Source organism: Bos mutus, chromosome 8, assembly GCF_027580195.1.
Source record: "Bos mutus isolate GX-2022 chromosome 8, NWIPB_WYAK_1.1, whole genome shotgun sequence".
Taxonomy (NCBI): Eukaryota; Metazoa; Chordata; class Mammalia; order Artiodactyla; family Bovidae; genus Bos; species Bos mutus.
This window is the reverse complement of record NC_091624.1, coordinates 39014950-39258742: the sequence shown is the minus strand read 5'-3', so window position 1 is coordinate 39258742 and position 243793 is coordinate 39014950. Positions and strand designations below refer to the sequence as shown.

The window sequence follows — 243793 nt, the reverse complement described above, 5'->3', positions numbered from 1 at the left end:
AAGTCTCTTCTGACTTTGTTACAGTATGGCTTCTGTTTCATGTTTTAGTTTTTGGCTGTGAGGCATGTGGAATCTTAGTTCCCCAATCTGGGAATCAAACCCATACTCCCTGCATTGGAAGGTAAAATCTTAACCAGGAAAGTTAATCTTAACCACCAGGAAAGTTCCCCAAATTACAATATTTGATTATCAAGTCCAGTGGACTCCTGGCAATACTAATGGAAATAGAGTTTGCACAGAAGAGGGCAGGTAACGGTTTTACTCAAATGGGTAATTGTTGGGCCTGAATTGTTATATTTATTTCTGAGCATCTCTGTATGATACATTTGGAATAATTAGATTTTATACAGAGGATATTGACTGAGATAATGCACTGATACATAGACCAAATCTGGATAAAGGAAGGAAGCTTTGAAGAAGTCAAGTCGATTATTGTGGAAAAGAGAAAATGTGGGAGATGTAGTTCTATTCCAGTATCTAAACCATATTTGTGTTCATGTTGAAGAGGTCCCCTGTGGGAGGGCCAGAGTTTGCAGAATAAAGCTGCAGTGAGGTATTAATACATTTCTGTACAATATAGGGAAGAATGACTTAGTGATTATAGCTATCTAAAAATAGAATAGATTTTAGTTTTTGGTTAATTGGAAGTTCCTAAGCAAAGACAAAATGAACACTGGAGGGCATCTTGATACTGAGTTCTACATCTTGAATATTGTGGAATGAATAGTTTTGGGAAACTGTCTTTCAGGCCAAATTTGTAAATATTAAGAAATTACGTAAAAAAATGCTGACATCTGCTTGTAATGGGCTTTCCAGGTAATGCTAGAGGTAAAGAATCTGCCTGCCAATATAGAAGATATAAGAGACTGGGGTTTGATCCCTGCGTCTGGAAGATTCCCTGGAGGAGAAAATGGCAGCCCACTCCAATATTCTTGCCTGGGGAATTCCATGACAGAGGAGCCTGGCGGGCTATAGTCCATGGGGTTGCAAAGAGTCCGTCGTGACTGAGAGTCTGAACATACGCACCACTTACAATATTCCCTGTAAAGTCCTTGAACCTGTTCCATATCAGAAAGCATGACCCTGATGGGTATGCCAGAATTTTAAACCATATTATTTTTCTTAAATTCATTTTATTCAAACATAGTTGATTTCTAATGTGTTAATTTCTGTTGTACAGCAAAGTGATTCAGCTAAGCACATATATACTTTTTCATATTTTTACCATTATAGTTTATCACAGGATATTGAATACAGTTCCTAAACCAAATCATTTTCTAATCAGGAACCTCTCTCTTTCATTTTTATTTATTTATTTTTTGGCCACACTGCATGGCATGCAGGATCTTTCCAACCAGGGATCAGACCTGTGCCCTCTGCAGAGGAATCTTAACCACTGGACAGCCAGGGAATTCCCAGGGACCTCTCTTCTCACCTTTGAGTTGATGATCTTTCCTAGACACCCTCAGTCCTAATCGCCTAGAGGAAAGGAGCATCTAAATAGTGCCACTTCTATTTGCTGAGGAGGAAGTTTGTGTTCATCTTAACTCCTAGGAAAAGAACAACTTTCAAGTGATTCTCCCCTCATCACATAATTCTTTAAAAAGCCGTCTTGCAAAAACCCACAGATAAGTCTTGTTATCTGTGTCCTACTGGTGAGACTGTGGTTGTCCTTTGAGTCTTTCAGTTCAGATTGTAAGCAAAACATGTCCAGGCCTTACAGTCTTTGTAGGACCCCCTCAGGAAAACCCAGAGGGAATTTTCCTCTTGGTGTAACTAAGCCAAACCCAGTTCTGCTGGCAACTATTACTTTGTACATCTTACATGTGGTCAGTTGTTGATGTTCTGGCTCAGGCTCACATGGAAAAATGCTTGCATAATAGCATATGGTTCATGTGAGTGAGGGAACGGTGCCCTATGGGATTCTCTTGGGTAATATGTATTCAGGGACATAGGACCACTGGAAGTAGTGGGGATGACTACCTATAAGCAACTTACATATTTAACCAATTACTGCCTAACAAATGTAGATTGGTATGACCAGGATAATTTGTAAAATGTCTCTTTCTTCCAGGATTAAGAAGGGTGAGTGAAAACACCCACTCAATTTGTGATATGACCTGGAGGTTCAGCAGTAAAGAATCCACCTGCCATGCAGGAGACATGAGTTCGATCTCTGGGTAGGGAAGATACCCTAGAGAAAGAAATGGCAACCTACTCCAGTATTCATACCTGGGAAATCTCATGGACAGATGAGCCACAGTCCATGGGGTCAAAAAAAGTTGGACATGACTGAGTGACTCAACAACAACAACAAAGCAGTAAGGAGCCAACAAGTCACCATTTTTCTTCCTAAACCAGAGAGATGTGTTCATTCATCCATCAATCCAACAAATTATGTGGCTGATGATACGGAGATGATTAAAACAAATCTCCTGCCCTCACAGAACTCAGTCTAGTAACAGACACATATTTAGGTAATTCTAACATAATCAAGATGCTTACTCCTTGGAAGGAAAGTTATGACCAACCTAGATAGCATATTCAAAAGCAGAGACATTACTTTGCCAACAAAGGTCCGTCTAGTCAAGGCTATGGTTTTTCCAGTGGTCATGTATGGATGTGAGTTAGACTGTGAAGAAAGCTGAGTGCCAAAGAACTGATGCTTTTGAACTGTGGTGTTGGAGAAGACTCTTGCGAGTCCCTTGGACTGCAAGGGGATCCAACCAGTCCATCCTGAAGGAGATCAGAACTGGGTGTTCATTGGAAGGACTGATGCTGAAGCTGAAACTCCAATACTTTGGCCACCTCATGCGAAGAGTTGACTTATTGGAAAAGACCCTGATGCTGGAAGGGATTGGGGGCAGGAGAAGGGAACGATGGAGGATGAGATGGCTGGATGGCATCACTGACTTGATGGATATGAGTTTGGGTAAACTCCAGGAGTTGGTGATGGACAGGGAGGCCTGGCGTGCTGCAGCAAAGTCAGACACGACTGAGCGACTGAACTGAACTGAACATAATCAAGTAAGAGAGAAGTGCATTAGATTTTATGAGACTGTTTCAGAAGGACACCTAACACAGCTGAAGGTGAAAGGGAGCAGGATCCTATGGTCCTTGCCACATCCCTTCCATTCCCCGAGTCCTCAACCTGTCTTTTGTCTGTGGAAAACTTTAGTCAAAGAATAAATTTAATCAGAGACCTGAGAAATAGGGAAACAAAAGAAAACAATCAAAGGAGACTAAATAAGAATAACGTACTCATTAAGCATAGTTAAGGACTTTTAGTTCTTTCTGAAGGGCCATAGATAATATTCTGAGCCATAGCCTGTAAGCTGTCTTATAGATATTCAAACACCATGTGGAGACATTAACTACTTGATAACCAGAGTATACCCAGGACGAGCTGCCACAATTCCAAGAACTGATCACAAAGAAATGAGAACAAATGATCCTGGAACTGAAGATTAACTGTACCTAAAACAATCAAGATGACACACTGCATTGAATTTTTGTATCTTTCAGGTAGCTGAAAGATATACAGGGTGGATTTTTAGTTTGGGTTTGTTCATTGGTTAAGCAAGAAATACTAATGTAGAAATGGAGACATAATACAACACTGCAACTGTTCCATCTAGAGGGATTTTTAAATTTGCTTTTTGCTAAGATGGTAAAGAATCCACCTGCAATTCAGGAGACCCAGGTTCAATCTCTGGGATAGGAAGCTCCCCTGTCCAGTAATCTTACCTGGAGAACCCTATGGACAGAGGAGCCTGGCATGGTTATAGTCCATGGAGTTGCAAAGAAGAGTTGGGACACAACTGAACGACTAACAGTTTACTATCAAACTCCTCTGCAGATCAATGAATCAGGCAGTGGGCTTTCCTGGTGGCTCAGTGGTAAAGTGTAGGCCTGCCAAAACAGGAGACACAGGTTTGATCCCTTATCTGGGAGGATTCCACATGCCCTGGAGCAACTTAGCCTGTGAGCCACAACTATTGAGCTTGTGCTCTAGAGCCCAGAGCCACAACTGCTGAAGCCCAGGGCTCCCTAGAGCTAGTGCTCCACAAGATAAGCCATAGCAAAGAGAAGCCCAAGCTCGGCAACTAGAGAGTAGTCCCCACTCCCGCAACTAGAGGAAAGTCCCAGCAGCAAGGAAGACCCAGTACAGCCATCCCCCCGAGCCCCAAAAAAGAAGAATTAGGCAGAAAGTGGAAATATTGTAGAGGAGGTGCAAATAATCATAAACTTTTCTTTGGTCTCTGAATGCCTTATCACCCCTTTCTGCCTTAAAGTCAAATCCTGGATGTTTTTCGAGGTGTTTCTTATGTGGAAATCGTGATTCTCTATTCTGTTGGAGTATTGCAGAGACTGAAATATGTAATATGTATGTTTTTAGGGGCTGCATGCATCATTAGCGCATCTTTTAAAGAAGTACGCATCCTCTCTGGGCTGATAAGGGGTGTTTCCAGTTTATTTTTATTCTTAAACCTTCTAACTCCACTGAAGATGCTCTCAATACAAATCTAATAATACTGGAAGCTCACGTTTATCACGTACTCAAATAATCTAATCTTTGAAACAATCCTATAAGGTAGGATTGTTACCCTCATTTCCTGCATGGAGTCAGGATCTGCTGCGTGGTTTCAGAGCCCAGCACTTAACTACTGTTTCTGCACTTTTGGAGGAACAGATCTGGGTCACCTTTTCGACCATAATCTACTAACAAACTCAGTTTTTCTTTTTGAAACCATTCTCAACTGCCTTCACTTATCAAGGGCTCTCGCCTTCGTTCCCGGGCCCAAGAGAAGGTAATTTAATTCACCCAAATGGCACCCGCCCAGCCACGTCCTTCTCAGATTCGCGAACTTTCACCTTGGCTGAGCAGCGAGTCTGCACCACCGTCCCTGTATTTTATTGGTCTCGGGGCTGCCCGATAGTCATTATTTTAAGTAGCAATACAGTACGAGTATTATCTAAAAAGACACAGGACCCCATCAACTCTTACGAGCGAGCACGTTAACTGGACCACTGAGCCTGCCCCAGAGTGCAGGCACTGACGCGAAGGTGTGGGCACCGAAGCGCAGCAGGACCTCGGACTGGTACGGAAGCGAGCACAGGGAGGGTTACAGCCAGGGACCAGAAACGCGCGGGCCCGGCCGGCTGGGACGCAGCGGGCGGGGCGGGGCGGGGCGGGGCCAGGAGCCCGCCGGGCCGCTCCCCCGCCCCTCCCCCTCCGCTCCCCTCCACAGCCCCGCCCCGCCCCTCCGGCCCAGCCCGGCGGCTCCGCCCTCCGGGTGACGTCACTGGCCAGGCCAGCCGGCGCCATTTTGAAAGTGGAGTCGCCTGCCCTGCCGCCGCCGCCGCCGTCGCTGTCGTAGCCGCCGCCGCCGCCGCCGCCGCTGGAGAAAGAGCAAGAGTGGGGAAGCCCCTGAGTGAAATCCACCATCCCGCCGGCTGGTCTGCCCGCCCCTCCTTCCTTCTCCCCCGACCCCTGCCCCCTCCCCCCTCAGGTGCCATCCGCCGCCATCCGCCCTCTCTACCCCCCCATCCCCAGGTGAGGGGGGTGAGTTCAGGAAGCGGAGACCCCGAGGAACCCAGCAGGGTCACCATTTGCAGCGCAACATGGCAGGTAAAGGAGAAATCACCCTCTCCACTGACAAGGCACCGCTTCCTTCCTCCTCCCTCCATCACCCCCTAGCGACCGCCTGCGCCTATCGGAGAGCCACGGGGCGCCCCTCGGATTTCAGGGAATTGGTCGGGTGGGGTGGGGGTGGGGAGGGTTCTGGGGAGGCGAGTGGTCGCTGTGGCATCGCAGTGGCTTTTAAAATGAGGGCTGGAGCCTGGGCATGGGTGGGGGTGGGGTGTGTGCCGGCGAGCCCAGGGGTAAGGCGTGGGTGGGGCGGGGTGGGGGCGACTGCCGATTTGTCCCTGCGGCCTGGGAGCCGGGAGAAACCTCCGCCCCCGCCCACCCGCGCCCCCCCCGGGGGGCTTTTTTGCAGCTCTTCCTTCCGGTAGTTCCTATTTTTCTCCCTTCTGCAAGCCTTCTCCGGTGTTTTTACGAATAAATCTATTTTGCACCGAGAAGGAAGAGTGCTTTACAAGTTAAAATACAATGGGGACATAGTGTATTTCTTTCCACTGTGGGTACGTATATTTTTGAGACTGTAAGCCTGAATTTTTTGGAGGGTCTGGAACCATTCTGCCTTTGGTTTCTTACCCTTTACATCCAAAGAGTGCAAGGCCTCTACTACAGCAAGTTGCGTGGAAAATGTAATTTAAACTTACGTTTTGCATGTTAGCTTTTGTGCAGATGTCCTTTTCCCAAAAGGGTTTCATGGAGTTAGTTAAAATAGTTGTGGAGTTCAGAGATATAAATAGCCAACGGAAGAGATATAGGTAAAAGCTTGGAGGGGGAAAAAGATGCAGAGAGAAAACCAGGTTGGAATATTTAGCAAAGAATGGAGGTGAAGGGGGAGAAAGGCAATTGCTTCGAGGATTATTTTTGTACATTTTGATGTTGCTGAATATCTTCATTCATCTAATAGAATCAATTCTAGATCCCGATCCAGTTTCTTGATAGATCCAGGACATTTCCCTCTCCGTGCTTGAAAGTGACATAGAAACATTCAGGGACTAAACCAGTTTTCTGTGCTTTCATCAATATTTAGACAGATCATTAAGTCTGTAAAAAAGTTAACACGTTGGATCGACTTAAGGTTTGCTGTGAATAAGTTGCTTTTTGGCCTCGTTGAATAATTAATGTGAAATTACAGTTGTTTTGCACAAGATGATGACAAATGAGCAGAATTCAATTCTTTGCAAGGTCCTTTGGCTTCTGAGGGATTAGGTGAAAGGGAGGGGAAACAAGCTTCCTGTGGCAGTCCCTTCAGCATTCAATTCAGTTTCTCTTCCTCTCAGTCTGGAGCCAGTGATTTGCTGGTAATGAACTGCAAAGAAATGGGTGGTGAGGTTGTGTTTGCTGTATGTGCGCCCTGTGGTGATAGGGTTCATATGAATCACTGCTCCTCACCCAGGCAGTAATGTTCCTGAAGTTTTCTCTTCGTTCGGTGTTTTATGGTAGCTTAACCTTATTAACTCTTCTGCAGGCTTTTGTACCCTTAAAGAAAAACTCTGACTTTTGGTATTTACGTTTTTCTGGTAGGTCTTGCTTGAAGTGAGGCTTTTACTGTATTTGAGGGGAAGGAAAACTGGAAGGAAAGTTTTGCACTCATGTACAGTGGTGATGATAGTACATGGACAATAAATATTTCAGACCTGGAATCTCTCTCTTTTGAACACAATACCAACTATTGGGGACTAACCTTTTTCCAAATTAGTGCTCTGAGGTGGTGGTTGTATCTGTGGGTAGTACCAGGCGGTTAGTCTCATGCCAGCCATGGATACCATCACTGTGTTTACGAGAGTAAACATGAGCAGAACTCAGTTTTAATTGGTATGTTTTCTTTTTCCAGGAGCTGGAGGAGGGAATGATATTCAGTGGTGTTTTTCTCAGGTGAAAGGAGCAGTAGACGATGATGTAGCAGAAGGTAAGAGAGCTTTTAATAATGCAGAATTTGGATATAGAATCTTTTCAAAATCTCAGTTGCTGAAGGGCTTCCTTGCAGCTGAATCTGTAATAGTTTAAGAACGTTTTATGTTTGTTGTCCAAGCAGTGGGAGAACAGTTTTAAAAGATAGTCTTAAAATATTTTATTGTTTATGTGTGTTTTATTTTTTTTTCCTGAATAAAATAAGGAGCACTAGATAATGATGTATATAAAACTGTCACAAGAAGAGTCTAAGGTCCATATGGTAAAAGTGTCTTTGCTGTGTAAATTTCATGTACCAATAAATGATGATACATTTTCATGGTTATACACTGTATTTTTAGATAGTTGAAATAGATGCCATCAGCATTTAGCTCAGAAATATTCTTGATAGCATCTTTCATTTTTAAGGGGCGTTTTTAGTTGTTTTTTTTTTTAACTTGCCTACTTTGAGAGTGTGGTGTTGAAATTGGCATATTCTGTGAAGAAGTGCTGGCTCAAATGATGCCTTTAATTGTCTTTTAAAGGTTAATTTAGGTGGATAAGAAAAGACAGTGTAATGGATATAGAGCATGTCTTCTGTATTCTTAGAAACTGGATTTGATCAGTTGAATTTCTTAAGTATTTATTTTCCCCCCAGATTTGTTTATTAGCATATTTCAGAATTCTCAATTTTTGAAACTTCAAGATTTTTGATTTTTGATGGCATTTGAGATGGTCTTAGACGGAGGAGACATTTTTCTTAGAGTAGTTGTATTACGTCATTGTTCAGAAATATTAAGGTATGAATTTTAATAGTATTTTGTGTCTTGAATTACAGTAGGAATTGTCTAAAACTCAGATAAATTAAAATAGGTACTTTTCAAAAGTCTGTCTAGTGAAAATTTATAAATTCTCTAGATTGTATTGTCCTCATAATAAGGTCCTATTTCTGACCTCCTGTCAGTGTACCGTTTGTTCTGACAGTTTTTCCAGGTGATGGTAGGATGATGGCCTTGTGTTGAGCCAGTTGAATGCTTGGATTTGCTCGTGTCAGTGTCATTCTTGATTAAGTACCTGATCAGAGTTTGTGGAGCCGTGTGGGGGAGCCAGCTGGCTACCATGGCACTTCTGAGACAGCTCTCTCACGTTTCCTTCTCTTGAATCCTCATCCGTTTTGCAGATGAGAAACTGGAAGCTTAAAGGAGTCGAGACTCACTGCTGGTCATACAAATAGTGCAAATCAAGGTTTTCTGGTGAAGCCTGTGGCATTCAGCTTGTCCAGAGAAAGAAATCCTAAGTTCAAGGGAGGAGTCATGTGTTACTCATTTTGTAACTCCATTACCTGTTGAACAGTAGGCACTCAAATATTGGATCATTAGTTCTGTGCTGTTGTGTAATACCCACCAAGTTATCAAAGTCCTGGATCCTTGAAAAACATTCCTTTGTTGATTTCCATTTATTCCCTTTATCAGAGATCTGCAGGTCCTAAACACACTAGGAATCCAATGTGTCTAGAATATAAACCCTGCCCTGAAGGAGTTCATAGTTTGCTTGTTAAACAGGCAAAGACCACATGAATTTTATTTAATCAGAAGAAATTGATGATTTCAAACTTACCTAACTGAACCAAATGATAGTTTGTGACATATATGATGGATCAGTAGGAGTTTTCTTCTGCTTATACTTAATAGCTGCATTTTGCTACTGATGCATTACATAATTTTCATATGAGGTTGTTAAGTGTTACTTTTACACACAGTATACTCTTGGCATTTTAACATGCCGAAGTGTGGTATATATTATTTTAATAAAAACATGATTTATTCTAGTACCTGTGTCCATACAAATGTAGTAAGTATAAAAAGCACTCAATTTTCAAAATACATAGCTTTAATTTGGGTATTTTTGCATACTGTAGTTTGCATACTATAGTCTGATATGTTTATTTTACTAAGAAAAGGTTTATTTTTCTGAAATAAAAAAAGATTAGTACATTTTCCCCTGGCTTCAGAGTGTGATCTGTAAATGATTACATCTGGCTCAGTCTTTGGCTTGCCTGCTTTCTGTTAACGATACATCCCAAGTTCTTTTCCATCAAAGGCTCCAAATTGTCTTTTCCTCCTACACACAGTCAGCTGTCATGGCATGCCCTTTTTACCTCTGTAATGCTTTAATCTTCTTTCCATGCCCACTTTCACCTTGGTTAAGGTTCTCAGTATTTCTCATCAGGATTGCTGTAACTTCCTAAATGATTCCTTGCTTCTTGTTAAATGTTTTGCTTCTAAGTTAATCTTAAATGCTGCCCAAGTTTATTTTCCTTAGACATTTGTAGTGGTCACTGTATCCACAGGATTATGAATGATATTTTAGCCTAGAATGTGAGGTGAGACTTCTCACCAATATGACTCCTACTTCTTTGTTCTTTGCCAACATGTTTTACTGTCCAGGTGAATGGATACTGTTCTTCAGACAAGCCCTGTACTTATTTTGAGGTCTTCGTTTTGTTTTTGTTTTTCTTTTTTGCGCGGGAAGACCCTTGGAATGCCTGACACTCCTCCCACTCTTCTCTTATCAGAATCATATTCATCCTTCACGTCACGTCTGTAACCCTTATACTCATCTCCCGTTTCCAGAAATATTTAAAATCGTCCTTCTTAGCACTTGGTATCTATAATATTTAGATATTAATCCCATCCTTCACTGTTGCTCTATAAGCTTAGTGCAGGACTGCTGTATCTTTGTCCTCTGTGGGACTTTCTACATAAAAACTGCTATGCTTAGAACAAAGCCTGGAACCGGTAGGTGTTCAGTTTTTATTGAATGGAGGGATAAAAATGTACTGTTACGGGGTTATGAAGGAGGACAAATATGGATGAAAGATACGATGATTGAGACATACTTTTTACTTGGCAGCTTTTTAAGTGGATTGATGATACACATATAGCCGTATAATAGGAAGAAGTGAGGCGACCTTGAGTTTCTGTCCTAGTAACAGGCTAGTATATGTCACTCTGGGTTCCAGTATGCTTAGCCTTTAGAAAACAGAACTGGATTAGGTGATTTCTGTTGTTCCTGGTCCTCTAATCTTGTTAATTCTCAAAGATGTCTTAGAAAAGAGACAGCCTCATGTTGTTACTACTGGTAAGTTAAGTTGGTTGAGATGTTGGATTCTCTGGGGGCCTTAATTTAAAAAGAAGACAGTGGTCTTGGTTACTCAGGGCTCAGGATTTTTCCTTAAGTACATTTCAGAACATTTCAGGGGGACTTCCCTGATAGGTCATTTGGTAAAGAATCTGCCTGCCATGCGGGGGACTCAGGTTCGATCCCTGGGTTGCGAAGATTCCCCTGGAGAAGCGAATGGCTACCCACTCCAGTATTGTTCCCTGGAGAATCCCATGGACAGGGGAGCCTGGAGGACTATAGTCCATGGGGTTGCTAAGAGTCAGACAGGACTGATTTCAGAACTGAGACAGAATTTTGACATTTGATCATATTCTCTTACTGTCCTTTGGTCCAAGTAAGCCCTTCAGAATGTTTACAGCCAGTGTTGGGGTGCTTATTCTGTGCCCTGTGCTCTTCAGGCACTTCAAGTAGTTTACCTTTGATGTAGCTGCTTGTCTTGGAGAAGGATGCGGCACTAAAACCCCTAGCACTCACATAGTCTCATGTCATGTAGTTTTTATTTTAGCCTTCATGGTAGCTTTAACTACATTTTATCATATCTTCTGCTTTAAGTTTTTCCTTTGTTGATAGCTGTTCTCTTACGAGATAGTAGTTTGAGCACAGACTCTAGTGCTAGGCTGCATGGTTGGAATACTACCCAGTTGCCTGATAGCTGTGTGGTCCTGGGCCAGTTAACTCAGCCTCTTTATACCTGTTTTCCCCTCTGTAAAACGAGGATGACAGTAAAATGTGTCCTATGATGTTGTTTTGATGATTAAATAAGCTAATGTTCCTAGAAAAGAAACCTAGCACATAGTAAGGGTTTAGCTCTTGTTATTACTTGAACATTTATGGGGAGTAAGGGAGAGTAGGAAACTGGGCAGTTGTCTTTAAAGGCAACTAAAAACTTACCAGCCAAAGTGAGGAAAATGGTGTGTGTGTTTTTGAACTCTGTATGAGTGGAGTCAAAGAATATGTATGTATAAGTGGGATGGTGAATTGACCTGAATGATGGTTGTACAGATGTTCGTAATAATTGATTAATTTTAATTTTCTATATTTAGTAGACTTCACAGTAAAAAAGGTTTCTAAAAAATCCAATACTGTACTGAAGGATTTGAATGAAAAACGACAGTCCCTTCCACACTCTGTCTCATATCCTCTCTAGTCCCTCTCCTAAGGGCAGTTGTATTGAACTCTTCTAGCTGTATTCCATTGGGCTTAATTACATTTTGTTTGGTAAATAAAATGATATTTCTGTTTCTCATTGATTTTAAACATTTCCGATTGACTTCCTTCCCTGGTAGATGAAGATTTAGCTGTTGATGTGGTTGTCCCCTTGCCCCAGTGCTGCATCACGTGTTATGGTCAAATTAGAAATCAGTGCTTGCATTGTCATGAGGATGCAAATAATTCATTCCTGAGCCAACACTACTCTGCGATGTTGCTCACTTTTTGTGCATCCCTTTATTTTCTCTGAAGCTAATGATTGCCTCCTTTATAATTTGCCTAGTTCTTTAAAAAATGTTTTTAAAATACTTCATTGTGGAGATTTTGAACATTACAGGAAGTAGATGGATGGAATAGTGTGATGAACTCTCATCACCCAACATTGACATGTGGCTGGTGCTGTGGATCTCTTGACTCCTTCCCAGCTCTTATTATTTAGTAATAGAAATACCATTGGTTTTGTTTTTAAAATCTAGATTCAACAAACTTGAAAATAAAGTTCATCATTTTAATGTGAAACAGTAAGGAATTTTTCCTAATGATTTTTTGCAGTGACAATTCTCCTAATTCGTTAATTTGTTCAAATTTGACTTGTGAACATAGGATTGTTAAAAATTCAGATACATGTGGGCAATCTGAAGTGTGTAATTTTGAGTAAAAAAAAATAAAAATTTAACCAATATGGTTATTTTAATTATTTTGATGCAGATTTTCACTATTTAATATTGAATATTAAATAATGAATTTTTATTATTTTCATTAAGTGTAATTTTTCTCATCTCCAAGTTTGACCATCTTAAACTTTCTTTCATAGGGTATTATTTTAGGGTATGATTTTCCTACATGAGCCAGTGAAACTTGGATCCAAATGTATTGCATCTTTTCAACACTGCTTCCTGTTTATTTTTGGACTTAGACTTGTGGACTAGTTCTTGGGAAAAAAATTTGCAGTGGGAGAATCTAAATACTCCCCAAGTAATGAAGTAAATAAAATTTAAGAAACAGTCTTTGGGACATCACAGAATTTCACAGTTTTAAATCCATTCAGCATGTTTAATGCTATAGTATCACAGAACTTAACATCATTTGTGTTCTATGTTTCTTAGAGTAGTATTCGTGTTAGATTTACGCACTAGGGTCAGTTAGTAGAAAAAACTAGTAGAACCTAGTTTTTTGCAAATTTTAGAGTATTGGCACATCGGCTGTATTCCAGAACTTAATGACTCGGGGTGAAGGTCTTAACATTTTCACTTTGTAACACACGTGACAACTTCTTTCTCTTAACACTAGCATTACTGCTGACAGAAGTCTGGTACTAATGCAGTGCCATTGCATAGAGTAGTCACTTTGCCCATTAAACAACATGGATGACTGTATTTCTCTAGTAGTAGGCAGTATCCTTGTTTTCTCCTAAGGTACTAAGGAGTTTTTTTGTACTCCTTTATTGGTTTAAAAAAGGAAAAACGAAGTAATGGTGTTGATTGTCTCAGCCTATAAACCAAAAATGACACTTAGGTTTTTCTCAGTACTCTCTTTTAGTGAACTATACTTTAAAATTCTTGAAAATTGTGGAATAAGCAGAATGATGAGAGATTGAAGCAAAGAATTAATTTTATTAAATCAGTAAAAAAAAAAAAAAAATTGCCATATATTTTGTGTTTATATATCTGTATTTGCCCAGTTTAGTTGAGTTGCAGGGAGAAGGGTAAACTTTATTTTAAGCTTCTTATGTTGTTAAATAGGAAAACGAAAGGGTTGTAAATAGATATTTTAGCTAATGCCCTCAACTGTCGACTTTTTTCCCTTCTCTTGGGTGATAATGGAAATTAAAATTGAGTAATCACAGGTTTGCAAGTTGCTCCCTTAGTAGAAGGAAAGAGAAGTAAAGGCTTGGTCATACATAAATCAGATCTCTTAATTATGTGCCGCGTGTCGTTGTAGGTGCTTTATGTATGTTAGTAGTCTGTGAAATACATAGATGCTGTTGTTTTTCCACAGAGACAGGAAACAGGCCGGAAAGGTTAATTTACTAACTGTATCCTTAAGCAGGTGGTGGAGCTAGGATTCTCACCTCAAAACTTTAGATTTCCCTAATGTAAGTTTATTTACTTAAAAACTTGAGCTCCTTTTAGTTAAGGTGAAGGTGTTTGAGATTGTTGGAATGTGACTGGTTTAGAGTTAATTTATAATGCCTAGCAGATTATTGTTTTGAAGTAATTGAATCCAACTTGGAGATTTACTGAATTTTCTGCTAATGGAATTCTTAAGCTAGAACATGTAATGTATGTCCTTGTACATTGGTGCATTGTCAAAACAGTGGTCATTTATTCCATTTTGAAGTGTGGTTTGGCAGCCTCTCTTTCTAAAGGTCTCTGAAGTTAAAACTATTTTCATAATCATACTAAGACACTATTTGCCTTTTTCATTATGTTGACATTTGCGCCAATGATACAAAAGCAGTGGTGGGTCAATCTGCTGACTTCTTAGCCTGTATTAAGGCCTTGGCACCAAAGGGTGGTAACAGTACCACCACAGTCATCTTCATTGCATGTATCAGCCATTTGAAAATGCACATTTTACTTAATGTCTTTGATGAAGCAGTAAAAATGGATTTTGTCAAGTCTCTACTATTGAAAGTCTTGACTCTTGAGTACACGTGTTGAACATTCTGTGTGGCAAAATGGAAAGTACACCTGAAGTGTTGTAAACCAGAATACAGTGGTTGGAGGAAAAGCATTAGTGAGTGCAGTTTGAGTTTCAAGATGAACTAACTAGCTGCTTTTGGGGGACATCATTTTTACTAGAAAGAGCTATGTGTGTGTTAGTTGCTCAGTCATGTCCGACTCTTTGTGACTCCATGGACTGTAGCCTACCAGGTTCCTCTGTCCATGGAATTCTCCAGGCAAGAATACTCAAGTGGATTGCCGTGCCCTCCTCCAGGGGCTCTTCCTGGCCCAGGGATTGAACCCATGTCTCCTGTGTCTCTTGCATTGGAGGCAGATTCTTTACCATCTGAGCCAACAGGGAAGCCCCCTGTACTGACAGACTGTTGAGACTTGAATATTTGGCAGACATTTTCTCAAATAAACAGTGAATCTGTTATTGCACTGGACAGTGTTTGTTGCTCTTGATAAAATTTAAGTTTCCAAGCAAAACTCAGAAAGTGTTGGAAAACGTGCATCTCTGAGCTTGATAACTTCTGAATACTTACAGATAATTTTAGATGAGATCAGTAGTAATATTTAATGACAGTGATTTTTGATACTGTGTAATGAAATGTGTCAACATTTGGAAGATCTACATAACTGAATCAGTATTTTACAAATGGCCAGTACCTGTGATGTTAAAGAATTGTGCATAAGCTGAAGTGTAAGAGCAGTAGGTTTTTTCAGTGTATGTAATTTTATTTATTTATTTGTTGAATTTTGGCTCTGCTGGGTCTTTGTTGCTGCTTGGGCTTTTGTGGTGAGCAGGGGCTACTCTTGTTGTGATGCATGGGCTTCTCATTGTGGTAGCTTCTGTATTGGAGCTGGTGCTGCAATACAACAGAAGCTGGTGCTGGTGCTGGAGCTGATGCTCCAATACAACAGAAGCTGGTGCTGGTGCTGGAGCTGGTGCTCCAATACATACTGGCTTCCGTAGTTGCAGCACATGGCCTCAGAAGTTTCGACTCCCAGGCTGGATTTTAATATAACAGACAACTGATAATGGTTTCAGATTCCACAAACTTGTAAGAAACTGTCACATGTTGAGTTTTGCAATAGTATCAAAGGGATATCTGTAACTACCTGAAAAACCTGGAAACTGTTCCTGCCTTCCCAACCACATATCTGAGTACGACTGGATTTCTTCATATATTTAACCTACACAACATGGTGTAGTATGTTGACTGCAGAAGGAGTTGAGAGAATCTCAGCATCTTTTGTTAAGTGAGACATTGAAAAGATTGCAGCAGTGTAATCACTGCAGATGGTGACTGCAGCCATGAAATTAAAAGACACTTACTCCTTGGAAGGAAAGTTATGACCAACCTAGACAGCATATTCAAAAGCAGAGACATTAGTTTGCCAACAAAGGTCCGTTTAGTCAAGGCTGTGGTTTTTCCAGTGGTCATGTATGGATGTGAGAGTTGGTCTGTGAAGAAAGCTGAGTGCCAAAGAATTGATGCTTTTGAACTGTGGTGTTGGAGAAGACTCTTCAAGGAGACTCTTGCAAGGAGATCCAACCAGTCCATTCTAAAGCAGATCAGTCCTGGGTGTTCTTTGGAAGGACTGATGCTAAAGCTGAAACTCCAATACTTTGGCCACCTCATGCGAAGAGTTGTCTCATTGGAAAAGACCCTGATGCTGGGAGGGATTGGGGGCAGGAGGAGAATGGTACGACAGAGGATGATACGGCTGGATGGCATCACTGACTCAATGGACGTGACTTTGAGTGAACTTCGGGAGTTGGTGATGGACAGGGAGGCCTGGTGTGCTGCGATTCATGGGGTTGCAAAGAGTTGGACACGACTGAGTGACTGAACTGAACTGAAATGGCATTCTTCACACTAATTTTGGAGGGAGGGGAGATAGTCTTTTTCTTTTTATAACTTCTTTGTTAACATGTAGGGCTGCTTATTACATTTTTAAATGAATAAATATTTTAAAAGGCCTTTGGGGGTCCTCAGATTTTAATAGTGTAAGGAAATCCTGCTATCCAGGAATAGCTTACAACTGTGGGTTTAGTCTGTTAATTTCATTGTACCTTTGCTTTAGATGAGTCTCCTGAACAACAAGATAAGTGAACAAACAGAAAGAATCATAAAGTGCTGCTTTTGTGTGTGAATGTTTAAAGCTTTCCTGTAACTTCAGATTGTTTCAGCGTACTCCCTTGCTGTTCTTTAGGTACCAAATTAAATACCCCTTAAGTTTTTTAGGGGTTTTGTCACTATCTCTGATGAGGTCCACTATCATTAATGTAGGATTAAAAATTCCTTAATGCCTAGTCTACTGCCATTTCTGGGTTGGCTGCCTGGTCATTGGAGATGAGTTGGTTCCCTTGCCATTGTGTTTTATTTTGAACCCAACATGTAGCAGTTTTTATGTGTTTTTTTTTTTTTCCCCTTCTGAGAGCTACACAGAATTGGCATGGTAACTATTTCTCAACTCTTAAGGGAGAGGAAAGGAGAAGGAACAGTGTTTTTTAAATTCTGCTTTAAAGTGCAGCATAATCCTATTTTTAAATAGTTGCTGAGTTTTCCATTCTAAGAATGCAGTCTCAACTATTTATTGCTTAGTATTTTCAGTATTTTTGTGGCTATTTTTCTATCCTTTTTAAAAATTTGTCAACCTGTGTACGACTTTTAAAACTAGCTTTACTAATTTTCCATCCATGTTTAAACACTGAGTTTATTTAAAAAAAAAAAAAAACAACTAATTTTTTACTAATATGGACATTTTTAATGTTAGCTGTAGCTGACTAAGATGTTGTCTAGATCTTTGCCTGTGACATACATGGAATTCTTGGCAATTTATTATTGAATGCTTCAGTGTGCCACTGTACCAAGGTCAGACTTTTGTAATTTTAGTTTCTGTATGTTGCTTTTCTCTCTGAATGGTCACATATTAACTGGAATTTTCTTTTCCGAAGTCCTTGAATGATCTCTTTTATCCAGTTTGAGGGGATTCATGGACCAGTGACCCTGTTTAAGAACCTCTGCTTTAATCTAAAAATTTGTCTGTGGCTAATACGCCTATATGGTTAATTTGGAGGAGTCAAGGATATTTTATATGAGAACGATAGTTTTTAATAATCCTATTAAGAGGATTATTCTTTCTTAGGAATCTTTTTAGTACTTAAACTCTCCTGATATAATTTTAGAGGGATGAATTTTCTAAGATATTGGACTTGACAGCTTTAGTGTAGTCCCATCTTAATTTTTTTTTTCAATTAAAAACTGTTGTCTCTTTAACCGTGGATAAAAATATTAGAGGAATATATTGGATTTTTTACTTGATTACTTGTTTATACTTCATTCAGAAGGAATCTAAATTTTCTTTATTAGTCTATTAAAAACCGATTGGTGGGAACGTTTTTTAAATTATTTGAACTTCTGAAACAATGTTACCTTTTAGAACTTGCCATTGTAGAGTTTCAGGTCTGCTCTGTGTGAAAGTGGAAACAGCCTTTTTGGTGTTAAACATGCATGCACACACACCCCTCAGCTCCCCACCCCGCCCAGTTTATCTCAAGCTGAGAGTCTTGTGGGCCTGAAGTAGGTGTGTTTTTAAAATAGCATAAGAGGAATCTTTAATATTTTCTGTTGGCTAATAGATTGAGAGGGCTGTATTTCAAGAAAACAAGCTGTGGTAGGCAATCAATAATTCTTGTCAAAGTCTTTACCCAGGGATGCAGCATTAAAAATGATTATTATCAGACTTGGTAGTAGAGAAGGGATTGCTTCTAGTCTTCTTTCTTTCCTTGAAAGGAGAATTATTTTTTTCCTAGCAGAAAAACTTCTTTAAGTATTTTTTTAGTGCCTTGATATTTTTATGTATTTTGCACTGTAAAAAACCCCATGAGTTTACTCTTGTGGCCGCTTTTAAAGGTACAGTTCAGTAGTACCAACTGTATTCACATTATTGTGAAGCAGGTTTCCAGAACAGGTTTTCATCTGCAAAACAGATACTGGACCCTTGAAACAACTCCCCATTCTCTCCTCCCCTCAATCCTGTATCCATCAGGCTACTTTCTGATTCTGTGAATTTGACTGCTTCAAATACTTCATACCGATGGGATCATAGTATTTGTTTTTTTGAGATTGGCTTATTTCATATCCTCAAGGTTCACCCATGTTGTAGCATATGACAGGATTTCCTTCCTTTTTAAGGTTGAATAATATTCCATTGTATGTCTATCCCACATTTTGTTTTTCCATTCATCTTTTGAACAGACACTTAGGTTGTTTGCACTTCGTAGCCATTGTGTGTGCCCAGCCTCTTTATAGATACACCTGGGGTTCTGTGGGGGAAGAACATTATAAGAACTTTCTGTAAGTGGTTGAAGGTAGACAGGAAGAGCCCTAAGCAGAAAATGGAAGTGTCAGATTAGAGGATATTGAAAAATACAGGTTGTTACTGCTGTGATACAAGTCTGTTATCCCAGATTAACAGTTTGGGGACAAGAACTGGGTTATTTTGTAGGCCATTTCAGGATAAGATTAAGCAAAATCTACATTTTTGACCAGACTTTCACCTTATTTGTTTTTCAGTTTCTGGTTAAAAGTAGAAAATCCCATGGATTTTGTGTCACATTTCATTACTGTAAAACTAACAATAAAGACAGTACATTGTTTTGTGTGTATTTTAATTAGGCAAAGTCTTCAGCATAAAAGGAAAATTTGATAACTACATTGCATTTCTTTGTAATGAAGTTGTAGATAAGTGATGACCAAGGTTGCATTTCTTAACAAGCCTTTGAGGTAGACATTGTCATTTTGTACAGAAGGACACTGAAGCCAAAAGAAGTTGAGGAATGTTAATCTAAGATTATGAGTTAGTCAGAAAAACTATTCTTTCTGCCTTTTAGGCTCCCATGTTGCTTCTCTGTGGTTCACTTTTAAAAAATACTATTTGATTACATATAAATCACTGGTAATCATAGGGAGTAATGCTCAGGTGAGACCCTAATTATTCATCTACCAGTCAATAAGTATTTGTTGAGTGCCCAGTATTTTGGAGAATGTGAGGGAAATAGAGGACATGGTTCCATCACTTTAGGTATATTAAGAAAGGTCAGTTTTATTACAGTAAGCATTCTCCATAACACTGTGGCCTTTGGTATTAACTTGTTCATATTACCAGGAGATCCTTGACTAAGCCCATGTAAAAGTTTTATAGATAATGCTGGGAGTAGTAAATTATTTCCCGCGTTTCAGGTTGAGGTTACTCTGCCTGATACTGAGATGGTGTTTAGTAGAATACATAGTTGTTCAAAAAATCACATATATCTCAAGTCTTTTTAAGACACAACTGTGGTTACAAATGGTTGTGAGTTGGATTTACTAATGAAAAACTGGAGATTTCTCCAGGCGGATGTTTGTGGTAGTTTACATGCCCTTTTGTCTCTTTCCTTTGTATCCTATGTTTCAAAATCTTCATTTGAAATTTTGGCAGTTCCTTAAAAAGTTAAACACAGATTTGCTATATACATATAACTCAGCAATTCTACTCCTATGTATATACCTCAGGGAATTGAAAACTTGTGTCCGCAAAACTTGTACCTGAATATTTATAGCAACATTGTTCTTAATAGCCAAAAAGTGGAAACAGACCTCATATCTGTCAACTGGTGATGCATAAAGAAAAGGTGATGTAAGCCATTATTATTGTTGTTCAGTAGCTATGAGACAGTAAATTTCTGTTGTTGGAGCCACCTGTGGTATTTTGTCATGGTGGCCCCGGTAAATTAAAACAGGATTTTTGTTGTTCAGTCGCTAAGTTGTGTTCGACTCTTTGGGACCCCATTAACTGCAGCACACTAGGCTCCTCTGTCCTCTACTATCTCCCAGAGTTTCTTTGCATGTCCTTTGAGTCGGTGATGCTATCTAACCGTCTCATCCTCTGCCACCCTCTTTTCCTTTTGCCTTCAGTCTTTTCTTTTCCAGTGAGTTGGCTGTTCGCATCAGGTAGCCAAAGTATTGGAGCTTCAATATCCGCCCTTCCAATGAATATTTAGGGTTGATTTCCTTTAGGATTGACTGGTTTGATCTCCTTGCAGTCCAAGGGACTCTCAAGAGTTTTCTCCAGCACCATGGTTTGAAAGCATCAGTTCTTTGGTGCTCAGCCTTTATGGTCCAGCTTTCACATCTGTACATGACTACTGGAAAAACCATAGCTTTGACTATACTGACCTTTGTCGACAAAGTGATGTGAGGTCTCTGCCTTTTAATATGTGTCTAGGTTTGTCATAGCTTTCCTTCCAAGGAGCAAGCACTTTTTAGTTTGTAGCCACAATGGAACATTGTATAGTCATAGAAAGGAACAAAGGCCTGGTACATGCTGCAATGTGGATGAACTTTGAAAACATGCTAAGTGAAGAAGCAGTCATAGAACCCACATGTTACATGGTTCTGTATGAAATGTCCACAGTAGACAAATATGTTGAGGCAGAAAATAAATTAGTGGTTGCTAGGGCTTTGAAGTGGAGAAGGAAATGGCAACCCACTCCAGTGTTCTTGCCTAGAGAATCCCAGGTACGGGGGAGCCTGGTGGGCTGTCGTCTTTGGGGTCGTACAGAGTTGGACACAACTGAAGCGACTTAGCAGGGCTTTGAAGGGTGGGAGAAAGGGAAGTGGCTACCAGCAGGTACAGCATTTCTCTAAGGGATGATGGAAGCATTCTGGAATTAGAAAAGTGATGATGGTCACAAAATTCTGTAAATTTAGTAAAAACTACTATAATGTACACTAAATTTGAAAACGTAATAATTGTAAGTAAACTAAAAAATAAACAGAGACAAAGTAGGATTCTCTTCCTTAAAAAATTTCTAGAGCCAATTAAAAAAACTCCCATTCACAAAAGAAAAAAGTAGTACTTCTCACACACACACAGCACATCTACATCTGACTTTCCCCTCTGTAATAACCAAATCTAGTTTGCATATCTTTTTTACAAACCAAATGTAAGACAGTTATTTTTGTGTTTTACTAACCAGGATTTAATATAAACACCTCCCACCACCACTGCATACACAGACACATACAGTGGTGAATCCACACGGTACAGGAGGTGTACGGTGAACACGTTTCTCCCTCTTACCCTCTCCTAGGTCCTACGTCCCAGATACACTGCCAGAACTTTCATATTGATTATTGCAGAAACATTTCATATTTGATGTTTTTGAGTTAATGCAGCATGTTCATCATTTTAGGTTTAAAGTGGGTAACTATATTCCAGAAGCCCATGATGGGCACGGTCTGTAGGCCGGATGCTTAGAGAGGATCTAATGAATGCCCAAGTAGCTACTGTTTCTTTAACTGCTCTGTGATTTCTATAGCTTCAGTCTGAAGAGTCGCTGAGAAGAGTGTACATGTTTGAGATGTGAATCTAGATATGTGATCAGTGTACTATAAATACAGCTAAGTAAAATTTATAATAATTAGCTTCTAAGAGATCAGTGTCTTTAAAAATAACATTTGGGTTTATTGATTCCTGGTGTCCATGTCTTACTCCTTTTTAAATTAGACCTTGAGCTGTTTTTAGTTGAATTTTACTGTTCCTGGTAGAGTCTGAAGCCACCTGGTCTTTTTGGTGATTCTTTCATTAGGCTTATTCTAGATGTTATAGAGTAGGCTGGTTCCCAAGGACCTAATTTTTTTTCTTTAATGTGTTTTTCTGACTGTTGAGTAAATACGTAGGTCCTTTAGTTCGTATGTCCACCATCTCTAATTCTCAACTGAATTTCTTGGGAATTGGTTAACACTGTATAAAATGCCAAAATTTGGTTAACGTTAGTGCACTGCTCAGGTTGATGAGAACATAGCTTCATCAAACTCTTGCTATGTGGTTATTTGCTAATGTTAAAAAATTTTATTCTTTCTTAATATGTTTTAAAAAATAAGTGCTCAAGGAACATAAAGTGAAAGTCACTCAGTTGTGTCCAACTCTTTGTGAACCTGTGGACTATACAGTCCATGCAATTTCCAGGCCAGAATACTGGAGTGGGTTGCCTTTCCCTTCTCCAGGGGATCTTCCCAACCCAGGGATTGAACCTAGGTTTCCCGCATTACAGGCAGATTCTTTGCCACCTGAGCCACCAGGGAAGCTCCAAGAAACATGGCTGATTGCCTATAGTGTAAGCACTTTGCATGCATTGCCTCGTTTAATCTCTGAGGGTGGGTGATATTATCATTTTCATTTTGTAGATGAGGAAATCAAGGATTAGATAAAGTATCTTGACCAAGGTCACACAGTTGGTAAATGGGAGAGCCAGGGGATGAACCTGGTTCTTTTGATCTCAAAACCATCATAAGTTAATGAAGAAAATTACTTGTAATCTCACTATTTTTAGGTAACGTCTGTTAACATTTTCGCATAGATTTTTCCAATGTACAGTCCTTTTTCTGCTGTGAATATGTGTTTTCAAAGCTGGCATTACATGTATAGTTATGTATTAAGCTTTTTTCCCCAGTTAACATTTAAGAAGATAAATGGCTGTATGATACTTAATTGGCTGTATGCTGTGCTGTGCTTAGTTGCTCAGTCGTGTCCGACTCTTTGTGACCCCATGAACTGTAGCATGGGAATTCTCCAGGCAAGACTGGAGTGGGGTTGCCATGCCCTCCTCCAGGGGATCTTCCCAGCCCAGGGATCGCATCCAGTTCTTCTGCATTGCAGGCAGATTCTTTACTGTCTGAGCCACCAGGGATGCCTAATATATTTAATTTGCACATATTTATAATTTTTGCTATTATAAGTTATGATGAACATCCTTGTGGGAATCTTATTATTACTTTAGGGCATATTTCTAGCAGTAGAAGCTAGTAGTCAAAAGGTGTGATCTTTTTTTTAATGGCTGATGGTATGTACATGGCCACCCACTCCAGCATTCTTGCCTGGAGAATCCCATGGATGAGGAGCCTGGCAGGCTACAGTCCATGGCGTCACAAAGAGTCGGACACAACTACAGCAACTTGGCATGCGTGCAATGGTATGTATTATCAAATTTCAGTAGAACTTGGTGTTGATTTTCCCTTTTTCCACCAGTGAATGGTAGTGCCCATTTCCTGACCTGTTGACAATGTCTGGCACAATACTACCATTCAGAAAAATCTTTTCCACTTATTTGTGCATGTTTTAAGTGTGTAGATTCTGTTCCTGTCCTTTGTTGTTCTTTGGGGACGCTTGTCTTTTTCATATGTATGACCATCCGCACCTTACCCCCTGCCCTTCCCGCACCCCGCTCCCAGTCATGTGATACCTGAGCGAGGTTGTATGGAAGCACAGAGAAGAAATAATTTGGGTCTAGGGTAAATGGGTGAAACTTTCTAAAAGAAGTGGTTTTGTTTGACAGGCAAAGGAAGGCCAGAGGGTAAGAAACCAAACATTTGAGAACTACTGTTGTGTTTTCTGTCTATAAATGGGGATAATTACTAGACTTGCTTTGTTATTCGGATTAAACACTTGTGTGTCCTTAGTTTTGACTACATACTAAGTGGTCAGAAAATTTAGGTGCAGTTATTTAGCTATTTAACGCTAACAGGTTAGCGATTAACATAAGAATAAAAGCCTATTTGAGCCCATAAATTTTTTTTTTAAAAAGCTAATTGGTTTTGAGACTTGGGGCAGGTTAGGAGGGATTGGGGGCAGGAGGAGAAGGGGACGACAGAGGATGAGATGGCTGGATGGCATCACTGACTCGATGGACGTGGGTCTCAGTGAACTCCGGGAGTTGGTGATGGACAGGGAGGCCTGGCGTGCTGTGATTCGTGGGGTCGCAAAGAGTCGGACACGACTGAGCGACTGAACTGAACTGATAGACACTTTGAACCAGGGTATGTTGCCATGAATACAGCTGTAACTTGGTTGGGTTAGGAATTTGGAAAATCCAAACACACAAGTGGGAAGATTAGTTTCATCAGAATTGGGGTTAGGCTGGGGTTTGACACTTTGCCTATTAATTTAACTAAATCACTCTGTGGCAACAAAATTTCAAACCTTTTTTTTTTTTTTTGCTTCCTTTTCCCATTTATCTCAAGTTCCTCCATGTTTTGTTCTTCCCTCTGTATACTCTGCATCTTCTCTGAATACTACAGTTTGGGAGTGAGGGGGAACTTGAGACAGGCAGTAGAGCCCAGAAGCACCCTTCACCATCAGTTTCATTTTCCCTTGGCATTTAAGAGTGGAGTTTGGGACACCTGAGGTTGTGATATGAGGAAAATCCTCTTAGAAGTATTGATCCTTTAATTACTGAGGCTCTAAAAAGCTTTCTCATACCCCCCACCCCCACCCCCCTCCCATGTCGAAGGCAACTTTATACGTGCATTATCCTTCTATATTGTTTAAGTGTTCTCAATATTCTTTCCCTTACTCTTTAGCTGTTTCTATGATGATCTGAGTCTTTTACCAAACCTTGAGTAGACTGATGAATATATGTATGACTCAGAAAAAATTCTGCACGAGTCTGAAGAGAAAGTTTTATTATACCAGTGAGCACCCTTATTTGTCTCCTCCATTCTATTTAGAAGTATGCTGTTTGGTTGTCGGAAGGGATGGAGTTAGCCCAGTACAAGTACTTGTCAAGCTTTATGTGCTTGTGAATTTCCTGGGTGGAGCCTTTGATTTTGCGTTTGTAACCAGCTCCAGTGATGGCCATGCTGCTGCTGCTCTGGTGGACTGTGGTCCACAGATTGAGCGACCAGGCGGTTTATAGCCCTTTTTAGGGGAAGGAGAACAGGTAGGGTAGTAACTTAATTTGTTGACTTAGCATTTCTGACAGACTGAATAGATCCATTGTACAGTTGTCACATCAGTTAACGTTTGTTCAATAAATGAATAAACACCTCCTGGAGAGCTTTGTACTAGTGTTAACAGAACAGCTTGCATCATAGTACTATGCTTCAGCTATCTAATTATTGGGTTAAGTTTGTGTTTGCAAGTGCAGTTTGGCTCAGGCCAAGATCTTACTATACTTATAGCCTTGCTTTTGCTAATGATTTACTTTTATAAGTAGATGGCCTTCCAGTTCTGTGAAAAGGATGAGTTTAAGAAGTGAAGTCTTAACTCCTTAATTGGTTGTTTCATTACCTTTAACACAGATTTTTAATAAGTATAAATGAGCAACCATTTAATTTTTGTGTTTGTGATTCCTCTGCTTCACTAGCCTTGAGTTACCTTTTCATTCTCTACCAGAATTTCTCACTCCCCAGCCACCTAATCTTAGTTTTATTTTAGGTTGATTTTCATTTTATGCATATAGTTCATGTATATAATTTAACAAATCAGTAGTTTCACAATGCTTTTGAGGAAGATTAAAAGTTTTCTGTCCCTCCTCACCTGGACTCTCTTAGCAGTTTCTTCTGGTATTTGTTTTTTTGTTTCTAAACAGTATGCTCATACAGTTGTTCTAGACATCCTGAGATGTAAATAGTAGCTAAGAATTGAGCTCTGTTCTGCTCCTGTTACCACTCCTGCTGTTTCCTCAGGATTGTTGTCCCATTATCATTGTTTACACCAGTACTCAGAGTTGTAGCAGGCTGAATAATGGCCTCCCTCCCCCAAAGAAGATCTCTACTTTGTAGCCCCTGGAATGAGTGCATATTACTTGGAAAAGGGATTTGAGATGTGGTTACATTAGGAATTTTTTGAGATGAGGTGGTTATTTGAGTTTATCCTACTAGGCCCTGAATATAATCACAAGGGTACTTGTAAGCAAAAAAGAGGAGGAGATTAGGATCTAAGGAGGAAGTAGTAGATGCAACCCCAGAAGCAAGAGGTTGGAGTGATGCAGGAAAAGGATTGCAAGCCAAATGATGACCTCCATCAGCTTCCAAAAGGCAAGAAATCCCGTTCTTAGAGCGTCTAGAAGGAGCTAGGCAGCCAATACCTTTATTCCAGTGAAACTGATTTTGGACTTCAGGCTTCCAGAACTGTAAGAAAATAAATTTGTGTTGTGTTCAGCCACCCGATTTAAGGTTAATTTGTTACAGTAGTCATGCGAAAGAAGTACAGAAGTAGACGTTATTATGTCCATATAGATACTGTTCACCACTGTCAGATGATGAATTATATCGTTGCTGTTACGACATTGTTTTCTCTAGAGTTTTTAATTATCATGTCTTTCCATTTGTTTTTTTGTTGTTGTTGTTTGTTTCAATCTGCCATCCCTGTTTTCTTTCTGCACCTTTCAGCAGCTTTTCAATATAATTTTCTACATGGCTAAAAGAATCAGATAATCAGTTGTTTATCTCCCCTTGACCCCTGGAGTTCTCCATAGTGTTGTTTCAGTCTGGAGTGATTCATTTTCTTGAATCTGTCATTGAATCACCCTCAAATCCTCTAAGAGACTAGCTCTCCTGATAGTATTTTAAAGTACATCAGGATGTTCTACCAGTTTCAGTTTTTCCTTGAACTCTGTCCCTCTGAGACAGAGGGTGCTTTCTAGGTTTATTGCATACCTTTGGGATTTTTCTTTGTTCTTATCATATTCACATCACCGTTGTGGGAGTTCCTTTTGTCTTTCCTGTGTTGAATCTTCCAGTTTTGGGGTGGCATGTTTTGTTTCGTACCCCTGCCCCCCCCCCCAATTGGTAGAAGTTTTTACCTGCTTGGAAAGGATGTCTTTCTGTTTTCACACTTTTGGGTTTGGCTAGTTATTGGGAATCACTTTTCCTCAGAGTTTGGAAGGCATTTCTTCTGTCTGTTAAGAGTCCAGTGTGGCATTTAAGAAACCTCGTGCTGTTCTGCTCACTATTTTTTTCCCTCTCTGGACAATGTGGCATGGTGTATCTTTTTCACTAGTTAGGCTAGTACTCATTGGCCCCTTTCAACTTGTAGATTCATTTTCTTCGGGTTTTTTTTTCCTTCTCTATCTTATTCTCTTATTCTTTCTGGAACTCCTGACATGTGAATCTTGGACTTTCTGCATTGGTCCTCTAGTTTTTGTGGGGGTTTTTTTCCCCCTTCTATTTTCCATCAGCTTTACATTTTGTTTCTTTTTGGGAGAGTTCCCCACTTTTGTTTACAACTATTTCACTGATATTTACAAATCTGACTATTTTTTAAAAGCTTTTTGTGGTGTATTCCTTTTTCAGCAACCTTTGTTTTGTAGATTGGAGTGTCTTTGAGAGGATCAATTCTAATCTTGGCATTCTGTTTCCTTTGAGTTCCTTTTTTTCTTGTGTTAGTAGACTGCAGTATCTGATGATCCTTAGTTGTGAGATGCTCAGAGGAGATTGGAAGGGCTGTGTTCACTGGCAGAGCGAATCAGCTGGTGGGCTCACTGTAAGGTGATGAACTGGGGACTCTCAGTGTCTCAGCAGAAGGAATCCCATTCACAGGGAGTTCTGTGTGTGGGGGGGCATGTCATGTCTTAAGCCTGGCTGCTGACATTCTGAGAGTCAGGAAGGTCAGCTCATGGTTGACTATGCATCCTTTCACTAGGTCTCATTTTCAGTTTGTTACTTGGCCTTCAGCTCCAACCCATATCTCCTCGGTTTCTTCAGAAACTAGTTCTCTCCTTGAGAATTTGACTTCTCTGCCTCTTAAGTAGATCCTTCAACCAACAGTCTTATTTTGAATCTCATGTCTCACTGTTGTATTCCTGACCCCGGGCACCGTCTGCTTGGCAACCCCCTCCACATGCTCTTTGTTGTCAGTTTCCTTTATTTGCTAAGTTAACCTCTTTCCGTCTTCTAGCACATTTGTTGTCTTCTGCTGTTTGCCCACATGTTCTTTTGTTCTTAGTGTCTCAAGCTGTTTTTATTCATTGTCATTTTAGTGGGCTCTAAAGGGGAGCGATAAATGAAGTGTTTTGAATCTTTGTATGTAACAGGTAGATGAATAAACATAGGTCTGTTTCCTCCGTGTGCCAGGAAAGGACACTTGATAATCACTTTCTCTGTCTTGCAATAGGAGAATTCACAGTAGTATTTCTCATTCTTTTAGTGTAAAGGTAGATTTAATTGTTTTCTTAGATGTAAATTCTAACATTGTGTCCTTTTATTCTCAATATAATAAGCCTACAGCAAAAAAAGAGAGAAATTAAGATACACTGTTTTCAAAACAAATTTTAGACATTAAGTAGTCAGCCAAAATGAGTGAAGTTTTTAAAAATTTACTATTACCATTTTTAAACTTTGAAATGTATTCTAATATGTTAAACTCTACAAGGACCAGTTCCTTACTGTGATACCTTCAGCGCCTGCAACAGTGTCTGCATATGTAATAGCTGCTCATGAGATAATTTGTTGACTAAAATTATATGTGAAATTTGCTCACATTTTTAAAATATCAAGAGAAAGCTTTTGCTCTATTAGAGATGACTTTTACTTTTTTTTTCCAACTCCTAAAATCACTTAATTAATTGAAATATTTGTCCCAAAGTAAATAGAATAAAATTGTAGTCAGTTATTGACTGCAGGGCAGCTGAGTTCATAATTTTCTCCTGGGAACATCACTTACTGAAACCAAGACAGAATTGAGGGAGTGATAGTTCTTCTCTGGTTTTCATCCGGAGCATTCATCCCCTGAAACCAGCACTGTACATTTGTTCACTTAGTGCCAGGGCGCCTCTACCTGCCTCTGAGATCTTGTCTGTCATCTCATCCTTGTGTTCCATGAACATACACAGTCTTGTCCTTGTTGAAGGTTTTGAGTTTGCTGTTTTAACCTGGAATATCTTAAATTTTTGCATGGCTTTAGTACCTGTGTAAATTGAGTCCCCTCCCAATTCCAAAGTGTACTCAGTGTTATCTGCTTTTCCCCCCTCCTTTTCCCCATATTATTATTTGAAATAATCTTACTATTTGTTTGTTTATTGTAGGCTTCCTCTCACGTTTATAAAGTTTTCATGCATGAGGCAGTGAACTCTTGTTTCTTTATTTCTACCATTTTATTCTTAACATCTTGAGTAGTCTCAGGTATGTAACAGTATTTGGCACTCAGTGGGCATTTGGTAATTATTTGTTGAATGGGTAGATAAATTGTGCAGAGTATTTTCATATGTCATCCCATTTATTCAAATATATGTAAAACTTCAGTTTTTATTTTACCCAAAGTATATATTTGTGCTTTTATTTAATAACAGAAGATATAGCAAGCTAAAGAAGTTAATAGCATTCATATCATTCTAATCAGCTTTGTGAACCAGTAAAATGTTCAGCTGGTAAAAAATCTGCCTGCACCAGGAATTGAATCCACATCTGTATTGGCAGACGGATTCTTTAAAAAAAAAAAAAAATCCGCCTGCAATGCAGGAGACCCTGGATTGATTCCTGATCGGGAAGATCCTCTGGAGAAGGGATGGGCTACCCACTCCAGTATTCTTGGGCTTCCCTGATGGCTCAGCCGGTGAAGAATCCACCTGCAATGCAGGAGACCTGGGTTCGATCCCTGGGTTGGAAAGATCCCCTGGAGAAGGGAACAGCTGCCCACTCCAGTATTCTGGCCTGCAGAATTCATGGACTGTATAATTCATGGGGTCACGAAGAGTCGGACATGACTGAGTGACTTTCACTTTCACAAAATGAGACCCAGAAAAATACCCCAAGTCATACAAGCTGTTACAGACCATGCTGCTGTAAAAGACCCAAATACACAGTGGTTCCTCAAATTGCAAGCTTATTTCTCTCATAAGCCACCAGTGGTAGAGAGGAGTCATAAATGCTTTTTTATGACTGCACAGACAAAAGGTACTGCGCCCCAGGGTTAAACCCTGTGACTTTTTTATGATAAGCTGCTTTTTTCCCAGGGATTATCCAGCACCCCGGGTTTCTTCTGTCTTTGTCTTTACCCTTCCACAGTGTGTTGCTCTTGTCTGCATGGCCAGGTCTGGGTCACATCTGTGCTTACTCCTTGTGAGGTAGCCAAAGAGAGGAAGACAGGGAGCTTTTTTTAAGGATGTGACATGGGAATTTTATACTTATATCCCATTGTTCAGAGCTTGGTCACATGGCCTTAGGAGAGCCCAAGAAATGTAATCTCTACTTCCCTGTTAAAACTGTGTGCATGGTTTTGCTAGGGGTATGGGTGAGGGGCTGTGGGGAGTACCAGGGTGTTCTGTTACTAAGCAAAGTGGAAATGGCCACTTGCAGGGTCATTGAGTTTGTTATAGCTCATCATTCTTAGCAGTGTTACTCAGTGTTGTCGCCTTAGTTCAGTGCTCTTTCCTTCCTACCTACCTCATCTGCGCCTTTAACATTAGATATTTTCTTCAAGGCATAAAAAAGTTCAAAAATGTTACTGTAATTTTCATTGTCAGATAAAATATTGATTATTTGCAGAACAGAATAGGTTCTAGAGTAGTAACAGTTAACAATCTTTTAAAAATTAAACTTTTAAAAGTTAAAATAAAATTAAATCTCTTTAAAATTAGAACTTTTGGTTGTGTCTTGTTTGAAGTGGGGTTGAGTAGGCCTACATCTCATTTTTAAGAGGTGTGACTTCATCTTTCCCAGTCACAAGTGCCCTGTATAGCTTGGTTAGAATTGGGCAGATTATCTTTCTGTTTTAGTAAGGGTTTGAGGGAAATATGCCAACTTAAATCTTGGTTTTCATGCTGGTTAGTTAGGGAAAAGCCAGTGTGCCCCCCGCCCCTGCTGCCCCTAGCCGTTATAGGTGGCTTCATAGTTTTAGGACTCAGTTATATGTGAAATGAGGTCAGATAGATAATATTAGATCTGTACAGTGAAATATGAAGTGCTGTCTCCTGGAGGCAGGAACCAGAAGGGTGGTTGGTTCCCTGAAAGGCTTTGCAGCCCATTAGAATAAGACCCAGAGAGGAGAGCACTTCCTTTTTTTGCTATGATGTAAGAGAATGTATCTGGAGTTGCTGTATTCACTCAATCCCTTCCTTTTCATCTTTTGTTTTGAAATATTTTAAGCCCGCAAAGAAGCTGAAAAATAAATTTGATAACCATTCTTTATTTATATTCACGAATTACATTTTGCCACATTTGGTTTATCTATACCTGCATTCTGACCCCTAAATTTTTTCGAAAGTAAATTAGAAAGCATGATGCTTTACCCCTAAATAATTCAGCTTTTATCTCTTAAGAACAGGAATATTCTCTTACAACCACAATACCATTATGTTACCCAAAAAATTTAGCAGAAATTTATTCAGAAATGCTCTCTATTACACAGTCCATTTTTAAACTTTCCCAACTGACTTAAAAATCATCCTTAAAATTTTTTTTGTTTTCAATTCAGGATTGAGTCAAACTGTTTGGTTAATTTTGAAGAGTCAAGGCCTATTATAAAATACCTCATTTTCTGGATTTCACCAATTGTTTCCCATAATGAAATCCATGCTAAACATTTCTGGCCAGATCACTTGGTCATGTAGTATATGCTAAATCTTGCCCAAAAAAAGGCCATTTCCCTCTTTTGTATCAATAAGTGAATCATTGATGGCCCTTGCCTGAGGCAGTTATTACATTGGTGGATGCAGAACAGTAAGTGAAGTGCTAAAGTGTTTGAAAATCCTGTTTGACTCAAAACATACCACCTAGAAATCTGATCAGATCAGGTACAGGGTTTAACCCTGGGGCGAAGTACCTTTCGTGTCTGTGCAGGATGCTGCTTGTGTAGGTTAGGTCCTGTGCAGCAGCGTGTGGTGGCCTTGTGTTAACTTAAGGCATTTGTGTTAAGTCCCTTCTTAATTATGTTTTCCACATATTCATTAGACAAAGAAACTGATTTCCTTTTGTTTAGTACCAGAGTATCAGATCTGAAAATTCGTTGACATCTGATTGAAAGTTTCTTTTTTTTTTTTTTTAATGTTTTTCATGTGGACCATTTTTACAGCCTTTATTGAGTTTGTTACAATATTTTTTCTGTGTTTTTATTTTTGGTTTTTTGGCCCCGAGGCATGTGGGATCTTAGCTCCCTGACCAGGGATTGAACCTGCACTATCTGCATCGGAAGGCAAGGTCTTAAACCACTGGATTGCCGGGACGTCCCTTGAGTTTTTGTTGGTTCTCTTCCTATTCTCTCTGTTAGTTTTGTAAGCAAATAGGGCAAATAAATTGTCTTCATAGGAATGAGGATAGGGTAAGAGGAATAATATGGTATAGGAAAATCTTTTTTTATTGTTAAACCAAAAATGGATATTTTGGTTTGTGAGGTAGAATACTGTTGGTGTTTTGACTGAACCTGGGCAAACTTCTGGAGATGGTGAGGGACAGGGAGGCCTGGCATGCTGCAGTTCATACAAGGTTGCATGGGGTCGCAGAGTCAGACACGACTGAGCGACTAGACAGCAACATCTGTCTTCTAAGTGTTGTGTGTCCATCCCATAGCGCTCGGTGCCCCCTGCTGGACACAGTGGCAGGGACGTCTTTACAGCCCTCTTGTGATTAGTTCATCCCACTGAGCAGCTGTGTGTTGTGATTCCTTAAAGATATTGTTAAAGTGTTTCTTTGCTTACTAAGTTTTCTAATTTGTATCCCACTCTTTGCAACCCCTCTTGGAATTCTCCAGGCCAGAATACTGGAGTGGGTAGCCATTCCCTTCTCCAGGGGATCTTCCCAACCCAGGTGTTGAACCCAGGTCTCCCACATTGCAGGTGGATTCTTTACCATCCGAGCCACCAGGGAAGCCCAGGAATACTGGAGTAGGTAGCCTATGCCTTCACCAGTGGATCTTCCTGACCCAGGAATCGAACCAGTGTCTCCTGCATTGCAGGTGGATTCTTTCTTTACCAGCTGGGCTACCAGAGAAGTTAAGTTTTCTAATTAGTCACATCTTAAGCTGAACTAAGTTTGGTGACACTGCATTTTTTTAGAAATCAGCAAAATATAGTTACTTAAATTGCCATAGAATAAGTCTGGGAAATGGTATAGATTGAAATCTTTGTTTTATCCAACAACGGAATTGAATTATATGACTCGGAAAATCAACAAGCATTTCTTGTTGTATTTATCAAAATAAGAGTCTTTGAAAGAGTGTGTAAAGTGCTTTAGTTAAACAAATAGCTGTGTTGACACTCAGTGGAGGAAGATGATCTAAGCTTATGTGTTAAAACAGACAGACAGACACACTGAAATGACCAACAAGCATAATGGGGAGAGTGCAGTCTCCTTGGAAACCCTGGAAGTGCCGTAACAAAGCGAAAAGAATTTTGTCAGGAAACAGTGCAAATGAGAAACAGAGTGAGGAAAGTCCTTACTGGCCACGTTGGGTGCGTTTATGTGGTTGAGAGGCCCTCCTGTGGTGTGCGCTACAGGAACCTACTTCAAGCAGCTAAAGCTAGAATTGAAAGTTGTTCATGGGGCAGTTGGTTGGTGAAATGTTTTGTACTTAAGCTGGGTTAAAAGCTGAATGGTAAATTTGAAAAGTGATCAAATGCTGAGCCCAGAAATAAAATGGAGTAAACCTTGTTTAACTGGTGTCCTTACATTGGTCGTATCTGGAAGCCAACTACTTGGATATATTAGCTGATCAGACATAACCCCCTGCGTTCTGTTTCATTTATTTAATAAAAAACTTAAATAGTACTCACACACACAAAAAAAACCAGTGATACAGACTGGTTCTTACCAAGGAGAATGTGACAAGTGGAGAGGGGTTGGCTCCCTGTGGCTGTAGGAGAGAGACTAACCGTGAAGCACAGTGTTGAAACTCCCTGCTCTGAGGCCGCCACCTTGGCTTTTTAATCCTGCTTCCTGACTGCACATGACTGGGTCGAGCAGCTGACTGAGGATAAAGTGTGGCAGATAGCTTCTAAGGTGGCCCCAGTGATCCTGCCTCCTTGTGCTCATGTCCTGTGTGTTATTCCCTCCCCTGAGAATGGCTGGACGTAGTAACTTGCTTCCACAAGTGTGGCAAAAGTGATGGGATGTCATCTTCAAGGTTAGGTTACGAAAAGACTTTGGGTTCCACGTTGGACTGCTGCTCATTTGCTCTGAGGGAAACCATCTCCCATTTTGTGAGCTTCCCTGTGGAGCTTGTGCAGCAAGGAGCTGGTGTTTCTGGCCAGCAGCCAGTGAAGACCTGATGCCTTGCCAGCAGCCGTGTGCACGAGCTTGGTTTACAAGCCAATCCTTCCACCAGCCTGCATCAAGCTTTGAGATGACAGAGACCCTGGCTGACACATTGCTGCCTTTTGAGAGATCCTGAGCCACACGTGTACCACTCAGCACACCCAGGTTCTTGATGCCAGTTTGTTGTTTTAAACTGCTAAATTTGAGGGTAATTTGTCAGGCAGCAATTGCGAGCTATCAATAATATAGGAAGTAACCATGTAAACATCTCCCCATGCTTAAAGATTTTAACTTGGTTTTCTGAATGTTTTTTGACTGAACCCAGTACAGTTCCCAGTGTTGCATAAACGTAGACCTTTCTCTTTAAAGTTAAATACATGAAAAGATAGACATAGACTCAGTCTAAGAGAAGGTGACAGATTTATTGCAAGAAATAAGAGAAAACGTTGAAATTTAAAGAAAAACTAGTTAGTATTCTCAAGGAGACTCATAAGCATTTGAAGAAGTAACAGAGAACAGAAAAAGTTCTTTGGTGAAATATGTGATTCTTAACCTATTGACTCTTCGGAGGCAGGCAGGTAGGTGCAGGGCTCTAGAAATACTCTTGCAACTCAGGGGAAATAAATAAAGATGAATAATGTGGACACAAATATAAGAAACACAAATAATTTCCGTTTAGAATGAGAGTTCAAAGTGAAAAGTCAGAACAGATCAAATGGATTCAGGGAACATACTTTGCATTTATTGAGCACTTAGTGTATACCCTGTGTTGGGCAAGTTGAAACTCATTTAAAATTGTCTACACAGCTTCCACGTGGTAGGATCTGTTGATATTACCCTTTTACAGATAACTGAAATGCATACCAAGAAAATAAGTGGGATCGACACCTAGAAATAGCCTAGTGGATTTCTAAATTTTAGGATGTGGAAATAAATAATTCAAGTATTGAGACAGGAAGGAAGGTATATCAGGTAGACATCGAGTTTGTCTTCTGTATGCTAGAATTGTTCAGTTAGTGGTAGCCACTAGCCTCATGCAGCTGTTAAATTTAATTCATTTCATTCCCTCAGTTTTGCTCCTCTCAGTTCAAGTACTCAGTAAGTAGCTATGGGTGGCTGGTGGCCACCATGTTGAACAGTGCAGAATAGAACATTTCTGTGATCAGAAAGCCTTGTTGAACTATGCAGGAGTACCTTGTTGAACATGGCCATGCCATTTTCCCATGGGACTTAACAAAGAGATGTATTCATAAGGGGCAATGACAAAGGAGAGCAGTGTAGCCTTAGGTTAATTTAGCTTGTGTTTCATAGTCCAAAACAGAATTGTGAAAAGCTAGACTGTAGCATTTTGCCTGATTAAAAACTTGGGGGGCCCTTTTCTGGTTCCCTCCTTTAATCCAAATCTGCCTACTCAGTGGCTTTATTGAAAGGTATAAGATCAGAAAGAAGAGAGTGCTGAAGCTCAGGGGAGCAGCTAGGCCTCTGACGTGAAAATGCTCTCTTCCTCACTTTTGCTGTGTTGGTGAAAAACAGTGGAGTAGCATCTAGAGAACTTAAGAGGAAAGCTGTGTAACCCAAGAATCTTTGGTTGGTGAGACTGTCCTTCACATAGGGCAACAAAATAGCATTTTTCAGGCTTGTAGTGACTCAAAGTATATCACTCAAGTGCTTTTCTTGGAAAAAAAAACACCACTCTCAGTGCACCCAGCCCCCTGAGAAATCAGCCTCTTAGGAGCATGGTGAGTCAGCTTCAGTGTTTGCTTAACCCTCTGGTTCCCAGAATAACCCAAGACATAGATTGAATAAAAGTAAGGGGAGATCTTCATCCATGTCAGACATAAAGAGGACGCCCTCTGTAAACCACATTTCAGACTGTCAGAGCACTGATTTCAACCTTGCCAGCTTAGCGCCAGAGCTGCTTCTCCTGACAACTGTAGAATAAAGCCACAGAAAATAACTTTTATTTTAAGGATGCCCATCCACTGAAATCAAGATTGGAATCAAGCTGGAATCAAGATTGCCAGGAGAAATACCAATAACCTCAGATATGCAGATGACACCACCCTTATGGCAGAAAGTGAAGAAGAACTGAAGAGCCTCTTGATGAAAGTGAAAAAGGAGAGTGAAAAAGTTGGCTTAAAGCTCAACGTTCAGAAAACTAAGATCATGGCATCCGGTCCCATCACTTCATGGCAAATAGATGGGGAAACAGTGGCTGACTTTATTTTTCTGGGCTCCAAAATCACTGCAGATGGTGATTGCAGCCATGAAATTAAAAGACACTTACTCCTTGGAAGGAAAGTTATGACCAACCTAGACAGCATATTGAAAAGCAGAAACATTACTTGGTCAACAAAGGTCCATCCAGTCAAGGCTATGGTTTTTCCAGTAGTTATGTATGGATGTGAGAGTTGGACTGTAAAGAAAGCTGAACACTGAAGAATTGATGCTTTTGAACTGTGGTGTTGGAGAAGACTCTTGAGAGTCCCTTGGACTGCAAGGAGATCCAACCAGTCCATACTAAAGGAAATCAGTCCTGAATATTCTTCGGAAGGACTGATGCTAAAGCTGAAACTCCAATACTTTGGCCACCTGATTCGAAGAACTGACTTATTGGAAAACACCCTGATGCTGGGAAAGATTGAAGGCGGGAGGAGAAGGGGACGACAGGGGATGAGACTGTTGGATGGCATCACTGGCTCAATGGACATGGGTTTGGGTGGACTCCAGGAGTTGGTGATGGACAGGGAGGCCTGGTGTGCTGCAGTTCATGGGGTCGCAAAGAGTTGGACACGACTGAGCGACTGAACTGAATCCACTGAAACCACTTTTGTTGAAATCACCCCAAAAATCTGCATGTCACCAAATCAAAGTTTAATTTCTCAGCCTTTGCTTGATTTCTGTGCACTCTAGGCACAATTCATCACTGTCTCCTTTATTTATTTATGACCGCAGCATGCGGAATCTTAGTTCCCCAACCAGTGATCAAACCTGTGCCCTCTGCAGGGTCAGCGTGGAGTCCTAACCACTGGACCGCTAGGGAAGTCCCTATTACTGCCTCCCTTTAGAAAGATCCTCTTACCTGGCTTCTAGAAACGTCTCCTTACCACACCAGTAGCACCTGGGTATTCTTTCCTATCTGCTTTCTCCTTTTCAGCTAATTGTGGGAGAACCTGAAGGTTTAGTCCTGAGGCCAAACCTCTTGTTTTCTTATTTGTACTTGTTCACTAGGAAATCACATTTAGTCCTTAAATGCCTCTATTAATTGATGATACGCTAATTTATATCTCCTCTTCCTTCCCTAAACTGTCAAATCTGTCTAGCTTCCTAGATGACATTTCCACTTACGTGTCTGGTCGAAATCAACACCACAGATGGAAAATGGAATTCTGGGCTCCTTTCTTAATCCAAAGCTGCTCTTTTCCTGGTTTGTGTCTCCTCAGTAAATGGCACTGGCTGTTCTATTGGATGTGGTACTAAAACCTTGGAATCATCCTTTGACACCTCTTTTGAGACCTCAGCAAGTTTTGCAGTGCTGTCTTCAGAATGTATTCTGAATTCATCCATTTCTTTGGCTGCCACCTGCGTTCAGACCATCGTTATCTCTTGCTTAGGCTACTGCAATAACTTAAGAACCAGATAAGGGTTTTAAAACAAATTTAAAACTCTGCAGTAGCTTCTTATCACTGTTATGACAAAGTCTTAGTCCTCCCTTGGCTTATAGGCTGAATATGGTTTGTCATCTGTTAAATATGCCATCTCTCCTCCACCTTGTTCTGCATTAGTCTTATCAACTCATTTCTACTTAGGTCCTCTGCTTGTAATGCTTTCCTTATAAATTAGGATGAGTGATTCCCTATTCATTTTGGTTTCTACCTAAGTCATCTCAGATAGGCTTTCTCTTACTACCCTACTGTGTTTGTATAGTACTTAGCACTACCAAATACGTTTTATATTTATCTTTAATTTGTATAATATACCCCCATCTCTAGAATCTATGGTCCATGAGACTGGGGATCTTTTGGGATGTCTTATGAACTCCTGTATCCCTAGCACTTAGAAATGCTGGCATAACCGGGAGTGTCCAACATAGTTGTTTAAACAGTATAGTAGAAACAATGATTACAGTGTAAATACAGTTGAAAAGAAGGTCAGGGAATTATCACCTTGCGCAGACTAATGTAGAACTGAGAAGAAAAAGATTTAAGACAGGAAAAATGAGCAAAAAGAATGTTCTGAGCTAATTTTTTTTTTAGTAACATATGATGTATCCCTTTTGGTTCAAGAGTTTTCATGAAATCATTCTTGACATAATCTTTAACTTAGCTAATGGAGCTTAGCTTTTTTCTTTTACCTGAAGTTGGACCTGCGAGTTGGGTTGTTGTTTAGTTGCTAAGTCGTGTCCCAACTCTTTGCGACCTCACGGACTGTAACCTGCGAGACTGCTCTCTGTGCAAGGGATTCCCCAGGCAAAAATTGGGGTGGGTTGCCATTTCCTCTTTTTCAGGGGACCTGCCACGTAGATGCTGTTAAATAATAACCTGCTGCTGCTAAGTCACTTCAGTCGTGTCCCGACTCTGTGTGATCCCATAGATGGCAGCCCACCAGGCTCCGCCGTCTCTGGGATTCTTGAGGCAAGAACACTGGAGTGGGTTGCCATTTCCTTCTCCAATGCATGAAAGGGAAAAGTGAAAGTGAAGTCGCTCAGTCGTGTCTGACCATCAGCGACCCCATGGACTGCAGCCTTCCAGGCTCCTCCGTCCATGGGATTTTCCAGGCAAGAGTACTGGAGTGGGGTGCCATTGCCTTCTCCGAAATAATACCTAATGTAAGGTAAATATCTGTCCACTGATAATAGTAAGTATTAATACATTCATCCAGCTTGAGGAGCTGGACATTGTGCTTGCTTTCGTCTTCGGTTTTCCACACGTTAGCAGTGATCAAGCCTTGCTTTATATACTTCATAAATAGATTTTAAAGTGTGTAGACTTCTGTCCCCTCTTTTGCCTCCATGCTTTAGTTTCTTCATCTCTTAAATGGATATATTAATATAACCAGCTTCAGAGGTTTGTTGTGAAGATGAAATACTTAACCTGAATTTCAAATGTTGGCTACTTTTGATAACATCGTTACTGTGCTAATACTGATTCACTTGGGTCCTAGTCATCACATAGCAGGATTTCTGGAATGACCCTGGGTTTGTCTCTATACTGCCCCCTGCTTACTCTTCTCCTAATTCCCAGGCTGCTTCAGCTGTGAGTAATCTAAGGTGCATATCTACCCAGTGGGCTTCCTTTTGTCATTGGAATAAAGTCTGTAATATTTTTTTCTATCGTAAAGTTCTCTTAACTTCTTTCTCTAAAATATTCTGCCTCTTTATACACAGTCTGTAGGTGAGCTGAAGGAATCCTGTCGGAAAACACATTTGCTTTGGTTGTGAGTCTGCTAAGACCTGTCCAGTGAAGTGCTTCCTGATTCTTGTAAATGGCCGTAATAATCCTAGTTTGTAAAGATTTTAGAGAGATATCAGCAACCAGATAACCATTCTGGTTGTAAAAGTATCTTAATACATGCGAAGATGCAGGAGCTTTGTGCAGTATTGCTTGTTTGTATGATCTCCACGAGAAACTATTTACAGTCCATTTTGATAAGGCAGCTTAATGAGATGATTTGTTTAATGGACTTAATTATGACTTCTTTAAAAGTTGGTGAACATCTAATGAATATGGTAACTAGGTTTAGAATGGTCAATTTAGAGCTCTTCTTTCAGACATTGTATGTAACATTGATACACCAGGGCTTGTTTGTTAAGATCACCCTTGTAGACTAAATGTATTAGCAACTGTGTATCTTTCTGTGCTTTGTTGCAGGAGGGTATGGTTCCATTCCATTTTATCCAAACATGATATCAGATTATCCAGGAACAAGTTAAAAAGAAGGGAGACTGGTTCCAGAACACATCTCTGGAATTACCCTATGGATCCTGACTCTCATGGCAACATTACAGTGTAGATTCTGTGTGAGCATCGACAGCCAGTGGTCTTTGTGGAGCTTATCTCATAACATGTTCCAGGTCACTGAGTCAGAGGCTGGGGAAAGGCTTATAGGCCGCTAGCACTTTACGTTGTTTGTGGAAATGATGGTGTATTGAGGGGGTATTTGGGCCGAGAGATAGGAGTGCAAGATCCTGTTCTCGGTCAGTTGTGCTTCAGCCTGAGGCCTCCTAAGTTGTGCAGAGAAGCAGCAAGCCAGGCAGTTGCAGGACTTTGTTCCTAGCTTGGGCTTTAGCCTCAGGCTCCTGGGAGCTACGCTGGACCATTTGGAGAACTTTTTTACTTAGGCTAGGATTCAGCAGAATAGTCTAGAAACGAATAAGGCTAAATGCTTGTTTCTGCTTCATGCAACAAAGCCCAGATTCCAGCCCATGTCTTTTTTTTTTTTCAAGCAGTGTGCCTACTGTGTGCCTCATTCAAGGCTTATTTCTTTGCATTTACTGCTTGTTTAGCCCTAAAAGCAAGTCTGAGGTAGGTCTTTTTAAGATGAGGAAGCTAAGTCTTTAAGGTGCTGTTACTTCCTCAGGATCATATGGACAGGAGAAGTAGTGATTTGACAGTGGGGAAATGACCGGTCTGGCTTCTGGTCATTTGCTGCCCAAGTTCCCTGCAGATGTGGCCCCAAGGATGGGGTGCAGGTGTGCTAGTTAACAGTCCCTCAGTCCTTGGAGGTGGGTTCTTGAATGCGGCTGGGAGCAGCCTCCTCTCCCCTCTGTGCTAATGTTCTCCACTGGAGGGAGGAGGTGGTGCACTGGCTGCAGCAGGGAGTGCTCACAGCCTTTCAGATGACAGTGATGTGCCCTAGTCAGTGCCAAGCAGGAAAGAGGAGTCAGGGAGGGAGAAAGGAAGAAATGGTTGGGGTCTGCTCACCCCAGGAGCCGGTAAGCAGGTCATGTCATACTCAGCCCTGAGAAGCAAGCAGTTCCTAAGGGGATGGCACACACTTAGCTTTCCCTTCGGAGTGCTGAAATAAAATGTTCTTAAGTTTTGAACACATCAAATTTGTGGGAGGAGTGTCCTGACCTTGAGGGGAAAATGTAATAAGAACTTTGAGCTCCCTCTAGAGGTCAACAGAGATAAATGAACATCATAGTAATGTGAAGGGAAATAACTATATTTAAAGCTTGCCAACCCTTTATCAGGAAACTAGCATTTTATGGCTGCATTATCCAACAAAGTATATTGTCTTATACTGGGGAGGAATTAGTTACCTTTGGGAAGAAATCTGGGTGAATTATATTCTAGTTAGCTATGTGGGGCCAATCCTGAAGTCCAGTGTTTGCCACATAGGTTGTATTAAATGAATAGAGGAGAAAAGATTGTAAAAATTGGTCATGTTTCCAAACAAGATAACATGCTTCTTAATGAGAGCTCTAATTGTTGAAACAAACTGGATCAAATGAGAATTCATTTCTGTGCTGTTAACGTGCCAGAATGCTTGACAGCAGGCCATGACTGTAACAGAGAGTAGTTTGCTGCTGTGTTTTAACCCCATCTCCCCAACATCTGAAAAAAAAAAAAAAGCAGTGAGTACCTGAAGATTAGAATTAAGAAATCCAAGTGTGTTGGCTAACACACACAGCTTCTTAACTTCTAGAACCTCAGCTGGCCAAATGAGAATCTGTTCCAGGATGTAAATCTGTGTTGTGTCGTCGCTAAGTCGTGTCTGACTCGTTGGCGACCCCATGGACTATAGCCCGCCAGGCTCCTCTGTCCATGGGATTTCCCAGGCAAGAATACTGGAGTGGGTTTCCATGCCCTCCTCTAGGGGATCCTCCCAACCCAGGGATTGAATCCATGTCTCCTGGATTGGCAGATGGATTCTTCACTGCTGTGCCACTGGGCCATGTAGAAATCTTAGTCACGGTTAGTTATTCCAAGGATGAGCGTTAGTTATGGTGCTAATCTTTCTTTTAGTTATTCCTTTTGTTTTCAGTATGTTTATACTTCAGAATTGAGAGTTCAGTTCTTAAAATTTAGTATGTAACTATAGAATGAAAGAGTTACAATACAAGTCATCTTTAATTTGTGGTAATATTAAGACTATCTGAAAGTTTACATTAAAAAGAGTATTCCAAAGTTTCTCAAAAAGCAGAATAGGAAAATGTCAAAGGGACCCAGGAACCAACCTGAAAAGAGTTCTCAGTGGCCAAATCTGGAACAGTTTGAGCAGCACAATAAATTACATACTATTAGATTATAACCCAAAGTATGACGTTGCTGCTGCTAAGTCGCTTCAGTCGTGTCCGACTCTGTGTGACCCCGTGGACGGCAGCCTACCAGGCTCCCCCGTCCCTGGGATTCTCCAGGCAAGAATACTGGAGTGGGTTGCCATTTCCTTCTCCAATGCGTGAAAGTGAAATCGCTCAATCGTGTCCGACTCTTAGCGACCCCATGGACTGCAGCCTTCCAGGCTCCTCCGTCCATGGGATTTTCCAGGCAAGAGTACCAGAGTGGGGTGCCATTGCCTTCTCCGAAGTATGACATTAATACCTGTAAATTCTTACTGATAATTGATTGGTTGGATAAATAAATGAGGGGGAAGAGACCAATTTCCCAGACAAAAGAATTCTAGATAATTTAGCTGCTCCCCCCTCAAATAGATGGAGCTTAGTTAATGCATATGCACTCAGTTCCTTTAGTGATTTCCTTCTGGAGTACCTTAAGAGGGTGAAGTGACTGGTGGAGAAACTTAGCAAACCATACCTTGGCCAGATGATCTAGATTATCATCAGTAAGTCATGCTGGTAGGATGTCCCCTTGCTATGATGTGATAAAAATGGTATCTCATCTCTGTGATCTTTCTGCCAGTAAGCCCCATAATTGCAGCCTGGCCTTGAGGAAAACACATTGCAGTCACACTTGAGATACTTGCTGCAGAGTACCTGACTAGTACTCTTCAGAACTGTCAAAGTCATCAAAAATAAGAAACGTCTGATAAATTGTCACAGACCATAAGAAGCTAACTGCAGTGTCCTGGAGCTGAAAAAGAACACTAGGGAAAATCAAATGAAATCTGAACAAAAGTGTGTACTTTAGTTAATAATCATATTCAAGTGTCAGTTCCTTAGTTTGTGACAAATGTAGCATAGTAATGTAAGATATAAACAGTGGGAGAAACCACCTGAGAGTAGATGGGAACTCTACTGTCTTTGCAGGTCTTCTGTAGATCCAAAATTATGCTAAAATAAACTTACAAAAGCCAAAAAGATCCAGCTCAATTAACTCTTGTGTTAGTCAGCTTTTGTTCTGTGACATTGGAAAAATGGGGAACTTTGCCGCTTTGTGTATATGTATTAAGCAGTCTCTGACTTTGTGTAAAAGTGAGGAAGATGCCATTTCCTGAAGTTGTGTGATGACAGATGACGTGAGAATCTCTGGTGCTTCCCTGCGGCAGCAGTGGCTCATGTTGAGCAGAGCAGCTGCATTGTCTGGGTTCATTCCTATTTCACCATCGAGTAGCTTAGAACTAATTGGAAGTAAATCACTATTGTTAATTAGTTCCACATTAAAGAAGAAATAAGTCTGGGATCAATTTTTGTCCTTGTGTGATCTTCAGTAGAGACACATGGTCCTGGGTAGAGCTATGCAGCTTTTGCAGAAGGGTTGTCCTTTCAGTCTTTAATTTCATATATTAGATGTTTATGCATCCTAATAAAAGTTTGTTATTTTCCTCCAGCCATTATTCTGTTTTCTTCCTTCCTTAAATATGTTGAGTTTAAGTGTCAGAGTACATGCTCTGACATTCTCTGATGAGATCATCTATCCATATTTCTTTGCAGATAAGAAATCTGAAGTTCATAAGGATTAATTGACTTACTCCTAGTCAAATTATTACTTAATAGCAGAGCTGAGACTGTTTCCCCAGGTATCTTGTTGCTCTTGCTCTTCATGGTTAATGAAGAGCCAGAGCTTGTAGTGAATGTGGAGGAGGATTAGAGCAAAATGTGAAAGGATATTGGCAGAGTAAGAACATTTGATGTTTCTCATATATTCTTTAACATTTTAAATAATATAAAAGCATTAGTGACTATACATTAAAAAATTTGGGGGGGTTATTTCAGTAGGATGACTTCTGGAACTGATCACGTTCCAAAGGAATGAATGTTTTGTGGCTTCTGATATAAACTATGGAATAGTTTTCTACAGTAATAATTTATACTTTTGTCTACAATGTAGGCAGGTAACCTACATTGTAGATAAAAGTATAAAGTGACTGAACACATAGAGCAAATACCAGCCTTGTGAACAATTTGTATTTTCCCTGTAGGAGATAGAAAATGGTGTCTTATTAAAAAATGTATTTAATTTAATTTGACTGGCTGTTTCCTTATGTTTTACTAGTATTCCTCTTCTGTGAATTGTTCTGCTGCATTGTAAGAACTGTTTCTAAAAATACAAGTGTTTTTCCTAGTCTATTTGGCTTCTATTTATTTATGCAAAAATCACATTTTTCTTTTATTACACTTGTAGATTGTAATCTTCCGGTGTAGCTCTACCTCACCAGAATTCTAATGTGAATTAATGCTTTTTTAAGAAACTTTTCCCTGATGGGGCACATAGGGAAGGGCTGAAGGAACTAGGAGAGGAAGGAAGGTATTTCAGGCAAGGTAGACCACATATCCAGGGTAAAGAAGAGGTAGTGAGGCCTGGGCATAAGTATATATGTGGGAGGTGTAAACATGAGCTTCACTGGAGAATGTGGTGAGTGCTGTGGTCCTTGGAAGTACGTTGGTATGCTTAAGGGAAGGGTTCATATCATGGAGGAGATGGGATGCCACTCAGTACTTCACAGATCTTGCTGTAATCCTTAGAGGACCTTGAAGGTTTTGGAGCAGGAAAGCATTTTCTAACCTGTAAGTAAAACAGAAGAAACACATTTTGGCATGTCTGAGATTCCAGGATTTTGTTGTTTTCTTATGGTACAATTTACATCCTGTGAAATTTATCCTTTATGTACAGTTCTTCAACTTAGTCAACATAAAAAGCAGTTTTATCACTCCAAAGAGTTCCATGTCCCCTTGAAGTCGGCCTCTACCCTCCCTCTATCCCTCTGCTGCTGCTGCTAAGTCGCTTCAGTCGTGTCCGACTCTGTGCGACCCCATAGACGGCAGCCCACTAGGCTCCTCTGTCCCTGGGATTCTCCAGGCAAGAAAACTGGAGTGGGTTGCCATTTCCTTCTTCAGTGCATGAAAGTGAAAGTAAAGTCGCTCAGTCGTGCCTGACTCTGAGTGACCCCATGGACTGCAGCCGACCAGGCTCCTCCGTCCATGGGATTTTCCAGGCAAGAGTACTGGAGTGGGGTGCCATTGCCTTCTCCGCTCTATCCCTCTAGTTGTACCTTTTCCAGAATGTCAGATAAATGGAATCATATAGTGTGCAACCTTTTGAATCTGGCTTTTCATTAGCATGATGTGTTTTGAATTTTATTCATGTTACTGCTTGTATCTATAATTTGTTCCTTTTTGTTGTGGAGTGGTACTTCATTGTACGGATATATGCCACATATTGTTTATTCATTCACCAGTTGAGAAACATTTGGGTGGTGTCCAGTTTTTGGTGATTACAAATAAAGTTGCTGTAAGCATTTGCATTCAGAATTTTGTATGAATGGTAGTTTTCATTTGACTTGGTAAATATCTAGTGATTGCTGGGTTGCATTGTGTTTGGCAGTGCTGAAAAACTTGTTTCTTCCCACAAAGAGGGTTGCATTCCTACCAGCTATATGGGAGGGTTGCAGTTCCTCAATACCAGCACCAGCCATTGTCAGTTTTTAAATAAAGGTTGTCATTTGAATACTGTGTAGTGCTAACCTCACTACTTTTTTTTACTTTGTAGAGATTAGTCAGTTCGTTTCTATGTTACTGTTACGTGAATGAGAAAATGTATCTGTACCTGGTCTCCTATCTAAGCTCTGGTCACCAATTCCATAACGCTCTGATGGATTTGTTTATGTTGCACCAATAGGATAAAGCATGATTTGTAACTTTTAAAATATATATATTATAGATAACATTCTTTCTCAGTACAATAGATTTTTTTTTTTTTTTTTTTTGTACTGAGGACAGCTAGTACATGTGGACAAACTTTGGAAGGGTATACTGGACTGAAATTCTCTCAGAAGTGGGGTTAAGAGTGAATGATTATCTTTTTTCTTTCTTTTTTTTTTAAACAAAGTAGTAATTTGTGTGATCAAAAAAAAAAAGTAAATTTTAATTGTAATTCCATTACTGAAATTGATCTTATATATGAATACATCTGATACGTATTTTGCAGTTTGCGTGTTTGCTAAAATATTGTTCATTTATTACTTTATGGTTGTTACTCTTTGTGGTGGGATTTCAGGTTTTTTATTTCAGTTTTTGTGTTAGTTTTATAGTGATCCTTGTATCTCTTTTTTTAAAAAAGAACAGTACTATCTTAAATACTTATATACTTGTGTTCCTGTAAATCTTTAAAAATATTTTTATTGCAGTACTGATTTTTGTCCTTGCCCTTAGGGTTTTAAGGTTACTAAGTAGTTGATTAGAACCAGTAGTTACTTATCAGTAGCTAATTTTATTGTGCTTAGACAATGTGGTCTTTAGAATTCCTTAAGGGACTTTATCAGTAAATGTGAGTTTTTTAAATCGCAAAGCTCATTTGAAGAAATAACATTTTGTATTGGTATAAATTCTGTATGTGTATCAGTTACATTTTTCATGTGTCTGTCCCTTCTTTTCCCTGCTTTCCTGCCTCCTGCCCCACCTATTTTTAATCTGTCAGGCATGGAAAATGAATTGTCCAGCTTCTGGACAATTATTGTCAACTCTTCTACTCCTGGTAACCCTGAAATATATAAAGTAACAATCTTTGCATAAAGATTTATGACCGTTACATCTTCACTGTACCTTTTATCAAATAAATATAAACATAATATAAACTTTTGTCCTATTGAATTCTTTTTTTATCTAATTTTACCAATGAGTGAAGGCATTATTGGCATTTACTAGTCATAGGCTTGAGTGTACTAGCTGTTCTGAAGTTTTCAGGACAATCTTGAACTAGAAAAAGTTGTTCCATAGTCTTCATGGTTTAGAATATTGTGCCATGTTTGTGGTGTTGAAAAAACTATTTTCTAAGCCTAAAAACCCAACTCTGTTTTTGTTTTTTTTGCATGTGTTTATATACTAAAGTTTACTTTGTAAATTAGGGAAATATTATGCTTTGAAATGTCGGAATTCTTCATGATTTTACAGTCATATCCTAAAAACAAGACTAATTTATTGAGTTGCCACTACTGTGTACCTTTGTAAGTCTGCCTTTATACCTTGGTTTGATTATTCTGCATATAATGTCATCATGCTGGAGGACTTCCATCCTGGTCATTTTTTCAAATATTCCCCAACTTTTCCCCTGGGACTGCAGTGATACGTATGTTGGAACACTAGATCTTCTCTTGCTAGGCAAGTCTTTGTTCTTTTTTTCCCCCTCTGCATCATTTTTTTTTGACTCTGTTAGGAGACCTTCAAGTTCTTGATCTTTTCTGTTGCAGCATCTAATCTGTTAATCACATTCAATGTATCTTTCATTTCAGATAGTATACTTTTCATTTTAACATGTTCCTTTGTCTTAAACATATGGAGCGTATTTACGACAGCTGTTTTAAAGTCCTTGTCTTCCAGAAATGATTCGTCCATCGTTTTTAGCATTTCTGGTTCTGTTTCTATTGGCTTATTTTGTCACATTTTCCTGCCTTCTTACATTCCTGATGATTTTAGACCCCAGACAATGTGAATTTGCGTTGGTGAGTGTTGGATTTTGTTCTTGCACATAATTATTTGAGATCAATTCTTCAATGTGAAGCTTTGTCAGGATTAATTCAGTTTGGCGCTGACTTGGTCTCTGAGGTGATTCTCTTCTGAGGACTCCACTCGATGCCATGTTAATTACATTTCTCTACTCTGGCTGGTGGCTCAGTTGGTAAAGAAACTGCCTGCAATGCAAGAGACCTGGGCTTGATCCCTGGGTCAGGAAGATCCTTTGGAGAAGGAAATGGCAACCCACTCCAGTATTCTTGCCTGGAAAATCCCATGGACAAAGGAGTCTGAGGGACTATACAGCCCATGGTGTCGCAAGAGTCAGACACAAATTATCGATTAAACCATTGTCAACCAGCCTCCTCTGGCTGAGTGGGATCTCTGTTTATTTTGAGACCTTTTAAGCTTCCTGATAGTTCTTTTGTAGGCCTTGTGGAGTGTTACACCATTACGTGTGTGCGTGCGTGCATGCTCAGTTGCTTCAGTCGTGTCCAATTCTTTGTGGCCCCATGGTCTGTAGCCTGCCAGGCTCCTCTGTCCAAGGGATTCTCCAGGCAAGAATACTGGAGTGGGTTGCCATGCCCTCCTATCCTCAGATCAGTCTTAAACCCTTTAAAGATTCTAAGTGATTTCTGTAGATCCCTTGAACTTTGTCTCTGTTCATTTTCTAGTCATTCCCAGCTAGAGGTTGAATCCAGATGGTCTTGCTTCCCCATGGCCAGAAGCAGAAGACCAATTACAGATTTTTAATTTTGATTTTTCTCTTTCACTTTGAAGTGCTAAAAGTTGCTTCATGTTTTCATTGGGTATTTTTTGGAGACAGTTTATGCAGGTAGCCTTAATGTTCTTTGTTAATGTTTGTTTTTACTGAAATATAACAAAAAGGAAAGAAGACTGATTACCTTGGTAGAGTTTTATAGGTAATTAAGTACTGTTTGCAGAAAGATAAGATTCAGCATATCCAACCTGCTAATAAGCTCGTTTTCTTCCAGACCTGAAAGTTTCGTTTGATACCTAGAAGGCCATGCTGGCAGCGGCTCTTGTAGCAGGTCTTTGCTGACACTCACTTTCCCCCCAGAGCAGTCCCTTTTGAGATAATATTCAGAATGTAGAATTTTAAGAAGCAGAGGTTATTCCTAGAATTCTTGTGAACCTCATGTTTTTCTCTGTGAATATTTCAAACCTCTTGTCTTGAGATTTATGCTGTCTCGTGATGCATAAGGCAAATGTGCCTGAATTTTTGGAACTATTTACTGTAACAATGTTTATAGTATTTTCTGAGTTTTAACCTTTTAAATTTTCTTCTCTGTTGCTTGGCTTTAAAGACTAGTCGTATTGAGGGAATTGAGCACAGTGCCCTGCAAGCAGTGTATAAATAGGAGCTGCTTTTATAGGGGCTTTTACTACTGATGTCTCAGTGACAGCACAGTGAGAGTGAAGTAAAGTTTTTGTGAGCAGGTGAATTTGCAAGATAAGATACAGTTTGCATTGTTTTCTGGGTGCAGTAAAGATAAAGTTGAATTTAGGATTAAGTAAAATGTTTCTGATCTGACAATTTTATTGAAAGAACACTGCACATTCCTGTTTCATTTATATATATATTTAACAATAAAAATTCCAAGTCAGCAAAAATTAAAAAACAGAGAGTAAGCCTATTGACAAAAATAACAGAATCAGGTGTGTCAACAGTCAGTGGATGCTTTGTTAACTGTTTCAGGTGAACCTTTGGGGACTGTATAGCAGAAGGTTAAATATACGTGTGAGCAGTTTCTTCCAGTTGATTTCCTCCCCCTCTATTTTTAAAATAAAGGGAGCTTCTTTATATATTTACTCAGTCTTTATGTCTTAGAATTCATTTTATAATGCTTACAATATTCCTTCTTTGGTTCTTTTAAACATTTACTAAATCTTTTCTTGGTTAGCTGTTTACCTGTTTTAATAACATTTTGCTTATAAACCTCTTTAAAGGGTACAATTTAGACTCTGGATCACCCAGCCCCTGGAGTATAGCAGGTGCTGGAAAAATGCTTAGTTTTATTGTAGGGCCAGACCAGTAATTGTAATGAGATCATTAGTAAATAGTGTAAAGTTGATGTAGTTTGACCTTAAATGTTTTTTTGAACACAGGCACTTTGGCAGTGAAAAAGAAGCAGTAAACTGAACACTTATATTATTTATTTATTCATCATCCAGTGGCTTACAGGATTTTATGCTGCCTCCTTATACGTAATGATTGTTCACACCTGCTAAATTTGAATCCTGGCTTTGACACTTGACAGAGGTGTGAAAGGCAAGTTATTTAATGCCTCAGTGCTTTTGTACACTCTCCTATTAATTGAAAGTGATGTCTCTATCATAGTGGCATTATAAGGATTAAATGAGAATATATATATAAATGCTCATTTAATACAGTGCTTGGCATATTATAGTTGAATCTTTCTGTAGATAGAGTGTGCTTTGACACTGGTTATTCGGGTCTCTGTCCCCACATAAATCATATTTGTTCTTTTAATGTTAATATTCATTTATTCTTGCTCGGAGAATCCAAAGGACGGAGGAGCCTGGAGGGCTACAGTTCATGGGGTCACAAAGAGTTGGACACGACTGAAGCGACTTAGCACAGCATTCAGTCGTATTGATATACTTGAACTGTGGTTGACAAGCATCTTCTATAAAGGACCAGGTAGTAAATATTTTCAGTCTGTCTCAACTATTCAGCCCTGCTGTTGTCAATTGAAAGCAGCCAAAGACAATATATAAACAAATGGGCATGGCTGGGTTCCAATAAGACATTCTTTACAAAAATAGCTGGCGGGCCATAATTTTCCAACCTAGGTACTAGAGATTGCGTTTATATCTCCTCATTATTGGATGTTTGAAATACGTTCGTCTTATTTCATTATAGACACATCTCAGATATTCAGGATGTGGCTCTAGATGACTGCAGTAAATAGAGTCACATGAATTGTTCGGTTTCCCAGCACATATAAAAGTTGTTTACACTGTACTGTAGTCTCTTAAGTGTGAGATAGAGTTATGTCCCCAAAAATGTACATATCTTAGTTGGAAAAATACTTTATTGCTAAAAAAAAAATGCTAACTACCATCTGAGTCTTCAGCAAATTATAGTCTTTTTGCAGTATAATATTTATGACCACTGGATCACAGATCACTGTTAAAAGCATAATAATGAAAATGTTTGGCATATTGAGAGAATTGCCAAAATGAGACACAGAGATATTAAGTGAGCAAATGCTGTTGGAAAAGTAGCTTTGATAGACTTTGTCTACACAGGATTGCCTCCAATTTGTTAAAAACATAGTATCTATGAAGTACAGTAAAGGGAAATACAATAAATGAAGTATGCCTGTATATAGGTAATTCACCTATAACCATGTTGGTGCTAATTTTAATTGGTTTCTTTCAGATAATTTGTTTGAACTGTAGTCCTCAAGTGGAATTATAAAATCACTGAGTAACCCATAAAGTGTCTTACAGTGCAAGAGTTGACGTATTTAGAGAATGTCAGAGCTAATAATAATTTGAACACTTAATATATAGTAATTATTGTTAATTACTACCATTTATGCATATATATTGTCTATTAATTTTCCATCATGAGATTTTTATGTTGAGTGAGTTGTATTTTTTAACCATTGGCTGGCTGTCTGTGTCCTTTTCCACTGATTAGAGTACATAAGAAATAGAGAAGGTGAGTAACAAGGGAAAGGTGTGGTGTCCCTGATGAAGTAAAGACAGACCAGAAATAGCATTGTCATCCCCACCACCACCACTTAACCATTCTTGCCCCCAAAAGAAAGCAATCATATCATCTTCTTAGGATGAAACCTGGATGCTGATGGTTTAGGAAAAAAGGGTTGAAGAAATTGAGTTCCATTTTATATAACACATTATAAATTTATTGGTTTTTATTAATACTACGTAGAATTTCACATCAAAGGTCGAGAACACTGTGGTTAAGTTTTCTTGCCAGCAGTCAGATTGTGCCTTTCAAGCCTTGTCTTTAAGGTGCCTAGAATGCTGTGTGTTGACTGGATGCACAGTAGAGGGTCCTTGACTGATGTTCTCATCCAGAGTCCTTCCTTTTCATTAACTGTATTTGAATGTTCTTTTATATGATATTAAACAGGCACTGTTTTTTCATTGTGAAAAAGCATTTGTACTGGTCATAGGAAGGATTCTTAGGAATCCTTTATGAGAACAGACATAATTGATGTGTTATACTGGACCCTGCCTCGAGTTCAGTAACGTGACTCTTAACGGTGAGGTTAGTGTCCTTGTCTTTTTAAAGTATGTGATAGTTATTTTAATCTCAAGAGTAAAGTGTTAGCAAATTTTCAAGGCTTTCATTAATACTTTGTTTTAAGAATAGTGTGCAGGAATCCGAATTTTCATGAAGTACATTCATATTTTCAGCCTGCTCCTTGAGGTAACAATCTGGGTGTGTGCGTACACAGTAGTTTTATTTTACCTGTTTAAAGTTTCAGGATTCTCTTAGCTTCAGCATTCTTGTCTTTTAAAAGTCAGTGTCCACTCTGTAATGTTTTAGACCTAGACTCTCCAGTACTGTAGTCCCTAGCCATATATGGCTAAAGTTAAAAATTCAGGAACCACACGTGGCTCGTAGTTACTGTATTGAATAGCACGGATATAGGACCCCTCTATGGTAACAGATTTCTGCTGAACGGTGCTATTGTGCAAACAGTGCTATTCCTGCCGTCATCTACTGTGTAATTTTTTTTTTAATGGTATAGAAATCAGAGCAATGAAGAATATTTTCTAGAAGCAGGGTTATTGTTATTTTCAAAAACACGAGATAGCAGTACTTGACCAGTCTCATGGAGAATCTCATGGATTGGTGGGCTACAGTCCATGGGGTCGCAGAGAGTCGGACACAACTGAGCGACTTCACTCACTCACTCACTCATCTGGGTATCGCTCCTCACGAAATGGGAGCACTGTTTTTAGAGCCATGCTTCCTTATCTTTTCCACATTGTGGCATACTTGAGAGCAAAAATGTTTCTATGGCACTCTGAGGTCAAGTGTGGGCTCCAGGCTGGAAGTCTTAGGTTTGGGTGGTTGCAAACCCATATCCCCTTCCTGGCATACTAGTGTGCTGCAGAGAGGCACATACAGCTCAAAGCTCAGTTTCATAGCGTACTCCTTAATGGATTCCTGGATAAAATTCCTCTTGGACTGTAAGGCAGGATTTGATTTTATTCTCCCTGTTACTCATCCTTTTTATATGTCATATTCCCAAGAAGACCTTGTGAAATCTAGGCATTTTACAACTGAGAACAACTTTGAAAGCATTCACACACTTGGAGATTTAATAGGTGCTTCTGTACTTAGTGGCTCTCTCACTTTACGTATGGATGGCCAAGCCTGCAGAAGTCATGGTGTGTCATTTCTCCTTTATTTGATAGGAGGGAGGAAGGAACACCATGACATGTACCTATTTAATTTCACCATACAAGTCATGAAAATAATTTACCTATCTGAGATACGACCATATTAAATACATGCAGTAAAAAAATTATAGTGAGGAAGCCATGAATCTGCATACCTCTCCCCCAGATAAAATTCCACTCTACTATTCACCTAAGCATCAGTGGCTTAGTTAGCTATTTCTAAAATGTTATGTTTGTTCATTGGCTTTTGGCAAGATAAATAGTCACAAAACAATAGTGCCTTGAAAATAGCTGAAATGAGAAAATTATTTGCCTTTCTCTCTGTATTTCCCACCCTCAAGGATTTAATGTGGGTTGACTTTTATGGTGTAAATCTTTGGCTCTTGTCGTTTCCTGACAGTCAGCCTCTCGCTTTAGGTCAGTTGTTTCTAGGGTTCCTCAGCCTGTATGACTTCCTGTTACTCCATTGAGTGAACTGGATAATGAATCTAGATTTTGGTATAAAGTGTGAGCATTTCACCAAGCCAAGAGTATATCCTGGAGTCCAGAGGTCAGGAGTTTTTGGTATAGCATGAGTTTTTAGCCAAATTAACTAGTTCATTTCATGGGAAATACAAAATATGAATGCTGTAGGGGAAACTGGCTGAGTTGGATTTAAAAGAACAGGAGAACGTTTGCATCTCCAAAGTGGTGCCTGTCTGAGGGATTTGAATTTAAAGATAATTTTTACTATGTATGGGAGTTTTTTTCCCCCTTATTCTCTGATTTTATAATCTGACCTACAAGTAACATGCAGCCATTTGCTCTGTCAAATAGTTAGCACCTGCTTATTTTCTCTCTGTAACTGTACTATAATGTGCTTTTAGTGCAAGGACTGTGTGATTTTAATCCCTTATTATACTCAATACAGAAATAAATACAGAGCACCTAATAGAATGGCTTTTAAGTACTGGTTGATGTAGGGCTTTATAGAGTAAATAGTACAATATATTCAGTTTTACATCTTGGTGTTACATATGCATGTAGCATAAACACTAGATTTATTCCTTCCTCCTGATAGCACCAACCATGGTGGGTTGTTTGGGCCAAAGGTTTTAAGCTGGAGATGGGGTGCTGTCCAAGACCTTTTGAAATTACATGCAAATTTTTGTGTGTACTTAAATGTGTACAGTTCCTTGGGAGAGTGTGTATAATTTTGAGTACATTCTCAGAGAGTTCCAAAAAGATAAAGTGCCTTGGACCTAGACAGTGGAGGAAGCAAAGAAAGCTTTGCAAAATCAAGCTCAACTTGGAAAAAATCACTGAAATGAAAATGATAAAATGCAGTGCTGGTCAGTTTATTGATGTGCTACATTGGTCAGTAAGTTTTAAAATTTAAAGTATATAATGTTCTTTATTATATAAGTGAAGTTGCTCACTGTAGCCTACCAGGATCCTCCATCCATGGGATTTTCCAGGCAAGAATACTGGAGTGGGTTGCCATTTCCTTCTCCATTATTATATAAAGTCACTTTTAAAATTCTTACAGTGATCTAATGTTGGCAAGAAAACAACCCTTCTCCCATAGTAAGAGTTTGATTTTTTATGTAACATGCGTTTGATGGATGTTACATAAAATTTAGCATAATGCTTAGTAGTGAAGAACTTGTAACAGTGGGGAATTGTGTAGTGTGATTGCTTTATCTTAATGCCCAATTCTGTAACTTAGATTTTTTTCTTTAGGAAAATGACTGGTGTCAAAAAGCAAGGAAAAAAACCTGATAATTTTATTTGAACTTGACTGTGAAATTAGCACCGACTTTGAGTGTAACATGACTGATTCTAGTAGCCCCTGCTGTGTCTATGTGTGGGAACCACAAGAAGAGCTGTGCATTTTGAAGGTGCATAGCACAAAGCATTGCTAGTATAAGTGTGTTCTATTTACAAACATTTGTTTGAGGCCATAATTTGAATTTATTTATTTATGATTGAAATTATTTTTGCATTTAAAGAATTTCCCCATTTTAGTTATATCTGTCTTAATTTTACAGTCCTTTGGGTTTGTGTATATCAGCTTATCAGAAGTATATAAGAAAAAATTAGCACAATAATTATTAACGTTTAATGTGCTATCATGGAATGTTTCATGAATTGTTGATTTCTTTATATTCATGAATTTAGTGAATTATTAATAAAGCACTGATATTTTTTGTTATGTGCCTGTTTTTTTAAAAAATAGTGTCATTGGTTTACTTTGGGAAGAGTTTTGTGGGGGGAGTGAACCAAATATTCATGACTCAAAATTTCATGAAAGAACTTTAGATTTACTTTATTTCTGAGGGCAGGTTGATATATAGACTTGGAATATATTAGGAAAACATGCTGAGTTCTTACTAAGAAACTCTTTCATGAGTTGGGAGAGAAGAACTAATGTCTTTTTTGTTTGTTTCAATTATACAGCAGATATAATTTCTACAGTAGAATTTAATCATTCTGGAGAGTTACTAGCAACCGGAGATAAAGGTGGTAGAGTTGTCATCTTTCAGCAGGAGCAGGAGGTAAGTGTTTAAAGTTTGGTATCTAAATTTCAGTTTGCTCTTGGGACTGGAGCTTATGCTGGAGAATCTCATCAGAGGATGTTGGCAAATTTTTCTTTAAAAATTTGTTGTATATCAAGCAGAATATTGAATGTGTAAGTAGCTCTAGTTCTCTTAGCTTTGTGTGTCTGTGTACATGTGTGTGTTGTTTTGATTTAATTGTGAAAGGATTTGGTTAGAGAAAGGAGTGAGAAGTGTGTTATACAAGATTTTAACTGATTTTACAGCCTTGGCCCTCACTTTTTTTCTCCTAAAATTCCATAAAGTAAAATTGTTTTGACCTCTTCTCAGTGAATAATTTTCCTTGTGTAATTAGGGGTGGGAGCCTGGTTTAAAGGAAAAAACTGCTCAACTATTTTGATATCAGTTTATACTAATACAATTACTGCAATTTAAGTATAAAGGTTTTAAATGATAGTTGCATGTATACACATGTAATGTACGTAATTTATAAGCTTAGTTACCCTTCTTTAAAGTGGATTTGAAAATTGTTTTCCTTTCTCTTTGAAGAAAGGGATTTCTCATTGCAGAATCTGTGATTAAAGTAGGGTTGGTTTGGTTTTGTGTACAACATAGGCACACTTCTAAATCTGATTGACTAGATTTCTCACTAAAATTTTATACTAAACAAGATTTGTCACACTAGATTTTCCCTTAGTCTCCCTCTACATTTGTAGATCAAAGCTAATTTATCATTTGCTTCCAAACATTCTGTCCCTGTCTATACTATCTTCAAAAAGAGTTGAAAGTACTGTGGATAAAATGCAGGGTTTTATGAACAGATGTCTAAATCATAACACAGAGTTAGCTTTTAAAGGATTGTGAAATTCCTTAAATAAGCAAGAATCTAGTAATAATACTACTACTTTGCACTTCTATAGCGCCTTTGACCTGAGGATCTCAAAGTGCTTTACAAACACTAATGAATTAATCCTCACAACACCCAGTGAGGTAGGTAATTTAATTTTAAAAGAAATGATTAATAGTGTCTGATTAGAAGGTGCACAAGCACTAAATATGTCTCCTTTTATTATTTTTCTTTTTGGTTGGAAGGAAATATGAAAATAAGACTCAAGGTTTTCTTGGCAAAGGATGTTTTTGTGGGAAGTGGGGGCAAAATCAGTTTTCTGTTCTGTTTTCAAGCAGCTAAAAACTTGACCATAACAATCTAGGAAAACTTGGAGTCGAAATAGAGCCTTACAGATCATTATAGTTTACCTTTATTTCCAAATGAGAAAGCAGATTGTTAAGAGATCACTTGATTATCCAGACTCACAACCAGAACCCAGAACTTCCAGCATGTCCCCTCTCGGTGCACTCCAGTGCCTTTCAGGTTAAGTCACCAAAATGTGAGTGTTAATGTTGTTCTTTAGAAGTTAGAGCTGGATTTCCTATAGACATTCTCTGCCCTTCTGTGGTTTGGTTTGGTTTTTTACTGAAAATTAATGACATTCTATATATTTTTGTTTTAAAAACAAAAGGTGTTTGGAGATAAACATTTAAGTTTGCTTCCCAAGCATTTCCATCTTGAAGGGCTTTGCATTGTGGGTTTCTGAGCCTACATTTTTAATGGGGGCTTTGTGTTGTTTAAAAGTATAAATTGTCATTCTTAACTGCATGTAAGTGTTCAAGACAGAAATCCATTATCTAGAACTTCAGATTAGTAGTATGTCTTTTGAGAATTACTTAGTGTAAATTTCAGTGTATTTTTTAGTGATAAATAATAAAGATGATAATTATTCTCCTTCTTGAAATTGATGTTGTTAATGTTAATTTGATGCATTTCACCCAATATATTTTCTACATTTTTAAAGCCCTTATTCTGTAGCTTCTAACATTATGCTGTCTTCAGGACATTCAGTACCTATGTTAATTATAAATGTATGTGCCTTGTATCAGTAGCTAACATATTTAGGTTAGATTTTATGAGTTCATAGCTAAATGTCTGTAAAATAGTGTTAGAGTTTGAAACTTGGAAGTGAACTTAGAGATAGTCTTTTTCTAATGTTTAGGTAAATTTCAGCAAAAGTTTACATAAAGTTACATTGCTCAGTTTAATAGCAAAGGCCTGGGATTAGAACTTGGATCCCTAAATTTCAGTAGCTTCTTCTAAACACCACAGCTATTATACATACATTCCAGGGTACGCTGACACTTAACAAGTGAGCAGTTTTAAGAACCTGCTAGTTCTCTTTGCAAAATACAATGATGTTTGAACTGTTGTGTCTACAGTGGCAGGGTTCCTTGCTAAAATTCACTTGACTGGAGACTTAAATATTTCCACTCACTCCTTTTATAGACCTTACTTAATTAAGAAGAAAAGGTCATGCTACAGTAGCAGTGAACCTTGCACATCAGACTTTGATGGCTTTATCCCACCTTTCTGTCTCACTTTATTCTTAAGGTGTGGCAGGTCCCCTTCCTGTCATCTTGTCGGGCACACTTTGCTGCCTGTCCATCTGTTCCCAAGGCAAAGAAACTGGGTGCTCATTTACAAGATTTTCATTTGGTTCAAGTGTATTTCAGCCTGGTGATTCTGTAGCATGGTCTACTGTTTTGTGTGTGTGTGTGTGTTTTAAACTAACATGTTTGAATGATTTTCTTTTTGACAGAATCTCTGATAGAAGCAGGGCATGTAGGGAAATTGAGGCACAGGGTAGATCAAGTTTCCAGGAGGCATCACACCCATCACACAGTCAGAGTCCAGACTTTGGAGTTTCACCCAGTGCTCTGTGTAGTGTGTCCTGAAATAAGGCACCCATCTTGCTGATTTTCACAGCTTGTGTGTATTAGGTTGGTACAAAGTGTGGTTTCAGACAGTGAATTTTAAATCATAACTAGGGTCATACACATATTCATTAATCAAAATAGGAACCACTACAGTCAACACATTTTTGCCAAATAAGAATGTTTATTCCTGTAGTATAAAAATCCATACTTGAGCATTTGACGAACTCTTGGAAAGCATTTTCTGCCTCCTGCTGGTTGTGGAAGCAGTTTCCCTGCAAAAACTTGTCGAGTTGCTTAAAGAAGTGGTTGGTTGGCTGGCAAGGGATCAGGTGAATATGGCAGATGAGGCAAAACTTTGTAGCCCAGTTTGTTCCAACTTTTGAAGCTTTGTGTTTTGGAGAAGAATTGGGCCCTTTCTGTTGATCAATGCCAACTGCAAGTGTTGAAGTTTTTGATGCATCTCATTGGTTTGCTGAGCATACTTCTCAGGTGTAATCATTGCATCAGGATTCAGAAAGCTGTAGTAGATCAGACCAACAGTAGACCACCAGTGACCATTACCTTTTTTTGGTGCAAGTTTGGCTTTGGAAAGTGTTTTGGAGCTTCTGCTTGGTCCAGCCACTGCCAGTTTTCATATACAGTCCCCTTTTTGTCGCATGTCACAATCTGATTGAGAAATGGTTTGTTGTTGTTGTGTAGAATAAAAGGAGACAACACTTCAAAACAACTATTTTTGGTCAGCTCATAAGGTACCCACTTACCTAGCTTTTTCATCTTTCCAATTTGCTTCAAATACTGAATGACCATAGAATGCTCCATGTTAAGTAAGTTCTTCTACAGCTTCTCATGTAGTTGTAAGAGGATCAGCTTTGATGATGACTCTCAATTAATTGGTTATTGTCAGCGTCCCATGGCCAGCCACTGTGCTCTTCATCTTCAAGGCTCTTGTCTCGTTTGCAGGACTTGTTGAACCACTACTGTACTGTATATTCATTAGCAGTTCCTAGGCCAAATGTGCTGTTGATGCTGCGAGTTGTCTCCACTTCTTTATGACCCATTTTGAACTCAAAAAAGTAGCTCGAATTTGCCTTTTGTCTGACATCATTTCCATAGTCTAAAGTAAATATAAACACCTAGTAATAAATCATTAGCAGAAAAAAACATAAAGTAGGAAATGCACATTAAAATGCTATATAACATAACCACATTTATTTACGGATGTATCCCAAAGAAAGGCAATGCCAAAGAATGTTCAAGCTACCGCACAATTGCACTCATCTTGCACGCTAGCAAAATAGTGCTTAAAATTCTCTAAGTCAGGCTTCCACAGTACATGAAGCAAGAACTTCTAGATGTTCACGCTGGATTTAGAAAAGGCAGAGGAACCAGAGATCAAATTGCCAACATCCATCGGGTCATAGAAAAAAAAAGAGTTACAGAAAAACTTCTGCTTTATTGATTACGCCAAAGCCTTTGACTGTGTAGATCACAACAAACTGGAAAATTCTTCAAGAGATGGGAATACCAGACCACCTGACCTGCCTCCTGAGAAATCTGTATGCAGGTCAAGAAGCAACAATTAGAACTGGATACGGAACAGTGGACTGGTTCCAGATCAGAAAAGGAGTACATCAAGGCTGTATATTGTCACCCTGTTTATTTAACTTATATGCAGTATACGGCATTCGAAATGCTGGGCTGGATGAAGCACAAGCTGGAATCAAGATTGCCAAGAGAAATATCAATAACCTCAGATATGCAGATGACACCACCCTTATGGCAGAAAGTGAAGAAGAACTAAAGAGCCTCTTAATGAAAGTGAAAGAGGAGAGAGCAAAAGTTGGCTTAAAGCTTAACATTCAGAAAAAGATCATGGCATCTGGTCTCATCACTTCATGGCAAGTGGATGGGGAAACAATGGAAACAGTGACAGACTTTATTTTGGGGGGCTCCAAAAGCATCGCAGGTGGTGACTGCAGCCATGAAATCAAAAGACGCTTACTCCTTGGGAAAAAAGCTATGACAAACCTAGCACCACATTAAAAAGCAGAGACATTACTTTGCTGACAAAGGTTCATCTAGGTAAAGCTATGGTTTTTCCAGTAGTCGTGTATGGTCGTGAGCGTTGGACCATAAAGAAAGCTGAGTGCCAAAGAATTGATGCTTTTGAACTGTGGTGTTGAGAAGACTCTTGAGAGTCCCTTGGACTGCAAGGAGATGAAATCAGTCAGTCCTAAAGGAAATCAGTCCTGAGTGTTCACTGGAAGGACTGATGGTGAAGCTCCAGTAGTTTGGCCACCTGATGTGAAGAACTGACTCACTGGAAAAGATCCTGATGCTGGGAAAGATTGAAGGCAGGAGGGGAAGGGGATGACAGAGGCTGAGATGGTTGGATGGCATCACCAACTCGATGGACATGAGTTTGAGTAGGCTGCAGGAGTTGGTAATGGACAGGGAAGCCTGGTGTGCTGCAGTCCACGGGGTTGCAAAGAGTCTGACACAACTGAGGGACTGAACTGAATTGACTGCAATATCAAAACAGCAAAGTTCAACAGGTGCAAAACTGCAGTTACTTTTGTAACAGCTTAAATAATAGCTTTTGACATCAAAGTGGATGGGGCAGTATTCTTTCTGATGATGGTAATGTGGAGGGAGAGCCCATGCAGCTGTCAGACTGTGGTGTTCCATACTTTTTAAGGAATCTTTATTTCTATGGGTGCTCACAGGAGGTGGTCAGCACTTGTTGAAGTAACTGGTTTCCTGTTGGCTTTGGATTGCTCAGACCTTCTTCTGGTTTCTCTGAGGCTTTTTGATACATATAAGCTAAAATGTTGGGGGAGGGTTAATATTTTTAATAGACAGTTAAGAAGAAAGGTGAACAGAAAGGTTGTTCTTACTGATTTTTCTGGATTGTTATGCAGCCTTTGTTCTCTGTTTTCTACCACTGCTGGTTACTTACTAGGATTTCTTTCTCACTTTTCTGTTCTTAATGTAGTGTTCCTAAAACTTAACACGGTTTAGGTTTCCCTGGTGGCTCAGCTGGTAGAGAATCTGCCTGCAATGCAGGAGACTTGGGTTTGATCCCTGGGTTGGGAAGATTCCCCTGGAGAAGGGAAAGGCTACCCACTCCAATATTCTGGCCTGGAGAATTCCATGGACTGTCCATGGGGTCACAAAGAGTCGGACTTGACTGAGCGACTTTGACTTAACTAACATGGTTTAGAAGAAACCTTTAGCATGTTTATCTCAAAAGATGGATAGTATTGTTTATATGTTTGTATTCCCTTTCTACATTATTTGGAAAGACTAGAATGAGACTCAACCGCACGGTATTGTTTAATAGAATTTAATATATATACAAAGGGCTTGGTTTAGTGTATTCATTAAAGTGAAGGGATAGAACCTGCTGTTTTAGGGTGACAGGGTAGCGTTCTCTTGGGAGTTGAGTAGTATGGGGGCCCTAGATTTGCAACTCCTGGCAATGCAATTTGCTTTTACCAATAAAGAAATGGAGGAGCTCAGACAGATTACTGGTCAGAAGTGGTACAGTTAACAAAGAAGTGAACTCTTACTCTAGAACCCTTGCTGTTACTCCCGATTCCCTGCCCATTGCATTCCCTTTTCTGACCCGGGTTTAGCAACAACAGTTGATGTGCCACACTCTCTGCCAAGCTCCCTAAATCTTATTAATCTTCACAGTAAAGTAATGGAGATGTTATGCTTACTTACTACATCTCAATTTATTACAGATTTATAAGTGAATTGAGACCTAAGTTAAATGCCTTTTCTAAGATCACACAGCTAGTCAAGTGGGTTAAAAAAAGAAAAGCTAATTCGGTATAAATTGGGATGAATATCCACAATGAAAAACAAGTCTTAACTCCTCTAAGTAATGAATCTTATAAATCAAGAAAATCCGTTTCATTTATAGTAATGAGAAAAGACTTGGTCCTCAGACTTTTTAATAATAGCCATTAAGGAATGATGTCCTCTCTGTAGAAGTTTAGTGACAGAAAAGTTGGAGTTTGGAAGCCTCGAGAGTTTAGAGACCTGGGCTCTAGTCCTCATTCATATCCATTAACTTGTCCAAGCACCTCTCTTGTTCAGCCATCTGTTCTCCAGATTCCTAGTTTCAGTTTACCTCTTAATATTCCCAGTAATTAAAATTGCTCTATGCCTTTTATTCTGTGTCATGGTTTAGAACTAAATTATCCTGGGTAGTTGGTCCCATCACTTCATAGGAAATAGATGGGGAAACAGTGGAAACAATGTCAGACTTCATTTTGGGGGGCTCCAAAATCACTGCAGATGGTGACTGCAGCCATGAAATTAAAAGACGCTTACTCCTTGGAAGGAAAGTTATGACCAACCTAGATAGCATATTGAAAAGCAGAGACATTACTTTGCCAACAAAGATCTGTCTAGTTAAGGCTATGGTTTTTCCAGTGGTCATGTATGGATGTGAGAGTTGGACTGTGAAGAAAGCTGAATGCCGAAGAATTGATGCTTTTGAACTGTGGTGCTGGAGAAGACTCTTAGAGTCCTTTGGACTGCAAGGAGATCCAACCAGTCCATTCTGAAGGAGATCAGTCTTGGGTTTTCTTTGGAAGGACTGATGCTGAAGTCCTTACTTAGTCCAATACTTTGGCCACCTCATGCGAAGGATTGACTTACTGGAAAAGACCCTGATGCTGGGAGGGATTGGGGGCAGGAGGAAAAGGGGACAACAGAGGATGAGATGGCTGGATGGCATCACCGACTTGATGGACATGAGTTTGGATAAACTCCAGGAGTTGGTGATGGACAGGGAGGCCTGGCATGCTGCGATTCATGGGGTCGCAAAGAGTCAGACACAACTGAGCGACTGAACTGAACTGATACAGTCTGAATCATAGCACTTTAACCTTTTTAGATTTTATAACATTTTAAAGCATTACATTTAACCCTTTGAACAACATGGAGTTAATCCCTGTATAATTTATGGTCAGCCCTCTGCATTCCCTGATACATACTACAGTTGTATTTACTATTAAAAATACACATGTAAAAGCAGTCCTGCACTGTTTAACTGTAACTTACACATTCCCATGGTTGGTTGAATCCACAATATAGAGGACCAAATACAAGTTGTACCTGGACTTCCCACTGTGCAGAAACTTGGCACCATAACCCCTATGTTAATACATCTTTGCGTACATTGTTTTTCATTAGGGTATACTTTGAAGTGGAATTGTTGAGTACATCTTTTAAGGCTTTCAATAAGTATTGACAGATTATTCTCCAGAAAAGCTGTGTAAATTTATACTTCTCCCTGTAGTGTATAATTTTTGTCCATATTCTCATCTTTAAAGCAATGACCATTATCATTTTTTAAATTCTTCACCGGTTTAAAGGCAAAACATTATTCTTTAATTTTGCGTAGTAGTGATGAGTAGTTATATATTTGCTGACCATTTTTTAGGTAAGCTACCAACTGTTGACCTTTTCATCTCTCAAGGGGGAGAGTGTTAATATTTTTACTAATTATTTTTAAGGACTTGAAAAGATAGTAACATTTTTTACACATGAAAGGTAGTAACCTTGTCTTACGATGCACTTTTCTCCCTAGTGTGCTTTTTTTTTTTAACTTTTAAATATTTTTCTTCTTACCTTGTCAGAAGTCAACCTTTCTCTGCTCTTTGCTTTCACTTTTGTATTTAGAAGCGCCTTTTCACTTGAGAATTATATAGAAATTCACTACTGTACTTTCTCTTAGCTTCTTTTATGTACTTTTTTTTTTTTAAAGAAAGATTTAATAAAGACTTAAATATCAAGTAGACAACTTCTAAATTTCACTTTGTGTGACCCACACTGAATTGGAATTGAAGAATGGCTCCCTCTGAAATTTATTTTTGTGTAAGAAATGAAGTTCTAATTCTCTTTCCAAATGTTTGTTTGGCTCTAACACCATTGGATTTTACTGCTGTTTTCTGTTTTGGTTGGTTGAATCTCAGGGGCATACTTGAGTTCGTGACACTGCCACTGGAGGTCATGGCCAGGCTCTTTATTTAAGTAAACCTGCATATAGGTGTGCAGTAGTGCACACATGAACTTTGATTTGCATAACGTGCTGCCATTCACCTCTCACTTCATAGATAACTGTTTGAATGTGTTTTTGTAATTTTCATTTTGTTTTTGTGTACTGAACTGTATTTATTTGTGGCAAAATATAACATTCAACTTCCCAGCAGTTTCCATGTGTACAGCACAGTCTTGCCAACCACATGCACATTACTGTGCAGCAAAACCCCCAGAATAACTGGAACCCTGTACTCACGGAACAGCAGCTTCCTGCCCCCCTCCAGTCCCTGGCTGTCACCATTCTACTTCCTGTTCTGTGAGGTTGACTGCTTTAGATAATCCATATATGTAAGTGGAATTGTGCAGTATTTATCATTAATGACTGGCTTTATTTTTTTTTTTAGCATAATGTCCTTAAGGTTCATCCATGTTGTAGCCTATGAGAGGAGTTCATTTATTTTTTTAGGCTGAATAATTTATATGTATATACACATGTGTGGGCACATACCCACCTACCACATTTTCTTTATTCACTTATCCGTCAGTGGACATTTAGATTATTTCTACCTCTTAGCTATTGTGAATAATGTCTTCTGAGATTCCTTTTTTACTTCTTTTGGATATATACCCAGATTGCCAGATCATCCAGTAGTTCCTTTTTTTTTTCCCCTCGATGTGGCATACGGGATCTTAGTTCCCAACCAGGGATTGAACCCATGGCCCTTGGAGTGGAAGCATAGTCTTAACCTCTGCAGTGCCAGGGAAGTCCCTATTATTTATATTTTTGAGGAACCCCCATACTATTTTCAAAGTGGCCACACAATTTGTATGCTATTTTGTTTGTTTGTTTGTTTGTTTTTAACTCTGTTGAAATATACACAGAAAAATGCACAAAACACTAGTGGATTATCACGCAGCAGATACTTCAGTCAGGAGCTAGAACTTCCCCACTTCCATCAACCCTCCTCATTCCCCTTCCAAGCCACTCCTTTCTCTTTCCTCTTCATAAGTCTTTTAACACTTAGTTTAGCCTGTAGTTTTAGAACTTTTTATAAATGGAATCTACAGTAAGCATTCTGTGTCTGGCCTTTTTGCTCAGTTTTTGTTGGTGTAATAATTTGTTCTCTTTCATTACTGTATTGTGGTCTTCTGTATTACTGTACCATAATCTATCCATTCTGTTACAGATGTGGATGTTTTGGTTGGTTCAGTTTGTGGCTGGCTATAAAGAATAAAAAGTTGTAAGACAACATAGTAAAAAGTTAAAAAAAAAAAAGCATAGTAAAAAGGGAAGCCTGGTGTGCTGCAGTCCATAGGGTCGCAAAGAGTCGGACACGACTGAGCGACTGAACAACAATACTAAAAAGTGGTTCTGCCCATTTTATTCTCATGAACAATGTATGAAAATTCTGGCTCTTCCACATCTTTGCCAATGCTTTGTCCTTAATTTTATAACTTAAGCATTTTGAGATTATGAGGGTGTCTTGTTATAGTTTTAATTTGTACTTTCTTGAATAATACTGAGGTTCAGCATCTTTTTATGGGTTTATGGGCCATTGGATGTCATCTTTTGTGAAGTACCTACTAAAATTTCTTGCACTTTTTTCTACCGGATGGTCTGTCGTTTTTCTCAGTGATGTGTAGGCTTAGCACCTTTTGAATATTAACCCTTTGTCAGTTGTATTTGTTGGAAGTATCTCCCATTCTATGACTTAGCTTTTTATTTTTCGGAATGATATCTTTTGATAAGTAGAGGTTATTAATATAATTCAGTTTATCTATGTTTTTCTCTAGACTTAACTGCTTTTTCTTTCCTGTAAAAGAAATACTTCTCTACCCCAAGGTCCAGGAAGATAATATATTCCTGTTATTGTTTAGATCTGTGCTTTCCAGTATGGTAGTTACTAGCTCCATGTGGCTATTTAGAATTTAATTAGTTAAAATAAATGTGAACTTCACTTCCTTAGTCACAGTGGCTACAGTGGTGCTCAACAACCACATATGACTGGTGGCTACCATATTGGACAGCACAGATAAGGACTGTTTCCATTGTTGCAGAAAGCTCTCTTGGATAGTGTTGTACTAGAAGCATTTACAGTTATATTCCTGATAATTCACCTGCAGTCAATTTATATGAGTGGTTTAAGGTGGGTGTAGTAAGGGTCAGGGTTTGTTTTATTATATTGAATGGATGAATAACCAATAAACCGAAAACTATTTAGTGAAAAGACCATCCTGGCCCAGCAGTTCCACTTTTGTCCTAATTCAGGCCTACCTGAATTATATGAACTTCAGTTTCTACTCTTGACTAAAGTTTCTTATACACAAGTTACCTGAAGGCTGAGATTCTCTGTTATTAAATCTCTGTACACCTCTGGGACCCAGTGTACATAGTACTGTAGTCTTTTGCTTACATTGAAAATAGCATTCATATTAAAAATTGAATTGAAAAAAAAAATTGAATTGCTGTTTATTGTAACTTTCTTGGAGAATAATATGACAAATGTTTTGAGACTGAATAAGTAATTTTCAGTGGAAGATATATGGAATTTCTTGTAAAGAGATATTGGTATATAGCTGTTAAATGGGTTGGGTTATTAGATTTGGTGTAAGAGTATTATAATGAGACCGAGATTCTCAGTTTGAATTTTACCCTTTCCACATCCCCAATGTGCATTATGTTCTGTGATGTGTTCTGCATTCTCAGTATTGGTGAATGCACTCAATAATAATTAATCCAGATACAACTGTGACCATGAGTGATCAATCCAGATAATCAAACTACTGGAAGCAACAACCTAAAACCTATGCTTATGAGATAATGATTCAATAAGATTTTCTTTTTATAAAGAGTAATAATAATGACCAATAGGCTATTCTTAGTATCACATCATCTTAAACATTTCATTTGTTAATTCATCTTTAGTTGAAATAGTTGATTATAAATACTAACCTTTCTTTTAAACGAATTTTCCATTGGTTCTTTGAATTAGACATTTAATGTTTTTGTTGGAAATGTTTTTGATTGTGTGATGATGGATTAATAAGTCAAACTCTAGAAATGATTACAGTTTTCATTTTTGCTAAGGTATTAGTGTTAACTGAAGAAGTTCACAAGTAGTCTCTATCCAGTAGCTTATGTTATATTCACTCGCACTGATACTAAATAAATCATTGGTGTATGCTAGGCTCATAATTAAGAAAGATAATTTAAGGAGGGTTAGCGTTTTTGGGTAGTGTTGGATGTGGTCTCAGTGAGTAATACAGCCCTGTAAATGTGGTCTTGAGTAGGGGAGGTTGGGGTCAAATGTTCCATTGCACTTATGAGGGCTCTTCTCTTCAAGAGCTTCCAGCAGTGAAACGACCTAAAGACAGGCATGAGAAAGGCAGAGAAACAAGGTGTGCCTCATCCTTCTTTCTGCTGTTTCTGATGAGTTTTTCTTATTTAGTCTTTACTTTTTCGATGAAACTTGTTATGTATGCTCAGTAGTCCTCTATTAAGTATGTCATATATAACGGTAAAGTAGCAATCAAAATGATACATATTTTAATATCACTTTTCCTAATAAATTGGGCCTAATTAAGTAAAGGATTTATCTAGCTTTTCCTTTTTTTCTTTAAAGCATTTGTATTGATTCCTTGGAAGCTTTAAATATAAAAAACAATAGAATTGTATAAAAGATGATACAGGGTCTGTTAGAATTGATTAAATGTTTGATTAATTTGAAATATTTCTCAACTGGTCCAAATATTTTTGTTTCCATTTTAGAACAAAATCCAGTCTCATAGCAGAGGAGAATATAATGTTTACAGCACCTTTCAGAGCCATGAACCAGAGTTTGACTACTTGAAAAGTTTAGAAATAGAAGAAAAGATCAACAAAATTAGGTGGTTACCCCAGAAAAATGCTGCTCAGTTTTTATTGTCTACCAATGGTAAGTGTACATTTTTTCTTTTCATATACCCACTATGTACACATATCCTGTGGGTTTCTTTCCCCTTTTCAAAGAGGAGTAGTTGTTAAGAGGGCTCTGGAGATAGACATTTGGAAATATTCTTCTTCATATAGAATGTAAACTCTTTTTTGTCTTTTCCTTTTTTATTTTCTTTCAGTTTTTAAATTCTCTGAAAGAGCTCCTTAGGTGTCCTTGTCTTTAGTACACACACTGTTTGTAGTAAAAAGAATGAGGTTTACATCTGCTTTGGGTCAGATTCTGTTCCTGCTCCTTCTTGGCTTAGGAGCCTTGGGCAGGTTGCTGACCCTGCTCGGGTCTCCTCGTCTGCACACTCAGGGTGGTGGGTTTGCATTACCATCTGGTTGTGGGGATGACTCCTGGTGTACACAGTGAGTGCTCAGTATGTGTTCATTTCCTTCCCTCTTCCTTTTTAACTGTGCCTAACTCTCCAAAGAGTATTTCATACTATAAATGCAAAACACTGTCAAAGGACAGTCCCCACTCCAGAACACTGTATAGAAGAGTGCTCGTCCTACTTGATCCTCGTTCAGGAAGGACACAAACTGGAGTTGCCTCATTGCCATTCTCTCTTGTTTCTGTAGGAAGAGTTACTAAATGAAGGTTAGAATTATATAATGACTCTATAAGAATTTAAAGTCCTTTATGACAAGTTAAGAAGTGGGTCATTTCTTTTTGTGTTCTTATTTTCACCTGAGTTGTGACTTGGCTTACCCCTGCGGATTTGGGTCTAAAGAGAGTCATTAGCATGGTTGAGGAGTACTTCCAGATGTTTTGGGTAGCCAGTCTGTAAAAATTTAAATTAAAAGCTTTTTGATGTTGGAACAAGGATTGGGGAAAGACTTCCATTTTCTCATCCCCTTGGTATTAGTAAAATCAGATATTAGCACCTAGAACTCACCATTCTTTAGTACTTGCAGAATCTAAACTCAGGTGACTTTGGTTGACACAGTGGAAAACATTAAGTGCTGGAGAAGAAAATGGCAACCCACTCCAGTACTCTTGCCTGGAGAATCCCATGGACAGAGGAGCCTGGTGGGCTACAGTCTATGGGGTCGCAGAGTCAGACACGACTGAGCGACTTCACTTCACTTCACTTCGTCACCTTAGGCCTTCTCACCCACTGTGTCAAATTCTTGGAAATGCATTCCACAGAATGATACCACAGGCTGATAACATGAACTGCATTTTCCTCTCCTTATTAAAAAAAAATACATAGAAATAATGATTTAAAGCTTGTAATTTACAACATTATAAATGGAGGCTATATGTTTATTCATGTTGTATGTTGGTTTCTAATCTTGGTTCAGTTTTGATTTGTACAGTTGAGTTCTTTCAAAGAGCACTTCAGGTACTGCTCTTTGACATCCACTGTGTATTATTGTGGAGAAGGAAATGGCAACCCACTCCAATATTCTTGCCTGGAGAATCCCATGGACAGAGGAGTCTGGCAGACCATGGTCCATAGGGTCACAGAGAGGCGGACATGACTGAAGTGACTAAGCATGCATGCAATATGTGTTATACAATTTAGGCAGTTTCTACTTTGGAAGTAAATGTCCCAGGAAGTGTGTTTGCTCGTAGTAATTTTGGCAGTTCACTTCCTACAGGCTAAATTGTTTTATTTTTTATAGAGGGCAATTTTTAAAATACAAGCTGAAGTAGCATAATGAAGTCCCATATACCAAACACCCAGCTTCAGCAGTTCTCAGTTCATCACCAGTTGTGTTTCGTTGGTACTTCTTACCCTGCCTTCTCAGTATTATTTGAAAGCAAACCCCATTTCATCTCAGTTCTCATTTGTATCTCTGCGTGTTATCCATGCAGGTTTCCTTTGTGATTTGAAATAAATAAGGCATCATATAATCAGCCCAGCCTTTATAGACACTGAACTCGACAAGAGCTCAGTGGCAGGAGAAACCACTGGAAATTCCAAGGGTTGGGTCAGGGGTTACGTGAATCTAAGTGCTGTTTTTGTGTAGACAGAATAAACAGTGTTCCCCAAATAGGATTATGTAAATTTGAAAAATCATTGATTAGTAATACAGCTTATTTTTAAGAGCAATACACAATGCATTGTACCTGTTTGGGGTTTTTTGTTGTTGTTGTTGTTAATGAATACTAAGTAAAACACAACTTTTGGGATGGTAGCTGTATTATTTTTTGTGCTAAAAGTAGAGTCCAATGTGGAAGAATGTAACAAGTATGGAAATTTTACAAACCACAGTATCTGGGGGTGCTGAGAATAGGAAAAGCGATGAGAGGAGTAGGACTTGAGCTGCATCTGAAAAGCTTTATTCTTTGAAAAGAGAGAAGGCAAATATGGAAAAATGTCAACTTCGGTTAAATCTGAGCAGTGTCTCTGTATTATTTGGTAGAGTTTTCTCTGACAGACAGCATAATATCTGTACTTTCTCTCTTCATAGTGTAATGGGTCTTTATACTCACAGAAAGGTTAGAAAACTGCTGGGGAGACTGAGGGAGAATAGGACCAAACATTCCAACTTTGAGTGATCAGAATTAGTCTTCATCTTTGCATTGGCTTTCTGTGATCGTCGCTATTCAAGTATTTCCCAGATTGTTTTTACTTAAATAATTTCATAGTCCTCTTCTTATAACTTTATTCATTTAATGTTTATTCAGGTGACTTTATTCTCTTTCTCTTTAACCTCCTTTGCCTTTCTCTGAATTCTCTTCAGTTTCTGTATGTTGCAGAAACATCCAGCTCTAAAATCTGTTGACCATGGGTCTTTGAATATATAATTAATAAAAGTTCACTTGTGAATAGCTTGTATTAACAGCTTATTAATAAGAAGCTTTTTGGATTGTATGTAAAAGCCGCACATCCACTTGGAAAGGAAACTTGGTAGCTTTGGTGTTCCCTGTTCTAACCCTCTGTGGTGAGGGGAACACCAGGACTCTGAACTTCTGAAACACTTGAGATATCAGTATTCACAATGTCGGGGAACACTGTAGAGCAATGGTTCTTAACTTTTTGACTGTAACAATTCTCTGAGGAATCTAATAACCCTCTTCACAGAAAATGAGTATATTCACATACTCTTGTGTGCAGTTTTTTGGACTTTGATTATTCTCATGTACCTTCAACTACAAGCCCAAAATTCCAGGTAAAAGTAACTGCTGGACTTCTCTGGTGGCTCAGTGGTAAAGACTGCCTGCCAATGCAGGAGACACAAGTTCGATCCCTGGTCCAAGAAGATCCCACATGCTGTGGAAAAATTGAGCCCTTGTGCCACAACTACTGAGCTTCTGCTCTAGGGCCCATGGGCAGCAACTACTGAAGCACCCTAGAGCCCATGCTCCACAACAAGAGAGACCACCATAACGAGAAGCCTGCACACCGCAACTAGAGAGTAGGCCTCTGCCCCGCCCCCCAAACCGCTTGCTGCAACTAGAGAAAGCCTGCTCACAGTAACGAAGACCCCGTGTAGCCATAAATAAATAAATCTTTAAAAAAAGAAAGAAAGCAACAAACCTACAAGCCCAGCAGCACAGCCCCCCCCAAAAAAAAAAGTCTAAAAATACTGTAGAACATATAAGAATTTAGATTTTTTTTTAAATTCCCAACCTGCCTTTTCACAAGTACTGCACTGATATTGTGTAGTACTTCTCGGTCTTTTGTTTACACCATTAAAAGTTTTTAGCACTCTCTTAAGTCACAGATTTTATCACTTAAAATTTTTTGTTCTGAAGTTTAATTTATTTCAAAAATCTGTTTGCCCAGTTTATTTTCTTTTTCTTTCTTTTTTTTCTATAACACTACTAGGAACCACAAACTAATTACATCTTATTTGAAATGTTTGATAAGTTTATTGTGATTTCTTTATCTGGATCTTTAATAAGGATGATGAATTTGAGCAGGCCATAAGAAATCATGGGAATGTGTGTGTGATGGTGTTGGAGGGGTTCATCCTTATAATCTTTAGATGATAATTTCTTCCAAAATGTAGAATTCAGGCATGGCTCATTTATATGATAGATTTGGGGACAGGTTAAATACTCTAAAATTTGTCATTCTTTACCTAAATTATATAAATATATGTAAACCAAATGGCACATAGAAAACACATATAACTTAACTGCTGCTAAGTCACTTCAGTTGTGTCTAACTCTGTGCGACCCCATAGACAGCAGCCCACCAGGCTGCCCTGTCCTTGGGATTCTCCAGGCAAGAACACTGGAGTGGGTTGCCAGTTCCTTCTCCAATGCATGAAAGTGGAAAGTGAAAGTGAAGTCGCTCAGTCGTGTCCAACTCTTAGCGACCCCAGGGACTTCAGCCTACCAGGCTCCTCTGCCCGTAGGATTTTCCAGGCAAGAGTACTGGAGTGGGGTGCCATTGCCTTCTCCAACTTAACTGCAATATACCTGAAAACTCCAGGTACATAGGGTTCAGATGAAATAGTTAGCTGCAAGCTAGTAAAGTTGGCAGTTGCTCTCTGTGTACATGTCATCTCTGCTGGGGCACCCACAGTGGTGCTTAGCGTGCTCTTCTCCACTGGGCAGAGGGGTGGCCAGGCTGGAGGAGTCCCTGCCATGTCTCTGTATGGAGCACTACAAATTACTCTATACACTGCCTTTCAGATTCTGGTATACTCATTTGCATATGAAGGGCCATTAAGATGTGGCATTTTATAAGTCCAGTTTTAAGCTTATAATGGGCATGCATACTCAGTTGTGTCCGACTCCTTGCAACCCCATGGGATGTAGCCCTCCAGCCTCCTCTGTCCATGGGATTCTCCAGGCAGGAATACTGGATTGGGTTGCCATTTCCTACTCCAGGGCATCTTCCCGACGCAGGGACTGAACCTGCATCTCCTGTGTTGGCAAGTGGATTCTTTACACTGGGCCACTTGGGCACACAGAGTTAAATAAATGTGCTTGATTCCATCGTGATGTAAATGGTTGGTTGAGTAAATAAGTGGGGAGAAAGTGCTTGTTACAGAGAATTCCAAATAACATGTGGATGGATACTCCTCCCTGCCCGGACTGTAACTTGTCCTATTAGACATGGATGGATTTAATGCCTCATTTCCAAAGCGGGAGAGTAAGTGTGCAGTGGAGAAACCTGGCAGTTTCTTTCCTAACCAAGTGATCACCGGTGGAAAAGTCATGTCAGTACTATGTATATATTTACTTCACTCTGGGCTCTTCCTGATACCCCGTGATCTCAATCTGATCATGAGGGGAACAACAGACATGCCCAGTGGAGGTACATTCCACACACTTTGCCACTGCTTCTCAGAACTGTCAGGATGAAGAAAAATAAGAAAGGCTGAGAAATTGTTGCAGAGAGACTAAGGTGCCATGACAGCTAAATACGGTGTTGTTTGGATCCTGGAACAGAAAGAGGCGTTAGTGGAAAACCTGATGAAATCAGAGTAAAGTCTGAAGTCTAGTGAATGGTAACGTGGAATGTTAATTTCTTAGTTTTAACAAATGTACCGTGGTTGCATAAGATGCTGACATAAGGAAAAAACTGGGTAAAGAGTATATGGAAACACTCAGTGCAGACTTACTTCAGAGGTAAAGTTTATTGTAAAAAACACTATTTTATATATTCTCGATACTGAATAATTTTGTCTTGAAGGACTTGGGGATGTATGCTTTTAATTGGTAAACTATTTTCAGGGCCTTGTACTTACTTGAATCACAAATGTAACTTTTACTCTAAATAGTCCCTGGTGGCTCATATGGTAGAGAATTTGCCTGCAGTGCAGAAGACCCAGATTCCACCCCTGTGTTGGAAAGATAGCCTGGAAAAAGGAATGGATACCCATTCCAATATTCTTGTCTGGAGAACTCCATGAACTAGGAAAAACTGAGCCTGGTGGGCTATACAGTCCATGGGGTGGCAAAGAATTAGACATGAAGGAGCGACTAACCCTTAGGCTATTTTAACTGACTTTTTGTGTGTGTAAAAGTTAAATATTAAGCATTATGCATATATAGACATATGACTAAGCATGTGCTTAGTCACTTAGTTGTGTCCGACTCTGTGACCCCATGGACTATAGACCACCAGGCTGCTCTGTCCTTGGGGATTCTTCAGGCAAGAATACTGGAGTGGATTGCTATGCCCTCCTCCAGGGGATGGACACACACACACACAGACACACACGGTTTCCCCCACCCCCTCTAGCGCACGCACACACACACACAGAGTTCCCCTGCCCCCTCTAGCTATAATAATTTTTGAAGGATAAGGACCTGGCTGTGACCTGATTTTAATATTAAGTGATATTTAATGAGTGGCATTAACATAGATTTTTTTTATTTCTGTGCTGTTTTTATATGTACAGATGTTTTTATTCACCTGGTAGTAGAAAGTTTGTGTTTTGTTGAGTCGGATCAGGGATTTTATTCTTGGGATCCTTTTGGGTGAGATATGAAATCACATGTTTAAGTATACTTAAAATGTGTTTCTTCTGTCGAGGTTAATCTCTCATTTTTTAAGACTTTCTTTATTTTTTCCCAGATAAAACAATAAAGTTATGGAAAATCAGTGAAAGGGACAAAAGACCGGAAGGGTATAACTTGAAAGAGGAAGATGGAAGGTATAGAGATCCTACTACAGTCACTACACTACGTGTAAGTACATGTTAAAAAAAATCTGATTCCAATGAATAGTCTTCTGTACTGTTATTATGTAGTCTAGATCCTCAACAGAACATGAATAGGAATAATTACACTCTGCCCCTTCCCAAGATTGTGTGACCAGACACAACATTAAAGACTCAAATTTTAAACAGACCCCGACCTACAGATGAGTCTCACCGTGGCCAGGGCCGAACCAGGACTCAACACAAGACTGTGTTTTGATTTGTTTTGTTTTTCACTATGCCACCATGCTCTCTTTTGTTCTTATGGTTTGGTTGTCAGCTATTAGAAGGTTAAGTTTCAAGATTAACTTTCTTTGGAGATCAAAAAAATAAAAATGGACTAAATCTTCTAGTTGCAATGAAAAATACCAAGAATTTGATGCTTTGGGCTGATTTCCTTTTTAGCCACTTTAAATCATAAACATTTATTAGCTTTGCAAGTCTTTCAAGCAAAAGATTGAAACTAGGAAAAACTATAAATTCTGATAGTATTGCTCTCAGTTCAGTTCAGTCGCTCAGTCGTGTCCGACTCTTCGCTACCCCATGAATCACAGCACGCCAGGCCTCCCTGTCCATCACCAACTCCCGGAGTTCACCCAAACTCATGTCCATCAAGTCAGCGATGCCATCCAGCCATCTCATCCTCTGTCGTCCCCTTCTCCTCCTGCCCCCAATCCCTCCCAGCATCAGAGTCTTTTCCAATGAGTCAGCTCTTCGCATGAGGTGGCCAAAGTATTGGAGTTTCAGCCTCAGCATCAGTCCCTCCAATGAACACCCAGGACTGATCTCCTTCAGGATGGACTGGTTGGATCTCCTTGCAGTCCAAGGGACTCTCAAGAGTCTTCTCCAACACCACAGTTCAAAAGCATCAATTCTTCAGCGCTCAGCTCTCCTCACAGTCCAACTCTCACATCTATACATGACCACTGGAAAAACCATTGCCCTGACTAGAGGGACCTTTATTGGCAAAGTAATATCTCTGCTTTTGAATATGCTATCTAGGTTGGTCATAACTTTTCCTTCCAAAGAGTAAGCATCTTTTAATTTCATGGCTGCAATCACCATCTGCAGTGATTTTGGAGCCCCCCAAAATAAAGTCTGACACTTTCCACTGTTTCCCCGTCTATATCCCATGAAGTGATGGGACCGGATGCCATGATCTTAGTTTTCGGAATGTTGAGCTTTAAGCCAACTTTTTCAGTCTCCACTTTTCACTTTCATCAAGAGGCTTTTTAGTTCCTCTTCACTTTCTGCCATAAGGGTGGTGTCATCTGCATATCTGAGGTTATTGAGATTTCTCCTGGCAATCTTGATTCCAGCTTGTGCTTCCTCCACCCCAGCGTAGGAAGGCAAATTTGTTTTTCATTTTTTCCCCCTGTCAGCACTTTAAACAACCAATATCAGTTACTTTATAAAACTAAATCTGTGTAGTATTATGCTGTTTAATATTACCTCAGAAACTGGAGTAATGAAGTCTTCTGAACCTTCAGTTCTCTTGTAGAAAGTGAATATTTTGTAATCACTTCTTTTTCATGTCTTATTGACAGGTGCCAGTCTTTCGGCCCATGGATCTAATGGTTGAGGCCAGTCCACGAAGAATATTTGCCAATGCTCATACATATCACATCAACTCAATTTCTATTAATAGTGATTATGAAACATATTTATCTGCAGATGATTTGCGGATTAATCTTTGGCATCTGGAAATAACAGACAGGAGTTTTAGTATCCATTTGGTTTCCTTTTTCGGTGTTGGGTAAAGAAGGCATGTTATCCTCATACTGGATTTATTTTCATTCTCTCCTTGGGGTGTTTTGATTCTTACATAATAGCTTATTATTTTATAGCACTTTTTTGTGTTATTAAACACTGGGTGAAATTATTTGATAAAAGGCTTATAATGTATCAATTTAAAAACTGGATTCTTGGAATTTTAACGAATTTTTCTCTCTGTACCTATGAAAATAGAAAAACTTTTAATAGCTGTTTCTTGTAACAGAAACAAATATGTGGAGTATTATCTTTAAAATATTTTTAATTATAAAAGTATTCTCATTAAGGTTGGAAAAAGATCCATGGCATGATGCATGATGGTCTAAATACTTCTCATTGTTTATGTTATCCTCCTAAAAATTTTCTGTGATTATGAGATATACACACACACATATATAGAAATGTATATACATGTTTGTTTTTAAGTACTTAAGTTGTTGATGAATGTTAATTATCACACTACTATTAATGTATATCTTTCCAAATAGATATCATTTGAAAAATTAACACTGTACTATAATTCATACTCTACCAGTGCAAGCATACCTCGGAGATACTACAGATGCAGTTGCAGACCACAAGAATAAAGTGAATACTGCCCTAAAATTAAGTCACACAAATTATTTGGTTTCCCAGTACTTATAAATGTTAGCGCTACATTGTAGTCTATTAAAGTATGTAGTTGCATTATGTCTTTTTAAAAAAAAACAATATGTATACCTTAGTTTAAAAATATTGCTGAAAAATGCTGATCATCACCTGCACCTTCAGCAAGCGGTAATCTTTATGCTGCTGGAGGGTCTTGCCTCGTTGAAGGTTGCTGACTGATCAGTGGTGATTGTTGAAGGTTAGGGTAGCTGTAGCAGTTTCTTTGAAATAAGACAGCAGTGATGTTTGCCACATCAATTTTGACTCTTCCCGTCATGAATTATTTCTTTGTAGTCTGCAGTGCTGTTTGACAGCATTTCACGCAAGTGGAACTTCTTTCAAAACTGGAGTCAGCCCTCTCAAACCCTGCCACTGCTTTATCAGCTAAGTTTTTGTAATGTTCTCAGCCCTTGGTTGTCCTTTCAGCAGTTGACTAAATTCACCACCTTGTGTGTGTAGTTCATGGCACCCCCACACGATTACAGGATCAAAGATAGCTGAGCTGATCACAGATCGCCGAAACAAATGTAATAATAATGTAAAGGTTTGAGCTGATGATGTTGGGTTTGATAGGCTAGCTTGATGCACAGTTGCTGCAAAACATCAATTTATAAAAAATGCGGTAAATCATAGGTGAAGTGCAGTGAACTGATAGGTGAAACACGGTAAAGCAAAGCAAAGAAACAAGGTCTGCCTGTAATGCGTAAAAAATGCCTGCTTTCCTATACCTTTCGTGGTCTAGTTAGTGAAAGGGTCTCTAGTTGTTTTCATTTGCGTCTTTCATCCTTAGTAGACTTCAGCATGTTTTCATATTTTTTCAACCATTTCTATTTGTTCTTTTCCAAAATTTTCATTGGATTTGCATATATTCTTATTGGAGGTTTTTTTTTGTTTTAAGTACCTTTTTAATATCAGGTAAATCAGCTCCATTGTTTGTGTGCAGCTTCCCCATTGTGCTGCCTTCCAGATTTTTCCTTTTGTTTTGTTTGGAAATATGGTAAGTTCTTGATATTTAGGATGATGGCCTAGCAATCTTTTCTTTATGTCTTCTGGGATTTATATCATACTCAGAGAAAAAAAAACCCTCTACATTCTAAAATAGAATTAATATGTGTGCTTAAGTCTGAATGAGCTGTAGATTTGAGAAATATAAAATTATACTTGACCTTTCTTTTAAGTGGAAATTCCTTAATAAAATGCTCTCCAGATATTGTGGATATCAAGCCTGCCAATATGGAAGAGCTGACAGAGGTGATTACAGCTGCAGAATTCCATCCCAACAGCTGTAACACATTTGTATACAGTAGCAGTAAAGGAACCATTCGGTTATGTGACATGAGGGCATCCGCCCTCTGTGATAGGCATTCTAAACGTAAGTTTATTTTCAAATGATAACATTTTCTGTTTGTCTTCAGATGTTGTAACTACATGTACATAGGTTTTCTTGGTGACTCAGACAGTAAAGAAACCACCTGCAGGAGATCTGGGATCAGTCACTGGGTTGGGGAGATCTCCTGGAGCAGGGCATAGCAACCCACTCCAGTATTCTTGCCTGGAGAATCCCATGGACAGAGGAGCCTGGCTGCCTACAGTCCATGAGGTTGCACAGTCAGACAGGACTGAGTGACTAAGCACAGCACATGGGTCTTAAACCTCCTGTACCTTTTGGTAAGCTGCCTGACTCAACCTGAGACTTTACAGGTTCTCCTACTGGAAAAACATAGAAGACTATCTCTGGGGCACATCTGTTGAGTCTCAGTAGATGTACTTTTAATAGAATGCTATTCTTTAGGAACTTGGGTTTGGGTTCTCCAGTCCTGTCTGCAAGTAGAACATTTCCTTTCTTGCCTGCCTCCCTCTTTTTTCTCCCCACTCCCTTCCTTCCTGTTTTGGGCTTCCTAGGAAGATTTTTTCCTGAGAAGAGGTTTCTTTGGCTCGTTTAAGTTTGAAGAGTACAAGGTTAAGAAATTCAGGGGTTGCATTATTCTTACCTCCATGTTGAATTTTTAAAAAACTTACAAAGACTGTTACATACCTCTTATCAATCTAATTTTACCTGACCACTGAAAACCGTGGGTATGCATGGGAGTGGCGAAGGTGGTCTGTGTCTTGTGGTGACGGTATAGGCAAAGTCAGTGAGGTATATGTAGGACCACAGAGCTGACACATGTCAGATGTGGCAGACAAGTCTGGTTCTGGTGAATTAGCCACGTGACTCTGGAAAGTGCTGTGCTACATAATGTACTTTGCTTCTTCAGCTTCTGTATTCTCATTCTCCTAAGAAACTCTCTCAGGGAGGTTACAATCTTACAGATGTTCTTTGAGATGTTTTCCAGTTCTTTATTAGCCTGTCATTTTTAGCTCACTGCTAGGAAGTTTGTGAATAATGTTTTGTGTAAATGCTTTGTCCAAGCCAGAGTAATTACAGATGGTCCCAACCTTTTTTGCTTGTTTTCAGTGTTTGAAGAACCTGAAGATCCCAGTAACAGGTCTTTTTTTTCTGAAATCATCTCTTCAATTTCTGATGTAAAATTCAGCCATAGTGGTCGATATATGATGACTAGAGACTATTTGTCAGTCAAAATTTGGGACTTAAATATGGAAAACAGGCCTGTGGAAACATACCAGGTATTTGGAATTCTTTCAATGAGTATATAGCCTGTATGTGTTAACCCTAGTACAAAGTGTATGTTCACCATTGGGCTTTTTCCTTCAGAGATCCATGAATACACTGCTTTTCTTTATGTTAAATTTATATCTACTTTTATAGATTGTGTTTTCTATTTAGTTTTACAATTAAAATGTAAAGCTACCAATTTGTTTCAGTGATAACTTTTTTTTCCTACTGTTATCTACATTTGAAGTGAGGATGGACTTTAGGTCTCTACCGAGGTCTGGGGAGAAGACGGGGGAGAATAGCCAGGCCTTCACTAGAGGCATCCCAGATGGAGTGTGGACAGTGCTAGTTGAATTAGAGGTTAACCCTGGCGTGTTGCCCAGTCAGGTGAACTGGCTGGTAACTGTTGTTTTAAGCTGAAGGAGAGGGGCATATGAGTACCCAGCAGACAGCTTTGGGGGCTGCCTGTCTATCATAGAATGTCAATTCTGGATTCTCCCTGTCAGCCAAGCTGCTCCCGTGGGTCCCTTTCTTCTGGAGAAGAGAATGAAGATGTGCACAGCTGGGACAGGGTGCAGTTTTTCTACCTGTGCTGGTCTGGCTTAGTGATTGGAGTAGACTCACATCATACTCAGTGTAGCAGGTGCAGATTCAACTCCCACTGAGTTTGTATAAGCATCTAGCTGACCTGTTATGTGATTGAAGGGTAATATTAACATTACTATTTGCCTCACATACTCATGGTGGGTCCTAACCCACAAGTGTTGTAAATCCTCTGTGTTAACAGATTTTCACTTAAAATGTCACACACAGTGGTCTGAATCATTCCATTAAAGATAAAACAGACACTTAAAATGAGTTAGGTTGTTTCATAGAGAATTCTAAGCATTGAGAAAGTACTTGTTCTTTTCTATCATTACTTCATTTTAAGGTTCTCATTTAAATGAAAAAGAACAGTGAGATGGAGACTCTTTTTTTTCCCTTATGATCACAACATAGTAATATTAATATAGAGATGTATCATTTCTAAGAATACTTTAAAAATTTATTTTCTAGTTGATCCCTTTGTGGAAAACTAATGAATATAGAATTGTACTTAAAAAAACAACTATTTTCATTAGCTTTGGGTACTATATAAGAAATGGGCTTCCCAGGTGGCTCAGTGTAAAAGAATCCACCTGCCAATATAGAATCCACAGGAAATGCAGGTTCAGTCCTTAGATTGGGAAGATCCCTGGAGGAGGAAATGGCAGCCCACTCCAGTATTCTTACCTGGAGAATTCCATAGACAGAGGAGCCTGGTGGGCCAGTCATGGGGTCACAGAAAGTTGGACATGATTGAGTGACCGAGTACATATTGTGTGTAAGCAATAACAAGTGTGTCAGATATTTCCATGATGCATACATGAAGTAACCATATAATTTATCACTGGATCAGGGCAGGGTCATGCAGTGCATAACATATGCATTTAATGGTACTGTAGGCTTCAGTTAGTTATGCCCCAAAAACGGTAGTTAAAAAGGAAGCCACAGTATTATATGTTTTTTAATCAACAATTAATAGAAAATCAAGTGTTGGAAAATTCAAATATTGCTATATATTCTTTAATCAGTGTCTTATCTGTGCCATTTTAAGATGTTTTCTGGCCTCCTATTTTAGTCAAACTTACAAAGAGTAAATGTGCCATCCCCAAGAGGGTATATCTCTCAGTTGTATGAATGAAAAATGTGTATTTGTGGAACGGGGAGCTCGGTACCTTTACTATTTCTCAGAGAATTGAGTTTTTGTTTTGTTCTGAGAATTGAGTTTTAATGAGATTAAAGTATGTATATGATCTAAGAATTCCATGGACAGAGGACCCTGGTGGGTACAATCCATAGGGTCGTAAAGGAGTTGGACCCGACTGAGTGAGTTTCACTCAATCCATGTGTCTATATATTCCTTCTTAAAAAGATACAGACTTGTTGAATCATTTTCCAGTTTCAAGAGCAGTAGATCATGTGATATAAGCTAAGTACCCATGTGTTTGTGTGTGTGTATAATATTTTTTTCTCCCCTGCCCCGCCCCAGGTGCATGAATACCTCAGAAGTAAACTTTGTTCACTGTATGAAAATGACTGCATATTTGACAAATTTGAATGTTGTTGGAATGGATCTGACAGGTAAATTGATTTTAATTTGAACTGAACATCTTATTCAAATGTGAATTGTTAGAGGAAAGAAATTTACTATTTCACTCCTAGTATGATTGCCACATTTGCTAATGGCCAATGTGTTTTTCAACTGAGATAAATTACATTTCCCAACTTTATTTTCCCCAGGGTTTCCTTGAAATCTTACAGCAATATTGGCAGATAAAAATTAAACATTGTGTTTCATTAAGTAAATGTGAAAATACACTAGAAACTTATAATGTTATTATATAAATGTTAATTTATCCCTTTAATGAACCATATCAATCACTTTTTTTACATACCAGTAGTTTAAATGGTGAAATTTCAGTGTGTTTGTTACTTTGCTGTTAAATTGGTTTTAGAAATATTTAGGTGATAGATACTTCATTTGGAGTTTTACACACCAGTTTTTCTGGATACTACATCAATACCTCATAGAAGAGAAGAAGTAATTACTATGTATTATTTTAACCATATTACCATGAGTGATTAGGCTTGTTATAATCCACAGCTTTGCCATAGTACAGTTTCTTTTTACTGTGCCATCAAAATGTGCATCATTATTTCAAAGGATAAGTCTTAATCTTTTCAGTTTGGTTGTCAGTATTTATTCAGTTCAGTCAGTCAGTCATGTCCAACTCTTTGTGACCCCATGGACTGCAGCATGCCAGGCTTCCCTGTCCACCACTAACTCCTGGAGCTTACTCAAACTCATGTCCATTGAGTTGGTGATGCCATCCAACCATCTCATCCTGTGTCATCCCCTTCTCCTCCTGCCTTCAGTGTTTCCCAGCATCAGGGTCTTTTCCAATGAGTCTGTTCTTTGCATCAGGTGGCCACAGTATTGGAGCTTCAGCTTCAGCATCAGTCCTTCCAATGAATATTCAGGACTGATTTCCTTTAGGATTGACTGGTTTGATCTCCCTGCAGTTCAAGGGACTCTCAAGAGTCTTCTCCAATACCACAGTTCAAAAGCATCAGTTCTTCAGCACTCAGCTTTCCAACTCTCAACATCCATACATGACTGACTACTGGAAAAACAATCACATTTGACTAAACGGACCTTAGCTGGCAAAGTAATGTCTCTGCTTTTTAATATGCTGCCTAGGTTGGTCATAGCTTTTCTTCCAAGGAACAAGCCTCTTTTAATTTCATGGCTGCAGTCACCATCTGCAGTGATTTTTGAGCCGCAAAAAATAAAGTCTGTCCCTGTTTCCATTGTTCACCCATCTATTTGTCATGAAGTGATGGACCAGATGCCATGATGTTAGTTTTCTGAATGCTGAGTTTTAAGCCAACTTTTTCACTCTTTTTCACGTTCATCAGGAGGCTCTTTTAATTCTTTGCTTTTTGCCATTAGGGTGGTATCATCTGCATATCTGAGGTTACTGATAGTTTTCCCGGCAGTCTTGATTCCACCTCGTGTTTGATCTAGCCCGGCATTTCGCATGGTGTACTCTGCATATAAGTTAAATAAGCAGGGTAACAATATACAGCCTTGATGTACTCCTTTCCCGATTTGGAACCAGTCTGTTGTTCCATGTATTTACCATTCATTATGTTCCAGGAGAACAGACAATAGTAAAAGAAAACATAATTCTGGAATTACTAAACCTACCTTCAAGATATTCATTAGAGTACTTTATTCAACAATAGTTTTATCACTGAAGCCTGATAAGTGATTCAGGTTTCCTGGTGCTATTGAAGATAACAGAACTTGAATCATTTATCTGTTGTCTGATTTTTTTAAATTATTTTTATCTGGTTATAATATGAGGCCACGTAGTAGGCTGGCCACAGTAAAGCTGAAGGAGTAAGCAGGCTTCGCCTTTGACCACCACTGCCCTGCCTGAGGCATCAGGGGAACAGAAAAGGGAAGGCGCTGCTGGAGTAGGATGCAGCGCGCAGCTACACCAGCTCATTCTCCTTGTGTTTGAACAGCATCTTACACTATAGAAAAACTGTTTGTTTCCCTTAACATAAAAATTTTTTTTGGAAAGATGCTCTCCTATATAATGATTGTGTGGGCATCTAAGGCAGAAAAATTCACATGGATGCAGTACTGCTGTCTAATCCACAGATCCCTGTAAATATCACAAGTTCCCTCAATCGTGTTCTTTGTCCCATCTCATTGTCTCCTTTAATCTGGAACAGTTCTTCATTCTTCCCTTGTCTTTCATGATCTCAGCTTGTTTTAAAACCACAGGCCATTCATTGTATAGAATTTTCCTTCATTTGAGTGTTGTCTAATACTCCCTCATGATTAGATTCAGGTTATACTTGGCAAGAATACCATAGAAATGCTGGCTAGCAACACCTTTTAAATAGCTATAGACTAGGTGTCAGAATCCATTAAAATCCATTAAAACCTCACAAATGCTGGTAACATGGGAATGCCAGTCTAAACTACAGAAATTATAAAAATATCTGTCAAAAATATTTGTTTACAATATATTGTTTAGGTTAAGTGAGTTTTTTATTAATAAAAATCATATATGCTACTTGTTTTATATTCTTTGATGCAGATTTCTTTAAAGCATTCATAAGAAGCTGTTTTCTGAACCTGACGTGTCCTGGGAACATCAGTAGCTTATAATGTAAATCAGAGAATAAAGCTTTGTTTTCTTAGAAGTGTATACCATACTTTTGTTTTGTTGTTGGTTGGCTGGTCTGGAGGACTGCATAGACTGGGGTTGTAAATGTTTTCAATTTAGACCATTCACTACTACTTACAAGCCTTACTTGAGGATGCTTTCAACTTTGGTGACAGTTTGGGCAGTCATGAAAGGAGTCATGAATAGACATCAAAGTACTAATACCGTATTCCTAGTTTATTCCAGTGATCGGTCTCTGGGTTGGTGCCAGCAGCCCTCTCCCTAAACCCAGATCTGCTTGCAGTAGCTCCTGCTTTGGAGCAGTAGGCTGAATTTCACCAGCGAAATGTTCATCGAAAACTCATTTTCATTATTTGACTGGATGCTCTGTCTCCTTTTCCAGTGTTGTCATGACTGGATCTTACAATAATTTCTTCAGAATGTTTGACCGGAACACAAAGCGAGACATAACCCTGGAAGCATCACGAGAAAACAATAAACCTCGCACGGTTCTGAAGCCACGCAAAGTGTGTGCAAGTGGCAAGCGAAAGAAAGATGAAATCAGTGTCGACAGCCTAGACTTCAACAAGAAAATACTTCACACAGCCTGGCACCCCAAGGAAAATATCATTGCTGTAGCTACTACAAACAATCTGTATATATTTCAAGACAAAGTGAATTAGGGTTGGCCTTCCTAGCAGAAGAACCCACTTCCTGCTTAGTTGAGATAGTTGAATCTAGCATTCGTACTTAAAAGAGAGAGAGGTCCATTGTGGCGCCCCTTTTCCAGTGTTTGACAATGTGCCATTCGACAACACATTTTCCATAGCTACATGGAGAAAGCTCTGTGGATCCCTCCCTGTGGTGTTCTCCATGTCTGCTAGCCATTTAGGTAAGGGTAGGGCACTTTTAATTTAAATGACTTCTTGCACCATCTTGCCTAATGGACTAGATTGGACTGTGTCAACATTGATTTACTCCACTTTTTATGCCTTCCATTGTGATGACGTCAAACACAGTGAAAGCCTTCAGTCATGCTTATGGGATTTAATTGTGTATCCTCATTACTGTATCATTTGTGGGGTACACCCCTCCTCCCCTTTTTTAAATTAAATACAGCTCATTCTTACTGTGGCTTGTAGCATTCCTCCTCTCTGGCTCCTGGACTCTTCCCCTCCATCTCTTCCCCTTGCCCCTCCACCCAGTCTTGGTGGTGGTATAAAAAGGAAAGAACGAAAGCACACGAGTCAGTTTGGGGTCAGTGGTAAAGGGGGTACATGTTGCGAACAAATGTTTTAATAACAGTTGGCTGTAATCACTCCTTGCCGTGTCTGGCACTGAAAATAAGGAAAAAAAATACTACTACTGAATAAAAGTGACAAAGAATGGAGAATCTGGTTTCCTTTTTCTTTTTAATCTACCTCTTTAAGCCAATATTTTGTGTCATACCTTTGGGTGCAGTCAAGTGAAATGAGGTTCCACTGTTTAATTGGTATTTTTGTTAATTATTTTTAAAAAGTGTTCTTTACATGGAGAAGGAGAGGTATTGGTTCTGTATGAACATATTTTGACTATATATTGGTATTCCTAAAGATATCACGATCTATATACATGCTACTAGAGATTTTTTTTAATTGTAGTTATAAGGGTACTGGATACATTGTGTCTACACTTAATTCATTATCTGTTAATGAAAACTGTTGTAAATGGGAACCACATTTGTAGAACTTCATTTTTAAAGACTTTTTACAGTGCTTAATTTCATTTTTGCATTACTGAATACTAAGTCAAAGACAAACTTTTTAAACAAGTTAAAACTTTTTTGGTTATTCAGTCATACCATAACAAAACTATCCTCAAGTGATTTACATAGACAAAATTGACACTGCACTAATATTTGGGGCGTGTATTTTACTGCTGTCAAATCTGAATGAAATGTACTTTGCCATAGATGTTTTTCTTCTATTTTTGGTTTTCCAAAGCAATTAATATTAAAGACAAACTTTAAAGGTACAGTGTTCCAAAAGTGCTTAATGGACTCCAACAGCTGCCTCAAGTAAAAATTTAGTAATGTATATGATTACATTTTCCCTAAATGGTGATACGTTGTCCAAAGATGAAGAGCACCCCTATTTTAACAGGTAGAAGGAACCTTGTGTCAATCTTGCAGAAGCTTTAATGGAGAAAAAGATGGACTTTATTTTTAAAAGATAAATGAGTAGGCATTCATATTAACAGAATGGTAGTGTGTTTTGGTTGAGCAGTAGTACCGCTTTGAATTTTAGAGGACCCAAGTGCTTATCTGTCCACTACCTTGTCGTTCTGTTCTCATCAATGAAAAATGATTCAACAACTCCACCGTAACCCCTCCACAGGTATACAAGTACTATGTCTTGTAAGTTACATTTTTAGCACACAGGAGAAATTATATGTAATAAAATTACTGTTATCTTTTGGACTTAACAAATCGGAATTTGTATTTAAACACTGATTATATGTCTGATAATTCTTAAAATAATGGCACTTTTCCTAATTTACTTGGGGATCTTGGGTACATTTGTACTTTGTGTTATTCTTCATGCTTGACTTGGAAGTGGGCTATTCCCTGGCTACAAGCAGACACTGATGACTCTGATCAGGCAGTTTTCCAGATCTTTCCCTAAAGAGAGATTGTTTCCCTAAAGTTTGGGTGTAGGTGTTGAGATAAACATCGTCAGGCAGCTCTCGGAAATTCTTCTTTGATTTAGCAGTAGTTATGATGATTCTCCTCCATGACACTAAGGGTTAGTTTTATATATTTACAAAAAACATTGCTTAAAAATTAAAATGCCTCTATAAAATGAATGCTATTATAAATATTCTTAAGAATCAATTTTTAATTTCTTTGATGTAGCAAACTATAAGCCCAGCCACTCATGGTCATGGTTAATCCTTTTATTAATAAAAGTTAAACTTGGTCTTGTCAAGTTGCTTAATATTCTCCCATTCTCTTGACACCTATAAACATACATATTCTGTCCCTCTCGCTCAACCTTTTTGAAAAATAATAGTAGGAGAACTTTCATTCTTTTAATCTCGATCTTTAGTGGCTGGGCAATAGTTATTATCTAAATCTCTGTATCTATATAAACATGTTCATGTAACTGTTGGATGTTAAGCTTTCTTCTGTGAAGCCCTTAGACTTTTGGAATAGAAAAGTGCATTCACACTTTTTCCTTTCAGATTAAGTGAGGATTTTTAAAAAACCTTAAATGTGAGAATTATTCTGGTCATAGACATTCCTAAAGAAAACAATAAAATTGAGGTTCTTACCTTTTTTAACAATATTTATACAAGTAATGTGTTTATTCTTGGAAAATTATTTGTGAAAACGAAACAGTTAACTGATAAAAGTATTTTTAGTGAAATTTAGGCCATTACCTTGCTGGGGGACACTAAATGGAGATAGTAGTGTGTACTTACAGAACAAAACCAAGCTCCAACCTTCAGAATAGAAAGGTAGTGCTAGGCAATCAAGAATGAAGCCCATTTACTATAGTATATAAGAGCACTACTATTTTAGGTACTTACACGTTCAGATGGTTTATAATTAAAGCTGTTTGTGAGAGCAAAAGAGACACCACGGTTTAAAAAGGTTTTTTACAAAAAAAAAAAGTTCTTTACACACCCCTCCTCTCCAAAAAGCCTTGGAAACTGATTCTGCTTCAGCTTACAACTATGCATATAAGGTCAAGACATCTTTAGTATTAATCAGAAGTTCAGAGAAATCTTGGGATTCTCAAATGTTGTAAGTGTAGTAATAAATTGAGTTTTGTCTGCTTGACAGATTATTGCATAATGGTTTTAAACTATGTGACCTACTACGTAAGAATTGCACGCCTAAAGTTAATAATACATATGAAAAGGCCACCTTAGCACGCTACCTGTAAAAAGGAAGACACTACAAAATTTAGTTTTCTCCAAAAGAAGGAATTCAGCAAACAAAAATATGTGAATAGCAGCCAGTTATTTGAGGACTTTCCCACTAGGGGGCACTAGGTGAGTCTTGACCAACATTTAGGAGGTGTTTTTGAGAATGCATAAATGAGATACCAAAAGAGCTTCATTATTAAGAACCAAACTGGGAACCAAACAAAGGGGAAGTTAAAAGTGTATTTATGCCCAAACAAAACCACTATTTAACACAACCCTAGAGTGAGTGACTGAGGGGCGACCCAGATGTCAACTGCTATCTGTCCATGGTGCCTTACTGCAGAAGTAGCAAAAATGACACTGAAAATTATGAGCTGCCTTTTCTTTTAGTCAGAGATTACTCAGCCTGCCCCCTTCTTGCAAAATCAGATCCTTATGTACCATAAAGAAGACCAGGAGTTTCATGTTGCTCTTAACTCTGGAATGTCTAAATTCCTTTAAAAAAAAAATTTAACTTTTTTCTTCTGAATACATGTTCTTCAGAAAGAATAAAAAATACCCAGAAGTAACCATGCAGAGAAAATTCCCATTCATATTTTTATGTACTTTTGTTGGCTCTCTTCTGGGCATACTTGAAGCCAGATTTCCCCTTCGAATAGCCTCAATTTGTGGCTGATACATTACTTATTTACTAGTCCTGTCATCAAGAGAGGTTTTTATTTTCATTTTTGCAAGTGGAAGTATTGGAATAGTGAACATACACACCAGCCTTGGTGTGTAAGATTTTTAGAAACACTCCTAGAAATTACTGTATTAAAGTTTGGTACATACTGTCAAATTTCCATTCCAAAATGGAAGTTCCGTCACAAATATACCCTAACTAAGGATGAAGCCTCACGTTTTATCTTTGTCAATCAGAAAAAGTAAAAACGATAAGCCAAATTGCGTTTACATATTTTTAGTCAGATGTTATTTCCTATAATCTGGCTACAAGACTGTCACCCATGTGCTTTATAAATATTCCTCAGAATGAGGCTTGCTTTCTCTTTTCACAGAGCTTTTTGAAGAGCAGAAGTTCTTAATTTTCACAAAAGTTCACTTTTTCAACTATTTCTTTAATGGGTTATGCTTTCGGTATCACATCTAAGAAATCTGCCTAACAAGGTGACAAAGTTTTTTAAATATTTTAGAAACTTAATAGTTTTCAGTTTTTACATTTAGTGATGTGAATGTGATCCATTTGAGTTGGTTTTTATGTGTTACATATAAAAATCATATGTACCATACATAGATTAAGGTTCATTTTTCTTTGCACCTTTGTTGAAAATCAGTTGACACACCATTAGTCTATTTCTGAACTATTCTGTTTATGTCTGAACTTTCACTCATACTACATTGCATGATCATGGTAGCTTTGCATAAATGCTATGTTCTTTTTGAGAACTTTTGCTAATTTTAGATCCTTTGCCTTGCCATATACAATTTAGAATCAGCCTGTTGACAAGAACAAAACCACTTGCTTGGATTTTGCTAATGATTTGCATTGAATCCGTAGACCACTTCAGGAAGAGAGGACATCTTAATATGTGCCCTCCAGTCCATGAGTGCAGCAGCATATTGCTCCATTCATAGAGGTCTTTGATTTCTTTTATTAGTGTTTTTAGATTTTAGCATAAAGATCTCACAAATACGTTATCAGTACTTTCTGGTTTTCTCTGTGTGTGCTTTTATAAATGGTACTTTAAAAAATTTTTCAATTTCCAAAATGTTCATTGCTAATATCTAGAAATACGATTGATTTTTGTATATTGACCTTGTATCCTGACACTTTGCCAGATTACTTATGTAGATTTCTTTAAAGTTTTCTACATAGCCATGTCTGCAGATTATTATTATTTATAATAAATGTTTTATTTTTCCCAGTCTTTTCAGTTTTCCTTTCCAATGCCTTTTATTTCTTGTCTTGCTGCACTGGTTAGACCTTCCAGTATGATGGTGAAAAGAGTAGTGATGCTAGACACAACCTGCTTCATCACCGATACAGGGGAACAAGCATGCAGTCTTTTAGCATTAAGTTTAGTAGTTGTAGGTTTTTGTAGATAGTCTTCACCAGGCTGAGGAAATTCCCCTTTACTCCTAGTTTTCTGAGCGTTCTTAATCATGAATGGATGTTGGGTTTTGCCAGATGTTTTTTCTGTATCTATTAAAAATGATCATGTAGTTTTTCTTCATGATGTTGACATAGTGAATTACATTGGCTTTTAACTGTGGAACCAGCCTTGCATTCCCAGAGCATTGCTGGATTCTTTTGCTAGTATTTTGTTGAGTATTTTTGCAAGGTTCATGAGGGATATTAACATATAGTTTGTTTATCTTTCAATGTCATTGTCTGGTCTGTGTAGTATTGACCTCATAAAATGAGTTTCTCTTCTTACTTATGTTATCAAAGACTGTAGGCAGAATTCATATAATTTCTTCCTTCAGTGTTGGATAGAATTCACAAGTGATGCCCTTTGGGTCTCTTTAGAACGTTAACTGAGTTTAATTTTTTTGAAGACATAAAGTTATACAAATTATCTATTACTTAAATGAGTTTTGGCTGTTTTCCCTTCAAGGAAATTGTCCATTTTACAAACTGTCAGGTTTAAGACCACAGTTAATAACACTCATTTTTTAATCTGCTCAAAATACTATAAACTGGGATTTAATTTTTTATTTTATAGTCAAACCAAAGAGTTATTCATTTGTAGTTAGGTCTTCCCCAGCTTAAAATGAGAAAAAGTTATTTTATGTTCATATTTATATTTGATGCTTTTATTTCTTAATACATTTTAATTTCTATTACTGGTGTTCTTGTTCTAATTCTGAACTCCATTAAAGGTTATGAGAGAAAAATTACTACAGGTGAAGTGTTCACTTCAAAATACCAAATAATGTCCCTCATTAGCATTAATTAATCTTGACCTATACATCAAAGAATTACTTTATTGTTTAAAGGGACCTCAAACTTCATTAAACCAAACTCCTCATTTTAAAGATGACACAATATAAAATTGTTGTGTTGAGGGTCATGTTAATTGTGAGTCACTACAAAGAAAACTGCAGTATCTGTCCCTTTTAAGAATTGAAATGTATTATTGTTTTATTATCCTCCGAATCTCTCAGCAGAGTCGGCAGAATGAACCATCACAATTTGAAGTTTTCCAAGTGACATTTTGCTTCCTCACAGGATCTTTGAAAATGTTAATGTATTAGCCCCAATCCAGATCAAACTCTTGCTGCCCAGTTTACTTAGTACTGCCTGAAAGGATCCACTGATCAGGCCAGGTAGCTGTTGCCTTCAGTAGGAAAGAACAAGGTGATTAGGATGTGGTGAAATGCCACACCAGGAATGCTGCCAGTCTAAGAAAATACTATAAAGTTCTTGCCTCCTCTGAGCCTCTTCACTGTCTCAGCTGGCAGCTGAGTGCAGATGGGCCTTGCAGAGAAGCTGATCTGGTCACTGGATGAGAAGGCCTCTCAGAGCTCATGCTTTGATTCTACCATGTTTGCTTCCTTTCCTCCCTTCTGAAACCACTGAGTTCACACCTCTTCTGCTTTAGGGCCAAGACAAGGCAAAATTATTTGTAATTGGGTACAATATGCAATCAACACTCAATATAATTTATAATGGGCTTCCTGGGTGGCTCAGTGGTAAAGAATCCACCTGCCAATTGATACAGGAGACGCAGGAGATGTGGGTTGGAGCCTGGATCAGAAAGATCCCTGGGAGGAGGAAATGGCACCCCACTCCAGTATTCTTATTTGGAAAACCCATGGACAGAGGAGCCTGGTGGGAATACAGTCCATGGGGGTCACAAAGAGTTGGACACGTCTGAGCAACTGAGCACACACACACACAATAATGGTTTGCAGAGTACATCATGGTTATGTCTTACAAACATCTCATTTGATGCCTACTACATCCCCGAGATGGTGAAAGAGGATTACTTTTCCTAGCTGACCCTCGATCAGGCTGAGAGAGGATGTGACTTGCCCAGCATCTCATCACTGGAAAGCCTGGACTCAATCAGTTTTTCTTACTCTGGGTCCCATGTTTTTTGCTCTATCTTATACACGATGCCTCTCTGATATTAAAGACATACGTATTTTTACTTAATTTCCATTTCATAATGGTAATGATGATGATAATTGCACTTTACTAAGGATTTTACACAAATTAACTTATTTTCTCAAAGTAACTTGCCCAGAGCCACATGACTCGTAAATACTACCCAACTGGGTCATCTCCAGACCCCACAGTCTTAACCACTTCTTTAATAGACTGCCAGGAAAGGAAGATAAAAATCAAGTCTATCCACAGTTCTTCCTCTCAGATACATTTCTTTTGGTTTCATATAGATACAAAAGCTGGAGGGCTATTCATACTGTTCTGTAAACTGTTTTCACATGATGGCCCACATTTTCCCATCACTGATAAACATTTTCATTCTTCATGACTACATGACAAGGAAGTAAGTACCACTGTTATTGACTTTCTGTTGGCCACATCTAGATTTTTTATCTATGTTTTTTTGTGGCCAGTAATACTGCAGTGATTATCCATGGACAGACCTCTTTGATTATTTTGTTAGGCCAATTTCCCAAAAGTGAAAGTTCTAGACCAATAGACTACATTTAAAATCTGGATGCAGTCTGCACCAGAATGGTTGTAGACAAAGATTTGTTACATAATGAGACAAGTTAAGGTCCTAATTTAGCTATCAGTGTTATAGGTACCAAAGCAATTTCCAAAAATTGTGGACCAAAATGTCCATTTCCTGACTGATTTGTATCACTTGGTCCTTATTTTTTCAAAGGCAATAACAATGCAGTGTTCTCAAACTTGACAAAACTTCAGAGATCAAGGGAAAACATTTTCTGCATGATACAATTATGGCTCTTCTCTTGAAAGCAAAGTAAAACTATAATTTGAGAGAAATCACTCCCTGGATTAACATACCAGCATTTAGGCAGCATTTTTTTTTTTAATGTCTGAAAGGAAACATTCTTTCCTACCAATGAAATGGTAAATAATTACACCTAACATACTGAACTTTGCATAAGCCCATAATTGATAAGTAGGAACTCTGTGATCTATAGTAAAAAAGTTCCAAAGGAAGGGTGCCTGGTAGTGCAGCTGGTTAGGATAACGCAGACTGTATTCAGGTGGGATCTCTAAATGTGGGTAAAGAGGAATCTGGCTCAACTGGAACCATTTTTCTAGACAGTGCCTTGGAGGCTAAGAAGCAAGACGATAATCAGAATACGCTGGCAGCTTCATTCACATGTGTGTGGAAATGAAACGGGAGCATGGTAGTGGTGAGTCTGTACTTGGCAGTCAAATGGTTCCAGGTCCAAGTACCAGCTGTATCGCCATCATGTGTATGGTACTTAGCAAGTGTCATGGTTTTCTTATTTATAAAATAGTAACAATACCTAACTCCTAAGATGGTTGGGAGAATTAAATAGGAAATTAGCTCAATGAGATAGTCATAAAGCCTGGCTCAGATTAAGTGCACAATAGGTTTAGCTGCTGAGCTTCCCAGGTGGCACAGTGGTAAAGAATCTGCCTGCCAGTGCAGGGTACATGGATTTGATCCCTGGTCCGGGAAGATCCCACTTCCCGAATAGCAAGTAAGCCCTTGTGCTACAACTATTGAGCCTGTGCTCTAGGCCCGTGCTCTGCAACAAGAGAAGCTACCACTTCTCTTGCGGTATGGGAAGCCCGCATACCACTAGAGAATACCCCGCTGGCCACAACTAGAGAAAAGTCCCTGCAGCAACAAAGACCCAGCACAGCTAAAAATAAATATTTTTTTTTAAGTTAAAAAAAATGGGTAGAAGTACATCAAAATGTTGCTACTACTACTACTAAGTCGCTTCAGTCGTGTCTGACTCTGTGCGACCCCATGGACTGCAGCCAACCAGGCTTCTCCATCCATGGGATTCTCCAGGCAAGAACACTGGAGTGGGTTGCCATTTCCTTCTCCAATGCATGAAAGTGGAAAGTGAAAGTGAAGTCGCTCAGTGGTGTCTGACTCTTAGCGACCCCATGGATTGCAGCCTACCAGGCTCCTCCATCCATAGGATTTTCTGGGCAACAGTACTGGAGTAGGATGCCATTGCCTTCTCAAAATGTTGCAACTAAACACAAACATCAACAACAATAATAAAACCCAGAATCATGATATCAGACAAGGTTGGACTGAGGACAAAACTATGACCAATTCATAATGATAAAGACACAGTTATGAACATCTATGCATTAAATTGTGAAGCCTCAATTACAACAAAAGAGAAGAAACAGAAACATATCAGGAGTGAAATACTAACTGACCTCTTGAAATACACAGAGGGAAAAAATACAAAAAACTTTAATTATTAAGGTAGTTCCAATAGATATGTCAAATGTGCTATCTTCAACACAGGAATCATACCTTCTTTTCAAATATTCATGGAACATTCCCCAAATTAACCATAAATTAGGCGCCAGAGAAAACCTAAGAGAAATCGCCAAACTAGTAGTACAAAAACATACTCTGAACAGAGAAAAATTCTTAAACACCCAAATAAATAATGAATGGAATAAGTATCAAATGTAAGAAGTTAGGAAAAATCAGACATAACTAATGAGCATAGCGTTTCTTTTGGAGGTGACATAAATTGAGAATTAGATTGTGGAGATGGCTGCACAACTCTGTAAATAAAACACTGAACTGTGAACTTTAAATGGGTTAATTGTAGAGTATGTGAGTTATATCTCAAGTAAGCTGATAAAGGGCTTTCCAGGTGGCTGAGTGGTAAAGAATCCACCTGCAATGCAGGAGATCAGGGTTCAGTCCCTGTGTTAGGAAGATCCCCTGGAGAAGGAAATGGCAAGCCACTCCAGTACCCTTGCCGGGAAAATCACATGCACAGAGGAGCCTGGTAGGTTACAGTCCATGGGGTCGCAAAGAGTTGGACACAACTGAGCGACTCCACTCACTCAAAATGTGATAATGGTGTACTCTCAAATCAGTGTAGAAAGGATGGTTTAATAAATACTGTTGGATCAACTGCGAAGAACTGAAGTTAAGCAATTTACAACATACAAAAATAAGTTTCAGATGGACTAAGGTATAAGTATAAAAATCCAACCTATTAGAAAAAAATTCTAGGGAATAGATTAAAAATCATGGTGTGAGGGTATTCCCAAGTCATAAAAATAACATATCCGATTGCCTGAAAATTTTAACGTCAGCATAGTGAAATACTGGACTTCCCTGGTGGCTCAGTTGGTAAAGAATGTCTGCAAAGGAGAAGACCCGGGTTGGATCCCTGGGTCAGGAAGATCTCCTGGAGGAGAGCATGTCAACCCACTCCAGTATTCTCGCCTGGAGAATCCCATGGACAGAGGAGCCTTGTTGGCTACAGTCCAAAGCCAATAGAGTCGCAAAGAGTCGAACACAACTGAGCGACTAACACTAGAGAGAACACACTATAGTGAAACAAGGTTAAAAAAACAAATGACAGACCGAGAGAAATAGATGCCACACATAAATGAGACCAAGGAAACGACAAAGACACGGAGATAGGACGTAGGTGGAGGGTTAAGGAACATGGTTTAAGGTTAACCCACCTATAGGAAACAACGTTTCACATGTCCTGTTCCAGAATGGGCCAAGTGATGCGATTTATGTGATTATATTCTTCTCTGTTTTCCTGAAATTTTCCATTTTTAAAATAATGATTGCGTGTTGTTTGTAATTATGTGTTTTTTTTTAAATTGTTTAACAACTAAAAAATCTGGCCTGCCTTATATTGTTCCTTGTTTGGCGTGTCAGTGTTCCACCAGCTTGATTTTAGATTTATGACGGGGAGGCACCTCCCTTGTGTCACCACGATACCTATATAGGTAAATATCTAAAGAGTCCTTACGGAAATTAAAAAAGAAATGCTCACGGGTAGGATAAAACAATGATCCCGCAGGTGTGGGAGACCTGCGTGTCAGCACCTGAGGCCCTTGCACTTCCTCATTACACGTCTCCTCATCCTCTATTCCAGTTACAGCCGCATACCTTACTCCATCCTGCCAGTCAATGACACGCAGGAATTCATTCCTGGCGCGCGCGTCAGCGCGACTCCCGCGTCTCCACGTACCTTGCTCGCCTGGGCACGCCCCCGCCCCGCCCGTCGCTTGTTGTGTTGTCCTCACGTGGTCGGGGCGGGTCCTGACGTCAGCGTGGGGGAGGGACTGCGCAGGCGCGGAAAGGGGGGCGGGGGACTCGGCTTGTTGTGTTGCTGCCCGAGAACCGGAGACGGTCCTTGCTGCGGGGCCGCAGCTTTTCCAGCCGCCAGACAATGTCGTCTCACTTAGTAGAACAGCCGCCGCCCCCGCACAACAACAACAATAACTGTGAGGAAGGCGAACAGTCTCTGCCACCGCCTGCCGGCCTCAACAGTGAGTGCTGGGCCAGCGGACTCGGTTAAGGGGATGGGGGAGGAGGAGCTGCTCGGGTCGCCGCCGCCAGCTCCGCGCGGGGGGCGGGAGGAGAAGACAGCCCATTGGTCAAGGCCGAGGATGTGCGGATGACTGACAGCTCCCGTCACAGGTCTGGAGGAGTCGCTTCTGTCTTCCTCCTAACCTGGCTCCGCTCTCTCCTGGGGTCTTGGATGGGGAACGGCTTGGGTTCGCGGTTGGGGAGGATAGTTGGGCGGGAAGACGAGGGGGTCGAGCAGATCCCACCTGTGGTGGGCCCCAGAGAGGAGCCAATCGGGGTGTGGAGGGGTGGGCCTTGCGGCGCGGGAGGGAGGGTGGGCGGAGCGGGCAGCAAAGGGGACGTGGGCAGAGATGGGGACGTGCGGCTGGGACGCCGGGGGATGGACGCGGGCAGCAGGCCGAGAGGAGGGGGCGGCCGAGGGCGGGCGGGAGGTCAAGGGTGCTCGGAGCTTGGGCCAGGCCCGGCTGACCCCACCTCTCTGGGTCGGCCTTTCCCCTGGGCTCGGAACGTGAGCCCTCTTGTTGCGTTCTTTTGTTAGCACAGGCTGGCCAGGAAAATTATTTGGTAATTTAGTGGTTACTTGTATCACGTGAGGGTGGGGGTGAGGAGGCTATGCTACTTTTTTTTAAAAAGATGTTTCAGAGTTGCTCAAGTAATTTTTTTTTTTTAAACGATCGTGTTGTGTGTCCTGTAAACCTGATTATGAACAGCCTCTTGAACCGTCCAAGATTGCACAAATCTTGGCGTCTGGGGCAATGGATTTTCAGAGACGGGATTAAAAACTCATTCGTTTTTAATGTGTTAAAAGTGAGCTGTTGAAAGTCAATGCCAATATCGAATTACGAATTACGACCAAATACGGTTGCTTTTCCTAACATTCTGGTGCTTAGACATCTTGTTCTGAGGTTTTGCCCAGTTCCCCTTTAAAGCTCGTTGAAAGTCTTGGGAAGGTTCTTGCCTAACCTTCCTGTAATTTGCCTTTTGAAAGAGGTAGTTGGGACAGTTAACATATGGCCACATAAAGTCGTTTAAAAATCAGTTGGATGCTTAAATGACATCAAAAGCACTGCAAGATCTTTGATCAGGGAGAGGTGTTCAACATGGCCCAACAATTACTTTAAAGAAGAGAGTTCCTTTCCTCACAATATTGAGATAGAATTTGAGTATTTAAAAAATGTTTTCAGTGCTTATTTTTCTTGCTCCATCTTTTGATTAAGTGATTCCTTAAATGTTGACTTTTCAAAAATTTGAAGTGTCTTATGTTCTGGAATGTAAGGTTTATGTATTATTTCCTACAGTAAATTAGGATTAATTTCGTTGTCTTTTAATGTTATTTGCCTCATATTAATATGCATTTAAAAATTATTAATTAAAAAGAATTTTTTTAAACATACTCTTTTAAAAGCAAGTGATTTTAAAACGGGAAGAAACATTAGCAGTAGCTGTCCACTGTTCTTTACTGGTAAAGAAACAGGTCTATTTAGAATGTATAAACAACAAAGTCCTCCTGTATAGTACAGGGATCTATATCCAGTCTCCTGGGATAAACCATATTAGAAACAAATGTAAAAAATATATATATATTTATGTGTGTAACTGAACCACCTTGCTGTACAGCAAAAATCAGCACATAAAAAGAGAGAAACAAGTCTAGAGTCAGGTGTGTTGTCCAAGTTCACCACAGGCTAAATCCTAGAGCTGAGGTTTTACTTTCACCCGATCTAGTGTTCCTTTCAGGACACTTCTCTTCAGTGGCCCACAATCCCCTGATCTTGTGTGTTTCTTATTTATTCCCTGTGTTATATCCCACCTAATGTACAGAGGTGACCTGCCTATGGATCTCTTTGTAGTATATTGTTTCTTGATTGCACTCCAGTTTTTCTGTGATACAAATTAGCTGTTTGGTTAGTATATGTCCCTGGCATCACAGAAAGCAAAGGAATTTTTCTTTACCTTTGACCATGTAACAGAAAAATGGGGTTGCACTCCATGTGATGATTTTCCTCCCTGTTCTGACAGACCCCTGAGGTCTTTGATGTCCTTGACCAATCAGGTGCTGATACATTTGTATTAGCTGTTACAGAAGTGCAAGGATGCTCAGCCTGTGTGTATAGTATCAAAATGTTGCTTCGGGAAATCTGCTAGATAGAAAGTGTTTTGTTGGAGCTAGGGCGAACTGCTTTAAATGTTATTGAAAAGCTTTTAGATGGTGCCACATTTCATTATGCTTCTCTTGCCTTTCACTCTTTTTTTTTAAGCCTGATACACAAATCTGGACTGAACAAAACAAGAAGGCTTATTGATTCCTTCAAGTGATTTTTGGACACTCTGCAAAACAACTTATTCAGGCGTCTAATACTACCCAAATTGCTGATAAGTTGAAGTTCTTTGTTGGGCAAAGTTGCACAAGTCTGAAAAACAGGAGATGAACTCATTGTACAGATAATCTGTGGCTTGGGATTTTATCTGTAGTTCAGGGGTCAAAGTGGGGCTTTAATAGCAAATTATTGAAATTTTTGGAATAATGAAACCTTTCTCTGACTTTTTAAAAAAAGTTTATCCGTGTAGAGGGACTGTTTGCTTTCATTACAAATCAGTGGAGAAATATCTGAACTACTTCCAAAGTTAAAAGAATATTTTCCAGTTGCTACTTTTAGTTTAGAGAAAGTATCAATTTACTTAAGGATATTGGACATTTATGTCATAAAATTCAGTAGGTAAGATGAGGAAAATTACAGTAGTAATCCAGTTTTTGTTATTATTTCATGTAGGCAGTACAGCCTTTTTTTTTTTTTTTTTTTAATCTTTTAAACATCTTCAGCTATGGTGTACTTGGTTCCCCAGGACTACAAGAAGGCCTTTAAGGCTATAATACTGTTTTGTTGTTATTGTTGTTTTAAAGAAAAATGTCAGTGACTGTTCTCAGCTGGATTCCAGCATCAGGTACTTGAAGTAAAAGAAAGGTTTTGAGGAAAGAAAATAAGACATAATGAAATGTGTTACCCTGGGTTAGAATGAGTTGCACATGGGATTGAAAACTTGGGGAAAGAGTGAGAAAAACTCTTTTTCCTTCTCTCCTTTCCCACATTCTCTCACTTTCCCATTTTCCCTTCTTGCAAGAGGATTGAACTGGTGGTTATAAAATTCTAAAGAGCAAACACACCAAGCAGTCATGAATGTAATCACAATTACTGGACCAGCCTTCACAGTGTGGAGGCATGCTTCTCTGAATCCTCTTAGCAGTTCTCACACTTCAGCTAGAAAATAGCTCCTGTAGTGTGTATATGTGCAACCTGACACAACAGAACCATGGTTAGTTTGTAAGTAGTCTTTTAACATAATAGAGCCTCCAGTTTTTAATTTTAAAGCTTATTTATTAGGAAGAGAATTCATTGAGGTTTTTCTTTCAACTTTGTAATACTTGGACAGCACAGTGCTCATATCTTGCCTTGTTTCCTTTCCAAGGAAAAAGGGACTTGGTAACCTTAGACCAGGCAGGAATTCTGAGGCTGCAAATCAGGAATGAAGTAGGTGATGAGAAAAAGGCATATGTAGTTCATCTATTGAGAAAGACAAGTCTGCCTTTTTTCATTTTTACTCAAAAGATAAAGCTACTATGTAAACATTTAATGGATATCCGTGTCTAACTTGCTCTTCTCTGAATATTTCCATAGATGATATTTCTGGAAGAGAATTAAGAGTTAACGACAATCTCCTTTTTTAAGGCTTTTAATGGATATTGCCAGATTACTTGGCAGAATGTTCACAGAAGTCCTGGGTAATAACAGAATATTAAGAGACAGTCATTTGGGTAATGATTAACCATTGCCATTTGGATAATGGTTAAAGCATGGTATATCTTTATGATGGGATGCAATGCAAAGGAATAAGGTAAAGCAACATATATTGACATTGAAAAACATCAAGTTGTTAGGTAAGAAACACTGGTTACAGAAAAGTAGGTGCAATACAGTTCCTTTTTTTTTTTTTTGTAAAAGCAAAACACAAAAAAATGAAGTATTCTCTGGAAGTCTCCAAATGAAGCTATTTAAAGTAGTTTCCTTTAGGAGTAGGAATGGGAGGTTGGGAACAGGGTTGAATTTGTCCTTCATGTACTGTTTACATTTTCAAGGAATGCATTCATTTTGTAATAGGTGTTTTTTAAAAGATAATGAGTAGAACTATAATAGTAACTAACACACAGCACTTTATTTTTATTATTCCTGTGATCCTCCCAACAACTCTATGAGGTAGATGTGTTTTGTTTTGTTTTTGCTTTTGCATTGTGTGCATGCAACCCTTCTGTATTCTTTTAATTTTTTATTTTCTGTTTGAACATAGCTGATTAACAGTGTTGTGATGGTTTCACATGGACAGCAAAGGGACTCATCCATACATACGTATGTATGTATCCTCCAAACGTCCCCTCCCATCCAGGCTGCCCCTGTGTGTGTGTGTGTGTGTGTGTGTGTGTGTGTGTGTGTTAAATTGAGGTGTAACTGAGATACAACATTGTATGAGTTTCATGTGTACAAAATAATGGTTTTATTTATTTATTCTGAAGTGACCAATACAGTTGAGTCTAGTTAACATTCATCATCACAAAGTTACAAAAAATTTTTTCCTATGGTGAAAACTTCTAAGAGCTACTCTCTTTTCATTCAGATACACAATGCAGTTATTAACTGTAGTCATCACGCTGTTTATCACATGGTGGTATTACCAGGACTTCCGCCAGAGGTTTCTTCTTCCTTTGAGATGATATCACGCAGTAGAGGTGGTTGCTTCCCAGGTGGCGCTAGTGGTAAAGAACCCGCCTGCCAGTGCAGGAGACAGAAGAGACGCCAGATCCCCTGGAGGAGGAAATGGTAAACCACTCCAGTCTTCTTGCCTGGAGAATCCCATGGACAGAGGAGCCTGGGGGGCCATGACTGAGTGACTGAGCACACACACACATTAAGGCTGTTGCAGGTCATTTTCACCAAGCCTTTCTAGGTGTGTCTCCTCAAGTTCCTACACTCTGATTACTTACATACATTTAATGTAGAAAGTGGAATTTACATATGGGTTTGGAAGTCCTTCAAACAAAAAGCAAGGTCTCCAAACCCTCATATTGTTACAGCCTTTTTTTCTCCCAATCAGCTGCTTCCAGTGAACGTTAATTATATTTTAGGGAAGACTGGCTTTCACAGAGACCCTTCTAGAACTCCTGGTTCCTTAGTTCTACTTCTACCAGAGCAACTCTAGGCTTTTATTTGTCACATTGGGCTTCTGAACAAGAAGAACTGGTCTTATTGGTGTAAATTAGGTTTTTTCAGTCCTAGAAAAGAGTGGGAGTAGAAAACAAAACAGTTTGTTCATCATATACCTTTATCTGTCACTCTTTTCAGTTAAAATACTTTCTTGTTGTTCAGCTGCTAAGTCAATGTTCAACTTTTGCTACCCGTGGACTATAGCACACCAAGTTCCTCTATCTGTCCTCCACTATCTCTCTGAGTTGTTCAAATTCATGACTCAGTGATGCTATCTAACCATCTCATCCTCTGCGGCCCCCTTCTCCTTTTGCCTTCAGTCTTTCCCAGCATCAGGGTCTTTTCCAATGAGTCAGCTCTTTGCATCAGGTGGCCAAAGTGTTGGAGCTTCAGCGTCAGTCCTTCCAGTGAATATTCTGGGTTGATAGCCTTTAGGAAAGAAAATATTTTGACAGAGCTGTAAACTTAAGGATGCTTTTAGTGTATTTCTTATGCACTCCATATGCCCTCCAAGCATAAGCATTTAGTTAAATGACCTCCAATGTTAGATCTTTCTTAGCTTTGCTAGTGGAATTTGTTCATCTGTTTTGAGTCCTGTCCAGTCTGTGTACATTTTTGTGTGTGGACAGAAGACGACCTCGGAGATGTCTCACAATTGTGTTGTTTGACAATACAATGCCAAAGACTTGGTGGTGGTGATGGGATTATGACAGCCACTGGGACTGCCTTGGAGGGAAAAGGAAGGAAAAGGGAACTTCATTTTTATGGAGCAAACACTGTACATTACAAATATCAACTCTTTTAACTAGTGCATAGACAAACATCTCCTCTTTACGAGACACTTTTCCTGTATTCCTCTATTTAGTCCTCACAGCAACGCTGGGAGGAAGGTACTTTGTTATCATTATTTTACAGATGAGGCAACTGAAGTCACAATAAGTGGGAAAGTCAGATTTCCAGCCAGGGCTACCTTTTGAGCTTTTCCTTTGTAGACCGGTCATATTGAGTTCACTTCTGAGTCTAGATTAGCCATCACCTCATTTAGGGTGCAGTTTAGGGTTTGAGCCTGTTACTCTGACTTACTGATAGGAGACTGTTCAGCCACAGAACTCCAACACTTGTGCTTGGAGTTTACAGGAACGATTCCACCAACTTATGTGATTACCTTTTATAAACAAAATTTGTTGTGAGGAATGGAAATTATGAGAAAAAATATACCACTCTTTTCTTTTGTAGTGAAGTTGCTTTATTGGCTATTGTCAATTCTTACTAGAATTAAAGGACATTCTTGTAGTCAGCAAACTCATGGAGCCATATTTTCAAGACCAATCCAAATGTCCAGGGCCCCGCCCATTTCCTGTGGCTCCACCCTCTTTTCCATCTGAGGCAGTCAGTGTTGCCCATGCACGCTCCGCCCCCCCCCTGCCCCGCCCTGGCTCGGCCTCATGAAAACCGTAGGCAGTGGAACTTGTGGGAGCGAAGAAAGAAAAGCCAAGTTTGCAAGGTATGTTTAGTGCATAGAGAAAGGAGAAGGAATGGAAAGAATACGGTATAAAGGAAGGGAAGAAACTAATTTGTGAGACAGCGTTTTTTAGAGCTTTTAGCATTCTCACCTGATTTAACAAAGAGCCAGCTGCATTCATTTTTATGCTCCAGACTTGCACACAAATTGACATGTTTATGATCAACTTAAGTTGCCTCTCCAGGAGCTTCTCAGTTGTTTGTACTAATCAGGGCACAGTTGCTAACTACTGAGATAAACTTTATGAAATTTCTAAGCCAGATAGAGACTATACAACTAAGTAGATAAAGGCAGACTATGGAAAATACGTATATATGTAACTAAAATATTAAAGGTAAGCAGCCTATCTGGTAATAAAGTAGCTATTTATTTTCTGAAAAGCAACCTAAAAGTTCTCCTGCAGTGTTTAGTGTACATAAGTTTTAACCAGAGAGAAAACTGGCTGAAAGACATGTTTCTAAGTTCCTCATTTTAGAGTTCCAGCTTCTTCTACATCGGTGGATTGCACAAGAACCTTCAGGAACAGAGCGGTGTAGATCTTCTGACTTTTATTGCTCTTTATTTATTTTCTTGAGAATACTTGGATCTCTGGTTCTAGGCGAGCCAGAATTCTTATCTGAATTCACCATGGCTGCATGGTACATGCACACTCAAGCCCGCCGTTTGCTGTGGTTGACGGCAGTTATCTGACTTGTCCAACAGGTTCCTGGGTGGAGCTCCCCATGAACAGCAGCAATGGCAATGATAATGGCAATGGGAAGAATGGGGGGCTAGAGCACGTACCCTCCTCATCCTCCATCCACAATGGGGACATGGAGAAGATTCTTTTGGACGCACAGCATGAATCCGGACAGAGCAGTTCAAGAGGCAGTTCTCATTGCGACAGGTGAGTGAGATCCCTGTTCTGGTGGAATTCCAGAAATGGGTGGGCTGCCAGGTTAATTCCCATTAGAAAAAATAAATGAGTTACATCCTCATTTGACAAAAATATAGCTCCCAATTTCTTGGCAGCATGTGTTTAAATCAGACAGCCAGTTGACAAGGACATGAGTTCCCACTTTTTCCTTAGATTAAATCAGTTAGTTTCCTTCTTCAGATTGTATCATTTTCAGATATTTACCAGGCAGTGATATGTATGTTTACTTAGAGAATTAATCTTTCTCCCATTTCCTTTGTCTTTTCACAGGTCTCTTTCTGCCTCGTATACAGTTATCTTTGTATGTATCTGTCCTCCCTTATGTAGTCTGTGAGGCTTTAAAAGGCAGGGGTCCAGCTTCACTCTTGACAATCATGGTGCTGGCATATAGTAGCCACTCACTAAATGTCTGAGTTGCAGGAACTACAAGCTGATTCAAGTTATACCAGTATTAGTCTGATGGAGGCACCAACCAGGGTCTGTAAAGATAGTTAATTTTGAAGGCTATTGAATTTCCTTAAAGCTCAAAAGAAGTTTTATTTCTTGTTTTCCTATATTTGGCTTGGGGAGACTAGTTCTTCTGATGAAGGACTGCTTATTGTGAGGGAGTTCAGGATACAAATATATATGAGGAGAGTGGAACTGAGTTGTTAGTGTACTTCTCAGTACAGCCTTCTCTTTTTTCCAGAGGGACTAGGAATTAAATGACATTAGCGGTATATTGAACAATTCTTAGACTGGTGACAGCTGTAGTATTAGCACTTTGGGTTATTGGATGATCTTCTGGCTAATGAGAGTTCACTGACACTGGCCATATAGAAAATGCAGATACACAGGAAATAGATTAAGGAGCCATCTTGAAACGTAAACAGTGATTGTCTGTAGGGGATGCAATGCTGGCCATCGGTCTTCAGAGTTTTTATACTTTGTAAAAACTGTGCATAGTACATGCTGTTGTTTCTTACCAGAAAATGTAGAAAAGGAGAATCAAGAGTTAAATCATATTCAAAGTTCCTGCATGACAGGTGATCCACTGCTATTACTGAGGCACAAAGGACTGGTGTGATGGCCATGTGGCACACCCTCGCCCCCAACACCTCCTCACATCGCTCACATGTCCCTGGGCTTCTGAGGAGCCAGGATAGCTCTTGTTATGAGCAGATGGCGTGCCTCTGAGCAGCTTGCCACCAGGTATAGGAGCTCCAGCAGAAGTCTGTTTTTGTGAATCACATTTATATTATGTTGTGGGACTCACTGATGGGCTTCTGAAGTCTTCTGCTGGTTATGGGCCTGCTGATAAGGCTTTTATTATATGTTCAAATATGCAATCCTGCATCATGGGAACTCGCGAGTCCTTTAACTGGCCGTTCCCTTGGTGCTGTCATTGAGCAGAGAAAAGATCACCTGCCCACCTTCTGGTCATCTTGTATCACTTATGTGTGTGTTTAGTCAAGAAGTCATGTCTAATCTTGTGTGACCCTGTGGACTATAGCCCACCAGGCTCCTCTGTTCATGGGATTCTCTAGGCAGGAATACTGGAGTGGGTTGCCATTTCCTCCCCCAGGGGATGTTTCTGACCCAGGGATGGGACACACGTCTCCTGCATTGGCAGGTGGGTTCTTTACCACTGACCACCAGGGGTTGCGGTTATATTTGTGATCTAATACAAATTCATCTTCCCATGAACGTCTTCCAGTTAGGTTTCTAAACATGTTAATTGATGTGTGATAGGTGCTCTTAGACACTTTTGTGTTCTCACTGACTCATTTTCAGGCTCTGGGTTACCAGTCACCCCTCAGAGGAGGCCTCGGACTCTAGCTCAGTGATGCTTTCTAGGGATATCTAACACCTGAACATTTAAAAACATCTTTACAGCTCATGTCATCAAAATTGCCAATGTGTCTATACTTGGAATTGTTAAGAACTGTTTCTTGTAGGCGGAAGTGTTTTAGGAGTGTTGGCTATAGTTCCAAAGTTAACTTATGTGTATTTTTATTTATTTTAAAATATTTATATATTTATTTTTAAATATTCATTTATTTATTTGGCTACATCAGGTCACTCCAGAGTGCACAGGCTCAGTAGTTGTGGTGCTCAGGTTTAGTTGCCCTGCAGCTTGTGGGATCTTAGTTCCCGGACCAGGGATCAAACCCATGTCCCCTGCTTTGCAAGTTGAATTCTTAACCGCTTGACCACCAAGGAAGTCCCTATGTATATTTTTAATTTAAAAATTATTCTGTAGCTATATGACTGCCACTTGGGGAAGGAAATGGCAGCCCACTCCAATATTCTTGCCTGGGAAATCCCATGGACGGAGGAGCCTGGGAAATCCTATAGTCCATAGGGTCACACAGAGTCAGACATGACTTAGTGACTAAAACAAACAAACATGATTGTCACTGCAGTGATTATTAGAAAATAACCTCTGTGTGTTTGCTTTGTGTTCCAGCCTCTTGTTGGAGTTTCCAACCTGTACACTAGATTCACCCCAGGAGCTTTTAAAAATACTAGCACAGAGACCCTGTCCCTAGAGATTCTCATCCTGTTGTCAAGACAGGAGAAAATTTTAAAAGTTTCCTCAGTTCAGTTCAGTCGATGAGTCGTGTCTGACTCTCTGTGACCCCATGAATTGCAGTACGCCAGGCCTCCCTGTCCATCACCAACTCCCAGAGTTCACTCAGACTCAAGTCGATCGAGTCAGTGATGCCATCCAGCCATCTCATCCTCTGTCATCGCCTTCTCCTCCTGCCCCCAATCCCTCCCAACATCAGGGTCTTTTCAAATGAGTCAACTGTTCGCATCAGGAGTTTCAGCCTCAGCATCAGTCCTTCCAATGAACACCTAGGACTGGTCTCCTTTAGGACGGACTGGTTGGATCTCCTTGCAGTCCAAGGGACTCTCAAGAGTCTTCTCCAACACCACAGTTCAAAAGCATCAATTCTTCGGCGCTCAGCTTTCTTCACAGTCCAACTCTCACATCCATACATGACCACTGGAAAAACCATAGCCTTGACTAGATGGACCTTTGTTGGCAAAGTAATATCTCTGCTTTTGAGTATGCTATCTAGGTTGGTCATAACTTTCCTTCCAAGGAGTAAGCATCATTTTATTTCATGGCTGCAGTCACCGTCTGCAGTGATTTTGGAGCTCCAAAAAATAAAGTCTGACACTGTTTCCACTGTTTCCCCATCTATTTCCCATGAAGTGATGGGACCAGATGCCATGATCTTAGTTTTCTGAATGTTGAGCTTTAAGCCAATGAGCCAGGGTAATAATGCACGCCAGATTGTTCAGATCAGCCTACCAGTGAAATGCTGAGTGTTAAGCTAAGTGAGCATACTTTGAGCTTGCCAGGGTAAGATGAGTGTAGAGAGGAACAGTGCTTCTCTGGGATTCTTGACTTGATCGTTTGGCTGCCTTGTCCTCATCATCATGGCTGTGTGAGGCTGGCCCCTCACCTGATCTGTGGCTGTGAATTCAGCAGTGTTAGCAGCCTAATGACCGTACACTGAGGATAAGAGTCCCTCATTTTACTGGGTTCCTGTGCTATGTAGCCTGAGATTTCTGTTCCAGTTCAAGACAGAAATTTTCTAAATACGTTGATATGGTGGTTTGATATAGAACCAGCTTTTCCCTTTTCCTACCCTCATCGTAGAATCTCTTATGTCAGTTATGTGACTTCCCTGGTGGCTTAGATGGTAAAGAATCTGCCCACAGTGCGAGAGACCTGGGTTGGGAAGATCCTCTGAAGAAGGGAATGGCTCCCCACTCTAGTATTCTCACACGGAGAATTCCACGGACAGAGGAGTCTGGTGGGCTAGAGTCCTCAGGGTCGCAAACAGTTGGACGTGACTGAGCGACTAATACTTTTCACTTATGTCAGTTATAATAGTCAAAGACTCCTAGACCTTTGGAAATATCTGACACATTTCTGGGGATCTCACTTTCTAGTCAGTCTCACCAGCATCTGTATGTATTACCATCGTACACATGCTCTTGGCAGCTCTAATCTGTTCAGTTCAGTCGCTCAGTCGTGTCCAACTCTTTGCGACCCCATGAACCGCAGCACTCCAGGCTTCCCTGTCCATCACCAACTCCCAGAGTTTACCCAAACTCATGTCCATCGAGTCAGTGATGGCATCCAACCATCTCATCCTCTGTCATCCCCTTCTCCTCCTGCCCCCAATCCCTCCCAGGGTCTTTTCCAATGAGTCAACTCTTTGCATGAGGTGGCCAAAGTATTGGAGTTTCAGCCTCAGCATCAGTCCTTCCAATGAACACCCAGGACTGATCTCCTTTAGGATGGACTAGTTGGATCTCCTTGCAGTCCAAGGGACTCTCAAGAGTCTTCTCCAACACCACAGTTCAAAAACATCAATTCTTCGGCACTTAGCTTTCTTCACAGTCCAACTCTCTCATCCATACCTGACCACTGGAAAAACATAACCTTGACTAGACGGACCTTTGTTGGCAAAGTAATGTCTCTGCTTTTTAACATGCTATCCAGGTTGGTCATAACTTACCTTCCAAGGAGTAAGCGTCTTTTAATTTCATAATAGTCATTATCAATTCCTTTGAGCAAGTTAAACCTGGAGCATCCTTCATGCCCACTTGAGTTTACATGTGGGGAGGTGGGTTGTGTAGTGAAAGATGTAGTGACTCGCTATGGTTACAGAAGGAGTCATCGATACAGCTAAGAATAACCACGTTGTAGTCATCTATTGTATCAAGTACAACTCTTGATCATGTATCTTTGTCTAAAAGTTTATAATTCTTGTACTTGTTAAAGGTTATCACTTGTTATAAGCTTTTATAATTCACTCTGAAATATCTCAGAGTTAATATTTCTAAAAATAAGTAAAATAGTGGTTCTCAAACTTTTTGGTCTCAGTACTCCTTTACACTCGTGAAAACTATTAGGGACCCCAAAGATCTTTTATTTATGTGGGTTATATGTTTTGATATTTACTGTAGTAGAAAGTAAAACTGAGGGCATTAAAAAAATATGTATTCATTCAGTCAATAATAACAAACCTACCATACCAAACAACAAACATTACCGTAAGTAACTTTTTTAAACAGAAAGTAACTGTTTTCCATAGCCAAGAAATTTGTAAGAATAGTGGCATTGTTTTATATTTATGCACATCTCTTTAATATCTGACTTAATAGAAAACAGCTGGATTCTCTTGTGCTTTTGCATTCTCTCTGTCATGATATTATACATAATGCAGCCTTTGGAAAATTGCACTGGACTCTCATGAGCAAATGAGCATGAAAGAGGCAAATAAATCCTAATGGTGTTGTAAGAACAGTTTTAACCTTACACACCTTCTGAAAGAGTCTTTAAGAGCTGTTTTCACACTTTGAGGACTACTGGTGAATTATTTAACGATGAGAGAGCATTGAGAAAAAGAATCCCAAACTGGAGTTTCTGAATTTGAAGATCCTTTTACCATTATTGGGAAAAGGAGTAAAAATAAGAAAATGTCACAGGCTTTTCTGTCTTTAGGTAATATTTCCATTGCATATTTATCACTGTGAAGGAATTTAACACCACTGAAAAATTCTAGATCATTTGGACAGTAAGAGTGCTTTTTGAAAGCCATACTACTGTAACTTTTAATTTTCTAATATCCAGTAGAGGCTAATTTACTTGACAAATTGAAAGAAAACTAACGGCTCAATGTCTTTTTCTTCCAGCCCTTCCCCACAAGAAGATGGGCAGATCATGTTTGATGTGGAAATGCACACCAGCAAGGACCATAGCTCTCAGGTGTGTGTGTATGTTTGTTTAATTTTGTGATTTACAATAATTAGGAAAATACATCTCTAAGTCTGTTTTGCTAAAATACAGTAAAGATTATGAGTAAAGACTTTAGTAAAGACTTTAAAAAATAGTTTGAAGCTCTTTTAACTTATTGAGGTTCTGATGTTGAAATTTACTTATGCCTATGGTCATGAATGTGCTCCTTTACAACCAAGAATTTGGGATCTTGTCACCTAAAAGAATTGGGAAATTCTTTTGTCTCTACCATTCTGATATTCCAGGCTAGTGTCTTGAATTTATAGATATTTGAAAACTGAGACTGATGACTAATTTAAGGTCACAGAATAAATGAAAGCTGTTGTAGAACCAGGTGTGAAGCTTTTTTTACACCTAGAATCAAGTCAGTGACTGTTGCGATGATTTTCAGCAGCAAGAGATAAAACTCACCTAAATTACACACGCCAAGTTCCTTAAGGTGAAGAAGTAAATTTTCACTAGGAGTTGACACTGTTGGAAATATAGGTGGATATAGTATTGAAAGCTTACAAAGATTTTTATTATAAACCTTGTGATAAATAAGTAATGGATGTTAATGAAGTAGAATGTTCATAACCAGCCCTTGACTTTATTGACATGTCAGATCACCTCCCAGTGTCAGATCACCTCCCAGTGTCAGAGTGCAAATTCTTGAGAACAGGAAGCATTGTTTTTTTTCCTCCCACATTAAGGTACTTGAAGAATGTATGTTGAATGAATGTTTCAGTGAATGCTAACAAAAACTGTTTTGTGGGGTTCTCACTCTGCAGCGTCCTGACTCCCTTTGCACTGGAAATATTTTGCATGTTACCTGGGATCCACTCAGTGTTCTTTCTGTTTGAGAAGCTGCACACTTTCTCCTTTTGTTGACTGTGCTTCATTTGTGCTGTTTTCTGAAACCTAGAAAATCTATGGGACTGACTACTAACGATTTTACAGTGAGCTTTATGTTGTAGAGAAGCTTGTAGCAGCAAGGCACTCATGTAGGGATCTGGCTGCCTGTGATTGTGGAGTTGCTCGCCTCTGTCCATCGGTTTTGTTGTGTGCAGTTAGCTGTAGCTAACAAGGAGGAAACTATATGACGCTTCCATGCCGGGGGTGGGGTGGGGGTGGAAAAAGTGTACTAAGGAATCCCAGGATGGAGAAGTGAATTAATTGTTTGCTTCAGTCTTTTCCTGAATTAGCTGTCTCCATCCATATAGCCTTTTCTACAGACAAGTCGAAAGTCCAGAGTTAGTGTTTCCCTAAAAACATTTTAAGGAACATTTGCTCGATGGGAGGTTTCATAAAGTAGTTCTGAAGTCAGATATCTGGGAAATACACTGCAGTCCCCAGGTTCACTCACCTTCCCTCTCCAGTGGCACCAGGGCATGAGAAACACATTAAAGGCTCTGTAAATTACTGCAGTAAAGAAGTCTGTTGATTTCCACCAAGTGCAGGCGTTCCTCGGTATTCTCAGGGGACTGGTCCCAGGACCACCACCACCTACCCCCAATACTACAGTCTACGGATGATCAAGTCCCTTCTGTAAACTGGTAGTGCAGTCAGCTTCCATACTCGAGGATGTGTGACCCACCGATACTGAGAGCTAACTGCTTCCCGAACTTATTTGACCTTAGACCTCCCTCCCCCTCCACACACACCTTTTCCCCCTAATAATCTACCTGATAACTAACAACCACAGATAAGAGCAGTCCTGGCTCATGGGGTGGCAGGTGTACAATTAGGCTCACCTGAGAATTGTATTTTAAGTGGAATTCTAGAGCCGACTGCATCCATCCTAGAATTCCAAAGGAATTTGTGAAATTCAGGAGAGAAAAGAGTTTGGTCTCTTGTCAGATTGTGATAGGATCGCTCTTGTGATCCCTATTCAGAAACAAGTACCTAAAAGAACTCTGTTATCATCAAGCACTGCGTAAGTGATGCTAACAATCAGATCAGTCTATTTAAGCCAGGTTATGTTTTTTGAAAAGCAGTCTAACTCCTGTAGAAAAACATTATATCCTTCAAAGTAGGACTCTTAGTAAGGGAGAAATCAATAGGTGTAATTTACTTACACTTTCAAAAAGCTTTTTATATTGCTTGTTTTTAATTGAAGAAGTGATCATTTAATTACTTTAGGGTTTAAAAGGATGAATTTTTTCATAAATGGGAAGGAAGCTTAGGGTTAGGAAACAGTTAAAAACAGTTAACAAAGGCCTATTACTGGCTTTTATTGAATATTTTTATATCGTCCACATGAAAAATACATGACTTTTTTAGCCTTTTTAGGAAGACAAAAGGTGCTCATTTATTAGAATTTTTTAAAAAATTTTAATTGTAGGCCAATTGCTTTACGATATTGTGGTGGTTTTTGCCATACAGTCACATGAATCAGCCATGGGTGTACATGTGCTCCCCATCCTGACCCTCCCTCCCACCTCCCTCCACATCCCATCCCTCAGGGTCATCCCAGTGCACCAGCCCTGAGCACCCTGCGTCATGCATCGAACCTGGACTGGCAATCTATTTCACATATGATAATATACATGTTTCAATGCTAGTCTCTCAAATCGTCCCACCTTCGCCTTCTCCCACAGAGTCCCAACAGTCTGTTCTTTACATCTGTGTCTCTTTTGCTGTCTCACATATAGGGTCATCATTACCATCTTTCTAAATTCCATATATATGTGTTAATATACAGTATTGGTGTTTTTCTCTCTGACTTACTTTGCTCTTTATAATAGGCTCCAGTTTCATCCACCTCATTAGAACTGATTCAAATGCATTCTTTTTAATAGCTGAGTAATATTCCATTGTGTATATGTACCACAGCTTTCTTATCCATTCATCTGCTGATGGACATCTAGGTTGCTTCCATGTCCTGGCTATTGTAAACAGTGCTGCGATGATCATTGGGGTACACGTCTCTTTCAATTCTGGTTTCCTAGATGTGTATGCCCAGCAGTGGTATTGCTGGGTCGTATGGCAGTTCTATTTCCAGTTTTTTAAGAAATCTCCACACTCATTTATTAGAATATTTTTTAAAGTTTTTCCCACATTATTTTCAGTTCAGTGAAAGAGATGACAGTATCCCCATGAATAAACTGGAAACACGAAGCTTTGTCTTAATTAAGTTACTTAGCTAAGGTCCCCAAGGAAGTAAGTGATAGGGCTGAAACCCCGGCTGTCTGGTCCTGTGCCCCCTGTTGTACTAAAGTAAGCTGATGAACGGGATTGATTTCAGGAGCACTCACAAGGTTGTGAGAATGAACTGAGACGTCAGGTGAGTCGTTCATGGTACAGGGAAGCCTAAGATGTAATGCGTTTAGGAGAAAGATTGTTCAAACTGAACTTTTAGGATGATGGTCCTCTTGAATCTCACGTTTGTAGCAGAAAATGGACCACAGATTGTCTCTCAGAGGCAATTCTTAATGTGTTTCTGGGACCAAAAAGGCCAGCGTGGGTTGGAAGATGATACAAACTGAAAATGCCTTCCTTTTCTCTCCTGTAAAACTGTGGTTTATCTGTACCGTGGTATGGAATTTAATATCCATGTTCAGAGACCTCAGAGAGCTTGGGGTGGGCCAGAGAAGGAAAATGTAAGCAATTAGAAAGTAAGGGACTTCCACATGATGACACCCTGAAATGATCAGAATCTTCTATTATAATAGACGTGGATGTGGGACGAGGGGTATTGATTTGGATAAAGGCATGACTCTCACTTCATTAGATGAAGCACATTTTTACAGTATTCTAAAATTCTAAAAATCAGAAGGCAATTTAAAGCCTAAAACTGGTAAATTTACGGTTAATAAAAGTAAGCAAAAGGTAGTGAATGAGGAAAGGTTACAGCCCTTATTCTTAAGGTCAGCATTCTAAACTGATCAGGGTTTTGTTTTTTTTCCCCTAAATCATAGTCTGAAGATCATCATCTCTAAAAATTAGCATAAAATCTTATTATATTTTCATTCTTTTGGAAAGGATGAAATATTACCTTATTCACAAATGTAAATCTAAATCTTTGAGTGGTTTTAAAAGAGGTGATTGAGACCAAGGATAGAAACTCAAGTGACCCACAGTGTGTTGAATGAGACATTGTGACAGGCTGATCTCTAAGTAAATTGTAGCAGTTGATCAGTTTTGATTTAGTGTTTTCAGATTTACTCCAGAGAGCCAACTCATGGTTCCCAGTAATCTCAAAACCCAGTGGGAACAAGCTTAATCCTAAAGGCTGCATTGTGTCATTCAGGGGAATTTGTCAAGCCCAGCAGAACTAAGAATGACAGTACCAGAGCAGCAGAAATCCACAGGGATTTAATTTCAGTTTGACGGCAAAAGGGGCCATCTATACCTAGAGATTCTCTGAAGTTACCTTCCTGGGGCAGCTGTTTCATAGAGAATTTTCATAACTACCTACTGAAAAGAATGAAAGTTTGGGTCAAAAAGTTAACTGTCCAAACAAAAGAACATCAAAATAATTCTTAGCTTCGAGATCCTTTGGTTTCAGGTCATTTGAGACCCTTTGGTTTTGGGTCATATTCCTGAAAACTGAATAAATAAATCTGTGTCATTTTTCAGAAATTGTTCATCCCTGTGGATTCTGTTGAAAGAGAAGGTATTGGAAATGTTGTGTTCTCAGGCCGAAAGTTTAGGTTCTCATTAGCAAGAAAGAGATTTGATATGAAAGATGTCAAATTCTTACTCAGTATTAAATTACTTTTTAAAACTTTTGGCTTATGTAGTTTGTTGTTCAGTCATGTCCGACTCTTTGTGACCCCATAGACTGTGGCCTGCCAGGCTCCTCTGTCCATGGAGTTTTCTAGGCCAGGATACTGGAGTAGGTTGTCATTTCCTTCTCCAGGGGATCTTCCCGACCTAGGGATTGAACCAGTGTCTCCTGTGCCCTCTCATTGGCAGGCAGATTCTTTACCTGTAGTGCACCGGTTTTGAATAAAGTTTGGGAAATATTTGGATAGCAGTTTGTCTAAAAACTATAATCTCCTTCCAGGGAATAAAAAAAAACTTAATCCCTAAGAGTGGGGGCTATAGAGACAGTTTGCCTGGGTTTGAATACGGCCCTGCTACTTACTACTCATACAGTCTTAGGTAGTTATTTATGTCTCAGTTTCCTCATCTGTAAAATGGAATAGTAATAGTTCCTTTTTTTAATAGGGAAAAGTGCTTAGTACATGGAAAGTGCTTAGATCGATACTTGTCTCTTGATAAATGCTTAATAAATACTATTTATTTTAAAATATTTGTTAATAATTATTTAAATTGTTTCTGCAACACCTCTCCCAGTTTTTTTTTTCTGTTTGTTAGCATATACTTTTTGATATGTTCCCTTTAGTTTTTAATTATGAAAACTTTCAAATGCATACAAAAGTAAATAGACCCTATTATGATGGCCATCCATACACGTACCACTAGGATTCAACAATTATCAGTGCTTTCCACACTTCAGTTAACATGTTCTAATGTACACTTTTTTCAGATTCATATTCTTAAATTGAGATATAATTCAAGTTTCAGGTTCATTTTATGTTTATATAACCACAGTAAAACTCACTCAAGGTTTTTTTTTTAAAGATATTAAATACTCTGATCTTAGATTATTTTATCAGCTTTTTTAGAAACATGGCATGTTTCTTACATAAAAATTACTGATGCCCAAGTCTTTGATTCTTGTATATTTTCTGTCCGTATTTGTCTTCTGTAGTAGGAAGGCTCTATCTTCCCTTTCTCCTTTTTTAAAGTGTGCATTCTCCTCTACAGTCAGAAGAAGAAGTTGCAGAAGGAGAGAAAGAAGTGGATGCTCTGAAGAAAAGCGTAGACTGGGTGTCCGACTGGTCCAGTAGACCTGAAAACATTCCACCCAAGTAAGTCGGTGCATGTCCCTTTGCAGTGGACACGGTGCAGCAGCGTGGGCCCGCCAGTGTCCCAGACACTGTCTGACGTGTGTCTGACACCTTCCTCTGCGTTTCTTCCCCCAGGGAGTTCCACTTCAGGCACCCTAAGCGTTCCGTTTCCTTAAGCATGAGGAAAAGTGGAGCCATGAAGAAAGGGGGGATCTTCTCCGCAGAGTTTCTCAAGGTGTTCATTCCATCTCTCTTCCTCTCCCATGTTTTGGCTTTGGGGCTAGGGTAAGTACTGGTCAATGGCTGAAGTTTTTTCCACTCATTTTCTGCACAGATTTGGTTTTCAGGATGTAAGGAATACATGTGAAAGCAGTTTGTGTAGTTTTCCTTTTCATGTGTTAGCACAAGTGGAGTGAGCTTAGAAGAACGAGTCGATACGATACACTATTGATAACACGTTCCCCCACTCTGAAAGAACAGCATTTCTAGGAAAGCTTCCGTAAGCTAAAATGGCACAAGGTGAAGCAGCAGTCACCTGAGGACACGTCTTGCTAGCGGGTGCAAGATAAAGCACAGATGCTCACAGACTCGGTTCACGTCTCTGGAGGCTGGGTGCTGAGATGCTGTGTGGTCCCTAGGAAGGAGCTTGGCAGGGCAGTTCTCACTGCTTGGGGCGCCCTGTCTCCCTAACAGCTCTCTGCAAAACCAGTCCTAAGTGGTATTTTCACTTTTTGCCTTTTTTTTTTGATACAAGTGAAACTCCTCTTCAGATTTCTTTCAGTGAACAAAAACACGTACTAATGTAGGTCTAACTTACGTAGTGAAGTGACATAAATCAAACTTTCAAAAAGTGGGGTACACCTGTCCCAACAAGGATTTGTAATGGTAGAGTTTTTTCCTCATTTGAAAACAAGTTGTTTCTATGATTTAATCCCTGAAATGATCATTTTTTTAAGTGAACTCTTCTGTATTTGATTTTTCTTTTTGGGTTTTGTTGCTGTTGTCTATAAATTACTCAGGATCAGCTGAGTTTGAAAGTAGATGAACCTTTAGTGTGTAAAGCTGGGGTTGGTGTGAATATTTCTTGTGGGAAAGCACACTTCTATTGAATAGTCCTTGAGTGAAACTGAAAAATTGGTTGATACAATTAGTACGATTCTTCTCTCCTTATAGTCTTTTTTTTTTAATTCTTCTAAAATTGACCCCACATTTACCTGTAATTCATTCATTTTTCTGGCATGTCTTTTAAATTCCTTGTTGTTTTTTTTTTAATTTGAACAATTGAGGAAATATATTTTTTAAATACTGGTTGGCCAGAAAGTTCATTCTTAACATAACACCTTGTGGACAAAACCCAAACAAACTTTCTGGCCAACCCTGTATTTTAGGAGTTAGGCACTTGGTGTTACTTATATTCAGGATATATCCGGCCTTCTCTTTGAGCATGCCCAGTGGGTCATTTTCTGGGTAGAATGCACAGAAGATACAGCGTCTTTTAACTTCCCTATAAGGAGCTCAGCCTGTGGGAGAGATGTTCGCAGTCGTGAACTTGCAAACACACCTGACTGTCTCACACACCTCTTGTGTCTTTCTGGGTGCCTGCTTCCGTGAGGGTGAGGACAGCCTCAGCGCACAGCAACACAGAGAGTGTGTGAAAGTTGTGTGGCTGGCGTGGGGCAGGCTCAGAGCTCAGACTCCCCGCCCCGGGGTTGACTGCACAGGAGTTCATTTGCCCTCGGGAAGCTGGCTGGCTTTTGCACCTTGAATTATCTTCCTTTTGTGAATCTTTGGACTGTTTCTTTTGCTGGTGTAACTACTGATACAATCAGATGGAGGAAAAAAGGATTTTGGAAAGTATTATTGGGGGACTTCCCTGGGGCCAGTGTGTAGAACTCTAAGCTTCCAGTGCAGGGGTCCAGGTTTGGTCCCCAGTTGGGAAACCAGATAACCCACACGCACGCCACAGCTAATAAGTCAGCACGCCGCAGGGAAGATCCCAGGAGCTGCAACTGAGACCCAGCGCAGTTAAAATAAACGTAGAAAAAATTAGTTTCATTACATTGGGGTGTGGGCTGGTTCTGTATTTTTCCTTAACTTAACTTCCCTTCTGCTTCTGTTCTATAAGGGTAAAACCCTTGCTGGGCATGGGAAAGTGATTAAGGCCCTTAAGAATTAAACTGGTACACTGCCGGGGAAGGAGAGGGGTGAGATGAATGAAGAGAGTAGCTTGGAAACCTACATTACCATATGTAAAATCAGTAGCCAGTGGGAGTTTGCTGTATGATGCAGGGAGCTCAAACCTGGTGCTCTGTGACAGCCTAGATGGAGTGGGAAGGGGAGGTTCAAGAAGCAGGGAACATGTGTATACCAATGGCTGATTCATGTTGATGTATGACAGAAACCAACACAATATTGTAAAGCAGTTAACCTGTAATTAGAAGTAAATAAATTTAAAGAGAAGAAAAGAATCATGAAACAATTTTTTAAAAAAGAATTAAACTGTTAGAACATTTATAGCACGGGCAGCTTTGTAGTTAGGTATATTGCTGTATTTCTTAGCTTAAATATCGGTAGAATTTTTTGTCCACCACAGCAGACCACCTCAAAGGAGGTTGGCTCTGCTTGTCTCTTCAGAAGCATCTGTTTTCTCTGGCTTGACTGTGTCTAATCACTGCCCTTTGCTGTCCAGTCCTGCCCCACGAGTAAACATAATCACATAAAACCAGTTTAGCTGGTTGGTGATTAGCTTCAGGTAAGTCAGTGATGATTTCAGGGTGTCGGAACCGTGCATGTAGACCTTTAGAAAGCCCTTTTTTGCAAACGGCTGAAGACGTTCCTTTGTACAGCAGTCTGTGGACAAGTTGGTATAGAGCTCTTGAAACAGATGAAACACGACACACTCTGTTTCCCTTTCAGCATCTACATTGGAAAACGACTGAGCACGCCTTCTGCCAGCACCTACTAAGGGAGGAGAAGAGTCCCTGGGCCAGCGTGTGACTTGTGAAGTGGTGTCTTGTCACAGTAGTTTATTTGAACTTGAGACCATTGTAAGCATGACCCAACCTCCACCCTCTTTTTACGTATCCAAGTTCCAGTAACTCTCAAATCCAGTATTTTATTCCAACTCTGTTGAGGCATTTTACTAATAACCTCATTCCCTTTTTGGCCTGTAAAACACTTTAGAATTTCCTAATAAGAGTTTACTGTCGTTTAGAAATTTGCAAGGGCTTCTTTTCCGCAAACGCCACCAGCAGATTGTAATTTTGTCAAGAATGCCATTGTCTTCTCTCAGTACCACCAGACCTAGACCTGCACCATTCGTGGTATAAATCTTACTCTTACCAGATAACCCACCTGTCTCTTCTAATGGGACCAGGTTGCAAATGATATGAAAGCTTTGTTGTTTTGTTTTTCAAGACAAAGGCAAGCTTCCCTAAGCTTGAATTTATAGTTATGAAAAAAGAAAAGAAAAACAAATAAAACAGACAAAATATGACACAAGGAAAAAAAATATCCTGGGCAATAAAAAGTTATTTTAAACCAGCTTTGGAGCCACTCTTTGTCTAAGCCTCTTAATGGCGCCTTTGTAATTTGTCGGAGGCAGGCTACGTAAATGATAGGTATAAAGTACAAGAACTAGAATACATTAGGAGATTTTAATACCAGTAGGTTATAATGCTGTCTTTTCAATAGTGTAGATAAGGGATGTCTCAGGCCTAGAAATCTATGAAATTGCTTTGGGGGTTTGTGTGTGTGTGTGTGTGTGTGTTTTTTTTATGTTTATTAGCTGCATGTGAATTTTTCACGACTTTGAATTTTCTTTCCTTTTTTATTTTTTCCTAAGAGGCTTTGGAATGAGTTCCAATTTGTGGTATAAATACAGGCTTCTTGTTTTAGGAAGCATCACTTACACTCTGAAGCCTTTCAGCTCTGAAGACAGTTGTCTCAGAGTTATTTCAAGCTCTTGGGAAACTTGGAAAACCAGACCTGGGTTGTGGGAACAGTTGACAGAGTTTTGAAGAGAAGCCATCAGTTTTCTTCTGCTCACTCCCTTTCTCATGTTTGCCATACAACCTGCCTGAGACGATTCCTGTGATTCCACAGGCGCTGGCCACTTCCTCCTCCCGTAGCCATCTTTCCAGTTCGACTCCGTAAGTCCCAGAACATTCAACAACTTCCTCTCATGATACACTTTTGTGTTCGTTTCTCGAATGTGAAGCTTTAGGACCAAATTGTTAGAAATCATCAGTTACCATTTATCTCAAGGAGGTTGATTGGCTCTCTGAACACACAGCATGACTCTGAAGGGATGCTGTTACATGTGTCATATATAAATAATTACTGTTTATGGTATAGACATTGAATATTTAGAGAACCATAGGGAAAACCAGGTCAACTTGAATAAAAGCACTCTGAACCACCAGGTTTGCTAGTTTGCAGAAACTATCTGTCTTCTCTCTCACATCAAGTTTTGTAAAGTTGATGTGTTATAGTGGAAAATAACGTATAGCTTAAACAAAAAAAATTAGTTTCTGACCTCTTTATTCAAGAATACATCTGGATATCTTTAAGGAAGATGGTATATCCAGGTAGTCTTCTGAATTCTTTGACTTTTTCTTTCTAGTTTTTGTTGTCTCAACAATTTTGGCCATCTTTTTACTATGCCTTGTTTCTGTGTCTTATTCACAAATCTAATAACACCTGATTTGCCTTCTATAACCTATTTATTTCAAGTCTTCATTTTTCTTTGGGAAGAAAGTACATCTGCTGGCTCATTGGACTTCGAAAAGCCTTGAATAAAATTGGAAAGGCCGATAAACTTAAGTGAACTAAAGAGCTAAACTGTTCTGATAACACAGTTTGTATTACATTGAGTATCATGGGAGGGAAAGGTAAAATTAGAGAAAAGCAAGTTTATACAGACAACACAGGACTCTGTTTTGAGATTCAGTAGTAATCCTATCAGGAGTGTGATTGAGTACATTTGTGGGGTTTTTTTGTTTGTTTGTTTTCCAACATTGAAAATAAATGTAGTTCTGCCCCTTTTCTTCAAATAGCTGTGAAATTTTGGACTATTACTTAGAACATGAATACATGATCACAGTAGAACTTAATCATAAGATGAAATCATGCAGTATTTATCAATAACCTTAACGTGTGGGATAAATGTTTATGCTCCTCACCAGATTTGTTTTGACTGGAGCCAGATTGTGTGATTGGAAAGGAGAATTGGACAATGAACAGTTGACATGTTTTAAGATCAACGTTTAAAAAGCTTTATGCCTGTACACAATTTGGGGACAAAAAGGCAGGCTTCCTTTTCCTACGTTTGATGAAAACTGGCGTAAGATATTTGTAAATATAATCAAGAGCAAAACTGCACAAACTTGCACATTGACAAGTGCAGCAAGTTATTCTGATTGCAGTAAAAACATTGACTATTCTAAACAATGAAAACTGAAGATTTAGCCAGTCAGATGAATCTTCAAGTGAACCAGTTGTTGAAATTATCGGACTTAACTGAGCCAAAGTGATTATGCATTCCTCATCTATTTAGTTAGCACTTTGTATCATGATATACAGTTTACAATCCATGTATAACTTGTAGCAACAAACATTTTGTGCTATTAAAGCTATCACAAAACCCTTTCTGTCAGTATATGATTTTATGTCCCGTGTGTTGCCTGGGAGCTGAGGGGAATACCCGTCGACATACACATTTTCCATTGAGTTGCTCAGATTCTAGAGGACCTGCAGTGTGTCCGGCTCACAGGAGTGGATGACGTCCCTGCCCTCCTGGGACTGGTACTCTGGGGTTGGGGAGACAGCCATCACACGACGTGATCATTTATCATGTATGAGGTACCACGGGGTTCTGTGTTTAGAGCAGGGCTCCCCAGCCTCCGGGGTCTCATGCCTGATGCTGATCTGAGGTGGAGCTGATGTCTTAATAAGAGAAAGTGCACAATGACTGTAATGCACTTGAACCATCCTGAAACCATCCCCCCTCCCACTCCTGGCCCTCGGAAAAACCGTCTTTCACGAAGCCAATCCCTGGTGCCAAAAAGGTTGGGGACTGCTGGTTTAGAGCATTTGTTCTGCCAGAAAGCATCAAGGCATTGCTCACAGAGGAGGGAATCTACTGAAGGATGAGTAAGTGTTCACCAAATACAAGAGAGATTACGCACATGCCTGTAATTGACACGTGAAAAGACATTCCGGACATAACCAAGTTCATTGTGGCTGGAAAACACGGTAGGTAGAGAGGACACTGAAAGTGTTGTGAAGCGGTGGACCAAAACCGAAGTTTACATGCCCTCTGAGGGGTTGAGCTTATTTGAATAGAAAGATATCTTTCAAGGGGTTATTTAAAGCAGGAAAATGTTTGAAGACAACCTTTAGATGGTTATGAAAGGTGATGAGCACCAAAGGCCAGGAGACCTGTGAACTCTAAGGAAGGAATAATGCCGTGCCCTCAGCTGTAACTCTAGGCGGGGGAAGGTGGGCTAGGATAGGTTTGAGAGACAAAGCCAAGTCAATGATGAGGAGATGGTCGAGAAAGGAAGAAGGCATGTGTGATCTTTTTTTTTTTTGGCCTGAATGTTTATTGATGCCGTTAACTGAGAAAGGGTGGGAAGAAGAATGGAGTGGTAAGGGGAGAGAGATTTCAATTTTGAATACATTTCACCTGATTTGAGCTTACCCAGTAGACACTATTTTTTAATTTTTTCCTTTTTTGGCCTTGACAAAGCACCATGTGGGATCCTAGTTCTTCTCTCATGAGTTGAACCCGTGCCCCCTGCAGTGGAAGTGTGGCATCCTAACCACTGGACCACCCACCAGTGAAGTGCCTGACACGTTGTATAGAACTACAACTCAGGAGTCAGGTGCGGAGTGGAAATGAAACAGGCACACTGAGACACACGTGTGTGTATGGTACCATATTTGAAGATTTGGACATGAGGACAGATGAGAGAAGTCAGGAAAATAGTAAAGTGCAGCGTTTGAGCAGAAGAGAAGCTCAAAAAGGTGAGTGATGGAAAATAGTGTGGTGGGAGAACCACCCTTCCCTGAAAAGAGATGGTGACCAACCCTGTCCAATTTAAGAGGGTGAATTGAAAAGAAGCTTGAACTTGGCAATTAAATCACTGCTAATCTTTGCAAGAGCATTTTCTGTCAGAGCAAAAGAGAGGTCCCAGGTTAAATTGAATTGGGTCAAAGAATGAATAGCAACTAAGAAAGTGTTGACTCTTCTCAGTCAGTTTGGAGATGAAGGGGAAGATTTCCAAGAGGAGACCAGCTGATTGGATTGTTTGCTTAGGTTGGGGTATAGAAGGTGGGAGGGGTGAATGTAGGATTAGGAGAAGGCACAAAAGGAAATACTAAAGATGCAAGGGAGCAGATAAATAATGGTCCTCTGGGATCATGACCTGGAGAATCCTGTGGACAGAGGAGCCTGGCAGGCTACAATTCATGGGGTCACAAAGAGTCGGACATGACTGAATGACTAAGCATGCACAAACAGGACCTTATCCAAGACAAAAATTAAGAATATATTTAGGACTCAGGAGATTAACCTTGGAAAGAGGGAGAGGAACCGTTGGAACCATTCAAAATTCACTGAACCGAAATATTCACAGTAGGAAATGACGAGATAGGTGAGAAAAGGTGAAGAGAGATCTGTGAGCAACACAAAACGGAGGAAATTCACACATGATGGGCTCTATTTTTCTCCATGAAGGCTAGGTCTTTAAAGGTGTGGATGGTGGTAGATGCTGAAGGAAGATGGAACTGTTTTTCATCAGTATCTCCTGATCTGAAAGCAGCTGGAACTAAGAGCAGGAGACTCCTGGAGCCTTTTAATTGCTCCTGGCATCTTCCCCAAGCATTCCTTGACGTTGAGTCAGCTGGAAGACCAGACCAGGTTCTGCTACCTTTCAGCCTGGATGATGCTTTTGCGTTTTCAGCTGTCTCAGATTGGACTAAATGATGTCTTGGGACCTTTTAATTATGTAATTGCTGTCAATAAATTACAGTTCGGTCTAAAAAGCAGAATTGAAAATAGCAGAATGATGTATAGGCGTTACAGACATCTTAGAAGTATTCCTTTATATATTTGTTGGTGAAACAAGAAAGGATGTTTTTCTGAGTCTCCCTACGTCTCTTGGTAAATGGACAAGGTAATGAACCAGAATGCAGAGGAAGAGCTATATATTCTGGTTGCAGAAAAGCAAGGATTCCAAATAAATGATTTAATCATTAGTGAATTAGTAAACCCCATTCCTGATACTTAAATTTTTGTGTGTTTTAGCCTGGGATTGTTTATTAATAGCTCTGCTCTGTGAGGGGTATGAAGTTCAAAGTCACAGCCACTTTTCTAGATTAATTATAAAACAGTGAAAACTTTGGAGTGGAGAATTTGTAAAGATTACCATGTCATCTACTTCATTTGTTATTATTTCTTATTTAGAAACACAAATATAAAGGTCATGAAATTCATCAGTTTATAAGTTCAAAGAAAAAGGCCTCATTTCTCCAGCTGAAAAGACAGAAAGCACTCAATCAGAAGTCAGTGGACCATGCTAAGTCCTATAACCAGAAAGAGCATTTGAGCTGTTTCCAAGAGTTTTGAGTGTTAATGGATAGTTAAGCTGCTGTTCAAGTCTTTGACTTGGAAATGCAAATTTGAAGTTTGCCTGAGTGAAATGAGGCTGGAAGCTTGGAGTGAGGGAAGAAGAGCTACAAGTCACATCACAAATCGTTTGCTTACCACTTAGTAAAAGATACACACACACATACCCGCTGCTGCCCCCCTCCCCGCCCGCCGCAGCCCACAGGCAGCTCGTATCATTTCTTGAAATGCTCAACAAACAAAAATGTCTTTACTTCTTCAACCTCAATGAATTAACAGGCTTTTCAAAAACAACAAAGATCTCCAAAAATGATTCTTATGCACAGCTAAGATTTTGACTCACTGATTCACAGGTACATGGGAAGGATGTCCACAGCTGTAATCATGGCAGATCTCTACTGGACTCCAGATCCACATAGCCAGCTACCATTGATATTTTATTTTAAGATTGTTAACTTCTTTTTAAAAATTTTTGGCTGCACCAGGTCTTCGTTGCTGCACTTGGGCTTTCTCTACTTGCATTCGATGAGCAGGGGTTTCTCTTCATTGTGGTGCTTGGGCTTCTCATTGCAGTGGCTTCTCTTCCTGCAGAGCATGGGCTTTAGGGCATGTGGGTTCAGTAGTTGTTGCACACAGGCTTAATTGCCCTGCAGCCTGTGGGCTCTTAGTTCCTGGACCAGGGATTGAACCTGTGCCCCTGAATTGCAAGGTGAATTCTTAACCACTGGACCACCAGGGAAGTCCTACCACTGGCATTTTAAATTTCGTATGTCCTGAACTCATCTTCTTCATCTTCCCTTCCACATCTTCTTATGTTGTCTGTGAATTAACACAAGTATCCTATCAGTTGCCCAAATCCGAAGTTCTTCAGTTATTTTCCTTCTCCACTTCTCCAGTCTGTCACCACGGGCTATTAATTCCACCTTCAAAATAGCTCCACCTACTTCTCCCCACCTTCCCCTCCCTTAATTCAGGCCACCTCCCAACCCCCTTTGTTGGGCCACTGTGGGAGCTTCCTGACTGGTCTCCTTGACAGCCAGAGTTAATTGTTCTCAAGTACAACTCTGATCAGATCACGGTGTCAAATGGTTCCCTGTTATCTTAAGGGTAAAGTGTCGTAAGTTTGCTGGCGGGATTCCTGGCTGGCTTAGTGGTAAAGAATCTGCCTCCCAATGTAGGAAATGTGAGTTTGATCCCTGGGTTGGGAAGATCTAGAGTAGGACATGGCAACCCACTCCAGTATTCTTGCCTGGAAAATTCCCTGGACAGAGGAGCCTGGTGGGCTACAGCCCATGGGGTCTCAAATAGACTGAGCAACTGAGCAGGTGAGCTTGCTGCCAGGCCCTTCCCATCAGGCTCTGCCTGTCTCAGCCTCAACTCTCCAGTGGCTCCCTCCTCAACACAGGTCAGACTGACCAGATCTTCATGCTCTTCTAACTCTTGGCCCTTGTGAATATGGTTTCATCTGCCAGGATGGCCCCCCTCACATTTGGCATTTACCCCCATTGCAGCACAGTTCACCCTGAACTATGACAGTCTGTTTCCATGCCTCAGAGGCCCTGAGGCTCTCTCAGTTAAGTGCTGTATCTGGTTTGTTTTCTACAGCATCCCCAAACTGACAGTGCTTGTCACCACATGCGTGCTAAAAATAGTGAAAATCACTGAATTTTGTGTTCAACACATATACACAGAGCTAGTTTCAGGCTAGTTTTATTGAATTTGTTGTTGTTTAGTTGCTAAGTCATGTCCAACTCTTTGCGACCCCACCGGGCTCCTCTACCCATGGAATTTCCCAGGCAAAAATACTAGAGTGGGTTGCCATTTCCTTTTCCAGTGGATCTTTCCGACCCAGGGATTGAACCTGTGTCTCCTGCATTGTAAGCAGATTCTTTATCACTGAGCCACCACGGAAGCCCATTTCTTCCAAGTGAATTTTGTGTTTTCAATACACACACACAGAGCTAGTTTTAGGCCAGTTTTATTGAATTTACCTGAAGTGGAGTAGCAAATATTTCGAGATAACTTAAGAATTAGGATTGAGGAGAAGGAAATGGCAACCCACTCCAGTATTCTTGCCTGGAGAATCCCATAGACAGAGGAGCCTGGCAGGCTACAGTCCATGGTGTCGCAAGAGTCGGACACGACTTAGTGCGCTGTCTCACCCCAGAGATCCTGCCACATATACCACAAAACCCAAACATCCCCCAGTGACCTTGGCCCCACTGTTCGAATCACTCCCAGGTGGGAATTCAGGCACATGTCCACAGAGGTCACAGACCACATACTTACGGTTCTGTTATGTCCCATATATTACCCTTTCATGTCCCAAGGAAGACATTTTCTCTTAGAGATTTTCATTTAGTGTATCTTTAAAAAAATCTTGTGTTAAACTTGCCTCCATCTTTTTCTTGGGTAAGGACAACCCAGAAATGGCCCTTTTGTGTCTGTGATGTTGCCATTCACAGCTTTCTTGATAGGCCTAGTACAATCTTGAGAACAGGGTTGCTGTATGCTGAATGTCAGACGGTAGCTCTTAGCTTTGCCTATCTTAGGTAGTTATGCTGTGCATTTTTTATTGGTGTACCATGTTTGATTTGTCCCTAATACCTTTGAAGTTTTTCTGAGAAATGAATAATGCAACATGAACTTATTAAAATACATTTTAAGCCTTTAAAAAAAAAAAAAATTAGGGAGGATTGAACTCTAGGGAGATTGTATAGAGTGGCAACAGATTTTTGAAAAGTTTCATTTTGGAGAGAGAAGAGGAAAGAAAATAAGAAGCACTTAAGAGAAAGAACAGAGCTTATGGAAATCTCTTTAAGCTGAATGGGCCAAGCTGATTCTTTAGCCTTCTAATTAAACCCAGAATCTATTCCCCATATTGTACAATATACCATTATAACTTATTTTATACCTAACAGTCCGTACCTCTTACTCCCCTACCCCTATACTGCCCCTCCCATCTGTGCCAGTAACTGCTAGTGTGTTCTCTATATCTTCCAGTCTGTTTCTTTTTTTGTTCTATTCACTAGTTTGTTGTATTATTTAGATTCCACATATAAGTGATATCACACAGAATTTGTCTTTCTCTGACTTACTTCACTGAGCATAATGCCCTCCAAATCCATCCATGTTGTTGCAAATGGCAAGATTTCGTGAGAATTTTTAAAGTCAGTGTTTCTAACACATTGTCTTCACTGCCTGCTGAGAAAAACTGCATCCGGTGAGGATTTTCTTTTTGCTGAGCATTGTGGTTGCTGTTACTTAATAGACTCCTATATTAGGTAATTTTATAGATGAAGGAATCAGGGCTCAGAGGTCTTAAATAATTCACCTATATTACATCATTCATAAATTAGAGTTGAGATGCTAATTTAAAACAAATCACTTTTCAGGGCTCTTTTTAAAATCAAATGTCTGGGATTTCTTAAGTGTCTATTTATATCCTGAAAATCACAGCCTCTAACCCAAACATTAGATTTCTGCAATAACTAATTTTCTTGAAAATACTTGTCAACTGTTCTAATGGTGCATATGGGCTCAGTCGCTAAGTTGCATCTGACTCTTTGTGACCTCATGGACTATAGCCCGCCAGGCTCCTCTATCAATGGGATTTCCCAGGCAAGAATACTGGAGTGGGTAGCCATTTCCTCCTCCAAGGGATCTGCCCAACCCAGGGGGGTCAAACCCACGACTCCTACATGTCCAGTATTGGCAGGTAGATTCTTTACCAACTAGCCGCCTGGGAAGCCCAAATCTAGGAAATAACAGAATTGAATCAAACCCTGGGCAGTATTGTCAGAGTGAGTGGCACATTTTGTTATATTGGCAACATTAACATGCCTTGTGCAAAGATAGATTTTTTTGAAGCTTCAAGCCATCCATGTGGGCATCGCCAAGTTCAGCATCGGGAATAAATCTGAAAAAAAAAAGCCTGTACACATTTTACGATTTCCGAAAGTTAATTTTCATATCATCTGTGCCTTTATCCATGTTATAACGTTCCTGCCAAAGAATCTGTATTTTGGGTGCAGTGTAATTCAGGCTGAGAACAGCATGAAGAAACTGTCAGTATCACTGGCTTCTTAAACATTGCCGTGTTAGCCATGTGATTTAATAAATACATCGCTTTTTGAGATGAAGTGTGAGGGGCAAGGGAAGGAAGACTGGAGGGAGGAAGGAAATATGAAAACACTGGGGGAGCATTTAGCACTGACCAGAAATTGAATCATATTCTTTTTAAAAAAAATTTTTATTGGATATAGTTGCTTTACAGTGCTGTGTCAGTTTCTACTGTACAGGAAAGTGAATCAGCTGCATGTATGCATATATCCCCTCTTTTTGGATTTCCTTCCCATTTAGGTCACCACAGAGCACTTAGTGGATTTGAGCTCTTACATTCTTTAATCCTCACAATAGCCCATATTGTTGCTCTTGCGATTTTACAGAAGAGAAAATCTAGGTTCAATAAATGACCCAGATCTCACCCACGTTCTTACTCATAGAGCAACTTCTGGATTCCTTTGGGTTTTAGTCTGTAAGCCTGGGAGCCTTAGATCCAGGTGAACTGCCCTTGCTATAAGGCTAACTCCCTGGTTGCTGGGTCAACTTTTTATTCTTTGGTGGATGTGATTTTAAAAAAATATTTATTTATTTGGCCGCATCGGGTCTTAATTACAGCATGCAGTCTCTTCATTTTGGCACACAGACTCTAGTCGTCCCACACGTGCTTAGTTGCCCTGCAGCACGTGGGATCTTAGTTCCCAGACCAGGGATCGAACCCTCACCCCCTGCATTGCAAGGCGAATTCTTAACCACTGGACCACCAGGGAAGTCCCTTTTTTTTTTTTTCCTAGTGGGAAAAGAAATCAGGTATTAATGCAGTGAGCACAGTCTTAAATGAATTTCCAATATCAACAAATGCAGTGTTTCCAAACTTTGGTTTAACTTTGGTGACTTTTGCCACTTAAATGTTGAAAGTGAGTCACTCAGTTGTGTCCAACTCTTTGAGACCCCGTGGACTGTAGCCCCCCAGGCTCCTCTGCCCATGGGAATTTCTCAGGCAAGAATACTGGAGTGGGTTGTCATTCCCTTCTCCAGGGGATCTTCCCAATTCAGGAATTGAACCCAGGTCTCTTGCACTGCAAGTAGATTCTTTACCATCTGAGCCACCAGGGAAGACCTGTTTAAATGTAAGGTAGATGTGAAGTTTGAAAATTGTCCTCTGTAAGTATATATAGGCTCTTCAGTCCACAAAGACATCTATGATCCTTTTGTTTCATGCATTCCTTTAACCAGCAAATATTAATAGTATATGTGTTTCATGTCAGGAACTCCTCTGAGATGCTAGATTTATAGCTGCTGCATTCATTAGTCACCTCTGACTAGTGGATTGTGGTATAGTCTGATGCACATACGGTCATTTAAAAAGTTCATTACAAGTGACAGAACCATGGAGAGGGCTGGAAAGCCACACCTCTGAACCAATGAAGTTCCTAAATCCTAGGACTACATTTTTCTGTCTCTCTCTCTCTCTTTTTTTTTAACTGATGGTCATTTTATTTTATTTTTTGTGGTTTTATTGGAGTACAGTTGGCTTTCAGTATTGTGTTAGTTTCTGCTGTACAGCAAGGACACTTTTCAATCCTATGCCAGGACCTCACTTGGCAGCCCCTGTCACTGCCAGGACCAAAACTGTTTCTGTCCCAGTCACTCACTCTTGGAGCCACCACCACTGCTTCTGCCAGAAGGAGAGGAATGATCCTGCCAACTCTGCAATTCTTCCTGTGTGATCAGTTCTTGATCCCAAATCCTCTGTTGATGTTCCTGATGGGGGGATGCTCATGTCTCAGGTTCAGGGGAGCCTCGAAAGGCAAATGGGTGGTCTTTGGCCTTCCTGCCTCTCCCACCAGGATTCACTGAATTGTTGGTTCTTTATTTATTTATTTTTTTTTTGGTTCTTTATTTTTTTGACTGTATCTTGAGGTATGCGGGATCTTAGTTCCCCAACCAGGGACTGAACCTGGGCCTCCTGCAGTGGAAATGCAAAGTCTTGGACCACCAATGCATAGTATATCAGTATGCTCAGTATATCAGACCCTTTGTGACCCCAGGAACTTTAGCCTGCCAGCCTCCCCTGTCCATGGAATTTTCCAGGGGAGAATAGCTCAGATGGTAAAGCATCTGCCCGCAATGCAGGAAACCTGGGTTCGATCCCTGAGTTGGGAAGATCCTCTGGAGAAGGAAATGGCAACCCATTCCAGTACTCTTGCCTGGAAAATTCCATGGATGGAGGAGTCTGGTAGGCTACAGTACATGGGGTCGAAAAGAGTCGGACACGACTGAGCAACTTCACTTCACATACTGGAGTGGGTTGCCGTTTCCTCCTCCAGGGGGTGTTGCTGATGTCTCCTGCACCTCCTGCACTGGCAGGTGGAGTCTTCACCAAATGTGCCACCTGGAACCACCAGGGAAGTCCCTAAATGGTTGATTCTTTTTGTTTGTTTGGTTGATTCTTCTAAGCTAGAAAGTTTAGGTGCCACGTCACTGAAAGGAAAGACAAATGGCGTCTATGACTGAACAAAACAGACATGGAAATTTCCTTCTAGCAGGGAAACAAATAATCATACATATCATTGCAATAAGTGTGAAGAACAGGAAACCTGGAGAGCCTATCATGGAGATTTAAATGAATGTGAAGGAGCAGAGGAGGTGGCATTAAACTGAGCCCTGGAAACCGAGAAACAGCTGCAGGAAGAAAAGGGTGGAGGAGATCTTTGTAAACATAGGGAGCAGCATATGCTCTGAAGATAAAAGAAAATGTGTGTGAATAACTGAAAGAAGTCAGAGTGATGTGATTGGAGTGTTGGAGGGAAACCAGAGAGGCAGACAACAGAACATGCAGAGTCTTGGAGGCCAGGCTAACAACTGTGGACTTCACATGAGTTCAGGAATGTCATTGAAGAATTTTAACCAGAAAATCAACAGGCATAGGTTTGCATAATTAAAAGACCACTCTTTCAAATTTAGAGAATGAACTTGAGAAGGACAAGAATGGGTGTGGGTTGACCAATTAGGACAAAGAGATGATAGTGGTTTAACATGAAGGTGTCTTCAGTGGTAAAGCAGGAGACACGAGTTCAGTCTTTGGGTTGGGAATATCCCCTGGAGGAAGAAATGGCAACCCATCCAGTATTCTTGCCTGGAGAATCCCATGGACAGAGGAGCCTGGTGGGTTATAGTCTATGGGGCTGCAAAAAAGTTGGACACAACTTAGCGACTAAACAACAGAAAATCTGTGGTTGAAGAAATGGGAGAATAAAGGGATTTGAGGAATATCTGGGAAGTAATATCAACAGGTTGGAATGAATAATTGGCTATCACCCAAAGATGAAAAGGGTTACTCTTAGAGTGCCACCAGGTGAGAGTCCAATTTCCTGAGGGACAGTCAGCCTAGTGGTCCAGAATGAGATGGAGCGCTTTCAGACCGCCAAACAGACATGCACACCAGGTCACTGGATGGATGAGTCTGGAACTCATAAGAAAGACCAACCTAGAGTTTGGTCTTAATCAGATGAAGCCACGGAGTAGTTGCCACCTAGAACAAGGGTCCCCAGCCTCTGAGCCAAAGACTGGGACTTCCTATCAAATCATCAGCAGCCTTAGACTAGAAGCAAAGTGCACAGTATATGTAATGCACTTGAATCATCCCGAAACCATGCCCCCACCCCCGGTCTGTAAAGATTGTCTTCCACAAAATCACTCCCTAGTGCCAAAATGGTTGGGGACTGCTGGTCTAGAGGGAGAGAAGACAGACAGTCTAGAAAGAGCCCAAGATAAATGGCAATGTGGAACGATTTGGACAGGGGGGAAGCTAAAAGGAGGTTGAAAAGGAAGAGCCAGGGAGGAGGAGGAAAGCCAGGCGTGGGAACTGAGAGAAGAGTGTATTTATAGAGCAGCGATGCCAAATGTTGTTTCAAGATCAATTTACATGAGGGACTGCAGAGCGTTTGCTGGTTTCATCAACATGGAAACACTGATCGGAACCGCAGCCCAGTTGGAAAGTGGCTGGGGGTGGGAGCTGGGCTAGAGAGCTTTACTGAGGCGGAGGAACAGGCACAGTCCTTTCTGGAACATGTGGCCACAAAGGAGAAGAGATAGGATGGTGACTGGGGCATAGGACTTGAGGGAGGTTTTTTTTTCTTTTTTAAAGCTGAACAGATTTCAGCATATTTAATATATGTAAGAGAAGGATCTAGTAGAAAAAGAATTTGAAGATAAAGGAGAGATACAAGTGAGCAGGGTTTTTCTCTACTCCCCTTTTGCTACATAAAGATCACTAGAAAAACGTTACAGATGAACCTGTGTGCTGGCAGGAATAGAGAAGCAGATGTAGAGAACAGACTTATAGACACAGGGTGGGGAAGGGGAGGGGAGGACAATTGAGAGAATAGCATTGACATATATACAGTACCACATGTAAGGTAGATCGCTAGTGGGAAGCCATTGTACAGCACAGGGAGCTCAGCTGGGTGCTCTGTGATGACCTAGAGGGGTGGGTTGGAGGGGTGTGGGTGGAAGGGAGGTCCACGAGGGAGATTGTTATTTAGTCTCTAAGTTATGTCTGATTCTTTGTGACCCCTTCGACTGTAGCATGCCGGGCTATGTGTATACACAGAGCTGATTCACTTCATTGTACAGCAGAAACAACACAACATTCTTAAGTAATTATACTCCAATAATAATGGGATTTCTTTGGAAGGAATGATGCTAAAGCTGAAACTCCAGTACTTTGGCCACCTCATGCAAAGAGTTGACTTATTGGAAAAGACTCTGATGCTGGGAGGGGTTGGGGGCAGGAGGAGAAGGGGACAACAGAGGATGAGATGGCTGGATGGCATCACTGACTCTATGGACGTGAGTCTGAGTGAATTCCGGGAGTTGGTGATGGACAGGGAGGCCTGGCGTGCTGCGATTCATGGGGTCACAAAGAGTAGGACACAACTGAGTGACTGAACTGAATTGAACTGAACTGAATAATAAAAAAAGATCAATGGCCCTGAGAAAGAAGAAGCTGCCTTGAGATGTCTCACTGGGACTCTCTCCTCCAAGCCCCTGAGTGCTCCATAGCCCAATGCCTAGCATTGGGGGGTGGGGGGCAGAGTGCAGTTTTTCTGAGTACAGTGATGTGGTTACCTTCAATACCATTAAACCAAAAAATATTGCTTCTAAGTGATTTATTTTTTGACTGCACCTTGAAGCATGCAAGATCTTTATTCCCTGATTAGGGATTGAACCTGGGCTCCCTGCAGTGGACGTGCAGGGCCCTAACCACTGGGATACCAGGGAAGTCTCTAAAATGATTTTTAAAGGCATATGTGGACAGAGAAGCCTGGAGAGCTGCATAGGGGTTGCAGAGTCAGAAATGACTGAGCGACTGAACAACAACGAATGTGCAACTACATCCAACCATGCAGTCACACCTGGTCTGTCAGTTTGAGAGCACAAGGCAGAAAGCTAAACTGTTCTTCAAAATCCAGGCAGAGGAATTTGGGGTGAGTGTAGAGATCAGGTCCCTAGGGGATGGAGAAGTAGCCGGAAGAGGAAAGAGGCCACAGATATTCTCTATCTGAGAGGCACTTTGGAATGTAAACCTCTTTTTCCCCAAACAAAATCTCCAGTGAAATCTGCCCTGCTTGTCCCAGAGACTAAGTAGATTATTTGGGGGTACTCAAAGTGATGTTGTGTTTCACAACTGAGTCAAAACTGTGATTCAGAGAAAGCTGAACTTACCAGATAACTTGTTTTTCTTCATGAAAAAAAGTTAGGTTTCAGTTACATAAAGTAAAGCTTTTTAGTGTACAGTTCTTCGAATTTTGACCAATGTATAGAGTTATATAACCACCACTGTAATTAACACACCAACAGTTCCATCACCCACCCCCAAATCCGCACATCCTCATATTGTTCTTATTGTTCTTATAGTAAGAACAAAATCCTGGGGCTGCCTTCCCTGGTGGCTCAGTGGTAAAGAATCCACCTGTCGGGAGACACGGGTTCAATCCTTGATCTGGGAAGATCCCACATGCCATGGAGCAACTAAGCCCATGGGCCACAACTACTGAGCCTGTGCTCCAGAGCCTGGGAGCCCCAACAAGAGAAACCACCACCACAAGAAGCCTGCATGCAGCAACAAAGACCCAAGAGAGCCAAAAATAAATAAATAAAATTATACAAAGAATATATAAACAGGTCTTTAATGTTCTGCACCAGAGGATAGTTGAAATACATCACAGCTGGAGAGCCTGCACGCTGCATTCAAGACCCAGTGCAGCAAAAAAAAAAAAAAAGATATGCAAAATAACAGAATGAATGCCACCAGCCAACTGAAAAAAGGCAAGCACTATCTGGGAGCTCCTTTATGCCTTTAAGAAACCCATCTCTACTGTCATTTTCATAGGATCTCAGGAGGTAACAGAGGTAGATAAGCGTGTTGGATTTGCCCTCTCCAATCCGAGGCCTCTATTTGACTTTGTTGAACTATGTAGATGTAGAACTTTGATAAAAATAAAGCTAAATAAAAGTAAAAGAAGCTCAAATTTATAAACCATCAGGAAAATTGCAATTGAAATAAACATGAGTCACTACTTTATATACAGCAGACTGGCAAAACTTAAAGAGTTCTCTCATGACGGGAGGGGAGGAGAAGATTTTGGGGGCCGTTGGGAGATGATCTGGCAGCATGTACCATTTGATGTATATATATATGGTTTTTGGTCTTTGAATCTGGCTCTTGAGAATCTTTCCTGTGGGAAAAAAGTTCCAAGTTTGTAATGACAGGAATACAAGAGTGTTTGCCTGTGGTGTTTGTAGAGGCCAGAACTAGAAAAAAACAAAGGCCTGTAAGTGGGGAGGGGCTGCTCCAGTGGCTCAGTAGTAATGGCACAGTCTGCCTGCAATGCAGTAGACGCAGGAGACGTGGATTTGATCCCTGTGACGATCCCCTGGAGGAGGGCATGACAACCTACTCCAGTATTCTTGCCTGTAAAACCCCCATGGACAGAGGAGCCTCTAGGGCTACAGTCCATGGGGTTGCAAAGAGTTGGACAGAAGTGACTGAGCATGAGCCTGTAAGTGGAGATGGCTGAGCCATGGTTCACCCACATTGTGGAATGTTAGTTAAACAGCCATTAGCTAGACATCAACCACAAGAAAAAAAAAATTGCAAAAACACAAATGCATGGAGGTTAAACAACCAGTAGATCACAGAAGAAATCAAGGGAGAAATTTTTAAAAATACCCCAAAATGAATGAAAATGAAAACAACAGTCTGAAATCTATGAGATGCACCAGAAGCAGTTCTAAGAGGAAAGTTTAGAGTGATACAAATCTACCCCAGGAAACAAGACAAATTCTGAAATAAACAACCTGACCTTGAACATAAAAGAACTAGAAAAAAAAAAGGAAGCAAACAAAACCCAAAGTAAGCAGAAGGAAAGAAGTCATAAAGATCAGAGTAGAAATAAATGAAACAGAGACTAAAAAAAGATTAGTGAGACTAAGAGCTAGTTCTTTGAAAAGATAAACAAAATTGATAAACCTTTATTAAGATTCATCAAGAGAAAAACAGGGTCCAAATAAATAAAATCAGAAATGGAAAAGGAAAGGTTTCAGCCAACAGGACAGAAATATAAAGAATCATTATAAGTTAATGCAAATAGTTATACACCGATAAAATGGACAATCTGGAATAAATTGACTAATTCCTAGCAACAATCTCCCAAGATCGATCCAGGAAGAAACAGAAAATATGAACAAATTGCTAGTAATGACATTGAATCAGTAATTTAAAAATAAATGCCCAGCAAACAAAAGTTCAGGACCAGACAGCTTTACAGGTGAATTCTACCAAACATTTAGAGAAGAGTTAATACCTATCCTTCTCAAACAGACCAATATCACTGATGAACAGTGGTGATCATCTTGAAATGTATGGAAGTACCAAATCACTATTTTGTGTAAAAGGAAATAACAGCATTGTAGGTCAATTATACTTCAAAAACAAATTTATAGAAAAAATATCAGATTTGTGGTTACCAGAGGTGGGGAATGGGGAGGAGAAATTGGACGATGGTGGTTAAAAGGTACAAACTTCCAGTTATAAAATAAATAAGTACTAGGATGGAATGTATAACATGATAAACATAATCGAAATTGCTGTCTGTTATATATGAAAGTTGTTAGGCTAAATCCTAAGAATTTTCATCACAAGGAAAAACTTTTATTTTTAAATATATTTCTTTAATTTTGTATCCATCTGAGATGATGGATGTTCCCTAAACTTACTGGGATAATCATTTCAGTATGTATGTAAGTCAAATCATTATGCTTAAATGATTACATTGTAAATTTATACAGTGCTGTGTGTCCATTATGTCTCAGTAAAACTAGAAGAAAATAAAGAATAAATTAAGGTCATATCAGTTGTCTTGCAAGGAACTCCTGGAGGTATTGTTCTGTGAAAAGAAGTATGATGCAAAACAGACTGTAAATACTATTATTTTTATTTAATAGTGTCCACTTCATTTCTATATCAGTGTACATATGTAGATGTGGGTGTGTGTGGCACTGTTAGACTTTGGAGAAAAATGAGTAATAGGAGGTATGGCAATGGGGGACCTGAAATAGAAGAAGGTGAGGGAGAGGGAAGGTCATTGCCCCAAACAGCGAGTGTGGTATCATCCCATTTCCAGAAACCTCTGTGCACGTGCATGTTTATTTTTAAAAAATAGAAAAAGAAATTTCGACGTAATGGACTTTGACCTATATTGCATATCTTTTCTGAATCTTTTGAGAGGAGATGATATATTTTACTTTTGCATGTTAACATGGCAAATTATATTAGGAGATTTAATGCAAAATCATTCTCCCTTTCCTGAAATAAACAAAACTTGGCCATGATTTTTTTTTTTCTACTTGCTTATTTAAAAAATTTTTGGCAGCTCCACAAGGCATACAAGAGCTTAGTTCCCTGACCAGTAATCTAACCTGCGCCCTCTATGGTGGAAACTCAGAGTCCTAATCATTGGACCACCAGGTAAGTCCCAATATCCCTTGGCTATGATTTTTTTTTTTTTTTCCGATTGGAGGATAGTTGTGATAGCTTACTGTGAACAGTGTCGGATTTGTGATCTCCAAAGAAGAAGATTTAGCTTCAGGGCCAGGAACCAGCCTTGATCACTCAAGAGCTTTTGTGTAGCAGAGTTTTATTAAAGTCTGAAAAGGAACAGAGAAGGTGTCTGACATAGCCATCAGAAGAGGGGGTGGAGAAAGCCCCCCACACACTAGTCTTATCAAGGCCTTATATACTTTTACCAGACCCACTCCTACAACATACATCTTAAATTAACAAGATTAGAACTAAAAATAGAAAGGTCTTACCAGACCCACTCCCACAATATATGTCTTAAGATAATAAGATTAGTCAGAAGGTTTTTGTTAAGGAGAAGCTTGTCTTCGAGCAAAATACATTGTTATATTGACTAGGACAAAGCAATGTAGAAAAAAGTTTGTCCTTTTCTCCTTGAGAGCCTCAGACCCCTTTCTCCTTCTTGAGGGCTCCGGATCCCTTTCTCCTCCTTGGGGACCCTGCACTTCTTATCAACCTGCCTAGGAATTGACTTTCTCATCCCCTCCCCCCAACCCTTTTCTTTTAGGAGAATTATGTTACCAAAGGAAAGAAGTGTCATTTTCATTCCATAACTACTTCCTGCCGCTGGGGGCATCATCCCTAAATTGTTGAGGCAACATATTCTCCTAATCTTCATATTCAGGGTCTCTGATCCAGGGGCCCAAGTAAAAATTGGAGGAGGTTATGGCACTCATAGGAGCTTGAACAACCGTTTGTAACTTAAAAGCTCTCAGACTGTTAGAAACAAACCTCATTTTACAGTTACCGATGTAAGGCAAAATAGTCATTAAACCAAGTTAAAACATAATCAAAATTAAAAGACATCAGTCCGTTTTAGGATTGTTAGATGTCATCAGATCCAGAAGAGGTCACATATGATTGTTGTTGGTGAAGGTATTCGCAGAGCTGAAGAAAGTCCTTTCCTCGAAGTGGAGAAACTCACCATGGGAAGTTTTCAATTGATGAGGAGGTTGAGAAGCTGAAAGCTGAGTCACATAGTTAAATTCTGAGGCTTCAGGATCTATGACAATGTTGCTGCTGCTGCTAAGTCGATTCAGTCGTGTCCGACTCTATGCGACCCCATAGATAGCAGCCCACCAGGCTTCCCCGTCCCTGGGATTCTCCAGGCAAGAACACTGGAGTGGGTTGCCGTTTCCTTCTCCAATGCATGAAAGTGAAAAGTGAAAGTGAAGTTGCTCAGTCATGTCCGACTCTGTGCGACCCCATGGACTGCAGCCTTCCAGGCTCCTCCGTCCATGGGATTTTCCAGGCAAGAGTACTGGAGTGGGGTGCCATTGCCTTCTCCGTCTATGACAATATCTGTGAGCAAAAACAGTCTCTCACAGAGATAGTCTCTTCTTCTTAGGAACAGTTCAAGCCCTCATTAAAGCCATGGGTGAAACTTTAAACCAACTGTCTGTGTTTCCTGAGTTAGTTTACATGGATGTCTTTTAATAATGGCATTAGCCTTTTCAAACTTTCCTGAAGATCGGGGTCTCCAGGAACAGTGTAAGTGATATTCTATTCCTAGAATTTTTGACACTCCATGAGTTACAGTAGCTTTAAAGATGGAGCATTGTTGCTCTGAACTTAAGATCAGAGTTTAAGATCCCACTTACATCATGAGAAGTCAGTACAATAAGATTTTACCCACTCCTTAAACCTTCGGCTTTAGCAAATACTGCTTTTGTGTGAAAATAGGTGAGGGTCTTTGAGCTTGATAACCACATGAACAGTATTTTGTGCCAAACCCACAGGTTTTTCATCAGCCCACACTCTAGGATTTACATTTTGACAATTAAAAAGAGCAGGTTCCATATTCATGAAAACAGAGGCCTGGACCTTGCTCAGTATATCCCTCCCCGGAAGGGGTGAGGGAGTCTCTGGGACGATTAGAAACTCTAGAAAATAGTACAGAGTCCCAGTTGCAGCATAAAGGACAACTGAAATAATAACATTAGGCCCATCCAGACAATCTCATTATGGTAGTCAATCGGGAGGATCAGGGGCTTCAGTGAACACTGACAAAGTTGCCCCAGTGTCCAAAAGGAATCGACTGATTGGCCCCCCACAGTTATTAATACCTGGGGTTCCTTAGGTGTAATTAGGACAGGAGCTTGTGTGAGGACCCCAGGCAATTTCAGTCCTGATTGTCCTGAGAGTCTGACCCTGGGGCCTGTGCCTCAGAGGGCAGTCTCTCCTCAGGTGTGGTCCTTTACAGACCCAACAGGGAGCCCTGGTGGCTTAGATGCCTGAGGGCAATCCTGCTTGAGATGCCCCTCCTTTTCATAGTAATAACAAGTCCCTTTTCACCTGGGTTCCTCTGGGCATTTTTCCACATGCTGTTTCATAGCAGATCTAACAGCCATGCTGGGGCTTCAGTCTTTTGCCTGGTTCTTTTTTTTTTTCTGCCTCCTATTTTCCTCCTCATATTCTCTACTGTAATATACTGTCTGAACCAGTTGTAACCGTTTTTTAAAGACTGATTTGGTCCAAACACCTGTTTTCATAACTTACGGCAGATATCTGGAGACAACTGAGTGAGAAATCTATCTTTTAAGATTATTTCTCTCTCTGAACTTTCAGAATCAATATCAGTAAACTTTCAGAAAGCCTCCCATAGTCTGCTGCTGCTGCTAAGTTGCTTCAGTCGTGTCCAACTCTGTGTGACCCCATAGACGGCAGCCCGCCAGGCTTCGCCGTCCCTGGGATTCTCCAGGCAAGAACACTGGAGTGGGTTACCATTTCCTTCTCCAATGCATGAAAGTGAAAAGTGAAAGTGGAGTCGCTCAGTCGTGTCTGACTCTTAGTGACGCCATGGACTGCAGCCTACCAGGCTCCTCCGTCCATGGGATTTTCCAGGCAAGAGTACCAGAGTGGGGTGCCATTGCCTTCTCTGCTCCCAAAGTCTATCTAGGAATTTATGAGGAGTTTTATTCTCTCCCTGTTCTATGTCAGCCAGGTTGGCATAGTTTAAAGTCTTAGTGTGCACTCGCTTAAGTCCTTCAGGATTACTTCTAGCAAAGTGACTCTGTTATGGGAACTGCTTGGCTCCCAGTAGGGAGGAGGGCTATTTCATGTTCCTCTTTCCCCTTGCCTCATGCTCAAGTCATTCATCTCCAAAAGTAGTAGCTTCCCCCAAAACTCAAGCTCTGGAGTCAGCAGTCAGCATCTGTCCGAAGGTGTTCATTACATCTCTCCAAGTAAGGTCATAAGTTAGTTCCATAAAGGCATCTTTTTGGATCCTCTAAATATTCTTGACCACAATTGGGAGTGTTTGAAATTCTACCCAGACTGAGGCAACCCCTGCTGGAAGGGTGCCCTGATTCTCAGCCTGTTCAGTTGGGAGCCCCAGATAGATACAGGGGAAAGTTAGCAGACAGGAAGGAGCTGAAGGTTTCACACCCAAATCTGCACCCTTAGGACATAAGTCTGCCATGTCTTGCAGAGAGATAAAGAGCAACATATATGGCACTTCTGCCCATTTCTCTTCATTTCTACAGAACCTGTCTAGTTGTAAAACAGTATTGTAATTAAGAGACCCTTCAACAGGCCAGCGTTCCCTGTCTTCCAAAGGATACTGTGGCCATTCAGTATCACAGAAGAAGATCAGGTTTGTCTTTTTGTAAAAATTCTGGGGATCCAACTTGTCCCAGTTTTTTTTTTAAATACACTGTAAAGGAGTGGTTCTGGAACTGCTAGCTCCCATCTGTAGGAGAGAAAAAAGTGGCATCCACAGCCATGGCTTCTTTCCACCGGAGGTGTCCCTCCTTGCTCTAGATGGGGGTGTAGACAGATTTTCCACCAAAGCTTTCCTTCCCTGGCCGGACTTAGTCTGTCACTTCCTGACACAGGCACCTTACTTGTCCCTCCTGGTTCTACCACTGAGATGGGGTGGAGACGTACCAGGGGTAGACCTGATGGCATCCCAAATTGATTTCCAGTTCCTTACCACCAAGACCTTTGTTTGATGTGCCCTTTTCTTCTGATGCCACCTGGGGTGGAGCAGAGTAGCTTTCCTGGAATGTTTCCCAAGCTACGCCTACTAGGGGACGCATCCGTGCTCCATGTGCCTATGCACATTCCTGAGTACAGTCCTGACCACAGTAGAAGCAGTGAGTCATAAAGAGACGAACAATAACTAAGATGTCCCTTCTGAGTGTCACCATACCAGTATATGTGATAGAGAAAGAGGCTGTGGAGGGTTGACCAGAGAGGAAAAAGTGATTTTTGTCCTCAAGCTACCAGGACCAATCCTTCCAGTTCATTTCCACAGATTCCACAAAAGAAATATCTAAGGAGTTGAGACAGAAGCCATTGGAGAGCTTTCTCTAGTCCGCTAAGAGCTAGCTCTACAAAGGAAGAACCCCGCTGTACTTCCAATCTGGGATTTCTGATCTACGTTCTTAGAAACTCATGCTCGGTAGCAGCGCTTCCATCCACATAGTTCAGAGGCGCAGCAATGACAAGGACTCACTTTGAGGACTCTGGCCCCTGAGGCAGGCAGCCAAGAGAGTGACCTCTAGCCTGAAAGATGTTCCTGGAGCTAGAGCTCTGCCTTGCTCCCAATGTACTCACATAACTTTTGGCTCATAGCAAGGCTAGGCTCTTCCATACATGGGATCTAGTAAAAGTACATAGTAACAGTATGGATCGCAAGTCCCTTGAAAGTCTGTGATCCAAAAGATTAGATAAGTAGTTCTAATTCCCCACACAATTATGAAATGGTCAAAGAGACCAGGAAAAGGCGCCTGAGAAAGGAAAGTTCGGTCCACACGCTTTGTGCCCGTTTCTGGCTGCTCCACTGGGTGTCTCTTGGCATTGGCAGGTCGGTATAAACCCTGACAAGGCTCCCCTTTTGGGGGCTGCCTTCAGTCATTACGAAGCACCTCGAAACTGCAGAGCAGGGCTTATCACTTGCTTTGCGTAGGGCGTGTCATTCATTCACACAAGCACAGCATAGAGTTAGTAAAGTAAAGCAGAAAATGTGTATACTGAAAAAGCAGAAAGGCTAGGGCTCTGAGTGTCCTTACCTTGTCCTAAAGATCCTGGACAAGCCCCCAGGATGATAGCTTACGGTGACGCTTCCCATTTGCTATTTTACACATGGTAGTGTATATATGTCATGCTGCTTTCTGAAGACTTTTGACATACATAACTGAATTCATTTGTACATGAGTGGGACTCATGACCTTCTCCTGAATCGCTAGCCTTTCCTCCTTCAGACTCAGTGAGTCCACTTTGCCTGAAGTTGGGTCACTTTCCTCTTCCCACCAAAGGACTGACCTCTTCCACCTCATGGACCATCCCCCCTAGTCGCCTGGGTAGGTCTCCACTTTTGAAACATGGAGATCTCTCCGTGGCTTCCAGGGTGACTTGCTTGCCTGCCAAATTCTACTCTTATCCTAAAGTGTGTGCATGTGTACACACACTGATGAAAGAGAATTTCACATATTGAGGTCTGGGGAAGTCATTCTGGCTTATATAGGAATTAACTTGAAATGTTTGCTGACTACAACAGCCTTTTGGTAGCCTATCAAACATACATTGTACATCTGTTTTAATTTTAAAACATTTTACGTCTGGGCATTGTACATCTGGGCTTCCCTGGTGGCTTAGACCATAAAGGATCTGTCTGCAATCCTGCTGGGTTTGATCCCTGGGTTGGGAAGATCCCCTGGGAAAAGGAATAGCAGCCCACTCCAGTATTCTTGCCTGGAGAAGCCTATGGACAGAGGAGCCTGACCAGCTACAGTTCATAGGGTTGCAGAGTTGGACACAACTGAGCAACTAACACTTTCTCTTTTCTGTTTTAACTAACAGAGAAAAGGGCACATTGACCAGAAGTAAAGAATAGCCATGTTAAAAATACAGGTTAAATGCCTCTCTTCCTGGGATCCCAGTGTGGGTCCCTTTCAGTAAGATTTCCTTCCCAGGGGCTGAACTGGTACCGACAAACTGTGTGTGTGCTGATCTGATTTTGTTTTGCTTTGTTTAAGCCTTGAAAGAATGTACCCTGGCTTGTTTGATGGTCTTTGTTTTGACAAGAGAGTAAACTGTGCTGAAAATCATGCTTCTCCAGAGCAGTTCCTCAGAGTTACCTGGGAGGCTGTCATCCAGGCTATAGTCCTCAGTTTGGTTTTTCTATTCCTATTGTAGATTTTAAGCATGCAAGCAAAGTCACTTCAGTTGTGTTCGACTCTTTGTGACCCCATGGACTGTATGTAGCCCATCAGGCTCCTCTGTCCATGGGATTTTCCAGGCAAGAATACTGGAGTGAGTTGCCATGCCCTCCTCCAGGGAATCTTCCTAACCAGATTGAACCCAAGTCTCCTGCATTGCAGGCAGATTCTTTATTGTTGAGCCACCAGGGAAGGAGCCCAGGTGCCTCATGGCACAGCCAAAAAATAAAATAACTTAAAAGAAAGATGGGCACGGGGAGAGGGGAGGGTAGGGAAAGGCACTTCATGACGGTGTTGGGGTTGGGGGTGGAGAGGGAAGGAGAAAGAAGCGTGTGGGTGGAGTGGGAAGATGTGAATAAGATAAATGAACATTTCAGAGCTTAAAGTCTTAGACAAATGGATAAATCTCCTGAATAAAGCCCTTCCAACTTTTTGGGTTAGAATATGACTAATCAGGATTTAATGCTTAAATTAAAATAGGTGGTTTTCTTGATATGAATAATTACATTTGCAAACATGAATTTATCAATCTTTTCTCATTAAAGTCAAATTCTGAGTCTCCCCAACTGATAGACTTTGATTAGTCTTTTTGAGACCAAAGGAGTTTTCTTTTCTAATTGCAGCTAAACACATAACGGGCTTCCCTGGTAGCTCAGCATTAAGAATCAGCCTGCAATGCAGGAGACATGGGTTCAATCCCTGGGTCAGGAAGATCCCCTGGAAGAAGAAATGGCATCCCACTCCAGTATTCTTGCCTGGAAAATACCACGGACAGAGGGGACTGGAGGGCTACAGCCCAGGGGGTCACAAAAGGGTCAGACACGACTGAGCAACTAAACAAGACACATAACATAAAATTTTACCATTGGAACCATTTTAAAAATTATTATTTTTAAATAGACTTTACCTTTTTACAGCAGTTTTAGGTTCACAGAAAAATTGAGTGGAAAGTACAGACTTCTCTATGCCTGCTGCACCCCGCCCCCAGCCCTCAGGCAAGCCTCCCACACTAAAAACATCTCCCACCAGAGTGATAAGTATGTTACAGTTGATGGAACTACACTGATACATAATGATCACTGAGAGTCCATTGTGTACTTTTAGTGTTGAGTTTGAATAAATAGATAATGATACGTCTCTGTAATTACAGTTTCTTTTTTTTTTTAATACTTATTTATTTGGTTGCACCAAGTCTTAGTCACCGTATTCAGGATCTTTAGTTACAACATGTGGGATCTAGTTCCCTGACCAGGAATCGAACCGGGTCTCTATGCATTGGGAGCAAAGAATCTTAGCCTCTAGACCACCAGGAAAGTCCCTACAGTTTCATATAGAATAGTTTCACTGCCCTAAAAGTTCTCTATGCTCCACCTGTTCTCTCTGTCTTCCCTAACCTCTGGTAACCAGTAGTCTTTTTACCCTGTTCATAATTTTGTCTTTCCAGAATGTCATATAATTGGAATTCTACCAAATGCAACTTTTTCAGATTGATTTTTATCATTTAGTAGTATGCATGTAAGTTTCCTCAGGTCTTTTTATGACTTGATGGCACCAAATTCTTTTTAGCACCAAATCATATTTCATTGTCTGGGTCTGCCAGAGTTTATTTGTCCATTCACCTACTGAAGGACATATGGGTTACTTCCAAGTTTTGGCAATGATGAATAAAGCTTCTATAAACATGTCTGTGCAGGTTTTTTTGTAGACATAAGTTTTGAACTCCTTTGTGTAAATACCAGGAGCACAACTGCTGGGTCATATGTTAAGAGTATGCTTAGTTTTGTAAGAAACTGCCAACTTGTCTTCCAAAGTGGTTATCCCACCAGCAATGAATGAGAGTTCTTGTTGCTGCACACCCTCTCCAGCATTCTGGATTTTGGCCATTCTAACTGTTGGGCTGTGGTATCTCATTGTTGCTTTTTTCCTTTAAAATATTTATTTGGCTGCATCATGTCTTAGTTGCACCATGAAGGACCTTTTGTTGTGGCGCATGGACTCTAGTTGTGAGACAAGGGCTCAGTAGTTGCAGCTCGCAGGCTTAGTTGCTCTGAGGCATGTGGAGTTAGTTCTTGCAATACCCTGGATTGCAAGGTGTATTTTCAGCCACTAGGTCACCAGGAAAGTCCCTCATCATTGTTTTAATCTGCATTTCCCTGATGACATATGATGCAGAACATTTTTACATATGTTTATTTGTCTTCTGCCCTTCTTCCATGGTGAAGTGTCTGGTAAGGTCTTTGGCCCATTTTCAAACTGGGCCATAAATCACAAGGGAAAAGGGTGTTATCGAAGTTAAATAGTTCCCCAGTGGCTCAGCGGTAAAGAATCCGCCTGCAGTGCCGGAGACACAGGAGGTGTGGGTTTCATCCCTGGGTCAAGAAGATCCCCTGGAGAAGGAAATGGCCACTCCAGTATTCTTGCCTGGAAAATCCCATGGACAAAGGAGCCTGGCGGGCTGCAATTCAGGGGGCCGCAAAGAGTCAGGCACGACTGAATGACTGAGGCCACACAACAATTTTTAAGTGTGCTGTTTAGTAGTGCGATGTGTGCGTTGCTGTGTAACAGTTCTAGAAAACTTCTTCATCTTGGAAACCCGAAACTGCATGCATTAAACTACATCACATTTCCTCGTTTCCTCCAAACCCCAGCCCCTGTCAACCATGCTTCTGCTTTCTGTCTTTATGAATTTGACCTCTCTAGATACCTCAGCTTAGTAGAGCCACAACCCGTTTGTCTTTTGCTGACTGGCTTATTTTCCTTAGCATGGCGTCCTCAAGGTTCATCCATGTTGTAGCATGTGACAGAATTTCCTTCTTTAAAAAGGTCGGATAATATTCAGTTGTGTATATATCACATTTTCCATTAAAATGTCAATGGATACTTGACCTGCTACCATCTCTTTGCTATTATGAATAATGCTGCTATGAACATGGATGTACAAATATCTCTTTGAGGCCTCACTTTCAATTCCTTTGGATATATACCCAGAAGCGGAATTGCTGGATCATATGGTAATTCTATTTTTAACTTTTTCTGAGGAACCTCCATACTATTTTCCACAGCAGCTGCACCAATTTGCATTCCCACTAGCAATGTACAGGGGTTCCAATTTCTCCCATCCTCCCCACTCCCCAGCAGGTGTTATTTTCCGTTTTTTTTTTTTCTCTCCTTTTTTTTGACAATAGTCATCCTAAATCTGTATAAGGTGATCAGAACTTAAATTTTCAATTTTTATCCAGAAATGATTTACATTAAGTTAGATATACAACATAATTAGCAGACACTTATATGTGTGTGAGTGTGAGAGAGGGAGAGAGAGAGAATGCATAGGTATGAACTGCCTGTTTTTGCTAATTAGCATGGAGAATATAATTGGAATTATTTGAGAATGAGGATACAGGTGATCTGGTGGCAAAAACCTAGGCAGAGGAGAAAGGAAGTCTTGTCTTTTTGCCATTGGCTTGAGTTTCTGTGAGTGATCTTGTGACTTCTCAGCCTCTTCGTGTGTTTGTGTGCTCAGTCGTGTCTGACTCTTGATGACACTTTGGACGGCAACCCACTAGGCTCCTCTGTCCATGGTATTTTTCAGGGAAGAATAATGGAGTGGGTTGGCATTTCCTACTCCAGGGGATCTTCTTGATCCAGGTATTGAACCTACATCTCCTCGGTCCCTTGCATTGCAGAGGGATTCTTTACCACTTCGCCAACAGGAAGCCCCTCAGTCTCTTCATAATGAGGATTAGAAGAAATATATGGGCTGACATGTGTCAAACACTTAATCATAAGGCCAGCTAGAGTAAATAAAGGGAAACACCCAAAGGGAGCTGGGTAGATAATAGTCAAGTTCAGCCCGTAGCTGAGTTTTCCGCGTTACAGTTTTTGCTCAATATGGGTGGTTTTCTCAATTTTGAAATACAGATAAAGTTCACTTTATACAGCAGATGTGTTGAAAAGATACTGTGCTTATCAGGAATGGTTTTTTAATAAAGCAAATGGAAATGGAAATGTTTTCAGAGAACTTTGCATGAAAGAATCCCATGGTGAAGTTAAGTGCAATTTGGTAAAATAAATAATTACTGCACTTGCCAAGTATGTGCTTTGGGAAAATTTTCTGTGTCTTGCTCTTCCATTTCTCTCGCTTCTGCATTCTTTTCTTTCCCACCCTTTTAAAAGCGCTTGTTATACCATATCAAAGATGACTATAAAAGGTAAATTGGAGGGAAGAAAAAGAAAAGATAGAGGAAAACTCTAAAGTTAGAGCAAATATGAATTCCCCAAACACATGCTTTGGGAAGATACATTATTTTATTAAAGGAAAATTGGATCTGACCATCCCAGTATCCAGTGCAAAGGGGGAAACATAATCCAAGACATCATTCACACAGTACAAAAAATTAAAACAAGCCAATCGCATAGTACTTTTTTTTAAAATTGTGCAGTTCTGATCAGTGATGCCTGAAAGATGTTTTTCCCCTGAGACATATTTTAAAAGGACAGAGTGTCCTGTCCGTACTTGAATGCTCACCAGTTATCTCCAGAACAAAATACAGTACTAAATTTTTTAGAAACTCAGTGGGGCAGCAAACCACAGCTTGGCTTGTGTGGAAGAGCCCTTTGCCTAAGATAGCGCTGATCTTGTCTTTGTGAGCTCTTAGTTTTTTATAATCTTCCAAATTGATGCATGAAAAACAGAGAGGACTTCCCTGGCGGTCCAGTGATTAAGACTCCCTGCTTCTAAGGCAGGGGGCATGGATCCGATCCCTGGCAAAGAAACAAGATCCACACGCCATGGGGTCAGAAAAAGAAGAACAACAAAGAAAAAGAAGGTTTATCAAACATTCGGAGCCCCAGACTTGAGCTCAAAAATCCTAAGGGAAATATTTGAAGACTGAAATTTTACTGTCGAGAAAATGTAAACTCATATGTGAAAAATACCATAAACAAAGTCTACAGATAAATGATAAACTGGGAAAAGGTCATTGAACAAATGTGACAAAAGAAAAATTGCTTCTTCTTCTAAGGCACCCCTTGCCCCCCATTTCCATTTACATGTGAGTAGATGAAGTGGGGAGAAGGGAGAGGGTTGTGATTCAGGAAAGGCCTTTACAGGAGATGCTATGTGATAATTTTTGGAGTTCATAAAATCTGTGAAACCCTTCTGTCAGAATCAGCCTTCTCCAACACAACATTGTAGAGCAATTATCCTCCAATTAAAAAAAAAACCAAAACCCTAGTTTTCAAAAATAAAAAAAGAATCCGCCTTCTGTGGGGACAGTGCTCAGCTCCCACGGTTCTCCATCAAGCAATGTGTAACGCCCCCAGGTTCTGGCAGTCCCCTGACCCCACTTGGATTTCTTGTTCTTGGACCCTAGAGGTGGAGATGGGTGGACAGGTCCTGGGGAGTCTTAACATCCAACCTGGAAGATCTCATCTCAACTGTGGGTTTTGACTTCCGGTTTGACTTTATTCCTTAAAAAAAATTTTTTTTCCTTTCTTTAAAAATATTTATTTATCTATTTTTGGCTGTGCAGGCTTTCTCTAGTTGTGGCGCATAGTCTTCTCCTTGTGATGGCTCCTCTGCTTGTGGAGCAGTCTCTAGGTGCACAGGCTCAGCAGTTGTGGCACACAGGCTTAGTTGCTCTGAGGCATGTGGGATCTTCCTTGACCAGGGATTGAACCCATTTCCCCTGGATTGGCAGGCAGATTCTTAACCACTGGGCCACCAGGGAAGCCCCCGACTTTATTTAGATAATATCTTTATACATGTGTTGCCTCCTGGGACTTCTCCAACGAAGAGATCTCCTAGTACTTCATTATATCAAAGAAGGAACTTAACCCATTCCCCTCAAACTCCTTCTCTTGTTCTTTGTCTGCCCCTAGGAAGTGTTGCCAGCACTCAGCAGCTCAAGTCTAAACCTGAGTGGCACCTATATTCCTTCTCTGCCTGCCTCCCCTGGTCAAATGTATCAAAAGTCCATTGGCCCTGACTCCTGTATTTCTTGTCAATCTCCTTCTCCATACTGCCTCGCCTCCAGTTTGCTCATTCTAAACTTTGGTCTGGATTACGGAGTAGGGCTGATAAGCCTTCCTGCCTCCATGTTACCAGCCTTCAGGGGATTCTGTAGGTGGCAGCCAGAGTGGTTTTCTAAAATGCAAATCTGACCAGACAGTCTTTTGTTTAAATCTCTTCAGTTGCTTACAGCGGCCGCTGTTGTAAAGGTCAAACTCCTGTTCTTGTCAAGCGGGGAAAGATAAAAATAAACAAATAGACATTTAAATAAATTTTATTAAAAAGCCCATTTTAGGGACTTCCCTGGTGGTCCAGCAGCTAAGACTCCGTGCTCCCAGTGCAGGGGGCCTAGGTTCTATTTCTGGTCAAGGAACTAGATCTTGCATGCCGCAACTAAGACCTGGCTCAGCCAAATAAATAAATACATATTTAAAAAATAAAGTTGCATTCCCCATGACAATGGAAGTCCCCCAAGGTAGGTACCTTCCCTGGTTTGTTTACCATCAGATTCCTAGAATCTAGACATTGTTAACTATGCTGCTGCTACTACTGCTAAGTCGCTTCAGTCGTGTCTGACTCTGTGCGACCCCATAGACGGCAGCCCACCAGGCTTCCCCATCCCTGGGATTCTGCAGGCAAGAACACTGGAGTGGGTTGCCATTTCCTTCTCCAATGCATGAAAGTGAAAAGTGAAAGCAAAGTCGCTCAGTCGTGTCCGACTCTTAGCGACCCCATGGACTGCAGCCCACCAGGCTCCTCCGTCCATGGGATTTTCCAGGCAAGAGTACTGGAGTGGGGTGCCATTGCCTTCTCTGATTGTTAACTATAGAGAAATATTATAAAAAAAAAAAAAAGAAAAAGAAAAAGAAAGAAGAAAACAGAGTGATCCACCAGATGTGAATGTAGATGTTGGAATAGGTGTGATTTGGGGAGGAAGGTGACCTTGGTGTTGACCTTGGTCTATGAGGGACAGCGTAATTGGACACCTTCCCTTTCCACTGTCTCAGGTCTTTGAAGGCACCATGCTTCCTGGCTTCTGGGCCTTCACACAAACTGTTATTTCTGCCTCATTTGCTCCCTTCTCCCCCTTCATTTGACTAAGACCTACCCTTTGGGTCACTTCTTTAAGGAAGTCCGCTCACCCTTCAGACCACTGTGCTCTGCAAAGTACGTCCTGCTAAGCTGCTTGGCAGAAGGTGTGTTCCAAGTACACCCTCACCAGCATAACATCAAATAAAGGGCTGGTTCCCCGTGTTCCCATACCTACAGATGGCCATTGTCTATTCTCTTTGTTTGTTTGTTTGTTTGATTATTTGTGGCTATTGTGGGTCTTTTAGTGCTGCTCGGGCTTTCTCTAGTTGCGAGTTGAGGCTACTCTGGTTGCGGTGGCTTCTCTTGTTGAGCACAGGCTGTAGACGCACAGGCTTTAGGAGTTGCAGCTCCCCGGCTCTAGAGCACAGGCCCAAGAGTTGTGGTGCACTGGCTTAGTTGCTCTGTGGCATGTGGGATCTTCCTGGGTCAGGGATCAAACCTGTGTCTCCTGCTTGGCAGGTGGATTCTTTACCACTGAGCCACCAGGGAAGCCCCCCATTGTCTATTCTTAACCTTGGCCATTTTGCTATCCATTCTTTTTAACCTTGGCTGTCTTGATAGGCAAATGATAATATCTCCTTTTTCTCTTAATTTTTGTCTCTTTGACTCTAGCGAGATCAGACATATTTTTATGTTTACTGTCCATTTGGGGCTTCCCTGGTGGCTCAGATGGTAAAGAATCTGTCTGCAATGCAGGAAACCTGGGTTTGATCCCTGGGTCAGGAAGAACCCCTAGAGAAGGGAATGGTAATGCACTCCAGTACTCTTGTCTGGAGAATCCCATGGACAGAGGAGACTGGTGGGCTACAGTCCATGGGGTCACAAAGAGTCAGATACTACTGAGCGACTAAGACTTTCACTCTCCATTTGAGTTTTCTTTTTGATTTTCCAACTTATCACCTTCATATGTTTTTCACAGCTATTCTTATAGTTCTGTCATTCACCCAAGAGCACACGTGTTGCTTGCCTACTCTATGTTAAGCAGGTGTTACGGGCAATTTTGTCCTCTAAAAATCCATATATTGAATCCCCCAGTATCTCAGAAATGGACTGGAGATGGGCCCTTGGAAGAAATAATTAAGGTGAAATGAAATCACGTGGGTGGACCCTAATGCAGTGTGTCTGGTGTCCCCATAAGAAGAAAGGATTAGGACAGATGCAAAGAGGACGTGAGGACGTAGGGAGGAGGTGGCATATACGAGCCAAGAAAAGAGGGCTCAGAACAAACTAAACCTGCCAATCCCTTGATCTTGGACTTGCTGCCTCCAGAACTGTGAGAAAAATAAATGTCTGCTGTTGAAGCCCCTCAGTCTGCGGTATTTTGTTACAGCCATCCTAAGAAACACAGCAGTGTTCTGGGCACTGGTATTTAAACATTTGAATAAGATAGATAAAGTCCTTGCTCTTACGAATTAGGTCATGGAGAAATAAATAAGAGGCAGAAATTCATTCACATTTTATTATATTTGTGGCTTGTTCATGCATGTTCATGCTCCGTGCTGTCATGTCCGACTCTTTGTGACCCCATGGCCTGTAGCCCACCAGGCTCCTCTGTCCATGGGATTCTTCTGGCAAGAATACTGGAGTGAGTTGCCATTTCCTCCTCCAGGGGATCTTCCCAACTCAGGGATCAAACCCACATCTCCTGTATTTCCTGAATGGTCAGGTGGATTCTTTACCACTGAGCCACTTGGTAAGTGGCTTGTTATAACCGCCTTATTTACAATAAGTTACAAATGATAATAACATCAGTGACAAGTGCTATGGAGACAAGAAACAGGATGATGTAATAGAGAGTGCTGAGGGCCCATCAGGAGACGTTGTGGGGTTGAAGAGGGTCTCTCTGAGAAGGCAAGACCTAAACTTGTGCTGACATCTGAAGACAGCAAAGAGCTGGCCACTTGAAGTCCAGCCAGACCAGATGGAATACACACGCGGCATGACAACCTGGACGCACCCATGAGTTTGGGTTGTGTATTAGTTTCCTGTGACTGATGTAACAATTCACCACAAATGTAAAGGCTTAAAACCACAGAGACTTACTCTCTCCCAGTTCTAGAGTCTGAAATCAAGTTGTTGGCAGCTGGAGGAGCTCTCCTCACCTCTTCCAGTTTCTGGAGGCTCCAGGCGTTCTGTGGTTGGTTGCTTCCCTACAGCCTCCAACTCCATCTTCACAGACCTTCACCCCTGTGTGTTCACCTAATCTCCTCTGATTCTCTCTTATAAGGACACTCATGGTGACCACTAGGGCCTACTGGATAATCCAAGACAAGCGCTTCATCTCAAAATTTTTCTTTTTTTTTTCTGTCCACTCCAAGTGGCACATGGGATCCTAGTTCCCCAACCAGGGATTTACCATGCACCCCCTGCATGGGAAGCACAGAATCTTTTTTTAAAATTTTATTTTATTTTTAATTGGAGGGTAATTACAATATTGTGATGGTTTCTGCCATGCATCAACATGAATCAGCCATAGCCATTATAGAATCTGCCTGCAATGCAGGAGACCCAAGACATGCGTGTTTGATCCCTGGGTCAGGAAGATCCCTTGGAGAAGAGAATGGCTATCCGCTCTGGTGTTCTTGCCTGGAGAATTCCATGGACAGAGGAGCATGGAGGGCTATAGTCCATGGGGTCACAAAGAGTCAGATACGACTGAGTGACTAAGCACAGCATAGCTTAGTTGTTATAAAATACTGACTCTATTCCCCATGGCATACAGTATTTCCTTTTATACATAATGGTTTGTTCCTCTTCATCCGCTACCTCTATCTTGTCCCTCTTCCCTTCCCTCTCCCCAGTGGTAATTAGGAGTTTGTTCTCTAGATTGTGAGTCTGCTTCTGTTTGGGTTATATTCACTAGTTTGTGGTATTTTTAAGATTCCACATAATATGTGCCTGGCAGGTTTTCTGGGAGGCCTAGATGGGTTCATACCTGTAAAGAGTGTGGAGCCAGGCCCAGTGAATGGCAGTTACTGTTATTTTGTGAACAGATTCTCCTTAAAAAGATGCTCATTTCTATGTACAGCTGTTCTCAAGAGTCTACTGTCTGGGCACATCTACATGACCCCCATGTGGCCCTCCAGTTGCTACCATAAATACTGCTGAAGTGTCTCATTCTTGGGAGAATGGGAAGAACTGGTCAACATGAGCTCAGCAATTATAACTGTAGTTATAAATCCATCAGTTTTGTTGACAGAACTTGAGTCAGGACACAGCTGACCATACTTGGAAGTGCCCTGGCTGCTTGTTTATTTTTATGGTCTGAGGAAGCTGGGTCATCTAGGTCTCCCTGGATGTCAGTTGGCCTTGAGAGGGTGGAGCCTGGGAGACAAGGCCTGCCTCAAGGTCCCCCTCTTCCTGGTTCTCACATCCTCTTGTAAGGATCCCAGCAGTGTTGTTCATCAGACCATCGCAGACACACCCAGCATGAGGTTTAACCAAATATCCAGGCCCAGTCAAGCTGACACACAAAGTCACCCATCACAAATCTCATATGGGGACTTCCCTGGGGGTCTAATGACTAGGACTCCACACCCCCAAGGCAGGAGGCCTGGGTTCCATCCCTGGTCAGGGAACTGGATCCCACAGGATGCAGCTAAGAGTTAGCATGCCACAACAAAAGATCCCGAAACAAAGATTGAAGATTCCGTGTGCTGCAGCTAAGACATGGTGCAGAGAAATAAGTAAATAAAATGAACATTGAAGAAAAAAAACAAGTCTCATATGAATCAATGAGAAATATGTCCTGGTTATAACTGTAGCTCAGGACCTGGAATAGGAACCAAGCTGAGCTCTATTTTAGATCTGGAAAGGACTTCAGAAGGCATAGGGCTGAACCTAGTGTTTAAGAGCTTGAAACACTTTAAGTGTTTCGCTCAGATATGTAGAGCTACTTAGTGGGGGACCCACATGCCCTTAAATGAATGAGCAATTGCTTATTATGATAATAACAAGTTAACTTACTAAAGGGCATCATGGAATGTACATTGGTTTCTGCTCAACTCCTGTATTAATGCATTTAATAATACAGGAGCCCCTAATTTAACTGACAGGGATGCTGAGGTTGGGCCATCCAGCCACCAAGGGGCAGAGCCAGGAATCAAGCACACACAGGCTGGTTCCAGAGCTTGTGTCCTTAACCACCGAGCTGGAAGATATGAGATTTGCCTGAGAGCAGGGCATGGGCCCAGGAGAACTTTTTATTATATATTGTATTTATATATATTTATATTATATTTTGTTTTTGTTTAGTCCCTCAGTCCTGTCTGACTCTTTGCAACCCCATGGACTGCAGCATGCCAGGCTTCACTGTCCCTCACTGTCTCCTAGAGTTTGCCAAGTTCATGTCCATTGAGTCAGTGATGCTATCCAACCATTTCATTCTCTGCTGCCCACTTCTCCTCCTGCTTTCAATCTTTCCCAGCACTGGGGTCTTTTCCAATGGGTAGGGTCTTTGCATCAGGTGGCCAAAGTATTGGAGCTTCAGCTGCAACATCAATTCTTCCAGTGAATAGTCCTTCCAGTGAATGACCATTGTATTAGGTGTGATCTTCTCAGATGGAACCTGAGTGGCCACTGTAGGCTTGTGACTTTGGCCAGTTTGGGCCTTTGTGGCCTTTTTGAATTGGACTCAACAGATCAGTCTGAACCGTAAAAGGAAAAGGACCACATTCACACTAGAGTTTCGTTCAAAGTGGTTTCTGGTCCCTTTAGTATATCTTCAAAGAGGATGGACTTTCTTGCACAATCAACACTGCTGCTTTTTAAGAACATAGGACTGATCCTTATTTTGGAAGCTGTCAGCTTCCCTGTGATGTAGGAACTGAATCAGGAGAAAATAGGGTTTCGATACCAGGGAAGTGCTCAGTTTATTGCACTCCAAGGACAAACAGGAAGCTGTGCTTCCTTCCCCTACAAATGGACACACACAGCCTTTTCCTTTTCAAAATGAATCTGGAGTTTCATCCCCACAGTCCCATATATGTTTTACCCATTCATGATATTTTGATTTATTTATTTATTTATTTAGTAAAAGGGCCTATTTTAGATCAAGTCCCCAGACCCTGAGAGGGATATTCTTGTGATTTTTAAAAATCACTGATTTAAAAAAATTTCTTTTCAGTTTTGGTTGAGCTGGGTCTTCATTGCAGCACATAGACTTCCCTAGTTGAGGCATTCAGGCTTAGACATCCTCTGACATGTGGGTTCTTAGTTCCGTGATCAGGGATCAAACCTGAGTCCCCGCATTGTAAGGAGGATTCTTTTTTTTTTTTTAAGCAGGGTAGCTTCTAGTTTATTATTATTATTATTATTTTTTTTTTTTTTTTTTTTGGCTGTACTGGGACTATAAAGAAAGCTGAGTGCAGAAGAGTTGATGGTTTTGAACTGTGGCATTGGAGAAGACTCTTGAGAGTCCCTTGAAATGCAAGGAGATCCAACCAGTCCATCCTAAAGGAGATCAGTCCTGGGTGTTCATTGGAAAGACTGATGTTGAAGCTGAAACTCCAATACTTTGGCCATCTGATGCGAAGAGATGACTCATTTGAAAAGACCCTGATGCTGGGAAAGATTGAGGGCGGGAGGAGAAGGGGATGACAGGGGATGAGATAGTTGGATGGCATCACTGACTCAATGGACATGAGTTTGGGTAAACTCCGGGTGTTGGTGATGGACAGGGAGGCCTGGCGTGCTGCGATTCACGGGGTTGCAAAGAGTCGGACACGACTGAGCGACTGAACTGAATTGAACTGGGCCTTGGTTGTGGCATATGGGATCAAGTTCCCAGACCAGAGATTGAGCTCAGGCCCCTGCACTGGGAGCATGGAATCTTAAGCACTGAACCACCAGGGAAGTCCTGGATTCTTTTTTTTTTTTTTGAACTTTTTATTTTGTATTGAAATATAGATAATTAATAATTTTGTTGGACTTCCCTGGAAGTCCAGTAGTTAAGGCTTCATTGGTATAGGTTGGGAAGCTAAGAACCTGATCGGGAAGCTAAGAACCCACATACCTTGAGACCCAAAAACCAAAACATAGAACAATATTGTAAAAAATTCAAAAAAACAATGTTGTGGTAGTTTCAGGTGAACAGCAAAGGGACTCAGCCATACATATATATGTATCCATTCTCCCCCAAACTCCCCTCCCATTCAGGCCGCCATATAACATCCAGCAGAGTTCCACATGCTCTGCAGTAGGTTGCAAGGTGGAGTCTTAACCACTGGACCTCCAGGGAAGTTCTGAACATGATTTATTAAGACAGTGCTCTTGGGGTCACAAAGAGTCAGACACAACTGAGTGCATTTCATTTTCACTTCACTTTCTCCAGAAAAAAACCTAAGAGAGAGAGGGAAGCAGGACCAAGAAGGGCTAGGGTCCAGCCAGGATGCAGTCTCAAGTCATGTGTAGCTTTGGGTTAATCCATTTGGGGAAGGTTCTGGGACATAAGCCACACTGCAGAGCTGATCCACCTTGAGGCAAGGGGTAAGCTGTGTACACCGTACCCATCAGTTTATGGCCGAGGGATTTCCCGTCAGTATAAGCGAAGGGTTGTCCTCCAGACCTGGGAGGCTGTGGCCAGAGGTGGTTCTGGGAGCTGCATCACAGCTTCTGTTTCACAATGTGGTTTGATCGCCCAGCGTCTGACCCCATTTCTCCATAACTTCCCTCCTCCTCCTCCTCCCCCTCCTCCCCCTCCTCCTGTGTGTTACACAGCACAGTCACCAAACCAGCACAGGCAGAAGCAGCAACATGGAGAGGTGGGTGAGACAGCGGAGGTGGTGGCCGTTAGCAAACAAACTCCCAGTGGCCATTTGCCCTTTCCTAACTCATCATGCATCTGGCCCGGTGTTCAGTCTGCTCATGTGAAAAATCAGAGTCGGGAACGGATGGGAACTTGACACAATCTGGTTTGCAGGTGGGTGAGATGACAGCCCTGTGTCTGGAATCCTCATGGTGTGCATTGAATTGGAGACAAAATCAGGATCACAACTAGGGTCTTCTGACTTGAGGACGGGGCCATCGAGGATGAAGGCCTTCTCAGACTGTCTGCTTATGCTGTCTGCCCCCTGAAGCTACCATTTTCTATATGACAACTCCAGAGACAGTAATACATTTAGTGCCATCAAGGTATAGGGCACATGGCTAGGGAAGGAGGGCAGACAGGATAGAGATGAGTTGCGATGAAATTACTCAGGTTCTCCAATCACACGTTAAAGAGCTTGGGATTTTTCTGTCAGGCCTTGGTAACCAATGGAGATTTAAAAAAATTTTTTTTTGGTTACACTGGGTCTTCAATGCAGGGCGCAGGCTGAGTTCCTTGTGGCATTTTGGGATCTTAGTTCTCTGACCAGGGATCAGACCCGAGTCCCTGGAACTGGAAGGAGGATTCTTAACCACTGGATCTCCAGGGAAGTCTCTCAATGGAGATTTTTCACAAGAGGAATGATGAAACTCATTAGTTTGAGGGGACTTAGCAAGCTAGGCAAGATATGGCTTCCATATCTAGGCTTCCACTAAGATGTCTGATAGCATAGGCACTGGGGGAGGAGTTGAGCACGGTAGCCAAACAGCTGGGATCTGATGAAAACACTGCCAAAACTTCATCTCTAGGTTAGACATGGTGTACCGATGATTGTTGTTATTGTTTAGTTGCTAAGTTGTGTCCTGCTGTTTGTGACTCCATGGACTGTAGCCCTGCCAGGCTTCTCTGTCCATGGGATTCAGGCAAGAATGTTGGAGTGGGTTGCCATGTCCTTCTCCAGGGGATTTTCCCGACCTAACCATCACTACGAACAAAGCTAGTAGAGGTGATAGAATTCCAGTGGAGCTATTTCAAATTCTGAAAGATGATGCTGTGAAATTGCTGCACTCAATATGCCAACAAATTTGGAAAACTCAGCAGTGGCCACAGGACTGGAAAAGGTCAATTTTCATTCCAATCCCAAAGAAAGGCAATGCCAAAGAATGCTCAAACTACCACACAATTGCACTCATCTCACACGCCAGTAAAGTAATGCTCAAAATTCTCCAAGCCAGCCTTCAACAATATGTGAACCGTGAACTTCCAGATGTTCAAGCTGGTTTTAGAAAAGGCAGAGGAACCAGAGATCAAATTGCTAACATCCGCTGGATCATGGATAAAGGAAGAGAGTTCCAGAAAAACATCTATTTCTGCTTTATTGACTATGCCAAAGCCTTTGACTGTGTGGATCACAATAAACTGTGGAAAATTCTGAAAGAGATGGGCATACCAGACCACCTGACCTGCCTCTTGAGAAACCTGTATGCCAGTCAGGAAGCAACAGTTAGAACTGGAACAGCAAACTGGTTCCAAATAGGAAAAGGAGTATGTCAAGACTGTATATTGTCACCCTGCTTATTTAACTTATTTGCAGAGTACATCATGAGAAATGCTGGGCTGGATGAAGTACAAGCTGGAATCAAGATTGCCGGAAGAAATATCAATAACCTCAGATATGCAGATGACACCACCGTTATGGCAGAAACTGAAGAAGAACTAAAGAGCCTCTTGATGAAAGTGAAAGAGGAGAGTGAAAAAGTTGGCTTAAAGCTCAACATTCAGAAAACTAAGATCATGGCATCTGGTCCCATCACTTCATGGCAGATATAGATGGGAAAACAGTGGAAATAGTGGCTAACTTTTTTGGGGGGGCTCCAAAATCACGGCAGATTATGATTGCAGCCATGAAATTAAAGACGCTTACTCTTTGGAATGAAAGTTATGACCAACCTAGACAGCATATTCAATAGCAGAGACATTACTTTGGCAACAAAGGTCCGTCTAGTCAAGGCTATGGTTTTTCCAGTGGTCATGTATGGATGTGAGTGTTGGACTATAAAGAAAGCTGAGTGCAGAAGAGTTGGTGGTTTTGAACTGCGGCATTGGAGAAGACTCTTGAGAGTCCCTTGAAATGCAAGGAGATCCAACCAGTCCATCCTAAAGGAGATCAGTCCTGGGTGTTCATTGGAAGGACTAATGCTAAAGCTGAAACTCCAGTACTTTGGCCACCTCATGCGAAGAGTTGACTCATTGGAAAAGACTTTGATGCTGGGAGAGATTGGGGGCAGGAGGAGAAGGGGACGACAGAGGATGAGATGGCTGGATGGCATCACCGACTAGATGGACGTGAGTTTGAGTGAACTCCGGGGTTGGTGACGGACAGGGAGGCCTAGCATTCTGCGGTTCATGGGGTCTCAAAGAGTCAGACACAACTGAGCGACCAAACTGAACTGAAGGTTAGAACTTGTGTCTCCTGCATTGCCAGATGGATACTTTACCACTGAGCCACCTAGAAAGCCCTGTACCACTGATAACACTTCCTAAAAGTCTCTTGCATGTGTTTCTTAGAGGGAAGGGGTAGAACATGATACCATACCCAGCACCATCTGTGAGGGGGTTGTATTATGTTCTTGGGCTGCCGTAACAAAGCACTGCTAACTAGATGATTCAAAACAACAGACATTTATTCTCTTGGGATTCTGGAAGCTACAAGGTGAAAATTCAGGTGTCAGGACTTCCCTGGTGGTTCACTGGCTAAGCCTCCACACTCCCAATGCAGGGGGCCCGGGTTCGATCCCTGGTCAGGGAACTAGATCCCACGTGCCACAACTGAGAGTTTACATGCTGCAACTAAAGATCTTGCATGGCCCAACTAAAACAGACCCTGCATGCCTCAGTGAAGACTGAAGATCCCACGTGCTGCAACCAAGACCTGGCGCAGACAAATAAATATTTTAAAAAACTTGGATATCAGCAGGATTGACATCTTCTGCAAGTTCTGAGAGAGAACCTGAGGGAATTTTCACACCTCTCTCCTAGCTCCTGGGGGCTCCTGGCATCCCTTGGCTTGATGATACATCACTCCAGTCTCTGCCCCCATTACACGGTGCTCCCTCCTGTGGGTGTTTGCGTCCTTGCCCTAGTCTAGTTATGGCCTCATCTTAGCGCAATCACATCTGCAAAGAACCTAATTCCAAAAGCTCACACTCCCAGGTACCAGGACTTCCCTGATGGTTTCAGATGGTAAAGAATTTGCCTGCAATGTAGGAGACCTGGATTTGATCCCTGGGTCAGGAAGATCCCCTGGAGAAGGGAATGGCTACTCACTCCAGTATTCTTGCCTGTAGAATTCCATGGATAGAGGAGCCCGGCAGTGTACAGTCCATGGGGTTGCAAAGAGTTGGACACGACTGAATGACTAACACACACACACACGCACATGCAGGTACCAGCGATTAAGAGTTGAACACATCTTTTCAGGGTATGAGATTCAACCCATACAGGTATATTAAGCCAACTCCAGTTGAAAGTTTCAGACAAACTCTAGTTTAAGGGGAAGAAAGACACTTTACCTCCTTGCAAATTGAAGCATGCAGGCATGGCTCTGCTATCCACAGAGTGACTTCATTGTCAGGAAGGAGCTCTCCATGGGTGGCTAAAATTGCCCTCCACCCACCTTGATCATATCCACATTTACAAAGGTAATCTCAGAAAAAAAGATCCCCCCTACATCCATGGCCACCGGATATGAAGAGCCAACTCATTGGAAAAGACCCTGATGCTGGGAAAGATTGAAAGCAGGAGAAGAAATAGACAACAGTGGATGAGATAGTTGGATGGACTCATTGACTCAATGGACATGAGTTTGAGCAAACTCCAGGAGATGATGAAGGACAGGGAAGCCTGGTGTGCTGCAGTCCATGGGGTTGCAAAGAGCCAGACACGACTGAGCGACCGAACAACAGCAACACCCATGGCAATCTCTCCACAGGAGTCATGGGTCACACGCCCATCCTTGGAGGCAACTGGCTCAGATCATAACAAGAGAGGCAGATTATCATAGAGTGTAGGTGGGGGCAATTCCCTAAAGTGCTGCAGGGCAATGTTCTTTCTCTACCTCCACCCAAGTGAGGGCCAGGGGAAGTCCCGGCTGTAAATACCAGCTGCTTCCTGGTCATCTTGATTTTGTGGGCAGCTTATACGATGGACAGACACTGTATCCACTGACTTCTGTTAGTGTGGTTTTGATGGATGCATCTTTGTCCAGCATTTTTTTTTAGTATTATTTTAATTGGAGTATAATTGCTTTACGATGTTGTGTTTGCTGTACAATATGAGTCAGCTGATGTATACATACATCCCCTCCCTCTTGAGCCTCTTTCCCATCCCCTCATCCTGCCCCCACCCCTCTAGGTCATCCTAGAGCACCTAGCTGAGCTTCCTGTGCTATATGGCAGGTTCCCACTAACTATTTTCTGTCTAGCCTTTACTTTATTCTGCTCAAGAATCTGGCATTTCCCCCATTTCCTCACCAGCCCAGAGGGGATAAGACCCAGTGGAGGGGTAACCCAATGAATGAGCTGTGCTTAGAGCATAGAGGCTCTCTGCTGTCTGTGCCTCTGGGGCCATGACACTGGGTGTGGCTGGCAACGGGGTGGCTAGCAGCTCAGTGCTGTTCCTTGCATCATGCCCTTTGGGACTGCCCACCACGAATCAGGTTCTCCCTTCACAGGGCTCCTCGGAGTGCAGGGAACTCAGTCTGCCCAGTGCTTCATACTGGCCCGTTCCTATCTTTCCTAGCTTAGACGAGTGAGACGCTAAAGACATTTTGAAGTCCATACCTGGGTCATGGTTCTGTAAGCATGCTGCTACCACCAGCTCATCACAATCAGCGTGTGAGCTGGAAACCTGCTCTATTTTCCTCTGTCCAGCTTCTCTTCTGCTCAGCCTGAGAGTTCCCTGAACAGAGGCCAGCAGAGCTAGGAAAAGCCTCAGGGACCACCAGGCCTCTCCCAGTATAGACGGTGACACATTCATTTTCACCCTTGTTTGCCTGTGGGGCGATGGAGGAAGAGAGGGCGTGTCATGCCTTGACCAGCACGAGCCTCCTGGACCGTGCTGACCTGCTGTGCCCCTTGCATGCCTGTCTTCCTTTTGTCCCGGGTGAACAGCCCCCACTCCCACCCTCCACTGGGCACTTGCTTTTTTTTTTCCAAACATGTTGCCAGCCTGATAGTTTATTGAGCTGTCTTCATCAACATACCCAAAAGAGTAAGTTAGTTTATTTTGTAAAAATGTTATTTTTATAATTTTTATTTACAATGTTGTGTTAGTTTCAGATGCACAGCAAAGTGAATCAGCTACATGTATACATATATCCCCCTCTTTTGGATTTCCTTCCCGTTTAGGTCACCACAGAGTACTGAGTAGAATTCCCTGTGCTCTATGGTAGGTTCTCATCAGTTGTGTCAATGCCAATCTCTCAGTTCATCCCCCTTTCCCATTTGGTGGTCACGTGTTTGTTCTCTACGTCTGTATCTCTATTTCTGCTTTACAAATAGGTTCATGTGTATCATTTTTCTAGATTCCATAAATATGCGTTAACGTATGATATTTGTTTTTCTCTTTCTGACTAACTTCACTCTATGTGACAGTCTCTAGGTCCACGTCTCTGCAAGTGCCACAATGTCATTCTTTGTTATTATGAGTAATATTCCATTGTGTATATATACACCACATTTTCCTTATCCAGTCCTCTGTTCATGGACATTCAGGTTGCTTCCCTGTCCTGACTATTGTAAATAGAGCTGCAGTGAGCATTAGGATACTTGTATCTTTTGGAATTATGGTTTTCTCCGGGTATATGCCCAATGGGGGGATTGCTGGCATGAAAATAAACAAAGGAAACCTCATTTAAAATGGAATTGGGCAGTCCTGAGGGGGAGCTCTCACACACTCAGCCCAGGACACCAGCAGGGAGAAAAATGATGAGAATTATTCTGACAATGGAAGGCATTTTCCACTGGAGGATTTTATCTCCTGTTTTTAAGAATAAGAAGGAAGATCCATCCTTGCCCTAGAGACAATAGTCTAACCACCTCTGGTAGCTGATAAGAAACTGCCTCAACCCTGAACTCTTGTTCTCCTCCAATCAACTTTTGTTTAAAATGACCCTCCCCAATTTCCTCCTAAAACCTAATAAAAGCTGACCTTCCTTTTGTCTTTTCTGACTTGCCTGTTTGGTCACCATAGCCTGCTTTTCCTGCCTCGCTATTCCTCAGCTCTTCCAAACAAGCTCCATTTTGCTTTTTCTAACTTGTCAATGATTTTTTTTAAGGTTTACACTACTCACATTCTCCTCTTGATGACCTCTCCTAGGGTGAAACAAAATATAAATATTCTCATGAACAATATCATCATCAGCAAAATTAATAGTAATAAGTCTTCCTGTGTGCCAAGCCCTGTATTAGTCCTTTCTGGTCAGTAGCTCACTTACTTCTCCCTCCTAAAAAGTAGGTGACAGTCACTCAGTCATGTCCACCTCTGCAACCCCATGGACTACAGTCCCGCCAGGCTCCTCTGTCCATGGGATTCTCCAGGCAAGAATACTGGAGTGGGTTGCCATTCATTTCTCCAGGGGATCTTCCCAAACCTGGGATTGAACCTGGGTCTCGCACATTGCAGACAGATTTTTTACCATATAAGCCACCAGGGAAGCCTCTACAAGTAGATAGGTGTATGTCTACTATTCAGATAAACGCACTGAAACTCAGAGAGTATTCAATACTATTATTCAATATAATAGTATTCAGACCTATTGAATAATGGGTCCACATTGACAAACCTAGTATGTGAAAGGACTGTCAGACTTGAGGTCTGAATAGGTCAGCCTCAAGCCGTGGAGCAGGAAGCAAATATGCCTATGGTTCCTTTTCTCGCTTCTCCTTAGCACCACCTGCATTTATCTCCTATTTCTAGCCATCTCCTATAGCATTTTCTTTTTAAAAACATTTTATTTTTTATTTATTTTTTGGCCATGCCCTGCGGCATGCGAGATCTTAGTTCTCCAACAGGGGATTGAACCTGAACCCTCTGCATTGCAAGCATGGAGTCCCAACCACTGCACCATCAGGGAAGTCTTAGCCATTTTTCGTAATTAGAAAAAAAAAAGCTTTATTTTTAATTTGTTCACTGCTTTTTAAAATTTTTATAATAATTAATATTTGCCTTAATCTCTTTGTTTTGATTTCCTTACATTTATTTTTCAAATATTAAATGTTCTCAGTGTTATTTTCTAAAGACTCTTTCATTTCTTCTTGAGTTTCTCTTTGATCCAAGAGTTAAAGAGCAGCATTATCACAGTAAACAAAAGGTGGGAACAACCCAAGTGTCCATCAACAGGTGAATGAATAAACAAAATGTCATATATACGTAAAATGGAATATTATTCAATTTTAACTAAGAAGGAAATTCTGACACATGTCACAACATGGATGCCTTGAAAACGAAGTGAATAAGCCTGACACAGAAGGACAAATATTGTAGATTCCACTTACGTGAGGTACCTAGAGCAGTCAGATACACAGATAGAAATTGGGATGTGGGTTGCCTAGGGCTGGGGAGGAAGGGGGAATGATGGAGACAGGGTTTAGTGGGTACAGAGTTGCAGTTTGAGAAAATGAAAAATTTCTGTGGGTGGTGATATTGCACAACAATATGAATTTGAATATGTCATTGAATCATACATACAAAAATTCAAAATTTTATGTTACATTTTACCACAATAAAATAGTAACTATAGAACTCTTCAGCTCAAATCAGTTCAGTCCCTCAGTCGTGTCCGACTCTTTGCGACCCCATGAATCGCAGCATGCCAGGCCTCCCTCTCCATCACCAACTCCCAGAGTTCACCCAAATTCATGTCCATCGAGTCGGTGATGCCATCCAGCCACCTCATCCTCTGTCGTCCCCTTCTCCTCCTGGCCCCAATCCCTCTCAGCATCAGAGTCTTTTCCAATGAGTCAACTCTTCACATGAGGTGGCCAAAGTACTGGAGTTTCAGCCTTAGCATCAGTCCTTCCAATGAACACCCAGGACTGATTTCCTTTAGAATGGACTGGTTGGATCTCCTTGCAGTTCAAGGGACTCTCAAGAGTCTTCTCCAATACCACAGTTCAAAAGCATTAATTCTTCAGCACCCAGCTTTCTTCACAGTCCAACTCTCACATCCACATGACCACTGGAAAAACCATAGCCTTGACTAGATGGACCTTTGTTGGCAAAGTAATGTCTCTGCTTTTTAATTTGCTATCTAGGTTTGTCATAACTTTCCTTCCAAGGAGTGTCTTTTAACTTCATGGCTGCAATCACCATCTGCAGTGATTTTGGAGCCCACAAAAATAAAGTCAGCCACTGTTTCCCCATCTATTTGCCATGAAGTGATGGGACCAGATGCCATGATCTTAGTTTTCTGAATGTTGAGCTTTAAGCCAACTTTTTCACTCTCCACTTTCACTTTCATCAAGAGGCTTTTTAGTTTCTCTTCACTTTCTGCCATAAGGGTGGTGTCATCTGCATATCTGAGGTTATTGATATTTCTCCTGGCAATCTTGATTCCAGCTTGTGCTTCATCCAGCCCTGTGTTTCTCATGATGTACTTGGCATATAAGTTAAATAAACAGGGTGACAATATACAGCCTTGACGTACTCCTTTTCCTATTTGGAACCAGTCTGTTGTTCCATGTCCAGTTCTAACTGTTGCTTCCTGACCTGCATATAGATTTCTCAAGAGGCAGATCAGGTGGTCTGGTATTCCCATCTCTTTCACAATTTTCCACAGTTTATTGTGATCCACACAGTCAAAGGCTTTGGCATAGTCAATAAAGCAGAAATAGATTTTCTGGAACTTTCTTGCTTTTTCAATGATCCAGTGGATGTTGGCAATTTGATCTCTGGTTCCTCTGTCTTTTCTAAAACCAGTTTGAATATTTGGAAGTTCACGATTCACATATTGCTGAAGCTTGGCTTGAATTTTGAGCATTACCTTACTAGCATGTGAGATGAGTGCAATTGTGTGATAGATTGAGCATTCTTTGGCATTGCCTTTCTTTGGGATTGGAATGAAAACTGACCTTTTCCAGTCCTGTGGCCACTGCTGAGTTCTCCAAATTTGTTGGCATATTGAGTGCAGCACTTTCACAGCATTATCTTTCAGGATTTGAAATAGCTCAACTGGAATTCCATCATCTCCACTAGTTTCGTTCATAGTGGTGCTTTCTAAGGCCCACTTGACTTCACATTCCAGGATGTCTGGCTCTAGGTGAGTTATCACACCATCGTTATTATCTTGGACATGAAGATCTTTTTTGTACAATTCTTCTGTGTATTTTTGCCACCTCTTCTTAATATCCTCTGCTTCTGTTAGGTCCATACCATTTCTGTCCTTTATCGAGCCCATCTGTGCATGAAATGTTCCCTTGGTATCTCTAATTTTCTTGAAGAGATCTCTAGTCTTTCCCATTCTGTTGTTTTTCTCTATTTCTTTGCATTGATCGCTGAGGAAGGCTTTCTTATCTCTCCTTGCTATTCTTTGGAATTCTGCATTCAGATGCTTATCTTTCCTTTTCTCCTTTGCTTTTCGCTTCTCTTCTTTTCACAGCTATTTGTAAGGCCTCCCCAGACAGCCATTGTGCTTTTTTGCATTTCCTTTCCATGGGGATGGTCTTGATCCCTGTCTCCTGTACAGTGTCACGAACCTCCGTTCATAGTTCATCAGGCACGGTATCTATCAGATCTAGTCCCTTAAATCTATTTCTCACTTCCACTGTACAATCATAAGGGATTTGATTTAGGTCATACCGGAATAGTCTAGTGGTTTTCCCTACTTTCTTCAACTTAAGTCTGAATTTGGCAATAAGGAGTTCATGATCTGAGCCACAGTCGCCTCCTGGTCTTGTTTTTGCTGACTGTATAGAGCTTCTCCATCTTTGGCTGCAAAGAATATAATCAATCTGATTTCAGTGTTGACCATCTGGTGATGTCCATGTGTAGAGTCTTCTCTTGTGTTGTTGGAAGAGGGTGTTTGCTATGACCAGTGCATTCTCTTGGCAAAACTCTATTAGCCTTTGCCCTGCTTCATTCCGTATTCCAAGGCCAAATTTGCCTGTTACCCCAGTTGTTTCTTGACTTCCTACTTTTGCATTCCAGTCCCCTATAATGAAAAGGACATCTTTTTTGGGTGTTAGTTCTAAAAGGTCTTGTAGGTCTTCATAGAACCATTCAACTTCAGCTTCTTCAGCGTTACTCAAGTTAATTTTGTTTTTAAGTCTTCTATGTCACCATTTTCCTATGAGATGTGACCAAGACAGAGGAGTTAAGGTTTCTAAATTCAATGTGATATTTGTGATTCTCCTTGTTATTTGGGTGATTTTTTCTTTAAATAAGTTGATATCATACTACTCATGATCTAAGTATCTGTGATTGTTATTTCCTCCCATATAAAAAGTAAATACAAAAAATGTATTTTTTTAGTCATCTCCTTTGTTCCATTTACAGTTTTCACCTTGAATTCTACTTTGTATGACATTGGATTTATCACTTCTGCTTTCTTCCTTCCTTCTACCCTTCCGTGAATAACCACAAGTCCACACTGTGTGCCAAGTACCCTTCTAGGTGCTGAAGACAGACTAGACAAGAAATTAAACCAAATCTTTACTTCCTGGAACTTATATTCTAGTGTGGGAGAAAGTAAAACAAGATAAATATGAAAAACATGATCTATTTTTTCCAATTTTTAATGTTTTATTTAAAATTTTTTTCATGATTTATTAACATCTTGTTCGTTGAGAAAATGGTTATTTTGTTAAAGAAACTTTTTCTTCTGTTTTTCCTTTGTTTTAATTTTGCTAAATTTACATATAATGCTGCAATAAGCAGCCTTAAATATCTATGCTTACATACTGTTATTTTATTCTTAGAGATATATTGACAGAATAAGGTTATTGGGTAAATGGGTGTATGGGTATATGCCTATATAATTATTATTAAAATACATACGATATGGTCTAATGCTTTAAGTCCTTTCTATTTAAAGGGTTGCTCACAGATTCAAAGACACAAGATGGGAACAGGTTAGAAACATGAGGATCCACCTTGAACCAACGGAGTGTGTATCTTTGTTGTTGGTACCGAATCCAAGCTTGCTCTGCTTGCCCCATGCCAAGCCAGTAAGACAGGAGACAGGTGTTGAGGCAAAGAATAGTGACTTCATTCGGAAAGCTGGCAAAGAAGATGGTAGACTAGTGTCTCAAAATCACCTTGGGGTCTGGATGCCAGTTTCTTTATATAGAAGTGGTGGGGAGGTAGGAAATAAAGTAAAAAGACCATTAACCTTGCAAATATCTCCGGAATGATCAGCTTCAGCGAGGGGATGTGTTGATTTCTTCTGTCCTGTGGCCATTCACAGCTGAACTGGGTCAGGATGTCTCCCGAACCCAAGGCACTGAGATTTAAATTCAGGCAGAGGGGCAGGGTTCCCCAAGGCAGGCCATTATGTATACAGACCTATCCTTCTGAAGAACAAAAGCAAGGGGAAGCAAAGTAAAACAGATAGATTCTTCCCTGTAACATTGTAACAAGTTTTCCAGGTGGATCCACGGGCACATTCGTGTTTGAGGAGCACTGCTTAGATCCTGCTAAACGCTAGGGAGGAAAGTAGACAAAGGGGAAGGGGGCCTTGGAGTACAGGCCGTGAGCTCCGATAGATACCGGGAGGAAGAAGCTGCCGCAAACGGTAAGGCAGAGTGAGCGGGTGAAAGAGGCTGCGCAAGACGACCGAATTATTCTCGCTGGGCCCCGATCCCAGGCCTTTTGTTTTAGCTGAGCCCGGTTGCGCGGTTTCCGAGCGCGGCGCTGTAAGATCTCCGCGCGCTGGGATGTTAAGGAGCGTCGTGCGCTGCGCTAACTCGGGGGCACTGGCGAGTGAAGCTCTCCTGCCTAGGGTTTCTGCCGCTCCATCACAGCTCCCAAGACTTTTTAAAATACAGTTTCCCGCCCCCACCTTACATCAGCCAGGCTAGCAGCGGAAGAAATCCCAAGGCAAACCTTAGAGTCTACCCTTTTCTCTCCACTTCTACCTAAACGTTTGTCCCGCCCTCAGCTCCTCCTCGCATCCCTGCTCTCATCCCCCTGTTTTTCCACGCCTGCACCCTCGAAACTCTTAAGAGAGAAATCCAGGCAAGTGGTTCTCAAACGGGGCCGGCCTAGCACATCACTCGTGCTTCCAGCGGTCTCTGGTTTCTAGGCAAGAGGACGTGGAGTCCGGGTTGGGTCCACGTCTGACCCAGCCGGGCTCCGCCACCCAGCCTGGGACCTTGTGGGCAGTGACTTGATTTCCCCACGCGGTACTTTCCCCGGCTTTGAGAAGGAGACAACACCCGCCTCCCCGGGTTGTTCTGAGGTTCGAGAGAGCATTTGAAGGAAAGCATTTTTGTTAAGTGACAGAGTGCTAAATACACGGGGCTAATTTCAGCTCGCTGATCTTGGCTGAAGGATGGACTTCTTTACTCCTTCCGCCCCCGCCAACCACCCCAGCCACCTTCCTGTTTCTTCTGCACTTGGCAGTGCCCTCTCGCCCGGTTATTGCACACGCCGTGCATCTCCAGCCTCTGGTCTCCTCGGAGAGGGCAGGCCGGGTAAGGAGGAGAGGACTGATTGGCTGGGCGGGAGGTGGGACGAGCAGTGACGCTCCTAGCCGGGGAGACTGCGCCGCCGGGCGCGCGGGGCGCCGGGGGCGGGGCGGAAAGAGAGCCAAACGGAGAAGGGCGGGGTGGGGGGATAGGGGGGACAGGGACAGGATGGAGAAGAGGCGAGACAGGGGAGAGGGAAGAGGAGAGCAGGGTGGGGGTGGGACTGGGTGGAGGGTGGAGGAGAGGAGGGGAACCAGGTGGGGAGGGGAGAGAGTGACGGGGTGGGCGGGAAGGGGAGGGAACGGAGGGGCGGGGTGCGAAGAGGGAGGAGGGCCTAGGTGGGGAGGGGGCACGGGGATGGGGGGCGCCTTCCTGGGGCCGTGGCGGAGACCTGATCCCGGCCTCTCCCACCCCTGTCCAGGCGAGGACGGTGTCCCTGGTGAATCATCACTGGTCCAGGAGAGGAGGAGACGGAGCCTGAGCTGCTGGGGGAGGGGGCTCGGGGAGGGAGGGGCCCGCGGGGGGCGCCAGGTCGGGGTCGGGTTTGCAGTCATCCGCACAGTCTTGGCTCCGCGCACAGCTGCGCCGCCGGGAGGTTTCCGGTCACAGCACGTCTCTGGGCTTTTGGGTTCTTCCCTGGCCAGCCGTTCTCACAGCCGCCGCCCTTTCCTCCCTTGGCTGCTGCCCCAAGCGGGAGGGGAGGGAGGTCGTGTCCCCGGCGCTGGCTGGCTGGCCGAGGGGTGGGCGCTCTTAGTGACCCGCAGCGGGACCTCCCGGTGTATTGGTGCGGTTTGTGGGCTGTATAACTGGAGTATAAGGTAACCAGGAGGACCCAGGAGAAGGGTAGCTGTAGGTTTTTGTCTTTTTGTTTTGACCTTGCCTGGGCTTCTGGGATCTTAATTTCCTGACCAGGGATTGAACCTGAGCCCCTTGCTTTGGAAATTCCAAGTCTTAACCCCTTGGACCACCAGGGAAGTCTCCTGTAGAGGGTTTTGAAGGGGGTGTGACCTCATGGTTTGTGAGTCTCAGGGGGGAGAAGGTTGGGGCCCTGAAAAATGCAGGATATCTGGCCAGTGGAGATGTGGGCTCCCCAGGCCGAGGAAGCAAGGTCAGATGGGGGCACGGGCCTGCTGGGGTCCAGGACCGGAGGAGCGGGAGGCGCGCTGGAAAGGCCCCGCCCATCCAGAGCCTCCAACGTGACCCGCTGGTAGCCTTTCTGAGCCTCCATGTCCTCATCTGTAGGTGGGACAGCAGCTCACTGTTTTGAAAATTTATGATGTACCTAAAAGTAGAGCTGTTCCCAGCCTGGCGCTACTTGATAACTTAGTCCTTTTCCCTCCTGGAAGGGGAAGAAAGTGAACTTATGAGGCTTTGCCGGACACTTGACAAACACAGCTAAGAGCCAAATAGAGTTCAACAGAATAGGTATCTAAGAGTCAAACAGAAGAGACACCTGGCCTGAACTGCCATCTTTGCTTCTCCAACTGGCTTTTTTGTTTTAAACTAAAGGACTTGTCCCCTTCTCCCCCACCATCTTAGTTCCCCAACCAGGGACTGAAGCTGTGTCTCCTGCAGTGGAAACACAGAGTCTTACCCACTGGACCACCAGGGAAGTCCGTCATCTGCTTCTCAGATGCACATCCCTTAGAACTGTGGTCTTGTTGCAGAAAAAGGGAAAAAAAAAAAAAAAAGGAATGAATTTCTCTTTTTCCTCTCGTGAGAACAAAGTAGATAAAGAGAACAGTGAGGAGACCTGAACATTCCTAGTTTTTTACTTTAACTGCTCCTAACTCTGCATGTCTATAACCAAGTTTGCTTTTGTACCTCCTAACTCTGCATGAGCTACACTTGGCATCTGTTTTCCTTTGCTGCTGCTGCTGCTAAGTCACTTCAGTCATGTCCGACTCTGTGCAACCCCATAGACGGCAGCCCACCAGGCTCCTCTGTCCCTGGGATTCTCCAGGCAAGAACACTGGAGTGGGTTACCATTTCCTTCTCTGGCACATAAAAGTGAAAAGTGAAAGTGAAGTCGTTCAGTCGTGTGACTTTTAGTGACCCCATGGACTGCAGCCTACCAGGCTCCTCCGTCCATGGGATTTTCCAGGCGAGAGTACTGGAGTGGGTTGCCATTGCCTTCTCCCCTATTTTCCTTTGACTCTATGATAAATACAACCTGTACTTGGTGTTTAGCCTCACAACACCCTTCCCCTTGTAGTTAAATATCTGAAAGAAGGCCACAGAACTACCAGACTGGGTTACTGACGCCAGCCTGAGTGTCTTTGAAACAGTGCAAGAAGAAGAAAATCGAGATCCTACTACCTTTGATCCTCATCACAGATTCCTGACTGTGAGCCCTCATATAAGCCCCTAGTCTCCTCATGGAGGGGGAAGGCACAGTTCTTGAGGCATAAGCCTACTGTGTTCCCCTCTTTGCCAGCTGAGAATTAAAGCCACCTTTCTATTTCCTCCAAACTCTTTGTATTTTTTATTTGACTTCGGTGGGCAGAGAAGGCCAAGATTTTGGCCAGCAACAGTCTCAACTTGTTTAGTCTTTGTTAGGGATTGTCATGTAGCACAGCAGAGGGAGTTTGCTGGTACCGATTGCGTTAGAATGGATAGACACACAGACACACACATCTGGTGGCTTTATCTCTCTCACAGGTATATAGAACCATCTGGATTATCTTCAGCCAGAATGCCTTGATTTGCCATCTGTGCCGGGGTCAGGATTCAACATAACAGGGCCTGAGAGGTGGGATCCCAGAACTGTCACTGATGAGCCCTGGGTGAAACTTGTGGCACCAGCAGGTCCCGTGTCTATGATAAAGCACAGGGCAGAGTACCTGCCTAAAGTCCCACAGATTGTGGGTGGGGCTTCATGGAATTGTGACCTCATTGAGTCATGGAGGGGTTGGGAATGCCCTGGCAAGATGCTTCCGTGACTCAGTTTCTCCACCTGTATCCCAGGAGGGAGGATCCTTCCTGTTTAGTTTCCCTGAGGGTAGGTGCAGCCTTTAAATAGCTCCTCCCACGTCCAGACAGTAATGGGTGGGACGGTCATTTTTGTGGCACGGGAGTGGGTGCAGCCTCCCAATGAGATCAGGGCCCTGGCACAGCTGAAGCAACACAGAAGAGCCTGGCAGGCAGGGTGGCACCCCCAAAGGGAGGGGAAGGGGAAGGTGCAGGGGTGTGGTGGACTTGGCAGAGAGAGATGTCATGACACTGGGGCTCCCTAAAGGCAGGGCAGGCTTCGTGAATGCCTGGACAATGGTCAGGGCAGGTGAAATTTGCCTTTGTGGGACCAGGATTTAGGAAGCAGCTTGAGTGATGGAACAGTCAGGCTAAACCACAGAATGTGGCCATATGCAAATAAGCGTGCACCCTCTCTCCTAAGAGTGGTAGTCACCCAGCTCTCCTGAACCTGGCTTCCACCTTTGTTTCCTTCTCCAGATGGGCCCTGGGCTTCCCTGGTGGCTCATACAGTAAAGAATCTGCCTGCCGTGCAGAAGACCCAGGTTCAATCCCTGGGTTGGGAAGATCCCCTGGAGAAGGGAATGGCAACCCACTCCAGTAATTCTTGCTTGGGGAATCCCATGGACAGAGGAGCCTGGCAGACTACAATCCATGCCTGGCAGACTACAATCCATGGGGTCGCAAGGACACGACTAAGTGACTGACACACACCAGGTGGGCCCTGCTTTGATGACAGGCTTCTTCATGGAGGTCCATCTTCCTGCAGAGATTTACATAATGGGAGGTTGAGCAGGCTTTGCTTGAGTCAGCTCTTAATGTTACTGAAACACCCAGTGAACTCTAGAGGCAATTCTGAGTGAGTAGAGTGGCTTGTGAGGTCCCTCTTTATTTACACAGCACAACAGAGGGATTTTTATTCTGCATGGTAGGTTCTGGAGTCAAAAGTGCCTGCGTGCAAACCCTGGCTCTGTCATTTGCTAGATGAGTGACCAGGGCAAGTTAATGAACTTCTCTGTGCTTTTTTTTGTTTTGTTTTGTTTTGTGGAATGAGTAGTCTCATGGTACCTAATTAAGGGTTATTCAACAATTAAATGAGATAATGCTTATAAAGCACCTGGCCCAGGGTAAGCACGGAAAAGGTTAGCTATTAATGTTGTTATTATTTCATGGGAAGGGAGGTAGTGAGTGGTTCCTCAGATGTCTCAGAGGAAAGAATTTCTCGGAGCAGCCTCGGCTATGCCTCCCACTGAGTATCTTGTGACTGACCCAGAGGCCTCAGGCAGCTGAGCCTCCCGTGGGACAGCAAGCAGAGGCAAAGGTGACAAATTAAAGCAGGAGGAGTGTTTTCTCATTCTTGGATGGGATCCAAAGAGATCAGTTTCTTAACTGACTCGGCATCCTGGCATTAGAATGCCGTGAGTGGCACCCACAGGACAAGTGATACAAGTCTGTCTGAGTTGGCATGCAGTTTGGGATTAACTCACTCCATTCATTTGGCTGTCAGTGTCACATACATTTAATAAATGCTTGTTATGTGTCAGACACTGTTTCAGGCAATGGTATGTAACCATTAAAATGCAATTAATTAAAAATATATTTAAAATTTTAAAATGCAATTAATGAGAGACTAAGATATCTGTATACCCCTGTTCATAGCAGCATTATCCACGGTAGCCAAAAGATGGAAGCAGCCCAAGTGTACACTGATGGATGAATGGAGAAGCAAAACGTGGTATATATATACACAAAAGAATACTATTCAGCCTTAAAAAGAGGGAAACATTGTCACATCTTCAACACGGATGAACTTGAAGATATTACACTAAGTGAAATGAGCCAGTGACGAAAGGAAATGTATGATTCATTTGAGGTACCTAGGGTAGTCAATTTCATAGAGACAGAAAGCAGAATATTGGTTTCCATGGGGCTGGAAGGAGTGGGGAGAAATGAGGAATTAGTTTTTAATGGTACAGAGTTTCAGTCTGGGATGATGACAAAAGTTCTGGAGGTGGATGGTGGTGATTGTAAAACAACGTGAATGTATTTAATGCCTACTGAACTATTTACTTAAAAACAGTTAAAATGGTAAATCTTCACTCAGTCAGTTGCTTCAAATGTGTCTGACTCTTTGTGACCTTATGGATGGTAACCCACCAGCCTCATCTGTCCATGGAATTCTTCAGGCAAGAATACTGGAGTGGGTTGCCATTCCTTTCCCCAGGGGACCTTGCTGACCCAGGGATTGAACCTGGTCTCCTGCATTGCAGGCAGATTCTTTACTGTCTGAGCCAACAGGGAAGCCCCAGTCAGTCAGTGGTTGCCTGCAAATGAGAGAAGGTTTGGAGAGGGCAGGAGGAAGGACAATAGAGGACAACAAAGAAATCTGAAAGGCTGATAGATAAATTTGTTATCTTGATTGTAGTGATTCTTTCATAGGTGTGTACATGTCAGAGCTAATCAAATCACATACTTAAATATGTGCTGTCTATTGCATGCCAACTATACATTAATAAAACTGGTAAAGCCAGTTTTTAAAAAATTGTAATGCACACAAGAATGCAATAAAGGGCAGGAAGATGAAAATCACAGGGTTGTGTGGGGCACAGGGTAGTGCCAAAGGACAAATACCTGTTGTCAGGCAAAGCGTGGGATTGTGGATGATGTTTCACACTCATGGGTGCAAAGACTACAGGCAGGAAGGAGCCTGGGCTGAGATTCTGTGTGGCTGGAACTCAGGCCATAGGGGGCAGTAGAGAGACATAAGGCAAGAGAGCATAGCAGAGAACCAACTATGACTGTAGATTTTATCCCAGAGTCAGTGGAGAATGAATGACCAGAGGCAAGCAGGTTATCATAGGTGCCATTTAGAAAGATGCTCTGGCTGCAACCTGGGAAATGAGCTGGGGAGGAAGCAGAGTGCAGGCAGGAATCCAGGTATTAGGTAAGCAGGGGTGAGGACATTTGACTGCTGGGGAGTTACCCAAGTCAAGAGCTATTCGGCTATATCACTTCTCATCAACTTTTCAACACCATGGAGAGTTAAGAAACTTTATCTCAGCTTTACGGAAGAGGAAACAGAGTCTGGAAGCAGTTAAGTAATTTGGTTATGGTCACACCGCACCTGAAAATGAGATCTGGGGTTTCCAGTCTGTTGGGTTCTGATTCCAAAGTCCATAATACTCACAAGCTTCTCTCTAAGTTAGATAAAAGACCTCTGGAATGACTCTCCCCTCTCCCACTTCCTGATTTTCTCACCCTCACTGTGGTTTGTTCCATGAATGTCTTCCCTTGGGAGGAGGCAGGGAGCCATGGGGACATGAAACAAAGGATGTGACGTCCTCTGGGCAGTCAGAAAAGGAAGACTTCCTGGAGGAAGCAACATTGTAGTTAGCCCCGAAGAATTTGAAGGTGAAGGAAGGGCTAGTAAATGAACAAGCTGGGGGAGTGGGGCATGAGGAGGAGAAGATGTTCTAGAATGGAGGGAAGAACAAGTGGGAATTAACTACAGCATTGCTGAAGCTGGAATAACTGTGCAGAATGCCTGAGTGGTGGTGTGAGATGCAGAGAGAGGCACATTGATAGATTTTTAGCTCTGTGTATAGCAACTTAGAGAATGGAGCGGGTGGGAGGGAGACCAATAGGGAGGGCCCTGTTGATTTGATGGTGAGAGCCTGCTCACCAGGCATCTGCTTCTTCTGGTTACCATGGAAACATTAGACTGCAGACCCAGAAGCCTCTAGTCAGCCTGCTTATTAAAGATGATGAGACTGAGTTCAAGGTGGGGAAGAGGTTTGTTTGCTAGCTTTCCTACTGGCAGTGTGGAAACTTTTTTAAAAAAATGTATGTTTAGTGATAAAATATACATAACATAAATGTATCATTTTAGTCATTTTAAGTATATGGTTCAGTGGTAGTACATACATCCATAATATGTTGCAACCATCACCATTTATCTTCAGAAATTTTTCATCATCCCCAACTGAAGCTCTGTACCCATTCTTTTCTTTTTTAATTAAAAAAAAAATTTTATTTATTTGGCCGCACTGGGTCTTAGTTGCCGCATGCAGGATCTGGTTCCCTGACCAGGGATCAAACTTGCGACCCTTGCGTTGGGAGAGTGGAGTCTTAGCCGCTGGACCACCAGTTAAGTTCCTGTATCCATTCTTATAACTCTCATTTTCCCTTCCCACAGCTCCTGGTAACTAGTATTCTACTTTCTGTCTTTCTGAATTCTAGGTACCTCATGTAAGTGGAATCGTGCAATATTTGTCTTTTTGTGACTGGCTTATTTTACTTAGCGTAATGTCTTTAAAGTTTATCCTTATTGTAGCGTGTATCAGCTTTTCCTTCCTTTGTAAGGGTGAAGAGTATTTCATCCTGTGTCTACATCACACTTTGTTTATCCATCCATCTGTTGATGGATATTTGCATTGCTCCATCTTTTGACTATTATAATTAAGACTGCTATGAATGCAGGTGTGCTGGAAACCTCCTTTGTAGACATAGATTATTGGTATTGAGTGAAGAAGACAGACTTTTGCTGATGAGTTCTGAGTAAAAGAAGAGGAGAATAGGGGCTTCCCTGATGGTTCAGTGGCTAAGATGCCATGCTGTCAATGCAGGCGGCCTGAGTTCTATCCCTGGTCTGGGAACTAGATCCCACAAGCCGCAACTAAGAGTTCACATGCCACAGCTGAAGATCCCACGTGCCACACTAAACAAAGTGGTGTATAAACACAAGGGAATAATATTCAGCCTTAAGAGGAAATCTTGTCATGTGTTATAACATGGATGAAACTTGAGGATACAGTTAAGTGAAATAAGCCTTTTGCTATATGATTCCACTTAAATGAGGTACCTAGAGTGGTCAGATATAGATAGACGATAGAATGGGAGTTAACTGGAGTGGGGAGAGGGGAGCAAAGGGGAGTTGTTTAATGGCTACAGAGTTTCAGATTCACAGGCTGAAAAAATTCTGGAGACCCTTGTATCACAACAATGTGAATGTACTTCCCACTACCAAACCGTGTCCTTAAAGGTGGTTGAGATGATACATTTTATGTGCTTTTCACCACAATTAAAAAAAAATATCTGCTGGGTCAGTTGACTAGATCTGTCCTCTCCACCCTGGCTTTCAAGGCCCTCTCACCCGCTCTCTCTGTTGACCTCACCTGGGCATTCCCTGAGAATTCTTGTCTCCCGGCCTCTGCTCCCTCTGGCCAGAAGACAGATGCTCTCTTCTGCTTGCTCTGTTGATATCCGTCCTATGCTTTAAAACCCACGTCAAGTGCTCCATTATGCTCTTTCTGTGCACAGCACATGCTGCTGGTACTCTCCCTACAGCCCCAGTAGGGAGGTGTTTGCATGCATTCCTGCCTTAGCTCCCCTTGTGGTTGGTGTTCAGTCACTCAGTGTCCGACTCTTTGCAACCCCATGGACTGAAGCACGCCAGCCTCCCCTGTCCTTCACCATCTCTTAGAATTTGCTCAAACTCATGTTCACTGAGTCGGTGATGCCAACCAAACATCTCATCCTCTGACTAGGCTCAGTTCCTGAGGGTGGAGAGGGTGTTTATTCCTGCTCCCAGCACAGTGTGGTTCCACCAGCAGTAGATGGCTGCTGGTTTGGGGTGGGGGGTCTCCTTGTTTCCCCATGAGGCTGTTTGTTTGTTTCTTTTTTTTTTTTTTTTTAACATTTCTTTTCTTTTAAAAAAAATTATTTTATTTTTGGCTGTGGTGGGTCTTCACTGGTGCTTGGGCTTTTCTGCAGGTGCCGCGGGCAGGGGCTGCTCTCCAGTGGTGTGCGGTGGCTTCTCTTGTGGAGCACAGACTCTAGGGCATGCGGGCTTCAGAAGTTGCGGCTCCCAGGCTCTAGAGTACAGGCTCAATAGTTGTGGCTCACACGGTTTGGTGCTCCGCAGCATGTGGCATCTTCCATACCAGGAACTGAATCTGTGTCTCCTGCCTTGACAGGTGGATTCTTTACCACTGAGCCACCAGGGAAGCCCTATGAGGCCATTTCTGACTCTATTTCTCTGTCTGTTCCAGCCTTGGGTGCTAATCTAATCCCTTTTCTGGTCCATGAGTTTTCGAAGAACAGAGCTTGGAGTTTATTCTTTGCAAGGCCCACAGTGCCTTGCCCAGTGCCTGGCCTGGAGGGGCTGTGTGCATGTTTGATGGTTACAAACATAGGCGAGGATGCCTAGCTGCTGGCTTTGTTGCCTCTGTCCCTGATGGGAAGCAGAGAAGGACCTCACTGAGCTCTTCTTTCTCCTGCCCTGTATGAATTATGAACTCTGGGTCTTCGCTGTCCTGCTGCTCCAGCATTTCTTTGTTCTGGAACAAGTACAGCTGCCAAGACTGCAGAGAGAAGGGATGAGGGACTTTCTCAGCCATTGCAGATGATTGTCCTTGTTGCCTCTAGCACCACCAGCCAAAGTGCTTTTCATTAGACCAGACAGGTTGGCTCTAGGCTGGCTGGGCTTCCTGTCACCCATGGTCTCTGTGTAAAGTCTCAGCTGGATTTGGCAGAGTTGGCAATCCCAGGGGATGTGGCCAGCCCACTCTAGTTGATTTGTATGTTGGCATCCTGTCTGTGTGCCTGTCTGCAAGCCTGGCAGCTTCCCGTCCTGTCTGCCTTGTCCTCGGTTCATTGGCAGTGGAGGTGGTTCTGTCTACGACCTCACAGAAACCAGACTGCTTTGTACACCAAGCAGCAGTCTGAGTTAGGTCTGGGTTTATCTGGAGTAGTTAAGATGATCATTGTTTTGTTCATTGGAATGGAGATGAAGTGCTAAATGTAACAGTTAAAGGTCACATAAAGGTTGTATCCTTGTAAAAATCTTTCCCGTAAATTCACTAATTTACAAAATCCTGTGGACAGTCACTTGCTCTTATTTTTGTGTTGTGTGAGCCAAGGGGAAAGTGAGACGTACGATGTTCCAGCTGGGACATAATTTTCTGTCTCTAGGTGACGTCAGGAATTTCCTTTGAAAGGTTAGAGGTTGGACAGAATGCTGTGCATGCGTGCTCGGTTGCTTCAGTGTATCTGACTCTTTGCATCCCCAGGGATTGTAGCCCACCAGCCTCCTGTTTCTATGGGATTGTCCAGGCAAGGATACTGGAATGGGTTTCCATGCCCTCCTCCAGGAGATCTTCCCAATCCAGAAATAGAACCCGAGTCTCCTGCATTTCGGGTGGGTTCTTTAACCACTGAGCCACCAAGGAAGCCCCCATACAGGCTAGAGTTACCCTATTAATAAGCAGCCTTTTGAAAGCATCCCTAAGGTCCTCCTCTTTATTATTTTTTCTGTTTCCTCTGGTTCATTTACCATCATTCTTTTTTAACTTTTTCTTTTATACTGGAGTATGGCCAATTAACAATGTTGTGATAGTTTCAGATGGACAGCAAAGGGACTCAGCCACACATACAACATGTATCCATTCTCCCCCAAACTCCCTCCCATCCAGGCTGCCACATAACATTGAGCAGAGTTCCCTGTGCTGTACAGTAAGACCTAAGGTCCTCTTTAGAGAGGACATGCAACCGTTTCTTATTGTCCAATTTGTCAGCACCTTGATCTTGGTACTGAATCCTGATTCTCAGTTCCCACTTTGAGCTGAGACTTTTGTATTCATCACGTCTTTTTATTTCCTGTGTTTTCTGATGCTTTGACATCAATGCCTTTGCTGATCTTGGAGATACTGTCCCTTCCAAGTCTAGGCAATTCCTGCTGCTGCTGCTAAGTTGCTTCAATCATGTCCAGCTCTGTTCAACCCCATGGACTGTAGCCTGCTAGGCTCCTCTGTCCATGGGATTCTCCAGGCAAGAATACAGGAGTGGGTTGCCATTTCCTACTCCAGGGGATCTTCTCCACCCAGGGATGAAACCTGCATCTCATAAAGTCTTGCCTGCAAATGCTCCTTTCATAAGCAATCCAACCAACCCAGAGTCCATACCCCAACCACCTCCTTTATCTGTTTACACATTGTGGGCCACTGTCTGCCTGCCCTAATCACCCCAGGACCAGGTACTTGATAATGATAATTAATTGTAGTAGGAGATTTAAAAATTCACCTCTTTCAGATATTGAAAGTATCTGAAATAAACAAAAATCAAGTGGTGAGGACACAGAGGATTTGAATAAATGAAGACATTTCACAAATAACTATATGTAGAATTTTATACTCAATAAAGAAAAATTATCCTTTTTAAACATTATTTTTACACACTTAAAGTGAAAGTCACCCAATCGTGTCTCTTTGCGACCCCATGGACTATACACTCCATGGAATTCTCCAGGCCAGAATACTGGAGTGGGTAGCTGTTCCCTTCTTCAGGTCATCTTCCCAACCCAAGGATAGAACTCTGGTCTCCCTCATTGCAGTCAGATTCTTTACCAGCTGAGCCACCAGGGAACCCAAGGATACTGGAGTAGGTAGCCTATCTTTTCTCCAGGGGATCTTCCTGACCTAGGAATCAAATTGGGATCTACTGCATTGCAGGCGGATTCTGCCAGCTGAGCTACTAGGGAAGTGCTTACGTACATAAGGTACATGAATAAAAATTAGCTACCAAGTCTCACACACACACAAAATCTCTATTTCAAAAATGTGGGGTGGCCACAATAATAAAAATGACTGCAAAAGAAACTATAAAATGAAATTCATAAGGTAATTTAGGAAAGAATCAAAAGCTTCTGTTGGTGATTACCTCTGGGGAAGAGTTAGAACTAGGTCTGGGAATTTTTACATATAGCCTCATGTAGGAAATATTTGCTTGAATTTTTTACTATTCTGTGTAATTTTGAAGTGTCTAAAGTAACAATATGGAAAATAACAAATGAATAAGATATACAAGGAGTAAGATCTTCCTTCTTTCAATTTAAAAAACACTGAAAAAAATAAGTTATTTAGAAATGCAGTCACCAAGATCATCATATACTAAAATCCATGGATGAATGCAAAGCTGTAGCCAGAGTACATGTATAGACTCGAATGCACATATTAGAAAATAGTAAACAGAACATAAGTGAACTAAATATTTAACTGAAAAGGACTTTTGAAAAGTCCCCCAAAACCAAAAGAAAGGCTAATCTAAATAAAAGTTTCAAATGTTAAAGAGAAAATTCTCTGCAGTTACTAAAAATATCTCCTATAAACATCTTAGAGAATCCGTTGAAACCTCATAATCCAATAGATAAAAATATACAAGCAACTCCTGCAGCTCAATTCCAGAAAAATAAACGACCCAATCAAAAAATGGGCCAAAGAACTAAATAGACTTTTCTCCAAAGAAGACATACAGATGGCTAACAAACACATGAAAAGATGCTTAACATCATTCAGTATCAGAGAAATGCAAATCAAAACCACAATGAGGTACCATTTCACGCCAGTCAGAATGGCTGCTATCCAAAACTCTACAAGCAATAAATGCTGCAGAGGGTGTGGAGAAAAGGGAACCCTCTTACACTGTTGGTGGGAATGCAAACTAGTACAGCCACTATGGAGAACAGTGTGAGATTCCTTAAAAAAACTGTAAACAGAACTGCCTTATGACCCAGCAATCCCACTGCTGGGCATACACACCGAGGAAACCAGAATTAAAAGAGACACGTGTACCCCAGTGTTCATCGCAGCACTGTTTATAACAGCCAGGACATGGAAGCAACCTAGATGTCCATCAGCAGATGAATGGATAAGAAAGCTGTGGCACATATACACAATGGAGTGTTACTCAGCCGTTAAAAAGAATACATTTGAATCGGTTCTAATGAGGTGGATGAAACTGGAGCCTATTATATGGAGTGAAGTAAGCCAGAAAGAAAAACACCAATACAGTATACTAACGCATATATATGGAATTTAGAAAGATGGTAACGAATGTATGCAAGACAGCAAAAGAGACACAGATGTATAGAACAGTCTTTTGGACTCTGTGGGAGAGGGAGAGGGTTGGATAATTTGGGAGAATGGCATTGAAACATGTATAATATCATATATGAAATGAATCGCCAGTCCAAGTTCGATGCATGATACAGGATGCTCGGGGCTGGTGCACTGGGATGACCCAGAGGGATGGTACGAGGAGGGAGGAGGGAGGGGGGTTCGGGATGGGGAACATGGGTATACCTGTGGCAGATTCATGTTGATATATGGCAAAACCAATACAATATTGTAAAGTAACTAACCTCCAATTAAAATAAATAAATTTATATTAAAAAAATAAAACTGTGATATTTTTGTTCCTTATTTGGATAATATTTAGAATTTCCAGTGTTTGTAGGGATGTGGGAAATAGACACTCATATCCAGGGCTGGTAGGGATATAAGTTGTCCCATTTTGAGGACAATTCAGCAGAATCTGTCAGTTTCAAAAGGACTTACTTTTGGACTTCCTTGGTGGCTCAGTGGTGAAGAATCCACCTGCCAATGCATAAGACCTGGGTTTGATCCCTGATCCAGGAAAAGCCCAGATGCTGCTGAGCAGCTAAGCTCATGTGCCACAACTATTCAGCCTGTGCTCTAGACGCTGGGGCCCACAACTTCTGAGCCCATGTGCCACAACCACTGAAGCCCAAGTGCTTAAAGCCTGAGCTCCACAACAAAAGAAACCACTGCAATGAGAAGCCCGTGCACCTCAGCTAGATAATGGCCCCCATTTGCTGCAACTAGAAGAATAAAACCCTCATAGAAACCAAGACCCAGCACAGACAAAAATAAATAAATAAATAAAATTAAAAGACGCTTGTTCCTTGGAAGTAAAACTGTGACAAACCTAGACAGTGTTTTAAAAAGCAGAGAAATCATTTTGCCTACAAAGGTCCATCTAGTCAAAGCTACGGTTTTTCCAGTAGTCATGTATGCATGTAAGAGTTGGGACATAAAGAAGGCTGAGTGCTGAAGAACTGATGCTTTCAAATTGTGGTATTAAAGAAGGCTCTTGAGAGCTCTTAAGAGTCCCTTGGACTACTAGGAGATCAAATCAATCAATTCTAAAGGAAATCAATCCTGAATATTCATTGGAAGGACTGATGCTGAAGCTCCAATACTTTGGCCACCTGATGCGAAGAACTGACTCATCAGAAAAGACCCTGATGCTGGGAAAGATGGAAGACTGGAGGAGAAGGGGATGACAGAGGGTGAGATGGTTGGATGGCATCACTGACTTGATGGGTATGAGTTTGAGCAAGCTCAGGGAGATGAAGGACAGGGAGGCCTGGTGTGCTACAGTTCATGGGGTCACAAAGAGTCGGACACAACAGAGCGACTGAACTAAACTGAAAATTATTTTTTAAAAGCACTTATCCTTTGACAAACAATTGCACTTGTTACTATCCTAGAACAATATTTTTGCATGTGCTCAAAGAAACTTGTACAAGGAGTTTGCTGCAGCATTATTTTGAAATCAGGGGAAATTTAAGAACAATCTAAATGTTCACCAGTGTGAAACCATAAAATATCATCTATTTATACTATGAGATATCACACACAATTTTTAAATATGATATGAAATGATTGACAGACAGCCTCTAAGACATACAATATTGTTCACTGAAAACATATACAGGGACTTCCCTGGTGGTCCAAGGCTGCCTTTCCAATGTAAGGGCCACAGGTTCAATCCCTGGTCAGGGAACTACATCCCATATGCTGTGTGAAGTGGCCAAAGGAAAAAAAAAATCCACAAATGAGTTAAAAACACAAAACATACACAAACTTAAAAATTAGGTATTTTTTCAGAAATGCTGTTGATAAACCCCAAAGCAACTAACTGTCCAACTACCTCCTTGGTGCCATCTCCTTGGGTGGTTGGAACAGTTAAATATTTGCCTTTCTGTCTTCCGTTGCATCTACAGGTGGCATGGGACCCATTTGACAAGTGAAACATACATGGAAGTCTGTTGGTAGATTTCTGGAAATCTTTGCTTTCCTGATAAAAAGGTCGGATACAGCACTCCTCTCCTCTTCTTCCCATCTTGAACACAGAGGTGTGGCAGGTGGACTACTAGAAGGGTACAGGCACGTTGCAGCCATGAGGTCAAAAGCATGAATGAAAGCTCCAGAGAATCACCGACAGTAGTGCTGCCTAATGTCACCGGGCTTCTGGGAAGCTGACTATGGCTGACTGTGTCCAGAATTCTTGGTGGTTTAGTCGCTAAGTCGTGTCCAACTCTTGCGACCCCGAAGGCTGCAGCCCGCCAGGCTTCTCTGTCCATGGGGTTTCCCAGGCAAGAATACTGGAGTGGGTTGCCATTTCCTACTCCAGGGGATCTTCCCAACTAAGGGATTGAATCTGAGTCTCCTGCATTGTAGGCAGATTCTTTACCGACTGAGCCACCAGGGACTGTGAGTCAGATCAAACCCTTATTTGTTTAAGTCACTTTTAGCAAAGGTTTCTAGATGGATACATTTCCAGCTACCACAACTGCGTGTTGACGCATATACATCCAGAGAAGGTGCAGAAACTACCCAGGAGGAGTCTCACCAAATTGTCTATGGTTACCACTCCAGTATTCTTGCCTGGAGAATCCCATGGATGGAGAAGCCTGGCTGGCTACAGTCCATAGGGTCACAAAGAGTCAAACACAACCGAAGCAACTTAGGTCACACGCACGCACCACTTTAGATAGAATGGGATTCACAATGAATATTTTTGTAGTGTTTCAAATATTTTCGGTAAGGAAGTATTTATGTATCAGTTGTGTAATTAACAATTTAAAAATATATAATAAAGCCTTATATTGAAATTATGGGATTGTAGTCAGATAGAAAAGATGTCACTTATAGTTTCATCACAGAAATAAACATTGTCTACATATATTTGCTCTCTTTTTTTTCAACTAACATGTTTTATGTTTTAGCAATTTTAGAGTCACAGAAAAATCGAGCAGCTAGTACAGAAAGTTCTCATTTAATACTCCTCTCTCCTACAGTTTCTTCTGTTACTAATGTCTTTGTTGGTATTGTATATTTATAACAATTAATTAAACAATGCTGATAGACTACGATTAACTAAAGTTCCTTGTTTATATCAAGTTCCACTGTTAGTGTTGTGCAAGAAATTCTGTGGGTTTGGACAAAAATATAATGGTCTGTATCCACCACCGCAGTATTAAACAGACTAGTTTCAGTGCCTGAAAAATTGCCTGTGCTCCACATGTTCATCACTGTTTTCTCTCCTCCCATTTCCCCCACCCCCTACCACTGATGGCTCAATCCCTAGCAACTAGACATTTTACTGTCTTAATTATGCCTTTTCTAGAATGTCATATAGTTGGAATCATATGATATGAAATCTTTCAGGTTGGCTTCTTTCACTTAGTAATATGCACTTGAGTTTCCTCCAGGTCTTTTCATGGCTGAATAACTCATCTCTTTTTAGCACCAAATAACTTTCCATTGCCTGGATGTACTACAGTTTATTTATCCATTCACCCACTGCACAACATCTTGGTAGTTTCCAAGATCTGGCAATTGTGAATAAAGCTGCTATATATATATATATATATCCGTGTGCAGGTTTTTGTGTGTACACAAGTTTTAAATTCACTTGGGTATAAATACCAAGGAGCACCATTGCTGGACAGTATGGTAAGAGAATGTTTAATTTTGTAAGAAACTGCCAAACTGTCTCTCAAGTTGGCTGTACCATTCTGTATTCCCACCAGCAGTGAAAGAGAGTTCCTGCTGCTCTGTCAACATTTGCTATTGTCAGGTGTTTGGATGTTTGCCATTCTAATAGGTGTGTCCTGGTATGTCATTGTGGATTTAATTGACTAATGACATACGATGTTTTGCATCTGCTCACATGCTTATTTGCCATCTGTTGCTCTCTTTTCATAAAATATGTAACCCAGCTGACAGCTAGGTACTGCTGATCCCTCAAAGTCAAATAAGATTGATTAACCCCTTTATTCAATGCTCTGTGCAAATGCTAATCCCTCTTTGAGATAAATCTAGCCTAGATTAGACAAAGAAAGACTTATAGAAGTGGAGGAATTTATATGCTTAACACCAAATCCTGGTCCTCTTCCAGCAGTCCCCATCTCGGTCTCATCCTTCTGGGCAAGCCAGAGCTCTCATGGTTAGCTTTCATCACTCCTCTGCCTTATCCTCTTAGCCAAAATATTTTTTAAGTCCATCCAGTTCTCTCCACTGCCACCATCACCACCACCAAATACAATAAGAGCTTAGTTCAGGCTACCTTTAAAATTTTTATTTATTTATTTATATATTTACTTACTTATTTTTGGCTGTGATGTGTCTTTGTTGCTGCTTGGGCTTTTCCTAGTTGCAGCAAGCGGGGGCCACTCTCTGGTTGCGGTGGTGGCTTCTCATTGTGGTGGCTTCTTCTCATTGTGGTGGCTTCTCTTGTGGGACACAGGCTCTTGGCCCAGGAGCTTCAGTAGTTGTGGCTCCCAGGCTTTAGAGCACAGGCTTAATAGTTGTGGTACACAGGCTAGTTGCTCTGCCACGTGTGGGATCCTCCCAGACCAGGGATCAAACCATGTCTCCTGCATTGGCAGGTGGATTCTTTACCACTACGCTACCAGGGAAGCCCCAGGCTACCTTTTTCCTCACCTAAATGACTGCAAATGGGACAAGAGCTAGAGGGACCTCTTCAACATATAGATCTCCTCACATTACCTTCCTGCTTCCAGAACAGATAAAACTCTAACTGGTTCCCTGCCACCACAGCCTTCCCTCCCCACTCCACTCACTGGCCATGCACTTTCCTCCACTTAGAATCCTTCTTCCTCACCTCGATTTCTGGGAACATCTACTCGGGATTCATCACTCTGCTCAAGCATCACTTGGCACAGAAACTGACTCCCTGAGCGGGACAGACCTCCCTCTTCTAACACAGGTTTTCTGTCGCATGGAACACCCGTCACAGGTGCAATGAGACAAAACTTGTGTGGTTTTCACACTGCCTGTTTCACCACCAGATGTAGACTCTGTGAGACTGGAGATTTTGCCTGCTGTTGCGCATCATTTTATCCAGTGCTTGATACACCGTCACCCTCCTAACAGGCACTTGATAAATATTTGTCAAGTGAATGAATGACTACATGAATGACTCCCCTATAGGATTCTGAATATAAGACTGACTGATCCTCCTGACTGCCTTTAAAAAAATTTTATTTATTTCTTTTAAATGAAACAAAGATGAATATTTTTAATGATAAAAGGGACAATTCACAAAGAAGATAGACATCATAAACCATTACACACCTAACAACAAAGAAACAAAGATACATAAAGCAAAAAAAAAAAAATCAGAGGAAATATAAGGGAAAAGAAAAACAACATTTCTCTGAGAATATTTTATCAAGTACAGAAAAAAATAAGAATAGGAGCATTTGAGTGACGTCATTAATAATTTAAATATAATAGATTTATATCTGACTGCCTTCTGAGGCTGGCATAATAACACAGACAGAAAATCGCCCGAAGGGCTTCCCTGGTGGCTCAGTGGTAGAGTCTGCGTGTCAATGCAGAAGACATAGGTTCAATCCCTGATCCAGGAAGATCCCACATGCCGAGGAGCAACTAAGCCCATGTGCCACAATATTGAGCCTGTGCTCCAGGGTGCGGGAATTGCAACTACTGAGTCTATGTGCCGCAACTACAGAAGCCCACGTGCCCTGGAGCCCGTGCTCTGCAACGAAGACCTAGCACAGCCATAAATGAATAAATAAAATTATTTTAAAACAATTGCCTGAAAATGCAAGTGACTCTAAAAAAGATGAATCTTATTAAGCTCAGCAATGGAGAATGGTTTTTAACTTTCTGGGAAAAGATCCAGTATAATAAAATAATGTTTCTTTCTCCCAGCATATGACTCTGTCTGAAATACTTGATGTCAGATTGTATTTTACATCATCACCGTTTCCTTAGAGTGTCAGGGAAGTTCTCAGTATTCCAGATGCTAAAATCTGGACGCATTTGTAAGATCTGGATTTCTGTACCCAACGTTAGACTAGCAGGAAGGAAGTTCCCGAGTTCGGCTTTGTCTGCCTCTTTTTGCATATGGATGATGTGGCCACGTGATAGGCGCAGATGGGGCCCCTCTGTTTCTCCCAGGATCTTGCAGCCTGTCTTATCAAGGCCAGGGTATTTATTAGGAGAAAGTCTGGACCGCAACCTCCTGTTGAGTCATCTGCCCAAAGATTTTGGGAGAATTCCACTGAGGGAGCCTTGAAAAATACTTCAGGTACCTTCAGTGCTTCCTTGTCTGAGATTCCACCCGCCCCCTGTCCTGCTGCCAAAAGGAGAGGGGTGACCCTAGGCCTTTGACTGTAGGGGAGACCTCTGATGAGTGTGGGTGAATGAGACCATCTTCCTGGAACAGGGGACTGGTGCAGAGACTCTTCTAGTTCCTTTTGAGCTTACCAGTTGGAAGCCTACGTGGAGTTGATGCTGGCATGACTATTTCTTTCCTGCACACAGAGAGGTAGGGCAAGCTGATGAGCAGAGAGAGGATCAAATGCAAGAGACAAGAGGCCATTTGGTCCCAGTTCTGGATCCAGGCCCTTAAGGGACCTGGGTGTGTTTCCCTCCTGATGTCCTGTGAGACAGCCCTGCATCCTGCCAATAGATTCTAATTTATGCTTGAGCATGTGCTGTATAAACAGACAGAGGTATGGTGAGGACCACCCATATATCAGGCTTCCCAGGAGGCACTGGTGGTAAAGAATCTGCCTGCCATGCAGGAGATGTAAGAGATGAGGGTTCGATCCCTGGGTCAGGAAGATCTGGAGGAGGGCATGGCAACCTACTCCAGTATTCTTGCCTAGAGAATCCCATGGACAGAGGAGCCTGGCAGGCTACAGTCCATAGGGCCACAAAGAGTCAGACACGACTGAAGAGACTTAGCACACGTACACATGTGCCTACATATCACCACATTTCTAAATTTCAAGTACCTTATGCAGCAGATGTTATAGAAGGAAACAGAGACTTAGATCAGGCAGTGTCCCTAGGTCTCACACCTAGTAGGTGGCATGGAAGCGGATAAGGAGATAGCATTAAAAGCAAAGGTGTCGCTGCTACATTTAAAATGGATAACCAACAAGGTCTACTGTGTAGCACAGGGAACTCTGCTCAATGTTATGCAGCAGCCTGGATTGGGGGGTGGGGTTGGGAGAGAATGGACACATGTATATGTGTGTCTGAGTCCATTTACTGTCCACCCGAAACTATCACAACATTGTTAATTGACTATACTCCAGTATAAAAGAAAAAGTTAAAAAAAATAAACAAAAAGGGGTCAACTCCAGTGGCTCCTGCCTTAACGACCCAACCAGAAGTGTCGGGGATGGCTGGGGTGGACATCGTCTCCCTGTCCAGAGAAGCAGCAGCATTTCTTTCTTGTCCTGGTTACACCCGATCACCATCCATCCACATGGCACAGTGCATCAAAGTCATTGCTCTGTGCAAAATACCTTCTCAGCCCCTCCACCTTGTCTCATTTCCTCTGCTGACATGACAGGGTGCAATTAACATTACAGCCTTTCAAGGCAAATGCCTGTTAAATCCATCACTCAGGCCAGGGGAGGTCTGTGCTTCATGTCGTTAAATGGCTGGCACGTTTCCCACAGGGATGCCTGGGGAAGCAGGGGCAAGAGGAGGAAAGAGGAAGATGTATGCTCTAGTTGTAGAGAAGCAGTCTTTCTGCTTCTTCTTTCTGATGACTTGTCTGCAGGTTCCTACCTCTGGCACTACATTCTTTCAGGATTGTGCTAGAAGTTGCCCTTCTCTAAGCATAGCCCAAGCATGGTTTCCATGGCAACATCTCCAAAGGAGGATGCTAGGATTCCAGGCTTTGTGGCCTTGGGTAAACAATGGGCTGGTTGCTTCTGAGAAGCCCAGAACCTTCTCTCCACCTTCTCTAAAGCCGTGTACAGCCCCGCCCACCAGATATACAGAAAGCAAGTGAAATGAAAAACTGAGTCAATTCAGCCTTCTGTTTGTAGGAAAAAATAAACCATGTGTGTGAGTTTAAAAAAATTGAGTGGTCAAACTCAGAAGTATAAGAAGTCCTAGGAGAGAATTCTAACAAGGAGATGCTGAAGTTCCTGCAGGGGGTTTGGGGGACTCTAGCTTCCCCTTGATACCTCGTCTATTCAGTCACTGTGTGAATAAGTAGTCTCTGCAATGCTGCCCTTTAATTAAGGACTCATCCATTCATTCATACATCCCACCATTTGTGATGCGCCTACCCCTGGTGGAGCCAGGTACTGCACCACCAGCTGGGGACACAAAGAATGCTAAAGGAACTTACAGCTTGTATGTTGTTGTTTAGTCGCTAAGTCGTGTCCAACTCTTTTGCGACCCCTTGGACCGTAGCCTGTCAGGCCTCTCTGTCCATAGGATTTCCCAGGCAGGAATAATGGAGTGAGTTGCTGTTGCCTTCTCCAGGGCATCTTCCCAACCCAGGGATTGAACCCGAGTCTCCTGCATTGCAGGTGGATTCTTTACCATCTGAGCAACCTGGGAAGACCATATTCATATTCTTTCCCATTATGGTTTATCAGAGGATATTGAATTTAGTTCTCTGTGCTATGGAGCAGGACCTTGTTTATCCATCCTGTATGTAATAGCTTGCATCTGCTAACCCTAAACCAGTGATCCATCCCTCTCCCCCCTGCTCTCCCCCTTGGCAACTATGAGTCTTCTCTATGTCTGTGAGTCTGTTTCTATTTTGTAGATAAGTTCATTTGTATCATATTTTAGATTCAACCTAAAAGTTGTATCATACGGCATTTGTCTTTCTCATTCTGACTTACTTCACTTAGTATGATAATCTCTAGGTCCATTCATGTTGCTGCAAATGACATTATTTCATTCTTTTTTATGGCTAAGCAATGTTCCATTATATATGTGCCATTCACATCTGGTAGAGATTGCCATAAGGTTAAATGAAATAATATTGCAAAGTTCTTGGCATAGTGTTTGTTATATGGAAAGAGTTAAATAAATATCAGTCTCTTCCTTTCTACTTTTTAGAATTCCACCCTCAACCCCCACCCTGCACCACTTACTGCCAACTGTTTGCCTGGCCTGCCACTGGAAACAGGTGCTATCTAAGAGCTAACATGGCTTGCCAAACTGTACTTTCTTTTTGACATTGACATTTTGACATTGAAGTCGCTCAGTCGTGTCCAACTCTGTGACCCCATGGACTGTAGCCTACCAGGCTCCTTCGTCCATGGAATTTTCCAGGCAAGAGTACTGGAATGGGTTGCCATGGACCCTAAGGCAGAGTGGTTTCCCCCAGCCTCTGGCTGGTCCCATGGGTAGACTGCTTTCTGCAGCTTAGAACTCACCACTTCCCACCCCCATTCCTCTCTGCTCTGTTTTGTTGTAAGAGGATAAGAAAGGCATGGAGTCCCTGTGAGGAAACTTGAAGAAATTAAGTAAGTGGGGAAAAGTTATGTTAAGAAGACAGGTCCAGGGTTTCTCCGGTGGCTCAGTGGTAAAAAAAAAATAGACCTGCAATGCAGGAGATGCAGGTTTGATCTCTGATCCGGCAAGATCCCACATACTGTGGGGCAGCTGAGTCCATGCACCACAACTACGGAGCCTCTGAGCTACAACCCAGGAGCTGCAACTTCTGAACCCATGTGATTCAACTACCGAAGCCTGTGAGCCCTAGCATCCATGCTCCACAACAAGAGCAGCCACTGCGATGAGATGCCCAGGCACTGCAACTAGAGAGCAGCCCCCACTTGCCACAACTAGAGAAAAGCCTGCCCAGTAACAAAACCTCAGCACAGCCACAAAATAAATCAATAACATTTAAAAAAAGAAGAGAGGTCCATCCAGCAGAAGTCGGTTGAAGTTCTCCTCTCTCTCTTTTTAAAATTTTATTTATTTCTTTATTTTTGGCTGTGCTGGGTCTTCCTTGCTGTGGGTGGGCTTTCTCTAGTTGCGGTGCGTGGGCTTCCCGTTGCCGTGGCTTTTTTTGTTGAAAAGCACGGGCTCCAGGGCACTTGGGCTCAGTTGTTGCAGTGCACAGACTTAGTTGCCCCGAGCTGTGTGGAATCTTCCTGGACCAGGGAGCAAATCCATGTCCCCTGCACTGGCAGGCAACTGCTTAATACCTGGACCACCAGGGAAGTCCAGCGTTCTCTTCTCTTGCAAGTTAATTGCAGTGATCATTTATGTTCACTTCGCTTTGTATTGTATCTCCATGTATTATAAGGCCTTCAAGTCAACATTTATAAAGTCATTACTTTAAGTGAAAGCACAGGCTATGTTGAGCATCGCTCCTGGTGTCTAAAAGGACACGGTGTTTGGATGGAGCTGGCTGTCTGAGGAGGCAGTGCAGGCAGCCTCCTGGGACGTGTGATCTGAGCTACTTCTTCTGACCCCAAATATCTCCCCTCACCAGCTGTCGGAGCGCCTGAAGTTCCAAAATTAGATGATTGCTTTTTTTGCTCCCCTTATTAAAATCTCCCAGTTCCTGGTAAATTCAAGTAGATGAAGTTGTCAGTGGGACCTGCAATGAGCATGGGGCCCCTGGAGACATACAGGAGCTGGGACTGGTTTGTAGACTTGTCCTTTTCTCTGATACCACATTACTGGCCTGAAATAGCCAGCTGAGGGCGTGTGCCTGAGGAGACAGCTGACTTGATGGGAAGGCAGGAGGATGCTGAAACAGGGCAAGACTGCTTCTGATGTGGAAACCATTTAAAGGGACTGGCTTCACAAGGAGGGGAAGTAGGAGGGGGAGGAATCAGGAGACTGGGATTGACATATATACATTATTGATACTCAGCATAAAATAGATAACTAATTAGAACCAACTATATAGCACAGAGAACTCTACTCAATGCTCTGTGGTAACCTAAATGGGAAGGAAATCCAAAAAAAAAAGTGGGGATATATGTATACATAATGAACTTCTCTGGTGGCTCAGCGGTAAATAATCCACCTGCAATGCAGGGGACTCAGATTCGACCCCTGGGTCAGGAAGGTCCCCTGGAGGAGGAAATGGCAACCCACTCCAGTATTCTTGCCTGGAGAATCCCATGGACAGAGCAGCCTGGCAGGTTACAGTCCATGGTGTCACAAAAGAGTTGTATACAATTTAGCGACTAAACAACAGCAACAAATATGTGTACGAATAGCCGATTCACTTTGCTGTAAATAGAAGCCAACACACGTTGTAAAGCAACTGTACTCTAAGAAAAAGTAATTAAAAACAAAAGCAAACAAAAGAACAAGCACAAAGAGACTAGCTTCATATTTGACCATTCAAGGGCAGAGGCCAGGGGAGGGAGTCTGAACTTCACAGAGGTGGCTTATGAGCGTTCCAAGACCAGAAAGTCACAAAGTCAGTGTGAGAGCCCTGAGCCACAACAGAGGGGACAAATCCACATTTTGCACTGAGGGTCTCTGTGCCTAGGGGAGGCAGCAGCAGGTCGGAAGGCTGAGCAGAGCAGGAGATTGGATGGGGATCAGCTGAGACCAGATTAGGTTTGAGGGGTTTCAGAGAAGCACCATCTTGGGATGTGGGTTGTTGTGACAACAGCTGGATGGGGTGGGCCCTAGTTCGGCTCCCACTAGGCCCTGGGAACACAGCTCAGGGACTGCATGATGGGTCCCCGGGTTTACTTGCCTTCACAGGTCCCTATGGGATACTAAAACAACAACAACAAGAACAAAAACCAGTAAAAAAAGCCATGGTCTTTGTCTTCAGTTCCTGGCACAGAGCTTCAAAACCCTTTGGACTTCCCAGAAAATTTTCTGGCAGTCCAGTGGTTAGGACTCTATGCTTTCACTGCTGAGGGTGAGGGTCCAAGTTCAGTCCCTGGTCGGGAAACTAAGATCCCACAAGCTTCGTGGTATGACCAAAAAAAAGAAAAAAAACAAAAAACAAAACCTTGAACTTTCCAGATGATGGGAACATCTATTGTTGTTGATAATGAGTCCCCTCTTATTTCTTTTTCGGGCAGGCGGCATGTGGGATCTTAAATTTCCCAACCAGGGATTGAACCTGTACTCCACGTAGTGAAGTTGGGAGTCTTAATCGCTGGACCACCAAGAAGTCCCTATAATGAATCCCTTCTAACCATACCTTAGTTTATGCTAACAAGGTGACTCATGGCAGGGCCCCTAAATAGCTTCAGGATGGAAACTGGTTGTTTTGTGTGTGTGTGTGTATGTGTGTGTGTGTGTGCGCACTCAGTTGTGGCTGACTCTTTGCAACCCCATGGACTGTAATCCACCAGTCTTCTCTCTCCATGGGATTTCCCAGGCAAGAATACTGGAGTGGGTTGTCATTCCCTTCTCCAGGGGCTCTTCCTGATCCAGAGATCAAACCCACTTCTACATTGCAGGAGGATTCTTTACCACTAAGCCCTGGGGGAAGCCCAAACAAAGGGAAACAGCCCTTCAGTGGTATGGGTCACGTGTAGCCCTGCAGTTCTCAAAGTCTACAACACCCACTCCAGGCAGCACTGCATATGGAGATGGAGCATCTTCACAGAGGCAGCATTGGTCAGTATCATGCATTGGCTTCTGTCATTTCTCTTTCTCTGTCTGGGTTCCACTTCCCCAGGGCAGCTGCAATGCTTGAAAGCTCCAGACTAATCTGACTTCCTCAGGAACCCCCAACAGAGCCCAGCTTGAGGCTGAACACAGAGTAAAAGCCTTGGGCGCATGTTCTGATCCATCTAAGGTGGCTTCCCACTGCTTCCTCATCACGTCTGCAGCATGGCCCCCAGCCCATCCCTAAGCACTGTGATTCGAAGGCTCCGTCAGAACAGGCCATACCTTAAGCCCCTGGCTCACTGTCAGTGAATTTCTGACAGACAAGTGCTTTCCTGCCCATCCCCCCTCTCCCATCATTCATTGTTCTTGTCACAAATTAAAACGAAAAGCAGGCAGTGCTGAGGGAAAGCTGTGGCCCCACTCTTGACACCTCCCGCGCAGAAAAGCATTTGACAACCGGTTCCCATGGCAACGGGCTTTCTTTGAAATAATTTCTCCTTCGGTGTACCAGTCCCCCGCCTTTCTCTTCTTGGGAGTAATGGCCAGCATCGAAAATGAGATCAGACAAGGAGAGAAGATCGCGCAGGCCAGAGCCCAGGAGGGCAGAATTCAATGCCTCTGTCCTTCGGGTGCTCACCAAAGGGTTAAGAGATGCCAAGGAGGAGGCCTGAGAAAAGCTGACAGCAGCATCGACAGGCACTATTTTGAGCCACACGATCGGGCAGAGCTCTCTAATTTTGGAAGAGGACCGTGTTCGCACATTCTGTGCAACAGTGCCTGCCCCGGAAGCTACTGGCTTCCTTTTTTTTTTTTAACTGTCTTTTTTTTTGTTTGTTTTTTGGTGCCTTGTGCATGGGCAGTGCTTTCCTCTCAGAGGAAAAGTGTCCTCATCCTTGACCTTGACCTCAGTGTGCTAAGTGGTGAGACCCAGACATGACTTCTGTTATAGGCTGACTTGTGATTCTCCCACCATGCATCAGATTTGTCTGTTGAAGTCCTGACCTCCAGGACTTCAGAATATGACTGTGTACCTTGGAGGCAGAGCCTTAAAATGTTAGGGGAAACACTGACGGAAACCTCCCCTGCTGGACAGGCAGCATAGTAGCTCCTTGCAGCAGTTTTCTTACAACAGGAGGTCCTGGTAAGGAATGCGGAGCTAACAAGCTACCAACCATGGGAAAAATTCAGGAAAGGTTAAAAAGAGAGCGGAGTTTCATCTATATATCCTACCAACCTCCCAGAATCTTTCTCGCTGGAATCCACCTTGGCTGAGCGGTGCGCTTGGCACCAGGAAGGACCCTGAGTCAAAATGATTGGCCAGAGACAACCCAGAAACTAACCCCATCACCATAAAGCCCAGGACTGGGAGCCACGTGGCAGAACAGTCCTCCTGGTTTCCCTTAGTCTCCTGCTCTCTGCCCAGGCACTCCTTCCCAATGAAGTCTCATACTTTGTTAGCATGTGTGTCTCCTCAGGCAATTCATTTCCGAGTGTCAGACAAAAGCCCTCTCTTGGGCCCTGGAAGGGGTCCTCCTTCCTGCACCAACTGGAAGAATCACATAAAGAGGTGATTAAGTTAAAAGGACAACGCTTATGGATGAAAGCGAAGAAGAGCTAAAGAGCCTCTTGGTGAAAGTGAAGGAGGAGAGTGAAAAAGTTGGCTTAAAACTCAACATTCAGAAAACTAAGATCATGGCATCCGGTCCCATCACTTCATGGCAAATAGATGGGGAAACAGTGGAAACAGTAACAGACTTTATTTTTCTGGGCTCCAAAATCACTGCAGATGGTGACTGCAGCCATGAAATTAAAAGAGGCTTGCTCCTTGGAAGAAAAGCTATAACCAACCTAGACAACATATTAAAAAGCAGAGACATTGCTTTGCTGACAAAGGTCCATGTAGTCAAATCTATGGCTTTTCCAGTAGTCAGGTATGGATGTGAGAGTTGGACTATTAAAAAAACAGCACTGAAGAATTGATGCTTTTGGACTGTGGTGTTGGAGAAGACTCTTGAGAGTCCCTTGGACTGCAAGGAGATCAAACCAGTCAATCCTAAAGGAAATCAATCCTGAATATTCATTGGAAGGACTGATGCTGAAGCTGAAACTCCAGTCTTTTGGCCCCCTGATGAGAAGAGCCGACTCACTGGAAAAGACCCTGATGCTGGGAAAGATGGAAGGTGGGAGGAGAAGAGGACAACGGAGGATGATATGGTTGGGTGGCATCACCGACTTGATGGACATGAGTCTGAGCAAACTCTGGGAGTTGGTGATGGACAGGGAGGCCTGGCGTGCTGCAGTCCATGGGGTTGCAAAGAGTTGGACACAACTGAGTAACTGAATTGAGTGACTGACTGAAGTTAAAAGGAGCCCACTGGGGTGGGCCCTAATCCAAGCTGCCCGCTGCCTTTGTAAGAAGAGGCCATTGAACACAGAAGAGACACCAGAGATGCACGGGCTCTGAGGAAAGGCGATGTGAGGACTCAGTGAGAGGGTGGCTGTCTGCAAGCCAAGGAGGGAGGCCTTGGGAGAAATCAACCCTGCCAACACTGTGATCTTGGACTTCAGCCTGCAGATGGTGTGTTTTGTTGTGGCAGCCTGAGCACACTTATACCACTTCCCTCTAGGCTACAGAAGCTCCGCTTGTCGCCTGGGGCTCAGGAATGTCAGTCTAAAATCCTTTGCTTTACATTCCCTACAGAGGGAGGTGGGCTCCCCCAGGAGCTCCAGCAGGCTCCCTGCCCTCACCACGTGCCATGTGATACCCTTGTGCCTTCACGTGTCTGCAGGTCTCTTCTCTCACCAGATATGGCACTCTGTGAAGTGACTGATGGAGGCCCCGAGTCCACCTATTATGGAAAAAGAGGCTGTATAGGTCTGAGTGATTCAGGGTGGGGAGGCTGGGTGACCTAAGCAGATGTGTCCTTGCTTCTCCATCCACCCATGTTCACTGTATTTTAATGTTTAAGAGATCCCAGCGTGGGATGCTTTGAGGTTGGGCGGCTATCTTCACCGTATTTTAATGCATATGAGATCCTGGAATGGGATGCTTTGAAGCTGGGCTGTTATCTTCTTCCAATTGTATCCTGGCCACTGGGACTGTGCTTTGCATGAAGTCACTTAATAAGGGTCTCTGAATAAATTAAATGAATCTTATTCTGTTCAAGAGAAGCAAGCTTTAGGATTTAAACTAAAAGAGAAATTGGTGGTCTCTTTTCCCCTTCTTCCTTCCTTCCTTTTTTTTTTTTTTCTCTCTCTCTCCCCCTCCTTCACTCTTCTTAATTTTTTGGCTGTGCTGTGCAGCATGAAATATCTTAGTTCCCCAACCAGAGATCAAACCTGTGCATGCCCTGCATTGGAAGCACAGAACTTTAACCACTGGACACTAGGGAAATTCACTCTTTGTTTTGCAGAGGAGGAGACAAAGGCTTAGGAAGTAAAGTGAAGCAGAACCAGGACCAAAACCAAGCTCTTCTGAATCCAAATCCAGGGGTCTTTCTGCTCTGCCATGCACTGAATTTAATACACAGCTGGCCATGTATATACCCATGTCAGGAGAACAAAGACAATACCTATATTTTCAGGTAAGTATAGTCCCTCAGGGAGACTTCCCTAGTGGCTCAGCGGTGAAGAATCCACCAGTAATGCAGGAGATGCAAGAGACACAGGTTGGATCCCTGGGTCAGGAAGAGCCCCTGGAGGAGGGCATGGAAAACCACTCCAGTTTTCTTGCCTGGAGAATCCCATGGACAGAGAAGCCTGGAGGGCTACGGTCCACAGGGCCGCAAAGAGTTGGACACGACTGAAGCAACTGAGCACAGATGTATGCACAGTCCTTTAGGATCAGTATTCAAATGTGGATTTACCTACTGTGTTTCAAAGGACCTGATACTATTCTGTGTACTTCCTGGTATTTGCCTTTTTCAATTTTTGGCTCCCAATCGAGTCTCAAGACAAAAGACAGCATAGGGTGAGCATTCGAAACACTTAAAAAAATAAATTGATGAATAAATGAAAGCAGAGATAATCCCTAAATTCCTTTCTATGGCATTCAAAGCTCTCTATAATCTGGCAGCCTAATTTTCAACCTTCGTGGACAAAATCCTTTGCTCTAGCTGATTCAGTTTCTCTGCTTCCAGAAGAATGGATCATTTGTGACTCTCCTCTGGTCCTTCCCCCAGACTCAGATCACCCTTCTCTCTTATTTGTCCATCCTCAAGCAGCTTACATATTCAAGCCTAAGTGGAGCCACCCCTTCCTTTTGGCTTAATGCACAAATAAGAGCAATAAATGTTTGGAGTATGGAAGACATGCGTGGAGAGGGAATCTACAAAGCATCCTGAAATAGGGCTGCAAGTGAGGAAAGAAACTGGGCAAGATGGAAACTGAGGGGCTGCATTTGATTCTGCCACTCACAGAAACTATGGCCTTGAGCAAGTCACAGACCCTGACGCTGACGTTTCTTCATTTATACAATGGAACTTTAGACTAGGCAGTCCTTGAGCTAATTCCAGCTTTCACACTCTGCACATCAACCAAACAGCTGCTGTCTCTCTTTGTACGGCCCCCAACTCTTTTCTCTCCTCCTCCCCCATGACATGTGTGCATAAAGCTCTGCTCTCCAGAGACCTTGACCGTCAGCCTCCCTGTCTTCCTCCTTTTTTTTTTTTTGTTTCAACGTATTCTTCTCTAATGATTCTTTCCTATGCATGTGTGGTTGCATGCATGCTCAGTTGTGACTGACTCTTAGCGACTCCATGTCCTCTCTGCATGGGATTTTCCAGGTAAGAATACTGGAGTGGGTTGCCATTTCCTTCTTTAGGGGTTCTTCCCCACCCAGGGATTGAACCCGTGTCTCTTGTGTCTGCTACATGGGCAGATGGATTTTTTTAGCAGTGTGCCACCCTAGTACCAGACTTGCCTTTCTGCCAGAAGTTCAATGAACACGAAGAGGCACAAATAAATACCACATCAAAGCACATCATAATCTAACTGATAAAAACCAGTGCAAAAGAGGAAAATTTTAGAGAGACGGAAAAAAAAGACACATCATATTCAAGAGAACAAAAAGGAGATTTACTCCAGAATTTTTGTCAGAAGCAGTACAAGCCAGAAGATAAAGGAATAACATTTAATGTGCTAAAATTAAAAAAAAAATTCTATCCTAGAATTCTGTACATAGTGAAAAAAAAGGTTCTTTAAAAGTAGAGTGAAATTTAAAAAAAAAAGAGTGAAATAAAGAGATTTTTCATAAAAATAAGCTGAGATCATTCATTGCCAGTATACTAGCACCACAAAAAATTGTAAAAGGAGTTTCCTCAGGCTGAAGGAAAATGATGTGAGACTCAAATGTATATAAAAAAAATGAAGAGTACTAGGAATATTAAATGAGTGAGCAAATATAAAAGACATTTGTTCTCATTTCTAAGTCATTTTTTTGGCTGAACCCGGAAGCTTGTGGGATATAGGAAGTCAGTTCCCCTACCAGGATTGAACCCGAGCCCCCAGCACCCGAAGCACAGAGTCTTGACCACTGGACTGTCAGGGAAAGTCCCTCCTTTTAAAATCTTTTAAAAGAATGCTGAACACAGAAATCAGTATGGGCTGGACTTCTCCCTCTGCTTAGGATCTCACTTTTTAAAAAAATAAATTTTGCTCCTTTTAACAAACAATTTTATTTATTGATTTGTTATTTTTGGCTGTGTTGGGTCTTCACTGCTGTGTGTGGGCTTTCTTTCATTGTGGTGCTCAGGCTTCTCATTGTGGTGACTTCTCTTGTCGTGGAGCATGGGCTTTAGGGCTCATGGGCTTCAGTGGTTGTAGTTCCTGGGCTCTAGAGCACAGGCTCAATACTTGCAGTGCACAGGCTTAGTTGCTCTGTGGTATGTGGGATCTTCCTGGATCAGGGATCAAACCCATGTCTCCTGCATTGTTAGGTGGACTCTTCATCACCAAGCGACCAGGGAAGCCCATCACATTTTGATGTTGGCTGGGCTCTGGAAGCATGCCAAAGACTCTATTTGTGAGCTCATTCGTGTTGTTGGCAGAACCTGGTTCTAGGTTGTAGGCTGAAGGTCTAAGGTCTGCATTTCCTTGTTGACTGGTACCCAGGCTCTGCCATCAGTTTCCTGAGACCCACATTTCTTCTCACATGGTCCCCTCCATATTCAGAGCAACAATGATGTGTCTTGTTCTCACATTTTGACTCTGCATGACTGCCTTTTTTTATTAATTAGAGAAAAGCCTCTTATTTTTTTCTCTTAGATTTTTTTTAAAGCAGTTTTGGTTTCACAGCAAAATTGAGAGGAAAGTACAGAGACTTCCCATGTACCTCCTGTCCCACCATGCATAGAAACTTCCCCCACCCATCAACTTCCCTTACCAGAGTATTCCCTCTCAACAATCCCTACCATTATCAACAATTTGTTACAATTGATAAATCTACTCTGACATCATCAGCACCTTAAGTTCATTGTTTACCCCTATATTCATTCTTGGTATTTTATTACATTCTATGGGTTTGGGCAAATGTCTAATAATATGAATCTGTTATTATAGTATCATACAGAGTATTTTCTGGAGAAGGAAATGGCAACCCACTCCAGTATTCTTGCCTGGAGAATCCCCTGGACAGAGGAGCTTGGTGGGCTACAGTCCACGGGTCGCAAAGAGTCGGACACGACTGAGCGACTTCACTTTCACAGAGTATTTTCATGCCCTAAAAATCCTCTGTGCTCTGCCTGTTCATCCCACCCCTCACCTTAACCCTTGGCAACCACTGATCTTTTTCCTGTCTCCATAGTTTTGTCTTCCCAAGAATGTCATATAGTTGGAATCATGCAGCAAGTAGTCTTTTCAGACTGACTTCTTTCACTTAATGATACCCATTTGAGCTTTCTCTATGTCTTTCCATGGTTTGATAGCTCATTTCTCTTTAGTGCTGAAGAATATTCCACTGTCTGGATGAACCACAGTTGATTTACTGGAGGACTGCTTAGTAGGTTCCAAATGTTGTCAATTATGAATAAAGCTACTATAAACATCCATGTTGGCTTCCCAGGTAGCGCTAGCGGTAAAGAATCCATCTGCCAGTGTAGGAGAGAGAGGCAGGTTTAATCTCTTGGTCAGGAAGATTCCCTGGAGTAGGAAATAGCACCCCACTCCAGTATTCTTGCCTGGAAAATTCCAAGGCAGAGGAACTTGGTGGACTACAGTCCATGGGGCCTCAAAGAGTTGGACACAACTGAATACCATGACCGCAAATATCCACGTGCAGAGGTTTTGGCATGAGCACGTTTTCAGCTCCTTTGGATAAATACCAAGACTCATGACTGCTGAATGCTAGGGCAAAAGTGTGTTTAGTTTTGTAAGAAACTGCCAAACTGTCTTCCAAAGTGGCTGCACCATTTTTATTCCCACCAGCAATGAATGAGAATTCCTTTTACTTCATATCCTTATGAGCATTTGGTATGGTTCTGAATTCTGACCGTTCTGATAATTCTGTAGTGGTATATTATTGCTGTTTTAATTTGCATTTCCCTGATTGACATATGATGTGGAGCATCTTTTCATAAACTTATTTGTTGCCTGTATATCTTCCTGGGTGAAGTGTCTATTACCGTCCTTGGACCATAAGTTCTCTCATTTTAAGGGCTTACATGATTACATAAGGTGCATCCAGATAATTTCCCTCTTGCAGTCAACTGCACCATATGCGCACATGCTCAGTTGCTTTTAGTCGTGTCCAACTCTTTGCAACCCCGTGGACTGTAGCCCTCCAGGTTCCTCTATCCATGTTTTCTCCAGGCAAGAATGCTGGAGTGGGTAGCCATTTCCTTCTCCAGGGGATCTTTCCAACCTAAGGATTGTACCTGCGTCTCCTGCTTGGCAGGAGGATTCTTTCTTTATCACTGAGCCACAGGGGAAACCCCAGCTGTGGCATATAACATAATCACAGGAGCAAGATCTCAGACTCAAAGTCAGGAAAGGAGTGGGAAAAGGAAAGGCTTAACATATGCTCTTATTGAAGGTTTTTGACATGCAGACGCTAGAGGTGGGCTAATTGTAAGCAGAATATCCTATGTGATTGCTCCATGTCGTATATTTGACTTTCTCTTTTTGTTCCTAAGTTGGAAGTGGGAGCAAAAATTAGGGAACCTAGCAGTTACTGATCAAGTGTTGACTCTTGTGAGCTGGATGCTATGGAGATTGTGAATCAGAGAGCTATTTTTTCATATATGATCTGGCCATTTGTCAGTCTTTCAAGGGAGTAGTTGGAATATTTTGGGGGAGCCATTTTAGAAATTCTGCCTATTGCAGGTATCTACAAAAAAACCTACCTACAGCTAACATCCAATATAATGGTAAAAGATTGAATGTTTTCCCTTTAAGCTCAGGAGCAAGACGATGTTTGTGCTCACCACTTCTATTCAATATGGAGCTGAGGGTTTCAGCCAGTGCCATAAATAAAGAAAAAGAAATAAATGATATCTAGATTGGAAAGAAAGAAGTAAAACTATCTTTAATAATTCCATATAACACAATCATTTATTTAAAAAAATTCATAACATCAAAAAAAGTTACTAGAACTATAAGTGAGTTTAGCAAGGTTGCAAGATACATATCAATATATAAAAATTAATTTTATTTCTATATACTAGCACAAACAAATTAAAAGATGAAATGACTCACAACATCACTGAAAATTAAATACTTAGGACTATATTTGACAAAATGTGTGTAGGACCTTGATATTCAAACCTACAAAATTTTGCTATAAAAATTAAACATGATCTAATAAATGGAGAGAGATACCATGTTCATGGATCATATAATTGACTATTATAAAAATTTTAGTTATCCCCAAGTTGATCCATACATTAAAAGCAATTCCAACAAAATTCCAGAAGGCTTTTCTTTTTTTGGTAGAGATTGAGTAGTCTGTTGTAAAATTCACATTGAAATGCAAAGGACCACAGTTAGAACAACTCTAAGAAAGAACAAAATTGGAGGACTTACGCTACCTGATGTTAAGACTTATTATAGTGTTATAGTAAATAAGAGAGTTAGCATTGGTGCCAAGGTAGACAAATAGATCAACGGGACAGAATGGAGTCCAGAAACAGACATGCACATATGTGGTCAATAGATTTCTGACAAAGATTAAAGAAACCATTCAGTAGAGAAATGATAACAGTGTTTTCAACGAATGGTGCTAGAGCAGCTGGATATCCAAATGCACAAAAGAAAAAAAGAAGCAAAACCTGGAAGAACCAAAAGAGAGAAACAGACAAATCCACAATTATAATTGCATATTGTAACACCCTTGTCTCAGTAATTCAGAAAACAAGTAGGCAGAAAATGAGCAAGGAAAATTAAAAAAGTGTACAGCTTTTCAGCCAACTTGACTTACACTTACAACCTACAACAGCAGAGTCCACATTATCTTCATGTGCGCATGGAACATTCACTGAGACAGACCATATGTTAGGTCACAAGACTTTGAAAGCATACAGGGTGTATTCTTTTCCCACAAAAGAATTAAGTTAGAAGTTAGTAATGAAAAGATGGTTGGAGACCCACATATGGGAAACTGGACAACATATTACCAAATAATTTATGCATCAGAAAAGAGATCATAAAAGAAATTAGGAAATATTTTGAAATGATTAACATTAAAAAATATAGAAATTTGTGGAATGCAGGTGAAGCAGTTCATAAAGGGGATTTCCAAAAGCCACCTCATTAACATAAACCCAATTCCGGTGAAAATGGGCTTGTGAATAACAAGACTCCTATTTCACCTTTATGGCTCTGCAGCCATTTCAGGAACTGAGAACAAATATTATAACAAAAGATGCTCCAATTGCTTTTATATCTCAGGAAATTACAAGAGTTTTGGGAGCTGTGAGCTATGCACTGTGGCCGGAAGAATGAAATATGTATTTATTGTCAATCACAATATCTTTAACTACTTTGCACTGTCCTCAAAATGAATTCATGGTTTATGTGAAAAATCATAATGAAAATATTTCATTCATAAGTATTATATAACAAAATTATGGGATGTAGTTAAGGTGGTGTTAGACATAAATTTCTATGCTTAAATATATTTGTGTAAAACAATCATGAAACAGAAAAGAAGGAACAATCCTCGAGAAGTTGGAAATGAAATGGTATATTAATTCTAAACATGTAAAGAAAGAAATAATAACAAGTAAGGATAAAAATTGCTAAAATAATGATGGAGAGCTTGAACAAATCCAAAAGCTGATTCTTTGAAGAAAATCGATGGAGTAGCTAAACTTATGAGAATATTAACCCAGAAAGAAAGAGCAAAAGACAAATAATAGAATAAGGAGCCATAACTACAGAAACAAGAATAATTAAAGTCATCTGAATAGAATGCTGACAAATTTATGCCTATGCATTTAAAAAACTTAGATAAAATGGAAAAAAATTACAAATCTGAGCTACTAAAATTGACTTCAGAAGAAGACAGAAAACTCGAGTAGTTCAACAGCCATTAAATAAATCTGATCAGTAGTTCCCTCTACCTTTCTAACCACTTTCAAATATTTTTAGGTTCAGATGATTTTAAAGACAAATTTGTACTAAATCTTGGCTGAACGTTTATTTATCCAGTTGATGGTCTATGAAAAAAATGATAATGAAAATATTTGGAGTATTGTATAATAAAATTATGGGAAGTAAATGTTATTTATATATTTAAAGTATTATAAACAAAATTATGGGTTTAAATGTTATTGCCCTTCTGGCTTTTGTATTTTCTTATGAAAAGTCAGGAGTACAGTTAGCTCTCCATATCCGCGAGTTCTGCATCTGTGAATTCAACCAAAGGCAAATTGGAAATACTCAGAAAGAATATCCAGACAGTTCTAAAAACAAAAACTATTATAACATTTACATTATAGTAGGTATTATAGGTAATTCAGAAATGATTTAAAGTATATGAGAGGGAGTGGGTAAGTTACATGCAATTACTCTGCATAGAAAGGGGCTTCCCTGGTGGCTCAGACAGTAAATTCACCTGCAGTGTAGGAGACCTGAGTTCGATCTCTGGGTCAGGAAGATCCCCTGGCAAAGGGGATCCCCTGGAGTGGCAACCCACTCCAGTATTCTTGCCTGAAGAATTCCATGGACAGAGGAGACTGGTGGGCTACAGTCCATGGTGTAACAAAGAGTCAGAGAAGACTGAGCAATTGAGCCCGAGCATCAGGGCCCATTCTTGTGTCCTGAGAACTTTGTCCACTTCATAAGCAGATTGCTCAGTTCAGGTTAAACTGCCCGTTCCTGGCAGCCTACCTGGTAGAGAAGGTATAAGGGCCTGGCCTTTACCCCCTGTAGCACAACTTTGATGGATTTCTAAGCCAAAACCATTCCCATTACAGGTGGAATACACTTCAGATCCATGCCACCAAGCACTCTGAAACATCAAAGAGCAGCCGACCAGGCTCTGGTCAAGGACTAGTTTCCATATACTTCTGCTGCTGATAAAATCTACCAGTCCTGGGGAGGAATAGACTAGGAATTCCATGGTTCTGCCAAATTGCCATCTTAGTCATCAATGAAAAGCCCATCTAAGGCTCTGATATGGCCTGGGTAACCTCTGACGCTGGGTCCTCATCCCACATTGCCTATTGTAGGCCATAAATCCAGACTTGTGATGGGGCTTGTGAGTCCAAAGGATCATCATCTTAGTTGTGTTTGCTTATTTATTTATTTTTGGCCATGCTTTGCTGCATGGGGGATCTTAGTTCCCTGACCAGGGATTGAACCTGCGCCCCCTGCACTGGAGTGCAGAGTCTTACCGCTGGACCTCCAGGGAAGTCCTATCTTAGTTTTAGACCCATAGATCACCTTCAAATTGGAAACAACCCTGGTAATTCTGGATTGGTTTTTCCCAAGATGGCAACACATCCAGACCTAGACATTTACAGTTGCCTCAGGCCTGTATAACAGCTTTCTATTTAGAAACTTTAGAATGTTCACTAGCCACCATTTGGTTAATTTTTAAAAACTGGAGTATATCTGATGATGGGAAAGATTGAAGGCAGGAGGAGAAAGTGGTGGCAGAGGTTGAGATGGTTGGATAGCATCACTGACTCAGTGGACATGAGTTTGAGCAAACTCTGGGAGACAGCGAAGGACAAGCCTGCTTGCTGCAGTCCATGGTGTGGCAGAGTTGGACTGAACAACAATAACAACAAGTTCAGGAAGCGTCATCAGAAGCTCAGATCCTTGTATGGGATATTACTAGGGAATGCATTATGATGGCCTGTCAGCAGAACTCAGCGTCTTTTCTTCACCAACCTGGTTTCCACTGTCTTACACATGTTCATTTGAAATACAAAGTTTGCTCTTGTGGAAGAGAATCCTGCCATTTGTGGCAACATGGATGCACCTTGAGGACATAATCCTAAATGAAATAAGCCAGACACAGAAAGACAAAAACTGTATGGTGTCACTTATATGTAGAATCCAAAGCAGACAGTAGAATGGTGGTGATCAGGAGTTGGGGAGTGGGAACGGGAGCATACTGGTCAAAAGGTACAAACTTTCACTTACTCAGGATGAATAAACACAATAAACTGTGGAAAATTCTGAAAGAGATGGGAATACCAGACCACCTGACCTGCCTCTTGAGAAATTTGTATGCAGGTCAGGAAGCAACAGTTAGAACTGGACATGGAACAACAGACTGGTTCCAAATAGGAAAAGGAGTATGTCAAGGCTGTATATTGTCACCCTGCTTATTTAACTTATATGCAGAGTACATCATGAGAAATGCTGGGCTGGAAGAAGCACAAGCTGGAATCAAGACTGCTGGGAGAAATGTCAATAACCTCAGATATGCAGATGACCCCACCCTTATGGCAGAAAGTGAAGAGGAACTAAAAAGCCTCTTGATGAAGGTGAAAGAGGAGAGTGAAAAAGTTGGCTTAAAACTCAACATTCAGAAAACTAAGATCATGGCATCTGGTCCCATCACTTCATGGGAAATAGATGGGGAAACAGTGGAAACAGTGTCAGACTTTATTTTTTAGGGCTCCAAAATCACTGCAGATGGTGACTGCAGTCATGAAATTAAAAGACGCTTACTCCTTGGAAGAAAAGTTATGACCAACCTAGATAGCATATTGAAAAGCAGAGACATTACTTTTCCAACAAAGGTCCGTCTAGTCAAGGCTATGGTTTTTCCAGTGGTCATATATGGATGTGAGAGTTGGACTGTGAAGAAAGCTGAGGGCCGAAGAATTGATGCTTTTGAACTGTAGTGTTGGAGAAGACTCTTGAGAGTCCCTTGGACTGCAAGGAGATCCAACCAGTCCATTCTGAAGGAGATCAGCCCTGGGATTTCTTTGGAAGGAATGATGCTAAAGCTGAAAGTCCAGTACTTTGGCCACCTCATGCGAAGAGTTGACTCATTGGAAAAGACTCTGATGCTGGGAGGGATTGGGGGCAGGAGGAGAAGGGGACGACAGAGGATGAGATGGTTGGATGGCATCACTGACTCGATGGACATGAGTCTGAGTGAACTCCGGGAGTTGGTGATGGACAGGGAGGCCTGGCATGCTGCGATTCATGGGGTCGCAAAGAGTCGGAAACGACTGAGCGACTGAACTGAACTGAAGATATAACATGGGACTATAGTTAATAATACTGCAGTGTGCACTTGAAATTTAATGATGAGTAGACAGCTTAAGTGTTCTTACCACAGACACAATGGTACCTGTGTGAGATGATGGATGTGTTAATTATCTTGACTGTGGAGATCATTTCACCATGTATTGTCTGTCCTAAGTGGCTTCTGTCGCGTCTAACTCTTTACAACGCTTATGGGCCATAACCCACCAGGATCCATTGGGAATTCCCAGGCAAGAATACTGGAGTGGGTTGCCATTTCCTCCCCAGGGGATCTTCCTGACCTAGGGATGGAACCCGAGTTTCTTACATTTCCTGCACATGGCAGGTGGGTTCTTTACCACTAGTGCCACCTGAGAAGCCCAACCTGGGTTTGATCTCTGGTTCTGGAAGATTCCACACACCTTGGGGCAACTGAGCCGTGAGCAGCAACTACTGAGCCCGGGTGCCCTAGAGCCCGTGCTCTGCAACAAGAGAAGCCACCGAAATGAGAGGCTCACACACTGCAACTAAAGAGCAGCCCCTTCTCGCCACAACCAGAGAAAGTCCGTGTGAAGCAACAAAGACCCGGTGCAACCAGAAATAAAGAAATAACAAATTTTTAAATTACACTGTACTTTAAAAATATATACAATTTGTTTTTGTTAATTATACCTCAGAAAAGCTGGAAAAACATAAAGTTTCCTTTTCTGACCATTATTATTTCAAGAATAGTAATATTCTTTAATAGTAATAATAGTAATTGAGTTTGTTGGCAAAACTGTTGTGCCAAGAAGCCAGGAAAGGCCCTCAGTGGGGTTCTGCCTTTAGTCCGTGCAGAGCAGGGGCAGGTCTGGGATGGGATGGGAGGTGGGGGTGAGCATCCCTGACCTTCCCTGGGGACTTCTTGCAATGGCTCCCAGCAGTGGCACCCCCTCAAAGTCTGGGTAACTCCCTCTGGGAACATTTCCCTTCATGGGTGGGTGGGGGTGGGGAAGATGGGGAAAGGTCTCAGCTGTCTCTTAGACTAATGGACAGCTCCAGTTGGTGGCCTGAAAGAGAGACTGAAACCCTACACGGTGCTTTTCTCCTGTGATAGAATTGATTCTGGCATGCACTTCTGGAGTTACTCTGGTTTTTAAGAAAATGTCCATTTGGGATGTCAAGGGCCACTTGGGCAGGGAGAGCTGTATAATGTAGATCCTGAATGGGGACAACTCCAGGGCCTGTTCAGTGGGAAGGCTAGCTTTTGAGATAGCCACCTATGGACACTGTCTTCCATTCTGAGAGACTGTCTGAATGAGTGTTAAGTCTTCCCTGGGCAAACTCAGAAGTTCCTGGTCCCCTCAAACAGGTGGGGGATGGGAGAGATGTCTGCTTTAATCCTGGGCCTTTAGACCATCCAAAGATTATGCTGATGGTCAAACAACAGCAACAACAACAACAGCAGCAAAACAAATCCTGAATGAGTTTGACAATACTTGTCTCAGATCCTCTTATACTTTACTTGTATATTTCATCTCAGGCTCCACTCCCTCAAAACTCCAGCTTCAGCCATCTAGCTTCAAAACTCTGCTTTGGAATTGAGAGAGTAGCATTGACATATAAACACTGCTGCTACTGCTAAGTCGCTTCAGTTGTGTCCAACTCTGTGCGACCCCATAGACAGCAGCCCACCAGGCTCCCCCATCCCTGGGATTCTCCAGGCAAGAACACAAGTGGGTTGCCATTTCCTTCTCCAATGCATGAACGTGAAAAGTAAGAGTGAAGTCGCTCAGTCGTGTCCGACCCTCACCGACCCCATGGACTGCAGCCTTCCAGGCTCCTCCATCCATGGGATTTTTCAGGCAAGAGTACTGGAATGGGGTGCCATTGCCTTCTCCGATATATACACTACCATGTGTAAAATAGATAGCTAGTGGGAAGCTGCCATATCGCACAGGGAGCTCAGCTTCGCGCTCTGTGATGACCTAGAGGGGTGGCATGGGGGTGGAGGTTCAAGAGGGAGGGGATATGTGTATACATATAGCTGGCTCACTTCATAGTAGAGCAGAAACCAAGACAACATTGTAAAGCAATTATCCTCCAATTAAAGGTAAAGTGAAAGAAAGTGAAAGTCACTCAGTCATGTCCAACTCTTTGCAACCCCATGGACTATAGAGTTCATGGAATTTTCTAGGCCAGAATACCAGAGTGGGTAGCCTTTCCTTTCTCCAGGGGTTCCTCCCAACTCAGGGATCGAACCCAGGTCTCCTGCATTGTAGGCAGATTCTTCACCAGCTGAGCCACAAGGGAAGCCCAAATTAAAAGTAAAACAAACAACTCCCCCCACCCCCTCTGCTTTCTCAGTCTTGCTTGTAGGTCTCCCTTGGATATGGCTTGTGCTCATTAATTTTTTCTTCCTATTTCTTTAGATAACACCAAGCCAGATTTGGTCCTAAACTCCACCCACCCGCACCAACTTTAGTTTCTTTGCCAATGCTCTGTCTAGGCTTGTCACAACAGATCCACAGTGGCTGGTGGGGCAGAGTGAGTTATCATTTGCCAGGAGGGAGCAAAGGTGTTTGCAAGGGGAGATGTGATGATGGTGAGAGAAAGAGATGTTATTACCCTTCTCCAATCTCTCTGGAAGTGGGAGAGAACGAGCAGCTTCTCCTCAAGGGGCTTGAGGGCAATAGAGTCTCAGGAGGACCAGAGTTCAATCAAGGAATACGGTCATAGAGTATCCAGCAAGGACTCTGGTCATATAGGCTAGTCATTCAGGACACTGTGGAAATCCAGTAGGCATGTGGGAGGGTCTTAAAGATCAGCACTGGGGAGGAGGCACAGTGTAGTGTAGACATGAAAGTCAAGTTGGGAACTGATGACCAGAGATCTTGTGTTTAGCATGGACAAAAAGAGAAGCTTGGCAGGACTGGCTGGTACAGGGGGAGATGTTGGGTGACACCTACAGCCTGACAGGCCCCTAATGAAAAGTTAACTTCAGCAGTGGACTATGTCATCTTGGAAGCCTTGGACTCCAAGGGTCAGGATTGGACACAGATTAAGTAAGAGGTGAGACCAATCTCCAGGAAGGTTTGGCTCAAGTGATTGGGAGAGAGTGTTGAGCATCCCTCCTGACACTTATCGTGGGTCCATCTGCACTATGTACCGCCCTTGAGGAATGCTCCCCCACTGTGCTGTAGAAAAGAGGAAGTGCTCTTCCTCTTTTCAAAAGGGCTAAAGACAAGAGAAATTTTAACCCCTCTATACATCTATATAGGGCTTCTCAGGTGGCTTAGCGGTAAAACATCTGCTTGCCGACATAGGGGACTCAGGTTCAATTCTTGGGTCGAGAAGATCCCCTGGAGAAGGAAAAGCAATCCACTCCAGTATTCTTACCTGGAAAATCCCATGGACAGAGAAGCCCGGTGGGCTAGTCCATGAGGTTGCAAAAAGTCAGACATGACTGGAGCACCAGGACAATATATCTATATAGCAAAAAATGACTTCATCCAAGAAATGCAGTATTTCACCTTTGGGTCACTTCCTCTTTGGCAGAATAGAGGCTGGTGAATGTCAAGGTACAGTTACTTGTCTAAGCAAATGGGCTGGAGGTCTCCAAGGGACCCGGCCTCCATCTGTCATTTCTTGTAGGTTAAAAGGGAAATCAGTGATGGGTGAACTAAGCTCCCTCTCATCTTTGGAGACCAAGTCCAAGTATTTCCATCCCAGCATTTTGCTCTCGGTTTTTTTTTTTTCCTAGAAGAATTCAAGATCTTTTGTGGTTTTAGTTTGATTTTCTAATCTCTGTCTCTCAAAAAAAATTTTTTTTTAGTAATTAAATCCCTTTGTTAAGCAAAAGTTTATACAGAACCATAATACACAAAGCACAAAAAACTCAGAATCTTACCAGAATCGATTTATTTTATAACTTCACATTTATAACACTTTACTACTGAGAATACATGAGAACAATGAGGCCATTTTTACAAATACAAAAAACACATGAAATCCGGGTGTATCACTTTGTTTGACAGTATTGAAAAATTGAACTATTATTTGTAAAGGTAAGTACTCACAAGTGGTACATTTTTTTTAAAAATAAAAGCCTTTTCTTACAATCTCAAGATATTCCTTCAGTTAAAATTATTTACCATCAGAAAGAATAATTTATTTCTTATAATCACTAACAATAGTCAACAATAGCTGGAAAACTGATCACAAAGATAATGCAATAAGCGCGCCAACTTACCACAAGCACTTAATGGTTTCTAATGCAATGTTGTTGCAACCGGACAGATTACCTATTTACTCATTATTGCAGGACTTAGAAAAAGAAGAGAACATGCACTGATCAGACAATAAGCATGGGAAAGATAAGAGAAAGAGCCTCCATGTATTGAGGGCTTTCTGTGTTCCGGACACCACGTTAAGTGCTTAAAAGGCATTATGTCATTTGATCCTAACAACAACCCTATTCTATAGGCCTCCCATTTTTCTGATGAGGAAAACTGATACTTAGAGAAGCTAGCCCAATTGTTTGTTGTATATACAAAGCTGCCAGGATGTGAGACATCGATTGTGTTGGAGCCTTGGGTAGTGCTTAACTGAATGATGCTCATTTATGCTTGAAGCACACTTGGCATCACAGAACATGCATAAGCCTGAATGAAACACCTCTGAAGTGCTATGACTTCCTTAATCTATGAAGAATGAGTAGAAGTTTAGCTGTGTGCTTGGATCTCACCAGGGAATCTTTTTTCCAAGGTCTGCACAAAATGAGTCAATCTGGAAACAACAGTGAGCCTGCTGGCAAATGCCAGTGTGTTAAAATCTGGATATCAGCACACTTGTGTCTGTCTACCTGTTATCTAATAGAGATTTAAAGAGTGTAAAATACAATTTCAACATGGAATTGCTGAAATGTCCCCGCAGAACTACAAAGCACGATTTGAAAACTGCGATCAAGGTGGAGAGCGGATTAGGGAGAGTCACAGAGGTCCCGACTTCCGTTGTGCTCTGCCACCTGTTAGCGTTTTGATGTTGAGCAGACCATGTAACCCATGAGGACTTTTTTTTCTTTCTCACTTATCTAGTTATTTTTATTTGGGAGATATTTTTAAAAATTATAATTTGTTTAGTTTTGGCTGTGCCATTTGGCAATGTGGGATCTTAGCTCTCCAACCAGGGATCAAATCTTCAACCCCTGCTTTTTTATTTTTGGAACTGTGGAGTCCTAACCACTGGAACATCAGGGAAGTCCCCCCTCTCTTTTAAAATGAGCATAATTATCCCACACTGGGGATGCTGTACACATGAAAGGAAATACATGTAAGATGCCTGGCGCAGAGCATTTTCTCAGTAACTATCAGCTCACTTCCTCTCTTCTTTGTCTTTTGTCGTCACTAAAAATCTTCTTCTCTAACCACTGGCCTGAATCAAAACATGGTCAGTGCGTCCCTGCTCCTCCAGGCCCTCCTGTGATGTCTACCCTTTCTTGAGAATGTCCCTCACACCATGGACTTCTGTGGCCTTGGGGGTAACACGCTGCCTGGAACCATCTATCTGACACCCAGCAGAGACGTGGAGAGTACTTCCCAAGAAAGGAAAGAGAGGAATCCAGGATGGAGGAGTCATACTCATTCAGCAACGACACTTCTCTTGGCTTCTACTGGCTTCCAGTGTGTGCTTCCTTCTTTACACACAAGGTTATTTATTTAGCTTTTCATATTCAGAGGCCATGAGCAGGGCCAGGCTGGTAGGTTTATGATGGTTAGCTCTCTGAACACTGTCTTATATGGTACTCAGAGACACAGCTTGCTGATTTGAGAAAGGAAAACAAATTAATTCAAACAGCTGGGATTTTTTAAATAGATGACAAAAGAGATTTTTTTTTTCTCACATCATTTCTTTCTTTTGGTCTATTGGGAGGGATTTAAAGGACACCTGGTTCAGATTCCTTTAGGCTTCTGACCTCCTATTTGGAATTTAAGTTTTTGTTTATTAATAATCATCTGTGAATCGCAGGGTTGGTCCCTGGATCGGGAAGATCCCCTGAAGGAGGGCATGGCAACCCACTCCAGTATTCTTACCTGGAGAATCCCATGGACAGAGGAGCCCGGTAGGCTATAGTCCATTAGGTCAGGGTTGCACAGAATCAAACACGACTGAAGAGACTTAGCAATTATCTATGTAGAGTCCAAGAAGCTCTCAGATTTTTTTTTTTTTTTCCTTATGAAGAAGAATCAAGATCTTCCTTGCTCGAGGGACTTCCCTGGCCACTCAGAGGTTAAGGCTCCACTTTCAATGCAGGGCACATGAATTCAATCCCTGGTTGGGGGACTAAGATCCCACATACCCCACGATGCAGCCAAAAAGATGAAAGAAAAACAAAATAAAACCTGGCTTGAATGCTTTGATTTCAACTGCGCAAATTATAGAGAAAAAAAGACTGAAAAGGTCTTAGCCTAATAACGTGGCTGTCCCTCCAACCACCATCTGTGGGTCGCCCTCGGAGTTGGGTTTTAGTCATTGGCCTCGTTACCCCAGTGGCCATAGCCATCCCCTCCCTCCGGCTCTTCAGTATTCTCATTTTCGAAAGCGGCCTCTTCCTCCTCTTCTTCCCGGATGACCTTCATTAACTGCAGGAAGCTGGGAGGTCGGCCCTGGTCTTTCAGCTCCCTAAGTCGACACCAGAGTACCTCACTGAGGCTTGCCCCGGCCATGACCTGCTCCAGGCGGATTTGATCAGCGATGTTCCTGGGGATCGCCCGCTTCTCCACGGCTCTCCGCAGCAGGGTTTCTAACCGTAACACGTAGGCTGAGACTTTCTCTCCTTCCTCCTGATAGGTTTTCAGGTACTTCACCTGGGAGGTCCGGCGGCTCTCCAGGTTCCCAAACACTTGCTTAAATGCTTCCAAACACTCCTCCACGCTGATGGATGGATTGTCTGCCTGGACTATGTGCATGAGGTCCAGGGCTGGCCCGCGAAGGCTTTCCATCAACCATCTCTTCTTTTCTGCCTCTGCTACCGGCCACTCTTTGACTATCTCAGTGGCCTGTTCCATCCAGACTTCAAAGGGCTCTTCCTCCGGGGCAGGCACTGCGCTCCCTGAGAACACTCTCAGCTTCCGGTACCTCATGGGGAGCAGAGGCTGAGGGGGATGTGCTATCACCTGTCCCAACACGTGGGCCAGTAACTCTGGTGAGATGCAGGGCATGGCTGCTGGAGACAACCCCTGGTGCCCAAGTGCCCGGAACATTCCCGAGACCGTCTGTCCCTCTTTTTCTAGAAAGAGGTTCAGTCTTTCCAGAAATTCTGTGTCCTGGTTAGGGGTCTTGAAGATGACTTTCCAGATGCCCCCCTTGCCCTGAACCTTGCTGGGGATCACAGAGACCTCAGGGTCCTCCAGCAACTCTAACAGCACCGCGTTGGCATTCTCCTGCTTCCGGAATATTTTGCCAAGGAGTTTATACCTGCCCAAAGGCTTTAAAGTCTCCTGCAGGACCTCCTGAATCTCATCCTCACTGCAGTCCACTGGGATCCCCATAACCATCAGTGATTTCTGATCATCCACACTCAGAATCCTACACCAGTCCTCCAACAGGGCCAGCGCCATTGCTGGATACTGACTGGCTGGAACTCTGTGGCTACTGATTAGCTTATGGGACAGACTGGCGCTGAGTTCAAATTGAGAATATCCCAGATGAGCTTCTAGACTTCTAACCCACCAGTTAACAGGTCCTGGACCAATCACCCTTGCTGCTCAGTGGCAAGAACTTGGCCCTTTCCGTGAGGTCTCCAGACCTGCCCCAGGTTAGTATCTCAGTTATGACAGGACCATGGCCAGAGGCTCTGCAGTCTCGTTGAGGAGGCCGGGTGGGGACCTGCCCCACCGGAAGCACGTGGTAGTTCCTTTCACCCCTCTCTGGGTCTCTTCCTCCTCACCTCTCTCTAGCCAGTGGGGAGATGCCTCCACTCTGGCAGCCAGAACTCTTGGAGGGAAGTTTCCCAGCAGAGTGGCTTGGGCTCCTAGGGAAACAAGGCTCAGTTTTACCACACAGCTCTCTCATTTCTGGGAAGCATGGGTACCTGGTGAGGGATGGAAGCGGAAGCGGGGAACAGGGAGACTGCCTTACATTATAGTTGAATCATCGCTCTTCTTTGCTTACAGTGACTTTTTATTCTCTTGGAGACCCTCCTGCAATTGGGCTTCCCCACCATATACTCATCAGGCATGCCAGTTAATGGAGCTCCAGTGATGGACAGGACTCAAGATCTTTCTCACATGAAAAGTGAAATCGGGAGGCTGTTTGTTAGGTACCTGTTTGTTCCAGAATGTTCTGTGACAGCCAAGGCGCTTATGTATTCAGCTTCTAGTACAAGAAGATGTCACCCACTCAGCACAATGGTGTGTCTGGGTGTCTCTGCTCCAGCCAAGCCAAGCTGCCCTGTATAAATATAGTAAATAGTGTATTTTTATGACGATAATATCCAATGTCCCTGGAGGAGGAAATGGCAACTCACTCCAGTATTCTTGCCTGGGAAATCCTGTGGACAAAGGACCCTGGCAGGTTACAGTCCATGGGGAAGCAGACATGACTTATAGACTCAACAATGACAATACCCAGGGTGAACACTGTTAATACACTTATTGAAAAATACAGGAATTCTTGGAAATTTTCTTGCGGTCCAGTGGTTGAGACTTGGTGCTTTCACTGCCAGGCCCACAAGCATTGCCATGCAGCCAAAAAAAAAAATCCCCCAAATCCTTCATAATCTAATTAATACTACTAAACAATATTGAGTTAGTTCATTCCTTTGATTAAAAATCCAATTAGAATCATTCAAACATTTAAAATCAACTTAATATGGGTTTAGCAATATAACTTGCATAATATGCTTTAATATACTAACATAAATACAACAATATAGGTTTTACAATCTACTAAAAACTCAGAGCCAAATAAATTAAACTTGAAGTTATGAATTAATTCTCTTTGGTTATGCCTGGTTATGCTTTGCAAATGTACAACTAGGGGTTTTCTTTTGCTATCAATGTTAAGATAGTAACACAATGCTTTCTTCCTAGCATCTGAACTTGAATGGGTCATTTGAAAAGCAAAGAAAAAGACAGGAGGCACATCTGTGAAGAAGCGGTGGAGACCGGCTGATTTAAAAAGGGAAGAGCTTCTATCTTGAGTTATTGTCATGGAGTATTAAGTGGATACGATCATTCTTGCCCTAAAATTTTCCATCAGTCCAAATGGGGTCCATATGCCACAGACACCAACTTGCAGCTAAAGCGGGGGAGCTGCTCCTGCTGTAGGCACATATCCTGAGTTCTAGAAGGTGCTGAAAGGAGGTGCGTGTGCCAGAGGGCAGGGAGGGCAAAATGCTGGACTGAGTCCTTGCCCAGCAGCCCCAGGGATCTGAGTACATTGACTCCTCCCTCATGCCTCATGACCCTCTTCTAAGATATGGGGGTGACCTTCCCGGTTATAATATTTAGAGGAAACAAGAGATGTTGAAGACATTGCATACCCAGGAAGAAACACCTCTTAAAGTCTTACATAACTGTCCTGCTCAGGTTAGGCTACCTTTGAGTGGCTTCTTCCTCCAAAGGCTATCTCAATCTGTAATGCAACCTTCCAAATAGAAATATGGCAAATGAAACATCCCTGGTATACCGTAAGGCCAGTGAAAGTGTTAGTCACTGGTCATGTCCCACTCTTTGTGACCTCATGGACTACAGCCCTCCAGGCTCCTCTGTCCATGGGATTTCTGAGGCAAGAATACTGGAATGGGTTGCAATTTCCTTCTCCAGGGTATCTTCCCCACCCAGGGATGGAACCTGGGTCTCTTGCATTGCAGGCTGATTCTTTATGGTCTGAGCCACCTGGGTGCTTCAGGATAAGACCAAGACTGGAAATATTTGGATAGGGGAAAAAATGTGAAAATCTCACATAAAGATAGGATAAAGTGGAAAAAGAACTAGACTTTCAGGTGGAAGACCCCACTGGATTTGTTGGATCATTTAACCATATAGTCACCTTGGGCAAAGCATCTAACTCTGTTTCCTACCCTGGAAAGTGGTGATCAGGAAGCACTCATCCCAGGGGTCTGCTAGGAGTAGGAAATGGAATTCGTGTGGAGGCACTTTATTCAAATGCAAAGCACATCTGGTGCTGGGTCCAAACGCCCGTCTCTGCTCTCTCATCTCCTGCACAGGTACGTTCCTCTGTCCTTCCTCCTCATCCTATCATGGTGGGCTTATCTTCCAACTGGGATTGGTTGCCCTCTAAGTTTAACTCCATTCACCTTTCCCTGGCATTTGTGGAGGAGGGCTGGGTATCCGCATTTAGTCCTTCCAAGGGCAAGGGCTGACAATGGGACCGAATCTTTGGTTGCTCAGCCCGGCACGACGCTCCTGTGGTTAACAGTTTCCCAGTCTAAACCCACCCTGATCACTGAGCATGCCCAGAGCTCCTTCTCGAGCTGCCAAAGGATGGGCATCGTTTCTGCAGGGTTTTGCCACTGTGGAGAGAGGGGCGGGGCTGTAATCAACCCTGGGCAGGGACTGAGACGTGGAAAAGACACGGGGAATAGAAGTAAGCAATGAAGGGTCCTTGGAGGCCGTGTTACTGGCCTGATGTACTGGCGTTACATCAAAATGCCCCCTGGATGTCCACTAATTCCATGGCTGAGGCTGATCTACTCGTGCATACACACCACGTCCCCATACACCTTTCCGCTGCTTGGTCTCACACAATTCAAGGCAACCATCACAGCCGCGCCCCACATGCTGATCCTGTACTGGACGCGCGCGCACTAGCGCCCAGGCACGCGGCTTCTGGCAGCCTAGGAAACCCCGCGGATCTGGCGCAGTGCGCTACATGGGCTGTAGAATGAGGCGGGGCGCCAGTGGCCCCGGGTAGGGCTGGGGATTTGGCCGGGTGGGCTTCCATGTGTATCTTTCCCCCTTTGGCAGGAGGGAGGGGCGGAAGATATCAGATGAAGACCTTCTGCCGGACCCTTCTTGGCGCAGTGGCACAGCGACGGTACACGGCGCCCTCGGCCAATACCGCGCACCGGTGTCCCCTCTCACTATATCCTTAAGTTGCCGCGCTGGGCTGTACCTGCCAACTCCTCGCCTTGCTACACTTGCACAGACTGTAGATCTATTTTCTGTCTCTACACCCACCCACTTCGTATTTGCTACGCCCCTCTGTGTCTCTCCCGGCCATGATGCGCCCCACCATCACTACTGTGGGAGCAGTAAGTGAGAATCTCGTTTCAATCTCTGCTCCCAGTATTCCACCACGGCCGGTGGTTAGACCGAAGCTCTAGTGTCCCCGCGCCTCTTATGGTCCCCCCTTTTCCGCGCGGCCTGCGCCATCTCTTCCCCATCCCCAGTGCCGCCCCTCCTTCTCTCCCCCGCCCCTCCACCATGGGTGTCCTGGAGCCCGCCAGAGTGTGCCACTTTCCCCACCCATCAGCTCACACCCGGGGCAGGGGGAGGGAGCCCTCCCCACGGTGGGCACTCGTCGTGGGCCCACCTCCGCAATGCGGTGAGGAAGAGGCGCCTGGGACGGGCAGGTCCGGGAGAGGGGCGCGGGGACCAGGGACTGCGCCCTACGATCTTCGCCCCCGCGTGCCCTGCCGGGTACTCACCGTGGCGCCTAGAGCGGTCAGCGGGCCCTCCGCTGCGCTCCATTAGCCGGTGGTCTGGCAGCTTCACTTCCGGAGCGAGGCCCTCCCTGGCCTCCCCGGCTCCTCGCTCCCCTCCCCGGCGCGCGGCGCCCCGCCTCCGCCCCGCCCGCGCCTCGCTCCTCCCGCAGCTGCCGGGAACTGGCAGCCTCTCCGCTCTCGCTGCCGCAGCGGCCACCCGCCCAGACCCAACTTTGCTGCTCGCGGGAGCTGGCGGGGGGCGTGGGCAGGGAGGGGAGAAAGCAGGGTCAGGGGGAGGGACCGAGAGGGGTGGGTCGCTCGTTCGCCAGCCCTCCTTCCTTTCTGTACACCTTGCGGTAGGCAGAGAGCGGCAGCCGCGGCTGCAGCCGGGGCAGGGGGTTTGTGCCTAGAGACAGGCAGACGTAGGGACCAGCAGACGGACGGACGAACGGCAAGGACCCTCCCCGAGCCCCCACGCCATGGCTGAGAGGAAGCAATCCGGGAAGGCGGCAGAGGACGAAGAGGTCCCTGCCTTTTTTAAAAACCTGGGCTCAGGCAGCCCCAAGCCTCGGCAGAAATTCTGTGGCATGTTCTGCCCGGTGGAGGGGTCCTCGGAGAACAAGACCATCGACTTCGACTCGCTGACGGTGGGCCGGGGCTCGGGGCAGGTGGTGGCCCAGCAGCGGGACGTCGCGCACTTGGGCCCCGACCCGCAGACGCCCTACTCCCGGCAGGGCCGGCGCGCCGGCGGGGAGCCATCTGTTGAATCGAGCAGGAAGGTGGAGATCCGGCGGGCCTCGGGCAAGGAAGCTCTGCAGAACATCAACGACCAGGTTGGTATGGGGGGCGGTGTTGGAGACCGAGAATAGGGCGTGGGGATCGCCCCTCCCTCGCCCCCTTCCAGCTCGGCAGAGAACCGAGGATCCCAGCGTACCCACAGTCCTGCCCCGCCTCAAATATCTCTTCTCGCAGGTGCACACACACCCCACCCTGCCCGACCCCTCTCTTTGCTCGGGCTCGGTGGTGGGCGGCCGTGCGTCCACAAAGGCTGCCCGCGCCTCCCTGGGCCTGGGAGGTGGAGGGTTGGGGGTAAAGGATCGGCCTATCCCCGACTGGGGAGGGGGTCGTCTGGTTGGAGGGGGAGGGGACGGGCCGGGTTTCCATTCTTCTTCAGTCCTCCCGGGTGGCTTCCGATTGCAGCTGTGGCTGGATGCCCCACCCTTTTTGATGCAGCTCCGAGCATGCAGTGGAGGGTTCGCGCGGAGGCCGGCGGGCTCCCCCGGGGTCGGGAAGGGCGGGGGCCTCGACGGCCGCTCCCCGCCGCGCCCTGCGCGCTCTCCCAGCGCCGCTCCTGAGCGCCCTCGGCGCTCGAGTCCTGAGCTCGAGGTCAGGACCATGGCCAGCGCCTCCCCCGGACCACAAGGGAGACTGTCTCATCACCCTGACTCCTGTTCTCAGCGAGAGAAGAACCCAGGAAGCAATGGAGTCACGCGAGGAGACCGCGACTCTCCTAAATAGCCCATGTGGAGAACAGAGTTCCGCTAAGTATCTGAGCAAGGGCGTCTCAGAGCGCTCCCCCACACCTCGCCACTATTTGGGAGGGCTTTGGGGATGGGGACTAAGTGGATTATAGTCAAAGGGTAAAAGAAAAGGGAAAAGCCCTCACATTTTGAATAGATTGTCATAGATGAATTATATGCTCCCCACCCCATACTGTGTTAAATGAGGGAACAAAGAAGACCAATTTGGTAAACCGAATTTCAGAAAATGTCATCTCCGGGAAATAAGTACAGTGTGCATTTTGTCTTCGCATACCACATGTGCTTTCCTTTATCAGGGTGACCTTCATACTTGTACAATTTTTTTCTCTCAGCCTTAATGTCTCAAGTGATAAATTATAGTGTGAAAGGTTTCAACTCTTGTTTGCTATTTGTCTCCCATGCCCATTGGTGAAGATGAGAAGTCGGTCAATAATCGATTATTTATTAACAACCTATTGTATGTGGGTAGGGTGGAGATTAGCTATAAAAAGTTCAAGGTGAGTTCTTCTTAAAAATCTTCAAGAGTCATTGGGAGTGCTCCAGACAAACCCACTGAGTGATAAGCATTTATCTGGCACTTAGGTTGTAGGCTGACAGTGAACTCATCAGAGAACAACTAAAGGTTGATGGCAATAATCTGAACATGTTCCGGCTTCCTGATGTGGCATAAAGTTTTGCAGCTTTTGACTTATACAGGACAAGTTCTAGGAGAGAGAAACCTTTTGCTGTCACTCTTTAAATGACAATTAGTTACTTAACTGATTCCTCCTTGCCCAGCTCGGTTCTCTGATTTATGATTTTATGGCGGGGGATACCTGCCACCCCTATATCACTATGGGTCAGTCGGAAGAACTTAATCCAAGAACTCGTGTTATTCCACTGGATCAGACAATCAAAGTACATGTTTCTAATAATGTGACTTACACTGAAAGCTGAGGAATGTGAAATGCACTGGGTGAGGACTAGACCCTGATTATATGGCATAATGGTTGTGTAATCACCTCATCTTCAACTAGTTGTGATGGAGATTCTTGTATCCTAAAGGGAGCAGAAAAAATGCTTTGAGATAAGGAAGAGATCATTTAAAAAATGGCAGATCAGAGGGCAAAGGTTGAAAGTGGCCATCTTCATAAATATGGCAGTGAATTAAAACTCAAGTTTGAAAGGCAAAGTTTCGCTGGGTTGAATAACACATCTTTTTTCCTGCCCATTTAGAAGCTTGGATATTTGATCATCACAGCTACTTATTTGAACACTCTCTGAATTTCATAGAAATTCTAAATTGTAAACCTAGGGCACATGGAGGGGGAGATTCGAAGAGGAAATTCTTAACCAATACCCCAGGCAGTTTTAGCTTCTGCAAACCACATTTGCTGTAGGTATTCAGTTACTAGTAACAGGGTGATTCTGGCTTGATCTTTCAGCAGCCTTCCCTGAATTTTCATTTTCGATGTTGCCGTATCACATAACGGCCGTTCCTGTGGGAATTTTTTCATTCATGACTAAGAGCATTTACCAGGATCAATGTTTGATGATTTCTTATCTATACAAGAGAGAAAAAGGGATTGGGACACATACACACACACATATAGCAGTAATGCTTATTTCCAAAAGTATGGTTGGACCCACCACTTTGATGGAATTGAGTAGCCATTACTCAGTTTTCAGCTAATGAGCAGGGTAACTGCCAGCATCCCAGGGCATTCTTATCTCATGCCCTGGAAGAGGGGTAGCAGAGAACTAGAATGAGTGGATCCTGGGGCTCCTCTGAACCTGTATCCTCCTATGAACCTATATTTTTACGTATGCTTATTGTATGATCCAAAGTGACTTTGTCCACATTTTGCTCTAGCGGGTTCTGCTGTTTTTCTAGTAAGGCTTTGGGAAAGGAGGGTACAGGCTTCCTTAGCCCAGATGCCATGTGGTTTGTGGGAGATGAGGGGAGGTTGAGTGTTTGCAATTGCGTTTGCAGGCGTGAGCAGGTTGGCAGCAGAAAGCAATGGGTGTGGCTCAGTTTGGCTTGGTAGATTGTGGAAAAAGAAAATGCTGGTGTAATGAATGTGAATGAGGAAGGGTATCTCATTACCCTCTTTTTCCTTTGTGTCCTTGGGGACATTCATCTTGGGCTGCAGTGGGTTAAATAGATCACCACCCATGAAGGACTCCGAGCCTCTTGGAACAGAGCATAATTCTCCCTGCCGGTACCCAGCCTCTTCCTTTCCTCTTAGGAATCCCTTTCTTTCCACTCAGACACAATTTAGCCAGAACCAACTGTTCAGCCAGGGCTTTCAGGGTCTTTTCCCAGCAGCAAACAACCTACATAAACTAGAGTACTAGAGTGTTAGGGAGTGATTCTCCACTTCCGTGGGCAGGTACCAGTGAGTGGACTAAACAGTAGCGTCCTGAACTTGACAAAATCCCCAAGTCTGTATAATGATTTCTGATATTCCCTTCCATTCTGTGTCCCCATCCCTTCTCCCCGTGTTAATTATCTTGCCAGCCCTGAGTGCCCAGTAATTCTGCTGCCCTCTACCTGTTCAACACCATCCCTTGATGGTGCTTTTTCTAGATCTTTCTCCAAAAGCAACGAGTTCTGAAATCACTCTCTCCTCCTTTGCCCCCCTCCTTCTCCCATTCAAAATCTCTTCCTTGTATTAATCTTAACTAGAAAGAAATCCCAAAGATTGAAGGCATCCATCTCTTATGTAACCGATACACAAGTTGTCCCCAGAGATACTTGTTTGATAATAGACTAGCCTGTTCAACAGAATAGATGTCTAGTTAGCGGGTTGTGTGGTAGAGATTTGTCTGGGAGCCTAGAAAAAGGGCATTAACTTGATATTTTAGAAGCCACATCATTTCAAAAGGGGAGACTCAAAAATGGACATTCGTGTGTTCAGGGTGCCCAAAACCCTAAGATCCATCTGGGTTTGAAGGAGGTAGGGTACTTGGGGAGATGAAGGAAATCATTATGATCTATAATTATTGGTTACTCTTGATTTCCCAAATGATCATATAATTAGCTAAATTTTAAAAAGTCATTGTGGTGTAATACACATAACATACCATTTACTTTCTCATTTTAAAGGGTACAGTTAAGTCATGTTAAATATATTCATACTGTCATGCAGTCATCCAGAATTTTTTCATTTTGCAAAGCTGAAACTCTCTGCCCATTAAACTTTGAATTCCCCATTCCCCTGACAACCACCCTCCTACTGTCTGTCTCCAGGAATTTGACTCCTCTAGGTACTTCACGTAAGGGGATTCATATAGTTTTGTCCTTTTGTGACTGGCTGATTTCACTTAGCATCCTGCCCTCAAGTTTCATCCATGTGGTAACCTGCGATGAGATTTCTTTCTTTTTTAAGGCTGAATGATATTCCTAGAGTTAGTTCAATTTTCACAAGTTATTGGTGATTGAAAAATTTGTTACTCAATGAATGGGTCTATACTGAATTCGTTGTGAGAGGAAGTAGGAATAATAGTTGGGATAAAGTAGACTCACCCAGCCTGGGGCCCAAGGCCTGAGCGGATGGAAATTCCTACCAACTAAACAGCCTCTTCCATCTTCCTTGCCCTGTAGCTTGAAGGTGGAGAGGACAATTGCTGTTCTTGAACTTCCAGTGACAATGTCTGGCCATGACCTCTTGAATGTTACATGGTTCACCAACTTGGGGGCCATGGAAATCAGGCAGGGAAGAGGCATTTCCTACCCTTGGTAAAGACAAAGTCTTATGGGTTCTTTGGTGACACTCTCTGCTTCTTTAGGAATGAAAGGAGAGTCAGGTGATGGATTCACATGTGTACTACCACTGAATGTCCAAGCTTGAAAGAGACCTAATGATTGTCTGATCATCTCATTTTAGAGGTGGAGAATTGGATGCCCAGAAAGACAACTCTTCACCCTGTGGAACTCATGTGACAGTCCCACAGTGGGGGTGAAGACCTCTTACTGCCCAGTCCCGCTGCAGTCCTACACCAGTAAAACCTTGTTATTTAGGGCATCCCTGATGGCTCAGATGGTAAAGAATATGCCTGCAATGCAGGATCAAACTTGGGTTTGATCCCTGGGTTGGGAAGATCCCCTGGAGAAAGGAATGGCAAAAACCTTTTTACTTATATAGCACTAAGTAACTTTAGAATATATTTGTGGGAAGAGGTGAACTTCATGTCCTATGAATCTGTCAACTTGATTGCTCCCTAGAATGTACATTTACAGTCTAGATCCTGTATTTTTAAAATTTTTAATTAAATTAATTAAAAGATTTTTAAATTAATTTTTTTTTTTATTTTTTGGCTATGCTGCATGGCTTGTAGGATCTTATTCCCTGACCAGGGATTGAACCTGTGCTCCCTGACTTTCACTATGTGATTAAAGAACATCTTAATCATTATGGTATACTGAGTTGTTTTCTATATTAATTATTATTTTCTCATTTTATCTCCAAAGAATTAACTATTGAACTCCTGCAAAAATAGTTCTGAGTAGTTCTGTTTTTTTGGTTTCTGTTTTGCCATGTACTCTGGAGCCATTTATGAAAAAGACCATTGATCTGTTTTTATGAATGTGTCCTACACTTATGATATTCTTAAACAAGAGACATGGCTTCAGATATCACTGGACAGAGGCCAACTCTGACCCTATGAATGACATGCTCTTCTAAGATTGGAGTAATGTGATGACAATGTGATTTTCCCACTTGATGTAAATCATGAACTACAAACAAATAATGAGGGAGTCAATAGAAGCCTTGACAGGTGTGTTGATGGGCACTTGGGTTGGTTGCATCCTGTGGTCAAGGCTGGTAGCAGAGGCCAAGAGCTGCACACAGATAGTGCCTTGAAGGGGAAGCACCTGGTCTTGAAGATGGCTTGAGGTTTGCATTTGAGACATACAAACAGCTTGCCTGGGCTCTGATTTTGATGACAGACCCAGATAAGTGCTCTTGCAAGTAGAAAGCCTGTGAAGACAAAGAGAAGACTATAAGCTTGGCTTCCTAACCCCTAGCCCAGAACTCTTTCCATTGGAGAACTGCCTCAAAATCAGAGCCCGGATAGCATTTCCTATACTATTTTTCTGTCTTTATACTCCTATCAAAAGTGAAAGAGAAACATTGTTTATCAGCATCCCTGACATCACTGGGCATTATAGCTCCTATAGATATTTCCAAAATTTATAGATGACAAGCGGTATACTGCTTTGTGCAGATTTTCCTACTAATATATTCATATTTTAAACACTGATTTGTAAAAAATTATATATTAAAATTGATACATTTTAGAATCGCTTATTACACATTATTTCCTAGTTTGCATCTAGTTTTTTTTTACTGCCTTTATTTTTTGACATCCAAATTTAACCTTTACATGGTTAAGTCAGTTCATCTGTTTTAACATGCGTTTTGCCTTTCATTATTGCTTTTAACTTGGATGTCTTTTAAAATCATTTTGGGTTTCATGTTTATTTATATTTAAATCTGGCAGTTAATTTTTGTCTCTAACTTGAAGTAAGGTATAACTTAATTTTCCAAATAGTCAGTTGTCCAAAAGGCATTTTTGCGAATAACTGATATTTCTCCACTTATTTTTTATATACTCAACTTTTCATATATCTCTGCATGTGTTTTTGCCTTCCTGCTCTGTTTCACCGATTTGTGTTTCTAATTTCATAAGATTCAAAACCACTTTAGTTACTATAACTTTTTAAAAATTGAGGTATAGTTGATTTACAATGTTATATTAGTTTCAGGTATACAACATAGCGATTCAAAATTTTTATAGTTATTATAAAATACTGGCTTCATTCCCTGTGTTATACCGGAACTTTTTAATATCCTTGCTTTTCTTCATTTTTTCCATGAAAGATAGTTTCAGTATAGAAACCCGATATGATTTTACCAGAAGTATATTAAATTTAAATATCGAATTATAATTTATAATGAATATAAATAAATCATATTTATTTTTAAGATAGTAAGACTTTCTACCTCAGTTTACAGTATGTATTGCCATTTTTCAGGTATTTCATTCTATTCCTCTGAAATTTTTTCTTACATTTATTCCCAGTTGTTTTGTTGCTATTGTGAGTGGGAAATTTCCCCACTATATATTGTGGTTTACTTTCTGGGGACTCTTGAGTTCATAACACATAAAACATGTATTCATTTGGCTGCATCGGGTCTTCAGGCAGCACACAGGGTCTTCAGGCAGCACGTGGGCTTCTCTAGTTGAGGCACATGGGCTCTAGAGGGAGCGCTTAGTACGCCTGGACTTAGTCGCCCTGCGGCATGTGGGATCTTCCTGGACCATGGATCAAACCCACATCCCCTGCATTGGAAGGCAGATTCTTAACCACTGGACTACCAGGGAAGTCCTGAGTTTTATGTTAATTCATAATAGATTGCTTTATTGAGCTCACTCTGGTTTCTGATAGTTTTCAATTGATTCTCTTGGGACTGTTTAATTATTTAATATTGCTTTTATGTCTTTTTTCCCCAATGCCTTTATTTATTATTTCTCTTCCTGGTCTGATTACGTTGCTTGAACAAGAGGTATGTTGAGTAGAGGTGGTTTTATTAGGGTTTCCTGTTTGATTTCTGACTTTAATGAGAGGTTGAGTGAGTTGGGTTTATTACTTGTTGCAGTTAGAAAAACCACATACCATAGGGAGCTATAGGGTGTCTGTAGGAGGTGAGAGATTTGGGCTGTGGTGGGATGATTTTGGGGAGAGCCCAAGGAAGTAAGCATCCCTTTGGACTGGGTGCTGTCATAAAGTGATGACAGTTCTTTGACTAGATATCTCAATACCCCTTATCTGTATAAGGGCAGATTAGACTGAGGACTGTGAAGAAAGCTGAGCGCTGAAGAATGGATGCTTTTGAACTGTGGTATTGGAGAAGACTCTTGAGAGTCCCTTGGACTACAAGGAGATCCAACCAGTCCATTCTAAAGGAAATCAGTCCTGGGTGTTCATTGGAAGGACTGATGCTAAGGCTGAAACTCCAGTACTTTGGCCACCTCATGTGAAGAGTTGACTCATTGGAAAAGACTCTGATGCTGAGAGGGATTGGGGCCAGGAGGAGAAGGGGACGACAGAGGATGAGGTGGCTGGATGGCATCACCGACTCGATGGACATGAGTTTGGGTGAACTCTGGGAGTTGGTGATGGACAGGGAGGCCTGGCATGCTGCGATTCATGGGGTCGCAAAGAGTCGGACATGACTGAGAGACTGAGCTGAACTGACTGAAAGCTGTGGTTGGTAAGGAAGCAGCAGGCACTCATATTAATTAGAATGGGGTGATTTTGTTTGGTATTTTGTGACTTTGGACAATGTTCTTATTTATTTATTTAAAAATTTTGTTGGAATACAGTTGGTTTACCATGTTGTGTTAGTTTCAGGTGTAGAGCAAAGTGAATTGGTTATACATATGCACACATCCAGTCCTTTTTAGATTCTTTTCCTGTATAGACCATTACAGAGTATTGAGAAGTGTTCCCTGTGCTGTATAGTAGGTCCTTATTAGTAATCCACTTTATGTATAGTAGTGTGTATGCATCAATCCTAATCTCCCAATTTATCCCTCCCCTCCCCTTTCCTCCCTGGTAGCCATAAGTTTGTTTTCCACATCTGTGACTGTATTTCTGTTTTGTAAGTTCATTTGTATCATTTTTTTTTAGATTCCACATGTACCTGACATCATGATATTTATCTCTCTCTGTCGGACTTACTTCACTAACTATGATAATCTCTAGGTCCATCTATGTTGTTGCGAATGACATTTCATTCTTTTTATTTCTTTATTTTTTAACTGAAGGATAATTGCTTTACAGAACTTTGTGGTTTTCCATTATACATTAACAAGAATTAGCCATAGGTATTTCATTCCTTTTTTATGGCTAATATTCCATTGTATGTAACTACCACGTCTTCTTTACCTGTCGATGGACATTTAAGTTGCCTCCATGTCTAGGCTATTGTAAATAGTGCTGCAATGAACATCATGATGCATGTATCTTTTCAAATTATGTTTTTCTCCAGATATATGCCCAGGAGTCAGATTGCTGGGTCATGTGGTAACTCTATTTTTAGTTTTCTAAGGAACCTTCCTATTGCTCTCTGGGCTTCGCTGATAAAGAAGTAAATAATCCACCTGCAATGCAGGAGACCCCAGTTCGATGCCTGGGTCAGGAAGATCCGCTGGAGGAGGGATAGGCTACCCACTCCAGTATTCTGGCCTGGAGAAGTCCATGGACTGTATAGTTCATGGGGTCACAAAGAGTCGGACACTACTGAGCAGGTTGTATTTCACTTCACTTCATACTGCTCTCCACGGTGGCTGTACCAATTTACATTCTCACCAACAGTGTAGGAGGGTTCTCTTTTCTCCACACTCTCTCCAGCATTTATTACTTATTAGTAGACTTTTTGATAATGGCTATCCTGACCATTGTGAGGTGATACTTCATTGTGGTATTGATTTGCATTTCTCTGATAATGATGAAGAAAACAATAGCAAAGATCAATGAAACTAAAAGCTGGTTCTTTGAGATGAACAAAATAAATAAACCTTTAGCCAGACTCATCAAGAAAAAAAGGGAGAGTGCTCAAATCAATAAAATTAGAAATGAAAAGGGAGAAGTTACAATGGACACCATAGAAATACAAAGGATCATAAGAGACTACTACAAACAACTATATGCCAATAAAACAGACAGCATAGAAGACATATTCATATTTTGTTACCTGTGATTTTCTGGAGGAGTCTTGTCTTTGTTTTTGATCCGCCATGGTCACTGAGTGGCTTTCTCTGATACTGATGCTCTGTGAAATTTACATTCGACAAGAGAATGCTCAGGCCTTTCTGTGAGTGCCAGGCCAGCTCTTGGCAACTATTTTCTGTTTCTCAACATACTGTTAAAATCAGGACTTGGTGTGATAGAGTCTATTTCTTAGTGTTTTATGTCTGTTTCTATTTTAGAGATATCTTTCTGTCCTCCACTGAAGAAGCCAAATCATTTCTTGAACTCTTCCTTCCTCTCTCCCAGGAAGTGGGATCTCTTATTCCTTGTCCCATAGTAATTTTTCATAAGCTTGATATTTTTCCTTTGTATTTACCTTCAGTTCAGGTGAAGTCCCTTCAGAATCCATGTTTTCACTGGAGGAGGGTGTGAACAGTCTTTGGCCTCATTCCCTGACTACATGTACTAGTGGAATCTTCTTTATTAGGCTTAGAGTTTGTGGATTGATTCAAACACCAAATCCTTGTCCAACTCCCATTTCTGGTGCCAAAGTTGCAGATTTTGGCTTTCACTGTGCAGTTAAATTTCAAAAACAAATTTGGGGAACAACTTAAGGGTTGCCAAATTTTTATGTTGCTAAAATAAGGATGCTAAAATAAACAAATAAGCAAACAAAAGTAATCCTCCAAATAACCCCAACATGACTCTGTAGTATCATCTAACAAAATGAAGATTGTTTTAGCACCAAAACTATTAAAAGGAAAAAATAACTCTAGACTTTAAACATGTGCATAAATTGAGCTTTATTAAAAATTAAATGTATTGTTCTTGTTTTTCTCATTTTAACCTAGATTTGTGAACACTTTGTCTCCCAGGCACCGTGGCCGCCAGGCTGGTATTGGTTGAGGCGGCATATCTCTTAAAATTTTTGTATTTTATATAATTATATTTTATATATTATTTTTATATTTATATTAGTATTTATATACTAACAATGGTTGTATTAGTTTTCAGTGTACAGTGAGGTGATTCAGTTATACATATACATGTATCCATTGTTTTTCAAACACTTTTCCCAGGTAGGTTATTACAGTTTATCGAGCAGAGTTCCCTGTGCTATACAGTAGGTCCTTGTTGGTTATCTATCTTAAATACAGCAATGTTTACATGTCCATCCCAAACTCCCTAACTATCCTCCCTGGCACCCTTCCCCCTGGAGAGGTGGCATATCTCTTACCTCTCCTCGTCTGGCCTTTCCCATACAGCATCTTTCCAGAAGTGTTTCTCTCCATTGGATAAAGAGACATGACCTCTCCCAGGCCAGCATGGGCAATTGTTTTAAAATGCACCTGGAAAATAAAATAAAATAAAATGCACCTGGGATTTGTTTCAATCAAGTATGGAAAGACACACAGGTGTGGAAGTTACTGTCATGAAGCAAAGACGTGAGGTTTTATACTCTTAGATTCCTAGAAGGTGGAGACAGAACGTGAATGCAAGGCTACATGGGAGGCACGGGAGCAAGTCAGAAGGCAGTGAGAGTGAGGGGAGGACGTGGATAGGAGCCGTTATTCTGGTTTCTGGGAAGGAACAGGCAAGGCATCGTTAACAGGATTGGCTGGTTTGGATAATTATAGTCAGCCCTGACTGGAAAAGGCGATGGCACCCCACTCCAGTACTCTTTCTGGAAAATCCCATGGACCGAGGAGCCTGGTAGGCTGCAGTCCATGGGGTCGCGAAGAGTCAGACACGACTGAGCGACTTCACTTTCACTTTTCACTGTCCTGCATTGAAGAAGGAAATGGCAACCCACTCCAGTGTTCTTGCCTGGAGAATCCCAGGGACGGGGGAGCCTGGTGGGCTGCCGTCTATGGGGTCGCACAGAGTCGGACACGACTGAAGCGATTTAGCAGCAGCAGCAGCAGTAGTCAGCCCTGATACATAGGAGCCGTCTCTAGTTGTCCGATATTTGCTTAAGGGATGGTGGGGTGGCCCTGAGTTTAAGAGCTTCAAAAAGGAGGCATATGGGAGACTTCCCTGAAGTCTAGTGGTTAAGACAGCATGCTTCCAATGCAGGGGATGTAGGTTCGATCCCTGGTCAGGGAACTAAGATCCTGCCTGACATAAAGCTATAGCAAAAAATGTTTAAAAAGAAGGCAGATAGGATTATGACTTCTGGATTAACTGGCTTGCATATTAAAGTTACACTTCCAGGAGAGTCTAGAAATCTAGAAACTGGCTCACCCTGGGAGGGACAGTCTCTCCAGGGTCCACCAGGCCCCAGATGTCCAAGGACTAGCAATACAGAGCCTAAAAAAGCATGATCGATGTAACAATACTAGCTGGTAATAGTAGACCTAAGATTATTACAAGATCCTGGCCCTATGTGTCAGTTCAGTTCAGTTCAGCTGCTCAGTTGTGTCTGGCTCTTTGTGACCCCGTGGATTGCAGTACTCCAGGCTTCCCTGTCCATCACCAACTCCTGGAGCTTGCTCAAACTCACATCCATCGAGTCAGTGATGCAATCCAACCATCTTATCCTCTGTTGTCCCCTTTTCCTCCTTATGTGTCTGTTGGTCTTAAATGTACAGAATTATTGGGTGCTTTTGAAGGCAATGGCATCCCACTCCAGTACTCTTGCCTAGAAAATCCCATGGATGGAGGAGCCTGGTAGGCTGCAGTCCATGGGGTCGCAAAGAGTCGGACACGACTGAGCGACTTCACTTTCACTTTCACTTTGTAAGGGCGTCTCTGATAGCTCAGATGTTAAAGAATCTGCCTACAGTGCAGGAGACCCAGGTTCGATCCTTAGGTTGGGAAGATCCCCTGGAGAAGGGATGGCTACCCATGCCAGTGTTCTTGCCCAGAAAATTCTATGGACAGAGGAGCTTGGTGGGCTACAGTCAATAGGGTCACAAAGAGTTGGACACAATTGAGTCGACTTAGCTCGCTCACTTGGAATCATCTTAGCTTAACAATAGTACACCAAAAGCAATATATCTTTATAATGTTATTCTTGAAATAATCCCTAACTGCTCTGTGGCATGTCTGGTCATATCCTAATTAGGTGTGGCCTCTGAAATGATCATGCAGGATTCAGGAATTAAGTCCTCCAAGGTGTTATCCCAGTTTGGAGCCAGATAAAGCAATGCAGAGATGTGCTACAAACTATTTGATATTATCACCAGCTGTTTTTTTTTTCCTTCCTTTTGGCCATTTAGTTAGGTAAGAAGATGTACTGATGTTAGGTGTGTTTTGCATTCAATTATTGAGGTTTTCTTCAATATCAGTGGAGAATGTATTGTATGCAAAAGGTTGAGAGAATTTTCCCTGTTACGGAAAGCTTTTTGGTTATATCAGATGGTGGCTTTGAACAAACCACCTATTCCTTTAGACCTGAACATTGAAATAGTGACCTCCTGGAGTTATTGGGATGACTGAATGGAGTATTGTATGTAAAATGCTTGGCCTGTGTAGGGGCTCAGCAATCTTAGCTGTTATTGTAAAATGAGTAGGAGATGGACGTGCATATAAATTTTGTTGTTCAGTCGTGTCCAACTCTTTGCAACCCCATGGACCACAGCACGCCAGGGTTCCCTGTCACTTCACCATCTCCCAGAATTTACTCAAACTCATGTCCACTGAGTCGGTGATGCCATCCAATCATCCCGTCCTCTGTCATCCCCTTCTCCTCCTGCCTTCAATCTTTCCCAGCATCAGAGTCTTTTCCAGTGAGTCAGCTCTTTGCATCAAGTGGCCTTCAGCTTCAGCATCAGTCCTTCCAATGAATATTCAGAGTTGATTTCCTTTAGGATTTATTGGTTTGATCTCCTTGCTGTCCAAGAGACTCTCAAGAGTCTTCTCTAGCACCACAGTTCGAAAGCATCAATTCTTCAGCATTTAGCCTTCTTTATTGTCACATCCATAAATGACTACTGGAAAAACCATAGCTTTGACTATATGGACCTTTGTAGGCAAAGTAATGTCTCTGCTTTTTAATACGCTGTCTAGGTTTGTCATTGCTTTTCTTCCAAGGAGCAAGCATCTTTTAATTTTGTGGCTGAATCACCATCCACAGTGGTTTTGGAGCCCAAGAAAATAAAAAGTCTGTCACACTGTCCATTGTCTCCCCATCTAACGGTGTGTGAAAATAAAGCACCATTTGATGAGATCCACAGCAAAGGTGTGAAATTACTTGGAGTGTCAAAGTGGGAAGAGTTTATTTTCATTTAATTGATGGCCACAAATTGCAAATGGACATTCACCCCTTTCAAAGACAAATGCTCTACATCTTTTCTCCACTCAAACCATATATACTCTTTACTTCTGCCTTCTCTCAGTGGATGACTCCACTTTCTTCCCTGGGAAGTAGCTCGGGCAGCAGATCTTCAAGGAGGAACCCTCTTATTTTGTCGCCTGTCGTCACTGGAACAGTCCTCCCTTCCCTTAAGCTCACAGCAGAAGGAAAGTCCCTAGTCTGCCACGACCATCTGCTCACGTTCGCCCTGAATACCATCACCTCTGGAAACTGTCCATCCCCATGGTCATCTACTGGATCATTTCCATCAGCATAAACAGCCTTTAACACCTCCATTATAAAACAACAGAGGTAAACCTCACAAAGTCCTCTCTTGACCCCACAGTCCTCTCTGGATCCTGAAACTTTTCTACTCCTTCGTTAGGATACTTTTCTAAAGTCTAATCTATATTTGCTGTTTCCACTTGTCCCATTCACTGTTTAAAAAAAAATAAACTTTCTGTACGTCACAGAGGAATGTATTTGTAAACACAGAAGTAAGGCTAAAGCCCACTTTAATGATCCTCCCCATCCTTGTCCCCTCCTCTGACCAGAGATGACCAAGGTTTATCGATTCCTTTGTATCCTTCCAGCCCCTTCCCTGCATATTTACCTGCTCATATATCCTTGGAGAAAATGCATAGGATTATTTGTGTGCACGCATGTTTATTTTACCTAAGTGATATCACTATATTGGCAACCTGTTCCTTTTCTCTCTGTGTGTTTCAGAGGTCTATGTTAGTGTGTGTGAATTATGTTAATTCTTTTATTTTAAACATTTAAAAATTTAAAATATTATTTATTTGGCTGTACTGTCTTTAGTTTTTTTAGTTGCAGCATTCGAGATCTTTAGTTGGGGTATGTGGAGTCTAGTTTCCTGACCAGAAATTGAACCTGGGGCCCTTGCATTGGAAGCACAGAGTCTTAGCCACTGGCTCACCAGGGAAGATCCTTGTTAGTTCCTTTAAACTCACATTCTTTTAACTGCTGATACTACCAATATTTATTGTGTGCTGCCATGACCTGTTCTCTATTTCCAGTTGTTTTACTGAGGATACCTATTTAGGACTTTTAATGGCCCCTGAGGAGTAGATATTATTGTCTTCATTTTAACAAGGAAACTGAAGCAGAAAAAGAGGACTTTGCTTAAGGTTAGATGCTCAGGAAGTGATGACATCAGGATATAAAATCAGGCATTTGGCTCCAGTCTGTGCTCCTAATTATGACATTGTTCTTCAGTATGAATAGTGTTGTTTTTTTGTTGTTTAGTCACTAAGTTATGTCCGAAGCTTTGTGACTCTGTGGATTGTAACCTGCCATGCTCATCTGTCTGTGGGATTTCCCAGGCAAGAATACTGGAGTGGGTTGCCATGTCCTCCTCCAGGGGATCTTCCCGATCCAGGGATCAGACGGGAGTCTCCTGCTTGGCAGATGGGTTCTTTACCACTGAGCCGCCTGGGAAGCATAGTGTGAATGTACCATGTCATATTTTAGCCATGTGTCTTGTTGTTTCCGGTTTTTCTTGACAATAAACTACGCTTGGGTGGCATCCTGTACATGCTTGCTTGTTTGTGGGGGCCTGTGCGTTTCGGTGTGGTACACACTGAATAGTGAAACTTCTGAGGCCCAAGGTAAGCACATCTGACATTATTATAGATACTGTCAAGTCACCCTTGAAAAGGACTGTCCTTTTCACACTCCCATCGGCCCTATGGGAGCAATCTTATTTCCCCATGATCTCACCAGCACTTATGAAGTCATAAAACATTGTAGGACTTCCCTGGTGGTCCAGTGGTTAAGGCTCCATGCTTCCAATGCGAGGGACACGGGTTTGATCCCTGGTCAGGGAACTAAGATCCCACATGCCCTGCAATGTGGCCAAGAAAAAAAAAAAAACTTCAGCCACATAGGTTAAAAATCGTAGCTCATAATTTCCACTTGGCTTTGTCTGAGTGCTAGCAGATGGAGCGTATTTTCAAAAAGTTTCTAGTCGTCTATAGTATTTCTTTTGCAAACTGCCTGTTTATAATCTTACTTTTCCCTGGGAATGTGTGTCTTATTCTTTTTGGTTTCTAAGAGTTGTTTATGTATTTGAGATACCACAACTCACTCTTCAACCGACTTTAATATGACTTCTATATCTACTGAAACTCGTAAGATGATAGTATTTTCCATTGAATTGGAGTGAATTCAATGGGACCTTTTACTGTCATTTTACTCTGTAGCCCAGTGATTTATGACAGCGCCTATTGTAGTGGGTTTGAAGACAGTTTAGGGCTTCCCTCATAACTCAGTCGGTAGAAAATCTGCCTGCAGTGCAGGAGACCCGGGTTCAATCCCTGGGTCGGGAAGATCCCCTGGAGAAGGAAATGGCAACCCACTCCGTTATCCTTGCCTGGAAAATCCCATGGATAGAGGAGCCTGGTGGGCTACAGTCCATGGGGTTGCAGAGTCAGGGACGACTGAGCGACTAATACGCAAGTTGGTAAAGCACAAACGTGACCACTAGATGGCAGTAGCACACAATCAGCTTTTTGGGGCGGAGCTTATACAGGTTGGGCTTCCCTGCCATCTCATGGACTGTAGCCCGCCAGGCTGCTCTGTGCATGGCATTTTCCAGGCAAAGAATTCTGGAGTGGGTTGCCATTTCCCCTTCCAGGGGACCTTCCCCAACCAGGAATCGAACCCACTTCTCTTGCATCTTCTGAATTGGCAGGGGGGTTCTTTACCGCTGAGTCACCTGGGAGACCTTAAAGAATCTGCCTGCAGTGAAGACTCACTTCACTTCACTTTGACAAGTTGCTAGAGATTGGAAGTCTCTCCCAGCAGGAACCCTACCCAGGACAGAGGTGTGGGCTGCCACCAAAAAGGGAAAGAGGGCAAGGGGCCTCGATGGGGAGAAGGGCGTCCTACAGGGTGGATGATGTTATTCAGTAGTACAGTTGTGTGTTTGGGTCAAAGGCAGCTATCCTTTAATGCCTTTTATAGAGGATGAGATGGTTAGGTAGCATCATTAACTCAATGGATATGAGTTTGAGCAAACTCTGGGAGATAGGGGAGGACAGGGGAGCCCGGTGTGATCCAGTCCATGGGGTCGAAAAGAATGGGACGTGACTTAGCGAATACACAACAACAATAGACACAAGAATTTTAAAATCTATGGCTAGCAGATGTTGGGTGCAGTTTTTCAGGATGTGCAAAGCAGGCAGGCTTTATTTATTTATTTATGAAATCTCTCCTTAATGTTGAGAGCATTCATTTATAGCTTTGTACATTGTTTTAAATTAGGCTTAAATTTATAATTCTATGTTTTAACTGGCAGCAGACAGGGAAAAAAAAACCAACTTAATGTAAACCAAGTGCTATCTTGTCAAAATGAGATGGCCCTTGTTTTTGTCTTGTAGTGACTTTTAAAAATATTAGATATTATCTGGAAAAATTTTAAAGTTATTTGTAAAATATTTATCTTTTTTTTTTGTCTGCACAATTACTTTAAATTAGAGTTAGTAAAAACAACTACTGATTGTTGTTTGTTAACTACTGATTGTTAAGAGATGTAAAAGCCATCTCTTCTTTCTCAGGCCCCTGATCTTTCTCACTCTTCCTTCAAAATGCAACAAACTGTTGTTGGTCAGTCAAATAATGATAAGAAATTACTCAGGCAATCCATTTAAGTCACCAGCAGGCAAATGACAGCTGAATTTTTTTTCTCTGTCTCCCCAAAAATTTGCTAGCACTTTCATGTTTTGATTGAAGGGAAACCTCCAACCCCTACCTACTCTATAGAAACATCCAAACTGAGTACTTATTTCTCTCAGATAATAGTGTAAACATCCTTGTATAAATAATGGCTATTATTTGATACTGAAAAGCTATCATTTTATTTGTCCCCATTCTAAACCAGGAGGAAAATTTTTAACTTTATTGCTTTTGTTTTGAGACCGCTTGTGAGTCTGGCTGTTTTCAGTTTTCTTGATTTAAGTGTTGTCCTTCATTTCAATGACATAAACATACACAGCCCTAAGAAAAACAAGCAGTTTTCCCCTCCCCCATTCATATTAAAGATATGTCAACCTAAGTAAGAAACAAAAAGAGTACTGTTTAAAGTGCATTATCGTATACAAATGGAAAAAATACAGTATATATTTAACATGCAGTGATGTGACATCTAGATTTTTAGAACAAACTCCAAACCAAATCTAGTAAATCCTAAGTAAAACCATCCCTAGTGCTTATGCGTTTAAGTATCAGGTCTCTACATGCTGGGCCCCTCATTCAGTCTGTCAGCTCCTGAAATTTTTCAATCAAGTCCTCCTGAGCGATTCATATTTTAAGTAGACTTTATATTTTATAGCAGTTGTAGATTCATAGCAAAGTTGAAAAGAAAGTACAGAGTAGCCACATACCTCTTTCAGCTACACAGGCAAAACCTCTCCACACTACTGAGAGCTCACCACAATGGAACATGTGAACCTTCAATGATGTATCATTATCACTTAAAGTCCATAGTTTGCACTGAAGTTCACTCTTGCTGAAATTTTATGGGGTTTGACAAATGTATAAACAGTGTATCCACCACTGTTTGATACATAATCATTTCACTACCCCAAAATTCTTCTATACTCTGCCTATTCATTCTTCCCCTCAACCCCTGTGACCTCTGATCTTTTTACTGTATCCATAATTTTCCCTTTTCCAGAATGACATATAGCAGGAGTCATCCAGTATGTAGTCTTTCAGATTCACTTCTTTCATAGTAACACGCATCTAAGTTCCCTGCGTGTCTTTTCATGACTCCATAGCATTTCTTTTCAGTGCTGAATAATGACACTCCAGTGTGTGGGTGTTCTCCAGCTGAATAATATTGCTCCATTGTCTAGATGTTCTACGTCCATTCAACTACTAAAGGACATCTTAGACGCTTCCAACTTTTGGCCATTATGAATAAAAACAGCAGAGAAAGTTTACTTTTTAAGAACCTCCAAAATATGTCAGACCTTAGCATGGATATTGCTGCACATGAGTAGTAAGTAAGTAAGTCCGTGTAAGTTTTAGTCTCTCAGTTGTGTCCGACTCTTTGTGATCCCATGGACTGTAGCCCACCAGGCTCCTCTGTCCATGGACTTCTCCAGGCAAGAATACTCGAGTGGGTTGCCATTTCGTCTCTGGCAGGCGGGCTTTAAGTGGCTAAAAATATGTTTATTGGGGGCTATATTTAAAGCAATCGGATGTGTGAAAATTTGAGTTTGGTGTGGGCGGGCTTTGAGCCAAAAGTCCCAGTGTAGTGTGAAGACGTGAATAACATAAGGGCCAAGACACAGGAGCCACCTTGAGCCCATTTATTTAATACTGTCTTCTTTGAAGCACTCTTCTGATTTCTGTGATGCTGTATGCCTCTAGTTTTCCTCCTAATCACCAGCCTCCTTCTCAGTCCTCTTTGCTGACTCATACTCTAGTGTTAAGTGTTGGTTGCTTAACGTGTCTGACTCTTTTCGACACTATGGACTGTAGCCCTCCAGGCTCCTCTGTCCATGGAATTCTCCAGGCTAGAATACTGGAGTGGGTAGTCATTCCCTTTTCCAGGGTTTCTTCCCAACCCAGAGATCAAACTTGGGTCTCCTGCATTGCAGGCAGATTCTTTACCATCTGAACCACCAGAGAAGCCCAGACCCACACTATATTTGTCCTCTAAATCAGTGCTCCTCAAACTTTTGGAACTCAGGATGCCCTTACATTCTTAAAAATGTATTGATGACCCCAAGGAGCCTTTCTTTTTGTAGGTTATAGCTTTCTATATTTACCATATTAGACATTAAAGCTTGGAATTTTAAAATATTGATTAATTCATTTAAAAATAGCAATAATAGACTCATTACCAGTTAGCATAAATAACATGCTTTGCATGAAACAGGTGACTCAAAGAACCTTCTGATATTTCAATTTCATTTTCTTCATGATCTTTAATTGTGGACAATATGGCTATGTGGTTAGAAATTGTCTTCTTATCTTTTTTAAAGCTAACAATCCATCTGTAATTATAATAAAAGTATTATAAATAAATTTTATTTTATTTTAGAATAAAATGTTTTTCAAAATTATAACTGTCTGAGATAAAATTTAGAAAATAGTTTGGAAATTTTTAAACATGATTGAAAAATAAGCAACAAAGTATATTTAGTTTTAGTTATGTTGCTACATAGCCTCAAGAAAACTTTGAGATTTCCGAATAGCTGTTTGTACTATGACCATGAGACTACAGAGATTACAGCAGGTCTAAGTGATGGTGGCTTCAGAGTAGAAGTCCTGAGAAAAGAATTAATCTCTGAAAACACACATATTTATAATTTAAGCCTAGTATTTTAGAAAATTCTGCATGTGATTATCCAGTTTTTCCCAGCACTGTTTGTTG

General features: G+C 41.6%; 3 protein-coding genes across 5 annotated transcripts; 2 read left to right on the top strand and 1 right to left on the bottom strand.

Annotated features, from left to right (window-relative positions):
• The first annotated feature begins 5317 nt into the window (after positions 1 to 5317).
• Positions 5318 to 91493, top strand: PPP2R2A (protein phosphatase 2 regulatory subunit Balpha). Of its 2 annotated transcripts, none has more exons than XM_070375496.1 (10): positions 5318 to 5632; positions 7476 to 7550; positions 56335 to 56429; positions 69028 to 69193; positions 75729 to 75841; positions 77400 to 77577; positions 79481 to 79645; positions 80732 to 80901; positions 82962 to 83053; positions 86063 to 91493. In XM_070375496.1, the coding sequence occupies exons 1-10, from the start codon at positions 5626 to 5628 to the stop codon at positions 86340 to 86342; spliced, it is 1341 nt and encodes a 446-aa protein (XP_070231597.1). In that variant the 5' UTR covers positions 5318 to 5625; the 3' UTR covers positions 86343 to 91493. The 2 variants fall into 2 exon arrangements, with proteins under 2 accessions (XP_070231597.1, XP_005903053.2); XM_005902991.2 differs by having other exon boundaries at positions 5319 to 5632; positions 56332 to 56429.
• Positions 91494 to 97841: 6348 nt separating this feature from the next.
• BNIP3L (BCL2 interacting protein 3 like) lies at positions 97842 to 120972 on the top strand. 2 transcript variants are annotated; one of them, XM_005902992.3, is made up of 6 exons: positions 97842 to 98053; positions 105570 to 105753; positions 111487 to 111559; positions 117347 to 117450; positions 117565 to 117714; positions 120346 to 120972. In XM_005902992.3, exons 1-6 carry the CDS (start codon positions 97954 to 97956, stop codon positions 120392 to 120394), a joined length of 660 nt encoding a protein of 219 aa, XP_005903054.1. In that variant the 5' UTR covers positions 97842 to 97953; the 3' UTR covers positions 120395 to 120972. The 2 variants fall into 2 exon arrangements, with proteins under 2 accessions (XP_005903054.1, XP_005903056.1); XM_005902994.3 differs by lacking the exon at positions 97842 to 98053 and adding an exon at positions 104831 to 104849.
• Positions 120973 to 215055: 94083 nt separating this feature from the next.
• On the bottom strand, positions 215056 to 222904 carry PNMA2 (PNMA family member 2). Its single transcript, XM_005902995.2, has 3 exons — positions 222807 to 222904; positions 219457 to 219583; positions 215056 to 219164 (listed from the first exon to the last, which is right to left on the bottom strand). The coding sequence occupies exon 3, from the start codon at positions 218749 to 218751 to the stop codon at positions 217657 to 217659; it is 1095 nt and encodes a 364-aa protein (XP_005903057.2). The 5' UTR covers positions 218752 to 219164; positions 219457 to 219583; positions 222807 to 222904; the 3' UTR covers positions 215056 to 217656.
• Between the last annotated feature and the right edge of the window lie 20889 nt (positions 222905 to 243793).

What these genes read in the sequence shown, in the direction of transcription:
- PPP2R2A (XM_005902991.2), top strand. An exon ending in TCTTTCAGCAGGAGCAGGAG is followed by an intron (nt 56,430 to 69,027) that starts GTAAGTGTTTAA and finishes TTTCCATTTTAG; the next exon opens with AACAAAATCCAGTCTCATAG. An exon ending in GGCCTGTGGAAACATACCAG is followed by an intron (nt 80,902 to 82,961) that starts GTATTTGGAATT and finishes GCCCCGCCCCAG; the next exon opens with GTGCATGAATACCTCAGAAG.
- BNIP3L (XM_005902992.3), top strand. Translation starts at nt 97,954, where the DNA reads ATGTCGTCTCACTTAGTAGAACAGCCGCCGCCCCCGCACAACAACAAC. An exon ending in GGCAGTTCTCATTGCGACAG is followed by an intron (nt 105,754 to 111,486) that starts GTGAGTGAGATC and finishes TTTTTCTTCCAG; the next exon opens with CCCTTCCCCACAAGAAGATG. An exon ending in GCAAGGACCATAGCTCTCAG is followed by an intron (nt 111,560 to 117,346) that starts GTGTGTGTGTAT and finishes TCTCCTCTACAG; the next exon opens with TCAGAAGAAGAAGTTGCAGA.
- PNMA2 (XM_005902995.2), bottom strand. Translation starts at nt 218,751, where the DNA reads ATGGCGCTGGCCCTGTTGGAGGACTGGTGTAGGATTCTGAGTGTGGAT.